We start from the raw sequence: 288,358 nt of genomic DNA on the forward strand, positions 1-288,358 counted from the left end.
CTAACTGCGCTAAGGGGCCCAAAGTCCAATGAGTACCTTTAGGATTTCACAGGTCATTTTGAGAAATTTCGTTTCAAGACTACTCCTCACGGTTTAGGGCCCCTAAAATGCCAGGACAGTATAGGAACCCCACAAATTACCCCATTTTAGAAAGAAGACACCCCAAGGTATTCCGTTAGATGTATGGTGAGTTCATAGAAGATTTTTTTTTTTTGTCACAAGTTAGCGGAAATTGATTGTAATTGTTTTTTTTCACAAAGTGTCATTTTCCGCTAACTTGTGACAAAAAATAAAATCTTCTATGAACTCGCCATTCTCCTAACGGAATACCTTGGGGTGTCTTCTTTCTAAAATGGAGTCATTTGTGGGGTTCCTATACTGCCCTGGCATTTTAGGGGCCCTAAACCGTGAGGAGTAGTCTTGAAACCAAATGTGGCAAAATGACCTGTGAAATCCTAAAGGTACTCATTGGACTTTGGGCCCCTTAGCGCACTTAGGGTGCAAAAAAGTGCCACACATGTGGTACCGCCGTACTCAGGAGAAGTAGTATAATGTGTTTTGGGGTGTATTTTTACACATACCCATGCTGGGTGGGAGAAATATCTCTGTAAATGACAATTATTTGATTTTTTTTACACACAATTGTCCATTTACAGAGAGATTTCTCCCACCCAGCATGGGTATGTATAAAAATACACCCCAAAACACATTATACTACTTCTTCTGAGTACGGCGATACCACATGTGTGACACTTTTTTGCAACCTAGGTGCGCTAAGGGGCCTAACGTCCTATTCACAGGTCATTTTGAGGCATTTGGATTCTAGACTACTCCTCACGGTTTAGGGCCCCTAAAATGCCAGGGCAGTATAGGAACCCCACAAGTGACCCCATTTTAGAAAGAAGACACCCCAAGGTATTCTGTTAGGAGTATGGTGAGTTCATAGAAGATTTTTTTTTTGTCACAAGTTAGCGGAAAATGACACTTTGTGAAAAAAAAAACAATACATATCAATTTCCGCTAACTTGTGACAAAAAATAAAATCTTCTATGAACTCATCATACACCTAAAAGAATACCTTGGGGTGTCTTCTTTCTAAAATGGGGTCACTTGTGGGGTTCCTATACTGCCCTGGCATTTTAGGGGCCCTAAACCGTGAGGAGTAGTCTTGAACCCAAATGTCTCAAAATGACCTGTGAAATCCTAAAGGTACTCATTGGACTTTGGGCCCCTTAGCACAGTTAGGCTGCAAAAAAGTGTCACACATGTGGTATCGCCGTACTCAGAAGAAGTAGTATAATGTGTTTTGTGGTGTATTTTTACATATAACCATGCTGGGTGGGAGAAATATCTCTGTAAATGACACATTTTTGATTTTTTTTACACACAATTGTCCATTTACAGAGAGATTTCTCCCACCCAGCATGGGTATGTGTAAAAATACACCACAAAACACATTATACTACTTCTCCTGAGTATGGCGATACCACATGTGTGACACTTTTTTGCAGCCTAGGTGCGCTAAGGGGCCCAACGTCCTATTCACAGGTCATTTTGAGGCATTTGTTTTCTAGACTACTCCTCACGGTTTAGGGCCCCTAAAATGCCAGGGCAGTATAGGAACCCCACAAGTGACCCCATTTTAGAAAGAAGACACCCCAAGGTATTCCGTTAGGGGTATGGTAAGTTCATAGAAGATTTTATTTTTTCTCACAAGTTAGTGAAAAATGACACTTTGTGAAAAAAACAATAACAATCCAATTTCCGCTAACTTTTGACAAAAAATAAAATATTCTATGAACTCATCATACACCTAACAGAATACCTTGGGGTGTCTTCTTTCTAAAATGGGGTCACTTGTGGGGTTCCTATACTGCCCTGGCATTTTACGGGCCCAAAACTGTGAGTAGTCTGGAAACCAAATTTCTCAAAATGACTGTTCAGGGGTATAAGCATCTGCAAATTTTGATGACAGGTGGTCTATGAGGGGGCAAATTTTGTGGAATCGGTCATAAGCAGGGTGGCCTCTTAGATGACAGGATGTATTGGGCCTGATCTGATGGATAGGAGTGCTAGGGGGGTGACAGGAGGTGATTGATGGGTGTCTCAGGGGGCGGTTAGAGGGGAAAATAGATGCAATCAATGCACTGGGGAGGTGATCGGAAGGGGGTCTGAGGGGGATCTGAGGGTTTGGCCGAGTGATCAGGAGCCCACACGGGGCAAATTAGGGCCTGATCTGATGGGTAGGTGTGCTAGGGGGTGACAGGAGGTGATTGATGGGTGTCTCAAGGTGTGATTAGAGGGGGGAAATAGATGCAAGCAATGCACTGGCGAGGTGATCAGGGCTGGGGTCTGAGGGCGTTCTGAGGTGTGGGCGGGTGATTGGGTGCCCGCAAGGGGCAGATTAGGGTCTAATCTGATGGGTAACAGTGACAGGTGGTGATAGGGGGTGATTGATGGGTAATTAGTGGGTGTTTAGAGGAGAGAGTAGATGTAAACAATGGATTTGGGAGGTGATCTGATGTCGGATCTGCGGGCGATCTATTGGTGTGGGTGGGTGATCAGATTGCCCGCAAGGGGCAGGTTAGGGGCTGATTGATGGGTGGCAGTGACAGGGGGTGATTGATGGGTGGCAGTGACAGGGGGTGATTGATGGGTGATTGACAGGTAATCAGTGGGTTATTACAGGGGAGAACAGATGTAAATATTGCACGGGCGAATTGATAAGGGGGGGGTCTGAGGGCAATCTGAGCGTGTGGGCAGGTGATTGGGTGCCCGCAAGGGGCAGATTAGGGTCTAATCTGATGGGTAACAGTGACAGGTGGTGATAGGGGGTGATTGATGGGTAATTAGTGGGTGTTTAGAGGAGAGAATAGATGTAAACAATGGATTTGGGAGGTGATCTGATGTCGGATCTGCGGGCGATCTATTGGTGTGGGTGGGTGATCAGATTGCCCGCAAGGGGCAGGTTAGGGGCTGATTGATGGGTGGCAGTGACAGGGGGTGATTGATGGGTGGCAGTGACAGGGGGTGATTGATGGGTGATTGACAGGTAATCAGTGGGTTATTACAGGGGAGAACAGATGTAAATATTGCACGGGCGAATTGATAAGGGGGGGGTCTGAGGGCAATCTGAGCGTGTGGGCAGGTGATTGGGTGCCCGCAAGGGGCAGATTAGGGTCTAATCTGATGGGTAACAGTGACAGGTGGTGATAGGGGGTGATTGATGGGTAATTAGTGGGTGTTTAGAGGAGAGAATAGATGTAAACAATGGATTTGGGAGGTGATCTGATGTCGGATCTGCGGGCGATCTATTGGTGTGGGGGGGTGATCAGATTGCCCGCAAGGGGCAGATCAGGGGCTGATTGATGGGTGGCAGTGACAGGGGGTGATTGACGGGTGATTGACAGGTGATTGACAGGTGATTGACAGGTGATTGACAGGTGATCAGGGGGGATAGATGCATACAGTACACGGGGGGGGGGGGGTCTGGGGGGGGTCTGGGGAGAATCTGAGGGGTGGGGGGGTGATCAGGAGGGAGTAGGGGGCAGATTAGGGACTTAAAAAAAAAATAGCGTTGACAGATAGTGACAGGGAGTGATTGATGGGTGATTAGGAGGGTGACTGGGTGCAAACAGTGGTCTGGGGGGTGGGCAGGGGGGGGTCTGAGGGGTGCTGTGGGCGATCAGGGGGCAGGGGGGGGGGGAAATCAGTGTGTTTGGTGCAGACTAGGGTGGCTGCAGCCTGCCCTGGTGGTCCCTCGGACACTGGGACCACCAGGGCAGGAGGCAGCCAGTATAATAGGCTTTGTATACATTACAAAGCCTATTATACACTGTTGCAGCGGCGATCCGGATGCCAGTAACCCGCCGGCGCTTCCGAACGGCCGGCGGGTTACGGCGAACGGGGGGCGGAGCCAGTCCCCGGCGGCTGATCGCGTCACGAATGACGCGATCGCCGCATAGCCACTCCCGCAGCCGCCCCCGCCGATGGGCGTATTGCGGTCGTTTGGGCCCAGACTTTGCCGCCGCCCATCGGCTGGGGGCGGTCGTTATGTGGTTAATGACATAAATACCCAAATAATTCTTGCTATTGCCAATAACGTCTCTGTGAATGGAGTTATCAGCATTGATTGGCCAATGTTGACAGGAGTCGGAGGCCTTTTCAGTCAGGATTACTCAGAGGATCTTGGTGTGTGATGTTTCATTAAGGATAAGTATATATTGTTTTAAAAAGAATATTACAATATTTTTGTTCATGGTGTGAGTGTTTTTATTTTCTAACCATTTGTGGGAATTAGTACGGCTATATTCACACTAGGGGGTACATTTACTAAATGTTGGTAAAAACAATTTTACCACTACTTTCAACTTATAGGTGGTTGCACCATTAGCATGAACCATATTACCTTGGTAATGAGTACATCACCAAGATATGCACTGATTGGCTATTGCGCACTACCTAAGTGTCAGAACTACAGGTTAAAATGCTGTGTGCTCTCTATGCATGACAATTCTACCAGCATTTACTGAATACACCCCTAGAGGGCAACCTAAAGAGTACTATCATCAGTGGGGGCTCCAGCTTCAGATTTTTGAGGGGGCTCAAAAGGGGCACAATGGCTGGCAGGCGGGACTCATTGGGGAAGGGGCAATAAAATAGGCGTGGTCATGACATCACATAGGCGGGGCTAACTAATGTAGTTGTACCATTTTATGTAATGTAGTTACATAAAAAAAATTATGAAGTAAATGCACATAATGACAGACAGCGTTTCACCAGTAAATGCACGTAATGAGAGATAGCGTTTTCCCAGTAAATGCATGTAATGACAGACAGCGTTTCCCCAGTAAATGCACGTAATGAGAGACAGCATTTCACCAGTAAATGCACATAAGAGACAGCCTTTCACCAGTAAAATGCATGTAATGAGAGACAGCCTTTCACCAGTAAATGCACATAAGAGACAGCCTTTCACCAGTAAATGCATGTAATGAGAGAAAGCCTTTCACCAGTAAATGCACATAAGAGACAGCCTTTCACCAGTAAATGCATGTAATGAGAGACAGCCTTTCACCAGTAAATGCACGTAATGAGACAGCGTTTCACCAGTAAATGCACATAAGAGACAGCCTCTCACCAGTAAATGCACGTAATGAGACAGCGTTTCACCAGTAAATGCACATAAGAGACAGCCTTTCACCAGTAAATGCACGTAATGACAGACAGCCTTTCACCAGTAAATGCATGTAATGAGAGACAGCGTTTCACCAGTTAATGCACATAATGACAGACAGCCTTTTAGCCAGTAAATGCACATAATGACAGACAGCCAGTGTCCCCAGTGGGCTGGGGGCCCCAGGGCAGCTCAGGCCTGGCTGATGGTGATGGGCTGGGGGCCCAAGGGCAGCTCAGGCCTGGCTGGTGGTGATGGGCTGGGGGCCCCAGGGCAGCTCAGGCCTGGCTGGTGGTGATGGTGGGCTGGGGGCACAAGGGCAGCCCAGGCCTGGCTGGTGGTTGACTGGAGGCCCCAGGCTCAGGCTGGTGGTGGGCTGGGGGCTCCAGCCCCAGGGGAGCTCAGGCCTGGCTGGTGGTAGTAGGCAGGGGGCCCCAGGGCAGCTCAGGCCTGGTTGGTGGTGGTAAGCTGGGGGGCCTAGGGCAGCTCGGGCCAGGCTGGTGGTGGTGGGCTGGGGGCCCCAGGGCAGCTCAGGCCAGGCTCGTGGTGGGCTGGGGACCCCAGGGCAGGTCAGGGTGGTGGTGGTGGTCAGGGGGCCCCAGGACAGCTCAGGCCAGGCTGGTGGTGGTCTGGGGGCCCCAGGGCAGCTCAGGCCAGGTTGGTGGTGGTGGTGGGCAGGGGGCCGCAGGCCAGCTCAGGCCAGGCTGGTGGTGGTGGCTGTGGGCCCCAGGGCAGCTCAGGCCAGGCTGGTTGGCTGTGGGCCCCAGGGCAGCTCTGGCCAGGCTGGTGGTGGTCAGGGGGCCCCAGGGCAGCTCAGGCCTGGCTAGTGCCAGCATCACATGTAAAAAAAAAAATCATTGAAGTTGGCAGTTGGCTTGGCTGCCCACCCACCTTGAGTCCTCCTTCTGCTGAGCTGTCACTCAATGGCTGGCCTTCCTCTTCGGACGTGTGTGTGTGTGTGTGCTGTCCGTGAGTGCAGATTGGTCTCGTGGTGTGGCTGGCTGCAGAGTCCCCACTGTGCTGCTGGTCTGCTGTTACAACGGCCGTCGGAGTGAAAGCGGCAAGCCTCTCTGAAGCTGGGCAGGCGGGCGGGACAGGCGAGGTTGCGCACTGCGTGCGTGTCATGTGACGGACATTGTCACGTGACACAAATTTAAACGCCAGAAACATTCCCTACTTCCCTTGCAGGATGCTCTGACAGAGGGGCTCTGTGCCTGCGTGCGTCTCTGTATATTACGCGGGGCGGGGTTATGTCTGATCTGACAGACAGGCCAGCCCTCCTCCTCCAGACCTCCTCCGGCTCCTCCTTCCTTTCTTTTGAACCGCAATGCAAGTACGGACTTGCGGCTGCAGCGGCCCGCGGGGGGGCTTTAGTTGGGGCTAATAAGTTGGCAGCAGGGGCTGAAGCCTGGGTAAGCCCCAGCGTGGCGCCGCCACGGACTATCATACTCCTTCCATCTGGGGACAAACAATGCAAGTGAAGCGCTGGAGACTTCGGTGCAGCCGACACCACCATAGACCGTAATAGGAATTATGGCAATAGTCAGTAGCTTCGGCCCCGAAGCAATAGCTGGAAGCTGAATTACATCATTCCCCACCATCCATGGGGACCTGGAGAGGGAATAGTAATTAACGCCGCCGGGAACTTGTGCAGCAGCAGCAGGATAAGCCATACCGGCTCTATCCTGCACTCAAGTCTCCCAGACTCTCTAGGGATCCCCTTGTACAATTTCTGGAGGCTTCTACTATATGTCAGCCCCTGACATTTACATGGATGGTGGATGTTACTAACACCTATTCCAGAGGTGGAGATGAGCTCCTTGCTCATAATGTTGGGCAAGGATGATCTGTAAAGAAGGGGAGGTGGGGTCAAGGGTTTCACTGGCTTGGCTTGCAGTGAAAGTAAATGCTTTACTGCCACCTGACCTTCCCCAAACATAAAAACCTTCCTGATGCCTAATACTAAACTACTCCCCTAATGGACCACCGTATTGATGCCTAATCTTGGCCCCCTACCCCATATACCTACTCCAGGGCTGAATTTACCCATAGGCACATATGGCACATGCCTACAGGCGGGACCATTAATTCCCTCCCTCCCTGCAGAGTGCGAGCAGATCGTTAAACATGAGAAAAAACATTGTACACCAAGAGCCCCAATAGTGTAATATGTACTGGTAAATGGTTACTAGATAGAGTAAATATTAATACTCACAAACCTCCTCCAAGTAGACACACAGCGACTGTAGTAAAGACAGTCAATATATTTTATTTATGAACTCCAAATATGCAACGCGTTTCGCAGGTTTGATCCCACTTCATCAGGCAATAACAACGAAGCAATAGCATATGTGGTCAGTAGAAGAGCCAGGCAAACATGAGAAGACTCACTGGGATTCGACATGCCAGCGATGTCCGCTTCTCTCCCCTGCAGCGCGTGCAGTGTCATTTAGGTAACAGCACATCCCCAACTGCCCCAGTTGGGGACTACTGTGCATAGGCAGTCTAAGCTGCACCCCCATCACCCTCCCATGGCCTGAAATGTTCTGCGCATGCGCAGTTTGTTGACACAGTAACTGCACTTGCGCAGCAAGTGTCTGGCCACATGCCTCGACGTCTTTCTGCGCCGCCTAAATCGTCCGCAACTGGCCATGAAAAATCCTTCATTCGGCACAGGTGCAGTCCGGCCACGCACGCTTCTGTCACTGGAAACGTTCTGCCCCGGCACAGAACTCTCCTGGTGACGGGGGCACGCACACGCACATGCAGCTCGGTTGCGTATGAGCAGTATGCCCCGGACTGGTGGAATTGCAGAGGATCCAGGCGGTGCAGAAGGATGCTGAGGGAGCAGTAAGCCTAGAGAGGGCTGGTGGAAGCCCCCCCTGGTATGTATCATTTTTTTTCTCCCTCACCTGCTCAGGTTCACTTAAATCCTTTTCTGATTATATTCGCAATGTGTGATGCATACAACAGGGGCGTTGTTAGGATCCTACGAGATCAGGGGCACTTTTGGCACTCCAGTCAAAAAAATAGGTGTGGCCATACACTGAAATGGAGCCAAAATTACATGAACTTTGGTCTAAGTAGGCCTGCTCAGCAAAATGTTGGATGAAGCCCCATCTCCATTTATTAAAGGAAAAAAAGCAAAAAACAGTTACCTGGCTTCTGTGCTGGCTGGTCTGGCTGTCTGCTGGGCGAGCTGGCCTGTTACCAGTCCCCCCTTATCATCAAAAAATTATGCTTCACTGCAACTATAAACAAGCCATTAATGCATAGAATGCCTGTTATTCAAGGAAAAAAGTGTGACATTTTGACAAGTGTGAACCCTGCCTAAGTTCCCGTCAATGCCCATTTTTATATACAGTATGCAAGTACTGCACGATTGTGTGACCCCCTGTGAATGTTATTTCACGTGCATGAGTTTGTTGCAGGTTTCCAGGATTGTACCAGCGTTGCTGAGCTTGTGCAATGCCAGGACAAGTCCACACATGTATCAGCAGCCAGGCAGGCCAGCCAGCATCCCCTCCACCGCCTTCTCTCAGTCTCCGCCCCCATGCCCCCGCTTATCCCCCTATCCCCGCCTCTATTCCGGGGCTCGCTTTCTGCCATGGCGCTCGGAAAGCGGCTTTGTTGCCTGTATGTGGCCGTCCTCTGGCGCCTCTGCACCGGCTTCTCCTACTCCATCCCCCTGCAGCGTCCCGGGGACTGCTCGGCTCAGGAGTACTACGACCCGGGCAGCCTGTCCTGTGTGCAGTGCCCGGATACCCAGAGGCCCAGCCAGGAGGGTAATCACGCCGGAGATTGTATAGATGTAGACTAGATTGCGGCTATCCATCAAGTATGTGTGATACTTTGGAGGCAGTTCAGTAATGGAGCAATGTGTATCAATGGAGGTTGCCTGCACTAGGTATAATAAATATGAGAATTATTAATATTAAATTAATGTGGCCACTCTATAGGGATTATAAGCCACAACATTAAAACGTTGAAAGAATGAAGTAACTTCCCCTGAACTCCTTGGTGTTTACCAAACTATACAGTTATGTATACACACACTAGATTTTAGTTGTGTAAGGGAGCAATCACAATTTATTCTAGAACTTTTGGATGCAATTCATTCATGTATTTGTTCATTATAATGCAAAATATTGCAATTTGAATTCTGCATGAACACTAGTTATATCAGTGTCTCCTTGCCCGCTCGCTGGGCTGCGGGCTCGGTCCTCACTTCGCTCGGACAACTTTTTATTCTAACTCTATGTCCACTTGGATAGTGGAGATTGCACATCAGCACCCAGGCAGCTAACTCGGGTTACAAGGTTAATGCTGCTGATGGGCATTATGAGGTTAATGTATGATCTGCATGATTTTGCACATGCTCCGTAGCATTTGTATGCTATTTTGTCGGGTATGCTAAAATGTTGGAACAGGGGCACTAGTGTACTTTGAGAGACCGAGCCGGGAACTCTGTAGGCAACAGTTTTTCTATCACAGCACCCTCTAGAGCAGAATGTGTTGTGATTGGCTGAATAGTGTGGGCATAGATTACTCTACGACCTATCTGAAACCTAGCCGTTTCAGAGGGCGCAATCATGTTAGTGGAATTTTTCTATGAGGTTTCTTGCTGGGTTCCCGAAAGTAGACTAGCAACTACATAAGCCGACATGCTCGATCGGCAGTAATGAAGTGCAATATCGGGACAAGAGGCGCTGTCCACCCCTCCCCCCTATGTAAAAGTGTCCTGTGTAGTATACTTTACCTATAGGTGTCCATTCACATACACATGACCCATGTGGTTACTGGTCTATATGTGGGCGTGTGTGAAGGCACACACCCACGTTACGTCGGCAACTACGTGGGGTGTGTGTATGTTGACGGAGCCAGTGATGGACACCTACAGGTAAAGTATATTGCAACGGGGGATGGCGGCGGCATTTGGGGGGGGGGGGGGTAGTGGCGTCACCAAGCTGATTCCTGAGAGGTTTAATGCTGAAATTAATTGGAAATCAGCCTGCAATGTATGGGCAGCCAACAGATTTCTCTCTAATCGGAGAGAGATCTGTCTATTGTTCAATCTGCCCATACGTCATCTGATGTATGGGCACCTTTAGGGCTCGTTCATATCTAGGGCGTTTTCAGCATTTTTTCAAACGCTTTTGCAATGACTCCCTATGAGAGAGTTCACATCTGAGAGGTTCGTTTCCGATCCGCTCAGCAAAGCGGTGCCTGTACCATTTTTGAGGCGATTTTGCCTCAATGGAAGGTATCGGGAAAACGCTGAATTCTCACAAAATCGCTTTGTGCAGCGATTGCGTTCGCGTTTTTAAGAATAAATCGATTGTATTTATTCTTTTCCGGGTCAAAGAGTTCACTTCCTGACTTGCGTCAGGGAGTGAATTACAAAACCGCTCTGTAAAAGCACTTCGAAAAGCGCTTTTTAAATAAAACGCAGCACACAGGCAAGCGCCGGGAGGCGCTAAAAAAATTGCGCACAAAATTGCAAAACCCTTGCATTTGCGATTTCGTTTTTAGATGTGAACAGATCCTAAGGGTTTACAATTGCAATGGAATTTTCTGCACGCTTTGCATACGTTGTTCTGGACACCTGCACATTTGTATGCAGAAAATTGCACATCTTTCACAGTAGCACAATGGCCTCTATTCATAAAGCATTCCCGCATGTGGTAATGCTCAAAACAGCTGACTTTACCGACCATTTAGCAAAGTGTCAATTCATAAAAGCGGTTTTCGCATGAAAAGCTGACATTCCTGAGCAGTGCGGGAAATTACCGCCTTGTGCGGTGATTATCACAACACATGCCACTATCAGGGCCGTTGCTACCATAGAGGCAAACCCCAGAGCTTGTAGGGGCCCCCAAGGTGTGTCCTCCCAACTTAACTGTTGTTCCCCGGTGCTCCTGCAGAGTTTTTGGCTGAGCCAGATGGTGTCATCCCCTGCCTCAGGGTCCTTGGGTGGAAATTTGGCTGCAACAAAGGGTCCCTACTGCCTATTTTTGATTGGGGGTGTCTATTGGGGGGCCCGGGGTTCATCTTGCCCTGGTCACTACATGTCAATTCATAAGGATTAGAGCAAGTGGAATGGGGAATGGGAAAGAAGAATACTGACTGTTTAGAAAAGGAGATAAGCCAGGGGATAACAGGCAAGTTAATGGAGACAGACCTCCCAGGCAGCAGCAGTGAGAGCAGAACAAAAAAAAGGCATCCCCGAATACCCAGGCTGTTTTTTAACCCCTTGGGTACCTGTTTTCAGATATATTTCACATCAGAAAGCCTGCATGTGTAACATTTCTTGAAGTTCTTCTAAGCTGCGGCAATTAAATAGATTGTTTAGAAAGACTAATAGACAGATTCAGAGAAGATTCAGGACAAGGAGAGGCAGTTTTAAAAAAAATAAAAAATGCACATCTAAAAGGAAGTTGGGGTTGCCTCCTTTATAGTAACTCTCTCTTTTTATACATACCTGGGGCTTCCTCCAGCCCCATCTGCTCGGATTGCTCCCACGCCGCCGTACTCCGCTGCCCGCAGCTTCAGTACCAGGTCCCCGCACTTCCGTCAGTCGGAGCCAGTCTGACGTAAGAGAAGTGCGTCGTTTGCGTATCTCTCCAGCAGCCACTGGAGAGATACGCAGAGGGCGCACTTCTCCTGCGTAGACTGGCTCCGACTGACGTAAGTGACCCGGAGGACGGCGGTGTGGGTGTAATCCGAGCGGATGGGGCAGGAGGAAGCCCTAAGTATGTACAGTGGCTTGCAAAAGTATTTGGCCCCCTTGAAGTTTTCCACATTTTGTCACATTACTGCCACATACATTAATCAATTTGATTGGAATTCTACGTGAAAGACCAATACAACATGGTGTACACGTGAGAAGTGGAACGAAAATCATACATACATTTTTTTTACAAATCAATAACTGCAAAGTGGGGTGTGTGTAATTATTCAGCCCCCTTTGGTCTGAGTGCAGTCAGTTGCCCATAGAAATTGCCTGATGAGTGCTAATGACTAAACAGAGTGCACCTGTTTGTAATCTAATGTCAGTACAAATACAGCTGCTCTGTGACGGCCTCAGAGGTTGTCTAAGAGAATATTGGGAGCAACAACACCATGAAGTCCTAAGAACACACCAGACAGGTCAGGGATATAGTAATTGAGGAATTTAAAGCAGGCTTAGGCTACAAAAAGATTTCCAATGCCTTGAACATCCCACGGAGCACTGTTCAAGCGATCATTCAGAAATGGAAGGAGTATTGCACAACTGTAAACCTACCAAGACAAGGCTCTCCACCTAAACTCACAGGCCGAACAAGGAGAGCACTGATTAGAAATGCAGTCAAGAGGCCCATGGTGACTCTAGATGAGCTGCAGAGATCTACAGCTCAGGTGGGGGAATCTGTCCATAGGACAACTATTAGTCGTGCACTGCACAAAGTTGGCCTTTATGGAAGAGTGGAAAGAAGAAAGCCATTGTTAACAGAAAAGCATAAGAAGTCCCATTTGCCACAAGCCATGTGGGGGGACACAGCAAACATGTGGAAGAAGGTGCTCTGGCCGGATGAGACCAAAATGGAACTTTTTGGCCAAAATACAAAACGCTATGTGTGGCAGAAAACTAACACTGCACATCACTCAGAATACACCATCCCCACTGTCAAATATCGTGGTGGCAGCATCATGCTCTGGGGTTGCTTCTCTTCTGCAGGGACAGGGAAGCTGGTCAAAGTTGATGGGAAGATGGATGGAGCCAAATACAGGGCAATCTTGGAAGAAAACCTCTTGGAGTCTGCAAAAGACTTGAGACTGGGGCGGAGGTTCACCTTCCAGCAGGACAACGACCCTAAACATAAAGCCAGGGCAACAATAGAATGGTTTAAAACAAAACATATCCATGTGTTAGAATGGCCCAGTCAAAGTCCAGATCTAAATCCAATCGAGAATCTGTGGCAAGATCTGAAAACTGCTGTTCATAAACACTGCTCATCTAATCTGACTGAGCTGGAGCGGTTTTGCAGAGATGAATGGGCAAGGATTTCAGTCTCTAGATGTACAAAGCTGGTAGAGACATACCCTAAAAGACTGGCAGCTGTAATTGCAGCAAAAGGTGGTTCTATAAAGTATTGACTCAGGGGGCTGAATAATTACGCACACCCCCTTTGCAGTTTTTTTTCTAAATGTTTGGAATCATGTATGATTTTCGTTCCACTTCTTATGTGTACACCACTTTGTATTGGTCTTTCACGTGGAATTCTAATAAAACTAATTCATGTTTGTGGCAGTAATATGACAAAATGTGGAAAACTTCAAGGGGGCTGAATACTTTTGCAAGCCACTGTATAAAACTACTTATGGTTTTCAGCTCTGGTACACTTCAATAAATAAAATTGCTCATTTTTTTATTTTATTTTTTTACAATACAGTATAATCTTGTTATAGTAAACTCCAAAGGACCAGGAACAGGTATTTACTATATCAGAAATTGCCCTAGAAATGGCCTGGCATGCCCTAGTACATTCTCTGCTGCAAAGGACCAACTCTATCCTCCCACTGGAGGAACAGAACAAGCACTTGCACATTTGGTGGACTACAAGGTTAAGTATACCTTAGGACTGCATAGCCAACTGGACATATTACCGGTACAGTATCCAGGGCTCCTTAAAAATTGCAGCCAACACTGAATAGATGAATAGAAGCAACCACTGTGAGTGGCTCTGATACCTTTGCTGGCGGGACTTGCAGCATGTGTCCTGCAAAACTTTCTGCTCACACTTGAACCAATCGTGAAGCCTTTCTTCAAAATGCAGCCAATCATAAGGGACAGAACATTATAATTGTATTCCTTATTTTCCCCAGGCTGCTTATTTGTACAGTACTGTATATCCAGCAACGGTGCCATTCTACTTGTCTTACAAATGTTATCAGACATCAACTTACCTGCAACCAGCCTGAAGACAGCAACCGACCATGGGTTTCACACTCACATATGACGCATGCACCACCCACGTTTTACTGTATTCAGAGTCCGCTTCACGCAGAGGCCAAAATACATGTTTACTATAGCAGAAGTTTTATTATGTCCGGGTTTACTATACCAGGCGTTGCTCCCATAGACTTATGATGGAGATTGGCCAGGACATGGAGAGGAAGTTTACTATACCCAAATGTTTACTATACCGAGTTTAATTTAACAAGATCATACTGTATTACTTTATACATTATTTAGGTAGTGTTTTTCCCATTGTAAAATCTTTCCTCTTTCTGATTTATACCCAGAGTTACAGATTTCCCAGAAAGCTCATGGTGAACCAGAACTCCCATGAGTGTGTAAGGGGCTACAAAGGACCAAAAAGCCCTCTTACTAAAATGTTAAGCAAAACAAGCTTGCCTTCTTAAAACAGAAGGTATCTGCGATAATTTAGGTTGACATGAGCATATGATGTCTACCATGATGCATCAATCCTGATTATGCAAATTATCCCTTGTCGTCCCTGTAAGCTAGTCACAGCTGGCAGTTCTGAGGTGTGGTTAGCTTACAAGGACAACTAGGGATCATTTGCATAATCAGCAGTGATGCATCGTGGGATACCTCATATGCTCACTTCAACCTGAATTATAGCAAATACATTCTGTTTTAAGAAGGCAAACTTTTGATTTATACCCTGAAACTTATCACAGGTGGCAACATCTTTAGTACTAGCAGGTGATTTCTTCAGAATGTTTGTTTTTGAGAATGCCGAAGCCAGTATGAAATAAACCTGTTCTCCCAGAATGCTCTGAGGGTGAGAATTCTGCATTTCTTATTGGCCTATGCCAGTGATCTGCAAACTTGGCTCTCCAGCTGTTAAGGAACTACAAGTCCCACAATGCATTGCAGGAGTCTGACAGCCACAGTCATGTTTTATTAAGGCAAATGCATTGTGGGACTTGTAGTTCCTTAACAGCTGGAGAGCCAAGTTTGGCTGGCCTATGCTAAGCATCACTGGAAGGGCGGGGTTACATATAAATCATCCTGCAGAAGAATGCGGTTATGTGTTTGCCCAGAATTATCAGTAATTAATAATTGTACAAAGCACAAGATAACCTAGTAAGCTTCAGAACAAAGTGGAACCCAGTCTATTCATCTTTTCACAAAGCTTTCATAAAGAAAATTGTCACTGAAGGTTAATGTGATGTGGTTAATCTTTGTAGAGAAGAGGGGAAAGCTTGATGAGGGTTCCTCTTTAACTCTTACAGAATTTCATAATTTTCAGTTTATTTACTTATTTATTGTATTTATAAAGCCCCAGCATATTACACAGAGCTGTACATTAGTTAGGGCTCAGTTCCACTGCAAAGCAGAGCCGCGCACTTCACTCCCGGGGGAGGAGCTTGTGATCCCATTCATTATGATGAATGGAATCGCAGGCGCAATCGCCCCGAAATGCAGGCAACCATTCAGAAGTGACTCGCAGCGCATGAATGGAAACAGCAGACAGTGCAGTCCGTGCACACTCTGATGCACCTGCGATCGCATTTCCATAAGCTCGCCTGAAAGTGCGCTATATGGAAACGAGCCCTTAAGGTTACAGACAATATTTAGGGGTGACATACAGCAATCGGACAAAACAGGAATACATGCAAACCAGATCACGCTGCACAGAATGAGTACAGGGTAATGCTTAGTAAGTCACTGGATGAGAGCATGGAGATTAGCCTAGTCGAGCGCACTCAGATCCATAGGATGGTTGTACGGTGATGGAGGTGCGTTAACAAGTAGGAGACACAAGGAGGACCCTGCCCGACCTGGCTTACAATCCAGATGGAGAATTAGGGGTGCGGATCTAGAGCACCAGTGAGGTGGGAAGGAGGGGTAGGCCAGAGTGAAAAGGTGCGTTTTGAGGGCCTTCTTAGATGTTGAAGGAGGGGGCAACCCTAATGGGGGGAGGTAGGGAGTTCCATGATATTGGAGCAGCTCTTGAGAAGTCCTGGAGTAGTGCATGGGACTAGGTAATGTGGGGGGGGGGGGGTTGTGGGGTGTTAGACAAAGTTCATTGGAGGAGTGGAGAGAGCGACTAGGCGTGTAGCTCTGAGTAAGATTGGAAATGTAGGTTGTGCAGGTTTGGTGGACAGATTTGTAGGCCAGACACAGTATCTTGAATCTGATTCTGAACTGGATAGGAAGCCAGTGGAGGGATTCAAGGAGGGGAGCCGCCGTGGTGGAGCGATGGGTGGAGTGGATAATTCTGGCTGCCGCATTCATGACAGACTGCAGTGGGGCAATTCGGGTCATAGGGAGAACAGACAGAAGGGCATTGCAGTAGTCAAGGTGGGAAATTATGAGGGCATGGATGAGGAGTTTGCTGAGGTGGAAGTTGCAGGACTTTGTGAGGTTTTGGATGTGGGAAGTGAAGGAGATTGCGGGGTCCAGGGTGACATGCAGACAGCGGGCTTGAGAGGTAATTTTCATTTGCAAAAGTTTGCTGAAAGAGTATTTGGGCCTACAGCTGAAATGTTGGAGAAAAGGAGCAATACAGGCACTCAAACAGTGATATGTCCTCTTTTCTTTAGGTACATCCTGTGACTGTCTTCCTGGATACCGACTTACTTCCAGGAATGATCCCTCGGTCAGCTGCTTGAAATGTCCAGACAAAATGGTTAGTTTTGCAATTGTGTTTCTTAGTGGAACAGAACCCTTAAAGTGAGCCTCCAGACTAAAAATTTACTCAGCAGCACTGAAAGGGCTTGGTGTTTTCTTTAACAGTTTCACAGCATCAGAACTTTGTGTTTCTTACCCAAGCCTAATTTTTAGCTGCACAGAAGCTAAGCTCCGCGGCCTCCGTCCCATCAAAGAAAACCGCTTGGGCATGTTTGCCCCAATACTGTGCAAAGCATGATGGGATTTCTGATGTTGCTGTTCTCGTTGCCCTGGGAAGGGTGATCAGGACACGGGACAGTTGGAACTGTCTCTCATGCTCCCGGTCACCTCCTTTCAACCAAAAAGATGGCTGCCCTCATGAAATCACAAACATTTGCCTGTTCTTTTAAAGAGACACTGAAGCGGAAAAAAAATGATGATATTATGATTTGTATGTGTAGCACAGCTAAGAAATAAAACATTAAGAGCAAATACATCAGTGTAATTGTTTCCAGTACAGGAAGAGTTGAGAAACTCCAGTTGTTATCTCTATGCAAAAAAGCCATTAATCTCTACGACTTTAAAAAGTCGTGGAGAGGGCTGTCTTCTGACTTTTATTATCTCAACTGTAAGTAAACAGTTTACTTTTTCTCCGCTAGAGGAGAGGTCATTAGTTCACAGACTGCTCTGAAAGACTCATTTTGAATGCTGAGTGTTGTGTAATCTGCACATATTATAGAATGATGCAATGTTAGAAAAAACACTATATACCTGAAAATAAAAGTATGAGAATATTTTCTTTGCTGCTAATCTTCTAGTAATTATTCATAGAACACAACCAATTCATTATATCATATATTTTTTTTCGCTTCAGTGTCTCTTTAAAACAGGGTGGGTAAGAGATTATGGTTCTTTTCCGTTAGCCGGGCGCAACCACTAGGTGGCACTAAAACTCTGTTAGCCAGGCGCAACTGAGCTAAGTAATGTAGAATGTAATCTCCCTCACCAGCTGGCAGCAGAGTTACATCTTTCCCTACTATCCATGGCGGCCTGGAGGGGGAATAGTCATTAACGCCGCTTGGATTTTGCAGGTCGAGGGGGATTACATTCTACATTACTTAGCGCCACCTAGGGGTTGCGCCCGGCTAACGAAATAGTACCGAGATTATTTTACCTATCTATTTTAACATAACTAATGTAACTTAATGACAGTATGTTTGTTTAGGCCGAAGTTCCTCTTTAACACGCTGCAACATATAACTTTTGTCCTGAGATGACCATGTAAGGTACTGCTATAATGCCCGACTCCGGCAACCTGGAAGAGGCTGCTGGGGGGCATTTAGGTACAAAAAACGGGGGACAGAGGAGACCGGGGGGAGCAATGGCCATCAGGACTACTCCCCTTACATGCTTGCTCCCCGTTTCTACTGTTTTTCACCCCTGGTATCGTTTATCCTTCACACTGCATATTGGCGGTGTGGCAGCCTCACCACACACCACCAGAAATAGGCCTTCAGGGAATACCGTGTTACCATACCTCCCAACATTTGAATTATAGAAAGTGGGACACTTAGGCCACACCCCCAACCCCCTAGTCACGCCCACCAAAACGTTTTTTAAATAAATTTTTTTAATTAATTACTCCCGAAAGGGGAGGCGCGTGAGGGTGCCAGTGGGTGGGGAGGAGGGTGAGGGTGGCCGTGCGTGGGCAGAGAGGGGGGAAAAAACGATTGAGGCACCAGCCCGGGGATGCGGCATGAATGGCCGCCGCCATTAAATTTCTCCCTCCCTTCTAATGTGCCCCCCAGTGTCCCCTTCCCCCCCCCCCCCCCCCGCAGAGTAAAATGCGCAGCGGAGCGGGCTGTAAATCTCTCGCTTCCTGTGACGTCGCAGGAAGCCTAGAAGTGCTAGATCCCGGTACGCACGGAGAGGCAATGGTAAGATTTACAGCCCGCCCTGCTGCGCATTTTACTCTGCGGGGGGAAGGGGACACTGGGGGGCATATTAGGAGGGAGAAATTTAACGGCGGCGGCCATCCTTACCGCATCCCCGGGCTGGTGCCTCGATCGTTTTTTTTTTCCCCTCTCTCCACAGCGGCCGGAACCAAGGGGGGCAGCGCGGGATAGCGGGAGTGCCCCCCAAAATCGGGACCGTCCCGACGAAAACGGGACGGTTGGGGGCTATGCATTACTAAGTGATATTTCCTGTGTGGCATCTGGCCAAGCAGGAAGTGACGTTCACTTTCTCCTGGCCAAGCGATCATGTGCGCGGAAATGTTTTGCAAAAAATACACTTCTGCGCATGCGCATAAAACCTGCAGTGGGTGTTAACACTCCGCCATAGACTTATATGACTTCCGGTCCGACGCAGAGTGACACAAGTACGCGCAGTAACATAGTTTTGGAAGCATGTCAGGTTGAGGAGTTCCGGCACACCGCGATACAGGTAATGTGATTTCCCCCATTGTTTTTTTTGTGCGGTAATAGTGTGTCAATTTGACGCATGACCCAGTGTGAAAGGGCCCTTAAAAAAACTTCCCCTGGGGGTTACTCACCTCGGGTGAGGGAAGCCTCCGGATCCTATTGAGGAGGCGCAGTATCAGCTCTCCGCTCAGGAAAAGGTGGAAATAGCCGATCGCTGTCGGGCCGCTCTACTGCGCAGGCGCGAGTCTCCTGCACCTGCGCAGGAGAGCGGACCCGACAGAGATCGGCTATTTCCACCTATCTCCGTGTGGAGACCTGCAACAGCGCCACCGCTGGAGCCAGGAAAGGTAAATAAATTGGCGCTTGTCAGGCTTGTCAAGGGAGGAATCCGGGACACTTTGGGGGAGCCAGCGCTGGACTGCCTGCAGCTACAGCAGAGGGGGAAGCCTCATTGGGACCCTGAGGCTTCCTCCTCCCGAGGTGAGTACCCCCCAGGGGAACTTTTTTTTGCTACAGGTTCTCTTTAAAGTAGATCCGAGATAAACTTTTACTCATTGAATAATTGTGTTCCTTTCCTATTGTTTATAGCCACATACTTTTTTGTTTTGTTTTTAATACACTAATTCCCTATAAACTAAACAAGCCTCGCCCACAGCTTTTCAGAGAGCCTTGGCATTTTCAAACAGTAGCAAGGGTTCATGGGAGCTCAGTCTGGGCAGGAGGATTGGGAGGTATTACTAGCCAGAGATTTCAGAGGCAGAAGGGAGGAGGAGGGGGGGATTAGGTTTTTTTTCACAGGCTAAGTGCTGAAGATGCAGATAAGCTTGCCTGTGTGTAATGATTACAAACAACATGGCTGCTGTCGTATCACAGGAAGAAATAATCATATTATATTGAAGCTGTTTGTAGCTAGATTTGCTGTGTAAACTATCTAAACTTTAGATTAGATAAGATATATAGACAAGTTACTTGTTCTAGTTAGTTTTTCATCTCTGATCCGCTTTAAGAAATCCCATTTTCTTCTACAAATACTCTATTCTTGATTAGACAAATTGCTTAGATGCAGTTATAAAATGAGTACCGATCTACTTTAAAGTGTCATTATAACCCATGCATTGTACCCATCTGCATACCGTTTCAGGGTGTGACAGCTGACGGATGGAATTGTATCAGATGTCCCAGTGGTTTAACATCTGACGGCAGGTGCCAGTGTTCTCCCGGCAAAATATTGGGTGAGCCTACCTTGTAACCTTGTAATATTTTATGTTTGCATCATGTTTCTCTTTATAAATGAGAAAGAATTTGGAATCCTTGTGAAAATTTCACCACAGCATTGAACCCATAAAGGATACCTACTTACGGTAAGCACAGGTATGTTTATGCTGGAATCCACATACATCTGTGCGTTGACCCTTCCTCTTCTCACCATTCCTGGTACCCCTTTCGCCTTAAAGGACACCTGAGGGGAGAGACATATGGAGGCTGCCATATTTATTTCCTTTTAAGCATTGCCAGCTGCCTGGCCATCTTATATTTCTTATAAGATATAAAATGAAATAAATGTGGCAGCCGCCATATACCTCTCACTTCAGTTGTCCCTTTACAGGGACTCAAGCAAAAACAGCTGGACACCCATAAGGGTTCCCCCAGCCTTCACAGGTCAGACCTTTGGTATTGTGCTTAGCCAACATCAGACTCCATTCACAGTGTGCGCTCTCTCCATTCCTGTCTTTTCACCCAGCAATATACAGTACATACAAGATCAGCACCTGTGGGAAAAACAGACTTGCAGATCCCTCTCTGAATATTGTTTCACACTATCAGACCTTCAAAAATCCTACCACTCTGACTGAGATCTGACTAGATTAGCTGCATGCTTATTTCAGGTGCGTGAGTCAGAGACTACTGATACTAAATAGATCCGCAAGACTGCCAGGCAACTGCTATTGTTGGTAAGGCAATAGAAATGGCAAGGGCAGTGGAGTCTGAGCAATTTGGGGTACCTGGAGTTGGAGTCGGTGGTTTCATAAACGTCGGAATTAGATGATTTTTGTACCAACTCCACAGCCCTTGGTATTACAGCCACCACATACCTCTAAGTTCAGGTGTCTTTTAATCTGAAATAGAATGCCTTTATTCAGAGAAAGGCGTGTTTAAAGAGACACAGAGATGAAAATAGTAGTAGAACCTATACTTACCCGAGGCTTCCTTCCGCCCCATAAACACGAGTCCCTCGCCGTCCTCCCGCGGTCTGCCGTTCAGCTGCAATCAGCCCCGGTAACTGGCTCAGTCGCGTCCAGGCTCAGTCTTCAGCGCATGTGTGGACCTACTGCACCTGCGCAGTAGACCCGGACTGACGTGACTGAGCAAGTTACCGGGCCTGATCGCAGCTGAACGGCAGACCACCGGGAGGACAGCGTGGGACTCAGATGTGTTTATGGGGTGGCAGGAAGCCCCGGGTAAGTATCGGTTCTACTACTATTTTTCATCTCTGGTTATCTTTAATGGTTTAAAGTGTAATTTTTCTCTGATGAGCTCACATTTTCTCCTGTTAGTTGAGAGGGATGTGAATGGCACGCTACTACATGAAGCTGAATGTGTGGACTGTGATGGGTCTGAGCCGTCATTTACAGCAGCTGACATCCGAGGAATCTGGTACGTGAACTCTGTTCTCCTACTTCTCAGTACATTCTTTCAAAGCGATCCGGCCACATGTATCATAAAGTGTTGTGTAACATTCTTTAGGTGTGAAAGATGCCACCAGTCGTTCATCAATCAGACCAGGTCATGCAACTGCTTCCAGCCGCACACCTTGGTAAGGACATTACAGTGCGTCTGTACTTCACATCTAATATTGCAGCAGCAACTCCGAAAGTGTGCAGAAAGGTTGTATTTCAATAATGGTGCGTTAGTTCCCACTACTCACCATCTTCCTCCTTCTCACTGTTTTTGGAGTCCCTTCCGAATGTACACCAACTGATGAACAACTGATTCTGAACTAGGTATGCGTGAGTTTCTGAACTGCTCATGCCCAGTGAAAGAAAACGCTTGTGCACTTTCTTTGTTTCGTGTACGAGCGCTTCCTTTTACTGGGCACACTGGGTTCAGAAATGATGCACGAAGGTATCCTGGCCCTGTTCGCACTGGCAATTAACAACGGTCCAGTTACGGATCGTAGGTGTATGTATCCAATGTTAACCAATGGATCCATTCACATTGCTCTTTTCGAATGAATCTGTTCCGCACGCTCCGCTGAACGGGGATCGCAGGTTTGCTGAAGCACCGCATTGGGGGCAATGAGAAATGGATCCTGTGGTATACATTGGCTAAATCAGCAGAATCTACTTTGGTGATGGGGTTCTGGGTGGATATGGGGAAACGGAATTGAAATCGGATCCGTTCTGACGGATCCATTTAGCAGGTAAGTGTCAGTGTGAACCAACCCTTAATGTGTGTTTCAACTTTCAACCCATTTGTAACTTTTAAGCAGTAGGTAGCATGTTAAATAATTGATGCTTTCTTCTGTGTGTCTTAGGCTGGTGGTATATGTTTCAATGCAGCCGGCCATGTCCTGTCTAGAGCTATTCCAACCATGCGTTACGCACAGCTGGTGAGCACGTTATATGTTGTGTTACTACTAGTGAGGATGGCTTGAGATGTCTCATTATTTCCTGCGTTTTCCTTCCAGGGAATTCTGCTAAGATCAGAATGGCTTTCCGTCCAACTGCAGGCAGCAGCCGCATCATGTTTGGTATGGACTTGCATTTGGATAGTTATGTGGATATGATAGGTGTAATTGTATGCATCTAAGTATTTCAAGCTCACGTTCAGGCACCGTTTTTATATGCATTTGATAGTGTGTAGTTTTTAATGGCAGCATCAGTTCATAGATTCTCATGTCCATCCTTCACCTGCCTGATCACCTAACTACCCGAATTCGGTCTGAAGCCACACTTCTTTACTACAGGCAGGATTGGCTACCAAACATAGGCGTGGCTTCAGAAGCCACACCTGCCTACTAGAGACTGACTGATAGGATAGGCTACCAGTCAGCAGAGAGGCTTGACTTCAACTAATGGAGCAATCACTCTCTTCTCTGCAGGCCCATGTAAAGCTATTCAATACACATTAGATGATATTGAGTCATGGTGAGGTATAACCAGACAGAGGAATATATTGATGGATATGTAATTTAATGAAGGAAAACAATGGGATGCTATTATTATTTAGTATATTTGCGTTCTCTTTTAGGTTTGTTTATTTTATTTGTCTCTAAAATATTATGTAAACGCCCATAGGCAGCTGCTTATCTGGGGTGGGCCACAGCAACTGAACTGGGGGTGGGCACAGAGCTGGGGGCTGGTACGACAGGACTTTGGGTAAAACCCCACTGCAGTTTTGCCGATGGGGGATAGGGTTTCAGCAACTTTATTAGAATATGGAAGAGCAGATGAGAAAGTGTTTCTTTTTTGTTTTTTTTTACTTTTTATTCTACTTTCTTATTGGATGTTAAGGGCTTTACGTTAATTTATGAGCATGCTTTAGGTGCTCTTTAATCTAGGCTAGTTGCTGACCCTGTGGTCATACTGCTAAGTGAGTCAATGACATGGAGTAACAATGGAGACATCACATGTTTTGCACATAAAGCTTTTATAATAAAGCTTCTATTGATGCAGCTTTTCTAATTCTGCAGCTGTACTCCAATCAGACAGCTTGCCAGGCACTGGGGAACATGTGTGTGATGAGCATGCACTCCGTAACTCTGCAGAGCACCGATGCCTGCGGCCTCTTCCGATACATATTTACCAATACCGCCGGCCTTGGAGTGGTCCATTCCATCTCTTTCTGGTAAACCTCATATTCTATAGATGCACAAGGCAATGAGTGTCCTATGATACGGCTAGTGTCTTACGAATGTCTTGTCTCACAGGAGGACCAATATTCCATGGCTGTACTATGATGACCAGCCAGGTTTAGCAGCCCGGGTGCTTACAGCTTCCCCATTCCCAGAGAACTTCAGCTTCCGGAGAACTTTCCAAGTGAGTGAGGAAACATTACACGAGAAGGGATATTTTGTTCACTGCTGCTGTACGGGCAATGTTTTTGTCATTTTCATAGGCTGTCCCCCTGACCCTGTGTCTCTAATACTTTTAGCCATAGACTCTGAACAAGCATGCAGATCAGGTACTCTGCCTCAGCTGAGTCAGGTTTTACTCTTATGCCAGAAGATCAACAGGACTGTCAGGCAACTGGCATTGTTGACAAAGAAATAAATATGCCAGAATCCAGATCACTCTCACCTTGGGTTTCCTGTAAAAGCAGACCCAAATACCTTCATTTTCATGTTCTCCCTCCGACCACCTAACACAGGTCCAACTGGTTAGGAAAGGGCAGACGGGCCTTCATCTGCAATTCCTCCCATTCATGGTCAACTCCTCCAACTCATGACCAATGTAAATTTGCATACAAAGTTTGCATAATCCTGCATCTACTCATAAAATGACTTATGAGCTCTGACCAATATTACATTATACTTGTGTTACAGAGTTTACCTAGCTTGTAAAATGTTGTGTACTGAGTCTGTACAAAAATCATCCGACTCCTCAGTTTGATTCCACCGACTCCTCTAATTTACGTATAACAATCTTGTTGATTGAAAGTATGTAATGTAAAAGGCATTTCATTACTGCTAAAGCTTGGGAATTTTAAAGCTATATTAAGATGGCATCTGCTCCTGGCCACAAAGCTGACACTCTACCCTGTTGGCCAATCCAGCCTGTGAATGTCCCGGAACATCATCTGTATAAGAAGATTCTCCAGATCCACATATCAGCCGGGTTCCTGTGTGTAGACCTGCCACTTGAAGGAAAAGGCCTCTGCCTTTTCTATATCTGATATAGAAAAGGTCAGGGCCATTTTCTGCATAGGGGGGGCAGATCAATGCACTGGACAGCAGCTGATATGGGTTTCCATTGAATCCTACCAACATACAATGTGTTGGGGCATTCCAACTTTTAAGCATTAGCATACCTCTGAGTTTTTAATGTACACCAAATATGTACTTTAACTAAACTTAGGCTATAGCTGTAGAGTAGCTGTTAAAGAGAGTCTGAAGCGAGAATAGATCTCGCTTCAGACCTCATAGCTAGCAGGGGCATGCGTGCCCCTGCTAAAACGCCGCTATAGCGCGGCTTAACGGGGGTCCCTGTCCCCCCAAACCCCCTCCGAGCAGCGGGGGAGCGCTTCCTGGTTGGGGCAGGGCTAACCGCCGCAGCCCTGCCCCATGCGCGTCTGTCAGACGCGTACCTCCGCCTCTCCCCCGCCCCTCTGTCTTCCTTCACTGAGAGGGGCGGGGGAGAGGCGGCGATGCGCGTCTGATAGACGCGACTGGAGGCAGGGCTGCAGCCGTTAGCCCTGCCTCCAGGAAGATCAGCTCCAGCGACCTTTTTCCGACCCAGGTTTGCGGGGGGTGGGTTGGGGGTGAAGGGACCCCCGTTAAGCCGCGGGATAGCGGCGTTTTAGCAGGGGCACACGTGCCCCTGCTATATATAAGACCTGAAGCGAGATTTAGTCTCGCTTCAGTGTCTCTTTAAATAGACTTGAAAACTAGCCCTGGGTAAGAGTGCACATAGAGGGTGCAGACAGGAACAAAGCACATCGATCAGGCCCTAGGTAGTCTAACTGTGGGTACGTGTAAGAGTGATGTGCAGGTACTCTGCAGAAGAATGAGGGGACACCTTTGAGTGCAATGTACACAACATTTTCAGTGGATTAACAGCTATGCCGGAAGCATATATGGAGAGTATAGTACCAATGTACGGCTTAACTTGTCACCATTCAATCTTTTTTTTTTTCATTCGGATGAAAATTGGTCCTGCAACAAACCTCAACGATTTGACAGATTTTGGGCCAGAATTAGTTAAATGTATTGATAGAACATGCTGAAAAATCTCAGCCCAACATGGTTGATCGAGTGCACATCTGTACGATATCGCGATGACCTATGGACCGATGGCTGCTGTCCCTCCAGAAGTAAATGTGCCTGTGCACTAGAGATCTCACTTGCTCCAGCTGCGGTGACTCACGATCTTGTCCACTGACTCCCTCGAGTGCTGCCAGGCTCGTGTGACCTCACAGACATGCCACGTACTATACGCACCACCATGTGATGGCATGTGTGTGATGGCGCACTCGAGGAGGACAACGGACGAGACTGGGAGTCACCGCAGCTGGAGCAGGTGCAATTTCCAGTGCACGGGACTAGGGGCACATTTACATCTCGGCGGGGGGGGGGGGGGGGGGCGTCACAGAGCCGATTCCCGAGACATTTAATGCTGAAGTTAATCGAGAATCTCCTTGCGGTGATGGGCAGCCCACAGATCTGGATACAATCAGAGAGAGAGCTGTCTCTTAATCCATCTGGCGATGTATGGGCACCTTAACAGTTCCTCTGCAGTCAGACTTTATCATTACTCTCACTAATAACAAAGTCGAGCTGATGAAGCCTCTGTGACTGAGAAACTCTCCTGGAAACAGAGTACAGATAAGGTCACTGGTTCAAGATTTGTCTGTATGGGAGCTGAAAAACATGTTAAAAAAATAGTCATTTACCTAAGTCCATTTAAACCTACATTTATATACTGTTATATTCCAGGCACAGACCACGAGACTGACATTTATAGCTGCCCTGTATGATGTGAGGGGAAAGTTCATAGCCTGGAGGTCACTGCATGGAGGTTTATTGCAGGTAAATCATACGAGTGAGATGTAGTTTGGTGTTAATTGTGCCGAAATCTTTTTGTCAAAACGAGTGAAACCATAGCCCTAGCGAGGGGTCCTGAGGGCTAAGGGGGGGCTGCTCCTGTGCTGACCTGTTGCAGAGCAGCTGAGCATGAAACTTTACCTGCTTTGTGGCAGGGCAGGTCTTCTCTCCTCTCTTCAGTGTAGCTACACACCTTGCAGTCTATCACCTTGCGACTCCCAATGCACGTCACGTGATACAGAGACAGGAGTTGGAAGAAACGAAGAGTTGCACTGAGGAGGAGTGAGGAACAGTCCTGCCGTTACTCGGGGCAATGGGGGTGATGGAAGAGCCACGGCTACTACTGGGAGCAAGATTTAACAATTTTATATCTGGAGGAAGAGCACAAACTAATGCGGGGAGGGGGGAGTATTTGATTTTGGGTTTGCACTACTTAACACTAGGGGGAGGTGAGCTTGAAAACTGTAAGCTTCTTCTTCAAGCGTGAGAGAAAACAGGTTCACAAACATACAAAAATAAGTGGTAAATGCACAAGTTTGGTATTGCCTAAATCAGCGCTAGGAAACCTTGGCTCTCCAGCTGTTAAGGAACTACACGTCCCACAATGCATTGCAGGAGTCTGACAACCACATTAATTAATAATAAAGGCAAATGCATGCTGGGATTTGTAGTTTTATCACAGCTGAAGAGCCAAGGTTCCCTACCGCTGACCTAAATTAACGGGTTTGTTGTTTGTTTTTGTCAAATAGTACAGAGTTAAACTAATACTATAGAGCACAGAGATGCACCCATGTGTGTTACTGTGCCACAGAGTAGAATAATTTACAGAGTTCTACTCGGTCCCTCAATGCCTCTTTAATATTTTTCTTTATTGTTTTCTCTTTTTTGCAGCTGTGTCCTGACACTGCCAAACGTTTGGATGCTGCATATGAATTTGGGACGACGTATGAACAAAATGTACTGTGGTGAAACCGATTGCATTGTAAATTGTTACTACTGCTGCAGGAATAATACTGTACCCCAGTGATGGGAATCATGTAACAAAATGTGTGGGCTTGTCTGGCCCTGTTTTTTTTTTTTTTGTATTCTCTGCTTTTGTTGTTTTCTTTCTTGGGCAAGATGAACTCAGTGCTATGCTAAATGTACGGAAAGAGGAGGCGTTCCAATGTAAATGAATGACTGACCCTGTCCACATGTCTGGGTGCTGATGGGTGAATTTGGGTTTCCAAATTTCTCACATGACAGAGCTCAGCAGTAGAGAGCTTTTTATTTGTGGTAAGAAAAGGATAGATTTACTAACATAATGTAGTTGAGTATGAACTGTAAGCAAAATTTAAAGCACACCTGCTTAGAGGCATTTTATTTTAGACCTCCTTCGAAGGACTCTTGGCCAGTGCTATGTGGTTGCCTAGGTGGAGGTGGAGGTGTACGAGCTTCATACTCACCGCATCTCAGTGGTCAGTAGGAATCTTTGAGCTTGCCCAGTCCTGAGTTCCTGCAGTGGCTGGCTTTGCTCTCAGGCGCTGCTCTTTCCGGGATACCTGGAGCTGCAACTTCAAGGCAAATCTGCTTCTAATGGCCAGCATTAAACCCATTGCCTTTTCCCTCACGCAGTCTATCTTATAGCACTTCTTTAAATAGAGATTAAAGACCAGCAGTCATTTATAATTCCCTAAATAAGTACTTTCTAAATTGTTTCTCTGCATGAAATTAGTTGTTAGCGGTAGGTCTTCCCCAAGAGGACCCGTCATCGCCGTAGGGAAGTCTAGTAGGGAATAATTTGTGCACATATTATTTATACTGAAGCTGGATGGTGTAATGGTTAAGGGCTCTGCCTCTGACGCAGGAGACCAGGGTTCGAATCTCGGCTCTGCCTGTTCAGTAAGCCAGCACCTATTCAGTAAGAGACCTTGGGCAAGTCTCCCTAACACTGCTACTGCCTATAGAGCGCGTCCTAGTGGCTGCAGCTCTGGCGCTTTGAGTCCGCCAGGACAAAAAGCGCGATATAAATGTTATTTGTCTTGTCTTGAAGCTAATGTCCTCCTTTGCTGCACCTGTTTTGAATGCAAGTTGTGTATTTTAGTCCACATTGTGGAGCTCTGCACATCTATTGCATGTAGTCAATTCAGGTGCAGCCTCTGTTTGGAAGCGCTGCCAATGTCTCCTGCTGTACAAATTAGGTGTTAGGGCATTCTTCTCGCATTGCAGAATAATGCTAGAAATTCATATGAATACTGGCACTTTCATATTGCCACTACGTGCCCTACTGCGCCCTGTGACTTCCTTAAAACAACGTACACATGTGACAGCAGGCACACAAAGTATTGGGACAGTGAGGCCAGATTTTATACTGGCGTTGCGTTGGGTACAGTGAAGCATACAGTCAATGAAATGTATTCTTCACTCTTGCTGTTAATGCGCGTGTGTAGCAGTAATGCACATGTAGTGCGGAACTATACTGCAACCCTCCCGCAACACTGTGAATGTTGTATAGCTAATGCAGTGCGGTAAGCCACGTTATTAAGCGGGCGTTAGAACGCACCACTGTGAACGTGGCCTTAGGGCCTGTTTCCACTACACGCAGTGCAATGCGGCTACATTGCACCGCGGCCGAACTGTAACCAAAGCACGGCAATGCAACAGTTTCCATTGTGTGCTGGTTATCTGGAGTGGTGCGGAGCGATCAGAGAATCTGCAGCATGCTGCAGATTCTCGCACGCCCACATTCCGCCTGCATCCACCCCCATCTCCTCCATTCGGGGGATGCAGAAGTGTTGCGATGGGAGCGGAAGTGATGCGTGGCCGGATCGCGTCCCTTCGGCTCCCAATCTAAAATGGAAATGGGCCCTAAGATGTACCTGAACTGACAAACTGGCTGTGACATTGACTTACCTGTATGCCATTAGAAGCTGGTCCGTCACTCACATCATTTATTTATTTATTTATTTATTTATTAATCAACCTCTTTAGCTATCTGAATTGAATTATTTGTATGCTTTTTTTTCCTCCCAGTGTGAGTTGTCTGTGGCCAAGATCCTCCGTGACTTTCCTGAACCCGTGTTTTATGATGTGTATCTCCCGTACCGTGGGAGTGATGGACAGCAGAACATCTGGCCTGTACCGGTCTTAAACCTAAATCTGCTGCACAACGACCAGTCTGTTAATGTAGGTAAGTCTTAACTGGTGCCAAGATCTCTACACAACTGGTTTCGTCCATTCTTTTAAAAAATAAATAAAGGAATTAGATCATTTTTAAATCCTGGAGAAGTAGTGTGGAGCACAGCAAACCGAGGCGGCAACGTAGGTGAGTTAACCCTCCCGCCTGCTGTGGCCCGCATGCACCAGCAGACAAGTTCAGTTTTGCTTCGGGCGAAACTGGATTTTGCATTCGCTTGCTCATGCCTTATCTTTACAGTTTTTAAATTGCATGGCTTTGAAATGGCTGTGTGCTAATATAGAAAGACAAAAGTTCTCTTTTTTAAGTTTTGTTTCTTAACAATGTTTATAACCAATGCATGTAGGTAAAGTATTTTTATGAAGCTTTTCCTACCTCTCTAAAAGAAGGAATCCTCAAGCCCCTTCTTAAAAAACCTTCCATGGATCCAGATGCTATGAGCAGCTACAGACCTGTCTCCAACCTCCCCTTCTTAGGTAAAGTTATTGAAAAGGCTGTCTATCTGCAACTTGAAACCAGGCTGTCAGTAAACAACATCCTGGACCCTCTACAATCTGGCTTTAAGAAACACCACAGCTGTGAAACAGCCCTCATCCAAGTCTGCAACGATCTGCTCATGGCAAGGGACAGAGGGGAATGCTCCATCCTAATCCTGTTGGATCTCTCAGCTGCTTTTGATACAGTTGACCATAAAATCCTGCTTAACAGACTGCAGGAGTACTGTGGCATCAGTGGATCAGTCCTCCAGTGGTTCAGATCATTCCTGACTGACAGAACATAGAGAGTATCCCTAGGACCTATAATGTCCAAACCTGCACCTCTACAATTCGGAGTGCCACAAGGATCAATCCTATCCCCTCTGCTGTTTGCAATCTACATGTTGCCAATCGGTACACTTATCCAACGACATGGCCTGACGTACCACTGCTACGCCGATGACACACAGTTATACCTGTCCTTCAAACCTGGTGGAACAGACCCTACCCCAAAAATAAACTCTTGCTTAGCTGAGCTTCAGGCATGGATGAATGATAACTGGTTGAAACTGAATGCTGACAAAACTGAGGTCCTGTTTGTCCAAAGCCAGTGCTCGCCATCAAAACAGCTCTATCCTAAAGCAACACCAATCAGGATTGGGAATTCAGACATAAACAGCTCCAACCTTGTGCGCAGCCTTGGCGTACTAATCGATGGGGAATTGAGTTTCAGAAACCAAATTTCATCTGTAGTTAAATCTTCCTTCTTTCATCTGAAGAACATTGCAAAGATTAAACATCTGATTCCCCCAGAGGATCTTCAAACCCTAGTCCACGCCTTTATCACATCACGGCTGGACTACTGCAATGCCCTTTATGCTGGCCTCCCCCAAAAGGACCTGCGTCGCCTGCAATTAGTGCAGAATGCTGCTGCCAGATTGCTAACAAACCAGCCTCGCCACTGTCACATTACACCGATCCTTCGCTCACTGCACTGGCTACCAGTAGAATGGAGAATACTCTTCAAGATTGGACTGCTGACATTCAAATCCCTGCACAATCTGGGCCCTGGATACATGAAGGACTTGCTGAAGCTGCACCACACCTCTCACAACCTCAGATCAGCAAGTTCTATAAACTTGGTCACTCCCAGAGTGCACCTCAAAAAATCTGGAGACAGAGCCTTCTGTCATGCTGCCCCTACTCTTTGGAACTCCCTACCACACCCAGTAAAGACAGCACCATCCCTGGAGCTATTCAAATCCAGACTGAAAAGCCACCTGTTTAGCCTGGCATTTCCAGATTTATAAAATTCTTCCTCTGTACCACGATGGTCGGAGCCATGCTTATGCGCTTTGAGTCCCACGGGAGAAAAGCGCTTTACAAATGTTATTTGTTGTTGTTGAAGCAGACAGGCCATAACAGGATGCTTTGTACGCATGCGCCTGCGCGGTACAGAGGGAGCGCACTGCGCTTGCATCAACTGACTCTACTGTCCGAAATTACGGGACCCGGTACCGGCGGACAGAGGCAGCGGAGGACGGCGGCGTGGGAGCGATCCAGGCTTATGGAGCTGGAGGAAGCCCCAGGTATGTATAAATCTGTCTTCTTCGTATCTGGTTCTCTTTAAGGCTTGTGGTTTCCTGATGTATACATATGAATATGCTCAGTATAAAAATGAATGGATTGAGCTTGGCTCACTTTGCTTTTTGCCTCTTGTGTCAAAAGGTCACAATATTAATAGCTGGCTGCTGACTCGTCGAGTTTTCCTAGTGGATACCCTGAGTGGACGAGAAAACAGTCTGAGCAGCTCTCCTCATGTAATGCGAGTCGCCTCCAAGATCGCCATTAGGTAAAGCAAATTGGAATTTTTACAGTTGTTTCTGCTTTGATGATAAAGTCTACAGATTTATTCCTTTCACCTCCGCGCAGTATCAGCCTTGTGCCTGGCACCCACAAAGGAATAATCTACCCTCCACTCATGACTGTGGAATACACGGATGTACAAGTACAGAACCTAGAAAGCCAGACTGTAAAGGTATGCATGTCTTTAAAGAGACACTGAAGCGAAAAAAAAAATGATCTATTGATTTGTATGTGTTGTACATCTAACTAAAAAACATTAGGAGCAGAGACATAAGTCTAATGTTGTTTCCAGTACAGGAAGAGCTAAGAAACTCCAGTTTATCTATGCAAAAAAGCCATTGAGGTCCACGACTTTCAAAGTCGCAGAGACCTCTGTGTTTTGAAGCTTGTTATCTCAACGGTCAGTTTTTGTATCTTCTTTTTCTCTGCTGAGAAGGGGTTCAAAAGTTCACAACTGCTCTGCAAAATCATTTAGAATGCTGAGTAGCGTGTAAACTGCAAATATTAGAGAGTGATGCTATGATATATATGTATGTATATATATATATGTATGCATATATATATATATATATATATATATATATATATATATATATATATATATATATATATATATATATATATATATATATATATATATATATATATATATATTTCAACTGAAAATAAAAATATGAGCATATTTTCTTTGCTACCGATATTCTAGTAATTATCCGTACTCCACATACAATACATTATATCAATTTTTTTTTTCACTTCAGTTTCTCTTTAATAATGTAGGCAATACAGATGGGGACGGTTTGATAATATAGGTAGTACCCTGTTAAAGTGGACCTGAACTCTTGCACAGGACAGAAGGAAAGCAGAGAAAATGCATCCTGTATGTATTTCAAGAGTTTAGCCTGTGTAATTCCCCCTTATCTGTGTCTAATCACTAAATGTAATTTGATCTCTCCCCTGTGTCACATGACTGCCACAGCGGATAAGGCTCATTTGAAAGCACAGGATGTTAACAATATGTCTGCTTCCATGCATCAGGAAGTAGAAACAGTGCAGATTTATTTTAGGATTTGTATCAGCTGTAACAAAGAAATGTTTTTGTTTAAAGGTTATTATGCTGTTGTGTATCTTTTGGAGCAGAGAGGAAGTTCTGAGTTCAGGTCCACTTTAAAGTGAACCTAAAGCCTACAAAAAAAAAAAACGAGATGAACTCCACCTGGGGCTTCCCTCAGCCCCCTGCAGACGATCGGTGCCCTCGCAGCTCCGCTCCGATGCCTCTTCACCCGCCGGCGACGACTTCCGGTTTCGCCGTCACCGGCCGACAGGCATGGGAACGCGAGTGATTCTTCGCGTTCCCAGTCTGTATATCGCCCCCTATGCTGCTATTGCGACCTCCTGGCCGCAATAGCAGCATAGGGGGCGATATACAGGCTGGGAACGCGAACAATCACTCGCGTTCCTATGCCTGTCGGCCGGTGACGGCGAAACCAGAAGTGTTCGCCGGCGGGTGCAGAGGCATCGGAGCGGAGCTGCGAGGGCACCGATCGTCTGCAGGGGGCTGAGGGAAGCCCCAGGTGAGTTCATCTCGTTTTTTTGGTAGGCTTTAGGTTCACTTTAAAGAGAGGGACTTGAATCACTTTGCATGTCAGAACACTGTTGCACCTCTGTCCCCCTTAACCCTCTCTATGCTCACTTTTGCCTCCAGTGTTCCTGCCTGTGCCTTTTCTGCCACCATCACCCCCATGCCTCCAGTGTCCCACTCTGCTGTATCCCCTGCCCCACTCTGTACTTCTTTTTATCCCCCTGTGCCACCTTTCACCCCCCTGTGCAACCTTTTTGTCTCCTGTGCCACCTTTCCTACTTCCCCCTCCCTGTGCTCCCTCAGCTTTGCAGAGCTCCCCCCGCAGCAGAAGCAGTGCTGATCTCACCTTCCAGCTGTAGTCCAGCGCTGTGCATCTATCTTCTGCGCTTCCTCTAGTGCCAGTCTTCTGAATGTTGCATGATTACACATGACATACAGGAATAGATGCCGGGTACTAGAGCAAGCAGGAGGAGGAGAGAGGAGAATGCACAGCGCTGGACTCAGCTAGGAGTTAAGATCAGCACTGCTTCTGCTGGGGGGGGGAGGAGCTCTGCAATATACATTAGGCTAGAGAAGTATGGGGGGGTGCACACCGGGATACATGGGAAGTTTGAAGCTGCTCCTTAAAATTCCCCCCACCGCGGAAATGACATAACGACTTGATCAGGACATCCGTATCCGTGGGTCGTTAGTAGATCGGGCATTCACAACTACCTGGGACTACCTGTACTATAGTCTGCTATGAAGGTGCTACTAATATTGTCTGCTATAGAGGTGATTTGCCATACTTGTACATGTTTTGACTTGTGTAAAACTTGTGGTGATGTGTTGCAGTCAAGTCCTTTGAGTATATTTTTCCTGTTTCAGGTGTCCTTCTCAGTTCAGTATGAAATGAGTCAGGTGGAATCTCTCATCCAGACAGATGTAAGATATAACTGACTTCACATCAGGCATTATGTCCTGTAAGACTGTTACACATAATCCCTTTTCTGGCCCTCAGGTGGCGCTAGGCGTGCTCGGTGGACTGGCTGTTCTGTGGTCTCTTCTAAAAACTGCTGCCTGGAAAAGACGGATCGGCAGCCAAGTCATTGACTTGCACGTGAGATAGATTTTAGTCTACTGTGTACTGAATGCCATATACCTTTAGGGCTTATTCACACTACAAGAGCTTTATAAATGCCAGAGATTGTAAAAGCTCTTGCTGATGCAATGCTATGGGGGATTTTTACAAAATCACATCGCTCCAGTGTGAACACGCACATAGGAAAACATTAGCAACAACTTTTAAAAACACAAAGCGCTTAGAAAAGCTCTTGTGGTGTAAACAAGCTCTTTATTTCAAGGACGGTTCCATGCATTTATTACCTTGTCAGTTGCTAAAAATGTATGTTTAGAGGGTACCCGAGGTGACATTTCAAGATAGACCTGTATCTACAAGTGCCAATTGCGCAAATATCTATGCTGTGTTCCTTTTCTACTTTTTTCTGCCTGAAGGAGTTAAACATCAGGTATGCAAGTGACAGCTTCTCAAGACCAAGTCAAACTATAGAAAAAATCCTTACTAGGGATGATCAAAGATATGTAAATTCTTCCGAGTTGATGCAAAGTATGCACATTTTTATGCAAATGTATGCAGTTTGAAAATAAACAAATCATTTTAAACACAGGTTTAAAGAGAATCTGTACTCTAAAATTTTTACAGCAAAAAGCATACCATTCTATTCATTATGTTCTCCTGGGCGCCTCTGTGCTGTTTCTGCCACTCTCTGCTGCAATCCTGGCTTGTAATTAACAGTTTTAGGCAGTGTTTACAAACAAACTAACCAGCTTGTGATAGGCTCACATAAGCAGAGTGTGTGAGTCATATAGAGCCTGCAGGGGGCCTGAAGAGGGTGTGTATCGCTTCTATCCAATCACAAGCAGCCCTGCACATTCCACACATTCAAGCCTTTGCTGACAGAGCCGACAGAAGAAAACAGATTAGATCATATAACAGAGATAACACAGCCACTGTGCAATTAGGAAAGGCTGCAGTAAGCCAGAGCAGATTAGAACAGGCAAAGGAACTTATAGGATAGAAGAACTAAGGCTGAGAATTTTGTTAGAGTCTCTTTAAATTGATTGGTCCTTTTTTCAACTATATATTTGCATAAAAATTGCATAATTTCAGAAGAATTTGCATGTCATTGATCATCCCTAATCCTCACTGATCTGAAATTATAGCCATAAAACACTCTTCTGGTAGAGAATAGCTTCTTAGAGTAGGGGGTAGATAAAAAGGTCAATAGTTGGCTTAGAACTCTCTCAGAATGTTAGAAGGAATGTATCATTCAGTTGGGACAATGCTACTTTGTAGCTGATGCACTGAAGACTAAAATTGAGTACTGTGGGATTCTGTAATTTTTAAGAGTAAGGATAGATACAATTGTAAAAGATGAAATACTCACAAATGAAGGCTTAAAAAAAGCAATTTGAATTGTAAAAGCAGAGGATATCGCCTCTCTTCACTGGTCACAGAGCTGAAGGGCAGGATGTTTTTTTTAAACCTTCGTTTGTGAGTTTATCTTTTGTACATTGTTAAAAGTGTTTGGTTTTACACTATTTAGCGTGTTTTGTCCCTATATTAAGACAAGGGACGGCTGTTACACGCTTGTGTTTACGGTCAGTGAAGGTTACAGTTTATAAATGTCAATTTTTATTGCCATTAAACGCCCAAACCAATGACAACTTATGGAATCCTCCTGCAATATCATGTTGCATGAAGGAATTGCATGCTATTGAACATAGCAGTTATTGAACATAGCATATCTTTTGTGTAAAAATGCTGAATGTTGTTTTTCTTTCAGACTGTGATGCATTTCTTGATTATATACGCTGGAGTCTTGGCCAATGTGTTCTTTGCTGTGACGGTGGGCACTGGCTTGTACTGGCTTCTTCTGTTCAAAGTAAGCCCGGTGGTTTTCTAAGGATGCATTAGTCGTTGCCTGTAATAGTTATCCAGCAAAAGTGTTGCCTGAAAAGACTTCATTAACCCTCCCTGATTTCTCATTGTTAGTAATAGGTGAATAGAGGATCATACCATTACTTTCTCCATTTCAATATCTGTTGCAGCCGTTGCAGAGAAATTTCCTTCAGAAAAGTCAGTCATATGCCACCAAGATCTGTGCACTGAGAATGAATCTGCTAGGAGAGTCGGAGTTAGAGAAACTGTGACCAAGAATTAAACTTCATCCCAATCAGTAGCTGATACCCCCTTTCCCATGATAAATATTTTCCTTTTCACAAACGGATCATCAAGGGGCTCTGTATGGGTGATATTGTGGTGAAACCCCTTGCACAGGAAACTGTGAGGACCATGGTCCTGGCAGTTTCCTGTCTGTGAACCTCCATTGCATTGTGGGAAATGGCTGTTTACAGCTGTCTCCAATTGCCAAAAAAGCAAGCAGTAGCTACTTCCAGTGAAATCGCCTGCCAGCAGTAAAATGTCATCATGTGATGAATGTAAATCAGGGAGAGGAAAGATTTTACAATGTGCAAACACTGACTAAATCATTTATACATTATTGTAAAAACAAAGCACTTTTTATTACATTATTTTCACTGGAGTTCCTCTCTAAACCCCATACAGGGGTGGGGCCTGCTGGCTAACGGCATGTCTGTTGCTATGGGTGCAAGGGATCATGCAGTATTCAGGTGTCAGGGATTACTAATGTTGAATCTTTAGAAGACATTGTGCAGCCGCTGTACACACACTGGACTGACTCCTGATTCTCGGCCATGGTGGTCGTCCAGTGTACTGATTAAGGGCTCTGCCTCTGACACAGGAGACCAAGGTTGGAATCTTGGCTCTTCCTGTTCAGTAAGCTGCACTTATTCAGTAGGAGTCCTTGGGCAAGACTCTGTAACACTGCTACTGCCTATAGATCGTGCCCTAGTGGCTGCAGATCTAGTGCTTTGAGACTGCAGGAGAAAAGCACAACATAAATGTTCTGTGTCTATTGTCTTCCATGCAGAGTTCAGACCAGTGTGTATACATAGCTTTATTTCCTAAACACAGAGCCAATAATCTGAACCCGCCCACCCACTACCTCTCCTGCTAAAAGATCACTGTTTGTGGCAATCACTGGAGCTGCGCATCTTAAAGTGGTGTGAAACTCATTAAATCATCTCTACTATAAAACAATAGACACAGCATAAAAACTTCTAGAAAATAAATTACTGGTATAAAGTTACTGAATGGGTTAATAGCCCAAAGTCTCACTTCACTCTGAAGCTAATTGATAGCAGTGCATTCCCTCACTATACTGGTACTTGGGGTGTTTATAAACATGTCCTATACCTCTGCCCTGCTTGCAGGAAGAAACCATTTCTGGATGCTCTTATTGAACCTTTATGTGAAAACATTGTGGAGCAGCAGTACAAAGGAGGTGGGCGGGGTCAGCCCTGATTTACAGCCTGGCTTGTAACCTGTTGCAGCTCCTTCATGGCTACTTCACATGATAATGTAACGGGGAGGAGTTTGACCAGTACATGTACTGCTGTTCATTCCAGATAAACAAAATCTGACATTGGCACAGGAAGATAGTATTTCAAGCAGACTTCTGTTAAAGCGGAATGAAACCCAGCATTTCTTCTTTGCTTTAAAAGATTATTTACAGCATATTATATACTACCACCATTTTTTTTACTAGAACAGCATTCAAAGGGTTAAACACAGGACTCCCTGCCGGGAAAGCTGGACGCATCCGAACTGGAGATAATGTTATCTTGTGTTTACATTCCGCACTTGATCAATTAAGTAAACACTTCTCTGACACTGCAGACTCTCCTGAACACAGTCAGACACTCAGAAAGCATTTCTGCTTACATTAAAAGATGAATAAACCAGTTATGGATAAAATGCAAAGTCAGCTCTCAGAGCAAAAAAAATGTACTTTGGGAACTTGTAATTTCTAAATGAATAATAATACTTATGCACAAAAGCAAATATGATAACCGTATGGCATATAAAAAGTAGGAAAACATGTTTTTATTGAATATTATGTCAGGGTTTTATACCGCTTTAATACCTAATACAGTAACCTGGGACTCAACCAACTGGCAGTAAGTGGGGGGGAGCCATGGGGTGGTACCTTTCTCGATTTTTCTCATTCATGTAAAAAAGGCTGTAGTGAAATCCACTTATTAGCAAAGTTTTTAAGTTCAGTGTCAATGTCAGTGTACTGATTTTTGTTGTGTTTTTTCAGGGTCAGCAGTATGTCTCGGTCTTACTGCCTCTTCCTGTTGATGAAGAGAAGTTTGTAACATATGTATCATGTGCTTTCGTTCTCAAGGTATGCCACAATCTTCTTGGAATTCTCTCATCTGCCAGTCCACATTTATAGAAGCAATGTCTCAGTACTGTTTGTGGATGTCTAAGTGTGAAGTGTGTTGGTGTACTTATACTGTGTATTGTGTGCTTGCGTGGGTTTCCTCCGTGCACCCTGTTTTCTTACAGCATCCCAAAAAACATATACATTTTCCTTAAACCAATATAGGAACATAGCACGATGTCTGACTATGGTAGGAATTAGATTGCGAGCTCCTCTAAGGGACAGTTAGTGACATGACTATATTCACTAAAACACTGTAAAAGCACTGCAGAAAATGTTGGTGCTTGGTAAATATACAATAATGATAATACTTAAAGTGTACCTGAAGAAAATTTTAGCAACCTAAAGTGAACTTACAGTGGCGATAAAGGCAGGTAAACGATTAGCAGGGGATGCTGTCTATAGGGATGTGCTTATTTTATAGAGATCTTATTCTCTTGACATTTTCCTGGTGAAGCGAGATGCAAACACATGAAACGAGTTGCATTTGAGAGAATCTACACTACAGTCCAACGCTACCACTGCCTAGTGTTTTGACAGCCAAATCTCCCCCCCCCCCCCCCCACCCCCTCAGGTTTCCCTCCACGTTAATAGTGCTCCCAAGGGACCCTGTTTTGCTGCAGTGTGCTTGCCATACAACAGCTCCTTCCTGTGTCCTTCCACCTTATCTCCATCCCTACAGGAGCCTGTTGTAACCCAGCGGTATGTACGTACTCATGTAACATGCCGCCGGGTTATGGGGACAGTGGAGGAGTGTGCCAGCTGCAAAATGGGTCCGTAAGGAGCAATATTAACTTGAAGAGACGTTGGGGTGTCAGCTGGCCGTCAGTTCACCACCATGTTCTGCCCCCTTTTGAGTCTTTTAAGTCAGCGTGGCTGTCGATAGTTCCTCTGACAGATGGACAGCTGGAGTGTCTAGCCTGCTTGCTGGCTTTAGAACAGTCCATTTGTCTGCTGCACAGTTAGAATTATTAATAACCAGCAATATAAACGTATGTCTGGATAAAGAAATCCTGGATCGCTGGCCCTGTGATGTGATCTGAGGAAATACAGGACACAGATAAGAGAGGATTAGGGCCATGGGAAGAACAGTTGTTTAAGATGAACCCAAAAAAATAATTAAAAATGCAATATGGATCCTAGTCGGGCTTCCCTCGCTGTCCTCTGGTCCCCCGTTGCCGCTCATGGACAATCCAGCTGAATGGGAACACGCTCCTCTTCTGGCACGAGTGTGGTTGCACCTGCGCAGTAGCATGGAGCCGCTTGTGCAGAAGTGGCTCCGGCTTACGGCGCACAGGCATGCCCATACTTGTGCAGGCGCAGTACCACCGTGCTCATGCATGAAGAGGAGGGAGTGCCCCAATCAGATTACCGACAAGCCATTGTCATAACGGCACCCATAATGTTTCCTAAATTGTCTTGCCGGTGCCTTCAGGGAGCAGAACTTGCGTCTGCTAAGCCTCTCACATAATCCTCCTATTCATGGCCGGCCTTTGACCTGAGCGACGGGAGCGGTCGCTCAGGGCGCCGGCTTCCAGAGGGGCGCATTTGATGTGCATTCAACTGGCCCTGGCCGCATTACAACCTGCTGGCTGCGGGCTCCGGGTCCATCCGCCTGTGGCTGCTGCGAGTAGTAGTTCCGCCCCCTGGTGCCGCTGGGGGTGATGGAAGCGAAGACTCCAGGAATCTGCTGCTGCCTCTTGCTGAGTCTGTGTGAGCCATGCATGCCAGCAGCGCTGCCCCTCGCTCACAGGCGATGTCTGCACTGTGCACTAATCAGAGAGAGACCTGCTTGTCACTCCTGGCCATCTTCTGTCCCCAGCTACAAGCAGAAAAGTAAGATTCCCCAAATGCCTCTCAGTTGGGGAAGTGTGTGTGTGTGTGTGGGGGAGGGGGTGCCTATATACGCTAAAGGGGGACCTGCTTGTATGCTATACACTATCTGACTAGCTATATACACTTAAAGGTCATCTATTTATATGTACTAAGGGGGAGGGGTATTTGCCTATATACTGTACATCAAAAGGGATCTGCCTACATACCCTAAAGGGGGGGGGGGGGGGGAGGAATCTGCCTATATACACTAAAGGGGATCTTGAGTGTGAAGACTATGAATATGGGGGAGGGGGGGGGCACCAAAATCTGGTTACGCTCAGGGTGCTGTGAAACCTAAGGCCGGCCCTGCTCCTATGCTTGTGTTGGACTATTACAGTATATAAAATAGATGAACCAACTATGGAAAATACTAAACTCAATTAAGCGTCAGTTCTCCTGGAGTGGGTCAGATGGGCTGTATAGCCACTGTCATACCAACAATATGTATTTGTAGTATCACAGATATCTCCATTGAAATAATAGAGTCTTAGACGTAGATCCTTTTGTATAAAAATGTATTCTTGTTATATGCAAGCAATATACAAAATTACATAGAACAATGTTATCAGAAATATTGAAGTAACATAATAAATATCTAACAGCTTTGGTCATCTGAAGTACATGAATTAAAAAGATACTTTACCAAACTCTCATTCCTGGGTGTCCGAACCCACGACCCTGAGATTAGTCCCATTCTAAGCCATACGATATACAGTGCCTCTAATGATCCCAACTGAGCTTTTCAAGGCCATATTTATACTATTTGTTCCTTCAGGGTCACCAAAAGGCCAGACATGTCTAGAAATGTCCCATCCATGTGAGGGGGAGTTGGCCTTGGATGGAGCCAACTTGAAATTTACGACATACAGGGTTTATACACAGTTGATAGGTCGTTCAGAGTTCATACTTTTACTAGGTGAAAGTTCTTTCTACAGAGTTCACCAAGAGTTTATTCTTTCTGGGTGAAGGTTCACCAACAGTTTAAGCTTACTGGGTGAAAGGGTATCTATAGTTCATAAGCAGTTCATACGGTTATTATAATTTACAGCACACCAGATATAATAGGATTATAAAACACACACTGCACATGATATAATAATGCAAACAGTTACATTAGTCATATAACATAAGATATGCATATATATGTTTCTCTAATTATAGTTCTTACACTATTTAAGTTTACCTAATGACAACCTGATAATAAAGATTAAATATGTTTGACACCCCCGTTTCAGGGAGTCATTGGGTCATCTTATATATCACTCTTCAGTAGTATACACATTGGTATGGTCATTTTGTTCAGTCTCTTCGAACTGTTCAAACCATACACTGTTAAGCATGTTGGCATAAAAGTCAATACTTATCGGAGTGATAGGTGAGATAAGAAGACAATCGATCTCCTCCTCTTCTTCTTCAAACGATAATCCATCACTCAGGTTGAAACAAGGATCACCATTTGCAACAGTAATGGGTAATGTTGGAGTAGGTATAATCCCTTGGTTTTCTTCTTGGGATGCATTGGAAAGGTTTCTTGCTTGACGGAAAGTAACCAGGTTGAACTGTCTCCTCCTGTAGTCTCCCTGGTCATTGGTCAGTTCTATCATTTCCACAGTATTATCTCCAGGTGTGGCCGAAAGTTCTTGTAGCATGTTATAAGTTGTAGGAACAGGCTGTCTTCGTTCTCCAAATGAAAGTACGGAAACAGCTGGGAATATTGGCTCATATCACTCATATGGTTTGCATTGCATCCAGTGTTCCTTGATGTATTGTTCATATGGATTTCCACTCCTTTGGGCATAACATGAACTTGCAGTAGGAGTAGGGAGGCAAGAATTATCCCAGAGCATGGTTCCACACCGATTGTGTTTAATTCCAAAACGGTATAAGGCAACTTCATTAGGTTATCCTAGAAGGGCATCCACCTTCCAATCAACTGCAATCTTGATGGTCCAGTACTACATTTTCTCTAAGACTGGTTTGAGTCCTGTATTGCAAGAGATGCAGTTGTTAAAATCATCAGGCACAAATTCATCCCAGCCTTCCATAGTATTGCAGGGCTTAAGGTTATAAGTTGCCATTATTTTCTGAAGAGAATAACCACACATATATAATTATTACGATTAGCAATATTGGAGTCCCAATTGAAAACAATCCAGGCAGAAAGGATCCTATTCCTGAAGCACCGTCTGTGACTGCAGTACCAATGCCTGTAGCAAGAGTCAAAAGTCCATTAGCCAAAGGTTGTAGTACTTCAGGTAGGGTAGTAGTCTCACTGATTAACCTTTCTACTTGGGCCAATTGGAGATATCTTTTCAAGAGTGTTGGTTAGAATTTGCTTTCTTTCTAGTGTCTCTTTACACAAGGTATATTTTGGCTTAAGTAAAAAAAAATTCTCTTTTTTTTATGTATCATGCTGGATTCCTGAGACATGCTGTGCTGAGTTTTCTGAATGAGGCAGGTACTGTCCTTGAGACACGGGTAGCTAATTGTTTCAGTGAAAGAGCAAGCTTCAGCTACAAGCCATGGAGGTTCAGGTGCTTAATTGAAGTTTTATTCTTGGCTCTTCTTTGAGGTCAGAACGTTGGTTGTGTTTTATTACATCAATGTTGACAAAGTATATTAGGGATTGGAATAATGTTCATGTAAATCAGGGGTCTCAAACTCAATTTACCCGGGGGCCGCAGGAGGCAAAGTCAGGATGAGGCTGGGCCGCATAAGGGAGTTCACGTGTCCCCGCCGCAAAACGAGGGCTGCAGAGCCCCCAAATCGCCCCGGGGGGCAATCCGCCGGCATTTCCTGGAAGGGGCAGAGCTTTCAGCTTCAGCTCTGCTCCTCCTGACGTCAATCGCGGCGGATCGCCGCCTCTGCCTGCCTCTGCCAGTTTCAGGAGGGGGGACCCCACATAATTATTAAAAAAAAATTCCCACACTCTAAACATAAAAAAAAAAAAGGGAAAATAGGAAAAAATGCCAGGAATCTTCATACAGCCATATTGCGGCTGTATAGCGATCCCTGGCCAAAGCGCTGCGGCTGCGTATGGACCCCCTGGAAACCCTGTCAGGAAATGTATTGCTCTTTCTTTTGATACATGTAAAATTACACTACCGTTAGGCTTGCTACTAAAAGTGACATTTACCGCATTTAAAAGTATACTATTTTCCTTCGAAACTTTAAAATTGATTTTCTCAAAAACTATAAGGTCTTTTTGAAAAATTGTTTTTTCCTCTTATTTCTAATGATCTCCTTAACATATCCTGCAAATTTAGGGTTTCTAGCATTTAAGGTGGATTTGCTATTAACCATTAAAGTAGGCAGGTTTTTAAATGTGTATTTTTTCCTTTGCAACTTTAAAATCGATTTTCTCAAAAACTATAAGGCCGATTTGAAAAATTTTTTTTTCCTCTTGTAGCCACTGAGGGCCCCTACAAGCTCTGGGGCCCTGGGGCCACAAAATATTGTATCGAGGGCCGCAAACGGCCCGCGGGCCGCGAGTTTGAGACCCCTGATGTAAATTATACATGTGTGTGCTAGACCAGTGAAAAAACCTATTTGTACTAGTTTTGTTTGTCTTATACAAGTTTAGAAATGTAGTCTCACAAGAAGGTTTTAGTGTACTGGATGACAATTCAGAAATCCATATTTCTTTTAATCATTTCCAAGGTTCATTCCATAAATATAACCATTAAGCATCCATTATAATTTACTCCATTAAGTGTTTAAAGTTCTTTTTCCATGTTTTATCTGACAGTAATTAGCTTGACTTCTAATGCTTTTCTTTTAATAAGGATTGCATCTGCTATCTGTATGTCATTTTCATCTTTCAATGAAAATAGCGAGATCATGGTTTGATGAAGGATTCTTGCTCCTTTATACATTTTGCTTAATTTTTATTCAGATGAATAAAGGGCCTTTCCCCCCACTTGAAGCCATATTCAGTCATGGTTTCAAATTAACAGTCTTTCACATAGTTAGAATTAGAAACTATGTTGGCAGATCATCAGTATGAACAGTCTTTATGTGGAACCAAACTTCAAGTTAGAAATGTATTCCGAAGACCCAACCAATATAACTTGTACACTTGCATAACTTACATCAAAGCTGTGTTTGTAGAGGCAGAGTAGTATAACTGCATATGAGGAAAGTCCGTTATAACGTACCTGTGCATATACTGCCTTCTAACGGAGACTATTGACGACATCTACATGCGTTTGGTTGACTTTACCACATGCGTTCAGTTACATCATTTATATCCATGTTATACAGCTGTGTTGGATGATCTTAAGGTTTTAGATAAACAATCTACTTTAGCCATGTTATTGTTCATTTATCTGTGTTGAAGATTTCCAACAGTGTTATCACATGTAACACAAGGAATGATTGGACTGAAATTTTGCATTAAAACAGATATCTCACTAAAGTTCAAACTGGGGTAGTACCATCCAGGTTGCTTTGTTCAAAGACTCATTTGCAGTACATCTTCAGTACAACTTAATAAAAGAACAGGGCAGAATAAACAGCTTTTTGTGAGTTAGAAGTCTTTAAATTCCAAGAGAGTAAATACCAGAGTCAGTCTGTACGCTCTTATCGCAGTGGGAAACTGAAAGTATGTCCAGAGCTTGCTGAAGGTCACATCCAGTCTCCGCTAAATAATTGGTGTAGCGATTCTCCCACACAGATCTGTAAAGAGCAGACACGCTGAAAAACAGATTCACTTGTATATCAAAGTCTTAACTGTGAATGAGGGCTCTATGTTATAGAGACATTATGCCAGTAATTGTAATCCACACGGTATGATGGTGCCATAGAAGTGCAATCCAGGAGCATCAACTTTGCACAATGTTGGACAGGTTGTTCTTCACTCAAATCAAAGCTTTTCATTTTGTTTGAAAAGGCAAAATCTTTCATTCAAATAGTCAATTGTCTCAAAAATAGTGAGATACTCATGTTTTTTTGCGTTACATGTGAGTCCTGTAAATGTCTCGAAGTTATAAGTACTCATGCACTTGTAATATTTATGATTGTATCCTTACGGGAAGCAGGGAAAAGGCCAATGTTGGAGTGCAATACTCATTTCTGCAATCATCTCTTCCGGAGTTGAATGCAGAGGTGTAGCAACTCTGCCGTAAATCGCAGCAGGACTTGTTTCAAAAGGGAAGAATAAAAAAAAAAATCTTCTAGAAAGAGAAGGCCTTTGTATTCCTTGTTGATGCTGAGTTGTTCACTGTAAGCACTTTATCCCCATTTATTGAAAAAATAAAAATATATTTTGTTCAAAAATTAATTCTAACTGTAGCGATCATCAATATAACAATGTCAAAAAGTACTTGCAAAAATAAAAAAATAGCCAGAAAAATCATTAAACAAAAATGACATTTCCCACTTTTTGTTCATGTCAGATATCAGTTGTTCCTTTCACGTATGAAGGTGGATGGGCTGTAGCAACATCTCTGAAGCATTATTTCTGTACGAATCATTTTCCTTATCATAATTCTTTTTATTTTGTAAAAATCATATCCAACAGTCTGTAATTAGAAAAATTGCTTGGCATGTTGAAAAAAAATATAGTGCTTCTTTCCCATAAATGTCTTAAATGACTGCCTTATTTGCTGTAGTTTTATCATTGGGGGAAAGAGGAAAAAAAACCCAGTACAGGCTGGTTCAAATACTGTCTTGTCTAAGGTTTTCACAAGTGCAGATGAACCAATAACAAATAGGAGCTTACTTTTTGTAAGACCTAAAATAGGAAGAGAGTTAGTTAGACATGCATTTCAGATGACCAAAATCGTATTGGCTTAGACTAGGGAAGAATTGAAAACTATCAAAACTAGAAGTACCTTTTATACTTGATAGCTTGATTGTAATATCTCATACAGCTTTTTCTGTGTAAAACCCATCAACAGATTAACTATCTTAATAGAAGATGTTTTATGCGAGACAGAAGAAAAAAGTTTGATGAGGCTCTGTACATTTTATAGGCTATAGGATTGCTATACACCAGCGGTTTTGGAGGTAAGCCTGGCTTCAGGGGCATAAAGAGATACTTTGGATATTCAGTAGTAGTGTATTGTGTGAGACCACAGTCGCTCATTTAAAGCTGGAATATTGCAAATACCTTCTATTTTTTAAGAAAGTAAACTACACTACACTGCTTTTTAGCAGGAGAGATTTATGGTCTCCTTTATTCCCCTATACTTTGTTAGTGGTTTTGTATCACCCCAAGCTGATTGAGTATTCAGAAAAAATAAAATACAGTTTTCAGAACACTCTTGTGAATGTATCCGCTGTAATGTGTCGCTCGTGGGCAGATATCAGCGTTCCCCTGTTGGTGGTGCATTGGGTATGGAATGTGCAGGAATAAATTCCACTTGAGAAGATAAATCATGTAAAGTTTTGTAGGAGACTGCTGGTCTATGATCAGTTACTAGCTTCTCAGCATAGCTGTGAACACGACTTGTTTTCTTCTGAGCCTCACTGTTGTGTAGATCTGAAGATGTACACTGTTTTTGACAACTGTAAGTACATAGAAGAAACTTCTAAAAGGCTACAATGATCCTTTATACATATGGTAAGAAATAACAGGTTGGTATGTCTGATCTTCTAACATAGCCTTTTCTTCTTATATAGCAGCAGTTCTTCTAATCTGATAAGCAGAAGCAAACCTTCATTCACTTGTAGGTTTATTCCTATCCACCATACACTTTATAAATCTTCCTTCATTGTTTGCGAAGAGTAATAAGGTGCTTTTAGAAACATGAAATTTGAAGTCTGTGTTCTGATAGTGGACAATTTTATATATAGGTTGTCTGCTCATTGTCTCACTAATCTATAAATCACTGTTGCGCTATGGACAAGCGCTTGGTTGTAAGTTTTTTCAGTCAGCTCCACTTTTCCTTGAGGAGGGGGCTATCATCGCTGCGCGCTCTCTTCTCATAGCTTGGTTAACCATCTCTGTGCTGTACTGCTGTGGAAGCAGGGGCGTAGCAATAGGGGGTGCAGAGGTAGCGACCGCATCGGGGCCCTTGGGCAAGAGGGGCACCGTAGGGCCCACCCTGAACTTCAGTATAAGCTCTCTATTTGTCCTGTGCTCATAATAATCACTTCTATAGATACTTTGAATAGTGGTAATCATTACCAAGCCGCTCCCAATCCCCTTCTTGCACCTCTGACACTGTAGTTGCCATTGGCAGGTTTTGGTGCGCCCTATCAATTGTTATGTATAGATTGCTTGGGGGGGCCCCAATGTAAAACTCGCACCGGGGCCCACAGCTCCTAGGCTACGCCACTGTGTGGAAGGTGATTAAACATAGAAGTTTTGACCATTGATGTAGCTCAATTTCAATGTATAAAGTCTCTGAAGATTCTTTAAAACATTCTTATGTGTCTAATGCAATTGACTGTACTTTCCATGTTTGATCACATCTCCATTCTTCTGTACTCGGATACTGGGATATACCCAAGTTCTAGGGTTATTTGTCACTGTCTCTGAACAGATCTGTAAGTCATTGTAGTGGTAGATCTGATGTCACAGAGCTCTTGATTGGAGTTATTTAGCTCCCTCTGATCATTCTTCACTTTAATGCTGTATTGGAATTGGCTGTAAATGTTCAAGGCTGGTAGCTTGCCACATTGTGAGTAAAATTACTTGCTTGTCTATGCAAATATACCACTTCTACATTTCCTGTGATTTATTACTTTATTACTGTTTGATCGTAGTTTTTTAGGTCAATAGTGACATAGAGGTTCTGTTATATCACGTTATATCATTTATTTATTTATTCTTCATATATGTTGTACTGCTGGAAAACTGCTTTGACGTTTGAGCAAGTATATTTCTCCGATTTTTCTTTACAGCGTGCTTGGAGAAGTTGTGAGAAGGGTATTTCCAGTAATTGTCCGGTTAATAATCCTTGATATGTATGACTGTCAGCAATAAAATATAATCCAGTAGTTGAGAATTTATACATAAATCCGTATACAGCACTGGTCCCAACAATACACTGACTATGGAAGTACATTGAATAATTCTTCCTCAAATACATTGTCCAGTTTTATCTTTGGATTTATGTAGTATAAAACTCCACATTTTCAGCAGGTGCATTTTAGCATGGCTCCTTAGTCATCTTCATAGTGAAACACTGATCTATTCTGCTTGCTGTGATTAAGTATAATAAATCCTGTTATTATAAATCTTTATTTCATTTATTTCTGAAAGTTTTTCAGTTGCAGAAGCACTTCAGATACTGCTCTACCTACTAAGGACATCTGTTCTAAAAGTTTTTTGTACTTAAAGCTCTAAAAACTGTAACCTACATATTCGTTACAGAAACTATTTACTGTTAGCCAACTGCAGAGGCATATTAAATACTGACTTTCTACTAATACTGCTATGTATGAGTTTTTTATGCTTAGAGCTTTAAAAACTACAGCCTATGTATTAGCTGCAGAAACAATGGATGTCAAAGCATTTTTTAATAAAACGTGCACAGAAATATAATCAAAGTGGGTTATAAAAGTCTTTGTTTAACGAGTATTTTTGGGGTGATTCACTATCCATTTTTTTTAAGGCAAGTGTAATCCACTATGTTCAGCATACAATTGTATTTTTAAAAGTATCAGGTCTAATTTATCCAGTAGGCCTTGATTTCTTGAAGATGTCTCTTTCTCATGTCTTTTGGAAGATTAGATAAGAAGTCTTTGGGATTTTGAAATGTAGTTAAGAGGCAAGCATCGCTAGAATGCAGCATCCTATTCTTCATGAAATTCATCTTTAATTCATCTTTCAGACATTTTTAATTTGATAATGAATCTAATCTCCCTCATTTGTATTTTTCACTTGTTCCATGCATTATATACAGTCAAACAAAAGTATCATGCCATATCTATGATTTAAAGCGTTCTGTGAATTCATTTCAGCTTCTGTGTTAGTAAGGGCTTTTCCCTTCCAGCCGAGGTGCTGTGTGGAACACTAGGTTCGCCTTGTTTTGCATGTGTTGCCATAGGGTGAAGCAGGTGGAGTGTGTAACTGAATTCTTACATTCCACAGAAGTCCGTTTTGTATTCCTGCAGTGATCTGTTTTCTTATTGGGGTTCCTCTCCTAAGAGTTATGGGCAGCAGTGTCTTTGAGTATTCTATTGCCAGTGGTCAGACAGTTGGTGAGTCACAAACTTTTCAGTCTGTTACCTTCGCTGTTGCCTGGTCCAATTGCATCAGAAATCAATAGGACTTCCTCGCCAATAATCACTCCATTCGTCATTGAAGAAGGGCCGAACCTGACGGGGAGAGTTTCTGTTTTCAGCTGCTGTTAATGTGATTTCACTTGAAGCGTCAGTCTGGGATTTTCCTGTGTCCACTCAGCATCTGGTTTAAGAGACATTGTGGAGTGATCTCCAGACTTCAGTTATTGCCAGCTTCACCTTTGCTGTAGAAATTCCTTAGCCCAATCACATTGTAAGAGCTTGTCTTTACCCCGCAGTCTTTAATAATGCAACAAAAAGTTCAGAACTTATAATGGTGTTACATTATTAGCCTAAATAACATTTTTGGTATGTATTTGGTAGGTGAACTCCTCCATTCTGCTCACTTGCTATCTCCTGCATTGTGACTGTTTCTCCAGCCTATATTGAAAAACTCTCATTGTTGGCACAACATTTACACAAGCAAAGTCTTTAATGTTTGGATTTCTTGGAAGTGTAGGAGTCCTGAGTACAATGCATTTGTCTGTTTCAGTTCTTTTAGAGCTTTTAAAAATGCAGAGGTCCAATTACTTTGAGTCATTCTTCAGTTTTTGTTTTTTTTTTGCAAATCTTTTGTTTCTACTGCATTTCAAGAGTTGTGTATTCCAATAGTTGTTTTCCAGGAGTCTTGTTTTCCAAGAGTTGTATCCCAGGAAGAGTTGTGTTGTTTGTTGAGGTATCAATTCTTTTCCAAAAGTACTGAAATCTGTGGCTGGCAGGAGATCAGAAACACACTTTTTTTTTTCCAAACATAGCTGTCAAACGGCATCTGCAGCAGCCTCACAGATAAAGTTTATCTTGTTTTGTCAATTCCAGATGAACTGAGATTTTCTCCTCCTTAATCATCCCGTATGCTGATTTGTGTACATATAGTATTTCATCATGTACTGAGAAAAGTTGTCTGTAAAAACCTTGTAATTCATCCACAATTTTTATTTGGTCCTGTGCATTACATTGTAGTAACAGCCCTCCTTATCAGTGTAGGTGCTGTTTTAATCATTGCAGCTACCATAAATGTAAGATTTATGACCTTATCATTTGAAGTAGCCATAACTTATTTCCTTTTTTTTTTTAAAGATCTTTTTTGTGCGCACAAAACCCCTTTGTTTTGTTTTCTCAGTCATTAAGAAACCTCTTTTGCTAGTATTTCAAGGAGATATCCACGTGGGCGCCAATTGTTGGACTATTACGGTATATAAAATAGATGAACCAACTATGGAAAATACTAAACTCAATTAAGCGTCAGTTCTCCTGGAGTGGGTCAGATGGGCTGTATAGCCACTGTCATACCAACAATATGTATTTGTAGTATCACAGATATCTCCATTGAAATAATAGAGTCTTAGACGTAGATCCTTTTGTATAAAAATGTATTCTTGTTATATGCAAGCAATATACAAAATTACATAGAACAATGTTATCAGAAATATTGAAGTAACATCATAAATATCTAACAGCTTTGGTCATCTGAAGTACATGAATTAAAAAGATACTTTACCAAACTCTCATTCCTGGGTGTCCGAACCCACGACCCTGAGATTAGTCCCATTCTAAGCCATACGATATACAGTGCCTCTAATGATCCCAACTGAGCTTTTCAAGGCCATATTTATACTATTTGTTTCTTCAGGGTCACCAAAAGGCCAGACATGTCTAGAAATGTCCCATCCATGTGAGGGGGAGTTGGCCTTGGATGGAGCCAACTTGAAATTTACGACATACAGGGTTTATACACAGTTGATAGGTCGTTCAGAGTTCATACTTTTACTAGGTGAAAGTTCTTTCTACAGAGTTCACCAAGAGTTTATTCTTTCTGGGTGAAGGTTCACCAACAGTTTAAGCTTACTGGGTGAAAGGGTATCTATAGTTCATAAGCAGTTCATACGGTTATTATAATTTACAGCACACCAGATATAATAGGATTATAAAACACACACTGCACATGATATAATAATGCAAACAGTTACATTAGTCATATAACATAAGATATGCATATATATGTTTCTCTAATTATAGTTCTTACACTATTTAAGTTTACCTAATGACAACCTGATAATAAAGATTAAATATGTTTGACACTTGGGCAGGCATACTTGAGCAGGTAGAGATGTCATTCTGAGGCTACAGCCACCTGAAGCCTGATGGTCACACTGACAGACGTTTTAATAGTTTTGGGAAACTATGGCTTAGGCCTCATTCACACTATATTCTTTGCAGTGCGCTTTTCAGCAACAAGTATGGTGTGCAACATGCATGAACATTAGAAGTGTATCAACTGCACTGTCTGACATTCATACCTTATGCACTGCGCAACAGTGCAATGCAAATATAGCACTGCTGTACGCCTATTTTGGCACAGCGCAGCGATTCATTATAGTGAATGGGATCAGCAGCGCAGTGCAGATGGCGTACAGTTAGCTAGTGTGAACGAGGCCTTACAAATCTCTACTGAGGAAACTCCTCCCAAAATGTGTCTTGTGAAATGAAGGGGAATTTTCCTTAGTGGTGCAGTATAGCAATATTGTTTAGCTACACTTGTGGGTTCAGTAGCTTTAGTTTTAATGCAGACATCTGTAGAGTGGTGCTGTGGTTTTTGATTCCTTTGTTTACAGTAAAACTATTGAAATTGTATTACTTTATGACATTATGAATTTACTCAACTCAAATCTGTTTCAGGCCCTACAGTTTTTAAGCACACTGATGTCTCAGCTGAGCACTGACATCTTCTTCATTGATTGGGAGAGGCCAAAAAACAGACCATTAAAATCTGAAGGTGAGATTGTGTGTCTGTGTGTTGCGGGCTCCTGAGGTATGTCACGTGATCAGGAGAAGGAGGTATGGTAGCACAGAGTATTCGACTTCCAGCAAAAACAAAAGTGGCTTAAAGAGACACTGAAGTGTGTAAAAAAAAAAAAAAAAAAAAAAAAAAAAAAATTATGATATAATGAATTGGTAGTGTAGTACGGATAATTACTAGATTAGTAGCAAAGAAAATATTTGCATTTTTTTTTCAGTTATATCGTGTTTTTTTTTTTTATATAACATTGCATCATTCTGTAATATTTGCAGTTTACACACTACTCTGCATTGTAAATGATTTTACAGAGCAGGCTAGTGAACTTTTGAACTGTCCTCTGCAGAGAGAAAAACAATACAGTGACAGACACTTGAGATAACAAGCTTCAGAAGACAGAGCTCTCTGTGACTTTGAAAGTCGTGGAGCTCAATGGCTCTTTTGCATAGATAACTGGAGTATCTTAACTCTTCCTGTACTGGAAACAATATCAGACTTATGTCTCTGCTTCTAATGTTTTATCTCTTAGCTGTACTACACATACAAATCATTATATCATAATTTTTTTTTTCACAGCAGTGTCTCTTTAACGCATTGTTGGATCCAAGCAGGGGCCCCATGCTAAATTTGTTGGGGGTGTCCCGTGGGTTATTGCTGCACACAGACTCAAATTTTTTTGCTGCTTACAATGATGATGGACATTGGAAGGGCCACATAAAATGCCAAATAGGTCCATATTCGGCCTGCTGGCCTTGACCTTGACACCTGTGCCTTAGAGCCTTCCCGGTACTCTGGCTCCCCTTTTTCCATACTCGGGCTTGTGCGAGTGCAATATGGACCCAAGTACTTTCAAGGAGACCAAAAGAGGTAAGCAGTTTTGAACAGAAGCCCAGCGGTGGAACAAGGGAAGGCACAGAGCACCAAGAAGGCTCTAAGGCACAGAGTCAAACTCAAGATCCCATTCTTAGGTGAGTATCGTTGTTGTGCCATTGTTGAATTCACAGAATGTGCACATTTTGTTTGTTGTAAACTGTAGGGGATAGCTTGTTTTTACGATGGTGATCAAGCGTGTGTGCAGAGCCTGAATGGTGGCCAGGATAAGGCTGCATTTACATTTGGTAATAACTGCTTAGGAGTGTACATTGTTTGTTTTTTCCTTTTTTTGGGGGGCTCTTACAGGTGCTGCAAAAGTTGGCCCTACGCCTGTCAGTATCTGGAGGACTTACTTCATAGCCAATGAGTGGAATGAAATTCAGACCGTGCGCAGGATCAATCCCCTCTTCCAAATTTTAATCGTACTCTTCTTCCTTAAGGTAGATTTGGTTTTATTACGGTTCCATCAATTCCACGGTAGGGAAATCGTGTGGTGTTAACCTTTCACTGATAGTTGTAAATATTCACTAGTTGCTTCTTTACCACATTCAAGTTCAGTATGTGAAAGATTGTGGCAGGCCTGGCTATGTACCCTCATACTGTCAGATCTGAATCTAGCTAAAGTGTATCTGAATTCAGAACTTCCTCTCTAAAAGATAAGATACATCATAATAACCTTTTAAAGAAAAACATTTCCTTGTTACAGCTTATAGAATGCTTACTGCAGAATGGTTACTTCCTGGTATCCTGGAAGCACAGAAAGGGTTAACCTCATATTAGCTTAGAATTTGGCAAAGTCTGCTGACAGCTCAAATTACACTAGCTCATTACTTGCTGAGAAGGGAGAATTAGACAGGCTGTTCTCTATAAACACACACAGGGAGGATTTCGCTGTGTTTCCATATCTCCTGTGCAAGAGTTCAAATCCGCTTTAAAGATAATCTGTACTCTAAAATTCTTACAATAAAAAGCATACCATTCTATTCATTATGTTCTCCTGGGCCCCTCTCTGCTGTTTCTGCCACTCCCTGCTGCAATCCTGGCTTGTAATTGCCAATTTTAGACAGTGTGTACAAACAAAAGACATGGCTGTTACCAGCTTGTGATAGGCTGTGGAGAGTGTGTGTATAGCTTCTGCCAATAACAGCAGACAGCACATTCCTGCCTGAGCCCGACAGAAGAGAGAAGATTAGATCATATAACAGAGATAACGCAGCCACTGTGCAACAAGAAAAGGCTGCAGTAAGCCAGACCACATTTGGACAGGTATAGGATAGAAGAAATAAGGCTGAAAAGTTTGTTACAGAGTCTCTTTAAGAAATAAGCCTGTAATAATTCAGGCTTGCTACAGGTTGACATGCTCCTCATGACCCCTTTTGATGGCATCTCACTTACTTTTGTTGCAATTTTTTTTCCTGTGTACGTGTGCCCCCTATGGTTAGGCTTGCTTGGGTTTTGTTCAATCCCTCTGCTATGTAATTCCCACTGAAGTGTGGTGACTATGACCACTGAATTGTATTTTCTTTTTAATTTCAGCAAAAAAAAAAAAAGTTCTTGATTCAAACGTCCTGCTATAAATGCTTTCATAAAGCCTTTTTGCTTTCCAGGTGGTTGGTTTTGAGAACCTGGCATTGCGGGATTGGTCATCCAGCCTGTCCAGGGATCCACAGGATTACATAGCGCCATGGAGTCGCATTCTGCGGTATGGAGTGGCCACTGCATTATGGCTTGCTGTTGGATGTTTACAGGTATGGGGGAGGGCTGGAAGGGTGTTTATGTGATGGTCTGTGTGGTAAAAGTCAATTTTAAATTACCTCATGTCTGTTGCTTATTTTTAGATCCTCTTTTTTTCTGGAATCTATGAAAGATTTGTGGAAGACAAAATACGACAGTTTGTGGATTTATGTTCAATGAGTAATGTAAGGATTGCTGGTTGTTTTTCTACTTGATTTCTAAGTAATGCATGTGCCTAGGCACACGTTTATGAATGCTGTTATCTGATCTGGGTGTTCAGATTGACAAGTGATCATTATGCGGTGTGTACCAGCACACATACATACAGTGGAGGAAATAATTATTTGACCCCTCACTGATTTTGTAAGTTTGTCCAATGACAAAGAAATGAAAAGTCTCAGAACAGTATCATTTCAATGGTAGGTTTATTTTAACAGTGGCAGATAGCACATCAAAAGGAAAATCGAAAAAATAACCTTAAATAAAAGATAGCAACTGATTTGCATTTCATTGAGTGAAATAAGTTTTTGAACCCCTACCAACCATTAAGAGTTCTGGCTCCCTCAGAGTGGTTAGACACTTCTACTCAATTAGTCACCCTCATTAAGGACACCTGTCTTAAAGGGACTCCGAGCAGTGCAGAAACTATGGAAAGATGCACATCATTTTAAAGCTCTCTTTCTCCTCTTTCCAATGATATATAAACCGCCACCCTACGCCTTTTAGTTTTCGCTATTTTCGCAATTGAAATTGCCGCGGCCGTGATTTCGATCGCGAAAATAGAGAAAACTAAAAGGCGTACGGCAACGATGTAGGTGTCGTCAGAAAGAGGAGAAAGAGAGCTTTAAAATGATATCCATCAAGCCTTAGTTATATTGTATTACACAGGGCGACTTTTTGTCAAAGTCAGTAGCTGCATTCAGCAGAATGGAGCTGCTGACACTGGGGAAAGTGTCGTCCTGTGTAATACAATATAACTATGGCAAGATGGATATCATTTTAAAGCTCTTTTTCTCCTCTTTCTCGCGACACCAAAATCGTCGCCCTACGCCTTTTAGTTTCCTCTATTTTCGCGATCGAAATCGCGGTCGCGGCAATTTCAATCGCGAAAATAGCGAAAACTAAAAGGCGTAGGGTGGTGGTTTATATATCATTGGAAAGAGGAGAAAGAGAGCTTTAAAATGATATGCATCTTTCCATAGTTTCTGCACTGCTCGGAGTCCCTTTAACTAGTCACCTGTATAAAAGACACCTGTCCACAGCATCAATCAATCAAGCAGACTCCAAACTCTCCAACATGGGAAAGACCAAAGAGCTGTCCAAGTATGTCAGACAAAATTGTAGACCTGCACAAGGCTGGAATGGGCTACAAAACCATTAGCAAGAAGCTGGGAGAGAAGGTGACAACTGTTGGTGCGATTGTTCGAAAATGGAAGGAGCACAAAATGACCATCAATCGACCTCGCTCTGGGGCTCCACGCAAGATCTCACCTCGTGGGGTGTCAATGGTTCTGAGAAAGGTGAATAAGCATCCTAGAACTACACGGGAGGAGTTAGTGAATGACCTCAAATTAGCAGGGACCACAGTCACCAAGAAAACCATTGGAAACACATTACACCGCAATGGATTAAAATCCTGCAGGGCTTGCAAGGTCCCCCTGCTCAAGAAGGCACATGTGCAGGCCCGTCTGAAGTTTGCCAATGAACACCTGAATGATTCTGTGAGTGACTGGGAGAAGGTGCTGTGGTCTGATGAGACCAAAATAGAGCTCTTTGGCATTAACTCAACTCGCTGTGTTTGGAGGAAGAAAAATGCTGCCTATGACCCCCAAAACACCGTCCCCACCATCAAGCATGGGGGTGGAAACATTTTGCTTTGGGGGTGTTTTTCTGCTAAGGGCACAGGACAACTTGATTGCATTAACGGGAAAATGGACGGAGCCATGTATCGTGAAATCCTGAACGACAACCTCCTTTCAGTGTTCCAGCACGACAATGACCCAAAACATACAGCAAAGGCAACAAAGGAGTGGCTCAAGAAGAAGCAAATTAAGGTCATGGAGTGGCCTAGTCAGTCTCCGGACCTTAAAGGGGAACTGAAGAGAGAGGTATATGGAGGCTGTCATGTTTATTTCCTTTTAGACAATACCAGTTGCCTGGCAGCCCTGCTGATCCTCTGCCTCTAATACTATTAGCCATAGCCCCTAAACAAGCATGCAGCAGATCAGGTGTTTCAGTGGTTCAGACTTATAAGTCTGATCTGACAAGACTAGCTGCATGCTTGTTTCTGGTTTTAATCAGATACTACTGCAGAGAAATAGACCAGCAGGGCTGCCAGGCAACTGGTATTGATTAAAAGGAAATAAACATGACAGCCTCCATATACCTCTCTCTTCAGTTCCCCTTTAATCCAATAGAAAACCTATAGAGGGAGCTCAAGCTCAGAGTTGCACAGAGACAGCCTCGAAACCTTAGGGATTTAGAGATGATCTGCAAAGAGGAGTGAACCAACATTCCTCTTAAAATGTATGCAAACTTGGTCATCAATTACAAGAAACGTTTGACCTCTGTGCTTGCAAACAAGGGTTTTTCCACTAAGTATTAAGTCTTCTATTGTTAGAGGGTTCAAAAACTTATTTCACTCAATGAAATGCAAATCAGTTGCTATCTTTTATTTAAGGTTATTTTTTTGATTTTCCTTTTGATGTGCTATCTGCCACTGTTAAAATAAACCTACCATTGAAATGATACTGTTCTGAGACTTTTCATTTCTTTGTCATTGGACAAACTTACAAAATCAGTGAGGGGTCAAATAATTATTTCCTCCACTGTAGCTGAGGAAATAGGATCAGGAATTAATTTAGTATTATTTGTGATTAATCTAGCTCCATCATGTTCCATGGTGTTAGACAATACATGAGACATAGTACATACAGTTGAGGTGGAATAAAAATATATATGCAGCAGTACTTAACCAGTTCAGCCTTCAGTCGTTCTCACTTTATGCATCTGAGCAATGTTCACCTCCCATTCATTAGCCTATAACGTTATCACTACTTATCACAATGAATTGATCTATAGCTTGTTTTTTCCGCCACCAATTAGGCTTTCTTTGGGTGGTACATTTTGCTAAGAGCCACTTTACTGTAAATGCATTTTAACAGGAAGAATAAGAAAAAAATGGAAAAAAATCATTATTTCTCAGTTTTCAGCCATTATAGTTTTAAAATAATACATGCCTTCATAATTAAAACTCACGTATTGTATTTGCCCATCTGTCCCGGTTATTACACCATTTAAATTATGTCCCTATCACAATGAACGGCGACAATATTTTATTTGGAAATAAAGGTGCATTTTTTCCGTTTTGCATCCATCACTATTTACAAGTTGAAAAGTAAAAAAAAAAAAAAAATAGAACTATTTCATCTTTACATTGATATTTAAAAAGTTTAGACCCTTAGGTATATATTGACATATTTTTTTTTTAATTGTAATGTTTTTTTTTTTTTTTTGTTTTTTTTTATATGAAACATTTTATTTGGGTATTTTTGGAAGGGTGGGATGTAAATAGTATTTGTTTGGGGTAAATATATGTGCATTTTTATTTTTTTTTACATTTAGTTGTAGTTTTACTTTTTGGCCACAAGATGGCAGCCATGAGTTTGTTTGCATGACTCACTCTAAGCGTAACATACGCTTAGAGGGACGCATGAAGCCAGAAAAAGCGAAGCTTCCGAGAGAAGCTGTCGCTTTTTCTGCGGGGGAGAGGAATCAGTGATCAGGCACAATAGCCTGATTCACTGATTGCCTGGCTAACGAACCGCGGCCCTGAGGAAGTGGTCTTTCTTGAACCACGCCACGCGTGGAGCGTCTAGTGTGCCTCCCTCCACCCTTACTTCATGGCTGCCTCCATCCATCACCCTGGGCTATGTATGTATATCCCTTAACACACAGGTATTCCTGATCCATATATGCACTGTCTATACATGACTTTATTGTTTATCGTTCATGTTCCATGAGCATACTGTCACTTATAAGCACTCTTTAGGCCTTTCTCTCACTTTTTTGTTTACAGGAGACCTTCACAGGTGGTAATATCTTTATTAATCATCCAGACCCGGGTCTTACTACTCAATGGTGGGCTCATTTCTATGAACTCATTTTGAGCAATTGTTTGGCAGCCAGCAGGGTTTATCTTCATTTAGGGGGTGAGGCATTTGTGATTTTGTTCCCACACAATATCGTACTGTGGTGATTTGCTGATGTCATCCCAAGATGGGTTGGCGTCTTCTGCACATGTGCCGCGCTAGAATGTGCCCATGTCACCAGGAGTGTACTGCGCCTACGCGGTACATTCTTGATGACGTGGGTGCTCGCCCACACTTGCACAGCAGATGGTGGGTCTGCGATCCTTCAGAGGCTGCTGGTGGGACCCGGAGAAGACGTGAGCTGCGGCGAGGGACACAAGTGACTTCTAGGTGCTGGTAGAAGCCACAGTTAAGTGAAGCTACATTTAATTTTCCGCACTCTCTATGTATATGGTGTGTATCCCCACCCCTTCCTAGTGATGCTTAGCCTTGGCTGATTAGATATGCGTAATTACCCCTCTGAGTATTCCAGAAGACCAGGTTTATTTTCTAGTGGCATAAGGACTTTCAGTGAACAAATATTCTGCAGAGATCACCTGACTGGAATAAAGCTGTGTCCACCAATGATAACTCCAAAATGTAAACCAGAGTGAGGAAAAATTCTACAATGGGCAAACATTGACTAATTTATAAATTAATATTTAAAAATAAGTAATTTGAGTCATTCTATTCTTCTTAAACACTGCCCTCTATGTTCTCCACTAGGGATGGGCAGTGAGATGCAAATAATTCTGAGTTGATGCAGGATTATCAGGGGTGCCTCTAGCCTTTGTCACTCCAGGGAGGAAAGTCTGTGCCCCGCACCAACACAAACACACACGCACCACACACGCCACACACACCACCCACACACACCACGCACACGCACTGCACACGCACCACACACGCCACACACACACCACCCACACACACCACACCACCCACACACCACCCACACACACACACACCACACACACGCACCGCACACGCACCACACACACACCACGCACACGCACTGCACACGCACCACAAACACACCACACACACACCACACACACACGTTCAAAGGAAGGGTCCACACACAGGCTTTTCCCAGTAACCTTGACAAAGAGGACCTTATTGACTCTGAATCGATTGTAATGGTCAAATCTTTAGGCCTCTTTCATAGTGGAACGTTGCGTGTGATGCAACGTTAACGTGTCTCTTGGGGCGCCGTTTTTGTCGCATACTGATGGAACGAAAACAGCACATGCGTTACATTAAAAAACAAACAAAAATTACTGAGCGTGTGCAACACAGATAACGCAGCAAATTTATTGCTAAAGTCACAGCATGCAGCACTTTCTAAATATTGCTACACGTTACACAAAACGCAACGTGTGCACTGTGAATGTCGCACAGACTTTGCATTGCTGTGCATTAGGGCTGGTTCAGATGGACGCTTGCAGAGCGTTTACAGCCAGCGTTCAGGGCTTGGTGTTAAACGCTCCCATTCAAGTGAATGGGAGCGTTTGTACCAAGCTTTCAAGCGCGTTTACACAAACGCGGCGTTTGGGTCCCGATTTTCCCTGGCGTTCAAGGAGCCCCTGGAAGCTACATGTAGCTTCCAGGGGAGGTTAACCGCGACGGCTAATGTCCCCCTAGGGGAAGAAAAAACGCGACCGCATCCAAACGCACACGAACGCTGCTGAACGCGACGCCAGCAAACGCAACACCTCCAAACGTCCGTCTGAACCAGCCCTTAGGCTCCCTGCACACTGCAAATCCGTTTTCCGATTCCGTTTCCGATTCCGTTTCCGATTTTCCTTGAATACATTCAACAGAAAAACGGATCAAAAAACGCAGCATGCAGTTAAGATTAAAAATCTGAATCGGAATCGGATGTAAAAACAGATTAAAAATCTGAATCTGAATCTGATTTGCTTGCAGTGTGCAAGAGGCCTTAGTCTGCGTTGGAACATTTTCTAACATGCGACTTTAACGTCCCACTGTGAAAGAGGCCTTAATGTGTGCGTGATGGGACGATAGACTTGCACAGTCCCAAGAAAAAGCCTGTGTGCGGACTCTTCCTTTTGATCTCTTGGATATTCTTCTACAAGGGCTCAGGTCCAGCACATCCTTTTCGATTACACACAGACATGCATCAAATGCAGATAATGGGCCCCCAATGATCAGATATGCCCCCCCCCATAAATCACATGCAGATAAATGTAGTTAATGCCCCCCACAGATCAAATGCAGATAACATGTCCCCACAGATCAGATATGCTCCCCATACAACACATGCAGATCTCTGCTTCTTTTCAGTTGTTTCCAGTCACAGCAGGGGGGGAGACCAGAGTAAAGCCAGGAAGGTGAGCTCAATTATATGGAGACCTTTAGCACAGAAGAGGCTAACATAAAATCCACTGGGAAAGCTGGGGGAGGGGGGCTTTGGGAATTCAGCAGTGGCCAGCATGGAATGAATGAAAGGTTTTCAAGCACAAGATCCAGCAGCTGCGCCCTGGAGCCAATTGGCGCCTCAGGTGGCCGCCTGGAGTGCCTATGCCTTTAGGCGGCCCTGAGGACTATGTAAATTTTGTGTACAAAATTTATACAGGTTGAAAATGGATGCATTGAATTCCACCTTGGTCCTCCGGTTCGCTCCATCCTGAGTCCTACTTCCTTCCTCGCCGGGCCGCCTGTACCCCATCATCTGGCAGCATGTACGTTATGTCACTACATACATAGCACAGTGGGGATGGAGAGGGGACATGGGAGGAGTTCACCGGCAGACAGGTAAGTATGCGCTCCATTGCCAACACTCTGCAGGGGTCCTGGGGGAGCACATTTTAAATGGGGGAAGACCTGGAGTCGCAGCAGTTGGCCCTGCACTGTGGCTGCTTTTATTATTATTTAATATTTATATAGCACCAACATCTTCAACAGCGCTGTACAGAGTGTATCGTCTTGTCACTTAACTGTCCCTCAGAGGGGCTCACAGTCTAATCCCTGCCATAGTCATATGTCATCGAAGTCTAGGGCCAATTTAGGGGAAGCCAGTTAATTTATCTCTGTTTTTGGGGTGTGGGAGGAAACCAGAGTACCCGGAGGAAACCCACACGACACTGGGAAAACATACAAACTCCATGCAGATAGCGCTCTGGCTGGGATCCGAATTGGGGACTCTGCGCTGCAAGGCGAGAGTGCTAACTACTACGCCACCGTGCTGCACAAATACATTTCCAGGTGAAATCTATTAAAAATCTATTTGCAGTGTGTGACTGGAATAGGTCCCTATCTGATCACATTTTTATCAGAGGGATCTATCTGTTGGTCAAATCTATAAGCCATCTGCCAGTGTATATCGGTCATGATGAAAAAATCAGTGATGTGTAAAAAGTCTTCGGTAAAATAAGGTCACCGACTTATAGAAACTTTCATGGTTTTTGGAGATTTGTATTAATAAGCGTCTTGTTGCTTTTCCCTGGCAGATTTCAGTGTTTATTTTGTCCCACAAATGCTATGGGTATTACATCCACGGGCGCTCAGTGCATGGACATTCTGACACCAACATGGAGGAGATGAACACGAATTTAAAGCGAGAAGCGGTAACTAAAAGATGAAATCCTGCCTTTCCAAACCAGCTCAGACGACAAAGCCTTAATGTTATGCTGTGTGTAATATATATACATCCAGAACTGTGGTTCTCAAAGTTCTGTGGTGCTTGTTGTACATGAAACAGTGGTGTTTTTGTTTGTTTACTCTGTTGTTTTGTTTACAAACCACGTTAGACATTTTTATTCTGATAGCTGGGGACTGCCTTACCATGCCTAACCACGCCTTACCACCGCACCCCACTATGGTAGTGCCTAGCCTTAACCTCCTAGGGAGGCCTAAGACACCCTCCGTGAACTGACATGGAAAGGCCGCTCGATCAAGCGGCCGTATCCATGGTAACCCACTTAAGACCTGCTGACGCCTATGGGCGTTAGCTGGTCGTTAAGTGGTTACTGACAAAAACAAACGTTTTTCAAAATGATCTTTGTAGGTGTTATATTGAAAAGACATGGCTTGATCAAAATGACCAGTATTTTGTGTGGATTGTAATGTGCCGCCAATAAAATGAAACAAATGAGGCCAAAATGTAATTGTAAAAATATTGCCGTAATTATATGAAGGGCATATAGTGTAAGTATGATTGGTATTAGGTCCTTTATTGTAATCGCAAACATTTCCATGATATAGCTGATACAAAATAACGGGCGCCCCTTTTCACTGCTCATTACCGCTAATCAATAACATTGAAATCTATGGAGGTGCCCTTTTTACTCAGATGGCTCTGGGGCACTTTTCAACTGATACCATAGGTTATGTCTTCTCCCCCAAACATATTTCAATCTAGATTTTTTATTTGGGCAACACCAAATGACCATTAAATATCTGATGCAGGTGCCCATAGGGGGTAACGGCCAGCATTCAGATATGCAGTTGCCAAATGCCAGCTTACAGTTCAGTGGAAGGGTACCTCATCAGACCAATGGAATTTAGCTAACATTTGCCCAACTAGGGTCTCTTAAGATTTCACTGCTGTACGGAGAGACAATACAGTAGATCAATAGATGGGGAGTATCAGTCACGGTTAGCTAGTCATTAAGTTTAGGATGATGATAACTGATAAAGAAAAGGCTAGGGGGTTAGGGCTCTTTCACACTAGGAGCTGATCTGTGCGTTTTGACAGATAGCTCCTAGGATGCAGTTAGAAAGCACTGGCGCATTTAGCCGCGGGTTACCGAAGTCTGGAATACCCCCTTGAGACTCCTGTACCTTTAAAAAGAAAAATCCCTGCAATTGCTGAAGCGGGCAAGCTGATAAATATACAGAGGCTTGCCTCCTGCAGGGTCTGTGGGAAAAACTCAGCTCTCACCTTTGTAAAGACTGCATGTGGACAGCTACATAAGGTATTTCACAGGTTGAAAAGTTTTTGACAGTCCCTAAACTTCAGGAGGGCTGCCTGCAGCTTGTGTGAGAGGCTGACAGGGACAGGAGACACATTACAGGCAAGTAGCCTCTGTGTGATGTGGGACTGCAATACAGATACGCTCTCTGCTCTATGTCAGTCTCTCCACTGCTCCCTCCTCCCTCCCTCATTCAGCCTTGTTTACCCCCTTTCCCTAGTGCTGGCTGGATGTGTCCGTGCTGCCACGAATTGCACCTTTGTGACCAAAAGTGTGTCTTTTGATATGAACATTAAATGTGGAGATATGTTTGCTTTCTATGCTGTGTTGTAAAGTTAGGTGTTAAAAGGCCCAGCACAACTGCAAGGGTTTGTTTGTCTATCATTGCTGAAGATACTATTTAGATGGCAGTTAGTATTGGTATTGCTTTAGGCCTCATTCACACTGTGTGCGGTGAGTCATGACAGACAGCACTCCACATAATGCCTGCAATGCAGGTAGCATGAAATTATATAGACTTTCATGTTACCATTCACACTACAGTTTACGTTCTCGTATACTGCGTTGTAATTTATCCGGGAACATCATCGCACACGACATATGCATTGTAATGCGTTTTTTTTTCATAGAATGGAAGCTGCCGACCGATGCGATTTAGCACATTGCAATAAATGTATGAAATTGCGTTCATGCATGCGTTGCCTAGTGTGAATGAGCCCTTTGTATCACTTTGAAAGTTTTGTAAAAACTGGGTCCTAGCTGTTCCTTTTACAGAGGAACAGGTCTTCTGGTGCCAAATTCTTTTGTCCCTTTTCAAGCCTTGGAACTGATGTACTGGTCTATATACTGACAATATACAGTATGTACCCTTCTACTGGAATTGGTTTGTGAGACTTGAAATGTGTTCCTATACTCTGAATTGATATGTAGCTTATTTACAGATGCTAATGTTGTTATCTTTATTTGGTATTTATATAGTGCCGACATCTTCCGCAGATGCATATATCCCTGCATCATATGTGACACTATGTGGCATATTCCACTGATCTGTCCAAACTAAGTCTATCTCCCGTTCCTCTCTCGGGGAGTTGTTCCAGCGCTGTCCCCCGTTCAAATTTGCTGCTTCCAGAAGCCCTCAAACACTCATGTCCTTGAGTACTTCCAAAGATAGGCAGCTCCGTAATACGCCAGCGCACTTTTGTGCATGGGCAGTATGGAGCCACCTTTATTCGGAAGCACTCAGGGACAAAAGTACTTCTGGACCTTTCAGGAATCCCCCCCCCCTTAACCACTTGCTGACCGCGCACTCATACCGCGCGTCGGCAAAGTGGCAGCTGCAGGACCAGCGACGCAGTTCTGCGTCGCCGGCTGCAGGCTAATTAATCAGGAAGCAGCCGCTCGCGCGAGCGGCTGCTTCCTGTCAATTCACGGCGGGGGGCTCCGTGAATAGCCTGCGGGCCGCCGATCGCGGCTCGCAGGCTAAATGTAAACACAAGCGGAAATAATCCGCTTTGTTTACATTGTACGGCGCTGCTGCGCAGCAGCGCCGTAAGGCAGATCGGCGTTCCCCGGCCAATCAGCGGCCGGGGATCGCCGCCATGTGACAGGGGACGTCCTGTCACAGGCTGCACTGGACGGATAGCGTCCTGTGCAGCCCCGATCACCAGGGGGCCAGGTAGGAGAGGGGGAAGCGGAATTTCGCCGCGAAGGGGTGCTTTGAGGTGCCACACGCAAGCAGGAGAGATCGGACCCCCCCAGCACATCATCCCCCTAGTGGGGAAAAAAGGGGGGTGATCTGATCTCTCTGCCTGGTGTTTGATCTGTGCTGGGGGCTGTAGAGCCCACCCAGCACAGATCACAGAATTCAACGCTGGTCCTTAAGGGGGGATAAAGGGTTGGGTCCTCAAGTGGTTAAAAATCCTGCGTTTGCCCCTGGAAAAGTTTGACATGTTACCTTTCACATTACACAAAGCGCTACAAAGCTTTACGTTTTAACGCATCTGGGAGCTCATCATCCGGCACCAACGTTTTTGTGAATTAGAACTAGCACAGCTAATATGCTTCAAACCGCAACTTCCCGACGTCACGCCGTGATTCATAATGAAAAAAAACAATTAACCCTACGCACACTCGCATGCAAATGTTCAAACAAATGCATTTAAAGATTCACTCATCCAGGCACCACTGTTATCCATGCGATTCATAATGTATGTATGAAATCAGGTTTGTGCACACGTTGGCTTGTGTGAAAGTGAGCATCCCATCCCGTGTGTGTGTGTGTGTGTGTGTGTGTGTGTGTGTGTGTGTGTGTGTGCGTGCGTGCGTGCGTGTAGGGGGATAGAAGAGAAATGTACGGAGGTAGATAACTTCAAGGCGGTGGCTCAGGATAGACATTGCAAGGGGAGAATTTAGTCAAAAGCTAGACTAGCCAAATTATGGAGGAAATGCGGAAACCATTGCTGGAATACTGATACATAGCTAAATGTAGCGCTTGCACCTAAATGGTTAGCGCCAATTCCAAATCTACACAGTCTTCCCACACTATCAGAAAGAGATGAGAATATAACACGGGCAGAAAAGCAAACCATCGCAGATTCTAATCTAAAATAATATTTGGTAGTGTATCTTTAATATAAGGGTCTACACTTAAAGGGAACCTAAACAGAAGGATATGGATTTTTCCTTTTAAAATGATACTAGTTGTCTGACTCTCCTGCTGATCCTGTGTCTCTAATACTTTTAGCCAAAGCCTCTAAACAAGCATACAGATCAGGTGCTCTGACTGAAGTCAGACTGGATTAGCTACATGCTCGTTTCAGGTGTGATTCAGCCACTACTGCTGCCAAAGAGATCAGCGTATACTGCCAGGCAACTGGTATTGTTTAAAAGGAAACATCCATATCCCTCTCAGTTAAGGTTCCCTTTAAACTCAAATCTGATCTATGGTCTAAAACATTAACACAACATAAAACTAACAGCAAAAAAAAAAAAAAAAAGAAGAAGAAGATATAAATGATTTCCAAGCTGCTGGAAGGGGTTATATTGAAACTTCTATTTTTCTCAGAAGCTAATTAGTAAGATTGCCATTGTCATACCAAAATGATCATATTGACTTGAGCTATACTAAACTGTGTAACCAATGCAGAAAAGCTTCTGCTGGATTCAATCGGAGAGCAGAGAACTTTCTTTGCTTTGTTTGCTCAGTAATTACTTGATTACAAGACAGTCTGATAATTTATCCCGCAACCGGCAATGTTACATTTCTCTTCAGTGAAGTGTAAATATGTCTGCAAGTGACCTAATATCAGTCTTGTGCTTTTTTTTTTTTTTTTTTTTTTCTTGTTAGAGCAAAATGTATTTTTGGGTTTCATCCCACTTTAACACCTGTCTTGTTTTGTAGGAGAACATGTGCAGCCAGAGAGGCCTGCAACCGAACACGGACATTCAGACCTTTCAGATCTCCATATCTGGCAGAGCCCGGACACAGTTTGACCGAATACACGATAACTTAACAAGGGTATGAACAGCTCGTAGTCTTACTGGTGTGAAGATCTATCATTTCCACCTTCTGCAGATTTGTCACTTCAAATTCTGTCTGCACAAAACGTAAAGGCTTCTGTGTTCATTTCAGAATCGTGGACCCTCACGTTTTTTACACAACTCGCCCACTGCGTCAGAGCAGAGCACAAAGGCGTACCACACCATGAACAAGTTTCTCAGTTCCTTCATTGACCACGTATGTATTGTATGTATGCTGTGTTCAATACCACTCTACTTCTGAATGCAAAACTACACAGTGAATCTGAGAACTGGTGCCATTGCTGATTTTTATTTTACAGTTGCAAGTTTCAGAGCTATCTTTATGATCCTAGTTTTCTGAAAAATCATCTGCTTTTCCAGGTTGGAGTCTTGCAAGGAAACGGTCAAAATTAGTGTCAGGCCTAGATCTGTCCACTTTTTAAACAAGATCAGCAATCACAGCTCCCAAGTATCTTTCCTCCCAAATTACTACAGCATTAGTTATAGGTGTGCCCCCTAAACTAGATCTGAATGTAGGTCTGGCTTCCAAGGAATGATTTGCATGTTACTCTCCTTCCCATGAATTGACCCATTATGAGAATTATTTTTCTGTCGTGTGGAGGTGGACCGTGCAAGTACCTTCTGTTATGTGAAGGCAACATTGTACTTTGCAGTGGTTTTTCAATAGAGGTGTTTTGGATTCTTTTAGGCACACAATTAAAATATTCTGGTGGTTTTGGTTCACCATTCCTTAACTGGATGACCTTCGTAAAGGATTAAACTGTTGTTTCTGGCGTCATCATTTTAATTATCCCATATCATCTCATTTAAGAGATCACTGTTGGGGATGATAGGGGCCTAAATAGCCACCATGCCACAAATACCATTTTTTATGCTGAAAAGGCCATTCCATTAAAGAGAATCTGTACTCTCAAATTCTTACAATAAAAAGCATACCATTCTATTCATTCTGTTCTCCTGGGCCCCTCTTTGCCGTTTCCGCAGCTCCCCGCCACAATCCTGGCTTTTAATCACCAGTTTTAGGCAGTGTTTACAAACAAAAAACATGGCCGCTATCCAGGAAGTGATGTTTGTGTGTAACTCATGTTACAGTATACTACACGTTTTTATTACATAGAGAATTATCTGCACTCCAGTCTGGGATTCTCACAGTTCTCAGCACAAGACAGGCAGCTTCCTTTCCCCTCAGAGAGCTCTGTCTGTGAGTAGTAAACAAAGTACACAGAGCCTGCAGGGGGCATGGAGGAGGAGTGCATAACTTCTCCCTATCACAGCAGAGGCAGCACATTCCTCTCTGGCTCGACAAGGCTTGACAAAGAAAAGAAGATTAGCTATATTACAGAGACAGTGCAACTCGAAAAGGCTGCAGTAATCCAGACCACATTAGAACAGGTATAGGAATTTATAGAAAACAAGAAATAAGGCTGAACATTTTGTTAGTCTCTTTAAAATGGAAGCAATCTGCACCTTTCCCTGCACATTGACCATGTCTAAACTGACATGCGAAGTATGGAACGGTGTCAAGAAATTTAATAAGATCTGAACAACTAGCTGATCAGTAAAATATTAACATATTTTATGCTCAATGAGATAATTGTGCCAATGTTTCACTTTGAAATACTAAAGTGACTAGCCACTTTATGAAAATATGTGAGCACTACTTTTGCATTTCATCTTGACCAGTTGGTCTTCTAGTGAATTGAGCAGACAAGTTTGCATGCTTTAATTATGTTTTGTTATTACTATACAATTGTATTCCTTTCCAATAAAAATGCCTAAAAAACCCCAACCAAACAAGCCACTGTGGTTCTTTGTGAGAAGTACTGTTTCGCATTCTGCCAATGTTTCTTCTCTACAAGGGAACTAAAAATCAGAATGTGTTCTATGAGTCTTTATTTGGCTGGTGGTTGCCGTTTGCCCCCAAAGACTTGAGCACTAGATAAAAGCAGCCAGATTATGAAAGCGACATCTTGTGTCTCCTGCCTATTTTGTGGCTGGATGGTCTAATGGTGAAGGGCTCTGCCTCTGACACCGGAGACCAGGGTTCGAATCTCCGCTCTCCCTTTTGAGTAAGCCAGAACCAATTCAGTAAGAAGACCTTGGACAAGACTCCCTACCTACTTCCTATAGAGTGCCCTCTAGTGGCTGCATCTCTGGCGCTTTAAGTCCGCCAGGAGAAAGGTGCAATATAAATGTTCTGTGTCTTGTCATTCATCAATAGTTGGATCTGAAGACCATTTGCTTTTGTTGTAGGCTTTTAAAGACATGGACTACTTTGTGAAAGATAAGCTGCTACTGGAGCGAGTGCTCAGCATGGAATTTATGGAGCCAATGGACAGAAGCATCTTTTATAATGGTATGACCGCTTTCATGTTCATTATCAGGTGATTATACCAAGGTTAGTATCTCTACAGAGAGGAAGCAGTAAGAGGAGCTTGGTTTCTTTCAAGTACACCTGAACTGAGAGGTATATGGAGGCTGCTGTATTTATTTCCTTTTAAACAATACCAGTTGCCTGGCAGCCCTGCTGATCTTTCTGGTCAGTAGTGTCTGAATCACACTCCTGAATCAAGCATGTGGCTTATCTAGTCACATTTCATTCAGAGTATCTGATCTGCATATAGTTGTTCAGGGTCTCCGGCTTAATGTATTAGAGGTAGAGGATCAGCAGGATAGCCAGGCAGTGTGCATGGTTTAAAAGGAAATAAATGTCTGCCTCCATATCTCTCTCAGTTCTGGTGTGTCTACTACTAAAGATTCTGCCTGTTCTCTCCACAGATGACAAACACTCCTTCAGTGAAGTCCTTTTCTACGGCCAGGAATCTACACTGCTCACCTTCGATGCCCTGTTTTTTTGTGTTGTTGATCTCATGTCACAAAACTTCATTCTAGCTGCTATAATCACCTACCTGCAGCAGGAGGTAAGATGCTTCTTGGACGGTGTTAACATGCATTATTTCCTGTGATGCTGCCCAGCTCCACAGTTAACAGAGCAGCGATTGGGAGTCGTTCCCTCTGGGCCACAGTTCGCGGCTAAGTTCTGCACAAACACGTCACTTATAGGCGAGTAAGGCATCCTGTTGCTAAGGAGAGGAGGGCCAACGGTGCAGCACACGGTGAATAGAAGACCAATAGACGCGGCCTGTACTCAGTTGAAAAAATCCTCCAGCCTGGTTCTCTTGTTGACATATCAAGGAGGATCTGGGGCCACTATAGACATGCTAGTTGACTGAGATTTTCCAGCGTCTGCTGTGACACTGGCCATCGGTAAGAGGTCCCTGTTGCATCAAATCTAAAACTTGGAAATCATTTTTGGGTTGATACGAGCTAGTACAATAGTTTGAGGATCTCGCTGCTGAAGTTCTTGGCTTTGTTCCCATCCACCCATCAATCTGCTGTGACATTTCTGAGATGTTGCATTACTCCTGTGGTATTGTCTGTGATAGAACATGCATAATCCAAATTGATGTAACAAAATGTGTATCCGCTCAAACTCCAACGTAGGGCCAGTGCAGAAACCGGGTGGCACAGGCCCTGGAACAGTTGAAAGTGAAAGTAGGCTACGCAGAGCATGCCTACACTTTTAATATTCTATTGATGGTCCCTAGATCTTCTTGTTATTGTCTGTATCTAGTTGGTCGAGCTTGAACCTTTGTAGAGACATTCAGAAACGAAGGTTATCAGCACACTGATTTGAAAGTTATAGCATGCTTTTTATTGTGCCAAGGTGCACAGATAGTCTGATTTTATTTTGGGAGCCACGCAGGGTTTGCCTTTATCAAGGCGTGTGGTATACCTCGCGACAAATAAAAAACTTGCTATAACTTGCAAATTCGTGTGCTGATAACCTTCGTTCCTGCATTTATTATTGCCTATATCACATTATCAAGCACACAGGACTTCTTTGATGATGTGCCTGCACTAAATATTGACTGTATATTAGTAGAGACATTGCCAAGATGTATAAGTAGCTAGTGTGTGATTCAATCTGTCAGCAGCAATTCGTGTTGAAGTCGCAGTTTTGGGTAAAATTTAAGTTAGACCCGCGCCTGAACTACTTCAAATAGGCATTTCTATGTCCTCTTATTATGAATAATGAGCTTCACTTCCTTAACTGTTTCTGTGATGCTGGGAATACGCGGCTCGATTGGGAGCTGATTAGATGGTTATAATTTCCGACATGTCCGATCACCGTTCAAACGTTTTGCCGCTGAGGCAAAACGATCGGGCGCAGAATGGAGCGCCAGAATCGACCCATGTATTCCCAGCATGAAGTACCATTCCTCAGATAAACACCTTCCTGCCTGTTGATGTACTGCCAGAGTTAAATCAAGCAGTGATCATTTCTGAGGAATACAATAATGTCGTAGAGTAAAGGAACTTGCATGTTCTCCACTGAAGAGTATGTAGCTCATTAGCTACATCCATGTACTTTATCTTTGTAAGCTCTCATTTTCTTTTTAATATACCGGTAATACATCCATTACAATGGCAGTTTCCAGCCCTGCTGTATCCTGTACAGGGGGAATAGGATAACTGTATGGGCAATAGAAAGTAGGGAAGCGTGATTTTATTGAATGTTCTGGAAGAATGTAACTTCGCTTTTATCTAACGTCGGTCTAACCTGTTTGTTTTTCAGTGTTTCCGGATTATCCGTGGGGCTGTGGGGCAAAAGAATCTGGCATCCAAAACTCTCATAGATGAAAGATTCCTGATCTAATAACGGTTTTCTACCTAGTGATATTTAAGCAACATTTTGTATATATTGTCTTTTTATATTGATTATGGAGGACATATTTTTTTATTCTTTTCTGTGTTTTCATATTTGTAAACTTGGTAAGCGTATTGTAAAACTTTACATTCAATATCAGCACAGTTTACATGTAACCGGGTCGCAGTTTTTATAGACACAGGAGCTTTAACCACTTAAGGACCGCAGCATGTTTGGCTGATCTGTGCTGCGTGGGCTCTTCAGCCCACAGCACAGATCAGGATTGAGGCAGAGCGATAAAACTTCCCCCCTTAATTCCCCACTAGGGGGATGTCCTGCTGGGGGGGGTCTGATCGCCGCTGCTCTGTGTGGCCGAGGGGGGGGGGGGGGGGGGGGGACTCCTCAAAGCCCCCCTCCGCAGCGCTATTCCCCCCTCCCTCTTCTTCCCTCCCTCTCCTGCTCGAGATAGGCGGTATAGGACGGCGATCCGTCCTGTACCGCCTCTAACAGGCTTCAGCCTATCAGACGGCGGCGATTCCTAGCCAATCAAAGGCCGGGGATCGCCAATTTCCTTTACGGCGCTGCTGCGCAGCAGCGCGCCGTATGATGTAAACACAGGGGATTTCTTCCCCGCGTGTTTACATTTCGCCTGCGAGCCGCGATTGGAGGCTCGCAGGCTGTCCACGGAGACACACTCCGTGAACCGACATGGAACGGTCGCTCGTTGGAAACCCACTTACGACCAGCCGCCGCCTATTGGCGTTAGGCGGTCGTTAAGTGGTTAAGCAACCTGATCAACTTCCTGTTTTAACTGTTAGTGAGGGGTGAGGTTAAACAAAGCAAGGATGGATCTTAAAGTGGTCTGAAAGCCAGCATTTCTACTTTGCTCTAAAAGATTCCTCACAGCTTGAAAGCTAATATCCCAGAAATGTTTTCTAGCAGAACATCACTGAAATTGTTAAACAAAGCTCGTTGTCCTGCTATTCAGCTTCAAAACTGCAGTCAAACTGTAGATAAGTATCTTTGTTTACATTCCAATGTTGTTACAATTGACTCGATTCATAAAAGTGCCTGCGAGCGGGGAAAGTCGAGCGGGGAAACACCGCTGTCGGTATTTCCGCCTTCAGGGTGGTAATTCATAAAAATGTTGCCTGTTGTGACAGGCGTGCGGAGATACTCCGCTGTAGGCAGGCGTTAGGCTGTCGGGAGACATGCGGAAGCCGGAGAAGCAGGCGGAATCCCTCCGTGCGGTGTTCTCTCTGCAGCTGCTTGGGAGGTCTGTCCCATTCACTGCAACGGATTCCGCACGCTTCTCGCCACATCAGAGGTAGCGGTAATACCCGTCCGCATACCGCTACCTCTAATTTTTATGAATTGACCACTTGTTACTTTTGCTGTGATAATCACCGCGCAAGGCGGTGATTTATCACTTTGCTCGCGAATGTCGGCTTTTCATGCGGAAAAGCCTTTATGAATACAGATCTTGCTGTGTGGTCGGTAAAGTGTGCCGTTTGAATCGAGGCCAATGTGTGTAAACACAGTGTAACAAGTGAAAAAGAGTTATGTGAAGCTCTCTGTGCTAAAGACACACGCACAGTTCAGAAAAGCTCATTAGAAGAGGTTAATATATAATAAAAATCAGTTTGAATAAAATGCAATGACAGCTTTTAGGGCACGACAAACTACACTTTGGAAACTTGTAATTTGTAAACAGACAATATTACTTATGCACAAAAGCAAATATGATAACTTTGAGTAATAAAAAGTAGGAAAACACATTTTTATTGAATGTTATGTCAGAGTTTCAGACCACTTTAAAGTGAATCTGAACTGAAAATGTAACTTTTCAATCGAAATTGGATGTGTGAACTAGGCTTTAGTGGTCACCTCGGTTGAGCTTGATCCAGCATGTGCACATAGGGGTGTCGAACTCCAGTCCTCAAGGGCTGAGGTCCTCAGACATGTTTGGCACAACTCAAATTAATTGATGGGACTGAGTCAAGGGAGGTGAAGTTCATCAAGTAGAACACATTTCTCCATTTCTTACTCTATCCTAAGCTCTGGCATGGATCTGGCCCTTGAGGACTGGAGTTTGACACCTGAGCTTAGACTATTATAGAGCTGTCAGACTATTGCTGAGGTACTGTAACGATCGGTGTCAGCACACAGAGAGAATCTGATCATTGATGATCTGCAGAATCATCAATAATACAGATGTATACTTGATTATGGATGATCTGCAGAATCACCAATAATACAAGTATGACTAACCTCTGGACACCTAATAAAGTGTAAGTGTTTGGTGTAACTGTAGGCTATCTCCCGTGAGGCGGGAGATACAGGCAGCTCGGCCAAGAACTACCTGAGGGTAGTGTTGGGCGAACACCTGGATGTTCGGGTTCGGGAAAGTTCGCCGAACATGGCCGCAATGTTCGGCATGTTCGGGCCGAACCCCGAACTCCCCGAACATCCCGCTTTTGGGGGCCCTATGGGGTCGCAGGCATAAGGGGGGAGCATGCCCCGATCGCGGGGGGGGGGGGTCGGAAATTCCCCCCACCCCCTCCGCTAGCGCTCCCCCCTCTGCCCGCTTCCCCATACAAAAGTTTCAGGAAGTACCGGTCCGGTGGTAGTGGGTGGCTGGCAGTGGGCTGCACTGTGAAGTGAGTGACTGAGGAGGAGGAGTCCGGAGAGTGACGCGTTGAGGGAGGCCGGGCAGCGGGCGGTTCAGCAGCGGTACTACTGCTGAACCGCCCGCTGCCCGGGCCTCCCTCAACGCGTCACTCTTCGGACTCCTCCTCCTCAGTCACTCACTTCACAGTGCCGCCCACTGCCAGCCACCCACTACCACCGGACCGGTACTTCCTGAAACTTTTGTATGGGGAAGCGGGCAGAGGGGGGAGCGCTAGCGGAGGGGGTGGGGGGAATTTCCGCCCCCCCCCCCCCCCCCCCCCCCCCCCCGCGATCGGGGCATGCTCCCCCCTTATGCCTGCGACCCCATAGGGGGGCAGTATTCGGCCGAACAGGGCCCTGTTCGGCCGAACAGGGGCCCTGTTCGGCGGCCATTTAGTAGTTCGGGGCGAACCCGAACTTAAAAGGCCGAACACCATCAGGTGTTCGGCCAAACGCGAACATCACCCGAACAGGGTGATGTTCTGCAGAACCCGAACAGTGGCGAACACTGTTCGCCCAACACTACCTGAGGGGCAGGTGGCCCTGGGAAGTGCAGGGACTATCTCCGTGAGAGAGGGAATAGTGAGAACCTGGCAACCAGGGATATCTGGAGATCAGATATAGACTGTACTGCAGCCAGGGGAAGAGGCCACTGGCTGCTAACAGGCCGGACTCTTTGAGGAGCAGGAGTCCTAGTTGCAACTGACACTTGGTGGAATTGTCACTGCTAGTACAGATAGACTGAGCACTCAAGGGGTGAGTGACAGCCTGGAAAGTCGGGCAAGCCAGGTCGGCAACACACGAGCAGATAAGGTACAGAGACAGAAGGCTGATTCGGTAACCGGGTACAGGCAGGGTCTGGCAACAGGTAGGCAGATATGCAGAGGTACCGAATCAGAAAGCAATAGAGAGGTCGACAAAGCAAATAGTCATAACAGAAATAGAGCAGAGTCCTAGTCTGAGGTGTGAGGTCCGTGGTCTCGACACCCAGGAACTAATCTAAAGTATAACACAGCAATGACACAGTAATCCTAAGCTTGGGTGTGAGGTCCTTGGTCTCAACACCCCGGAACTGGTCTAAAGTATAACATAAGGGTAATCTGGCTAAGTGTGAATTCCCAGGTCCACCTGGTTCTAACACACTGTGGGATCTGACTGAGGTCTGAGTGCTCACACGTAAGTATTCGCAACGACAGACAACCTGAGACTGACCAGCGAGATCTATATATAGTGCAGCGTTCCTCAGCGCCGCCCAGCGCCACTCAGCCAATCACTAACTGCGCTGGGATCAGCTGATCGACCTGATCAGCTGATCCCCTCTCCTACTGGCATAAAGGTCCTGCCTCCCAGCGCGCGCAGCTCTCCATCTGTGTGCACTAGAAGGCTCAGACAAACCAGACGCATACTGCTGTGCGGAAACCGCCGGTCTGAACGCGAAGACAGCCGCCCCGCTGCCAGACCGCGCGGCGGCATCTCCGCAATCCATTACAGGTACCCACGCATTACAGAATAACATTAAAAGATTAGACAATGGATTTCATGAGTAATTAAATTAAAAGCTACCCATACACTAATAAATTGCAACCCAGTGTAGCCTATAGATTGATTCCTCTCTGGTCAGAATTTGATCAGAGACGGATTGAATCCCACCACAAATAGATATTTCATGCTAAAATCTATTGAACCACAGTGCACGCTATCGGCCATTGACCTGACTCGACCGATCTTCTATCCAATACTATTGATAATTACATTATATCGATCGGGCAAGCATGTTGGGGCATCATTTCCTGGAAGATTTGATTACATCTTGTAGGCCAGGTTACTTTGCATAGAGAGGCTAGCGCTGTGTTTAGCTTCGTATATAGTCTTTATATCACGGACTTCAGCAATGGTAGAACAGAGAAGTGCTGAGGGTCATGCCATGGGGGTCATCACATTCATGTAAACTGTATCTGCTGCTCTAGCTAGAAGTATTACTGTAGTCACACTCTACAGAGTCCATAGGGCCGTCACATGTACGAATCGCAGCAGTGTAGCTATGTTTGCTGGTTATATAAGAAGTTTGATTGTGTACTTTTTTCCTGTTATCCCATCTGGTGACATTCTGAGTATAAACAACATATTTTATTTCTGCTACATATTCAGATGATTTCAACGTTAGAAATGTTCTACCTTGTTTTGTCATGTAACCTCACCCCATGCCGAGGCTCAAAACAGGAAGTAGACATGGGCTGAAAACAGGAAGTAGACACTTGGGAGCGTTGTTTTCTTTATTAAAGGGAAACCGTAACGACATATAGTAAAATGCTGTAAATTATTCAAGATATCCACTTTTACATTACATTAAATATCCCGATTTCAGCATCAGAAACCCTTCCTATACCTACCTTCCTATAGCTACATTATGTAGCCCCCAACCCACCCACTGAGGATTAGCCTAATTATTCAGAATTCTTGAAAAGCCCCCCACCCGAGCATTCTGGAAGACCATTTATGTTTTTCTACTAGCTTTCGAACTCTAATGAAACAAACATTCCGCAGAGATCACCTGCCAGTACTAATGATGTTGCTGCTTTTGATACATTTCATAAAGTAAATCAAGGAAAGTATAGTTTTTACAATGAGCTATTTTATTTATTATTTTGACTACAGTTCCTCTTTAATAAACCCCCCAAAATGTAATGTTTTTGTTTTTTATTGAAAATGGTGAATGTGACTCTGAGATGTGTCCTGACTCCTGATAAAGGTGAATTCAGGCATTATTATTTCCTGGCCCATACTAGAGTCTGTTACTGTGATCAGTGATGGAAGGTGAGCAGGTGAATTGGTAAAGGGGTCCTGCAAAGGCCCCAAGATGTTGGTCTCAGCCTTTTTTTCTGCGTTCTAAGTTAAGCTGATGATCTGCCTCACATTTTGCAGCGCTGCCTTTTTTTACTTTTCTCCATATTTTTTTTTTAAACCAAAAATGACATGTAGTAGTGAGCTGCTTTATTGGTGTTAATAATACGCCCTTTGATAGCTGGACAGTCTGAAAAGTATTTGTTTCCCTTTCTCTGCAGAACTACCGTAATAAGTGTTGTAGTGTTTCTTAAAGTGAATGGGAACCGCATTTAAAAAAAAAAAATGAAGCAAATACTTACCTAAGGAGAGGGAAGGCTCTGGGTCGTATAGAGCCTTCTGTCTCCTCTCTCGGTGCTCTCTATCCTGTGCTGGCTCCCCCCTGTTTCAATCCCCCGCCGAAAGGGTATTTGGAAGTCTTCGGGAGCTGTGTCCTGACGAAGACATGCAGCTCCATACTGCACAGGCGTGAGTGTGCAAGAGAACGTGCTTGCGCAGGTGCAGTACAGGGCCGCCCTTCAGGAGCACTTGGGCTCCCTGAAGACTTCTGAAGCCTCCTTTGGCCGGATAAAGCAGTATTTGACTAATTTAGTCAAATACTGCTACCGGGCGAGCCAGCACTGGCTGGAGGGGACCAGGAGAGAAGCCATAAGGCTCTATAGGACCCAGAGCCTTCCCTCTCCTTGGGTAAGTATCTGTCTCATTTTTTTAAATGCGGTTCCCATTCACTTTAATGTGTACCTTTTTGTATTAAAGAGAATCTGTATTGTTAAAATCGCACAAAAGTAAACATACCAGTGCGTTAGGGGACATCTCCTATTACCCTCTGTCACAATTTAGCCGCTCCTCGCCGCATTAAAAGTGGTTAAAAACAGTTTTAAAAAGTTTATTTATAAACAAACAAAATGGCCACCAAAACAGGAAGTAGGTTGATGTGCAGTATGTCCACACATAGAAAATACATTCATACACAAGCAGGCTGTATACACCCTTCCTTTTGAATCTCAAGAGATCATTTGTGTGTTTCTTTCCCCCTGCAGCTATCTTCCACTGAAGTGTCAGGCTGTTTCTTCCTGCAGAGTGCAGACAGCTCTGCCTGTATGTAATTCCTCAGTATGTGAAAGCCCAGCCAGCTCAGAGGAGGATTTATCCAGCTTGTAAAAGATAAGAGAGAAGAGAGAAGCTGCACTAATCTAAATAATACACAGGCAGTGAGCAGAGAGGGGCCTGGAGGGGGGAGATGCATCACAGAACCACAACACTGAAGAACTTGGCAGCCTTCCAGACACAGGCTGACAAGTCTGACGAGAGAGATAAGTTGATTTATTACAGAGATGGTGATAGTAGAACGAGCTGCAGTAAGCCAGAACACATTAGAATAGCTTTTGGAACTTGTAGGATGATAAAAAACAGGATGTAATTTTTGTTACGGAGTCTCTTTAAAGCATAGTTCAAGGCCAGGTACCTGTGCCCTTTTGCCTCTCCATTGGCAGCATCACAAAATGTTTCTATATGTGTAAATCTATGAATATGCCTGAAAAAGACTAGTTACTAGGGATGGTCGGAAATGCCAATTTCCGATTCCGCGGTAATTCCGCCATTGCCAAATACCGATTCCGCTTTCCGCTACCAATTTCCTCATTCCAATGCGGAATTTCCGCCGGAAATCGCAGAAATTCTGCCCGACTTTAACATCAATGTTCTCAAAAACTATAAGGTCTTTTTGAAAACTTTTTTTTGCATCTTGTTCAGAATTCTGTTTAATAAACCCTGAAAATTTGGTGTTTCTAGGACGTACGGGGGCTTTGCTATTAACCGTTAGTCAGCGGATTTTTACTGTAATGTAAATGCAGAAAATAGACAGATGCAGATTTTCTGCATTTTACATTACAGTAAAAATCCGCCGACTTTAGCGGGTAATAGCAAAGCCCCCGTTAGTCCTAGAAACACCAAATTTGCAGGGGTTATTAAACTGAATCTTGTGAACAAGATACAAAAAAAGTTTTCAAAAAGACCTTATAGTTTTTGAGAAAATCGATGTTAAAGTCGGGTGGAATTTCCGCGATTTACGACGGAAATTCGCCTAACGCACTTGCATTACCGATTTCCGCATTCCGCTGCAAAAATGCAATTTCCGATCGGAATTTCGGAAATTGCATTTCCGCGGAATCCGAATGAGCATCCCTACTAGTTACTTGAAAGCTCAAATTATGGAGCTGCTTTCCATTAGCCATTAAGTAGGGAACACTTGTACATTATAATATTTTATTCATGTGCATACAGTAATTCTCTTGGCTAACAAGACAACGGGGCATTTTATTTTGCTTTAACTACAATAGGCCTAACACTATATACAGTGGGATGCGAAAGTTTGGGCAACCTTGTTGATCGTCATGATTTTCCTGTATTAATCATTGGTTGTTACGATAAAAAATGTCAGTTGAATATATCGTATAGGAGACACACACAGTGATATTTGTGAAGTGAAATGAAGTTTATTGGATTTACAGAAAGTGCGCAATAATTGTTTAAACAAAATTAGGCAGGTGCATAAATTTTGGCACCACAAAAATGAAATGAAATCAATATTTAGTAGATCCTCCTTTTGCAGAAATTACAGCCTCTAAACGCTTCCTGTAGGTTCCAATAAGGGTCTGGATTCTGGTTGAAGGTATTTTGGACCATTCCTCTTTACAGAACATCTCTAGTTCATCCAGGTTTGATGGCTTCCGAGCAAGGACAGCTCTTTTTAACTCTCACCACAGATTTTCAATTATATTCAGGTCTGGGGACTGAGATGGCCATTCCAGAATGTTGTACTTGTTCTTCTGCATGAATGCCTTAGTGGTTTTTGAGCAGTGTTTAGGGTCGTTGTCTTGTTGAAAGATCCAGCCCCGGTGCAGCTTCAGCTTTGTCACTGATTCCTGGACATTGGTCTCCAGAATCTGCTGATAATGAGTGGAATCCATACATCCATCAACTTTGACAAGATTCCCAGTCCCAGCATTGGATACACAGTCCCACAGCATGATGGAACCACCACTATATTTTACTGTAGGTAGCAGGTGTAAGATCCCATGGCGGCGGAATGCCGAAACTCACGCTGAGGCGCAAGCCTCTGGGTCTCGGCCTGTCTCTGACGTCACTGGAGCGCATGTCGCTCAGCTCCCATTGGATAAGTGGCGGACGCGCTCTCAGTACGCGCTCCGCCGCTGTAAACATTAACTACGTGTGCATTGCGTGTCAGCCTCTCTGCTGACACACTCTGTTGATTGGTTACTCTGGATTCCTTTACTTTCTGATTGGTTCGTACTTGTATAATAAATGGTCAGCGCCCTCTGTCATCGCCCGTAAAAGCCTATGCTGGGATTGTTGCGGAGACTGCGCTCACACCAAGTTGCCTGTTTTGCTGCCGACTTGTGTCTGTCTTTTGACTAAGCTTCTTTCAGATTGCCTTATCGTTGCCGACCTCTGCTTGTACCTGACCACGCTTCTCTATTGGATTACCCGTTGCGGACTCAGCTAGTACTTGGATTCTCCTGACAGCCGCCTGGACTGACCCCTGCTTGTAAAAGGACTTCCATAAACTCTGCCTGCACTGACTCTGGACTGTTATCGACCACGCATCTGCCTAGTGATTATACTTCAGCCACAGCCTGCTATCTTGCCATCATCTGGATTGCCTCAGCCTATAGGCCTCGGGTGTATTCCTTACCTGGGAGGAGGGGATCCATTATTTATATTTGCAAATTTGTTTATATCTCAATGGTGCTATTGCAACCTAGGTCTGACTGACCACAGTACTAATGAGGGTCTCACAGATCGTAAATTCCTTTCTCTCCACCTGGTGCCACCTAATTCTTTGGTTACTATAAAGTCCTGAACTTACAACCTGTCATCAGTCACCAAGACCATTGTGTAAAGCGAGTTAAGCCTTTCTCCCCGTCCCCCATTCCAAAAAAACCCCAGCCACCCTCTGTAATAAGTGTAAACTAATGGGGCGGTGCCAAATGAGATCCATACTAAAGCTCCACCTCCCTATGAACTGATGGCCTATCCATTGTCTGTAAGTCACTGGGGAGGCATAACTTCAGTGGAGATTGTAGCTACCCCCATGATGTCATCCCTGGTTGGGACATGTGAGTATCCCACTGAGGGAATACATAAGGGGTGGGTGAGCAGTTGTAGCAAGCAGCAGGCTTGTAGGCAGTGCAGATGCTGATACTATATAAAGCTTGCAGCCTGAACTGATTTTTATGCTTTTGCAATTTTAAATGCACTTTTTATGCCACTGCATTTCTGTGAAATGCCGTTATAATAAATTATACGTAAACTTGGCCATTAAGGTTCCCTTTTTGTGATGAGCATTTTTTTTTCACTTAGGGGTCCAAGAGGAGAACAGGTGCATTGCTGTAGTTCTTCTTTGGGTATCATTTAAGGTTATGTTTTATGTTATTTTTCACTGCAAAGTATAGATTGTCTGAACATGTTTTGTACAGTGATATCTTTTCCTAATGGTATTAAAACATTTTTAATAGAATTATTCTGTCTGTGTGTGTCATTGACAATGAAATTAAGCAGAAATGGGCCTGATGCTTGAAAGGCTGGTAAATTTGCTGTGCACAAGTAACACAAGGAAGTTTACCAGTAATGACGCCAGGGGAGCAGCGACCGTTACACTATTAGCCAATGCTGGATTTCTGGAAGGGCTGCAAAGGCCCGGGCCTTGGGCGGCTGCAGCCCAAGGGAGGGAACCTGAACATGAAATAAGGGTTGCTATATATGAAAGAGAGGCTGCCACAGGGGAGCAACACACGAAATTGGAAGCTGATGCCCAAGGCAATTGTACATGAAAGAGAAAGGCAGCTGTTCATTGATGATATGCATGTGGAATGGGAGGAGCATTGCTGCACATGGAAATGGCCCCCAGCATACTTGGCCTAGGGGTGGAAAAAGTATTAATCTGGCTTTGCTATTAACGCTGTGCGTTACCGTGGCATAAGACATTAGCATAGCAACCCATGCTAATAGTGTAAGGCTCGCTACTCCCTTGCCATTCTGTAAAATTTACCGACCTTTCGTGCGTCAGGCTCAAGGTGTCTCCCAAAATTACAGAGGCCAGGCTGGTCTTAGATTCAGCCCAGCAGCTTGGCAATAATGCATGCAGAGGCTGTGACTGCACTTGGGTTCCCGGGGCCTGAGAGGCCTCTAAGGGTCATCCTTCAACTGCTGCATTAGCTCTTCATTGATGCTGTTCTGGTAATGATCGCCTCTATGTGTGCTTTGAATTGTGGTAATCATTAACTGTTGCTCCTCCTTGTTAAAGCTCTTTGAGGGCTGTTTTATACTATACGAGATTTTGCTACGTTATCCAATCGCAAGGAGAAACGCGCACTATAAATGTTCTTTGTCTTGTCTTAGCAGGTGGTGGCTGGATAGTGTAATGGTTAAGGGCTCTGCCTCTGACACAGGAGACCTGGGTTCGAATCTCTGCTCTGCCTATTTAGTAAGCCAGCAGCTATTCAGTAGGAGACCTTAGGCAAGTCTCCCTAACACTGCTACTGCCTATAGAGCGCGTCCTAGTGGCTGCAGCTCTGGCGCTTTGAGTCCGCCAGGAGAAAAGCGCAATATACATGTTCTGTGTGTGTTTGTTTGTTTGTTTAGCAGTACTGTATTATTTCAGCATACTTGTTTTATTTTTGCCAGGAGTATTATCTCAATCTGACCACTAGGTGTCAGCATAGTTCCAGTTCAGCAGTTGCTGCTCATTTTTGCAAAATACATCTATCTGAAAGGTTGGCCGTAGTTACGTAACTGTAGCTGTGTTAGTGTGCTTGTAGTATAGCAAAAGGAGGTAGTTTCTTGGTCGTGTGGAAGTCATGTGTAAAAGCAAATGTGAACCCACACATAGAAAGTTCAGACATGCTGGAACACCCATGAGTGCCAGCTACCAGACAATAAATGAAGATGGGTCAGCACCACCAAAGTATAGTCAAGCTCTTTTTTCATAAAAAAGCAGGCAGCAGTGACAGAGGCTGTCTCAAACTGCTTATAGCCACAAGTCAACACACAACTCGCCACCTTAAATATACCCCTTAAAAGTGGGCGGAGCCACAAGTGGATCTGATGGAGAACTCAAGCTTACAATGGCTGTTACTTCAACATTAAATTTACCACAGAACTGCTCATGTAGCAAGCGACTTCAAGGTTCCCCATCACCGCTGCTATCTCTTCCTGCAGAATGGTCAAGTGTATCTAGCGGCCAATCAGCACTCAAAACTACTAGAGCATGATCGTGAGGCACGCCCCCTGGCCCGCATTATTACACACAGCCAATCTCCGCTCGGAGGCTGCGGTAGCTCATCCAGCCCACAGTGTCGCGTCATAGCAATGATGGATACATTTAGAGCACGTGGCTATCCAGCACGATGCTTTAGGCCAAGGATGAGGAGGAATGTGGGAAGGAATGGTGTAGTAATCAGACAAGCAAGGTTTTAGCAACAGAATTGGTTTCGGACAAGCAGAGGGCTGGTGGCTAAGCAGATTCTTGGACAAGAATGAGTTGGCAACAAGACCGCTTGAGATAGTCAAAGGTTCGGTAACTAGGTGGGTTCACACACAGGCATAGGTCAGCAGCACAGCAGATAGTTGGACAAAACAGAGGTCCGCAACCAATTGAGGTCAAATCAAGGAAAACTCACAGACCAAGCTGCTATATAATACTACAACTGCTAGTTAGTGGTTCTCCCCAGGTTTTAAATTGGACATTTGAACTGGAACAATTTGCAAAGAACTGGGACAATGTCTACAAATGTATGAGCGCATACCTTGTGCTGCAGATGCTTATGCCATTTTTCCCTGTCTGAGTGTGATCCCACATATAGGATTCTATGTAGACCTGCTAGAATGCTCATAGACTTCCCTGTGATTACCAGACACAAACCGCAATCCCTTTTGATTTCGCTTTTTGTTCCCCAGTGACAGTTCACCCAAACTTCTGCCCTTCTAAAAGATTCACCAACATCTGGAGCCTTTTCTCTATTAGCCTTAGGTTTGGTAATACTTTCTGCATTAAATCAAATTGCTTTTACTCACTGTTCTGTGATTACTATGCAGTCTACATCCTGGCCCTGCATTACAAGCATTCCAATATAATCATAAGTGTGTGCTGTAATAAATCTTATATTAGTCAGCCTGGCCCTTTTCTCGTACATTGCCAGGGAGAGGGAAGCTAAAAGCTTTTTATTTACTATATAAAAATTTTTGAAACCAAAACGTGGACATTACAATACATATGTTATGTAAGTAGAATATGTATTTACTTATATATGTGTTTGGTTTTTTCCAGGGATAGTATGGCTGACTCTCATGCCTGTATTTGCTCACCCTCATGCATTTGCTCCATAGTGTGGCACTTTTTATATTGTTTGAATACAGCATGGAACTCTGTTTATTAGCTATAAAATCCACTGTTTGGCTTTCAGTGAAGCGGAACTTGTTGCAGAGCATCTTGGGAGGTTAAATGTCAGCAAACATTCCCATCGGCTCAGGGAGGGAAGTGGATTTTCTCCAAAAGCCAAATTGTTGTGTTTTCAAATTAAATATTCCTGGCACAGTTTCCTCCTGCCGAAGGCTGCAGAGACATGACTCAATAATGTGAACCTTCTATAATGAATACACAATACAACAGCATAATGAAGTATATAGTATAAATTGGAGGCATCCCAAGAACACCGCAAATGAATAATATCATACTTAACCACTTAAGGACTGCAGTCTTAAAATCCCTTAACCACTTCGGTACCAGCAGCCTCTGCCCCCTTAAGGACCAGAGGCTGCTGGTACGCTAAAACGCCGCTTACCGACAAATTGCCGCAATAATCCGTCGCTCCCGCCGGTCACGCCGCCCTGTCCCCCGCCGCAGGCTGCTCTCTCTGCTGTCTCTGACGGCAGAGCACTGTGCACCGGTCAGGAGCCGCTTTCATTGGCTCCTGACCCTGTCACTCAATGTAAGCCAATGGGAACGGCTTACAGGAATGACAGGGCCAAGAGCCAATGAAAACGGCTCCTTCCCGGCTCACAGTGCTCTGCCGTCATAGAGACGGCAGGGCAGCACATTGCGGCGGGTAGAAAGCAGCGAGAGCATCGGGAACGGGCGGGGACGTGCGGTGAATGGGACCTAGAGTTTATGTCCGGTCAGAACCGCAGTGCCACCCACCCGACGTAGATTTGTACTGCGTTGGTCCCTAATTGGTTAAGGACCAGACACTTTTTTTCCATTCAGACCACTGCAGCTTTAACGGTTTATTGCTCGGTCATACAACCTACTATCTAAATAAATTTTACCTCCTTTTCTTGTCACTAATACAGCTTTCTTTTGGTGCTATTTGATTGCTGCTGTGATTTTTAGTTTTTATTATATTCATCAAAAAAGACTGTCTGTGCTGACATTTTTCGAACAAAGTAAAATTTCTATATACACTTTTTTGTCTAAATGTATTGTGCTACATGTCTTTGATCAATAAATAGACACTTATTGGATTTTTTTTTTTTGTATGGGTAAAAGTTATAGCGTTTACAAGCTATGGTGCAAAAATTTAATTTCCTCAGTTTAAAGCATCTCTGACTTTTCTGAGCACCTGTTATGTTTAATGAGGTGCTAGAATTCCAGGATAGTATAAATGCCCCCCAAATGACCCCATTTTGGAAAGAAGACATCCCAAAGTATTCACTGAGAGGCATGGTGAGTTCATAGAAGATTTTATTTTTTGTCACAAGTTAGCGGAAAATGACACTTTGTGACAAACAAAAAAAGTTTCCATTTCTGCTAACTTGTGACAAAAAAAATGAAATCTGCCACGGACTCACCATGCACCTCTCTGAATACTTTGGGGTGTCTACTTTCCAAAATGGGGTCATTTGTGGGCTGTGTTTACTGTCCCGGCATTTAGGGGGTGCTAAATTGTAAGCACCCCTGTAAAGCCTAAAGGTGCTCATAGGACTTTGGGCCCCTTAGCGCACCTAGGCTACAAAAGTGTCACACGTGGTATCGCCGTACTCGGGAGAAATAGTATAATATGTTTTGGGGTGTATTTTTACACATACCCATGCTGGGTGGGAGAAGTATCTCTGTAAATGAGAATTTTTTTATTTTTTTTTACACACAATTGTCCATTTACAGAGAGATTTCTCCCACCCAGCATGGGTATGTGTAAAAATACACCCTAAAACACATTATACTACTTCTCCTGAGTACGGCGATACCACATGTGTCACACTTTTTTGCAGCCTAGGTGCGCTAAGGGGCCCAAAGTCCTATGAGTACCTTTAGGATTTCACAGGTCATTTTGAGGCATTTGATTTCCAGACTACTCCTCACTGTTTAGGGCCCCTAAAATGCCAGGGCACTATAGGAACCCCACAAGTGACCCCATTTTAGAAAGACAACACCCCAAGGTAATCCATGTTAGTAGAAGGAACACCGCTCTACCCCACCAGTGGATAGTTGTGCTGGACCAGGTTAGCAAGACCTCAGAGACACTCCAACAGAAGGAAGGTCCGCACCAATTCACCACGAATCCTCTTTATTGTTAGGACGTATCCAGTATTAAAACATCACATCTCAAGCTGACATGTTTCGGACCTACTGGTCCTTAATCATAGCTGAGTTCACATGGAAAACCTTTGACACATTAATACACACCCAACCTAAAGCTCCACCCCCCGCCCACCTCCATGGGGGCGGTCTCACCCAGGAGGGCGGAGCCAGGATACAGGTCAGTTCTAAAAGGTGCATGAAATTTAAAACAATACGACAAAGTATGTCATTGTACATGATAAAACAGAGTAAAAAAATGTCAAAAAATTGTTCTCATGAATGAGATCAATAAAAAGAGTAAAGCAGTAGTACAGGCAGACACTGGAAAACAGAGAGAAATAAAGGGGACACACACCATCATAAGCCAATAGAGGGATAAATGAGGTCACTGTGTTGTGAGACTCACGTCCCACCAAGCATTCAAGCCTCGAGGGGCTCTAGTGTCCAATTTAAATATCCACATAGCTTCTCTCCTAAGTAAACACCTGTAAAGATCCCCACCCCGTTTGGATGGAAACACTCTCTCTATGCCCTGGAATTGGAAGCCAGTCATATTCCCACTATGTACCTCCCTGAAATGTTTCGCAACATTAGAGACATTGGTGGTAAGCCACCCTTGTCCCAGGTAGTGTTCCGCTACCCTTTGCCTAAGCGGCCTAGTAGTACATCCAACATACTGAATGGAACATACACTACACGTGATTAGATAAATCACGTCCTTGGTTCCACAATTGATAAACTGTTTGATTGGAAAACTACGGCCGCTAACGGAAGAGACAATGGATCTTGTTTTTGTGTGCACATGGCAGTATCGACATGTAGAAACACTGCATCTAAACGAACCTGTCAGGGAAAGCCACGTGTTTGGATGTTGTGATGATTCAAACATGCTTGGGGACAAAAGTTTGGCAAGAGTAGGTGCCCGTCGGCTACTCCGTTAGGAGTATGGTGAGTTCACCTGGATATGGCAGCAGAGAACATGGGCATGCGATGTATTGGGTGGGTGCGTAGACCAATAAGACCGCAATACATTCTTTTTGACTAGACCCATGTTAAGAAGAAGGCCCAAAAAATGTTACGTTCGGAAACTTGGAGTGGTTTCCACCATAAAGGCTGGGCATGGTAGCTTCTCGGATTGGCGGTTGTGTATTGTGTGGCATAACGGATGGTCTCAGCCACAATTAAGTCGTAGAGATCCACAGTGCAGAACAGATGAAAAAAAGCCTAGGGCCAATCCTAGATTATCTATCTTCACCTGGACTCCAGGCTGGGCGGTGAAAGGGGGCAGTACGGGTGCGGCGGAACCAGGGGATTGCCAATTGGGATTTGCCAGCACCTTTGGGAGACTATGGGTAGTACAGGCCCGTTTTGCTGGTGGCTGCGACTCTGGTCTTAATGCACGTGCCACCAAACCAATTTCTACTACCATGCTGGTGCTCGCCACTTCACCAGGGTCTACGGTAGTACTGGTGCTAGGTCTAGGAGATGCTACGCTACTGGTGCATGCCTCACCAAGAAAACTCGGATCAGCGCTAGCACCACTCTGCTGCCTTTGAGCCTGATCATGCGGTCCAGTGACATTGGGTGTGGTACGCCTGGCTCTAGCCGGGACCTCAACCTCGTCATTGCTATCGGTCAGAGAGCCACTGCTGTTCACCAGTTTGTATTCTGACCCGGATGATTTGTCGAATGAGGCTTCCCAATCGCACTCGCCCCACTGGGCCAGAATCTCGGCAGCCTCTTCAGCGTAATACCCCTTTTTTGGCATGGTGGACTGCTAAATTTAGGGGGTATTCCTCTAAGACTACCTAGGAAAAAGAGCACCTACCTAGCAAAAGGGAGTACTTGTGAAGTAGAAAGCTGTGGTCACTGAGTTTTGATTTAAAAAAAAAAATCAAAACGGATCTTTCCAGCGCCACAGTTATTGTACAGTGTTTTTTGCAGTGATCAGAAAAAAAAATTCTGGCACTGCGGTGGTGAGGGTTTGGCCGGGTGATCAGAAGCCCGCAGGGGGCTGATTAGGGCCTGATCTGATGGGTAGGAGTGCTAGGGGGTGACAGGAGGTGATTGATGGGTGTCTCAGGGGGTGATTAGAGGGGAGAATAGATGCAATCAATGCACTGGGGAGGTGATCGGAAGGGGGTCTGAGGGCGATCTGAGGGTGTGGGCGGGTGATTGGGTGCCCGCAGGGGGCAGATAAGGGTCTGATCTGATGGGTAGCAGTGACAGGGGGTGATAAGTGATTGATGGGTGATTAGAGGGGAGAACAGATGTAAACAATGCACTTGGGAGGTGATCTGAGGGCGGGTCTGCAGGCGATTTGAAGGTGTGGGTGGGTGATCAGGTGCCCGCTAGGGGCAGGTTAGGGTCTGATCTAGTATAAATTCAGAGAAGAGTAACAGTACCTGGCACTAAACGCAGCAGGGCAGACACACCAGGACTGGGACCAGGACACAGAGCGTGCTCATCTAAAAATCCTTGTAATCCAGTCAAATTGAAGAAAAAAGCGGCGCACCAATCCTTTAAAAGTCCCTTTATTCTGGAATAAAGGGACTTTTAAAGGAGTGGTGCCCCACTTTTTTCTTCAATTTGATTAGGGTCTGATGTGATGGGTGGCAGTGACAGGGGGTGATTGATGGGTGATTGACAGGTGATCAGTGGGTGATTACAGGGGAGAATAGATGTATACAGTACACGGGGGGGATGTTCTGGGGAGAATCTGAGGGCATGGAGGCGTGATCAGGAGCCCCCAGGGGGCAGTTTAGGACCTAATCTAAAATATAGCGTTGACAGATTGTGACAGGGGGTGTTTGATGGATGATTAAGGGGGGTGATTGGGTGCAAACAGTGGTCGGAGGGGGTGATCAGGGGGAGGGGTCTGAGGGGTGCTGTGGGCGATCAGGGGGCAGGATCAGTGTGTGTGCGTGTTTACATGCACAGCTGCCTCCTTCCAGGGGAGAAGGCAGCCTGTATAATACACTTTGGGCTCTATTCAAAATGAGGCATGCAGTAAAGTATTCTTTTTCCGCAAAATTACCGCCAGCGGTAATCTCCGCATTTTTTCCACATTCACAAAAATTTTCCGCATGTGGTAAAAAAAAGTGCGGAAACGGCCATTAAACTTGCGGTAAAAAGGTCGTATGAAAAATTGTTCAAAAAAAAAATCAAAGTCCAGCAAGCACAGCACTTGACCTCCCTGGCGGTCTATTAAAACCGCCAGGGGTCAGCGCAGCACTTTAATTTTTATTTTATTTTAAATCATGTAGCTAGCCTAGCGCTAGCTACATGATAGCCGCTGTGCAGCGGCATCACCCCACCCCTTCCGATCGCCTCCGGCGATCAGAGCAAACAGGAAATCCCGTTCAGAACGGGATTTCCTGTTTGGCTTCCCCGTCACCATGGCGACGATCAGGATAACGTCATTGATGTCATCCACGTCATGGCGCCGGAGGGAATCCGGATCCACCCCTTAGCGCTGCCTGGCGGTGATTGGCCAGGCTGCGAAAGGGGTCTGGGGAGGGGTGCGGCACGGTGGGTATCGGTGAATCGGCGCGGAGTCGATTGGTTTGTACACGCAGCTAGCAAAGTGCTAGCTGTGTGTAACAAAAAAAATTATGCAAATCGGCCCACCAGGGCCTGAGAAATCCTCCGCGGCGGCTTAGCCCGAGCTCAGCTCGGGCTTACCGCCAAGGAGGTTAAGCCTCCAGACTTCATTTAAATCAATGGGAAGCAAACTATATCACCTACTACTTGTAGGTGATAAAAAATCGGTACTTAACCTATTTTGGTTCCTGGACGTAGAAACTACGTCCAGGAACCATGCGCGCTACCGCGCGCTCCCGCGGCCGATCGCGCGCATGCACGCGCACTCCCGACCGCGGATTTGGTAGCCAGGGAATCAATGTATCGGGCTATGGTGCCCGATCACTGATTCCTCTCCCCCGCTGAAAAAGCGACAGCTTCTCTCGGAAGCTGCGCCTTTTCTGGCCGTTCCCTCCCCGATGCGTCACTCTAAGCGTGTGTTACGCTTAGAGTGACGTCATGTAAACAAACTCATGGCCGCCATCTTGTGGCCAAAAAGTAATACTACAACTGAAAATAAAAATAAATTAAAATGAACACACATTTACATTATAAATCTATTGTTTACCTCCCACCCTCCCAAAACTACCCAAATAAAATGTTTACTATAAAAAAAAAAAAACAATTACAATAAAAAAAACAAAAAACATGTAAATATTTACCTAAGGGTCTAAACTTTTTAAATACCAATGTAAAGATGAAATATTTCTATATTTTTTTTATTTTAAACTTGTTAATAGTGATAGATGCAAAATGGAAAAAATGCACCTTTTATTTCCAAATAAAATATTGTCGCCATACATTGTGATAGGGACATAATTTTAACGGTGTAATAACCGGGACATATGGGCAAATACAATACGTGAGTTTTAATTATGGAGGCATGTATTATTTTAAAACTATAATGGCTGAAAACTGAGAAATAATGAATTTTTCCATTTTTTTCTTATTCTTCCTGTTAAAATGCGTTTACAGTAAAGTGGCGCTTAGCAAAATGTACCCCCCAAAGAAAGCCTAATTGGTGGTGGAAAAAACAAGATATAGATCAGTTCATTGTGATAAGTAGTGATAAAGTTATAGGCTAATGAATGGGAGGTGAACATTTCTCACGTGAAAACCACGGAACCTGAATGGGTTAATGCAGAAATAATGTGCCTTAATTTTTTTGAGAATTTGGATTTTTTGCGGAAAATACTGACTTTTGCAGAACTTTTTCCGCATTCCGCACCTTTACCGCACTTTTTTCGCATGCGGAAAAAAAAGGGGAAACTTTTATGAATGTCACCATGGCGTTGTTTTGTTCGCAAATTTCCCGCAGGTACTTTACCGCATGCGGTAAGTCATTGTGAATAGAGCCCTTTATATACTTTGTATTATACACTTTGTATGTGACAGATCGGGGGTTAACAACCCGCCGGCACTGCTAATTAGCCGTCGGGTTGACGTCGCAGGTGGGTGGAGCCTAATGCCGGCAGATGTGCGCGCGTCCATGCGCACAATCCCTGGCAGATCAGTCCACCAGGTGCCGCCGCCGATCGGCGTTACGCAGTCCTGAGGGCGCCTTTTTGCCGCCGCCAATTGGTAGTGGGCAGTTGGCAAGTGGTTAACCTGTTGTGGAGGTTGGTTTGTTATTGAAATTAACGTCCTCTTTGCATCCTCTTATCTCTGCCATGCATTCCTGCTGCCATCTTGCTCTCATCACTGCTACGGTAATGACAGCAGAGTTTTGTGTACTGGTCAGAAGCCGATTTCATTGGCTCCTGACCCTGTGATCATAATGAGTCAGTCACAGTGATCACAGGAGGGAAAAAGGATTAGTCCTCAATAGTGTGCTTAAATTAAAAAAGACAAGCTTAGTTGATAAAATTAAAATAAGAAAACAAGTTTAACCTCCTTAGCGGTAACCCCGTGCTGGACACAGGGTAAGCCGCCGGAGGGTGCCGCTCAGGCCCTGCTGGGCCGATTTTCATAATTTTTTTTTTGCTGGACTGGACTTTTTTTGCGCCAGCACTCTGATAGCCGCCGGCCCCCGCCCGATCGCCGCTATCTGTTGCGGCGCGCGCCCCCCCCCCCCCCAGACCCCGTGCGCTGCCTGGCCAATCAGTGCCAGGCAGCGCCGAGGGGTGGTTCGGGACTCCCAATGACATCCCGACGTCGGTGACGTCATCCCGCCCCGTCGCCATGTCGGGGGAAGCCCTCCAGAAAATCCCGTTCTTTGAACGGGATTTCCTGATCGGAGATCGCCGAAGGCGATCAAAGCGGGCGGGGGGATGCCGCTGAGCAGCGGCTATCATTACATGATTTAAAAAAAAAAAAACTGCTGCGCTGCCCCCTGGCGGAATTTTTCATACCGCCAGGGGGGTTAACTTACCTGGGGCTTCTACCAGCCGCCCTGTGCTGTGCCGTCACTGAATAATTCTCCAGTCCACCGCAGCGCCCCAGTGAGTGGACAACCACTGCGCATGCGTGTCTGAAGCCTAGCGTGTCCTTGATCACGCTCCCATTGCCGGAGTGTTCTGCACATGGGCAGTAGAGATTTTCCTGTACTCTGCATGTGCAGAGTGGAGGGGCATCCAAATGAAAGAGGGCCGCGGCTGCAGGGGACTGGAGGATTGCTCAGTGACTGCACAGGCACAAGGCGGCTGCAGGGCGTTGGTAGAGGCCCCAGGTAAATTAAACTTTTTTGGGGGGGGTTCGATTTAGGTTCACTTAAAGAATACCCGAGGTGACATGTGACATGATGAGATAGACGTGTATGTACAGTGCCTAGCACACACAACTATGCTGTGTTCCTTTTTTTTCTTTCTCTGCCTAAAACACTTAAAGGAATACTATGATTCACATATTTTTTTCAATTGACACAGGAATTGTTTGGGAAGTGTTGCTAAGTACTTGTAGTATACATTTTAGTAGCAACTTCATTGTTTACTGTTATCAAAATACTTTCAAACTTTACTGACGCCAAAACTGACAGCAGACTGAGCCATGAGGAGAGGGGAAATTCCCCTCACACTTGATCAGTTAACTCTATGTGTAGCTCTGTGTGTGACAGAGAGAGACAGGACACAGGAGCTGCAGCTGTTGGGAGCTCTGTTTCTGACTGACTTGTCTGAAGAGAGCAGAGGAAATGTAACTGATTGTCACAGCTCTTCACACTGTTTTTGCTTTCAGAGTTTGATATGTTTGATATTTGCTTTCTGTAGTCTGATATGCAACTCTGGCTGTGCATTGAAGCAGACACCCCTTCTGCAATTGATTTGTCCCAATATAGCTAAATCCTACCCTCAATAAATTACAGCTTTTGCTTCTGATATTTAACATGAAGCGTAGTAAAATGTTTACACAGCTACTTAGACATTATTTGTACATTGTCATTTTAGAATACTTGGGTATTGATAGTATTCCTCTAAACCAGTGTTTCTCAACATTTTATTAGTATGTACCCCTTTTAAAACCCTGTACTCGCCAAGTACCCCCTAGCATAGTAAACATTATCGCAAGTACCCCTAGACAAATGTATGTATGGATCATATTACATGATAATTGGTTCTAAACAATTTCCAAGCATTTACTATTGCTTTTATTTAGCTAAATTACTAATTTGGTGTTGTTTAAATGGGATGTATCATTTTCTAAAAACTCTAAATTTGTTATTCTTGGTTAAGTATAGCAAGTCTGCGTACCCCCTGGAACAATCAGAAGTACCCCCTGGGGTACACGTACCGCACGTTGAGAACCTAGGCTCTAAACATCAGGTATGTACGTGGCAGTTCCTGTCTGAGTCAGGCATGGCTGTTTCTAGGGCCGTGCGGCACGTGGCGCTGCCCTGAGCGCTATTGGGAGGGGGGCGCTCAAATGGAGGGGGGGAGCTGCAGCCTCGGGGAGGGCAGCCTGACCTCTCCCTCCCTCCCTCTCCCCAGGCCGCCCTCCGTGCTCCCCCCTCCGAGTCTGACTGAAGAAGAGTAATGCGCATTAGGGAAGCGCTATACACACCAACTCACCTGCCTGGATCCAATCGCCGAGCTCTCGCCGCTGTTCTCCTCTCTGCATAGCCGGGTATACACACGCTGCTTCCTGTTAAACAGGAAGCAGGGTGTGTATCGGCGCAGAGAGGAGAGCACGGCGATTGGATCCAGGCAGGTGAGTTGCTGTGTATAGCGTTTCCCTGCTGCGCATTACTCTTCTTCAGTCAGACTCAGAGGGGGGAGCACGGAGGGCGGCCTGGGGAGAGGGAGGGAGGGAGAGGTCGGGCTGCCCTCCCCGAGGCTGCGGCTCCCCCCTCCATTATGGGGGGCACCTACCTAATCTAACCTATACTGGGGAGGGGCAGCTACCTATCTAACCTATACTGGGGGGCACCTACCTAACCTTTACTGGGGGGCAGCTACCTATCTAACCTATACTGGGGGTCACCTACCTAATCTAACCTATACTGGGGGAGGGAAGCTACCTAATCCAAGCTATACTGGGGGTCAGCTACCTAATCTAACCTATACTGGGGGCAGCTACCTATCTAACCTATATTGGGGGGCACCTACCTACCTGACCTATACTGGGGGCACCTACCTAATCTAACCTATACTGGGGGGCACCTACCTACCTAACCTATACTGAGGGGCACCTACCTAATCTAACCTATACTGGGGGCACCTACCTAATCTAACCTATACTGGTGGGGCAGCTACCTAATCTAAGCTATACTGGGGGGCAGCTACCTATCTAACCTATACTGGGGTGGGCACCTACCTATCTAACCTATATTGGGGGAAGCTACCTATCTAACCTCTATTTGGGGGGCACCTACCTACCTGACCTATACTGGGGGCACCTACCTAATCTAACCTATACTGGGGGGGGGGCACCTACCTACCTAACCTATACTGGGGGGCACCTACCTAATCTAACCTATACTGGGGGCACCTACCTAATCTAACCTATACTGGAGGGCAGCTACGTAATTGAACCTATACTGGGGGGCAGCTACCTATCTAACCTATACTGGGGGGCACCTACCTAACCTATACTGGGGGGGCAGCTACCTAATCTAACCTATACTGGGGGGCAGCTACCTAATCTAACCTATACTGGGGGGCAGCTACCTAATCTAACCTATACTGGGGGACAGCTACCTAATCTAACCTATACTGGGGGGGGGGGCAGCTACCTAATCTAACCTATACTGGGGGGGGGGGCAGCTACCTAATCTAACCTATATCGGGGGTGCCTGCCTATCTAACCTATACTAGGGACAACTATACTGGCTACCTATCCTGGAGGCACCTACCTGGCTAACCTATACCGGGGGAAACTACACTGGCTCACCTATGCCTGGCTACCTATACTGGGGTACCTATTCTTGGTTCTTGGCTACCTATACTGGGGGGACCTATACTGAGTGCAACTAGACCTGGCTAAACCTATACTGCGGGCACCCATACCTTGCTCTGGGGGGGCGCAATTTTTGCACCCTCGCCCTGGGTGCATTTTAGCCTAGAAACTGCACTGGAGTCAGGACTGGGTCAGACTACAGCGTGAACCTCACTGATAAGAAATGACAACTGTAAAACACTTTCCTAGCAGAAAATGGCTTCTGAGAGCAGCAAAGAGATAAAAGAGGTTAATAGATTTTAGCTCTGGCATACTTCAATGAATGTGTCATTGAACAAAAACAAAACAGTAAAAATTAGATTTAAATATAAAATAAAACTTTGGCCTATCTTAAAAAGTCATTTTTAGGAGAAGGAGGATAGATGCAATTGCTTATTTCATTCGTTTATTAAAAATACTTACCTGATCTGATGTAAATTATCCAGGCAGGAGATTGCTCCACCCCCTCGGAATTGCTGCCGTGGCTGGATTTTTTTCTCTCATTCCCCTGGCCACCCCCATCTGCGTTGCCGCGGCCAGTGTGGCAGCTGAGGCCTAATTGGTGGCTGTTGAGCTAGGGTTGGGCCACGTCAATGCAGATTTCCGAAGAGCTTTCGTCAGACTTCGGAAACATGGCCACGAGTACGCTCATGAGGAGGGGGGTGGGGGGCGGCAGAGTGTCACCTGTGTCCCAATTACATCAGATCAGATAAGTTTTTACATTAAGGCATAGACAATGACAATCTCATGGCACAGTACAAAGAAATTCAGTTTCTGCTTTAAGTTGTTCTCAAGCTTCATATTCAAACATGCACTGTAAGAAATTACCGCCTGTACTTATAATACATTATTTAAAAAAATCTTTGAATAAAAGCCCATCTGTAGACACAGATCTAAAAATACCATTTAGCAGCTTACTAATCAGAGTGCTCAGACTTTGCCTTTTCGTGTGAAATGAGGCTTTTGCAGCTATAAAGTGTCTTTTAAGTGATCCTGAAAGAATGTGCCCAGTAAGGTAAAAACATACAGATAAGAGTGATAAGACTGAATCCCAGCTCTTCCTTTTCTTTTTACCTTGGTCTGTAATGCTTTTGAGTTCGTTTAAAGTCTCTGAATTTGATCTCAGGAAGTGAAAGTGTGCGTTGCATCTGTGTTTACCTTCTCTCGGTTATGTGAAAATGACTACAGCTACGTACCCACGTCCCTATTTTTCAAGCCCTTTTTTTTTACCTGTGACTGGCGATTTCTTTTTCAGGACCAGGGCCGGGTTTACCATAAGGCACTGTAGGCACGTGCCTACAGGCACCTGATGATGAAAAGGCGGCTTACTCCCCTCCCCTAGTGCCTTCCTCTCTCCTTCCCTATGCAGAGTCCTGAGAAGAGTGTAAAGGAGAGGTTATTCACACAGCTTTCGGCATTCCACTGACCAGATCACACTTCAGTTGGGGGCACCACTAGCTACCTAACAGGCATGAGCTTCCGAATTCCGCGGAAGCTAATTTTCCGAAATTCCGCCAGAATTGGGTGTTCCGCATCGTATTGCGGAACGTGGAAATTACAAAACGGTAGTCGGAATATGCGGAATACCGTGAATTCGGAATCGGATTTTTTTGACCAATCAGGAGATGCGGAATTAGTTGACCAATCATGATTAGCTGGTAAAATCACTTGCAAATGCTTGCTGATGCTGACGTCACTCCTCCTGTCCTGGTAACTCTCTTCACTATCGCCGTCCACATGCACTCAGGGACTCCTGGCTGGAAGTGACATCTGCGAACTTCCGCCTGGGCGCCACCCAATCACTCCGCATTACAAAAGAAACGGATTTCCGCAAAAAACGAAAGTATGTTTTTTTAGCCAAATTTAAAAAGTACAAATCAACGTTATTAACAATAGACTATTATCAACAGTATTGATGATCATCTTAAATTTCAGATACAAAATCGATGTTTCAAATGAGCGACTGAGTAATTCCTCCGTAATTTACGGAAATCCATTTAAAAATTACAGAAAATGTACCTGGCGGAATTACGCCGGAATGTAGCAGAATTACGCCGGAATGCAGCGGTAGCGGAATTTCGTTATGACTGTATGCGGAATCGGAAATGGGCTCTTCCGACCATGCCTGCTACCTAATGCTAAGGGACACTTGTGGCTACATAAGAGGGGCAAGGGAAGTAAGGGAGAATTAACAGCTAGGATAACCAACACACTTGTGGTGCGCTTTGGTGGGGTGTTAAAAAACTAGGCTGCAAGGACAACAGTGCCTACAGGCTCCTGTTATGTAAATCCGGGCCTGTTCAGGACAATCATTTGTTCCCACAATTTCATGCCATTGCTACTTGTGAGCTTTTAAGCATACAACGTTTTGCAACGCGCTGCGTATACAACCGTCACAGCAGATCGGATCATTAAAATTCCCAAAAACTCCCGCCAAACTGGCATGATCGTTTGAACTCTCATTCGTGCCCGTCGTGTGCCCGTGAGTAGGGAGATGGATCGGGGAATGCTCATTCAGGTCGCGTTGCTTGGAACTCCGGTGAAAATAATGTAATAAAAAAAGTGCTTCATTTTTACAATAATTATGTATAAACGATTTAGGCCTTGTTCACATCGCGTTCGGCTCGCTTGTCCGTCCGCGTTGCGCTGTTTTTGAGGCGTCATTTTTCTTTCCGATTCCTCTTAGGCTGGCTATTCGTTTTTGTGCTTAGCGGTTTTCTAAGCGTTTTTTTTCCGAGCAGTTTTGTAATTCACTCCCTGACACAAGTCAGGAAGTGAACTCTTTGACCTAGAAAAGATTAAATACATTGTATTTATTCTTAAATTATTCTTAAACACGCTCACGCAATCGCTACACAAAGCGATTTTGTGAGTGTTTTGTGTTTCTCCTATACTTTACATTGAGGCGGAAACGCCTCAAAAATGGTACATGCACCGATTTGCTAGCCGCACAGCGAACGACCCACGCTGATATTAACCTTCTCATAGAGATTAATTGTCCATGCGGTCGGGGGGCATTTTTAAAAAACGCACACGGGTGAAAAAAAGCCGAAAACGCCTGCAGTGTGAACAAGCCCTTAAACAGTGTTTGCCCAATGTAAATTCTGTCTTCTCCCTGATTTAAATTCGAACTTACCACATGGTGACATTTTTACTGCTGGCAGGTGATGTCAGTGGAAGGAGATGATGCTTGCTTGTTTGGCAGTTGGAAACAGCGGTTATTGCCCACAATGCAATGAGGTTCACGGACCAGAACGGTGGGAGAGGTTTCACCACAATATTAGCCATACAACCCCCCCATATGATTGGTTTGAGAAAAGATTTCTCATGGGAAAGGGGGCACCAGCTACTGATTGGGATGAAGTTCAATTCTTGGTTACAGTTTCTCTTTAACCTCCCTGGCGGTACGCAGTTTTAGAGGCTGCGTCCGCGGAAGGATTTAAAAAAAAAAAGTTGCTCTATATAGCTAAGCTAGCACTTCGCTAGCTAATTATATCCCCCGAGCCGCCGGGCACCTAACTAAACCCCCCGATCGCTGCCGGTAATATTTACCACTCCGCAATCCCGCGAGAGCCGCAGCTTCACGATCCAGCTTCACTTGTCACTATGGCGACGATCGGACATGACGTCATGCGCAGTCCCGATCCTCCCCATAGCGAAACCTGAAGTTGAAGGCTGCGCCATCGCGGGATCCCTGGGGGGTATGTATTACAGCGTTGATCGCAGGCGATTGGTGGGGACTGGAGGCACTTGAGGGACATCATTAGCTAGCAAAGTGCTAGCTTAAACATATAGAGCTACTTTTATTTTTAAAAAATCCTCCCGGGGCCATGCGATCCCCTGCGGCAATCCCCTACATTGCTTGATATTGTGGGCCGATCAACGTCTGATCGATTTCTGGCTGATAATAGTCGAATGGATTGATCGGGAATGGTGGAAAAAGTCGCAAGGGCTTAATTGGTTGCACAGCGGTAAAGGTGGCTGATATTGTGATGACTGGTCGAGAGGTGAGACAGTGAGCATGGCCAAAGGGGAGGTCCTGGTACGATCAGAGAGGGATCCATTTAATGGTTGATCTGGCCATACATCGAGTAATGTATCTGACAAGATTAGCTGCATGCTTGTTTCTGGAGTACTTCAGACACTACTGCAGCCAAAAAGATCAGCAGGACTGCCAGGTAACCGGTATGGTTTAAAAGGAAACAAAAATGGCAGACTCCATATTCTTCTCACTTCAGTTGTCCTTTAGGCCCCTTTCACAATAGGACGTTTTCACTGTGTTGTGTTTACAACTTTACCGGAAGCATTGCCTCTGAGGCAAAAGCAATAGCACATGCCTGGGCAACATTTGTGGTGACGTGCGTTGACCAAAAGTCATGTAAGTCAATGGCGAAGCACGTACTTTAACATTTTTCACATTGTGTTGCGCATGCGTATTTTCTTAGTACACTTCCCTGCAATTCTTATTTCGGCTACAGGAAGTGAGCGCCAGACAGCCTCACTTATAGTTTAGCTTGCAGCCAGAAGTGAGATTACTTCGCATTGCCGCGGTAATCTCCAAAGTCTATCCAATCACACCGCAATGAAAACGCAGGTTACTGGTGTAAAACGGGCCTTAAAGTGTACCGGAGCTCCCGGAAAGAAAAAGTTGTATACATACCCGGGGCTTCGTCCAGCCCTATAAGCTCGGATCACTCTCACGCCGCTGTCCTCTGCTGTCTTCAGCCTTGGGAACAAGGTCCCGTCACTGACGTCAGTCGCGGCCAGTCTACACAGGAGAAGTGCGCCCTTTACGTATCTCTCCAGTGTCTGCTGGAGAGATAAGCAAAGAGCGCACTTCTCTTACGTCAGACTGGCCGTGACTGACAAAAGTGAAGGGACCCAATTTCCGAAGCTGCAGACAGCGGAAGACGGCGGCGTGAGAGCGATTCGAGCTTATGGGACTGGACGAAGCCCCGGGTATGTATACAACTTTTTCTTTTTGGGAGCTCTGGTACACTTTAATGTTGGTAAAACTTGAATTAAATTTACCATAATAAAAGCTTAGTTTGAATGGTATACTTTTATTAGGATGCTAGAGCTACTGCAGAGAGGTCCTTTATAACTGCATTAAACCACAAATTCTTTTGGGTTTTATCAGAGGCGTAGCTAGGATTTTCAGCGCCCGGGGACAAAGACTATTAATGCGCCCCCCCAAAGTCAAGGTTGCAGCGCGCCGCGCCAAAAAGGGGCGTGGTCACATAATAGTTGTGGTTGTGGGTGGAGCCAAATGTATATGGAGGTTAGCAGGCTCACGCTCACCCACCCTCCCTCAGTATGTACCTTCCAGCATGTTCCAAGACAAATTCAGCAATCATGAGCCCCCCCCCCCCCCCCATCAAGACAAATTCAGCAATCATGAGGCCCCTAACATAACCAACTCAGCAATAATGAGGCCCCCAACAAGACAAATTTAGCAATCATGAGGCCCCCAACAAGACAAATTCAGCGATCTTGAGGCCCCCAACAAATCATGAGGCCCCCAACAAGACAAATTCAGTAACCATGAGGCCCCCAAAAAGACAAATTCAGCAGTCATGAGTCACATAAATAGGTAGAATGCCCCCTTAATATGGTAGACGCCTCTCACCTGGCAGCAGTTCTCCAAAATACACTCAATCTGACGTAGTTCCCCAAAAATAGGTAGCCCCAGGTCTATAGTTGTCCCCAGAATAGGTGGCCAGCAGTATAGATGTCCCCAGAATAGGTGGCCAGCGGTATAGATGTCCCCAGAACAGGTAGCCAGGGGTAGAGATGTCCACAGAACAGTTAGCCAGGGGTATATGTGCCCAGTATATGTAGGCAGGGGTATGTGTGCCCAGTATATGTAGCCAGAGGTATATGTGCCCAGTATATGTAGCCAGTGGTATATATGCCCAGTATATGTAGCCAGGAGAATAATATGTGCCCAGTATATATAGTCAGGCGTATATGTGCCCAGTATATGTAGCCAGGGGTATATATGCCCAGTATATGTAGCCAGGGGTATATATGCCCAGTATATGTAGCCAGGGGGTATATATGCCCAGTCCACGTAGCCAGGGGGTATATATGCCCAGTATATGTAGCCAGGGGTATATATGCCCAATATATGTAGGCAGGGGGTATATATGCCCAGTATATATAGGCAGGGGTATATATGCCCAGTATATGTAGCCAGGGGTATATATGCCAAGTATATGTAGCCAGGGGGTATATATGCCCAGTATATGTAGCCAGGGGTATATATGCCCAGTATATGTAGCCAGGGGTATATATGCCCAGTATATGTAGCCAGGGGTATATATGCCCAGTATATGTAGCCAGGTGGTATATATGCCCAGTCCACGTAGCCAGGGGGTATATATGCCCAGTATATGTAGCCAGGAGTATATATGCCCAGTATATGTAGCAGGGGGTATATATGCCCAGTATATGTACCCCGGGGTATATATGCCCAGTATATGTAGCCAGGGGGTATATATGCCCAGTCCACGTAGCCAGGGGGTATATATGCCCAGTATATGTAGCCAGGGGTATATATGCCCAGTATATGTAGCCAGGGGTATATATGCCCAGTATAAGTAGCCAGGGGGTATATATGCCCAGTCCACGTAGCCAGGTTGTATATATGCCCAGTATATGTAGCCAGGGGTATATATGCCCAGTATATGTAGCCAGGGGGTATATATGCCCAGTCCACGTAGCCAGGGGGTATATATGCCCAGTATATGTAGCCAGGGGTATATGTGCCCAGTATATGTAGGCAGGGGTATATGTGCCCAGAGTAGGTAGCCAGAGGTATATGTGCCCAGAGTAGGTAGCCAGGGGTATAGGTGCCCAGAGTAGGTAGCCAGGGGTATAGGTGCCCAGAGTAGGTGGCCAGGGGTATTGGTGCCCAGGGTAGGTAGCCAGGGGTATATGCCCAGTATATGTAATTAGGGGTATATGTGCCCAATATATGTAGGCAGGGGTATATGTGCCCAGAGTAGGTAGCCAGGGGTATATGTGCCCAGAGTAGGTAGCCAGGGGTATATGCCCAGTATATGTAGTTAGGGGTATATGTGCCCATTATATGTAGGCAGGGGTAAAAGTGCCCAGAGTAGGTAGCCAGGGTTATATGTGGCCAGAGTAGGTAGCCAGGGGTATATGCCCAGTATATGTAGTTAGGGGTATATGTGCCCAATATATGTAGGCAGGGGTATATGTGCCTAGAGTAGGTAGCCAGGGGTATATGTGCCCAGAGTAGGTCGCCAGGGGTATATGTGCCCAGAGTAGGTAGCCAGTAGCCAGGGGTATATGTGCCCAGAGTAGGTAGCCAGAGGTATAGGTGCCCAGAGTAGGTAGCCAGTAGCCAGGGGTATATGTGCCCAGAGTAGGTAGCCAGAGGTATAGGTGCCCAGAGTAGGTAGCCAGGTGTCCCCCTCCCCAGCAGGAGGGGAGCAGCGCAGAGAAGAGGAAGAGCTGCTCTCTCTCCCTCGCTGTCCCCTCCAATGTCTGTCCGGTGGCTGGCAGTGGCGGGCGGAACTTACCTCCGTCTCGTCGCAGCGCCGGATGGATCTGCCGCTACTCTGGTCTGGTCCAGACCAGAGCAGCGGCTGCGCACCCGAACTTCCGGCCGGTGTTCCGACGCGGCGCTGGAGCGTGACGGAGGTGAGTTCCGCCCGCCGCTGCCAGCCACCGGACAGACATTGGAGGGGACAGCGAGGGAGAGAGAGAGCACCTAAGGTGAGGGAAGGAGGGGGGAGATGGCCCCCCTTCCCCACCGTCCGCACAGCTCTCTCTCTTCTCTGCGCTGCTCCCCTCAGCCAAAAAAAAAAAAAACCCGAAGCTCAGCTGGGCGCCCTTGGGGACCCGGCGCCCCGGGGCACTTGTCCTACCCCGACCCCCCTAGCTCCGCGCCTGGGTTTTATTAATACATAAATTATCTTTGTTTGTAAATGAATGAGAAGCTACCCTTTAAGAATGGCACATTGAGTCCTGCCTGTTCTGCCTAACAGGATCATATCTCTGCTCCTGCTCTCATTTCATAAATTATAAGATATAATTAGATTTTGATGACTGTACAATGTCAGTTTATTCGCCAGAAGCACTTGCAGATGCAGCGGAGAAGACTTTTGCTTTAATCATGAAGCTTTTATTTAATAATTACCATCTATCTTCTGTCACGCTGAATCTTCATCTGTCAGGACTGGAACATCTGCTGGACGGATATGCAAAACCCAAGTCTGAAAGATAAACTCCTTTTTATATATATGGTATTCAATTTATTTACAATCAGAGATTCCATCATATCACCTAGCGGCATAAAAAAAACAGCAGTTTTAAAGGACAACTGAACTAACCTGAGAGAGATATGGAGGCTGACATAATTATTTCCTTTTAAACGATGCATAGTGCCGGGCTGTCCTGCTGATACGCTAATGCTTTTAGCCATAGACCCTGAACAAGCATGCAGATCAGATGTTTGACTGCATTTGCCACATGCTTGTTTCAGGTGTTTTATTCAGACATTACTGATGCATGAAAGATCAGCAGGATAGTGTAACGATTGTGGAATTATCTCCAAGGTCAGCTGACACTGCGGAAACCCTCCACAAGTGCTTGGAAAGGGAACCCAGCTTTGGTGCAAATGCACCTGTAGAGAGGAATTCCAACCGGCAGATGGAGCTGTGGAGTGCAGAGGAATAAACCCTCTGCACAGCCACAGATGCCAGATAGAAATTGTACGAATTGAAGCAATACAGAGCAAGATAGCCTATCGAGAGAGAGTGAGCACAGAGACAGAATGTATGTATGTCCACCAATCTAGACATACAACAGCGAAGACCAAGTGAGAAAGCAATCGCAACAATGGCGATTTCTAATAGAGACACCAGACTGAGTAAAGACAGATCATAGGAAGAAATAAAGACAGAACCAATTAACAAACTGTAATCCAACACGAAGGAACAGACAAGACTAGCTACACGCGGTCACCACACGTTAAGCGCAATAGAGACAAAGCGCGTCCAAGGCACGGTCACCCGCTGTTAAGTGCAACAGCGACAAAGCGTACCAACCCTGACTAACAAATGAAACATAGAAAATGTCAACAGACAAATAATGCAAATGCTTGCTAATCGGTTGCCTCACACCAGACAACAGCAAGCGTTCGTGTTAGACAAGACAGACTGAAGGAGTAACCAGTAGCAACCGCTGCTCTGGCTTACCTCCAAGACAGAGTACCGAGAGAACCACCACCTCTACTACTAGGGCAAGTGCAATCCCAACAGACAGACAGATGGAGCAACCAGTAGCAATCGCTGCTCTGGCTTACACTCCAAGACAGAATACAGAAAGATCCACCGCCTCTACCGCTAGGGCGAATGCGATCCAAACAGACAGGGCGACTCACTGTCAGCCGCCGTTGGAGAAAGTGCAATTGTAACAGATAAGACAGAACTAAGCAATACAGATAATAAACAACCTGACTGCGCTAGAAGGAATGCTGGGGTACTCCAAAGGATAACTACTCTAAGACAATATTTAGCAAACAATTAGCAGAGGGGCTGAAACTCAAGATAAGTCCAGCAGAACCAAACCTTTATGACCAGCATGGAATTCTGGGAGGAAATGGCATTTATACTGCAAGCCTTCAAAAGAGGCAGAGCTATCAATAACCAGATGAGTGAATGCAAATCCCTCCCCAGAACAGCAAGTCTGAAACTTGCAGAGTGAAAACAGGTCTCCTTTCCAGGGACCTGCAGCATGCAGACCTGAAAAATTGTCAAAAGGCTGCCTGCCTGTGCAGACAGCAGAGCAGATGATTACAGATAGTCAGGCAACTGGTATTCGTTAAAAGGAAATAAATATAGCAGCCTCCATATCCCCCTCAGGTCAGTTGACCTTTAAGCCCAACTTTTTTCTTTATAGTATTTATAATTAGGATTATAAAGAAAGTGTACAACAGCAAATTATCATATATGTTAAAGTGAACCTTAAAGAGGAACTCCAGCCTAAACAAACATACTGTCATTAAGTTACATTAGTAATGTTAATTAAAATAGGTAATATAATCTCTTACCCACACTGTTTTAAAAGAACAGGCAAATGTTTGATTTAATGATGGCAGCCATCTTTTTGGTTGAAAGGAGGTGACAGGGAGCATGAGACATAGTTCCAAATCCCATCATGCTCTGCACAGCATCAGGGAAAAAGCCCGGGCTTTTTTTCTTTGATGGGTGGAGCTTAGATAAAATTGCAGCTAAAATGATGCTTTGGTAAAACAAAGTTCTGATGCTGTGAAACTGTTGAAGAAACACCAAGTCTTTTCAGTTCTGCTGAGTAGATTTTCAGTCCGGAGGTTCACTTTAAGTGAAAATAAACCGATGAGCTAAACAATGGTATCTATCCTCCAACTCCTAAAATTATATCCCACAGTTTTACGTCATGTTTATAAACTTAAAAAAGTAAATTTGTTTTGTCTCAGCTCAATGAAACAGTCCCATGTCTCTAAAAGCTAAAATATACTAACTAGTGACCTTTTTTGTATTTCCCCTGCCTTAAGAAGACCAGTTCTCTGCCTGGAAAGTGTTTTATGGCTGTAATTCATTGACAGTGAGGGACGCTATAGTCTGGGTCGCAACTAGAGAGAAACTGTCAGTTGCATAGCTGAATATTAACCCTTACAGGCACATAAGGAAGAAAAGAAACACAGCATACTGTATACAGTATACTTGAGTATAAGTCTAGAAATTTAGGACTGATTCACTTTATAAAAGTATAGGGGTCAACTTATACACGAGTCATGGGCAAAACTGTGCACACTGAGTAATGCGAGTACCAACAGTGATATTCCCATTTTTAGCAATTTACCCAGTGGTAAGTGATACTTTGAGGAAGAGAAATGCCAAGAAATGCCAAGCACAGGTCAGAAAGTCCTGGCCACAACAATTAACAAGGAAAGGGGCAGGGGGGAAATATTGGGCTGCATAAAAGAGAGTGAATATTTGCAGTACTTGGGTGCACTTAAGGGACAGGAGGGGTTAATGACTGCAATACTGTATGCAGTGCAATCATTAACCCCTCCTGGTCCCCAAGTGCAGCCATTAACTTTGCTGGGTAGACTTATACTTGAGTCAATAAAAAATTCCAGCTTAAGTGGGTTGAATATTGGAGTCTACTTGTACATGAGGTCAATTTGTATTCGAGTATATACGGTATTTGTACGATTGCCACTGTACAAATACTAGAGTTGTCGCAAACCCGCAGATTTTGGTTAGCGAACCGCAAATGCAAACTTGCGAAAAAGTTCGCGAACCAGCGAATCACCACGAACCGCAATAGACTTCAATGTGCAGGCGAACTTTCAAAACTACAAACACTAATTCTGGCCACAAAAGTGATGGAAAAGATGTTTCAAGGGGTCTAACACCTGGAGGGGGGCATGGCGGAGCGGGATACATGCCAAAAGTCCCAGGGAAATATCTGGATTTGACGCATCGCAGGGTTATAATCCCTATAGGGCAGAAATCGCATTGCATTCTTAAATTGGAGGCCTAGAGTGCTTGAAAACATCTTGCGTGTGTAGACATGGATCAGGTAGTGCAAGTAGTGTACTGCTTCACCCTGACAGGCCAAACTCACTGTGTAACGCACCGCTGGTGTGCATGCTGGCAAGAGTGCAGGTGATGGCGGCTTTCCAGCCCCTATGGTAGAGCTGATGTAGCTCAATGACAGAACAACAGTGACTGTCCATCTGATCGAATTTGGTCTGTCCACAGTGAAGCAACAACCTTATTATCTTCTGGGGTGTGCCCACCAACACACTCATATAGGTCATTGCTTCATTGTGATACGCAAGCCCCTTCACTGCGGCAAGGTAACGATCACAAAGGGGAATTGACACATGTACATGCCTTTTGTTTTGTTGTTGCAGACGCAGTGCAGCCGGAAAAATTAGGCAGGCATGTACACGCACCAGAAAAATGATTATAGCAGCCGCTACTATCAGCGGCCTTAAAAATTCAAGAATCCACCTGGAGTCCTGGACCCTGTTGGTGGTGGCGGAGAAGGCAGTCAAGCGGCCTGCAGGCAGAGATGCTGTGTGGGGACTGACTTAGTCTTCGGGCAGGCCTGACCGTGCTTTGCAGACCAGGCATCCGTGGTCAGATGGACCCTTCACCCAACGCTGTGTGCCAGAGGTGACACCACTTGCCTTTCAACATCACGGTACAGTTTGGGTATCGCCTTTTTTGAGAAATAATTGCGGCCTGGTATCTTCCACTGCGGTGTGTGGCTTTGCTTTTGTGTGCTGCTTTTCCTCAGGTGGTCATCCAATTGCAGTTTGTGCTTTTTCATCATGTGCCTTCGTAAGGTAGTTGTCCCTACGCGGGTCTTGGTCTTTCCATGGCTCAATTTTCAGTGGCAGAGAGTACAGATGGCATTGCTCTCATCTGAGGCAGACACACAAAAAAATTCCCACACCGCTGAGCCCTGGGATGATGGCACTTTGGTAAAACTGCTGCCAACAGAGTGTTAAGTGGGGTGCCAGAATCAGAGCAGGAGGAGGAAGATATGTCACGCTTCCATGCGGAAGCTAAGGAAGATGAGGTGTTCTGTGTTAGTCAACTATGTCCTGACAATATTGGGGGTTGATGGCACGTGCCTTCTTCTGAACACTGTACTTTGGTCGAGGGCCACACAAAATCATGACAGCACGACCTCGAACAGACCTGCCGGGTGGCCTGCCTGCCTCTGGCTCTGCCTGCTGTTTTGTCCATATTGGGGGAGATGAAGTTAAAGGTATGCACTGACTTGACTAATACAATGTGCAGTCACACAGATGCAGTGAAAGGTATACACTGACTGCTGTATAATGATGAGACGAATACAAAATCCTATAACGAGAATCTGTTATGGAGGGCAAGTCTGACATCCATTCAAGTGAAAGGTATGCACTGACTGGTATAATGCAATGTGCAGTCACACAGGTGCAGTGAAAAGGTATGCACGGACTGGTATAAAAAACAGCATGTGGTCACACAGGTGCAGTGAACAGGTATGCAGTGACTGGTATATAAAACTGAGTGCTGTCACACAGGTGCAGTGAAAAGTATACAGTGACTGGTATTACAATACAATGTGCAGCTGTCATACAGGTGCAGTGAAAAGGTATGCACAGACTGGTATATAAAACAGCATGTGGTCACACAGGTGCAGTGAAAAGTATACAGTGACTGGTATTACAATACAATGTGCAGCTGTCACACACACAGGTGCAGTGAACAGGTAGGCACTGAATGTGCTGGGCCTGGCACAGTATAGCAATTAGCAAGAACCAGCTGCGACAGACAGGGCTGTATGAGCAAGTGTCAGTGGGTCACACACAAAAAAAAACATACATCACAAGAACACTAGCTCTTAAAAGAGCTGTTTTTGTGGTGCTTTTCGACCCGCCATAAAGTTTGTGTTTCGAAGCGAATGCAAATCCATGATGTTCGTGCGAATAAGTTCATGTGCAAACCGTTCGGGACAACTCTAACAAATACATGTCTATTTAATCATGTCCCTTAAAAGAAGCAGAGCCATTGACCCACCTGCCTCATATCAAACGTACAGAAGCAGACAAAGCAACCTGCATATAAAATCAAATTATACGTTTTCTTTCTCCAACACAGGCTGAATGTACATATACAGTGTTACATTGTCTGGTGTTAGTTTACAAATGAATTATTCATTGACCATTCCGTTAATAGAATAGGAAATGGAATGTTTCTTTAAAGTATTGTATAATGTAAAAGTACGCAGTTGGTGTATAAAGAATAATATAAAGGTGCATAGAAAGTTAACCTTTAAAGATTAATGAGTCAAAGCAAACAGCTAAATATACACTGTAGTTGATGACTGTATAGACACTCCGTAACTGTTACCTAAAACAATCATTAGTAATCACTCCAGGTGACAGTTTCTGCTCGAAAGACACACTGCTTGGCTACAGCCCAAGCAGCCTTTTCTCTCAATAGGGCTCGCAATCTAATGCCCCTAAGGGCTAGTTCACACTCCAAACGTAAACTGCGATTGCAATTTGGGTTGTGATTTTGCCACGATTTGTGTTGATTCCTGTTCAACAGAATTAGAATCACATCCCGATTGCCCCCAAAGCACTGCATGCAGCACGTTTGTGATTTATGCAAATCGCAAACACAGCAGTGAGAATGATCCCATAGCGATACATTAGAAACATCGCTTTGCTGATCGCCGGTGATCAACAAAATGCGGAAAAGCGACCGAGTGTGAACCAGCTCTGACACAGTCTAGGATGGATCCAGTTTTGGAGAGAGATTATTAACCTGCCTGTATGTTTTTCTTTGCTATCAAACAGCTTTATTGAAAGCATAAAAGAAAACAATACATGAAAGTTAGAGCTTTATGTCAAACATAAAAAGCATAATACAACTTACTGGGTAAATTAAATACAACACATTCATAAGATCTAATAATAACCATGATAATAGACATTGGCCTCGATTCATAAAAGTGCCTGCGAGCGGGGAAAGTGGAGCGGGGAAACACCGCTGTCGGTATTTCCGCCTTCAGGGTGGTAATTCATAAAAATGTTGCCTGTTGTGACAGGCGTGCGGAGATACTCCGCTGTAGGCAGGCGTTAGGCTGTCGGGAGACATGCGGAAGCCGGAGAAGCAGGCGGAATCCCTCCGTGCGGTGTTCTCTCTGCAGCTGCTTGGGAGGTCTGTCCCATTCACTGCAACGGATTCCGCACGCTTCTCGCCACATCAGAGGTAGCGGTAATACCCGTCCGCATACCGCTACCTCTAATCTTTATGAATTGACATTTGTTACTTTTGCTGTGATAATCACCGCGCAAGGCGGTGATTGATCACTCTGCTCGTGGATGTCGGCTTTTCATGCGGAAAAAGCCTTTATGAATACATATTTTGCTGTGTGGTCGGTAAAGCGAGCGGCTTTCTGCATTTCCTCATGCGGAAATGCTTTATGAATTGAGGCCATTGGCTTCAATTCATCAAGCATTACCGCATTCGGTAATGCTGAAAACAGCTGACTTAACGAAGCACTTTAGAAAATGTTAATTCATCAAAGCTGTTACCGAATGAGAAGCTGAAATGACACAGCAATGAGATAAATTACCGACATGTGCTCAACAAATGTTAATTCATCAAGGTTCCCACATTCGCTAACACATTCGGTGTTTATCTCAAGCTCTCCCCTGTCGTTACAGGCTTCGAAAGCCTTCTGTGTGAATGTTTTCATGATTAGCAGGAGCAGGCAGCCAATAGAAACAGCCCCTGTTCTCCTGCAAGTGCTGCTGATAGGTCACACAGGCTTCTCCACACAAGCTTTCAGACCCCCCAAGCAGTGAGCAGAGAGAACGGGTCAAAATATATCCCCAGATTCCCTTCGGTGGTGTAACCCTTTCAGGCCCTGTTTGATAATGCAAAGATGCTGGTGGTGAAATCACCAAGCATGGCATTTGTAATGTCTCCAGGAAGTTCATCTACGTTGTGGCAAATAAATAAAATGTTAAGAAAGACTGATCGACAGATTCAGAGCAGCAGAGGCAGTATAAATAACAGTAACTATAACACCTTTACATCACAAAGGGATGTCTGGATGCCTTCTATTGTTATCAGCTTGTAACAACACATGGACATTCCAAGCTGCTCTGCACCACTCTGCAGTTATCGAACAGCCTTTGATGAATTGAAGCCTAGTAGTTCGGTAACTTAACGAACCTCTACCACACATGGGAAAATATTGATGAATTAGCACAGTGAAGTGTAAAATACCGAATGCGGTATTTTAAGGACTAGGGTTTTGTTATCGAACACCCTTTGATGAATTGAAGCCATTGGCCTTAATTCACTAAACTTATCTCCTGTCTTTAATAACTCTTCTAGAGTTGTTACCATGGTGATAAGGCATGTAGTATTCAGGAAACATTTTACCTCAGGCAAGCCTAAAGTTAACTCTTCTGTCTTTAAATTAACTCTCCAATCCTTAAAATAACTCCAGAGTTAAAGACAGGCTGTTAATTAGCTGCATGTGAAAATAACTACAGAGGAGGTAAATTAACTACAGAGGAGGTAAATTAACCACAGGAGAGGTAACTTAAGGAATGAAGAGGTAAGATAACTCTCTCACGTGTGGAGGTAAGTTTTCTCTTGCCTTATTATCTCTAGCATGATCTTAGTGAATTGAGGCCAAGGTCACAAAACATTTTCCTGCTAGTTATATAACAAGGTCAAGGAAACCTTGTCCCTGTTGAAGCTTCAAACTACTGAATGAATACTAGGTTGGTATGTAAAAAGATAAATGAGAACCATATGACGAACTGAGCCAGGGTTTTTTAAAGGAGGGGAGATAGCCTGCATATTTTTGATGTAGAAGGAAAGGGGCACCTAGAGCAGAGATGCAACCACTGGGGGGGGGGGGGGGGGGCACTACAGTCACAGGGGAACCCAGCAGAACCGGGACAAGGTCCTCCAGCACCCAAGGCTGAGACACCAAAGTGCGCCCCTCCATGCCTCCCACCCCAGCCATCGCACACTGATTGATATCAGAGGTGCTTCGGGCCCTCAACACCTTAAAGTGAACCTCCGGACTAAAAAATCTACTCAGCAGAACTGAAAAGGGTTTGTGTTTCTTTAACAGTTTCACAGCATCAGAACTTTGTTTTTTCTTACCAAAGCATCATTTTTAGCTGCATTTTTAGCTAAGCTCCACCCATCAAAGAAAACTGCCCGGGCTTTTTTTCCCTGATGCTGTGCAAAGCATGATGGAATTTCCTATGTTGTTATTTACGTTGCCTAGCAACTGGGAGGGGTGATCAGCACACAGGACAGTTGGAACTGTGTCTCATGCTCCCTGTCACCTCCTTTCAACCAAAAAGATGGCCTCCCTCGTGAAATCAAACATTTGCCTGGTCTTTTAAAACAGGGTGGGTAAGAGATTATATTACCTATCTATTTTAAATAACATAACTAATGTAACTTAATGACAGTATGTTTGTTTAGGCTGAAGTTCCTCTTTAATCTCTAGTTATCTGGCTTGCAGTCACTGCCATGTATCCTCTTTTCTGATTTCTCTCTGCTTCAAACACAACAGGGGAATGATAGCTGAGTGAGTTGTGCGCCCCTCCTACACTGCGCCCTGAGGCTGGTGCCTCTCTTGCCTCGGCCCAGCCCAGGGACCCAGATTCCTTAACTGTCGTGCCTCTGGAACAGGGCCACCTCCACTATACCAGTTCTTGTTGAGGACACACTTTTTATGAGTGGAGAGTAATGGTGGCTGCACTGTTATTGAGGGGAATAACGGTTAGGTATGGTCGGAAAAGCCCGTTTCTGATTCCGCTAAAATTTCCATTTCTAGTTTGCCGATTTTCCATTTTTCTGGAAATCGGAAAAAACAGTGATTGTGATTGGTCTGCCATTCAAATTTTGCAGAAAAATGCTACATTCTCTGATTGGTCCAATTCTTCTGAGTTCTGTGATTGGGCTAAATTTACTGAGTTGTGGTAAATCAGATTTCCGCAGAATTCTGATTACCGATTTCCGACTTCCATTCGGAAATGCGTATATCTCAGTTCTGCAAAATCTGAATGAGTATCCCTAATCAAGGTAGCCAAACGTGTAAATGCCCCCAGACTGATGGGATCACCACAGAAGGGGGGGGGGTAAGGACGGAGTTGTTTCTGGGCATTTTGGTGCCCCAGACGCGGCTTCTTTTGTTTCACCCTCCCAATCAAAATGAATTTGTTTTGCTGGTACCATTAACAAATTGATACATTATATACAGAAATGTTATTTGTCAAATACAAAGGATACATAAATTATTACCAGGCTTAATTCACCTCACCAACTCAGACTCATTGAACCCACATCCAAGCCATTTCTATAATTGTTATGAGGGGTGTGTGGGCAATTTACTGTTTATGTACAGCCTGAGTCTTTATAGGTCAGAAATGCAGAAATCTATACAGACTAAACTTAAATAGGATCTTTTTTTATTCAGAATTGAACTTCATCTCAATCAGTAGCGGATACCCCCATTCCTACAAGAAATGCATTTATTGAAGTATTTATATGGCATATTACGCAGCGCTGTACAGAGTACATTGTCTTGTCACTAACTGTCCCTCAGAGGGGCTCACAATCTAATCCCTACCATAGTCTTATATCTATGTATGTATCGTGTAGTGCATGCATCATAGTTTAGGGACAATTTAGGGGGAAACCAATTAACTTATCTGTGTGTTTTTGGGATGTGGGAGGAAACTGGAGTGCACGGAGGAAACCCACACCAACGGGAAGAACATACAAACTTCTTACAGATGTTGACCTGGCTGGGATTCAAACTGTGGACCCAGTGCTACAAGGCGAGAGCGCTAACCATTATACCACTGTGCTGCCTTCTACCTTTTAATCTTTACTTTTTCTCCAATAGATCATCAGGGGATTTGCTGAGAAGAAAAGCAGGTCCGGCACCAGTCTCAATGCTTCAGTGAGAATTTATTCCAACAGGTACAGTGAAAAAAGGCACATGGAGGTACAAAAGGGCGGCCTGACAGCCGTTTCGCAGGTCTCCCCGCTTCGTCAGAGGCTGACGAAGCGGGGAGACCTGCGAAACGGCTGTCAGGCCGCCCTTTTGTACCTCCATGTGCCTTTTTTCACTGTACCTGTTGGAATAAATTCTCACTGAAGCATTGAGACTGGTGCCGGACCTGCTTTTCTTCTCAGCAAATACATTGTGATATCTTCACTAGGTAAAGAGCACAGTCTGCTCGGTAATCAATTCCGACTGCCTATTCCAGCCCTCTTCGAGTGCCAGTCACCTTTACTCTTCATCTACTAGATCATCAGGGGAGGGAGGGGTCTGTGTAGCTATTGTGGTGAAACCCCTCCCACAGTGTGATGTCATGACCATAGTCCTGACAGTTTGTTTTCTGTGAACCTCATTGCACTGTGGGAAATAACAGCTTTTTCCAACTGCCAAGCAAGCAGTATCTCCCTATGTGCACAGAACTCTCAGTAAACAAACATTCCATACTGATTACCTGGCAGAACTAAAGATATCACCACCACCAGTGATACATTTCAGAATGTAAATCAGAGAGGAAAGATTTTACAATGGCCAAACACTGACTAAATAATCTATAAAGTACTACAGTTCCTCTTTGTGGCACCTGCCATATCATTGTTATGCTAACAAGCAGTGCTAATTTATGTGTTAGAATTCCCATTAACCTTCCTGGCGGTAAGCTCGAGCTGAGCTCGTGCTATGCCGCGCAGGAGGATTTCTCAGGCCCTGCTGCATAATTGCATAATTTTTTTTTTTGGTACACGCAGCTAGCATTTTGCTAGCTGCATGTACTGCCCGAACGCCGCCGCTCCGCGCCCCCCAGACCCCATGCGCTGCCTGGCCAATCAGTGCCAGGCAGCGCTGAGGGGTGGATCGGGACTCCCTTGACGTCACGACGTTGATGGCGACTGGGAAAGCCCTAATGGAAATCCTGTTCAGAACGGGATTTCCAGACAGGCTTGATCGCCGGAGGCGATCGAAGAGGGTGGGGGGATGCCGCTGCACAGTGGCTGTCATGTAGCTAGCGCTAGGCTAGCTACATGATTTAAAAAAAAAAAATTAAAAATAGTGCTGCGCTGCCCCCTGATGGTTTTAATTGACCGCCAGGAGGGTTAATGCACTTCATATTGTTCTAGCAGCTGTGTCTAAGAATTTCTACAAGTACAGTGTGCTAAGAATAGCTCTGTGATGCCCCCTCCTGCAGGTGTCACTCCAGGCATCTGCCTGGTTTGTCTATGCCTAAAAACACCCTGGGGATGTGTGAAAGTTGGGTGCATGATCTAATGATAACAAAAGCAAACACAGCAGGAATGTACAAACTACAAATACTTAATGGGAGCCTCAAGTGAGCAAAAGGCAGCTGCAAGTTTTCCAAATTGCACCGCTCCTGGCTATGGGAACGCAATCAAGGCCAGGTCACACATGCACAGTAGCCCGCAACAGGCCTTTGCAGGGCAGCTTTGAGATCAGCACAGCAGTGGAATTCAGTAAAACGGGAGGGAGGGATCTGAAGGACTACAGGTTGCTGGTAGAAGATTAGAGCCTTTGAGTCACTTGAAAGACCAATACAGTGAATAAATTAAGCAGTTAATATCTGACAGAACCAACAGGGTTTGGACTAGTCCATCTCCTCATGGGGGATTCTCAGGGTTTTTTTTTCAAAAGCATTTACTGAATGTTAGTTGCAAAGTCTAACTGCCAAAAAAGTAAGATACCAGCTAGCCTCCCTATTCGCTTGCACACTATGTTGGCTAGTTAGACTTAGCAACTGAAATTATTTTGAAAACAAAGTAAACCCTGTGAATCCCCATGAGGATATGGACTTTTCCAAAACCTGTCAGATTTTAACTGCTTACTTTTTTTTCCTTGTAGTGGTCATTTAAGGTTCCCTTTAAAACCTGGAACTGTAGCCAAGAGCGCTAACCGCTCAGTGACTGTGCGGACTCTTACATAACAATTTAGTAGGTTAATAAAGTATAATATTTCAAGAAAGAAGTATTGTGGTCTCATAACTGCTCAGTCTCAACCCAGCTTAGCAGAATTAATATTCATTTCTTAAACCATCTTAAGTAGCCCTTACTATGCCAGTCAGCTTTCCATAATAAGCAGTTTTTTGGTATAGCTAACAGCGTGTAACTGTGGTAAAGGTAACCTGTTCCATTCAAAACATTTTCTCCTTTTGTAGCAGCTAATCCTGACCACCACTAGAGAGTGCTGTTGGGAGACCAGAGGTGGGTTACTCAGCCCAGTATAGACCCTGTCTCCTGAACAGCAGAGATGGGCTGAAGATTAGACTTTAAAGGAGTTCTGTGGGGTGTTAAAAAAAGCAGAAAGCGTCACTTACCTGGGGCTTCTACTGGCCCCCTGCAGCTATTAAGTCCCACGCCATCACTGAAGCCTCCGACCGTTCGCCGCCGCCGGTGACCTGCCAATTATTCGGCTAACTAGACGAATAGTACTGTGGCTGAGCAGCCGTGTGCGCATCCTCGCTCCCACGCGCATCATCGGGAGCTTACTGCGCAGGCACAGTACAAGAAAACTTCATACTGCACCTGTGCAGTAAACTTCCGATGACACGCGCAGGAGCGGGGACGCGCGCAGCCATGGCTGCGCAACGGAAGTACTATTCGTATAGTTAGACGAATAATTAGCAGGTCACCGGCGCAGCGAACAGCGGATACGTTAGCCACATGCTTGTTTTAGGTGTGCGATTCAGACACTTCAGGCTCTTTCACATGGGCAGGTGAACTGTGTGCTCAGTGAGCAGTTACCAGGCAACAACATGTAGTTGTGAGAGTTTAACAGTCTTTCCACTGCCTATCATCTGTTCCTGTGAACGGGGCCTTCTGCAGTCAAAGAGATCAACAGGACTGCCAGGCAGCTGGTATTGTTTAAAAAATAAATAAATATGGCAGCCTCCATATCCCTCTCAGTTCTGATGTACTTTCATTTTATTGCTCCACAGGAAGAAAAATTCCCAGGGGGAGAACTACATTTTTCAGAGGACTAGGTATTGATTATGTACCTGGCAGCTGATTAATCAAGGTTACAGATTGCAATCATTAGCTTTGTAAATGTGAGTGGTCTTATGCAAACTTCCTGTTCTGTCCAGGGTAGTGGAGCGAAGCGAGAGAAAGCTGAATTTCCCATGACTATTAAACAATGCTGGGAATCTAGTCATTGTTATAGGTAGCCTATGCATAGCTGATTGAATACAACATTGAAAAAAATAACAATCTGTCCCAGCCGCCAGCAGGACGGTGGTGCCTCTGTGGCACCAAGGAGCTATGGCTCCAGTTCACTAAGACCTGTCCGGTATGGGTCAGTAAAACACTGCATTTAGTTTTTTAGACCTTTTTTTTTTCCGAACTAAGATTTTCGCACATGTAATAGGGGATTTAAAAAAATGATACATACCTGAGTGTTTCCTCCAGCCCCTTCCAGGCTGATCGCTCCCTCCCCGTCCTCTTGGGCCGCCTGGATCCTCCGCAATTCGACCACAAAAGTCCTTCAGTCAGCGCAGTCCGGCTGCACGCACTTTGCCCCGTCACTCTCCCAAGGCCGGGAGCGTACTGTGCAGGCTCAGAACACTCCCGGTTACGGAAGCATGATGGGGGTGCAGTGATCAGAGGACTTTCCGGCCGAATTGCGGAGGATCTAGGAGGTGGAGGACAGCAGGCGAGCTGGAGAAAGCACCAGGTATGTTTAATTGTTTAACCCCCACAGGTTCCCTTTAAATAAGACCTGTTTGGTTTCGGTAGACATAACCAGTTGAGGAGCAGGTCTCATCATCAAAGCTGTGTTCTGCTACAGTGATATTCTCCCACTTCTGGTCTGAGTTGTGATGATTCTGCCTAAAACATGAGGCCTTCTTTTGCAAATTGCTGCTTCTGTCCTACAAGAGTAAAAGGCATCCTTGGTGTCCCTTTAGATCTGCATGACTCCTCTAGTCCCTTTGATTCCCTGTATCTGTCTTTCCCTGTGCACATCTAAAGGGTTACCAAGAAACCTCTATGAATGTGCACTCATGTTTTGTTTTCTGATGTGCCGCCCGAAAGTATATTGGTACCAATGGGATGAGTAGTTAAACAGGGTGGCTCCTCCTATTGGCTAGCTCCTTTGCCTTTCCCTTGCACTGAATAGCTGTTTGTTAGTTACCAACAGCTCCAGGTTGGAGGTAAAATACCAAACATCTCACTTGTTTGACTGCATGCTCTATTCTAGGTGAATTGACATTTATTGAGGTATTTACCTCGCTAGTTGGTAATTTTCCTTTTCCAGGCATCAAAAGCCTAAGTGAATTGACATTTGATGAACTGTTTGGTAAAATCAGCGGTCTTCTGAAATACCAAACCCAGTGATGCTTAGAGATTCGGAGCCTATGCAGGGGTGAGCCTGCAGTGATAGCTGATGAGGCCAGCGGGGTAACCACATGCACTGGATAGGTAAACTTTATAGTAAGAGCTTTTGTACATTCTTAGGCCTGGCAGGGCTCACATGGACAGAACACAGATCAGAGGCTGGCAGAGTAAACACACAGGGTATTGATTTACTAAGATTGGAAAATAGAACTGATTTAGTAGACATGGGCCTCAATTCATCATTGTCTTTGCAATCTTTGTAACTTTTTCCAGTTCGTTAAATTACCGAATTCAAAGTTTATCGATTTCTATTTGTATTCATCAAGGTTTTCCCGCATTCGGTGTGACTTTGATAAAATATCAATAACAATGTGGTAATCATTCAGTAACATGTCGATATTACCATTTTACAGCGGTAATTTAACACAAGGCCATAAGTTTCCTGTGGAATTATGGGTAAAAGGCAGTCCTTTGAACACCACGTGGCAACATTCCGAATAGGGCTTGACACCTGGACCAGGATTCTGGAAGTGGCTTGGGACAATCCCACAATTTCTCCAGCTGCGGCTTGATAGGAGCTTTTTCTGAAAACAATGTAGTGCAGCTAGCAATTTAGTTAACCCTGGCACTGCCTGTGTTCTCTTACAAGATGATTCAAGAGAAATGCCGATGTCCTGGTATAGCAAATAAATCTATTCTCTTGCAAATTCTAGACCTTATTCTTGCCCTTCTGGGCCTTTGAATCACTCTCAGTTGATACATAACCACTTCAAATGGCTCCATCTTCTCTGTCAGCAATGATCTGACAGGAATAACGACAGAGCAGTGAAGGAGATAACTAATCCTAAAGGTAACGCTAAACCACGCCCACTTTCATTTTCATGAATTGCACTTTCTTCCGTTTTATTGCATTATTAGTGAATGATTACCGAATGCTCACTAACAGCTGTAGATAACTTTGATGAATCCTGAAATCAACTTATCGAGTTCGGTATTTTACCGAACTGTCGGTAATTGATTCAATTGATGAATGGAGGCCATGGACTGGATCTAAAAGGACTGTCTTTCATTAGTTGCAGCCCTTGTCTGGGTCATATCAGACCGTAGAGTGTTAAAAAAAAGAAAAAAACTAAATTAACAGTCATGGGCACAGAGTGAACAGTTAACTGGTTAATCCAGACTACCCTGGATTTGTTAGAGATATATTCTTGCTGTGGGTACAGTATATGCATGTGGCTACAAAGGGACCAACTTAAGTTCATCACCCATCTGCAATCCTTGCTGTGTCTGGAAATGACCCAGGTGAAGGTATCAAACATCTCGTAACCATTAAGTCTTATGTACAAAAACCCATCCTGTGCATGAGAGTTGGATCAGCAACTGAACCTGTTTCCAGGAGTCCTGATGAAGCATTCTGTGATACCACGAAATGTGTGTGAGGCTCTAGTTACATGACTTCATAAGCAATCGTATTGGTAATTGTTTTGTAATTAAAGGGGTTCTAGTTAGATGAATATTAGACCAGGACCGGTGGTGGGGAACCGAGGATCGTAGAGGACAGTGCGGGACATGACAGCTGCGGGGGCCGATAGAAGCCCCAGGTAAATGTCGTTTTTTGAGCCCCTCCACAAAAACCCTTTAAGTACCCATCTAGTTTTTGTATTTAACAAAAAATACAAAATATATTTTATGACTGTGTGCTTACAGTTTGATTCCTACAACCCCATTTTGTTTTTGGTACATGCTCCTGAATTCACTTAGCTTTGATTTCATTCTGGCATGACTGACATGCAACAAAAACATATTTTTGTAATTGCTATTGCTCATAGAGGTACTGTATTCTATTTGCATTTTTCCTACAGAGATGACATTTGTGTGAAAATCACAAGTCCCGCCAGTTCACAGTAGAAGTCATCAGTTTCATTCCAATATTGCTTACAGAGATGCTCACTGTCACTGCAGGAGATAAACCTGTGTGCTGTGTTTGCTGTTTTATCCAGGGATGGCCAACTTCGCTCTGCTGGAACTACGCGTAGTTTTATGCAATTACGCTTCACCAAACTACGGCTTCGAAATCAAATATTCGCTTCGTATGCATTTCCTAGACTACGCGTTAAAATACGCAATTACGCGTAGTGCAAAGCGTAGTGTATGCGTATGCTTATGCCCGTATGCAGAACATTTTACGCATTAATTCCTCTTTAAACACTTAAACCGGGAACTCTTCTGTGCGTACATTCCCTTTTCCAATTCGTACATTTGTAAGCATACAATCGCAAGCGGAAAATTAGATGTGAGTAACACATTCGTAGTGCAATACGCAATACACATGTTAACTATGCATAGTGGGCGTAGGCTACGCGTAGCAGTACTTCGATATGCATAAATTCGTAAGCGTAGTTTTGAAACTTCACCTACGAACTACAATGCTTAGATGCGAACTCCTGATTGGAAAGGCCACAAAGGCCTGGACCTTGTGTGGCTTCTTCACTAGGCTGACAATGGAAAAGGTTTTTTTTTTGCATATGGAAAAGAAGCCTGCAAATGGAAGAGGGAGGCTGAAATTAGGGGGCAACAAATGGAAAATGGGAGATGCTGCCCGAGGGAACCATACATGAAAGAGAGGGGCTGCTGTACAAGGATCTTATAAATGAAAGAGGGGGTTGAACATGTAATGGGAATGGGGCTACTGCACATAGAAAGGGAGCCAAAAGAAAATTGCCCTAGGGCCAGAAAAAGTATAAATCCAGCTTGACTGCAATTAGCATTCAAAGAACTATTCATGTATATTTATTTTGCCGGCAGTCAAGGGGGGTATCTGGACAGTGATAAGCTTCCTGGCATGTAATTAATAACCTTCCCTGCAAAGTGAAACACAGTCTATTAACCCTTTTAGTAACTACGAAACAAGGCCCTAGTTCCTCTAAGCCCAAATCCTTGCAGAATTTGTAGCATTTCCAGAGAGAGTGCAGGGAAACGCTGCCCATCTAACCTATGGCTTGCTGTCCAGTTCGCACTGCAGTGCAAATCTGGACAGCAGGCTGCTGTTTTACGCAGCACACAGCTGAATTCCTATAGGCCTGACACAGCTTAGGGCGCTGCGGCAGAATGGGAAATGGCCGCGGGTGCTAGTGGGAACCGGCCCTACCTGTCCTTGTAGGTTTGTGTGGTGTGGTTAATTTTTTAGTGCAAAGTTCTGTCGCAGCTCCTGTAAATTCTGGTTAAATCCGAATGTGAGCTGAAACTTTACAGCAAGATAAAAAGCATTGCGAACTGACAGTTATTTATCTAGCAATTCTTGAATCCAAATAGCCCACTGCAAAGTTCTGTTTCAGCCCCTGCAAATTCTGGGTCCAGTTAAACATGCATAATGGTGAAATCATTTTCTCATTGCTGGGCATTAGCATTGGCGTGCGGCACGAGTTGTTCTTACCCATCCACTACAGAGAAACTTAACAAAGAAGTCAATTTGTAGATGTAAAATGACCTGACGTCCGTCCTGCAGGCGAATCTGCGCACTCCCTGGACTGTAACTGTAACACTGCAAGAACACAAGAAACACATTTCTTATCCTAATTAGATACAACTGAATTCCTTTTCAAATGAACTTGCCAGGGCAATGCTTATTCCGAGAGACTCCCAAGTAGAATAATGATACTGTAAAGTTAGGCCAAAGCTGCTCTATGAGAAGGAAGGCAGCTAATAAGACTTATCTAGATCCTTGCTGTCTCCTCCGGCCTCACCTGATCAGAACTAGCTACCCAGCAGCATGTTTAAGTTTTAAATAGCTTGTCTTCATGACCTCCACATTTCACAGTCATTACAATGTACAGTACAAATGCTTGGAGGCATTACTTACAAGGACAGAAGGATAGTCCTAACTCCTTGTATTCTGTCAACACATGATTTATGTTTGAGCTAAATGGCTATGACATTCTGTACTCTTTAAAAATGTTTCAGGTATTTATGGGAATCAGGGTTTCCACCTTTTGTCTGAGAAAACACTATACAGCTGCAAATATATACGGTAAGCTAAAGGATTAGCTTTCAGGAGTAAATTATTATTATTGATTTATAAGGCACCAACACATTTCGTGGCGCTGTACACAGTGGCGTAGCTAAGGAGCTGTGGGCCCCGATGCAAGTTTTACATTGGGCCCCCAAAGCACTCTATACATAACAATTGATTTGTCACACCAAAACCTGCCAATGGCAACTACAGTGTCAGAGGTGCAAGAAGGGGATGGGGAGCAGTTTGTTAATGATTACCACTATTCAAAGCATCTATAGAAGTGATTATTATGAGCACAGGACCAATAGAGAGCTAATACTGTAATTGAGGGAGGGCCCTTTGGGGCCCCTCTTGACCAAGGTCCCCGATGCGGTCGCTACCTCTGCACCCCCTATTAGAGATGTCGGCGAACCCCTCACCCGGTACTACTTCCGGGTCGCTACGACCTGAAGTAGTATGGCTGCGCTGGGCCGGCGGTGCGCGTCCTTGATTGCGCGCCTGTAGCCGGGCACTTTCTGCGCATGTGCGTGACGTCATGAGTGATGTCACGCTCATGCGCAGAGAGTGCCCGGCAACAGGCGTGCGATCAAGGACACGCACCGCCGGCCCAGCGCAGCCGTACTACTACGGGTCATAGCGAGTTATCTGTGTATATATAGTATGTTTTTTGGGATGTGGGACAAAACTAGAGTTCCCGGAGGAAACCCATACATGGGGAGAACAGACAAACTCCATGGCTGGGATTCGAGCCATGGACCCAGCACTGCAAGGCAAGAGTAATATTGACCCATTACAGTGGTCTGAAACTCTCACAAAACATTCAATAAAAATGTGTTTTTCTTTTTATTATTCATACAGTTATCATATTTGCTTTTGTGCACAAGTAGTATTGTCTGTCTACAAATTACAAGTTTACAAAGTGTAGTTTTTCTTGCCCTGAAAGCTTTCATTGCATTTTATTCCAACTGCTTTGGATTATATATTAAAATCTTCAAATGAGTTGTTCTGAACTGTGTGTGTTCCTGAAGCACAGACAGCTTCTCGCTGAAAAGTGTTTTTTACTTGTTGCAGACAAATGTATCAACATTGGAATGTAAACAAAGATACTGTTATCTCCAGTTTGGATGCAGATTTGAATCTGAATATCAGGACAAAGTGCTTTATTTAACCATGTCAGTGATGTTCTGCTAAAAAATGTTCTGGGATAGTAGCTTTAAAGCTGTGAGGAATCTTTTAGAGCAAAGTAGAAATGCTGACTTTCAGACCACTTTAACAATACAATATTTTACTCAGATGTGATCATATTTGTGGAGTCGTAAGTACCTTATATACTCGTGTATAAGCCTAATTTTTTTAGCATAAAAAATGTGCTGAAAAACACCCCGCTTGGCTTATATGCAAGTCGGTGGAGCAGAATGAATGGTGGGGAAGGTTGTATTACTGGCAGAAGAGCATAAGGATCATGCACTAGTGATCCTGCTCTTGCCAGCTGGCTTCCTGCTGTGTCAGTGCCCCCCATCCCCTGCAACATGGTACACAGAGTGCACTGCTCAAGACTACCTGTGTCCCCCGGCATGTGGAGCGGAGCATGCAAGAAACATGTCAGCAGTGCAATGATCTGGGATTCTTCCTATGTGGCAATCACTGTCTCTCATATCTATGATGCCATCTAGTGGAGTCTTGAGACACAACTGTATCATTCTTGGGGCACATCTGACTATGGGGAGGGGGGGGGGGCTGACTTGTACTGGGGGCACATCTGGCTACTGGGGAGCCAACGATATACTAGGGAGTGGGCTTATACGTGAGTCAATCACTTTTTCTTGGTATCTGAGGGAAAAGTGGGTACTTCGGCTTATACGCAGGTCGGCTTATATGCGAGTATATACAGTAATTGTAAGGTAATTATCGATTGGTCCCATGAATGGGTTGATTAGGGCACTCTCCAGATACAATCGTAAAATCCAACATTACGATCTACAAAATTCTGTATTGCAATCAACCATAGAATCGTTTCACATTGATTATTTTCAGCACTAGTCTAGTTTAGGGGACCTAGTTGGAAACAATTTGTAGAGGGTGCTGTAATTGGAGAGCTTCCAATCACAGCACCCTCTACAGCACAAAGCTTTGTGATTGGCTGAATAGTGTGGGTGTAGTTTACTACAACTTATGTGAAATCTAAAAGTTCAAGAAGGTGATGTCCGCTCAATGACATTAGTGGAATTTCCCCTAAACTAGACTGGCGCCTGATTTTCTCCACACACACTGCGTGGTTTTCTGTACAATTTGATCATAAAAATCTGATATAATAATCACGTGATGAAAATATTATACAGTACCATTAATTGGCACCTTAAGGCTGCTTACACACAGGGACGTTACGTGCGCCTGTAACGCTCCCCCAACGCACAGCAATGTAACACAAGTGGGCTGTTCACACAGCCCACGTTGCGTAACATGTAACGCTGCACGTTCTCCCGAAAGTGCAGCATGCTACGGCGTTAGATCGGCTATAGCCGCGTTAGACTGTTTGCACATGCTCAGTGGGGGGCAGAGAAGAGGCGGGGAGAGCCAGCTACAGTAGCCGCGCACATGGCTACTTAATATTCACTGCACTGGCGGCAGCTGATTGGCCGGCGGGACCACGTGATGCGGAGTGTCTCGCTCCGCATCACGTGGTCCCGCCGGCCAATCAGCGCCACTCTGGGAGACCTTATAGAGATAGAGCCGCCTAACGCGGCTCACTCTACCGTCCTCTCTTGCAGCACCATACGTTGTGTTAGGTGCACGTTATGCGACATTAACGTGGCACCTAACGCAACGTCTTGGTGTGCAAGTAGCCTAAAAGTATGCTAAAATTCCTTGTACAGTACAGCAAAACCACATATGTAAAAAAGAAAAGCCGACAGGAGAATATTGGTAAATTTACTGCTATTCTATTGTTACAGTGGCAAAAATGATATTAAAATATTGTTCTGATATTTTACTACAGATAAACCTTATCCTTATTCTCGTGCTGAACCCTCCCACTACCAATGCCTAACTTTAAACAACCCCCACACGCCTTACCTTAATGCGGAACTGTAAATAGATTAAAAACAAACGGTTTCACTTATCTGGGGCTTCTACAAGCCCCCAGCATCAACCCTGTCCCGCACCGATCCTCCACGAGCCTCCGTTCTCCCGACCCCGCTCCTTGACTTGTAAGTCAAGGCCAGCACAGCCCTGCCAAGCGTATCCTTTCTACGTGTTCCCGTCTACAATTGCGCTATTGCAGACTGGAACGCGAAGAAAGGATACGCGTAGCCAGAGCTGCGCAGCCGCAGTGGCCCGGCGAGGAAACCAAAAGTAGCTGGCGGCGGGAGAACGGAGGCTCGAGGAGGACCAACGCGGGACAGGATGGCTTGCTGGGCCCCAGGTAAGTGAAACAGTTTGTATTTAATCTATTTACAATTTACGGGAGCACCTAAATTTCCCACCATTACCCATATTTCTTTTTTTTTTAAAGAGAATTTTTATTGAAGTTTTTAACAAAGAACAGATAAATCAGCAATTCAGCATCATTATACCAGTTAGTGCTGTTATCGTGACGTGACTCAGAAACAGATATACATCTATATATATATATATATCATACGGGATTGTAGAATGGAATACATAAATTATACGTAGATCAAGGGTATACATATCATAATACATATCAATATAGTGTCTGATACATCCTTAGCTTCTATAGTTATGGGAAAGGTTACATTTGTACAAGGTCCTGTACCGAGGCAGTGATATCAAGATTGGGTATGACAGTATGTACAGCTTTTACCCAACTGCTCCATATTTTATCAAATTTTGTGTATTGGTTTCTTGATTGATATGTAAGCTTATATAAGGGGAGGGCGTCATTAATCAGTTTTTTCCAGTTGGACAGAGTGGGGGCAGTAGGATGTTTCCATTTAAGGACTATCAATTTTCTAGCATAGAATAGTAGGATACGGGTCAGAGACAGTTGGTTTTTGGAGCTGGGGGTGTTTCCTGTGATACCCAATAAGCAAAGTTTTAGATCCAGCATGACTGGTAGATTTAAAGAATCTCTGAGAAAGTGCATCACAGACTTCCAGTAATGATTGACCATAGGACAGGACCATGTACAGTGTATAAAATCGGCATTGGTGGCTTTACATTTAAAACATCTACCATCTGACAGGGGACTCATTTTGGATAATCTCAGTGGGGTGAGGTATGCCATATGAAACCACTTAGCGTTTATGAGTTTGTCTTGGGAGGCTATGACTGTTTTGGCATAACAGTCCATATGCTCTGCCCAGTGTTCCTGGGTTATAGTAGGTTCAGCTGCTAGCCATTTCTCTCTGATAGCGTATGGTTTGTAGGAGGTGTTGTGTGTCATTAGGAAGTTATAAAGAGTAGATATCTGTTTGGTTCTACTTTTATCTAGGAGGTGTTTTTCCAATTCTGAGGGAAGTAGTGTTACATTTCCTAGTCCAATTTGGGCTTTCAGCGCGTGTCTTAGTTGGAAATATCGGAATAATGCATGTTTGGGAAGATTAAACTCAGATCTGAGGGTTAAAAAGTCTTTAAAAGCCCCGTCTGAGTATAGTTGTGAAAGATATTTAATATTATGTTTATACCAAAAGGCTATATCCGGAATTGAATTTAGCTCTGGTAGGTTGTTATTGCCCCAAAGGGGGGAACTGTACGAGATGTAACGTACCGGTTCACCAAGGAGTTTTCTAGTACTTTTGTATACTCTAATGGTATTGGATATTAGATTTGTTCCTAGGTTTTGGGTAGGTATATTATATCTATAGATTGCGGCGCATAGTGCTTCATATGATCCAGCTATGTCTGCCTCCGTTTTCATACTGGAATCCGATCTATCACCACTGAGCCATCCTTGGATTGGTAGTAATTGTGAGGCTAGAAAGTATATGAAAAAATTTGGAAGTGCCAGTCCTCCCAGTGAAGTGGGGAGTTGTAATTTTGCTAAAGATATTCGGGGTGAGGAGCCCGTCCAGATAAAGGAAATCATAATGGAGTCTATACGTTTGAATATAGGCTTCGGAACCCAGAATGGAGCCATTTGCAGGACATAGAGGATCTTTGGTACCATGATTGCTTTGATCACACAAATTCTACCATAGACATTTAGAGGTAGTGATGACCATTTTTTAAGTTTTGTTTCGATTGAATCTAATAGTGGCAGGATATTGGATTTAACAAAGGACACTGCAGGGGGGTGTATTGTTATACCTAGGTATTTAAAGCTTGAAACTATTTGAAGTTGCGAATTTTTTGCGATGAGTTGTGGGTTAAGGGGATCTATGGGGAATAGGTAGGACTTGGACCAGTTTATTGACAATCCTGAAATATGATAAAATCTGTCATATATTTGTAAAGTGGCCTCCAAAGATGGGCCCGGATCGGCTAAATATATTAGCATGTCGTCCGCATATAGGGATATGCGTTCTTCTATGTGGTTAATTTTTTGACCTTGGATGTTAGGGGAGATACGAATGGCTTGGGCAAGGGGTTCTATTGCTATAGCAAAGAGAAGTGGGGAGAGGGGGCATCCTTGTCTCGTCCCTCTGGTAATTTTAAAAGTATCGGAGAGTATTGTGTTGATTCTTATTTTTGCTGTGGGTTTGTAATATAGGATCCGGAACCATCTCTGGAAGGCCCCACCGAACCCAAGGTATTTTAATACTGCCTCCACATAGGGCCACTCTATTGAATCAAATGCCTTATTGGCATCTAGTGAAAGAATTACTCTTGAATTAGCATTTTTATGGGGGTAATGTAGATTAGAGAATAGGCGTCTGATATTCATCCTAGTGGAGCGGCCTGGGATAAAACCTGTCTGATCTGGGTGAATTATAGTTGATATGCAGGTATTAAGTCTATTGGCTAAGATTTTAGTTAGGATTTTAATGTCGGTATTGATAAGTGAGATTGGGCGATATGAATCGCATTTTGATGGTTCTTTGTTGGGTTTAAGGATGACCGTAATTAATGCCTCATACATGGATGTAGGGAGAATTCCAGTGTCAAATATGTGTTTGAAGAGGGATATCAAGTGGGGGATCATTAAAGCTTTATTTTTCTGGTACCATTCAATAGGGATCCCATCAGGACCTGGGGCTTTGTTATGTTTAAAGGATGTTATTGCCATAGAGATTTCTTGGGCGGTAATAGGTTCATCGAGTTCTTTAATTGTATCAGGTGTTAAAGTTGGTAAGTCAAGTTCTTTTAGAAATTCTTCGATTTCTGCTTCAACTGGGCCTAGTTTTGCGGAGTATAACTCCGTGTAAAAGTCAGAGAAGGCATACGCTATATCTTGGGATGTATGGTATTCCATACCGGAGGGTGTGATTATACTGGGTATGGCCTTGGATTCTATAGTGGATGCCAAAAGATATGTCAGAAGTTTACTACATTTGTTCCCGAATTCGAAACTTTTTTGTTGTTGTATAAGATTTTTGCGTTTAGTGGAGTTTAATAGGGTTAATTCTAACTCCCGGCGTGCTAATTGCCAATTAGTGTAGTTAGTGGATGTGGGGTCTGCTATAAGGAGCATTTGGGTTATTTGTGTTTTCCTTTCGTGATATTCTCTTGAGGCTTTGTCGTTTTGCCTAATTCTAGAAAGACATGCACGGAAGGAGCCCCTTAATACGGCCTTTCCTGCGTCCCAACATATATTGGCCCCTGCAGTGTCCTTATTGATCCTCCAGTATTCCTGCATATTCTCTCGGCACTCATTCAGTATTGTTTCATCCTCCAGCCATGCCGGGTTCATGCGCCATATTATTGGTGTGGAGCAACCCGGAAGGCGCAGCTCGCATAATAGGGGGGAGTGATCGGATATGCCATGGGATAGGTATTTTATACTATCTATCAGTTTGAGCATATCAGGTGACCCAAAACATAAGTCGATTCTCGACATTGTCTTGTATGAGTCTGAGAAGCATGAGAATACCCTGTCTTCCGGGTTTCTCCACCTCCATATATCCTGTAGGCTATACGTGTCTATCCAATTCAGAAGGGGGGGATAAGTTCTGCCTTTTTTACTGAGCCTATCCAATTCCGGGTCTATTACCGCGTTAAAGTCACCTAGTATAAGTAAAGGTCCATCTAAAATAGGGTGTATTTTACCCATAAGTTCTATCAATGAAGAAGGATTAAAAGGGGGCGGGATATATATTGATGCTATTATTATAACGTTTCCATCGAATTTGCATTTAATGACTACATAATTACCTTTGGGGTCAATTCTGACATCTGTAATATGTCCTTGGAAGGATTTAGCTATTAGGATAGCTGTGCCTCTGGAGAAGGAGGAATAATGAGATAAATAGTATGTGGCGATCCAGGGTTTCTTTAATAAAAATGCTTTGGCCCCCGTCAGATGGGTTTCCTGTAAGCAAATAATCTGTGGTGATTGTTTACGTATGTGATCAAACACTAATTTTCTTTTAATGGAGTTGTTCATCCCTCGAACATTCCATGATAATATTGAGATTGTGGCCATGGGGAAGCAAGTGTATGGTCTTTATTTAAACGAGATCTCATTATTGTCCTATTCCGAGTCACGTCTTGTTGGATACCTTTTATATGGCTGTTGCTGAATTGCGAGAGAAAAAAAACATATAACCATCTTATCTAAAACTAACCCTAATCCCTCACCCACCCTACCCCCTGTTTAAACAACTACAGAGAGTGTATTACCCTAAACACTAGTGATAAAAAGAGAGGGGGATAGATAAGTGGCTGCTATGTCCATCCCCGTTGGCATAGAGCAAGAAAACATAGATAAGAGATAAAGTTTCCGCTACAGCGGTCTTATTTTGGATATAATCGCTCACTAATATTACATTTAGATTTGTTTGTCGTATATTAAAAGGCTGTTTAAAGTAGTATTAATCTAGATTATATGATTCCTCCATTCACTGGATAATCATGTGTATTTTAAGGGAGAGTATGAGGGAGGCCCTTTATTTTGTCATATTATCTTAATGGTGATACCTTATATCTATTATATGGGTAACCTAGAGATTGCAACCAAAGCGTAAGTTACTTAAGTATTAACATCTTACAGGTAAAAGTTTTCCATCTGATACAGAGGCAATGATAAGACAGTGATATCAGTGATATAATACATACAATAAGTTCAGTTTGAGAAATAAAAAGAAAAGGAGAAATTATTATTTTCCAGTCACCACTAGGTGTCAGCAAAAGATCACAAATGGTCTGCTTGTCTGTATAATGGTTACAGCTTTCAGAAGTCTGTCTGTGTACCATGACAGGCATAGGGAATTATGCAAAAAAAAACCCTGGTTTTTGTAAAGGCGGTTTATGTGGAGAGATAAACGAAGGGAGGCAAAAAAAATAACAATATTGATATAGAAGCGCAAAAGCGCAGTGGTTTCCTATTGAAATAAAAGAGAGTTCCTCTGGGCATGGTTTAAGCAAGCGTCAGACCACTATCAGAGGTAGTGGTGTATGGTAAAATGTACCCACGTTATATGGGCTGTATTAAAGTAATATTACCATCTGTTGTAAAGTTATCAGGTGTTCCTCCTTGATCTCTCAGTGAGAACAGGGATGGGTATATCCTGCTCTTCCATCCACGATGCTGCTTCTGTGGAGTTCATGAAGAAATGAGTATTGCCCTTGTACTGTACCCGTAATTTCGCAGGGAACAGCATGCTGTAAAGGATTTGTCTGGCTCTCAGGCCTGCTTTAATTGCATTAAAAGTATTGCGTGCTTTCTGTATCTCTGATGAAAAGTCCTGAAATAGCGAGATTTTGGATCCATTACATTCCAGAAGGGTTGCAAATCTTGCTTTTTGCAGTATCTCCACCTTATCCCTATAGTTCAGGAGTTTCGCTATGATAGGTCTTGGTGCTCTGCCAGGTTTGGGGGGTCCTCCCGGGACTCTATGGGCTCTTTCTATAGAAAATGTGTGTGACAAGTTCAGGTCTGGAATCGATGTTTTCAGCCAGTTTTCAAGGAAAAGTTCTGGTGTTTTAGCTTCAGATTTTTCCGGAAAGCCTATAAAGCGAATATTAGATCGCCTGGATCTGTTCTCTAAGTCGTCAAGTTTTAGAGTGTGTGTATCTGCTGTTTTCTTAATGGCAGTTTGTGCTATTTTCATAGGCCCAACTGTGTCCTCTAGATCACTGATTCTTTGGTTTGATTCTATGGCCCGTTCACGCATTTTCCTCATGTCATCTTTGACAAGTGAGAGGTCTGTCTGAAGGGAGTCTAGTCGTGTATTAAGGCTCAAGTGTAGTGTTTTAATGGCCTCTAATATTTCAGCACGTGAGGGCTCACCTTCATCATCCTCGGCTTCATCCTCACTGGAGGACTGCATGCGTCTCCCTCTCCGGCGCTTAGGTGTCGGTTGTTTTGTGGAGGATGTATCCGCTTTGCTATCAGCCTCGCGGTCTGCTGATGTTGTGTCCTCCTCCATGCTATCTGGATCGTGTGCGGGCGGATGGCCGGTGTCTTTAGGCATGACGGGCGTGTTCGGGCCTAGCACGGCGCCATCTTTACTGCCTTCCCGAGCAAACCTGGCAAGTTTGCTGGCGATGTCTTCCGTCTTCTCCGGGCCGGATTTAGCCATTTTTGGTGTCGGATGGACGGCGGTGGTCTCAGGAGGAGAGAGGGGTGAGTCTGCTTTGTCTGTGCCGCTTAGCGGGGCAGGATTCTGCAGGATTCTAGTGGGGATGGAGGAGCTGCTATGAAAGCACGTCCTCACTCACTCATAGCTAGCCACGCCCCCCCATTACCCATATTTCTACGGGCACTTATAGTGGTGCCCAAACTTCTACCACTAGGGGGTGTGCCCAAATGTCCTACTCTGTGTGGTAGAGCAATGTTTCTCAACATGTTATTGGTATGTACCCCTTTTAAAACCCTGTACTCACTAAGTACCCCCTAGTATAGTAACCATTATCACAAGTACCCCTTGACAAATATATATTTAGTCATAGTACATGATAATTGGTTCTAAACAATTTCCAAGCATTTATTGTTGCTTTTAATTAGCTAAAATACTAATTTGGTGTTGTTTAAATGAGATTTATCATTTTCTAAAACTCTAAATTTGTTCTTGGTTAAGTATATCAAGCCCGAGTACCCCCTGGAACCATCAGAAGTACCCCCTAGGGTAGGCGTACCACACGTTGAGAACCTATTTGGTAGAGTTAGGCCCCGTTTACACTTAATAAGTTGGTACACGTTTTTTTTCCTTCTCCACACCTGCATTGCGGCTATGTAGCCGCATCGCACCGCTCCTAGTGGAAACGGGCCCTTAGTATGTGTTAGTACGCGGTTTTTCTTTGAAAATTGCCTCAGGCGGCCAAAAGTCTAGGGCCGGGCCTGTTGGGAGGTATGCGTTAAGTGTGAAAGGTGCCATAGGAAAACATGGGCATTACTTTGAAAATCAGTTTTCTTTCCGTTTTAACTGAGAGCAACTAAAAGGGCAACTAAAAGGGCCTTTCAGAGTCCAACATTGCATTATCTTTCCCAAGTCCCTTCCGGTACATATTTCAATTCAGTTGCTGAAAGTTTAGTTCCACTTTTTTCAAAGTGTGTCATGACAACTGGCCAAACACTTCCCACCAGAACAAAGCTCTCAGCAGGAGGCTCTCCCATAATGCTGGAATTATCATTAGTATTCTCTATCAGTTCCCCCAGCTCCCTTCACACTGTAATCCCTGATTTACAGCTCAATCCAGGCATCAGATCTCGCACTAGTGTTGTCCGGATCATGAACGATTCGGATCTTTGATCCGAATCTATTTTATGAGTCGATCATCCGAATCATCAAAATGAGTGATTCGGATCGCAAAAGGGGCGGGGCCAGGAGCGACACGCCCCCTCTCAGCGGGCAACGGGGTCCTGGAAGCAGAGCAGAGATGGATCGCTCTGTTGGAAGGGAGGCAGCCTTGCAGGGAGACAGGTAGATGAGAGAGAGGGGACATGGGTGCCACTGCCAGATATGTGTAGAGCACACATACTGGCTATAATCTGCTGCTCATTACAGGCTGTCTGTTCCATAGTGCTGCACAGTGATCACATGGGAAGCTTTTGGCTCAGCACAGCTCAGTAACTTTGCAGACAGTGTGATTGCAGCGCAATATGATCCTCCTGCACTGGGCACTAAACAGCTGCACTTCACTTCTGGGAATGCTTTCTTTCACTGTGCGACCTTTTCTTTCAAAGTGCACAGATGAACATATAGGTGAAATATATGTAAAGCATATGACTTCAGCATGTGGGTATTACGTGCAAACATTTCTGCTCTCTGCTCGTCCCTCGTCCCATCTCTGTCCACTCCCTGCCCTCTGTCCATCTTCTTCCCTTCTCTGTGTGTCCACTCCCCTCCCCTTCTCCTGTCCACAGACCTGTCCTGCTGTTCATTTCACCCCCGAATGCTTCCGGGAGTAAAATGATCCGAGATTCGGATCAAAGATCCGGATCTCTTCAATGATCCGATTCGAATCATCCGGATCATTGAAAAGATCCGAACTTCCCATCTCTATCTCGCACAGCACGCTCAGCTACCAGCCTAGTAGAGTTGTCCGGATCATGAACGATTCGGATCTTTGATCCGAATCTATTTTATGAGTCGATCATCCGAATCATCAAAATGAGTGATTCGGATCGCAAAGGGGGCGGGGCCAGGAGCGACACGCCCCAACACAGCGGGCATCGGGGTCTTGGAAGCAGAGCAGGGATGGATAGCTGAGTTGGAGGGGAGGCAGCCTTGCAGCCACAGGTAGATGAGAGAGAGGGGACATGGGTGCCACTGCCAGATATGTGTAGAGCACACATACTGGCTGCAATGAGCTGCGCATTATAGGCTGTCTGTTCCGCAGTGCTGCACAGTGATCACATTGGAAACTTTTGGCTCAGCACAGCTCAGTAACTTTGCAGACAGTGTGATTGAAAGGCAATATAATCCTCCTGCACTCGGCACTAAACAGCTGCACTTATCTTCTGGTAATGCTTTCTTTCACTGTGCGACCTTTTCTTTCAGAGTGTACAGATGAGCATATAGGTGAAATATATGTAAAGCATATGACTTCAGCATGTGGGTATTACGTGCAAACATTTCTGCTCTCTGCTCGTCCCTCCTCCCATCTCTGTCCACTCCCTGCCCTCTGTCCATCTTCTCCCCTTCTCTGTGTGTCCACCCCCTCCCCTTCTCCTGTCCACAGACCTTTCCTGATACCTCCATGTCGGCATACTCTGGGTTAGGCTCCGCCCCCTTAACCCCTATAGGACCCAATAAAATTATAAAAGGGGCTGAACACCCCCTCCCTGCATTCTTTTTTTCGTCCTCAGCCTCTATGGGACCCATTAGGTATTGGCTGTAGGTAGAAGCATTGCAGGTATGTTTTTGATATTTCTGGATACTCAGAAAGAAGAGGAAAATAAAGCTCATTGAGCGCCTTACCTGAGGCAGGTTTTTCTTTATAAAACTTCTTTTCCTGCCTGGCTCACACACCACTGCTTCTAAATGTGCGTCCTGGGTGTGAGCTTATCATGCTCTGCGGGGCCTGCCGTCTAAATGACAGGATCCGCTGTGTACCCGTTGGGTGGTCTGTTCCGTGCGTCCCTGGTGCTGCATGGAGTATGAGGAGCCATGCTGGTCATGGAGGCGGGCGAGAGCCGTCGGCGGCGTCCGGAAATTGCTTCTGCGCATGCGCGGCATGTGGTGGGAGGCTCTGGGCAGCGGCGGCGGCCATTTTGGTTCAGGGAACGTGCCAATTCGGCGGAGTTGCGCTGGGCACGTTCCGACAGCGCTCTATTTAAAGAGCATAGGAGGCAGTAGCAGGCTGGCTGTCATCCTGGAGGGAGGTTGGAGCTAGCGCTGCTGCTGCAGGACTCAACGCTTGCTGTGTTCTGGTGGCTCATGTGTTTTAGATTGCTAGAAGTAAGTGGATTCAGTTTTAAAAAAAAAAAAAAAAAAAAAAGTCTTTGGTTTTTTATGAGGTCTAATTGGTTCCTTTTGTTTCTGGTTATTCTCACAGTGGATCCTGCAGGTGCCGATGAATCAGAGCATGATAGTCCCTCTGGGTAAGGTCCATTCTGAATTTAAAGGGACAGTGTTTTAAAAAAAAAAAAAAAAAAAAGGAAAAAAGAGTTTGGTGGGGACATCGCTAAACAACATAAATTGTTGTTTGTGTCTTCCAGCTCTAAAGAAGAAGAAAGAAGATCGAGTGTGGTGCCAGTAGGATCTCGGTCACCGTCAAAGCCGAAAAAACATAAATCCAAAAAAAGTCATAAGGATTCAAGACGTTCAAGGTCCAGGTCAAGGTCACCAAGACGGAGGAGTGATTCATATTACAGATACCGTCACCATCATAGCTATGATAATTATCACTTTAGAGAAAGGTCAAGATCGCCACCTTCCAGGCGCATTCCAGATAAAGGGCAGTGTTGGGCTTGCCCAAATCCAGCTCTGCAGGATAAAACAGTCTGTGGATCATGTTTTGGACAATTGTCAAAAGGTAATGAGGATAAGTCAGAAGAAATAGTGGACGTCATCAGGAGAGTCGTAAGGGAGGAGGTTTCCGCTCACGCCTCTACGTCGTCTCAGGTATTGGGAGAAGACAATGACAACTCCACAGAAAACACTGGGGAAGAAGATATACCAGGTTTATTCAGCTTCAGTCTAACGGCTCCATTTATAGCCGCAGTGAAGGAAGCACTGGATTGGACAGAGCAGGAGGAAGAGCCAGAGCAGAACAAGGAATACTATACCCATTTAGTGAAAAAGGCCTCAACTTTTCCATTAATGAAGGAAATAAGGAATGTGATTTTGGAGGAGTGGAAGAAGGTGGAAAACAAACCCTCCATACAAAACAGATTTCAAAAGTTGTACCCACTGAAGGATGAAGAAGTACCATTTCTACTAAACCCACCAACAGTGGACGCGTCACTATCAAGACTGATTAAGAATGTGACATTACCAATGGAAAATTCAGTGATGTTTATTGACGTCTTGGATAGGCGTATTGATAATGATCTTAAGAAGATTTACCTGGCAGCAGGTACGGCGTGCAAACCATCCATTGCACTAACATCAGTGGCAAAGGCCATGAAGGTGTGGGTATCTAATGTAGAAGAGGCCATCCTAATGGATATGGAAAAAACGGAAATTCTAACTGCTCTGGAGGATTTGAAGATTACGGCGGATTTTATCGCAGAAGCTTCATTAGACTTGCTGAGATCGTCATCACGCATTATGTTGAGTGCAGTGACTGCGAAGAGGGCGTTATGGCTGAAGCCATGGAAGGCCGACCAGAGTTCGAAGCAGAACTGGATTAAGATTCCCTTTGATGGTCAAACCCTGTTTGGTAGTGAAATGGATAAAGCTATTTCAAGGGTCACAGGCGGAAAGTCTGGATTGATACCGCAGGATAGGCCACAATCAAAACCAGCAGCGACGGGAAAAAGACAAACCTACAATAGATTTAAGGACAGCAAGAGTTACAAGCCAGCAAGACAATTCAGAAAGAACTGGAGGAGCTCGCAAGCATCGCTGTCTAGGAATCTCAAGGCAGCACAGAATCCAGGGGCTTCTAAGCAGTCCTTTTGAAGGTGCGCCCACCCAGTCATCCCCGATAGGTTCCAGGCTCAGAGCCTTCAGAGAAGTCTGGGTGGGAAAGATTCAGGATCCTTGGGTGATATCTACAATTTCAAAAGGGCACAAATGGAAATTCAAGTCAAAGCCACAGGACAGATTTGTGCCTACCCGCCTGCCAAGGGGGGTGCAGAAAAGATCAACATTAAAAGATTATGTGCAATCCTTGGTTCAACAAAAGGCAGTGATTCCAGTGCCTCAGCAGGAAAGATTTCAGGGGGTTTACTCGCCTATCTTCCTGGTACAGAAAAAAACCGGCACCTTCAGACCAGTTATAGACTTGAAGTATCTGAACAAATCAATCGCCCTGGCAAAATTCAAGATGGAATCACTTCAGTCGATCATACTGTCAATAAGCCCAAACGATTGGATGGTGTCAATAGATCTGCAGGACGCCTATCTACACATACCGATTCATCACGACTTCCAAAGGTTCTTGAGGTTTGCACTACTGGATCTGCACTTCCAGTTCACTTCTCTTCCTTTCGGACTATCAACGTCACCAAGGACATTCTCAAAAGTCTTAATTGCAGTAATTGCGATGCTGAGGGTCCAGGGGATAAGAATACATCACTACCTGGACGACATCCTGATACTGGCAGAGACGGAGGAGAAGTTGATTTGTCATCGAGATCGAACTATGAGTTTTCTGACTCAATTAGGCTGGGTAATAAATATACAGAAGAGCCAGTTGTGCCCATCAAGACACCTAGTTTACCTAGGGGCTCTCTTCGACACGAGGGAGAACACAGTATCACTTCCGGTAGAGAAGACCGACAAAATCAAGAATATGTGCTCACAGGCAATACAGAGGCCATGGAGCAGTGCAAGGAGGTGTCTACAATTACTAGGAGTAATGTCCTCCTGCATACCGATGATCAGATGGAGTCGGTGGCATATGAGAAGATTGCAGTGGGAATTCCTGGAACAGTGGAATCAAATATCAATGCATCAGAAAATCTGGTTGTCGGAAGGGACAAAGGAGTCGATGCAGTGGTGGATGGAGGATTCCAATTTACTACTGGGACACTCATTAATTCCATATACCTGGACCATCCTTACGTCGGATGCCAGCCAATTGGGTTGGGGAGCACACTGTCAAGATCAATGGGTCCAGGATATATGGGTTCCTCCCCAACTTGGGGTAGTGTCGAATGTACTAGAGTTGAGAGCAGCAGTAAAGGCCTCTCAAAGATTTGCCCACCTTCTACAGAACAAGGCGGTATGCTTCCAGTTGGACAACAAGGCAGCGGTAGCCTACATACAGAAGCAAGGGGGAACCAGAAGTGCCACTCTGATGAAGGAAATGGCTCCGCTGATGGAATGGGCAGAGAAGAATTGGATGGCAATGAGAGCTATATATATTCCGGGAGTGCAGAACATCCAAGCAGACTTGTTGTCCAGACGAACCATGAAGAACAACGAGTGGCAACTAAAGAGGTCAGTGTTTATGAGCCTGGTGCACCAGTGGGGGTTGCCACAAATCGACCTCTTCGCGTCATCGACAAACAGTCAACTACCCAGTTTCTTCTCCAGGACAGCTTGTCCGAAGGCAATGGGGACAGATGCGTTAACTCTCCCGTGGAAAGCGGCTCTAGTGTATGCTTATCCGCCGGTTCCGCTCCTCCTGAGGTTTCTAAAGAGACTGTTATCAGAAAAGATAGAGGCAATTGTAATTGCCCCATACTGGCCCAAGAGGCCGTGGTTCCCTCTGTTGTTACATATGTCCTTATGTCCACCGATGAGATTACCGAAGATTCCGGACATCATATCCCAGAATTTGTGCCTTCACAAGAACCCGCAGAGACTAGAGCTGACTGCGTGGAGGTTGAGAGGGGGATCTTAAGGAGATCTGGATTCTCAGAGCCAGTAATTGAAACCTTGCTAAAGGCAAGGAAAAAATCTACAAACAAAACCTATCACAGGATTTGGAGAAAGTTTATTGACTTTGCAATGCAAAAGAGCATAGACTATCTGAATCCGTCTATTCCGGAAGTACTGGATTTTATCCAGTCGGGAGTAGAGCTAGGATTAAGTGTCAGCACATTAAGGGGACACGTGTCAGCTATCTCGGCATTAACTGGATACAGACTAGCTTCAGAAAGGGCTATGCAACAGTTTTTCCAAGCCTTGTTAAAAATTAGGCCTCCTATCCGCAAAACGATGCCAAGTTGGGACTTACCATTGGTCCTGTCATATCTGTCAGGTCCGCCATTCGAGCCTTTGGAGCAATGCACAATTTGGAATCTAACTCTGAAAGCAACCTTTCTCATTGCAATCTCTTCAGGAAGGCGGGTCTCAGAGATTCAGGCTTTGGGCTATAAGGATCCTTATCTGATGTTCTTCCCAGATAGGATAGTACTAAGACCACTGCTACACTTCCTGCCGAAAGTGGTGTCAGAAAGGCATCTAAATCAAGAGTGGAACTTGCCAACGTTTCCGGAACAGGATCATCCTTTGGACGTGGCCAGGATTGTACGGAAGTATCTGCTGGACACAGAATCCTTTAGGACGACGGAGCATTTGTTCATCTGTCCCTCAGGTCCGCGGAAAGGAAAGGAGGTGACGTCAAGGACAATTGCCACATGGATCGTCAGACTTATTAAAGCAGCATATAGAGCCAGGGGGACTGAGTCTCCTTCTACTTCGGCACATTCTACAAGAAGCATAGCCTCTTCTTGGGCAGCGTATTCAGGAGTTTCATTGACCACCATTTGCAAGGCGGCGAATTGGACTTCCACGAATACCTTCATTAATCACTACCGAGTGGATCCGGGTGCACTGTCGACTGTAAACTTTGGGAGAAAAGTGTTATCGGCGGTTGATAAATAAGTAATTATTGCATTATATCCCACCCGTCTTGTCTTTTATTCTACTAGTTAAATCCCAGAGTATGCCGACATGGAGGTATCAGGAAACTAGGAAAATTTGTACTTACCTTCGGTAATTTTCCTTTCCTGATACAACTCCATGTCGGCATGCGACCCACCCATCAAGGGTCCATAGGTCTGAGTACTATACTAGAATGCAGGGAGGGGGTGTTCAGCCCCTTTTATAATTTTATTGGGTCCTATAGGGGTTAAGGGGGCGGAGCCTAACCCAGAGTATGCCGACATGGAGTTGTATCAGGAAAGGAAAATTACCGAAGGTAAGTACAAATTTTCCTAGTGTCCTGCTGTTCATTTCACCCCCGAATGCTTCCGGTAGTAAAATGATCCGAGATTCGGATCAAAGATCCGGATCTCTTCAATGATCCGATTCGAATCATCCGGATCATTGAAAAGATCCGAACTTCCCATCTCTACAGCCTAGAGGCAGCCCAGAAGATCTCGGCCTGTCCATCACCCGCCCCCTGTCCATTATCCCAGCTCTTGGCAACCCTACTTCAAAGGGCAGCGTTGGTGGGGGCGGGAGAGTTGCCAGAGCGCCGTCCAATCGGAACGCAGGAGGGTGGGTCTGGCCATGAGGGGGCGCCGCTATTGGTGCTCGGGAGGGTGTGGTGAACATTGCGTTCCATTTCAGAACGCAGAAACCTCTGAAGGACAATCGCTCCCTGTGACGTCACGGGGAATAGCGCTGCACAGCGGAAGGGCGGCCGCAGCGGGCGGCGGGATGTGCCGCTAGGACGCTGGTGGGGTCGCAGGTACACCCGAGTGACTGTCTGTGCGTCTCTTCTCTTCTTCTGCTGCTCTCTTGTGTGTCTTCCATGTCGGGCTGTCTCCTTGTGTCTCCTGCGCTGCTCTGTCCTGTCCGCCGGGCGGCTGCCGCTTGTGGATGTTCGCAACTTGTTGTGACAGGAGAATGTGTGTGTGCCCCGGGCCCCGGCGCATCGGTACGTATCCCCTCCTACATCCTGCTGCACTGCACTGACAAGACGTACAGCACATATAGCGGGCTAGGCTAGAACTGATCCTAGCTGCAGAGCATTGTGTCTGGCTATGCTAGATCTGATCCAGAACTATGTGTCTGGCTGTGCTAGATCCGATCCAATCTTCAGCGCAGAGCATTGCGTCTGGCTGTGCTAGATCTCACCCAGAACTATGTGTCAAGGTATGCTAGGTCTGATCCAGAACTATGTGTCTGTCAGGCTATGCTAGATCCGATCCAAGCTTCAGTGCAGAGATGTGTGTCAGGCTAAGCTAGATCCGATCCAGAAGTATGTGTCTGGCTATGTTAGATCCGACCCAATCTTGAGTGCAGAGCTATGTGTCAGGTCCGTCCCAAACTTCACTGCAGAGCATTGTGTCTCGCTGTGCTAGATCTCATCCAGAACTATGTGTCAGGCTATGCTAGATCTGATCCAGAACTGTGTGTCAGACTATACTAGATCCGATCCAATCTTCAGCGCAGAGCATTGTGTCAGGCCATGCTAGATACGACCCAAGCTACAGTGCAGAGCTGTGTGTCAGGCTAAGCTAGATCCGATCCAGAAGTATGTGTCTGGCTATGCTAGATCCAATCTTGAGTGCAGAGCTATGTGTCAGGTCCGTCCCAAGCTCCAGTGCAGAACATTGTGTCAGGCTATGCTAGATCCGATCCGAGCTCCAGTGCAGAACATTGTGTCAGGTTATGTTAGATCCGATCCGAGCTCCAGTGCAGAACATTGTGTCAGGTTATGTTAGATCCGATCCGAGCTCCAGTGCAGAACATTGTGTCAGGTTATGTTAGATCCGATCCAAGCTCCAGTGCAGAGCATTGTGTCTAGCTATGCTAGATCCGACCCAAGCTTCACTGCAGAGCATTGTGTCAGGCTATGCTAGATCCGGTCTGAGCTCCAGCACAGAGCATTGTGTCTAGATGTGCTAGATCTGATCCAGAACTGTGTGTCCGGCTATGCTAGATATGACCCAAGCTCTAGTGCAGAGTATTGTGTCTGGCTATGCTAGATCTGATCCAGAACTATGTGTCTGGCTAAGCTAGATCCGATCCGAGCTCCAGTGCAGAACATTGTCAGGCTATGCTAGATCCGATCCGAGCTCCAGCGCAGAGCATTGTCTAGCTGTGCTAGATCTGATCCAGAACTGTGTGTCAGGCTATGCTAGATACGACCCAAGCTTCAGTGCAGAGCATTGTCTGGCTATGCTAGATCTGATCCAGAACTATGTGTCTGGCTATGCTAGATCCGATCTGAGCTTCAGTGCAGAGCATCGGGTCTGGCTATGCTAGATCTGATCCGAGCTTCCCTGCAGAGCATTGTGTCAGGCTATGCTAGATCCGAGCTTCCCTGCAGAGCATTGTCTGGTTATGCTAGATCCAATCTGAGCTTCAGTGCAGGGCTATGCATCCGGGTATGTTAGAACTGATCCAAGCTTCAGTGCAGAGTTTTGTGTTGGGCTATGCTAAAGCCAAGCTAGTCTTCATAGCTAGACCTGATTTGAGCCAAGTGTCAGTACAGAGCCGCTAGGCTATGCTAACGCTAAGCTTCAATAAAGAGCTTGTAATGATGGTCTTGTCTAGGAGAACTCATGGATAAGTATGTGATCAGTTTGGTCAGGTGATAGATATGCAAGTCTCTGATTTGGTAGTCATGATCATGTGCTAAAGCAGAATGCGATTACAGCAAATCAGAGCTTTGCAAATCTATCAGGTGATCAAACAAATCGCATGCTTCTCCACAAGTTCTCCTAGACATGGCCATAACAGAGCTGTGTGTTAGGCTATGCTAGATGTGATATTCAGTACTGAGCTGTATGCTAGATCCAAGCTTCAGGGCAATGCTGTGTGTCAGGCTATGCTCTATTTGGGCTTCAGCACAGATCTGAGGAAGGGCTATGACCAAAGCAATGTCATGTTTAACTCTGTTTGCTCCAAAACAAGTTATTTGCTGAGCCATTGGTGTTTTTTCTCCAGTTTGTTCAGAGATCCAAGATTCAGTGCAGAGCTTTGTGTCAGCCCAAGCTTCAGTTCAGAATGTTTCTGTCCAGTCATGCCTGGTCATCATGGAGTAAGCAGGCAGTGTTGGAACAGTGAAATAATGTCCTCGCCAAACAGATGCTTTCCTACGAGCATCTGCTGATTAGTACAGACCCGCTCATGATGCCACATTGGGTAGTGTTGGCGATGATCACAATAAAATCCTTGAAAAAAAAAAACAATATCAGGTTGTCAGCTGAAAATGTGTATTCATGAATTGCAAATGTCCCAAAATGCTATAATTCCTGAAAACGTAAGTGTTGAGCAGTGTAGCAGACTATGTGACCACTATGGTAGGAGAAGGGTCTCCAGTGTACAGACGCATGGTTATTTGTGCAAGTAGCTTTATACAGCAGATTAGTTTCATGTTTTGAAAGTGTGAGAACAGATATGCAGTTATTGTAGTAATAAACTCTGCTATATTGTAAGTGGATTAAGGGTTGGGGCACTCTCTGGATTTTCTCTGGGGCCCATCATAGTAGTTTCCCAGTAGGCATTTCAGTCATTGATATTATTTAGGCCCTGGGTTTTTTTTTTATTTTTTTTTTCCTATGTAGTAGAGGGGTAAACAGAGTGAATATACTTTTTAAGAACACCTATAATGGGAAAAAAAAAAAAAGAGCCTCTGGATCCTAATGAGGCTTCCTCCGTCCTCTTCAGCCTCGTGGATCCAGCGCTGGCAGGCCCCCGAACAGCTTGCAGCAATATTTATCAATCCGCGCTCCTGCGCAGGTTCAGAACAAGCTTCCCCTCGGGCTCCAGCGGAAACCGCCAAGCCGGATCAGTTCCACTGTACTGCGCAGTAGAGTGGACCTGATCAAGCTTGGCAGTGTCCCTCAATGGGGGCATTTTTAAAATCCTAAACATTGCATTTGGGTAGCGATCGTGGAACATATTGCCAGGGCTGTGGAGTTGGAGTTGAGGAGTCGGAGTAATTTTTTTTTTGGGGGGGGGGGGGAGGGGGGGGGGGGGGGTACCTGGAGTAGGAGGTTTCATAAACTGAGAAGTTGAAATCAGATGATTTTTCTACCCAGGTCTATGGAGTCAGTCGAGGAATCGGACCAACGGTCATAAACTGAGGAGGAGTTGCTGCAAGGTTTGCACCTGTCTCCGGGAGCGTTCTGCGCCTGCAAAGCACTACTGAGCAGGCGCAGAACGCTCCAAGATGGGGAGCGCACTTGGCCACGATGCGCCAACTGACTGCGAAGAACTAGGCTGCTACTGGAGCATCTAGGAGAATTTGTATGGTGGCGTTTGAGTGATCTGCGCAGAGAGGGCTGGGGGGAGCCCCAAGTATGTATAAAACTTTGTCACCCTCCTGCCTGGTACACTTTAGGCAAACCTTTGTTTCCCCAGACACCACACACGTGGACTGCAGCAAGTGTCATCCCTGAGTTGCCTTGGGAATTTTTTATATTTGCATATTTTAGTGTAACTGTCTCTCTGTAATCTGAGAACTTCATCTGAATGAATTGTGGGCATATTTCTGGTATAAAGAAACCACTGGGGCACATGATGTTCTGCATGTAGCTTGATGTGTGTTGGCCTGGCATCACATTCTGCAACTGTAAATGTCTTTCTCAGCTGTGCTTAAAGCTGCCTTCCGAGACACTCAAGACAGCCTCCGATACAATACTATACTGAGCGGTAGTCTCGTACACACGGACGAGAAATATCGCTAAGCTGGGATCGGTAATTGATCCCTAGGCCGACATTACAGTGCTAACACTGTACAGTTCTGTTGCTGATTGGGGGGGGGGGGGGGCACAGAGCCGATGGATTGATGCGAGTGTGATGTCACGCAGGTGCTGGGTGAGTGGGGGGGAAAATGCTCTTGGCCAAAGCAACCTGCCAGGCAAATCACTGGCCCAGGGGGATTAGGTGGTGCTGTACACATCAGGGCTGTGAAGTCGGAGTCCGGGCAATTTTGGGCACCCGGAGTTGGAGACTGAGTCGTGGGTTCAGAAATTGAGGAGTCTGGAGTCGCATGATTTTTGTACAAAATCCACAGCCCTGTTAAGTATTAGACTAAGGAGTCAGAGTCGAGGAGTCGGAGTCTCAGCAATTTTGGGTACCCGGAGTCGGAGTTGGAGTCGTGGTTTCAGAAACCGAGGAGTTGGAGCCGGAATATTTTTGTACCGACTCCACAGCCCTGGTACACATGCTGGATTCTTAGCAGAGACAGTCTTTTTCAGCCACCTCGGCCGAGTGTCTGTGTGTGTCTGTGTACATACGCACGGGGCTTTTTAGGCTGGGTTCACATAAGACCTAGCGTGAATAAGGAGCATTTTATGCAGGTGCGTATGCGGTTCTGTAATGCGTTTTTGGTGCGTTTGCTATTTTTTTTTTTTTTTTTACACAGATGCGTTTTAATGTGTTTGTGGTTTGCATATGTTAAACGCATATGCGTTTTTATATTTACATTTATGCAAATCACTAGGAAAACAACAGGAAGCGGGAAACACAAATCTTTATTTAAAAAAAAAACAAAATGCTAAACGCAATACGTTGCGTTTCCATTGACTTTCATTAAAGAGAGTCTAAAGCGAGAATAAATCTCCCTTCAGACCTCATATATAGCAGGGGCACGTGTGGCCCTGCTAAACCGCCGCTATCCCGCGGCTTATCGGGGGTCCCTTGACCCCCAAATCCCCCTCCGTGCAGCGGGGGAGTGCTTCCTGGTTGGGGCAGGGCTAACCGCCGCAGCCCTGCCCCACGCGCGTCTGTCAGCACGTATCTCCGCCTCTCCCCCGCCCCTCTCAGTCTTCCTTCACTGAGAGGGGCGGGGGAGAAGCGGTGATGCGCGGCTGATAGACGCGACTGGAGGCAGGGCTGCAGCCGTTAGCCCTGCCTCCAGGAGCGACCAAGCCTGCGACAGTGTCGCAGTGGGGGGTTTGGGGGTGAAGGGACCCCCTTTTAGCGGCGGTTTAGCAGGGGCACACGTGCCCCTGCTAACTATGAGTTCTGAAGCGAGATTTATTCTCGCTTCAGAGTCTCTTTAAGTACGTTTTGGCAGCTATCCTGCATAATATGCAACAAAACCAGGTTCTCGAAATGCATACAGTAAATCGCAGGTCTTTTTTTTTTTTTTTTTTCCTGCTTCCCATTGACTAACATTGCTGCATAAAATGCGGCGTTTTACACAACGCTAGGGTTTCTGCTATGTGTGTGCCCAGCCTCTGTGTGTACTGATTGAGCACCTGAAAAACAAGTGGCAACTGTGTTTGCTGGCAGTATATGGAGTCCACCTGCAAATAATGAAAGCTGGCGTGGCAGCAATTGTGTTTCGAACTATCCATCCTACATGAAAAGTCATTGCTGACTGAAAAGTAAAGGTAATTTGTAATTTGCCATGTGTAGCCCTGGTGTTAGATTACTTACTCTATGAAAGATGGGGCCGGTGGGCAATTACAGGTACAGGAGGGGTGCAGAAAGGAGAACAGGGGGAGTGGTGAGCATCAGGACAGCTCAGCATATATGCCTGCTTTGAGCTGCAGCTCTGCCTCCATGTGCGTCAATCTGCCAGCGGATCGCCGCCTCTCTCAGATAAGGAAGACGGGGAGAGGCGGGGATTGATGCGCGAAGAGGCAGAGCTACAGCCCTAAGATCTGCCTCAAGCAGGAAGCGCTCCCTGGACACAGGAGAGGGGATTTAGGGGGTATAAACCCCTCGTTTAGCAGGGCTTATGGTGCTTAAAATGAATACAAGTTAATAAAGAGAATTTAGACTCTCTTCAGAGTCTCTTTAGGCCTCTTTCACAGTGCGACATTAAAGTCGCACGTTAGAAAATGTTCCAACGCAGACTAACGCACAGCAATGCAAAGTCTGTGCGACATTCACAGTGCACACGTTGCGTTGTGTGTAACGCGTAGCAATATTTAGAAAGTGCTGCATGCTGTGCGTTTAGCAATACATTTGCTGTGTTATGTGTGTTGCACATGCTCAGTAATGGTTTTTGTTTAAATGTAACGCATGCGCCTGTTTTCGTTCCATCAGTATGCGATGAAAACGGCACACCAAGAGACACATAACGTAGTGCAAAATAACGTCCAATTTTATAACCTACATGCGTTGCGTTAGGGGCACGTTGTGCGACCTTAACGTCGCATCAAACGCAACGTCTTTGTATGAAAAAGCCCTTAAAGCGGACTTAAAGTGTAAAAATAAATTCCACTCTGTCCACGGAAGTTATAATAAAGTAGCCAGAATTTTATTTACAATATTTTTTTTTGCGTTTTAGCCATGCCCCACCATCCTACCCCCCCCCCGAGCCCCCCCCCCCCCCCCCCCCCCCCCCCCCCGAAAATGTTCTGCCTGTGACCAGAGGAGGGCAGGAGGTAGCTATTATGCCTGGTGTACTCCATGTACTTTTCCATCAGATCGATGGGTGAAAACGATAATTTGTCAGATCCGATCTGCTCCTGATCGAGAACAGGATCGCTTTTTCAGATCATTACTGCACAAAATCGATTCTGTTCTTGATCGGGAGCAGATTGGACGTAACGGAAAATTATCGATTTGACCTATTGATCTGATGTTGTGTGCCAGAGCCCATAATTGCATGCAAATTCTTTCCAAACATTAGACTGTAGACACTGTATGAGCGATTTTCTTCTCAGCAGTTTCTGAGCTCCCATTGGCGTGTAGTAAAAATTCAGCAATCTCGAGTTTTAGAAAAAGTGCGAACACTGCAGTTTTACTCTGCTTTTAATGTTAATCAATGGGAGTGTTTTAAAAGAAAGCGCTCACAGTGTGTCTACTATGATTGCTGTGGTATACCGTGGTTTGATTTTGCATGGTAATCATACTATGCACAATCCTGTTTTAGGGGGCGGGGTGAGAGGTGCATCGGCTGGAGGAGAGCGGACACATTGGGGGGGGGGGGGGGGGGGGGGAACGAGTGCATCGACAGGGGAGAGCGGGTAGAAACTACTCGCCTTCCTTAAGCCACATGTGGCAACTATCTACTTCCTCCCAGGCGTTGGTAACCTCGCCCCCTGTGATGGCGTAGCCGCATGTCATCACGCTGGTAATAAAGTGACGACGCCTGGGAGGAACAAGATAGGTGCTGTGTGTGTCTGGCTGAAGGAAGATGAGTAGTTTCTGTCCGCTCTCCCCCTCCGCTGCGCTGGGGGCAACTATACTAGCTATCTATGCTGGAGGCACCTATACTGGGGGCAACTATACTAGCTATCTATGCTGGAGGCACCTATACTGGGGGCAACTATACTAGCTATCTATGCTGGAGGCACCTATACTGGGGGCAACTATACTAGCTATCTATACTGGAGGCACCTATACTGGCTATCTATGCTGGAGGCACCTATACTGGGGGCAACTATACTAGCTATCTATGCTGGAGGCACCTATACTGGGGACAACTATACTAGCTATCTATGCTGGAGGCACCTATACTGGGGGCAACTATACTAGCTATCTATACTGGAGGCACCTATACTGGCTATCTATGCTGAAGGCACCTATACTGGGGGCAACTATACTAGCTATCTATGCTGGAGGCACCTATATTGGGGGCAACTATACTAGCTACCTATACTGGGGGCAACTAGACTGGTTACCTATACTGGAGGCAGATTCCTGGCTAACCTATACTGGGGTACTAATACCTGGCTAGTTTGGGTATTTGGCTGGCCAGATCCCGAATTCTTCAGGTTTTGGGAGTAACCTACCTCAACTTTTAGGTACAAAATCAGATCCTTACCTTGAGAGGGAAGCCTCAGGATCCTATTGAGGCTTCCCTTGCCACTCCGTTGTCCCCGTCACTGAGTGCGGCCCCCCCAAAAGATTAGCCATAATTGTGTAATACCGTCATAACGCGATATTTTTTTGAGACAGATTTCATACCGTTGCAATCCTAGTGTCTACAGCTTTACTTGTGCTTCTAAATAATATCTGTAAACTCTGTTCTATAGGTTATATTATTATACCGAATTCTAGCTATAAGCATTATTTGCACTTGGCAGCAGTAGAGGCACCTGATGCCCGTGCCACGCTGGTTCAGAGCCTGTGATAATGCAGCTTTGCCCGCTGTCTGCCAGCTAGCGCTGATTACATTATCAGTTCTGCATTAGGCTCAGGTGTAATATAAATACTGTAAGCGGCTGATGTGCAAATTAGTCTTTACAGACAGTATTAATTTATTTGGGAGATTGGCATCTCACGCTGTGGATTCATTGGGCTGATTAGCCTTCATTATTGTCAGAGCAGAGATAATCATAGCATTGCAGTCCTGAACGCTGGCTAAGTGGATGGAAAGTGTTTCTGACAGTTGGCTCATTTACAAACTAATGACCAAAAAAATCTGTGTATGACCAGAATAACAGTTCATCATACAGCAAGCATTGGACTTTACAATAGACCCCATTATTGCAAAGCCATTGTATGTCGTGTCCATCTGATGCTTGGCCTGAGACTAATACATCTAATGTATTGCCAAGTGTTCAAAGGACAACTGAAGTGACGATATGTAGGCTGCCATATTTGTTCTCTTTTGATTCGTTCTGATTTTTATTATTGCTCGATCATACAACTTGTTACCCAGATGAATTTGACACCAGTCGGCGTTAGGCGGTCCCCAGCGAGCCACTCTCCCATTGGTGGGAGGCGGTTGGGACGTTAAACAATACTGGTTGCCTGGCAGCCCTGCTGATCCTGCTGGTTGTTTATTTTAAGACTAGGAGGTAGGTCTAATGCCCCATCTACACGTTACGATTCTTTCTGTGATTCGATTACGATCCGATTAAATCCGACATGTCCGGGATTCGAGTTGCCATTGTTTTGCAATGGCAAATCGAATTGATTCAAATCCCAATCGGACATGTCGGATTTAATCGGATCATAAATAGAATCGTAATTGAATTGCACAAAAAATCTTACTGTGTAGATTGGGCTTAAAGCTAGGAGGACCAAATGTCATCCGTGTGCTCTTCCTCCCATTGCCTGCCTTTGTTTGCACAGTTGCTCCTGAGTTCAGGTGCATTTCAAGTTTCCAGTCTTGAAGGTCATTTAGCAAAGCCCACAGAGTACCTGAAGTTAGGTCCTCTGTTGCAAACAAAAATAAGTCAATTCTTCAGAGTAAAATTCTATGTCTTTTTTTTATGTTTGCACGGTTGAAGACTTTTTCAAGAGAAATTTGTCTTCTGCTGACCTTGAGGTGGACAGTACTGCTTGGATATTTGACCTTGTTGTCTTTCTCTTGTGTAAATAGACTTCTTAAAGGGATACTGTAGGATGTCGGGGGGAAAATGAGTTGAACTTACCCGGGGGGGCTTCTAATGGTCCCCCACAGACATCCTGTGCCCGTGCAGCCACTCACCGATGCTCCGGCCCCGCCTCCGGGTCACTTCTGGAATTTCTGACTTTAAAGTCTGAAAACCACTGCGCCTGCGTTGCCGTGTCCTCGCTTACCCGGATGTCACCAGGAGTGTACTGCACAGGCACAGACCATACTGGGCCTGCGCAGTACGCTCCTGGTGCCATCAGTGGGAGTGAGGACACGACAATGCAGGCACAGTGGTTTTCAGACTTTAAAGTCTGAAATTCCAGAAGTGAACCAGAGGCGGGGCCGGAGTATTGGTGAGTGGCTGCGCGGGCACAGGATGTCTTCGGGGGACCATTAGAAGCCCCGGGTAAGTTCAACTCATTTTCCCCCGGCACCCCCCCCCCCCCCCCCCCCCCTACAGTATCCCTTTAAGTAGCAGATATCACTATTAAGCCTGGTACATATTTTCAATAATGATTGGCCAGTCGCTGACCAATTTTACTACCTCCAATGTAGTATGAGTTTGCCACCTTAATGTAGCATGGGAATTTACCGACACAATCTACTACATGGAGGTGGTAAAAATTGGGCAATCAAAATTTAAGGTGTGTACCTGGCTTTAGTGTCTGAAACTGCTAACAGAGGTTGCTCCTGTAGGAAAGGGTAACTTTTTTTTTTTTTGAGAATTTCTGAAAAGCCAGATGTCAGATTGGTGCTAGTTTAGGAGACCCAGCAGGAAACCTCATAAGGAATAGTTCTCCAGTCACAGCACTTCTACGGCTCAAAGCTCTGTGATTGGCCAAATTGTGTGGGCGTAGCTTACTACAACCTATTTGAGACATAGCAGTTCGAGAAGGCGCTGTCCACCTAATCGTGTTAGTGATATTCCCTTTGAGGTTTCCTGCTGGGCCCCATAAACTAGACTAGCAACGACAGATCCCCATTCCACCCCGTGATACATTTGGCTGCTGAAATATGTCCAACATCATCAATTTCCTCCAACTTGGAGAAACTGTGACAAAGAATTGAACTTTATCCCAATCAGTAGCTGATACCCCCTTTTCCATTAGAAATCTATTTTCTCAAACAGATTAGAAGGGGGCTGTGTATGGCTGATATTGTGGTGAAACCCCTCCCACAGTGTGATGTCAGGACCATGGTACTGACATCACACTGTCGGAGCCTTGTGGCATTGTGGGAAATAACAGCTGCCAAAAAAAGCAAGCTGCATCTCCTGCCATTGACATCACCTGCCAGCAGTAAAAATCTCACCATGTGATAAATATGAGGGAGAGGAAAGATTTTTTAAATTATATATCTATTTTATTTTAATTATATATCTATCTCTTCTCCCCCCCCCCCCCCCTCCCCCCCCAAACTCAACCTGAAATGTTGGAATAGATTTTGGCTGGAGTTTCTGTACAATTGAGCTAAAAGCCTTGAAATCTGATTAGTATAGTTTTCTTTCTCTTTGCTGTGCCTTGAATTTGTATTCTTGCAGCCCAGAATCCAACTAGCTGGCTGCACAGAATTTTAATAGTCACAAGCTTGAGTCCTCCTGAAGCTCTCCAGCATGCTCCTGTTACATCAGCTAAAAATACACGTCGAGTGCTGTCCAGCAGAGCAGCCAGCATGGCCCTCACACTGGGCTCTGCAGTGTCATGTGTGTGACAGTGGGGTGGTGTGCACTTTGCTCCTGCTCCACATCCATTCTGCTTGAGGCATTGCAGTAAGATTCCAGATCTGCCTGCTTTCTTCCTGTTTGCTGGTATGTGTTTCTCTGCTACATACACTGCTCTGTGTATCCATCTCTCTGTGCTAATGGGTGATCTGTTAATATGATTGCTTGTCTCTGTACCTCCTCTAGAATTGTACTTGTGCACATGAATATGGTTACCTGTTGGAACCAACCATCCCCAGTGTGGATTAACCTACCAAGGCTGCTCTATTCCAGAGATCAGCTGGCTATTGCAGCCCTGTGCCCACACTCCTTTTTTTACACTGATTGTTACGCATAATGGGGGTTTCTCTGCTCTACTAGGTATGACCAACAAGAAGTTCATTCCAGATTGCTGGGCTGTCCTGCTGATCCTCTGATCATTTCAGCCATAGATCCTGAACAAGCAGGCAGATTATATTAAAGAGAAACCGTAGTATGCCCCCCATTAAAAAAAAAAAACACCCCGGCAGGCTAGCGACACGCAGATTATTGCTAACTTGCTATTTATCTTAGCCAGTCGGTCACTGGTCGCTTCTCCCCCGCCTCCTGTATAGCACGGCTCCCCACCTCTGTCCCTTCCCTCCCCGCCTCCGTACGCTTCCTCCAATCGGCTTACAGAGGTGGGGAGCAGTGGTGACTGACAGGCTGAGGTAAATAGCAGCCTGGCAACAATCTGCGTGTCGCTAGCCTGCCACTGTGTTTTTTCATAAATTTTTTTTTTTTTTTTTTTTTTATGGGGGTCAGCCAGGTAGGGGGGAGAAGGGGGCTCGTTATTATTTATTTTTATTTATTTATTTGTTGTATTTATAAAGCGCCAACATATTACGCAGCGCTGGACATTAATTTAGGTTACAGACAATATTTAGGGGTGACAAACAGCAATATGACAATACAGGAATACAAGAAAACCAGATCACACAGCACAGTATGAGTACAAGGTAATGCTTAGTCAGTCACTGGATGGGAGCATGGAGTTAGGCAAGTTAGGTTCACTCAGATGCATAGCATGGGTGCACAGTAATGGAGGTGCATGATCAGGTAGGACACAAAAGGAGTGAGGACCCTGCCCAAAGGCTTACAATCTAGAGGGAGAGGTAGGGACACGAGAGGTAGGGGACCAGAGTTCGGCTGTGGGTTTAGAGCAATTGTGAGGGGTGGTAGGCAAGAGTGAAAAGGTGAGTTTTGAGGGCCTTCTTGAAGGTGTTGAAGGAGGGGGCTGCCCTAATGGGTGGAGGTAGGGAGTTATTGTATACAGAATCTGCCTCTGTGTCCCAGTATGATTTCACAAACCCACCTCGGGTTTTCTTTAACAATGTTCATTTTATAGATTATTTTGTAGGGGTTTAACTATATAATAAAAACTTTCCTCTCCCTTATCTTTCTGAAATGTATCACAGGTGTCAACTTTAGTACTGGCAGATGATCTCTGCGGAATGTTTGTTTACTGACAATTTTGAAGCCAGTACAAAATATAGCATATGTGCTACAGCTAGCGTTTCCACATCAAAGATCGATAATTTCTCCACCAAAAATGACACTCTCTCACCCTGTGCAGAGTGGGACGCCCCAATTTGGGTACGAACACAGTGAATCCAGTGCAGGAGACTTGGGCGCACATGGAGTAACTTCAGCGCCGTCAGAAGACTGAGCTGAAGTTCCTGTTAAAACAATAATTCGGCTTCCAACAATTGCTGGAAGCCGAATTATATCATTCCCCCACTATCCATGGCGGCCTGGAGGGGGAGTAGTAATTAACACGGCCGGGACTTGTGCAGAAGCAGGATCAGCCATAGGGCTGGTTCAGACGGGCGTTTTTGTGGCGTTTCAGACGCAGCGTTTTTTGGGATCTACTGCCCTCCCATGAAAGTGAATGGGAGCGTTTAGAGCTGGCTTTTGCAGGCTTTCATGAAAGCCTGGCGGTAGATCCCGGCGTTGCGTCTAGTCTCGAAAGCAACATGCTGCTTTAAGAGGCGGTAAACGCCAGGAAACAATAGCAGAGACCAGAACTGCTAGCCTTGAATGCTTCCAAAAAGCTAGCTTTTAAACGCTGGTGTTTGAACGCAATGCCAAGCAAAAGCTCAGCAGACGCCCATGTGAACCAGCCCATATACCGTCTGTATCCTGCGCCCAAGTCTCCTGGCGGTGAGTTCTCTCATAAGCCAGTGGTTCCCAAACATTTTTGGATGAGGGAACCCTTGATGGCTATGACATTTTTTTTTTTTTTTTTCAAGGCACGCCTCCGCAAAAACAAACTACCGAAATGCTGTTATGACCCTTATCAGGCGACGACCCACTCAAGTAGCTAGTGATGCTTATTAGGCACTGTGATTCCTCTCATGTTCAACTTCAACCATGGTTGTGGGGACTAAAGGTTAACTAGCAGGTAATGCAGCCACATTATATATCAGTGTGCGGTTGCATTACCTGATAGTATTGCACTAAGGATGGGGATGAATGCCGAGGTACACCAAGGTGCCGCGGCACCCAGTTTGAGAACCCTTGTCATAAGCATTGGGGTATACTACAATCACAGTAGTCTAACTAAAGCTTGTGGGGCATTGAACAGACTTGCCCCTGCCTTCTACAATCCTTTGCACGAATATGCATGGGCAATAAGACAGTGTTCTCTCCACCACTGCTCCAGTCAGTCAATTCCTCAATAGCTAGCAAACCTGCTGTCAATTGTGCAGTTCCATAAAAAGTAAAACTATTAAAAAAAAAATCAGTTACAGACGGATTCTCGCTTATGAAGTGTTTAGTGTGGGCTCCACCCTATCCCATCTACAGCATGCTACCACTCCAACTCCCTACCACCTGCTTCCAAGTCAGGATCCTCCCTACTTTTGAGTGTCATCACAGAGGTGATCAATCCCTATTGGTTTTATTAGAAGCCCCTCAACCCCTTACTTAGGTGGTTAAAATAGTCTGAAGGCTCTCCAAGTATTCCGATTTCACTGAAGCTTTTTGCATATTTGTTATTATTCTTGGCTCAGGTTATTCACCCGGTGTTCGCCTAGCCCTTCTTTACTGTCTTACATGCATACCATGTGATGCATGTTTGTACTGGTTTATCTCACAGTACAATTTATAAGGTTTGTTTGAGTGAGGGCTTGTTCACACTAAGGGCGCGTTCGATATTTCAGCGCTGGCGATTTTCAAAAATGCCCCAAAAGCGCTTGTGCAATGATTCCCTATGAGAGTGTTCACGTCTGAGCGGTTCGATTCCGATCCGCTCACCATAGCGCTGCCTATACCATTTTCGGGTTGATTTGCCTTGATGGAAGGAATTGGGAAATCGCAGAGCGCTTGAAAAAGTGCTTTGTATAGCGCTTTCATAAATAAATACATTGTATTTATTCATTTCCGGGTGAAAGAGTTCACATCCTGACTGACGTCAGGAAGCGGGGAAAAAAAACAAAATTGTTCTGCAAAAGTGCTTAGAAAAGCACTTTAAAAAATTGCAGCATACAGGTAAGGCAATTAAAAAAAATTTCTCGCAAAACGCTAGCGACTGCGATTTATGATGTGAACAAGGCCTGACAGTTTATCGTTTATCTAAAAGTGAACACACCTTTTCCTTTACCAGACAATTTAAAGGCTTGCCAGTGCTCCAGGCCAATTACTTTAGCACAACCTCCCCTTTTTTTTTTTTTTTTTTTTTTTTTTTTGTTACATTTTCCCTGCTTCAGTACTGCTAGTGTGTGTATTTATAGCCACATGTCACTAGGGGGCAGTGTGGGACAAAAAAGAGGACCGCATTCAGTTTATAGTTTCTGCTAGTAGAGAGAGAGAGAGATCAAAACATTCCAAGAATTTGCAGCTCAAGGAGTTCTGCTGACTGAGGATAAAAGCAGTGCACTAATCTTAAACGAGATAACGCTATTGAAGCTGCTAATGGGTTAACCTTGTCTAGTCTACTTGTATATAAAGCTTGGTGCACATTCAATTTTGACTTGAATTTACCACCTTCCTTACATATACCACAAACCTGCATATAAGCTAACTTGGACTATGACAGGGGCTTGTTACTATGGTAGGATTACATTGTGAGCTTCTCTGAGGGAAGGCTAGTGACAAAACTATATAATGTATAAGTGCTTCTGAAGATGTGACTGCTATATAAATAAATGTGTATCGGTAAAAAATTTAAACATCAATTGAGAAAGACTTAATTGAATTCCATTTGATGTTTTGAGAGAGCCTTGATTCATAGATTTTTGTTTAATGAAATCAAAACCCTTAATTAAACACCTTGTGTTGTGCACAAGGACTCTCTGTGTAGGTTTTCAGTCTCCCATTAGGATGGAATAAGTCAATGAGATTTATTATGCAGGGAACTCATTTCACAGGTCGTAGCACGCTTCCTCAGGCCAATACAAGTGCCAAGATAAAAACAGCCAATGGTGTTGAGCACTCAATACTATTGGCTGTCTTTATCTCTAAATAGTATTGTCTTCTCTGACTGTCGTCATTGAGGTAAGCCACCCTCATATGTCCACGTTTTATTTATTTTTTTTAAATCTAATTTTATTTTCACCTGGGCGCCTCTTTACCCTTATTGTGCTCCCATTAGGGTGGAGGTCTGATCATTCCACCCCCGGTGGGACACACAAGAAATCCCCTTATGGGTAAATCCATCTAGTTCTGCTTTGTATATTTTGTACAGATGTCTTGCCTGGATTAAGCTCTTTCAATTGGGACGAAATCCATACTTTCCCCAAAGATCCACTTTTTGTGGTAGACTGTGCTCTGTGCTTTAATTGTTCTCTCTTCTGTTATATCTGTGCATAATTGCGTATACTCTGGAACTCTGATTTCATTTGATTTCTTTTTTTTCTCTTTCTCTCTTTCCTTGTAGGTTTTCCACGCAGAAGTTGTTCTCCATCCCTTCTCCTTGAGGCAATGTCTGTTCCATCGCAGCTCCTCTTTCCTCTGATAAGGAACTGCGATCTTGGCAGGCTCTGCAGTTCCGTTTGTCATTGCCATCATAAACCTCTCTGCTGCCGCTTTGCTTATCCATCGTGGAAACCCAGCCGGTGCTTGGCAAATGGCAAGTTTGCAGCACCGTTCCGCTGGCCCAAGGAACAATGTATCCAACTGAGGAAGTATGTCACAACGCCTCAGAGATTTTACTTGACTCCTCCCCAAGTCAATAGCATCTTGAAAGCCAATGAGTATAGTTTTAAGGTGCCAGAATTCGATGGCAAGAATATCAGCTCAATCCTTGGCTTTGACAGTAATCAGTTACCGGCTAATGCTCCAATCGAAGACCGTCGAAGTGCTGCTACATGTTTACAAACCAGAGGAATGCTACTAGGTGTGTTTGATGGTCATGCTGGATGTGCCTGTGCTCAAGCGGTTAGTGAAAGGTTGTTCTACTATATTGCCGTTTCGTTACTACCTCATGAGACTCTTCTCGAAATTGAACATGCTGTAGAAAGCGGTCGTGCTCTGTTGCCTATCTTGCAGTGGCACAAGCACCCAAATGATTACTTTAGCAAAGAAGCTTCCAAGCTCTACTTTAATAGTTTACGGACCTATTGGCAGGAACTGATTGACCTTAACACTGGCGAGACCACGGATGTCAAAGAAGCTCTGATCAATTCGTTTAAGAGGCTGGACAATGACTTGTCATTAGAAGCCCAAGTAGGTGATCCTAACTCCTTTTTGAACTACTGGGTCTTGCGTGTTGCTTTTTCAGGAGCTACTGCATGTGTGGCTCATGTGGACGGAGTAGACTTGCATGTCGCAAACATAGGCGATAGTCGAGCCTTGCTTGGTGTCCAAGAAGAAGATGGCTCCTGGTCTGCAGTAACCATGTCTCATGACCACAATGCTCAAAATGAGTCTGAAGTGCAACGCCTCAAGACAGAGCATCCGAAGGAAGAGAAGACTGTTGTGAAGCAAGACCGACTCCTTGGCCTGCTTATGCCCTTTAGAGCATTTGGAGATGTTAAATTCAAATGGAGCATTGACCTTCAAAAACGTGTAGTAGAATCTGGCCCTGATCAGTTGAATGATAATGAATACACAAAGTTCATCCCTCCCAACTACTACACCCCACCTTACTTGAGTGCAGAACCAGAAGTTATACATCACAAATTACGACCTAAAGATAAATTCCTTATCCTGGCTACAGATGGTCTGTGGGAGACCATGCACAGGCAGGATGTGGTTAGAATTGTTGGCGAGTATCTCACTGGTGTTCACCATCAGCAACCTATAGCAGTAGGCGGCTACAAGGTCACCCTAGGACAGATGCAAGGCCTTCTCATGGAGAGGAGAGCCAGAATATCTTCTGTGTTTGAAGATCAGAATGCAGCCACTCATCTTATACGGCACGCTGTAGGCAATAATGAGTTTGGTACTGTTGACCATGAGAGACTGTCAAAAATGCTAAGTCTTCCAGAAGAACTGGCCCGGATGTACAGAGATGATATTACAATCATAGTTGTGCAATTTAATTCTCATGTAATAGGCGCTTATCAAGACCAGTAAAGCACTCCATACGGTTTCAGTTAACAAACGCCTACCTTGAGACAAATGTGGAGGCTGTTATTGGACCTGGTAGATGTCCGTTTTTCTGGTCTTTGCACTGCAATTTTTGAGTTGCATCTAGAACAAGTTTGCAAACTGGGCTTGTTTGTGGATTAAAGTAAGTCCTCTTCCATGGGAGGCTTAACTGCACACTTGCTGGGCAGTTCAGTACCCGCCCTTCCCCCTTTTCCCTAGTCTCTGCAGGTCACTAGGGCCTTTGGGCTGCAATTTCATGCAGCTGAATTGCAGAGTTTGGTAATGCTACTTGTCACGTTTGACAAGCAGTGGCGTTACTTGGTAAAGTATCAAGTCTCCTGTGAGGACGGCAACCTCCATGCTCAAATGCAACTTCATGGGAGTGCCACCTGTTAGCTGCCATGCTGAGCGCTAGCAAGCACCTGGCTGGTGGACAGAAGCAGCTGACAGGTGGAGAATTCACCACCTGTCAGCTGCTTATGGTAAAGAGGGCTTACTTGATCTGCATTTCCAGGTAAGTGACTCAGAATGGTACAATTAACAGAAGATCTGTAATGCAGACAGCTGGTTACCGGTTTAGGTATTCAACAATGGCGGCGTCCATATTTCTCTCCTGGCTAGAATAATCTGGAATAATAAAAAAAATTACATTTCGGTGGAATCGTGATGGAATATCCATGTTTCAGGGCATACTAGTTTTTTGTAGAAATTCAGGAATTTGATTTTCAGGCTTTGATTTTTTTTTCCCCTCCTCCGGATTTGTCCTCAGAAAAACGCCAATTCCACAAAAGGCAGAAATAGTACATTTGACTGCTGTTTGATCATTCTGACCCTTGACCCCACATTCACCATTGTCAGCAGTTGATCTCCAGTAGTATTAGGATTTGGAGTACGCTTCAAATACATAATCGATGACACCGGTGTTGGTAAAGCATGCCTATTATTGCAGTTCACAAAGTAAAAAGGAGTCGGCACCACCGAGGGTAATTTATAGCTCTTTTATTTATAAAAAATAAATAAAATGGGTCACAGTAACGGAAGCTGTTTTGGGCTGTCATAGCCCTTTATCAATCTGCTAATGACCACCTTGGTCATTAGCAGTTAAAGGGCTTGGACAGCCCAAACCGGTGTTGGTTACTGCAACCCATTTCTATGAATAAAGAGCTATAAATTTACCTGGGTGGTGCCGACCATTTCTACTTTTTTGACATTAATGGTCCCAAGAGACACTGGGGTGGGGTCTATGCACACCACTTTTTGCATCAGTGCTGCCTACCTTTGCTTGTGTTACTATTATTGCAGCTCACAGACAAGCTATTTCAGCCTGTGCATGATCTGACGATCAGGGTAGAATTTGGTGCATGAATGATCACTATTGAGGGCAAGCAAATAAAGCTTAAGATTTGGGACACTGCTGGTCAGGAATCCTTTTGGTCACTCGCACCTTATTACAGAAGGGCAGCTGGTGCTTTTATTAGTTTATGACATCACGAGGAGAGACTTTTAACCACCTCACAACTTGGTTGGAAGATGCCCGCCAGCATTCAAATTCAAATATGGGGCTCATGTTAATTGCCAATAAAAGTGATTTTTAAATTAAGAAGAGAAGTGAAGAAAAATCTCCAGGAGTTAGGCCTCTTTTTTTTCCACGGACTGTTGAGCTGTGTGCTCAGCAAGCAGTTACCAGGCAGCAGTGAGAGTTTGAAAGGCATTTCACTGCCTGTCAACAGTCCATGGAAAAGAGGCCTTAGTGTGTGCTAGTGATGGTCAATGAGATGCAAATAGTTGAGTTAAAGCAGACATTAACCAATCAAATTCCACCTTTGTGTGGTTGGTCCATTTTTAAGCTGAATAAACTTGCATTCAGAATTTGCATAATCCTACATTTGCGTCTCATTGACTATTCCTAGTGTGCGCTGAGTACATTGCACCACAAATGCCAGTGTTACCACTGACGCTCCATTCCACTTTTGCCTATTGGTGGGCTGTGTGTCTGGTCATGCCTACCTTTCAAATGCACTTTTAGATTGCAACAATGCCACGCTGCGTTGAATTTGCACACAAACCTCCCCAGCTGGTAGGGATAAGCAAGAAAGATTTTGTGAAATCGTCTTGCAGAGTGCCGGCCATATACGCAAGGGATAACTTGCTTTAAAGGGAACCTGAAGCGTGTTAAATTGTTGTAAATTGTTAAATTGTTGCATAATGTAGCTGCAAATGAATATTACATACTAACCTCACCGTCAGTTCCTCTTTAGAAGCTCACCATTTTCTTCTTACAGTGATCCCTTCCAGTTCTGACAAGATTTTGTCAGAACTGAAATAGACCAGTTGCTGTCAATTATATATATATCAGCAGCTGTCAGTTACAACGGAATGAGCAAGGTAATGTCCATGTTTCCCTATGACTCAAGTAGATGATATTACAGTTTAACCACTTGCCGACCGCGCACTCATAACGCGCGTCGGCAAAGTGGTAGCTGCAGGACCAGCGACGCACATCTGCGTCGCCGGCTGCAGGCTAATTAATCAGCTTCCTGTCAATTCACGGCGGGGGGGTTCCGTGAATAGCCTGCGGGCCGCCGATCGCGGCTCGCAGGCTAAATGTAAACACAAGCGGAAATAATCCGCTTTGTTTACATTTGTACAACGCTGCTAACAGTAGCAGCGTTGTACTAGATCAGCGATCCCCGGCCAATCAGCGATGGGGATCGCTGTCACATGACATGTTAGAGGCTGCACAGGACAGATCTGTTCCTGTGCAGCCTCCGATCTCCGGGGTAGGGAGGGAGAAGAGGGAGAGGGGGAATCCTCCGGAGGAGGGGGCTTTGAGGTGCCCCCCCGCCACCCACACGCATGCAGGAGCGATCAGACCCCCCCTAGTGGGGAAAAAAAGGGGGCAATCTGGTCGCTCTGCCTGTTGTTTGAGCTGTGCTGGGGGCTGTAGAGCCCACCCAGCACAGATCTTCTAAATCAGCGCTGGTCCTTAAGGGGGGGTAAAGGCTGAGTCCTGAAGTGGTTAACAGTGTGCTGACCAAGAAGCTGTTATGGGGTAATGGCCATTTTTAAAATGGAGGATGGAGAAATCCATTGTTCACAGTGGACAAATAGGACAGAGGAGAAAAATTGAGGAGTGGACTACATGGGAGGTAAGTATGATCTGTGTATGGTTATTTTGACTTTTATTTTCAGTTCAGGTTATCTTTAAGATCCACTCAAGTCTCTCATGATTGATTTTTCTTTACCTTATTTTCTTATTTGGCCTTCTTCAGCATTAAATTCTAAGCTGAATTGCCGCATTCCCGCGGCAGATTTATTTATAGCCCTGAAATTGCCCAGCAAAGTTCCACGACTTTGCAAGTCATAGATTTTGCTGCCTGGTAGAGGCAGAGCTTTGCGTAGTAGCTCTCTTATCTAGTAAATCTCTGCCTCTCCCCGCCACCCTCAGTGAAAGAAGACTGAGAGGGGCGGAGATCCACAGAGATTGACTGACTGGATAAGAGGCAGAGTTACTGCGTACAGTTCCAGAGCCCTGGGACTTTGCTAGGCAATTTCAGGGCTATAAATAACTCGTTCTGATGCAGGGATACGGCGCTTCAGCTTAGAATTTAATGCTGAAGAAGGCAGAATAAGAAAATAAGGTGGTAAAAAAAAAATTAGACTTCAGCCTCTCTTTAAAGGGAACCTAAACTGAGAAGGATATGGATTTTTTTTTTTCCCTTTTTAAAATTAATACCAGTGGCCTGACTCTCCTGCTGATCCTGTGTCTCTAAGGGATGGAACCCACAAGAGCGCTTTCCAAAGCATTTAGGGAGTGCTTGAAACCGCTAGCGATTTTTCAAAAACGCTCAGCTATTGTTAACAGATGTGCCAACTTCCACTGGAGTGTTTGTGATTCCCAAAATTGCAAGCGCAGGACATGCAGCATTTTGTTAGCGCTTCAATGTAAAGTATTTAATCACTGGCATAATCGCTCAGCAAAACTTGCACGGAGTGATTTTGTTAGTGTTATTAAAGTTAATGTACACTGTAACAAAATTAAAAATAAATGAAAGGACCAATCAGACTTTAAAACGCTAATTGCTACACAACTGCTGGCAAATTGTTTACACTTTCTAAAAACTCTCATGAAATCGCTTACAACTGCTCATGTGAAACTATTGCGATTAGCGATAGTGTTTTGTAGTGGGTTCCAGGCCTTGTACTTTTAGCCACAGCCCCTGAACAAGCATGCAGATCAGGTGCTCTGACTGAAGTCAGACTGGATTAGCTGCATGCTTGTTTCAGGTCTGTGATTCAGCCACACTGCAGCTAAACAGACCAGCAGGACTGACAAGCAACTGGTATTGTTTAAAAGGAAACCTCCATATCCCTCTCTGTTAAAGGGAACCTAACCTGAGGATATTGATTTTTCCTTTTAAAATAATACCAGTTGCCTGACTCTCCTGCTGATCCTGTATCTCTAATGCATTTAGCCACAGCCCCTGAACAAGCATGCAGATCAGGTGCTCTGACTGAAGTTAGACTGGATTAGCTGCAAGCTTGTTTCAGGTGTGGGATTCAGCCAGAACTGCAGCGAAAGATCAGCAGAACTGCCAAGCAAATGGTATTATTTAAAAGGGAATATTCATACTCCTCTGTTTAGGTTCCCTTTAAAGTGGACCCAAATTAAAAATGCAAGATTTCAGAAATAAAATTGATTTTCTAAATCAGAATAGCAGCCTTTTTTTCAGCTGCATGATGACAAATATAAAATATTTTACATTTATTGGAGAAACCCCTCCCTTCCTTTCATATTGCCGGGACAGAATCCGGCAGACTGGTGGAGTAGGAGGTGTCTGGCAAAGGAGGAATTGCTAATGGCTGCCACCTGTATAACACTAGTTATGAAAAGAGATGGGTGAAAAGCATGCACTGAAATGCTCATAGGCTTGAAGGATTGTTTATTTCTCTTTTGTATGTGTCAGAGTGGTGCAACTAAATATTTTGAATTAAAAAAAGTTTGGTTTGGGTCTGCTTTAAGGTTCCCTTTAAAGTGGACCTCCAGAGTAAATAAGAAAACCCTGCAGCCTGCAAGTTAAAGAAAGTTATATTTACCCGAGAAGCCTTGTCCCGCGATGCCGTCCCAAAGTCCCTGCATCACCTGACTTTCGGTGTCTGGCATTCATGCACAGCCTGAAACCTCTTTGAACTGCAATAATAGGCATGATTTTAAAATGGGGCCTTTAACTGGAGAATTCTTATAGTGTACGTATCACTTTCCTGTGTGGTCACTTTGTAGTTTGTGTTTAGTATGCTGGCCACTTATCGCAAGGTATCAGCAATAGCAATATGTCCTAATGAGTCTTTCACATTCACATGTTAAACGTATACAGGCCATACCAAAGCGGATCTGGGGGCTCCTGTCTGCTCCTCTATGCGCAACATTTGTCACATGTAAACTATTGCAGGAAGCAAACTGCAGAAACCAGTATTGGGTATAAGTGGTAACTGCACTCCGTGTGTGTACAGCTCAAGCTCCAATTACCAAAGTTTATATCAGGTTGTAATGCTGAATATTTTTACTGCGTAGTGTGCTTGCCTTGTTGTGCATGGTGTTTGCTTGCCTGATATCACTCTAGTGACTAGTTTTGCACAGCAGGCTTAGAGCCCCTTATCTTGTGAGCCTTCTAGAGTGGCAGTCAGGCCTTGTAATTCCTATGTGTTTTCTGCATATCTGTTAGTCATGGTTGTTGTTTCAGATCTGGGGGAGAAAATGTACCGGTATCTTCAGAGCTTTCTGCCAGACTTTGCCATTATTTGCTCCTGCAGAAAGTACCTAGGCCCTCTGCACTTAAAACTAGGCTGTCTTCCATGTCCCTACGGGTTGCATTTAATCATTTTGCAGTGTGCTGACTCCTTGCAGATGTCACACATCCTCTATTGCATTTTTGTTTTGTTGTTTTCTAAGGCCACGTTCACACCATACATGTCTTCTGCATCTCCTAAAACACATTTGCATGTGCTACTGACAATCTATGGGTCTGTTCACATTTAGATGTGGTGTTTTTTTTTTGTTTTTTGTTTTTTAACGCATACAAACACCTTGCAAAATCTGCATTTTGCAGTGTGCAGATGTGAATGTAGGTGTTTTATTTGTTTTAACTTATCTTTGAACTAGGGTAGTGGAGGATCTTTATTGTCAAGCAGAATAAAAATAGGCGTCTACTGACATAAAACCAAGGGTGCAATACATGCATGCTTAGTACTGGCACCTTAAACAACGCACATACATACACTTTTTTTTTTTTTTTTTTTTTTTTTTAATGAGATTTTTTTTATTTCTTTTTTTAACTGAACATGTACCTGAGTTGCTGGATATGTTTATAAAATGCACTGAGATGAGAAGCGCTGGACCTTAATCCAAGGAGGAGTGGGGTGGAGATGCTAGGTAAGGTGGTAGAGGAGCCAGTGTAGAAGGGGGGGGGGGGGGGGTGTTGATGTATGCTGACTGGTGCAGATGTGGATGTGTGTCTGCAGGGGAAGCAGGGCTGTGGAGTAGGTACAAAAATCATCTGGCTCCTCAGTTTATGAAGCCTCCCAACTCCTCCTCCTTAGTCTAAGGGCCTATACATATGGCATCCGTTTGTCTGTAGTTGTGAGGCATCGACAAACAGACAAGAAACAACTGCATATTTATGGCAGTGACAATTCGAGTTTGCGACACCTGACAACAGAGTGAAGACACAACGGAAGCTGTCTGCCACAGACTACATATAGTAGCGACTGCTGTCTGTAGAACACTTTCGTACAGGACACCAACAGACTAAGCGACGGTTCGTGAGACAAAGGTCACAAGAGATTCATCAGTTGAATCGCTCAAACATGGCTGTGTCTGCAGACAGTTGACAGTGTTTGTCTCTGTCTGTTTCCACATGAACAAACCGTCACTCAACACGTCTGTACAGACATTGCTATGCTGTGTGTATAGGCCTTTATACTTACCCAAGCTATGGAGTTGTTACTAAAATCATCCGACTCTTCAGTTTTATGAAACCTCAATCTCCTCCTTAGTCTAATACTTACCCAGACTATGGAGTTGGTACAAAATCATCTGACAACTCATTTTTATGAAACCTCCACCTCCAGGTATCCAAAATTACTGACTCCACATCCCTGAGGAGAACTAATGCAAATCTAATGCTGGATCCACACGGTGCGTTCGTGCACTCGATTTCCCGTTGATTCGTTTATTTGCCACATGTCCAATTTGGATTTCGATGGATCGTTAGGTCGATTCACATGCAAAGTATGCCGAATTGACCTAACAATCCATCGAAATCCAAATCGGAGATGTTGGAAATAAACAAATCGACGTGATTCGAGCGGGAAATCGAGTGTGCGAATGCACGGTGTGGATCCAGCATTAGACTTTGCCTGTAGATGAATGTTTTTTTTTTTCTTTTTTTAATTGTGCACTTTGAAGGTTTGGAGGCTTGCAGCTTGGCGGACAAGATGGAGCTTGACTGGTGAAGCTCTTGAAAATTGGAACAAAGCAACAGCTCTGCCTAGGCAACTGTGCAGGAACACTTTCTGGCCTTGTATGCACCCATGCTTACACCAGTGCTTGCTTATTTTGTATACTGTTATTACCTTATTTGATTTTTCCTCTGTCCAATGCGTATGAACTCTTCCTCCAGTAATGGGCGGTATATGCGTTATGTTTGGATGTCCTTTTTTAGAACTCTATAAATAGACTTTTTAAAGCATGTCTGCACTTTCAAACCTGACTTATCTGCTCCACAAGAAATGTGTATACGCAGTAACGTCAGAATAGGTTTTGCTATATCTACACAAAAATGCAATAAACTTTCATTTCATAAAAGTGGACACATATAAAATACCTATGTATTTCTCACAAGCAGTCAATTTCTATATACTTTCTACAGTTTATTCATTTATAGCAATACAGAGTGCAGTAACCTATGGTAACAAATTGCAAATATGTATAAAGCTTTTATGGGTTATTTCTTTGCTCGGTCTTCCTAGTTTTAGACAATCAGTCTGCAGATGTTGTGGTGTTTTTACTTTTCGCGTTGTGATGACTACATTATACCATATATGTTAATTGGAATTTATATATATATATATATTTTTTTCATTGTTTCAAACTGTAATGACCCTCAGAAGGGTTTTACTCAAGATATGTTGACTAGGGACACTTTACATTACAGGAGAGCTGCATAAAATTTGCATCAAGTCAGAATTTGTATCTCACTGACCATCCCTACTATAATTAATGGGCAGCACAGAGCAGGAGCCATCATTGTCATTCGTCACATGCACTAATCTGACTGGCAACAAACTTTGACACTCCTGTCTGCCAACGGCTGTTCTGCAGTTATGTGGAATGACTGACTTTTTCTGCACATGAAAACAAAGCAAGAAAGCTCAAGCAAAGTTATCCATTGACCTTTAGGCTACTTTCCCACCAGGACGTTGCGTTTTAGGGGACGTTATGGTCGCATAACGTGCCCCTAACGCAACGCCTGGTGGTGTTGGATGTGGACGTCAGAGCGAGCCGCGTTGTGCAGCTCACTCTGGCGTTCGTGATGCGTACTCTTGGACGCATGCGGCATCACGTGGTCCCGCCAGCTAATCGCCGTACAGAGCGGCCGCTCCAGGAAGTAAACCCTGCACACGTCACAAAGTGCAGTGAATATTAATTAGCCATGTGCCTGGCTGCTCTCCCCTCCTCCCAAACATTACTGGGCATGTGCAAGCAGTCTAAAGTACAGCATGCAGCACGTTGTCTTGACATCTTGCGTTACAATGTAACGCAACGTGGGCACTGTGAACAGCCCATTGACTTTTCATTACTGTGCGATGGGCTGCGTTATAGGCTGCATTAACGTGCGCCTGTAACGTCCCACTGTGAAAGCAGCCTTACTATATAAAGAGCCTTTAGTTTTTACTCAACAAACCTAGAATTTCCCATCAAGCAGTATCGGTCCATCACTAGCCAGTATAGATGGTGAATGAGATGCAAATACTTCCAACTTTCATGCAAATTTTTGTGTAGCTTGAAAATTGACCTATCAGATGCTACAGCTGAAGCCTTTGTTCTTTTTTACCTGCATATATTTGCATACAATCTGCATCTCATTGACCATCCCTACTAGCCAGGCATGGTGGGTCCAGCTTGTTTTTTTTTTTTTGTTTTTTTTAAGTTAAATGCTGCAGAGTTTTACAGTTGACAGACCTACAATTGGTTATAATCTCCTCCCTTTACATTTAACACTTGTAGTTCTGTAAATATTACAAGATGGCATGTCTAAATTCTAGACTTGTATCTATATTGCTTTGTAACAGAAAGAAAGCACTTGATGTCTGTACCTTACTGGCCCTTTTGGGCACTATCTTTGCTGTAGTTTCTGAATACCAGGAGGGCCTTGCAAGAACTGGACAGTTTTGATAGCACTTAATTTTACGTGTAAACTCACGTCTGAGCTGTTACAATATTTAAGTTGCATTTGCAAATACAAATACTGCAATTATTATTATACGTGCTAAATGTTTGTAGTGTGTGTGTATATATACTATAAGACAACAATAATATAGCGTTGTTTTTTGTTTTTTTTGTATTAAAAAAAAATGCTTGTATTAAACATATATTAAAACATATTTTGGAGTCTGCTTGTTATTTTAATCAGAACCATAAACTTAATATAATAAAAAAATAAAAAAATTCCCATTATCCATAAGCTCAAGCAATCTCACTAATATTATAAATGCGAAAGTTTGGATGTCTGTTACTCAATCACGCAACAATGGCTGAGCGGATTTGAATGAGATGTGGCACACACATAGTACATTATCTGGGATAACATATAGGATACTTCTCATCCCCATAACCAAAAAGTGGGCGGAGACAAATACAAATTTCACTGGGAAAATTTATACTGGTGCCATTCTAACACTGTTAATGGCAGGGCTCTCAAACTTTGCACAGTTGGTTACTGGGTGACTGGGATTAGTATTCAGAAAAGTAGGTGGAGCCTACAAAAGCCAATCAAAATTCACCTATTGATTTTCAAGGGGAATATTTAATTGTTGCCATTTTTGCTTTGTTAATGGCACAAGCCTCAAATCTGGTACAGTTGGTCATTGGGTTACTGGGATTCAAATTCAGAAAAGGGAGTGGAGCCACAAGCATCCAATCATATTTGTTTCATTTCAATGCAACTGACGCCAAAGACTGCAAAGCTCAAAAACTAGGTCATTGAGTAATTGTGTGGTAGGGTTAGAAAAAGTGGGTGGAGCCAACCAAATACATATCCGGGCAACACCGGGCCATCAGTTAGTGAGAAATAAAAATTCAGGCCTTTCAGGATGCATTAATCTACATTTACACTTCTTTATACAGTGATAAACCAGTCAAGTCTGTCCTTTGTCTTAATTTGTTTTTGAGTACTGTATTTCAACATTAACTAACAGAGATTTTATGGTAAGTATATTGTATGGGGTATAGTGCCTTTTTTTTTTTTTTTTTTAAACTGTCCAACAAGAACCAACACTTCCAGTTGGTGCTGGATAATGGGGGTTTTACTGTGTGTGTCTCAAAAACTTGATGGAAGCTTCCGGATTCTTCCAAAACTTCCTACACCGTCCTCTGGACCTTCGCCACCACTCAGGACCCTCCTGCACATTGCAACTGTTCTACTCTTTATGCACTAGCATGGCCACACTGCTCCCACATGAGTACGCCTGCACAGTAGCATGGTGCCATGGAAGATGCTGGCGCTATGTACATCAATGGAGCTGCTCGGGCTTACTGCACAGGCACGGTGGTGCTCATGCTTGAAGAGGAGCGCACTCGCGAGCGGGGAATATAAAAAGAGCATGTCTGATACTTTTGGGGAGTCTGCACTAGTCAAAGGTGGACCAGAGGACACAGGGCGCCTCTACAGGATCTAGAGGGTTCCCTCTTAGGTAAGTATTTGACTTTTTGTCCTGAGGTGCGACTCGGGTAAACTTTAAAGGACATCTGAGGTGAAAAAAAATGGATGAGAAAAACAATTGTATCCATCCTACTTCTAAAAATTACTAATGACGGGAAAGTGTTTTATGGCTGTAATTACTTATCAGTGAGGGTTATGCTATAGTCTGACCCAGTCCGACCTGGACAAAAACTGTCACTTGTCACAACTAATCTTTAACTCTTTCAAGCAAAGAAAAAAAAGGAACTCAGCCTAGTTATTTGTGTGCTTGGCACTGTACATACACGTTTTATCTCATCATGACACATGTCACTTTGGTTGTCCTTTAAGCATGCAATGTAGCTCACAACAGCCTTGGCTGAGGAGTTCAGTATGATGAGTATTTTTCTCTGCTTATATAGAGGGTTTGGATAAGGGGCAGTTCATGGGGACAGGTAACAGTGCTGTTACTACCTCTCAGTTGCCTTGGAGCTTGAAAAATGCATTTTTGTTGGGCTGGGAAACTGAACGTTCCTAATAAGATACATCTTCTGTTTTATAGCAAAACTGCCGCTCCCTTTTTTTTTTAATCTTTAATGAACACAAGAAAGTATGTGCTCACAGCTAAGATATCAAATTACACTTGTGATTACTTGAAGATGAAGGAGAATTAGACAGGCTCTTCTCTCTACAAACACACAGGGCCCATATGCAATTCACTTTTTCTCCTGAGTTTTCTCCTAGGTGATATTTTCAAACTTGTCGAATTATCAAATTTTGATAGTACTTTTTAATTTACTTGTTGGTACTTTTTTAGTTGGAAAGTTATTTTAAATAGAAGATGAAAAATTATATCCTAGGTGAAAACTCAGGTGATAAAGTGAATTGCAGATGGGCCAGTAGCAATAGTTTGGGTCCACTTTAAGTCGTTTCCATTTCTGAATATGCAAATCATTTCTTTATATCCATGAAAGGTAGACACCCTTGCTGAGCCACTGGTGTCCAGTGTGCCTATTTCCTATTCATTTTACAAAGCCATAATAGTCCAGCTTGCATACAGCTATTTTAGGTTCACTGGTCCTCATTAGGTCAAGACATGGATTAAAGGGGAACTGAAGAGAGAGGTATATGGAGGCTGTCATGTTTATTTCCTTTCAGACAATACCAGTTGCCTGGCAGCCCTGCTGATCTTCTGCCTCTAATACTATTAGCCATAGCCCCTGAACAAGCATGCAGCAGATCAGGTGTTTCAGTGGTTCAGACTTATAAGTCTGATCTGACAAGACTAGCTGCATGCTTGTTTCTGGTTTTAATCAGATACTACTGCAGAGAAATAGACCAGCAGGGCTGCCAGGCAACTGGTATTGATTAAAAGGAAATAAACATGACAGCCTCCATATACCTCTCTCTTCAGTTCCCCTTTAAAGTAAACCTGTGATGGTGAAATGAAAAGATTTTATACTTACCCGAGGCTTCCTCCAGCCCCCATGAGCATCGATGCGCCCCTCACCGTCCTCCCGATTGCCTCCGTTTGGCCGCAATCAGCTCCCGTAATCTGGCTCAGTCATGTCAGTTGGCTCTTCTGCGCATGTGAGGCGCCTCTGTGCATGCACCTCTGTCCTTCCTCCTCAAGACTACATGACTAGTACCTGACTAGTTATGGCCTTCAGGTTTCTGATTCTTCATGCTTCTCCTGTCACTTTCCTCAAAGCCAGGCTGGGACCTACAAAACAGAAGAAGCATTTGTAGAAATGTCTTATACACACCTCCGAAACCTGAAAGGTGCTGCCCTATTCTTATCTCCATGGATACCAGAGTAGATATATATGGCATACATCTCTTTTTGTCATGTAATTGGGACAGACATGAGTTCCACTTTCATTAAATGCATATAACATATATTGGGGTTGCATAAATCCTCTTGTAATTGAAAACTTGCTTGAAACCAATGCACCAGTATACAACCGGTTGTGCAGGATTTCCCAGCATTCTCATAGTTTTTGTCATTGGTTAACAAAATAGGAAGGTACAATTCTGGCATCTCAGTGTCTGTAGGTAAAAGAGGAACTCCGGTCTCTGCCCTAGCCTCCACCTACACACCTTTTCCTCCACACACGTCAATGTTTAGTTTCACTTTTATCTTCTAAAAAATTAAAACTGGGGCGGTTGATGTTACTTCCTGTACCAACTGGCAGAACTACATTTTCCACAATCTTTGGCAATGACAGTTAGCAGCTAACACCCTTGTGACAATGTTGAAGTGATTGACAAACTGTGCACTTCCCGTTATTTCTGGAAAGACCACAATGGCCCAGGCCTTGTGTGGCTGCTGGCCAAGGGGGTGGATGAAATGGAAGAGGGTTTGCTGCATATGGAAGTGGAGCAAATGGAGAACACCACATGGAAGAAGGGAGCTGCTGCCGAGTGGAGCTATACATAAAAGAGAGTTGCTGGTTTACATGACTTACAAGTGGAAGAGGGGGCTGCACATGAAATGGGAGAGAGGCTGTTGCACATGGAAGGGTGAGCCACAAGAAAGTTGCCCTATGGGTAGAAAAAGTATAAATCCATCTATGACAATAAACAGGGCCGGATTTCTGGCAAGGCCCCATAGGCCATGGCCTAGGGCACCAAAAATTTAGGGGCGGCTCAGTGAGGGGCAGTAAAGATGTTCTGTGCAGCCATCCCTATCTACAAGGATATCTTTAACCCTATGTACTCTGTGTCCTGTACTTGTGTCGTCCCTGCAAAACCTGTAAGCTCTATCCTGCAGGTACACATCAGCCTAACTTTCATGGTGACAAAGTGGGTCCATCATTAACAAGATGGCAAACATAACATAAAAGTTCTTAAAGAGACTCTGTAACAACAAAAACCTCCCCTGGGGGGTACTCACCTCGGGTGGGGGAAGCCTCCGGATCCTAATGAGGCTTCCCACGCCGTCCTCTGTCCCACGGGGGTCTCGCCGCAGCCCTCCGAACAGCCGGCGACTGTGCCGACTGTCAGTTCAATATTTACCTTTGCTGGCTCCAGCGGGGGCGCTGTGGCGACTTTCGGCACGGAAATAGACGGAAATACCCGATCTCCGTCGGGTCCGCTCTACTGCGCAGGCGCCGGAAACTTGCGCCTGCGCAGTAGAGCAGACCCGACGGCGATCGGGTATTTCCGCCTACTTCGGCGCCGAGAGGCATCAGAGCGCCTGCGCAGGAGCCAGGAAGGTAAATAATGACGTCACCGCTGCCCGGACTGCACGGAGGGCTACAGCGAGACCCCCGAGGGACGCAGGACGGCGTGGGAAGCCTCATTAGGATCCTGAGGCTTCCCCCACCCGAGGTGAGTACCCCCCAGGGGCCGTTTTGGCGTTACAGTTCCTCTTTAAGGAAAACATAATTTATAATCTATACGCGTATTACTAAACTACTTATTGTCTGTGACATCCAATGATGGAAAGTAAGTAGAATTCTGATTGGGGCACACAGAGATAACAACCATACAGACAGTATAGTTGGCCTTGGGCGGTAAAAAGTACAAATCCGGCCCTGACAATAAAAAAGAGTAAAAGAAAAGATTACAGTAACTGAATGCCACTGTCATCATCAATACAAAATATTGATTTTTATTCAACACCTCCTGCTGTACAATACAAAAAGATAACAGTAGCTCAAAGTACAACCATACTTTCATTTAGCTTAGCACAAATATGGGTATGATGTGTCATTTTTACACTTCGCTTAAAGGGACCCTGAGCAATAGATAAAAATTAAATCGGTATTTACCTGGGGCTTCCTCCAGCCCACCGTAGGCAGCGAGGTCCACCGGCGTCCTCCTGTCTCCTCTGCCGGTCCCGCTGACAACTTCATTATTGGCGACACCTGGGCCACGTGTTGGCACGTAGCAACCAGCGTGACAGTCCTGCACATGCGCGGTTCAGAGTTAGAAAACCGCGCATGTGCAGGACTGTTACGCCGGCCGCTGTGATGACAGGTTCAGGAAGTGTTGGGCCGACACTCGGACCGGATATCGCCGGTAATAAAGTCACCAGCAGGACCAGCAGAGGAGCCAGGATGACGCCGGGGGTCCTTGCAGCCTACGGTGGGCTGGAGGAAGCCCCAGGTAAGTACCAATTTCATTTTATCTATTGCTCATGGTCCCTTTAAGGTGCCCATACATCTAACAATTTTGTGGCCCGATTGACCATCTGAATCAATAAGTTTATCGAATCTGATTCGATATGATCAGATTCAATCCAATTTGGGCCGGAATTGGTCAGACATATCAGTCGAGCTTGCTGCAAAATCTCGGTCTGGCGTGGTTGATCGGGTGCAAAGTAGTAATAGCGTGCGATATTGCGACGAACGATGTAAGTGACGGACCCCTGGCTGCTGCCCCCCCAGTGTAAAATGTCACCCGCCCCAGCTGTGACAACCAGCCTCCTCCATCATCGTCTCGCGTGGCACCAGACACGTGTGTGACATCACACACTCCCCACGTGGTGGTGCTCACGGTAACACCGGATGTGGGGGTGATGGCAGATGAGGCCAGGAGTCGTGCCAATGGGACAGGTGGGAATTTACACTGCACAGACACTGAGGGGGAAATTGTCATTTGGAGGCGGCAGAGGTGGCATGGTACTAGGCTGATTCTGAATAGATTTCATGCTGAATCAGTCTGTGGTGTGTGGGCAGGCAACAGATTCTCCAATCAGATATTTCGATCAGAGGGAGATCTGTCTCTTGGTCAATCTGCCTATACTTCGCTAAATGTACGGGCACCTTTAGAGCTACCCCTTAAGCACCCTGACACCAGTAAAACTTACAGTCCCAACTGAATCCACAGATGGCACAAAATGTTCCAATCAATGCACAGGGAAGGAGGAGTGCATGTCTGGGGAACCATATTCTTCTGTACTCCTGAGGTTGGTTGCACACATGTGCGGTGCAATTTGCGCGCAGCAGAAGAGCCCTACTGCATCGCACCGTACCATTGCACCTGTCTTGTTCCCTGCAGCAGACTGAGCCGACTGGGTAATTTCATACCTCCAAACTTTTTCAGATGAGAGAGAGGGATGCTTTAACCACTTAAGGACCAGGGGATATTTCGCTGATCAGTGCTGCGCGGGCTCTCCAGCCCACAGCACAGATCAGCAGGCAGGCAGGGCGATCAGACTGCACCCCTTTTTTCCCCACTAGGGGGATGTCCTGCTGGGGGGGTCTGATCGCCACCGGCTGCTTTGGTTTTTTTGGGGGGGGGGGCTCCTCAAAGCCCCCTCCACAGGGCTATTCCCCCCTCCCTCTCCTTCCCTCCCTCTCCTCCTTACTGTGGGCGGCACAGGACGGCGATCCGTCCTGCGCCGCTTCTAATAGGCGTCAGCCTATCAGACTGCGGCGATCCCCGGCCAATCAGAGGCCGGGGATCGCCGATCTCCTTTTTTTTTTTTAATTCTTTTTATTAAAGATTTTCTTTTAAAAACATTACAAAACATGTAAATACATTTAAACCCAAGCTCCAGCACACGCAGGTGAGGAGATAAGAAGGAAAAACTTGCTACAAGAAAAGATATATAATCTATCGATCACATGAGATGGTCAGAGCACAGCCTTGAGAAACAGAATACAAAGGATTCAGTAACAACCCTATGGCCAACCCAATTTAAGCCCACAAAAAAAACAAAAAACAACCCAGGTTAACCAAAGGATAATGTATTGCGGCTCTTAATATATAAGAGGAGACAGAGACTATGAACATATTTGGAAAGAGACAGATTCCCCCCCATCCACTCTAAGAGGTATATTGCCGTTATGTGGTATCTTTATTCAGCGTCCAGTGGCCCCAAACCTTTTTAAATTTATGAGCACAGCCTCTTGCAATATAAGCCGCTTTGTATAAGTGGAGGGAATTATTTATTAGTTTTTTCCAGTACTGGGTGGATGGCGGAGAAGGTTGTTTCCAGTTAAGTACAATCGCTTTTCTATAATAGAATAGGAGTAGGCCAATTAAGCTCCTTTGTGCTCTGGTTGGAGCAAGGGTATGTATATTCCCAAGTAGGCAAAACATTGGTTCAGGAGAAATGTGAGCTTTAGTTACCGACCCAACAATCCGGCAAATATCCCTCCACTGTGGAGCAATCAAAGGGCATTCCCAGAAAATATGTTCAAAGATAGCCTGGACAGCACCACAGCGCCAGCAAAGACCAGAGCCTTGGCTATCGAATTTAAGTATTTTGGATGGGGTCAGGTATGCCTGGTGGAGGTTTTAAACTGCATTGATTTGTCTCTGGTGGAGATCAAATATTCAAAAGGTTTAATCCGGGCATTTTGCCAATCCTCATCATCTAAGTCGGGTATGAGTTTAAAGAGTAACTGTTAGCCCCCAAATTGAATTTTAAAACACTATTGCAATGTTTTATTTATTATATAAGTGATCCAAAAAGTCAATGCACAAGTTAAAAATCAATCTAATTTTGTTACTATCTAACCTTTTCCCCCAGCTCCGGACGCAAGCCGCATATCAGATGCTATAGCATGCAGAGCATGCCTATGTCTGGCCGACCCCCCTCTCCCCCCCAGGACCAGGTGCCAATATATTCTCCCCACCGCAGCTGACCGCTCTGACACGGAGACAGAGCGGCAGCACTTCCAGAGCAGCACCGCAGAGCAGCCGCCGCCGAGTCACATGTGAGAGAATCACATGTGAGAGAGATGCACGGCGCTGGCTGCTCTGCGGTGCTGCTCTGGAAGTGCTGCCGCTCTGTCTCCGTGTCAGAGCGGTCAGCTGCGGTGGGGAGAATATATTGGCACCTGGTCCTGGGGGGGAGAGGGGGGTCGGCCAGACATAGGCATGCTCTGCATGCTATAGCATCTGATATTCGGCTTGCGTCCAGAGCTGGGGGAAAAGGTTAGATAGTAACAAAATTAGATTGATTTTTAACTTGTGCATTGACTTTTTGGATCACTTATATAATAAATAAAACATTGCAATAGTGTTTTAAAATTCAATTTGGGGGCTAACAGTTACTCTTTAAGCCACAGCCTTTTGTAAGTATTTATATGAGGCTCGGTAATCAAAATTATATTTTGGTAAATGTTAGAGATAGCTTTGGTGAGATTTTTATTTGCGATTACATTCTCTATAGCAGAGGGAATCAATTTGACTGGCTCATGTCCAAACTGCGCCGCGAATGCATGTCTTAGCTGTATATATCTGAAGTAATAGTGGTTAGGAAGTGAGAAGGTGTTTTTAAGAGTGTTAAAGTCCGTTAAGCTTTTTGATGTAATTATATGTTCTAGACATGTTACTCCCATTTTAATCCAAGTGATCGGGTCTGGGATCATGAAGAAGTGGGGTAAAGAGGGGTTATTCCATAGCGAGAGGTTAGGAGAGAACGTGGTATGAGAGGGGGAATGCCAGGTTTGTGCCACACTCCAGGCCTGTGGCACCACCTTCATGTTGATTGTTAGGGGTATGGTGCCTTCTTACCACGGTGAATGATTTGGGCCAGTGCTTGGTACGAGCCCAGTAAGGCTGCCTCCAGTACCATGGCAGTTAGTCTTATCCTGCTTCAGCCAGCAGTGGGCAGTCACCAGCTGGCTGGCTATAAAGTATTTGTGTAGATCTGGGAAAGCTATCACTGATCTCCTTAACGGCGCTGCTGCTACATGATGTTAACACAGGGGATTTCTTCCCCGCGTGTTTACATTTCGCCTGCGAGTCGCAATTGGAGGCTCACAGGCTGTTCACGGAGAAACCCTCCGTGAACTGACATGGAACGGCCGCTCGTTCCCATGGAAAACCACAAACGACCTACCGCCGCCTATCGGCGTTAGGCGGTCGTTATGTGATTAAGACACACCTCACATCGCGCTCCCACCCCCTAGCTACGCATACCATTTAAAAGAAAGAGAGAGCAAAAGATGGCGCTATATCAATAAAAAATTATGATGATAATAATAAAAATTTAATTTTAGAATTCAGCCACACTGATCCTTTCTATCGTCATTAGATTTTCTTCATATTAGCATTTGAAATTAAGAAATATATTAATTTAAAGGATGTTAATAAAATTTGGAGCCTATTAAACACATTTTTCAGTAGAAAAATACATATATTTACATAGATCTGTAGTTCTGTACCACAGTTCTGAAAGAGGGACAAATGAGAGAGAAAGCGGGACAAGGGATTTTGTTCCCAAAGAGACACTGTCCCTAAGAAAAAGGGACAGTTGGGAGCTCTGGTAATTTGGTTAGCTCTGCCCCTCGCTCAGTGACGTGCTACCTGCCAGATAGGAAGCACGTCATGTCAATTTGTCTAATCTGTGCACCGCTACAGCGACAATCTGTAAAGATTGTTTTCGGTGCCATTGACTCTCAGAATCATGCTTCGCTCTGTGCTGCGCGCACGGCTCACCAATTTGCTGCGGTTTCTGCGTCGATCAGACCACTTTCCTTGCATCGCGTCGCACCACAGGTACTGTGACCTGTCTCAGATACTAATGCCCACTGTGACGGGAAGAGTACTGCAATGCTCAATGGGCTTGATTCACTAAACCGTGATAAGACAAATATCACACTTTATCAAAGATATCACACATTATCTGAAAAGGAGTGTTATCTTTGATAACATGTGGTAACTTTTGATAACGTGTGATAACTTTGGTAAGGGGCTTGATTCACTAAACCGTGATAACTCATATCACGGCCGTTTTCGTGCGCATTTTCGCATTGGCGCGTGATCGCGAATTATCATGTGCAATTGTGAATTTCTTTTTCACGCAAAAATTTGCGATTGTGCGCGATAATTCTCGATCGTGAGTAAGCGCAAAAATGCGCATGAAAACAGCCGTGATATGAGTTATCACGGTTTAGTGAATCAAGCCCCAGGTGTGATATTTGTCTTATTACGGTTTAGTGAATCAAGCCCAATGTGTGCAAGGGGCCGTAATCATTTCACAACAAGATATTACTGCAGTGAATTTTATGGTTACCTCCAGAGCACAACAGATGTGTGTTTATGTAATATGGTTAAAGCCCTTGCAATGTACTGCATATAACTCTCTCGCCTTGCAGCGCTGGGTCCCTGGTTCGAATCCCAGCCAGGGCACTATCTGCAAAGAGTTTGTATGTTCTCTCCGGGTCTGCGTGGGTTTCCTTCGGGCACTCCGGTTTCCTCCCACATTCCAAAAACATACGGATAAGTTAATTGGCGCCCCTAAGATTGGCCCTAGACTACAGTACTTACACTACATAATATAGACATATGGCAATGGTAGGGATTAGATTGTGAGCTCCTTTGAGGGACAGTTAGTGACAAGATATATATACACTGTACAGCACTGCGTAATATGTCGGCGCTATATAAATACTAAATAATAATAATAATAATAACTGGAAGTGAACTTAAAGATGTCATCATGCACATAAGACAGAACCAAACCTGTTATGAACAGCCCCGGGCCACCCATTAGGCGGGGTGAGGGAGGTTCCTCAGGCGGTGGATGGTGGGGGAGGGGGGGGGGAGCTGGAGGGGGTAGCAGCCAGGAAGGGTTAGCAGCAGGCACCGGGTTGGGGAGGAGGGTGCTCCCCCTCCAGCTATTTTCGCTAAATTTAAGTCAGCCAGCAGCGAGCACAGAAGCAATTGCTCACCTACTTCCTTACTTGCGTTCCATCGCTCACGCCACTTCCTGCAATGCCGCCCACTGAAGTACAATGGGCGGCATTGCAGGAAGTGACACGAGCGGTGGAACGCAAGTAAGGACATTGCTTCCCCGCTCGCTGCTGGCTGACTTAAATTTAGTGAAAATAGCTGAAGGGGAGGGGCCGTAGACGGAGGAGCCAGAGGGGGAGGGTCTGACCCCCCCCCCCTCCCCACCGCAGTGCCCGCTGCTCCCCCTTTCTGGCTGGTACCCTTCCAGGCTACCTATCAGGGGGGGGGGGGGGTGCATCCTCACAAGTTTGCCTCAGGCAGCAAAAAGTCTAGAACCGGCCCTGGTTATGAAATATGCAGATATCACACATAGATATGCACATTGTGTATCTTCCGTAAGTATACTATGCTTTATTGAGAGTTGAGACCTTGTGGTTATAATACACTTTTGAGTCATGCTCCTGGAAACAAGTATGCAGATCAGGAAGTCTGGAACATTTAATCTGCATGCTTGTTCCAGGTGACTCATTTGTAAAATGCTCTTGCCAGACAAATGTGATATTGCGTTTATCTCATGCTATGTATATTAAATATTGTCATGTTAGTGCAACGATAATGACCCAAAACAGGACATAAAACATTATTCAAAATATTCTTTTGCCCCTTAATCATTCTGGTTTCAGTGTCAGAAATGCTTCTTATAACGATATATTCTTGTATAGTCATGTATGTATGGAAATATAACTTTGGCTTCCTAATGATGTTTAGCCTAGACCAGGGGTCTCAAACTCGCGGCCCGCGGGCCATTTGCGGCCCTCGACACAATATTTTGGGCCCTCGCCAGCAAAAGCTTTCTTATAGTTTGCTTCAGTGCTCCCAAGTAATCCGCCGCATCCCCGCCGCTAAACGAGGGCTGCAGAGCCCCCAAATCGCCCGGGGGGCAATCAGCCGGCATTTCCTGGAAGGGGCAGAGCTTTCAGCTTCAGCTCTGCCCCTCCTGACGTCAATCACCGCATGGATCGCTGCCTCACCCCGCCCCTCTCTGTGAAGGAAGAGTGAGAGAGGCGGGCAGAGGCGGCGATGCGCCGCGATTGTGAAATTCCTTATGCGGCCCAGCCTCATCCTAACTTTGCCTCCTGCGGCCCCCCAGGTAAATTAAGTTTGAGACCCCTGGCCTAGACTATGATGTCATGCAGCCTTCTGCCCCAGAGCACTCTGGGAGATCATGTGATGTTCCTGTTCACTTCACAGAGATAAAAGCACAACATTCCACAGTGATTCATCTTGTCAGCAGTAAAGATGCCTACATCTCTAACAAATTTAAGAATGTAAACCAGGGAGAGGTAAACTCACTGGGCAAACAGTGATTAAATATTTTTTAAATAAATATTCTAAAATAAAATTAGCATTTATATTGGTATATACAGTAAAGTTCTTCTAGTGTTTTCCATAATATTATTCGATATAAAGAATGCAAATTTTAATGTATTATGCAGTGTGTGTAATTGTGTGTCTGTGTATACAGTATTTATATATATTCTAATAATACCTTCTTAAAATAATTTTTCTGTATATATGGTTTGCAAATTTTGATTTGTTCTTGGCTATTGCATTTTTTTTTTTCATTTTATCTGGGTTCATTTTTAATTTTTTTCTCCACTGTATATATCAGGCATAATTATTTCCTCTTTAATTCCAAGAAAGTTTTCAGATATACATATATTGAGCACTTGTAGCTCTTATCTCTGTTTGAGAGAAGTTTAATATTAATCAGTCATATTAAAGCACATTCTTGCAGGTTGCTAGGCAAGCCACGCTGGCCTGATTAGTTATCTTTCTCTCCTGTAATTGCAAACAATGATTTTCACTAAGAGCTCGGTTCCGTTTGAAGCAATGGCGCTCAGCTGTTGCCTGATGAGCTATGGCGGCGCGCTGTAATGCATGTACAGGAAATGTCAAGCCTTCTCATCTTAAAACAGTAACCCATCATGCTTGACGCCCAGCCTCTCCTGTGACTTGTTAGAGTTAATAAGCTTTTATAATGGCCTGAGTGAAGATCCTCTGGAAGGTCTAATTTTGGTAAGATGGATTTAGATTACATTAGCATTTATTATACCTCATACGAAATTAATCATCCAGATGCAGCCACTCAGGGCTATTTTTCACTTTTCTTTTATCTGTTTTATTTAATATTAACCCTTTAGCAGCCAATTTATTTAGAGGCATGCAAGTGCTCCAGGCCAATTTATTTTAGCTATTGACTTTTTTTTTTATTTCTTTATTAGTTACATTTCCCTGCTAATAATTAGTGTGTATTTATGGCCTCTTGTCACTAGGGGGCAGAGTGAGACAATAATAGAGGACGGCTGCTTTCCGTTTCTGTATTTTCTGCTAGCAAAAAGAGATCAAAGCATTCCAAGAATTTATAGCACAAGAAGTTCTGCCAACTGAAGTCAAAAGCAGTGCACTGATCTCAAACAAGATAATGCTATTGAAGCTGCTAATGGGTTGAAATACCGTATAAACTTGCAGATAAGCCAGTCTCCAAATAAGACCACCTCCCCACTTCCCAATCAAAAAAGTTGCATGACCCCTGATAAGCTCACCCCACAACTTTTAAAGCCAATAGTGCAATATGTCAAAGCATCAGGTAATGATCTCAGTAAAGACATTTACTCACACTTTTCAGGTTGCAAGCAGATTGCAACCACCAATTGGGCTCTCAGGGGCGCATGGAACGTTTTCTAATCAACCATTGGTTACTTGTTTTTGAGTATCATTGACCCGAGGAAGCGGGTAAAGCCCAAAATGTTTTCATACAATTTTTTTTTTGGTATAAATAAATTGTCTTGTTTAAATCAAGTCGCCATTGGCTATTTTCTTCAGGACCGGTGAGTTTCACCACTGCTTCTCCATTTTAAGCTGTTTTTAAATGTTTTATAGTGTTAGGCGCCGCTGCCTCCACTATCTTCCCATTTACACATGGCATGATCAGCAGTTGGGGTGAAAGGGACATTTTTAAAACAAAAGAGAGTTACGTTAAAGGGACACTTAAGTCAAACAAAAAAAATGAGTTTTACTCACCGGGGCTTCCAATAGCCCCTTGCAGCTGTCCGGTGCCCTCGCCGTCTCCCTCCAATCCTCCTGACCCCGCCGGCAGCCACTTCCTGTTTCAGTGACAGGAGCTGACAGGCTGGGGAAGCGAGTGATTCTTCACGTTCCCAGACACATTAGCACCCTCTATGCTGCTATATGGTATATGATATATGCTATAGCAGCATAGATGGCGCTATTGTGGCCAGGAACGCGAAAAATCACTCGCGTCCCCAGCCTGTCAGCTCCTGTCACCGAAACAGGAAGTGGCTGCCGGTGGGGCCAGGAGGATCGGAGGGAGACGGCGAGTGCACCGAACAGCTGCAGGGGGCTATTGGAAGCCCTAGGTGAGTAAAACTCATTTTTTTGTTTGACTTAAGTGTCCCTTTAAAGTAACGTCTGTGGAACTGTATTGGCAACAGAATGTCGAACATCAGATGAAGCAACATATGGAAGAGATACAAGACAACACATGAAACAACATACAAAACAGATAGAGGCGCTTTGTGGCTCAGACCCACAAAACAGTGGCTCCTGTTATAACCTGATGAAGCGGATTTACCGGCAAATTAAATTGCTGCCATCATCTGAATGATGTCCAAGTGAAAAGAGAATAACTCAAGCGAATACTAACTGTTCGCCTGAGCTATTCTCCTGTATGCCGAGTGATGTGGAGAGAGGCATTTGTGAACTGAAGCTACTTTTCAGCACCACAGCACTGCCGGCTCGCTCTCCCAGGAGATGCGCATGCACCCGGCGTCAGGGGAGGACTGGCCCAGGGGGACGGGGGGCAATTGCCCCCCGGGCCGCCCAAATCTTAAGTAATTAGGGCCAGCCGCTGCTATACGCAGCGGCCGCAGACGCACCACAGGTGTCAGGATCGCAGTGGGGATCGCAACCTCAAACAATATTTCCAGGCAAGTTGAAGTATCCAATCAGAGAAGGGGCTGAGGCGGTCGGCCGTGGTGTGCCCTTGTGCGTGGCTGCGCCTGTGGTGTATGTGAGCGGCACAAGGACACAAATAGCTTAGGTCCTCTCCGGCCCGGTGGGTTGACCCTGCTTGACTCCGCCCCCCGCCTGGAGCCATTGCCGCTTGCAACGTGCTGCTGTGCCTGCGGTGTCATCGGAGTGAGCTGTCTCACTCTTCAGCTTTCTGTGCTGGGGGGGCTGGGGGCCTGGAGCTGCGGCTAGGAGTGGCTGGCTGTCCTGGCTGGAGGAGTCGGACACTCTTGGGGCTGGGAGTCGGAGATGCCACCTATAGCTGCTTGCTGCTGTGGAGGAGGAGGAGGTGTAGGACTGAGGAGACAGGAGGATAGAGGAGGTCGGGTCCAGGTCGCCAGAGGAGAAGGTGGTTTTTATACATTTTGTTTCTGTAATTCTTCTCCCTTTTTGTCACTGAGTTACTCACACTTTGTTGCCTGCCTGCTACTGCTATCAAATTCAATTCTCTGCCCAGGCCAGTGCCCTCTGAGTTTTTTTTTTTTTGTGTGATAATCATCCCCATTCTGACCCTGGCCTGAGGGGGAAAGTTTTTTCTTCTTGTGGTGTGATTGGCAGCAGGGGAGGGGGGAGGCAGGCAGTTAGGCACTGTCAAACAGGTAGTTGGAGGGGGGTAGGTGTCAGACAAGTAGTTTGTATGGTGGGTGGGCAGGAGTGGGGTTAGTCGTCACCAGGTAGGTAGGTTTGTGTGTGTGTGTGTGTGTGTGGGGGGGGGTTGTTTAAAGGAGTTATCAGGCATTTTTAATGAAATAAGTGCTACTTACCTGTGGCTTCCTCCAGCCCCACGCTCCCAGCATGTCCCTCGCCGCAGCTCTGCAGTCAGCCATTTGCTGCAGTTGCCTCCCAGTCCCCGGCGATGGCACCAGTCCGACCTGGACGTCGGCCTGTACTGCACCTGTGCGAGCAGCACTGTCAATCACCGCCACGTGGACCGGAGTGTACTGTGCAGGCGCAGTAGTTCTGCGTCTGCACAGTACGCTCTGGTCCATGTGGCGGTGATTGACAGTGCCGCTCGCACAGGCGCAGTCGGCCTGACATCATCGCCGGGGGCTGGGAGGCAGCGGCAGCGAACAGCTGACTGCAGAGCTGCGGCGAGGGACATGCTGGGAGCTTGGGGCTGGACGAGCCCTGGGTAAGTAGCACTTATTTTCATAAAAGAAAAAAAGCCTGATAACTCCTTTAAGGTTAGGCATCAGACACAGACAGGTAGATTGTGCGGAGAAATGGGGTTAGGCATCAGGTACATAGTGTGTGTCTGTGTGTGTGTGTCTGTGGCTGGGGCTGTTAGTCATCACAATTTGAAGATTTGCACACAAGAAAGATATGGCTTTGGGCTGGGGATGCCGTGAAACGGGCCTCTAGTTTGTGTTGTCCCCCCAGGCCAAAAGGTCCCAGTCCTCCCCTGCCCGGCGTCCACCACAAGAGACAGCAGGCCCCCAACCGCTTACCCAATGCTCTCCGCAGCATTCCAGGCTCTGCTGGCATCAATGCTCCTCAACCCCTCCTTTCATTCTGCTCCCACAATGACTGCCACCGCTGGTCTCTTTGTCTCTCAACCCCTGCAAAAGAAGCATCTCTGAAACTCCCGCTGGGCCTCCCCATGCGTTGACTAGCTGGACCAAAGAGAATCATAATGGGACTAAATAGCTATATGGTCAAAAGTGACCCTCTCTATTTACCTGGAGGGTGCAGGGCATCCGGGGGTACCTAACACAACGTATGGTGCTGCAAGAGCCGACGGTAGAGTGTCTCCCAGAGTGGCGCTGATTGGCCAGTGGGTCCACGTGATGCGGAGCGAGACACTCCGCATCACGTGGTCCCGCCGGCCAATCAGCGCCCGCCAGTGCAGTGAATATTAAGTAGCCATGTGCGCGGCTACTGTAGCTGGCTCTCCCCGCCTCCTCTCCGCCCCCCACTGCGCATGTACAAACAGTCTAACGCGGCTATAGCCGCTCCAACGCCGTAGCATGCTGCACTTTGCGGAGAACGTGCAGCGTTACATGTAACGCAACGTGGGCTGTGTGAACAGCCCACTTGTGTTACATTGCTGTGCGTTGGGGGAGCGTTACAGGCGCACTAACGTGCGCCTGTAACGTCTTGGTGTGTAAGCAGCCTTAAAGTTAGACTACAGTACTTACACTACATAATATATACATATGGCAATGGTAGGGATTAGATTGTGAGCTCCTTTGAGGGACAGTTAGTGACAAGACAATATATATATATATACACTGTACAGCGCTGCGTAATATGTCGGCGCTATATAAATACTAAATAATAATAATAATAATAAAAATAATAAAGTTGCATGTAGTTCAGAAAAACATACATTTTATTCATCCTCTTTACCACATGTCTTATCTCTCACAGGCAGATTAGGACGCAGGGGATTTGCATGGAGAGTGGATTGAGAGCTATGGACCCCATGGACAAGCATGTTCTTAAAATTACATTGAAAGCTATAAATAGATGCTGGTAACCAGTAACATGGCTACAGAGCCACGGGCCCCAGTGCAACTGTTACACTGGGGCCTCTTTCCCCAGCACTTTTTGTACAAATCGCAAAGCACTATCGCTAGCATTTTGTAAGCGATTTCATGAGCGTTTTCCATCGATTTTGGTAGCAATTTCAAAAAGTGTAAGCTTTTTGGCAGTGATTGTGATAATGATTTGCGATTAGCGATCTTAATTCTGATTGGTCCTTTCAAATTATTATTATTTTTTTACAGTTTGCAGTAATTAAAAAAATCACACACAAATCGCTATGTGCAGCGATTCATGAGCGATTTGCCAGCGCTTCAATACTTTACATTGGAGCACAGACTCTTCCAAAATGCTGCATGTCCTGCGATTGGGATTTTGCTAATTGCTATCAGTACTGTGGAAATTGTTACATTTATTCACATTGGCAGAGCGTTTAGGGAAATCACTAGCGATTTAAAGCAATCCCTAAACGCTCATAAAAACCCTCTAGTGGGTTCCTGCCCTGAAAGAGATGTAAGCAGAGGAAAAGGAATGGCTAGTTAATGATTAGCACTGTTCAGAGTACATATGGTGATCATTACCACTACTGCACCAATAATGAGCTAGTGCACATGGGTAATAATTAGAGTATTTGTATAGCGCCTTTCTCCTGTCGGACTCAAAGCGCTTGCAAGGCAGCCACTAGAGCGCACTCTGTAGGCAGTAAGGAGACTTGCCCAAGAAACTCCTTACTGAAATAGGTGCTGGCTTACTGAACAGGCAGAGCCGAGATTTGAACCCAAGTCTCCTGTGTCAGAGGCAGAGCCCTTAACCATTACACTATCCAGCCACTGCTGGATAGTGGGGTAGGGCCCCATGTGGGCCCGTCAGGTCCAGAGGTTCAGTTACATCCTGGAGCAGCTGCCATGGTGTAATGACAGGGAATGCCCCTCTCATTACACCACTGCTGGCAACTAAAGGTTTTTACTGGCAGACGAAGCAGCTGCAATCCAATTGGTATTTTGCTCCATAGGTTGACTGTCTGACATAGACAAAGGAGAACTGGCTGCCGCTAGATGGTGCTGTTGCCAGACACACACTGGCACAGTGTCAGCCCCTGCAGGTCAAAGTGTTGGCCTGCTTGCAAGGGGGTGGAGCTACAGCATGCAAGCTGCCTGCCTTTCACCACTGATTCCAGGTTACCTCCTTGTTATAGTGTGAGGAGATACATTCCCTTTGGATTCCTGCAGCTGCTGGTGTAAAAATTGCCCTTGCAACCCCTGCCATTTCAGGAGGGCCCGAGGTTGCAGAACAGGTCCTGGGGCTATTAATACACAAGTGCTTGTGTGTGCTTCCGCATGTCATGTGAAAGGAAGCCACAGGCTAAAAGGCTGTATGATGCGGCTTCACAGAAGGGTGAAGAGGACCAGTCTCTTGGGATGAGGTAAAGTATTACTCTCTGCTATGACTGCTGCTTTGCAGAATCTGGTGGATGCTGGGGGCAGAAGCGAACATTGGAGTCGGGGAAGGGGGGCGAGCTTGCCAAATGTTGCTGGGGGGCCTGGGCTATGTAAACTACGCCCCTTGCAGCAGCAGCACACCCCAGTCACCCACGTCACAGTGAAAATAAAATGAACTGTGTGTGTGTGTGGGGGGGGGGGGGTAGATGTGGGTACATGGGTGTGTAACAATCACCCCTGCGACCCCTGCAGGGGGGCCCAGAGGTTTTTTGGGGCCCTCCTCCTCTCTCTCCCCAACTGCAAGCGCAGCAATTAGCAAAAAACCTCCAGTTCGCTCACAAAAATCATCCCTGCCACCTCCTCCCGCTATGCAGAGTAGCAGGTAGTGGGAGCGTCTGTAAATTTTGTTCCTGCTTCCAGACTCTGCTTCATAGCAAAACACTCTCTGCTGCCATTCGCCGGCGCCCAATCATGTGACCATCATGGTCTTCAGGGACCAAGGGGGCCCCATGCTATCATTTTTACAGGGGGGGCCTGTTAGGTCTAGTTATGCCCCTGTGTGGGTAATCAGCAAATAGGTCTGAAAACATTTTTTATTCAGGGATGAACACGAACTGGTAGAAGCAGGTTGTATGTGCTCTTTGGTTAGTTTACATGCAGAATATTCATGTTTCAGCCATGTGCTTCATATACTGCAGCCATTGCGGTGCTGTGCTGGGTAAATATAGCAGACACAGTGCTGGAGGTGCCCTCACATTGCAAACACTGCTGTGCTGCTGGAATGCAATCAGTCCTCTGAAAGACACTCTGCATATCTCAGATTTCCAGTCACACCACACAAACCCAGAGACCTTTCAGAAGAATCCCAGCAATCCTCTGCAGACTTACATAAGCAGATAAATAGCACAGCGGAGCAATTCATGAATCTGTCTTTATTGTGGATTTGTTCTGCTTCCATGGCATACATTCGGTCATAGCGGTAATACTGATTTGGCTGCACAGACAGGCAGCAGACAGGGACACATTTAAACTTTTTTATCATCAGCCCACTCTTCAACGTACAACAATGCCTCTATTTCATTTGCAGCTCTCATTTTGCCAGATACCCCTCATCTACGTATAGGAGCGGCCCTCCACCATATGCATAGCTCCCAACTGTCCCTCTTTTGGAATGGCTTAAGTGTCCCTCTGTCTCATCTCAAAAAGTTGGGAGGTATGCATATGTAGCAACAGCCCCAGTTGTATATTCAGGCCCTATGAGCAGGGCCAGTTCTCTCATGAGGCAAGGTGAAACATGTGCATCAGGCGGTACAGATTACAGGGGCAGCATTTTTGTACTGTGTTTACACTAACAGCATGTAATCAGAGTAGGAAGATAATGAAACAAACAGACTCACAGCCAGCCAGTGTGCTATTGTGTTGAGCTGCAGCATATCATGTGAGAGCTTTAAAGTGAATCAGAGACGAAGCACCCTGATGTATTTTACCGTATATATCAGTGGGAATATTAGGGAAAACACCTACCCTGCGCTTTGTTTCATTCTTCACTGCTCAGCCTGCTTCTTATCAGCTCTGATATAATCCCCGACTGAGCATTTAGTCTGGCTTTGTTCAGGAATCATTAGCGAAGCCAGACTGAATGCGGGGAATTTATCAGGGCTGATAAGAAGCAGGTTGAGCAGTGAAGAATGAAACAGAGAGCAGGGTAGGTGTTTTCTCTAATATTCCCACTGATCTATATGGTAAAATACATGAGGGTGCTTCGTCTCTGGTTCACTTTAATTGAAGCAGAGTATATTGTCGGGTGCTGTGCGATCATTCCAAATTGGGCGGGGGTGGGGGTCGCATCCTCACAAGTTTGCCTGAGGCAGCAAAAAGTCTAGAACTGGCCCTGCCTATGAGCAGCAGCAACCCCAATTCCATATGCAGCAACAGTCCGAGTTCCATATTCAGGCCCTATGTGCAGTAGCAGCCACAATTCCATATGTAGCAACAGCCTCAGTTGCATATTCGGGCAACAACAGACCCAATTCCATGTGTTGACCTCATAGGCAGCAGCAGCCTCAGTTCCATATTCAAGCCCCCTGTGCAGCAGCAGCCCCTAGTCCATGTGCAGGTCCCAAATTCTATAACAGTTCCAGTTCCATTAGCGGTAGGAATGATCAATGATGTGCAAATACATCCGAGTTTATGCAAATTTATTTGATATTTTATGCAAATATATGCAGCTTGAAAATACACCAATCAAGTCCCACCCAGGTTTAAATTGATTGGTCCAATTTCAAGCTGCATATATTTGCATAAAAATGTACATAAATTTGCATAAATTCAGAAATATTTGCATATCATTGATCATCCCTAATTAGAAGACATTAGGTGTAGTAACAGCCCATATTGCCTGTTCAAGTCTCATTTGCAGCCACGGCCCCTATTCCATGAGCAGATATCATGTTTAATAAGGCTTTGATCACATCTAAAATCAAAATCACTGACGCCAGCGATTTTCCAATTTTTGCGTGATTCCCCCCCCCCCCCCCCCCCCCCCCAGCGCTTACTTGCACATGGCAATTTTGTGTAAAGCGCTTGTTTTTTTTAACTTCCTGACTCAAGTCAGGAAGTGAACTCTTTGACCCGGAAAATAATAAATACAATGTATGTATTTATTCTTAAAAGCGCAGGGGAAATCGCTATACCAAGCGCTTTTTCAAGCATTTTGCGATTTCCCTATACCTTCCATTATAGGGAAAGCGCCCCAAAAATGGTACAGGCAGCGCTTTGGTGAGCGGATCAGAAATGAACCGCTCAGATGTGACACTCTCATAGGGAATCATTGCACAAGCGCTTTTAGGGCGATTTTCAAAATTGCCGGCACTTAAAAAAATGCAAAAACGCCCCTAGGTGTGAACAAGCCCTCACAGCCCTAATTACATGTGCAGATTCCACGTATAGCAATTCCTCCCAAGGACAGTTTTAGGTAACATGGGAACCCTCACATTTTAGTCCTGTACTTATCGTAAAATTGTGCTGACCTCCGCAATCCTTAAGGGCTCGTTTCCATATAGCTCACTTTCAGGCATGCTTATGGAAATGCGATCACAGGGGCAGCACTCTCTGATTTCACCACTGAATCGCAGCACATGGTTGCACGCATTTTGGGGCCATTGCGTCCGCGATCCCATTCATTATAATGATGGGATCACAAGCCCTCCCCATCGGGGAGTCACGTTCACCGCAGAGACGCTGCAAAGGAAACGAGCCCTAAGTTCTGCATATCTAGTGGATCCGCTGTTTAAGTTTTTACTCCTGACGGGTAATCAGTCAATCTGAAGTTCTAAACAATGGCCAGCAGGCAGGGATATCTAACTTGCCTCCTTAATTCCAGGGCCGAACTTTTTACCGCGCAAGGCCCACCATCTCCAACTGCCCCCAGACCGACAGCATCCTAAACCCCCCCCCCCCCCCCCACCACCACCACCACCACCAAATCAGGGATTAGATTGTAAACTCCTCTGAGTACAGTTAGTGAAGTAATGGCAGGGATTACATTTTAAGCTCCTTTGAGAACAGTTAGTGACATAATGGCAGGGATTAGATTGTAAGCTCCTTGCCGAGCGGCACATTCGGTAAGTGACAGGCAGCTCAGAGATCAGTGAATGTGCCTATTTGCTGCCCCTTCATCCCCCAAGTGCCAAATCCGGCTGTTGGAAACCACCCAGTGCAAACTGTGCGGTAGGACGAATGTTCGGCTGGCTAACTGCTACTACCACCCTGCTGCCCTCAGCCCGCCCCTTGCTTCCCTGGTGCCCTAGGCCATGGCCTTTGTGGCCTTTGCTGAAATCTGGCCATGCTTAATTCTCTATCCAGCAACAACCCTTCGCTGGTCCCAGCAAACTTTGGATTTATGGCAGTTTACTTGGCAGGTTTAGATAGAGGGCACAAGCACAGTCCCTGACATTTTAAAAGGATTGCCCATTATATTCTGAGCTGTCAATTACTGGTACTGATCTTGAGACTCAGAAATGGCCAAGATTCATGCAAATCATTTCAATTTCTAAGCAGATTATTCTAAATTCTTATTATAGTCTTTGGAACTGGGCTTGAAGGCACGTATACATGTCCAACAAAGTGCATGGCCAACTTCACAACGTGACCAACCCCACGACGAGCCGTATACACGGCTTTTATTTTATGCGCGACAACCAACTGAATGACCAACTCATTAACATCCTGCGAGCCAGTGGCGTAGCAATAGGGGGTGCAGAGGTTGCAATCGCACTAAAGCTCTTAGGCCAGAGCTGCAATATTAGCTCTTTATTGTTCCTGTGCTGATAACAATCACTTTTATAAATGCTTTGAATAGCAGTAATCATTAACAAACTATTCCCCATCCTCTTCTTGCACCTCTATGGGCTGGTGCACACCACAGTGGTTCTGGAGAGTTTTTTAAAACGCTTGCAGGGGGAAAACCGCTTGGCTAATGAAAGTGAATGGGATGGTGCACACCAGAGCAGCTGGTTTTTTCCACAAAAGCAAACTCGGGGGCTGCAGCATTTTTTAGATTTCTGAGGTGTTTCTGCTTGAATGTTAAAGTATATGAAAGTGGAAAACTGCTCTGAAAAACGCTGGATCAGAGCGGTTTTACAGGCGTTTTTGTTACAGTAGCTGTCCAGTAACAGCTTTTACTGTAACTCACGCCTCTTGGCTACTTTGCTCCATTGAGGAAACAGAAAACTGGTACCTTCATGCAGGGTGCCCTTTATTCTTTATTGTGCATGCATCAGCTCTCTTCCACCGGCGACGTTCGTAGTCTCCTGCACTCACGCTGTTTGTGTAACTTACAGTGTGATCTCCATCACCCACGAGTTGCTTGCACTCATGTCCTTTTGCTAGGCAGTGCTACACTGATTTTCCTGGACTGTGATGGCCGTCTCTCGCGGGGTGGTTTTCCAGCCGTGAACTGCTGGGCACAGTCAGCGGGGATGTCTCCCAGGGCGCCACCGGAGAGAGCAGGGCTAGGTGGCGGTCTGGGTCAGCGGAGCAGTACAGCAAGGCCGACTAGTTTAAGACCGGTACTTCCGGTCTTCATCAGGGCGTGACTTCCTGTCAGGGGGCTGAGCCTTAATGGGCTTCCCTCAGCTCTTCCCTCTTCACACTAGTTGGTTATGTGTTCCTGTTACTCGTCCGGATAGGAAATGTTCAGAGACAAGTCTGTTCCTTTTCGGTTTTTGGTTCCTCTGACACTGAAAAGAGTTCCCAATGAACTAACCCTTTCTTCTCTCTTCGATAGTGAGTTACAGCAAAGCGAATCAAATTGCTTTGTCCTTTGACAAACAACCTGAGGTAAGACCCCCTCCAAACTTTTAGTGGAAATAAATTCATCAAATTGATCTAAGGTGCTTTCTTTTAACATATTCTTAGCAGGGATGCTCATCCGGATCCGGGTACCATGGTAAACCCAGGTATCCGACCATTTTTCTGCTATCCGGGTCGGATCCGGATTCCTGGGCCACTATCCAGATAGCACTATCTGGATTCTATCCGGATAGCTAGCTGCATAATCCAGATACCCGCGGGTATCCGTCCAGATATCTGGATCCGGATAGTGTAACTGGTAAGGAGATGATGTCATTCAGCCAATCAGAGGGCTTCCAGCAGAAGCCCTAGCAACCAATCACAGAGGGGAACCCTGGCCAGCCCCACCTGACATCATTGAGCCAATCAGAGGCCTACCAGCCTAAGTCCTGGCACCTAATCACAGAAGGGAACCCTGGCCAGCCCCCCTGTATAGCAAGGAGGGCTGGCATGATGAGACAGATCGTCCTTGCTTGTGTGGCTGACTGGTCACTGACAGACTTGCTCCAGTGCTGGCTTAGCAAGTGCTGTATACAGTGATAAACCTAAAGCTTTGAGTGCTAAACATCTTCACTACGCTATTGTTCTTATGTTTTTTTTAGCTAGCTAGCTTGTAATTGTTTGCTTTCATTCACTCAGTTAGGTCCTGTCTGTGTCTGTGTCTTTGTAGGCCAGCAGGACAGTAGGAGGATTACTGTGTTATTGTATTGTAGTTAGTACTGCAGTTAGGCGGCGGCCTGGCGGGTACACACGATACGTTCCCGCACTCGATTTCCCGCTCGATTCCCGTCGACTCGATTATTTCCGGCATGTCCGATTTGCGTTTTGATGGATTGTTAGGTCGATTCGCATGTAAAGTATGCCAAATCGACCTAACGATCCATCGGAATGCAAATCGGACATGTCGGAAATAATCGAGTCGACGGGAATCGAGCGGGAAATCGAGTGCAGGAACGCACCGTGTGTACCCGCCAGGCTGCCACCATAACACAGTGTGCACTGTCTGTCCTCTACTCTGCGGTCTGTCACTCCGTGCTGATTTGATGTAAAGTCCAACCCCGATTTTATTAAAGTAAAAGTACCCTACATCATCTGGTGACATCATCACGTATAAGTTGTACTATGTCTGCTGGCACCGGCAGCTGGGGGAGGGGCAGCAAGGGCAAGAGGACAGGGAGCAACATTACAGCCACCCTCAGTAGGTCTGCCGTGTCAGTGTCGACCCCAGCGGGCAGCCTACCCTCAGTCAGCGAGCTTTTTGCTCCAGGCGCCGCGATTGAACTCGGGGCTGTTAGCCGCAAGGAGTTTGAGGAGGATGTTGGGTTTTGAGGAGGGGGGTATGATGTTGATGATGGGATGAAGGACCGTGACTACCATCCACAGGATGCGGATGTCAGCTCTGACTCTGAGGAGGAGGATGCGTCGGTGGGTTTGGCACGGAGGATCAGCATTGCAGACAGTGGCCGTGGAATGCGGGACCCACCACATCCTTCTGCCGCTACCACCAGCCGCACCACTCAACCCCCAACCGCCACAGGGAGAAAAGCCGCAGCATCCCATTCTGGCGCAGGAGAATCTTCACCTCCCCAATCTGGCCGCCACGGTGCCACAGGCCACTGCTGCTGATACCGCCACCTATATTGAACCCAAAACACAATTGCGGTGTCATTTTTTTGGAGGTGTCTGGGCTGAAAACTGTCATGTCCCAGTTGTGCGATTGGACTTTGGACACAATGTGGGCTGCACGACCGCTGTCTGGAACCTATTCCTGATGTTAATTGACAGCTTTTTTTTTTTTTTTTCATTTTATGTCCACCAAATAATTAATTAGTATTTCCCTTTAAAAAAACCATTATGCTACATGCATAATTTACCCTAAAAACCATTCTAAAGCTATTTAAAGGGCACTTCCGGGTTTTCTATCCGGATACCCGAATAGGTCGGGTACCCGCGGGTAATTTGGTCGGATATCCGGATCGGATCCGGATATCCGCAAGGCCGGATCCGGAAACCCGAATCCCAATATCTGGGTACCCGGATCCAGGCGGATAATAAAAAGCACTACCCGAGCATCGGACGTTCAAATCATTTTATAATCCAGCAGATCACAAGCAGGCAGATCAAGCACGACTTCACACCCATTTCTCACCATCAAAATTGCTCATCCCAAGCTATGTACTGAATTTTACATTCATTATAGTTCTCTGATATAACCCAGGTCCCGACTATTTACTCTTTATAACAGGACTGTCATATCCCCCTCATAACTGACCCTCACAAATAACTCCTGAGGGAAAAATCCACATTCAAGCCATGTGGATGTCTCGACCTCAATCGGTACATCCACATGGCTTCCCGTCACAACAACATTGCTTCGGTTCTCTCCGTTCTTGTAGGTGCCTCCAGACTATCAATGCACATCACACGAAGTCCCGCAATCGACCCATTATGCACCTCTTGGAAATGTGTCGCCATTGGTGGTTTCTTTTCCCCACTAGCGATATTCCCTAAGTGCTCCAAAAGTTTCGCTTTAAATGCTTGTGTGCACCGAGTTACAATTTAAGAATGTCTTCAATTTATATTCCCTGGTTTCATCCTGAGAGAGGAATCTATCTGTCCTTAATACAAAGGGACATGCCTTACAAGACCTGCAGCTATACATTCCAATAGGGGGGGGAGGGGGGGGGGGAGACGATCAAGCCAAGTTCCTCCCTCCCTTCTAGGTAGTTCTGATCGGACTAGGACATCTCGCAAGTTCCTAGCTCGGCGAGCTGTTACTAGTGGCCTTGGGCCCACAATTTTGCTAATTCTCGTGTCTAGTTGCAACACCTTCCAACACACACCTAGGGATTTGTTGAGATTCCCCCAGTGTGCACTGCACTGAGTCACAACTCTTGTATATCCCTGACTTCCACCATCAGCTGCTGGACGAGTATGGTGGCGGAGCAACAGTTTGCGATTAGTGCGAAGAGCACGATTATAGCTTCGACAGAGTTTTGTGTGAATAACCTCTTTCCCGGAACCGCTTATACATCTCTTTTGCCTCATGTTTGAACTGCTCCACATCGGAACCATTTCTCCAAATTCTTAGAAACTGCCCGTGCGCCTGATTGTCATCCAACAGACCAAAATCAAACGACAGTTGATTGGACGTGTGTACAAGCCTTTACATTTGAAGAACAACTGAGGTGACATGATGAGATGGACATGTGTAGTACAGTGCAAATCACACAAATGCCTATGCTGTGTTCCTTTTTTTCTTTCTATGCCTGAAAAAGTTAAAAATCAGGTATGCAAGTGACAGTTTCTGTCCGGGTCGGGACTGGGTCAGACTATAGCATAACCCTCACTGATAAGTAATTACAGCATAAATCATTTCCTGGCAGAAAATGGCTTCTGTAAGCAGGAAAAAGATAAAAAGAATCAATAATTAATGATTTGAGCTCTGGCATACTTCAATGAAGGTGTCATTGAGCAGAGACAATGAAACAGTAAAAACTTAAAAACTAGATTTAAATCCATATGTATAATACAGTAAAATCGGATGTATGTATGTGTGTGTGTATACGTGTATGTGCCATATCACTCGAAAACGCCTTAACCGAATTCAACAAAACTTAGTATACAGATCCCTTACTACCTGGAATGATATGTTCTGAGGTCTCGCGTCCCCCCTGTACGCCTGGGCGGAGCTACAAACAGCAAATCAGATTTCACCCATTCATTCATAGAATGGGGGTGTCAGTGTCAATAGAAAAAATGCCATTCTTACAGAAATCAAACCAGAGTCCCCACACTAGGCACAATTGATTAGTTGGTGACCGAGGTTACAAATCCAGGAAAAGTGGGCGGAGCATAAAACAGCCAATCAAATTTCAGCTATTCATTTTCAATGGGAAAATGTAAACTGCAGTCATTCTTACACTGTTAATCGCAGGGTGTTCAAACTTGGTACACTTGGTCTCTGGGTGAATGAGATTAAGATTCAGAAAAGTGGGTGGAGCCTACAACAGCCAATCAAAATTCACCTATTGATTTTCAAGGGGAATAGTTAAACTTCTGCCATTCGTACACTGTTATTGGCAGAGGCTTCAAACTTACTACAGTCGGCCATTGGGTGACTGAAGTCCAAATTCACTAAAGGCGCGGGGGCCACAAACAGCCAATCAGATTTACTTGGTGGATGAACTGCTTCCATTCACACATTTTTGATGCCAGGAACCTGAAAGCTCACAAACTTGGTCACTGAGTGACTGTGTGTCAAGGTTACAAAAAGTGGGCAGAGCCAAAACAAATTTAACTAGGAAAATATAAACTGCAGCCATTTTTACACTGTTAATGGCAGGGTTCTCAAACTTTGCACAGTCGGTCACTGGGTGACTGGGATTAATATTCAGAAAACTGGGTGGAGCCTAAAAAAGCCAATCAAAATTCACATTTTGATTTTCAAAAGGAATATAAAAATTGCTGCCATTCTTGCACTGTTAATGGCACAAGCCTCAAATCTGGTACAGTTGGTCACTGGGGGACTAGGGTTCATTTTAAGAAAGGGGGTGGGGCCACAAACAGCCAATCAGATTTGTTTAATTTCTATGGGAATATACAAATTATTGATACCAAGGACCCCAAAGCTCATAAACTTGATAATTGAATGACTGTATGTCAAGGTTGCAAAAAGTGGGCGGCGCCAACTACTAAATTTTTTACATGGAAAAATATAAACTGCAACCATTCTTTCACTGTTAATGGCAGGGTTGTCAAACCTTGCAGAGTTGGCCACTGGGTAACCGGGGGAATATTCAGAAACGTGGGTGGAGCCTACAACAGCTAATCAAAATTCACCTATTGATTTTCAAATGGAATATTTACATCGCTACCATTCTTACACTGTCAATGGTAGAGGCCTCAAGCCTGATACAGTTAGTCATTGGGTGACTGGGGTCCAAATTCACTAAAGGGGGGGGGGGGAGCCACAAACAGCCAATCAGATTTTGATTTCAGCAATTCTGTTATTGGCAGGGTTCTCAAACTGGACACAGTTGGTCACTCGATGGCTGGGATTAATATTCAGGAAAGTGGGTGGAGCCTACAACAGCCAATCAAAAGCCATCTATTGATTTTCAAGGGAAATATTTACATTGCTGCCATTCTTACACTCTTAAAGAGACACTGAAGCGAAAAAAAAAGGATGATATTATGATTTGTATGTGTAGTACAGCTAAGAAAAAAAACATTAAGATCAGATACATCAGTCTAATTGTTTCCAGTACAGGAAGAGTTGAGAAACTCCAGTTGTTATCTCTATGCAAAAAAGCTATTAAGCTCTCCGACTAACTTAGTGGTCGAGAGGGCTGTTATCTGACTTTTATTATCTCAACTGTAATTGAACTGTTTACTTTTCCTCTGCTAGAGGAGAGTTCATTACTTCACAGACTGCTCTGAAAGACTCATTTTGAATGCTGAGTGTTGTGTAATCTGCACATATTATAGAGTGATGCAATGTTAGAAAAAACACTATATACCTGAAAATAAAAATATGAAAATATTTTCTTTGCTGCTAATCTTCTAGTAATTATTCATAGTACACAACCAATTCATTATATCATATATTTTTTTTCGCTTCAGTGTCTCTTTAATGGCAGAGGCCTCAAATCTGCTACAGTCAGTCACTGGGGTTCAAATTCTGAAAAGAGGTTGGGCTACAAACAGCCAATCAGATTTGTTTAATTTCAATGGGAAAATGCAACTTATTGATGCCAAGGATCCCAAAGCTCATAAACCTGGTCATTGAGTGACTATATGTCAAAGTTAGAAACAGGGGGCGGAGCCAAAAACAACTAACTTTTTACATGGGAAAATATAAACTGCAGCCATTCTTACACTGTTAATGGCAGGGTTCTCAAACTTGACACAGTTGGTCACTAAGTGACTGGGATTAATATTCAGAAAAGTGGGTGTAGCCTACAACAGCCAATCAAAATTCACCTTTTGATTTTCAAGGGGAATATTGAAACTGATGCCATTCTTACACTGTTAATGGCAGAGGCCTCAAACCTACTACAGTCGGCCATTAAGTGACTGGGGTTCAAATTCTCTAAAGGGGCAGAGCAACAAACAGCCAATCAGATTTCTTTGCTGGATAAACTGCTTCCATTCACACAACTTTGATGCCAGGAACCCGAAAGCTTACAAACTTGGTAATTGAGTGACTGTGTGTCAAGGTTACAAATAGTGCATTGAGTCAAAAACAGATTTCCCTGGGAAAATGTAAACTGCAGCCCTTCTTCACTGTTAATAGCAGGGTTCTCAAACTTTGCACAGTTGGTTACTGGGTGACTGGGATTAATATTCATCAATAAAAAATTACCTGTTGATTTTCAAGGGGAATATTAAAATTGCTGCCATTCTTGCACTGTTAAAGAGAGAGACTCTGTAACAACATTTTCAGCCCTATTTCTTGTATCCCATAAGTTCCTATACCTGTTCTAATGTGGTCTGGATTACTGCAGCCTTCTCTGTAATATATCTAATCTTCTTTTCTTTGTCAAGCTTTGTTGAGCCAGGGAGGAATTTGCTGCCTCTGCTGTGATAAGGAGAAGTTATGCATGCCCCCTCCACTCCCCCTGCAGGCTCTGTGTGCTTTGTTTAATACTAACAGACAGAACTCTGTGAGGGGGAAGGGAGCTGCCCGTCTCATGCTAAGAACTGTGAAAATCCTAGGCTGGAGTGCTGATAATTCGCTATGTAATAAAAAACTTGTAGTATATTGTAACATGAGATATATACAAACATCACTTCCTGGTTAACACTGCCTAAAACTGGCAATTAAAAGCCAGGAGCAGCGGAAATGGCAAAGAGGGGCCCAGGAGAACATAATGAATAGAATGGTATGCTTTTTATTGTAAGAATTTGAGAGTACAGATTCTCTTTAATGGCACAAGCCTCACACCTGGTACAGTTGGTCATTGGGTCACTGGGGTTCAAATTCAGAAAAGGGGGTGGAGCCACAAACAGCCAATCAGATTTGTTTCATTTCACTGGGAAAATACTAATTATTAATGCGAAAGACCCCAAAGCTCACAAACTTGGTCATTGAGTGACTGTGTGTCCGGGTTACAAAAAGTGGGCAGAGGCAAAAACTGGGAAAATATAAACTGCAGCCATTCTTACACTGTTAATGGCAGGGTTCTTAAACTCTGCCCACGTGGTCACTGGGTGATTGAGAGTCATATTTAGGGAAGTGGATGGAGCCTAGAATAGCCAATCAAAATTCACCTGTTGATTTTCAAGGGGAATATCTAAATTTCTGCCATTTTTCACTGTTAATAGCAGATGCCTCAAACCTGCTACAGTTGGTCATTGGGTGACTGGGGTTAAAATGCTGGAGAAGGGGCGGAGCCACAAACAACCAATCTGATTTGTTTAATTTCTATGGAAATATACAAATTATTGATGCCAAGGATCCCATAGCTCACAAACTTGATAATTGTTTGTGCGTTCGGGTTAGAAAAAGTGGGCAGAGCCAACTGCAGCCAAATACATTCCCGGGCAACGCAGGGTCTGGTCATCAGCTAGTATAAAAAAAAACTGCGGGATACCTAAAAAATGCCCATTTTTAGGAGAAGGAGGACAGATACAATTGTTTATCTCATCAGTTTACTTTCACCTCGCATGTCCTTTAACAGTTGCCCAACCTGCTTGTTTTTCACTGGATCTAGCTGCAATCTCATATCTGCAGGTTTTCTGCACTGATACTTAAATCCCTTGTCCAATGACTTTTAAAGGGACCCAGAGGTGAGAGAGATATGGAGGCTACAATATTTATTGTAAACAATGCCAGTTGCCTGGCAGCCCTGTTGAAATAAATATGGCTGCCTCCATATCCCTCTCACCTCGGGTTCCCTTTAAAGCCATAGTACTGGTGGGTCTGTGTACAGGTCCCCAGCTTCTGCATTACTCAGTGATAACAGACATTATTCCTATGTGGTGCATCACCAACAGTTCAGAGGATCTGAGTTCTTCAACATATCTGAAATACACATAACATTAGTTTTGATAACATTGAGACATAAATATTACTAAAGACAAATACATTGGAGGTAAATGTTATTAAACACAAATACCGTACTATATATTGTATGAGTATGCTGGACAACTCCGTGTTTCTAAATAACGATGCTGTGATAGGTTGTTAGTGGAATCTTTCTCATTGGTCCTGTCCCCGGCACTGCAAGTTGGACACCATTGCTTTCAATGTCAGATCCAGATGTTTTCTAGCTCTAATGTCTGTGGTCACTTTTAGAAGTGGAAAGCTTTATTAAGCTCTAGTTTACCTTGGCTTAATTTTGATTCCATTTTTAACCTGCGTACATTTGCATACAAAACTTACATAAATTTGCACCAGCTCAGAATCCTTTGCATCTCATTGACCGTCCCTAAATGCCTTATTCAAAATGTAGTGAACAAAGGGTTCCAAGTACCTGGCATTTACCAGCCACCAAGGCTGTTTCAAGCTAGCTTGTTTTCCACAATTAATATACCAACTGAAGAAATAACAAGTGCCTTTTCCAAGTATTAAGCGTATTAAAATTCCCATAGGTCACAGCAGGTTAAAATGTAGACAACTTTGTCAATCGAAAGATACACGTATAGTAATGTATGCACTGCCCGCCATCAATAATAATCCGAACATTTGTATAGCGCTTTTCTCCTGTTGGACTCAAAGCACTCAAGAGCTGCAGCCACTGGGACGCGCTCACCCTGCAGTGTTAGGGAGTCTTGCCTTGAACTCCTTACTGAATCGGTACAGACCCTAGCCAGGATTTGAATCCTGGTCTCCCATGTCAAAGGCAGTGCCCTTAACAAGTACACTATCCAGCCACTTGCTGGGCAGTGGGATGGGGGCCCCCCAGGGAATAGAACAATTTCGCAGTCCACTGAGTAGAGTAGCAAAACTCCCATAATTAAGCCTCTGCAAACAGGGTGCCTGCTCTCAGTGGCGTCCCTACAATAGAGCGCAGGGGGGCGGGGCGCACCGGGTGTCAGACACCCAGGGGGGTGTCGCCACGACCCCCCACAGCAGCACAATCGGAGGGGGAAGCAGGGCTAGAAGGAGAGGCTGTGGAGGCAGCGGTGGGGAGGGGGGAAATATCCCCCCCCTCCCTCACCTGGGACCCCTCCTTCTGCCTCTCTCTCCCCCTCCAGGAAAGCGGCGATAAGTGCGGGGCGGCCGGAGGCAGGGCCGCGCCTGGGCGAGTGCTGTGGGTGCATTGCACCCAGGCGCCGGGCTGTGCTTGCCCCCAGTCTGGTCTTCACTGGTGCCCTCTGCCTCCCCCTCGGTCGCCGCTCTCTCCCCCTGGCCGCCTGCAGCATCACACCTCATCAGCGGGCGACCAGATAGACGGGCGCCGGCGCTAGGACCTAGCGGACACCGCTCATGCGGAAGTGACATCACTTCCGCATAGCGGTGCGCCCGCCGCCCGCTCTAAGGTCGGGTCGTCCACTGATAGAGAGGTCTGCTGCTGCTGGAAGGTGAGGGGTCCCTGTCACTCACCCTCTACCTAGCCTGGGGGCACCTGTCACTCACTGGGGTCCCTGTCACTCACTACCTACCTAGCCTGGGGGCACCTGTCACTCACTGGGGGTCCCTGTCACTCACTACCTACCTAGCCTGGGGGCACCTGTCACTCACTGGGGGCACCTGTCACTCACTACCTACCTAGCCTGGGGGCACCTGTCACTCACTGGGGGTCCCTGTCACCCACTACCTACCTAGCCTGGGGGCACCTGTCACTCACTGGGGGCACCTGTCACTCACTACCTACCTAGCCTGGGGGCACCTGTCACTCACTGGGGGTCCCTGTCACTCACTACCTACCTAGCCTGGGGGCACCTGTCACTCACTGGGGGCACCTGTCACTCACTACCTACCTAGCCTGGGGGCACCTGTCACCCACTACCTACCTAGCCTGGGGGCACCTGTCACTCACTGGGGGCACCTGTCTCTCACTACCTACCTAGCCTGGGGGCACCTGTCACTCACTGGGGGTCCCTGTCACTCACTACTTACCTAGCCTGGGGGCACCTGTCACTCACTGGGGGTCCCTGTCACTCACTACCTACCTAGCCTGGGGGCACCTGTCACTCACTGGGGTCCCTGTCACTCACTACCTACCTAGCCTGGGGGCACCTGTCACTCACTGGGGGTCCCTGTCACTCACTACCTACCTAGCCTGGGGGCACCTGTCACTCACTGGGGGCACCTGTCACTCACTACCTACCTAGCCTGGGGGCACCTGTCACTCACTGGGGGTCCCTGTCACCCACTACCTACCTAGCCTGGGGGCACCTGTCACTCACTGGGGGCACCTGTCACTCACTACCTACCTAGCCTGGGGGCACCTGTCACTCACTGGGGGTCCCTGTCACTCACTACCTACCTAGCCTGGGGGCACCTGTCACTCACTGGGGGCACCTGTCACTCACTACCTACCTAGCCTGGGGGCACCTGTCACCCACTACCTACCTAGCCTGGGGGCACCTGTCACTCACTGGGGGCACCTGTCTCTCACTACCTACCTAGCCTGGGGGCACCTGTCACTCACTGGGGGTCCCTGTCACTCACTACTTACCTAGCCTGGGGGCACCTGTCACTCACTGGGGGTCCCTGTCACTCACTACCTACCTAGCCTGGGGGCACCTGTCACTCACTGGGGGTCCCTGTCACTCACTACCTACCTAGCCTGGGGGCACCTGTCACTTACTGGGGGTCCCTGTCACCCACTACCTACCTAGCCTGGGGGCACCTGTCACTCACTGGGGGTCCCTGTCACTCACTACCTACCTAGCATGGGGGCACCTGTCACTCACTGGGGGTCCCTGTCACTCACTACTTACCTAGCCTGGGGGCACCTGTCACTCACTGGGGGTCCCTGTCACTCACTACCTACCTAGCCTGGGGGTCCCTGTCACTCACTACCTACCTAGCCTGGGGGCACCTGTCACTTACTGGGGGTCCCTGTCACCCACTACCTACCTAGCCTGGGGGCACCTGTCACTCACTGGGGGTCCCTGTCACTCACTACCTACCTAGCCTGGGGGCACCTGTCACTTACTGGGGGTCCCTGTCACTCACTACCTACCTAGCCTGGGGGCACCTGTCACTCACTACCTACCTAGCCTGGGGGCACCTGTCACTCACTGGGGGTCCCTGTCACTCACTACCTACCTAGCCTGGGGGCACCTGTAACTCACTGGGGGCACCTGTCACTCACTACCTACCTAGCCTGGGGGCACCTGTCACTCACTGGGAGTCCCTGCCACTCACTACCTACCTAGCCTGGGGGCACCTGTCACTCACTGGGGGCACCTGTCACTCACTACCTACCTAGCCTGGGGGCACCTGTCACTCACTGCCTAGCTAGCCTGGGGGCACCTGTCACTCACTGGGGGTCCCTGTCACTCTCTACCTAGCTAGCCTGGGGGCACCTGTCACTCACTGGGGGGTCCCTGTCACTCACTACCTACCTAGCCTGGGGGCACCTGTCACTCACTGGGGGTCCCTGTCACTCACTACCTAGCCAGCCTGGGGGCACCTGTCACTCACTGGGGGTCCCTGTCACTCACTACCTAGCTAGCCTGGGGGCACCTGTCACTCACTGGGGGGTCCCTGTCACTCACTACCTACCTAGCCTGGGGGCACCTGTCACTCACTACCTAAAGGGCTCCCTGTCACTCACTACCTAAAGGGCTCCCTGTCACTCACTACCTAAAGGGGGTCCCTGTCACTCACTACCTAAAGGGGGTCCAGGCTGGCTACATATACTGGGGACACTGGCTGTTTGTCATTATGTGCATTTACTGGTGAAAAGCTGTCTCTTATTATGTGCATTTGCTGGTGAAAAGCTGTCTCTTATTATGTGCATTTACTGGTGAAAAACGGTTTCTTATTATGTGCATTTACTGGTGAAAAGCGGTTTCTTATTATGTGCATTTACTGGTGAAAAGTGGTCTCTTATTATGTGCATTTACTGGTGAAAAGCGGTTTCTTATTATGTGCATTTACTGGTGAAAAGCGGTCTCTTATTATGTGCATTTACTGGTGAAAAGCGGTCTCTTATTATGTGCATTTACTGGTGAAAAGCGGTCTCCTATTATGTGCATTTACTGGTGAAAAGCGGTCTCTTATTATGTGCATTTACTGGTGAAAAGCGGCTTCTTATTATGCGCATTTACTGGTGAAAGGCTGTCTGTCATTACGTGCATTTACTGGTGAAACGCTGTCTCTTATGTGCATTTAGTGGGGAAATTTTGTCAGTAAAAATAATCTTTTGTCCGTAAATTTTTAGGTATTTGTCAGTAAAAAATAACGTGAAAGGTTGGCAACACTGGCAGGCTGTGTGGCGCAACGGGAAAGATACAGGCAGCCCACCTCACACTTGGGCTTGGCGGGGGGAGGAGCCGACGATAGCGAGCGAGAGTAGGGTGGCCGCAGGCAGCCATAAATACGCAGTGTGTGACTGTGTCGCACTCGCAGAGCCTCTCAGCCTGAATCAGTCCAGAGACTCGCAGGCAGCCAAAGCCAGCCAGGAGCAAGCCCATGGAAGAGGGGTAGGAATGGAGTATCGCATGCATGCGTAAAGAGGTGGAAGGTGTGGGTGTGATGAGGCAGGACATGGGTGTGGTTATGTGGTTGGGCGCGGTTAATTTAACCACTCCCATAGGCGCCAGAGAAAATCTTGCACCCAGGTGCCAGGCACCCCAGGCTCTCACCCCTGGGCGTATGGACAATTACTTACTTGATTTCCGCGTTCCAAGCGTGGAGCGCAGCGTCATGATGACGTTACAGGTCTCCGTCTTCAATGCCGCCCACTGTGCTTCCTGATTAGCGGAAGCACAGTGGGCGGCATTGGAGGCGGAGACCTGTAACGTCATGACACTTGGATCTCCCCACCACTACCTCCACAGCCCCTCCATCTAGCCCTGCTTCCCCCTCCTGGGGCACCTACACAGGGGGCAACTATACTAGCTTACTGGGGGCAACTATACTAGCCATACTGGGGGCAACTATACCAGCTATACTGGGGGCAACTATACTAGCCATACTGGGGGCAACTATACTAGCCATACTGGGGGCAACTATACTAGCCATACTGGGGGCAACTATACTAGCTTACTGGGGGCAACTATACTAGCCATACTGGGGGCAACTAAACTATACCAGCTATACTGGGGGCAACTAAACTATACTAGCTATACTGGGGGCAACCAAACTATACTAGCTATACTGGCTGGGGCAACTATACTAGCTATACTGGGAGCAGCTATCCTGGCTGGGGGGCAACTATACTAGCTATACTGGCTGGGGGCAACTATACTAGCTGTACTGTCTGGGGGCAACTATACTAGCTATACTGTCTGGGGGCAACTACACTAGCTATACTGGCTGGGGCGACCATACTAGCTATACTGGGACAACTATACTAACTTCATTGGGGGCAACTAGCTACACTGGGGGCAACTGTACTAGCTATACTGGGGGCAGCTATACTGGGGGCAACTATATTACCTACACTAAGGGCAACTATACTAGGTATTTTGGGGGCAACTATACTAGCTATACTGGGGCCGCTATTCTGGAGGGGGAAGAGAGAGGCAGAAGGAGGGGTCCCAGGTGAGGGAGGGGGGGATATGTCCCCCCTCCCCACCGCTGCCTCTACAGCTCCTCCATCTAGCCCTGCTTCCCCCTCCTGGGGGTACAGCCTCCATATCACTCCTATCCCGGGTTCACTTTAAATTAGTTAGCTCCGCCCTCATCTGGTCATGGCCATGCCCATTTTCCACCACAGCGCGCTTTGCGCGCCGCAATTTATAGCCACGCCCATTTTTTTTGGGGGGGGGGGGGGTGTCTTTTAATACCCAGCACCGGGTGTCAAATGCCCTAGGTACGCCACTGCCTGCTCTGATGATGTATTTCCTGTCTGGCGGCCATTTTCATTGTTTACAAAAACAATTCATAAAACAGTGATTTTATCACCAGGAAAGCAGCGGGGATCAGCGAAAATGTCACAGAGGGGGCTAGGAGAAGACAACAAACAGGCTGGTACGTTTATTTATGTAAGATTTTCACAGTACAGATTCTCTTTAACACTCCCGAACCCCTCAGCTTGCAGATTGCCCTTCCACCTCCCCAATAGCTCATCAGCATCTAAAGTTCTGCCACCAAGGCAGGGTACGAGGATGTCGGCGGTGTGTGTGCATCAGCGTGCCCTAGCCACTCCCACCAACGCGTTTCGATCACGTGGACCTCCGTCAGGGTGTATCCCCGAATGCCTACTTGCTTCTCATCCACGCTCCATACATTTTATTGTTACTAAACTTTATATTTGAATACATTTACATTTTCTTTTTTAAATTGAAAAGTAATAGTTTTGGAAGGAAAAAATATCTACATTTTTATTGCTGCAATTCACATCTTATCTTCCCTAGCATCTGTGAGTTTTGCCCAAGGTCTCCTCACTGATGAGATTCAAACCCAGTTCTCTTGTGACAGACACAGAGCCCTTAATCAGTACACTATCCAGCCACTGGTCATAACAAGACTTTTGTTTCGTTAACTATTTGCAGAACTAGGACATTTGTAGTCACAACATTACTTCCAGATTATACTGCCTAAACAAAACACTACAGGGAAAAATGAAACACTGAAATACATAATAGCTAATGAACTATTGGTCTGATCAAAGACAGAATAGAGACTTAAAGGGAACCAGAGACAAAGCACCCTTGTGTATTTTACCATATATATCAGTAAGAATATTAGAGAAAATACTTACCATGCTCTCTGTTTCATCCTCACTGCTAAAAGTGTCTGTTACCAGCTATGATAAGAATCCCGGACTGAGCATTCAGTCTGGCTTTGCAGGGAATAATTATAGCTGAGTCATTATAGCAGAGCCACAAGGGGGCAGGCTTGGGCTTGAAAAGACACCAGAGAAGACAGACTCAGGTATAATCTTTCCGTAGCAAAGCTAGACTGAGTGCTCAGTCGGGGATTCTTATCAGAGGTGATAAGAGTCAGATTAAACAGAGAACAATGAAACAAAGAGCAGATTAGGTGTTTACTGTCATGTTCCCACTGATTTATAAGGTAAAATACAAGAGGGTGCTTCATCTCTGGTTCTCTTTAAAATGCAACTGAAGTGTCTGGTGTCTCTTATTTGTATTTTCATTTTTAAGTGCTAAATTTTCACTTTGAAGTAAGCTTACGTGTCAAAGAGATGTAAAATCTGCTTCATTTAGCTTTCAACAAAAATAAATAATTGAATGCTTTTCAGCAGCAATCTTGCTGTCAAAAGTGTTTACACAGCTAGATAACAGTGTTTTGTTTTGTTTCTATTTAACTTTCAGATGAGCAGTGGATTCATTCCACTGCTGTTCCACTGCCTCATTTGCATAGATGAAGCATTCTTTAGGGCCTTTTTCCACTAGCCTGCGATTTGATTCTGATCGCAATGCGATGCGATTTTGGTCAAATCGCAATCGTTGTTCTGCCGCGTTTTGTATGCGATTGAGCTGTACTATAAGGAGCATAGTAGCTCAATCGCAATCGCAATCGCATGGTGGAAATTGAAACGTGATCGCATTTCATAGTGGAAAAGAGCCCTTAGCCTCTTCACCTAAAAAAAACAAAAGCTTGTCTCATGCTAAGTATGCTTTAAAGTAATACTAAAGCAAACCTAAAAAAGTTAGATACTTACCAGTGGAAAGGCAAGGCTCTGGATCCCATAGAGCCTTCCCAGGCTTCTTCCCGTGCCCTCATTCCACCGATGTCCCCCCATGAAAGTTATTCGACCAACTGGTCATGTATGCCTTTGGGAGTCCTCTTAAAGCAGGAGGATTAGCCATACTATGCCAGGGAAAAAAACACATATACTGTATAAGTAGATAAATACTTGATTTACTTACATAACACCAGTGGCGTTCCTACTGTAGGGCGCAGGGGGGTGTGGCGCACCGGGTGACAGACAGCTACGGGGGTGTCGCCACGACTCCCCACAGCAGCAGAGCTGGAGGGGGAAGCATCGCTAGAAGGAGGGGCAGTGGGGGCAGTGGGGGGGAGGGGAGAAATATCCTCCCCCTCCCTCACCTGGGACCCCTCCTTCTGTCTCTCTCCCCCTCCATAGATTATCGGCGGCAAGTGCAGGGGCGGCGAGGAGGCATGCGGAGAATTACTCACCACTTCCGCGTTCCAAGTGCTGGCAGCGTCATGTCGTCACAGATCTCCGCCTTCAATAACGCCCACTGTGCTTCCTGATTAGTGGTAGCTTCACTGGGGGCAGCTATACTGGGGGAAACTGTACTACCTATACTGGGGGCAACTATACTAGCTATACTAGGGCAACTATACTAGCTAATACTTTAAATTACAGTTAGCTCCGCCCTCATCCGGTCATGACCACAGCCATTTTTTGCCGCAAAGCACGCTGCAGGTTGTGGCCACGCCAATTTTTTTAAGGGAGGGGGGGGTCTTTTAATACCCAGCACCGGGTGCCAAATGCCCTAGGTACGCCACTGCATAACACATGTATTGTACTGTCCACGTTTTGATTTCAGTGAATTTTATATAGTAAATGAAGAGAATTCTGTTCCTGGTGGAAACCATGTATTTTGCCCACAGTTTGAGGCTAAATACTGATGTCATTTCTTCCCTTAACTTTTTTTTCTTGTCTCCTCCAATCCCTGAGTCACCTCAGCCTCGCTTGTAAACGCAAGTGAGCAGGGGATCATGTTTCAGCTAGGCAGGGAAATAAAGGGAAGAGGAGGAATATATTATAGATAAAAAGAACCCCCAGCATGCAACTGAATTCAGCAATGGCTATTAAAGGGCCAGTGCTCCTAAGGTATGTGATAACTTCAAACCATAACAGCAGAAAAAGTTTTGAAAGATTTGAATGCGGGACTAGCAACTTTATCACTTAAGGGCCTGTTCTCACCTGAGCAGGAATTGCGCGATTCCCGCTCACGGCAAACTGCTAGCGGTTCAGCAAAAACCGCTACACAATGTAGCGAGTGGCAGTGTTCTCACTGCCGCAGTTGCGGTTAGCGATAATCGCAACCCCGCTGCATGCAGCGGTTTGCCGGCGACGAGCGTTCCGCGATTAGCGATCGCGATTAGCCAATCGCGATCGCTCCAAAACCGCCGCAGTGTCCAGTGATTTTTCCGCGCTAATCACAGGAAAATCACTCCTGCAGATTATAAGTGTGAACGGGCCCTAATACACTTAGGCCATTTGCTGTTAAATTTGATTTTTATGGTGATGATCCCGCTTTAAAGTACTCACATGCCCTAGTACTTCTGAACATGAGCAGATCTGTACTGCGCATGCCTAAGTCCAGGCTTTTGCAAGCACAGTATGAGTCCATGTTCGAAAGCATTAAGGGCCCTTTTCCACCAGCGCGTTTGCGCTGGCTGAATCGCAAAAACGCAAACCGCTAGCGATTTTACAATCGCTACGGTTTGCTTTTTAACATAGGAATAGCGGTAGGTCATTTCCACTACCGCGATTCGTTTTTTACTTGATCGCGATCGCGCCGCGGAGCGACTTTTGCCGCGATTTTGCTATGCAATGCATAGCATAGCAAAATCGCGACCGCGAACGTCGGGGAATCGCCGCTAATTGCGATTCAGCAATCGCTAGCGTTCAGCGTGAACGCTAGCGATTGCTAGTGGAAAAGGGCCCTAAGGGATGCAAATGCCTCCAAAGCCTTTTGAGGACTGCTGAAGGCGCAGACTTTCATGGAGGGACATCGGTGAAATGAGGGCACAGTGGAAGGACTAGAAATGATCTATGGAATGCAGAGCCCTCCCTCTCCAAAGGTGAGTGTCTAACTTTTTTTCCAGGTTCGTTTTTATTCTACTTTTATTTATTTTTATTTTTTCAATAAATCTGAATACATTTCCCTCATTTTTTTAATGAAAAAAGATTAGAAGAGGTGGATTTTTTCTTTACAAGTGTGAAAATGGAATGGTGTAGGATAGATTGTCAATTTCTTGACATTCAAGGCCACATGGGACCCACATACATAGCAGACCTATTGGAACTATATGCCCCTCCATGCACAATCCGCTCTGCCAATCAGATGAATCTGCTTATTCCCAGGATCCACTTAAAAACATTTGGTGCTCTGGCCTTTTCCTATGCAGCCCCTTTCCTATGGAACTCACTTCCACAATCAGTGTGAGAAGCTCCTTCTCTGGACAGCTTTAAGAAAAGGCTAAAAACCAACTTCTTTTCCCGAGCCTTTAAAACTGCATAACGCAGGTCACATCGCTTTGAGTCCCCAGGGAGAAAAGTGCTATAAAAATATTATTATTATTATATATTCAATGTAATTATGTGTTAATGCGGGTTTTCACCTAGAGGCTTTGTTTTGAAGCTATAAATCCATACATGGTCTCAGGGGTATAGCAATAGCCGTAGCAGTCATAGCAGCTGCTATGGGGCCCGGGGCGTAGCTAGAAACCATAGGGCCCCATAGCAAAATTTTGGTTGGGGCCCCCACAAAAAAAAATATAAAGGTACCTTTTTGCGCCCCCCTCACCAGTTTTAGGTAGGCTGAGGTGCCCCCCAGGATTAGGCAACCCTCCAGTATTGGTAGCCAGAGGTACCCTGAGTATTAGGTAGTCCCCCAGTATAACTAGCATACCTCCCAACTTTTTGAGATGAGAAAGAGGGACACTTAAGCCACGCCCCTGCCACACCTCTACTCACGCCTCCAACACATCCCCTAGTCATGCATACCATAAAGATTTCATAAGAAAAATATGTTGTTTTATAATTCAAACCACACTGGTCCTTTCTATCCTGGTTCATTTTCCTTCATATTAACATTTTAAAATTAGTACTATATCAATTTAAAGGATGCAAATAAGTTTAGAGTCAAGTAGAGAGAAGAGAAATACAGTATATATATTTACATAGAAAGAGGGACAAAGTCCTGAAACAGGGACAAATGAGGAAGAAAGAGGGACAGAGGGACAGGGCTCCCAAAAAGGCACTGTCATTCCGAAAGAGGGACAATTGGGAGCTATGTAACTAGTTGGAAGTTCTCAACACTACAGGTAGCCATATGTACACCCAGTGGGTAGCCTCCCAGTATGGGTAGTCAGAGGGGTTTCCAGTACTAAATAGCTCCCCAGTATAGGTAGCCAGGGGGCCCCCAATATTAGGTAGCCCCAAACATAGATAACTTCTCTCCTGTGCTCAGCTCACATTACTCTGCTCCTCAGGGGGCCCAGTGAGGACCCCATTATTGCTGCTGGCCATTGCCACTGGGCCACCCTTGGTTATGGGGCCCATAATAGCTGCTAATGCTGCTATGGTGATCCCTACACGAATATATGGGGCTCTGGGGCAGAGGGGGCCCAGGTGGTACATAATGTATTCACTATTAACTTTCTTGTATTCTTCCACCCTCTATCAGTGCCCTCTATAGTGCGATTTGAATGAGAATGTAAATTGCCAATTAACTCATATCCATAGGGTTAGGGGTAGGTGGCATAGCTATAGAGTGCCTACATCTATTTTTATCCCTGCCAAAGCAATGCTAAGGCTGAACTACTGAAATTGGTAAATGCTGCCCTCTAGGGTTCAAACTTTTGCAGTTTTACAGTTCAAAAAGCTTTTTTTTTTATTTTAAAGCACACCAGGCTTGAAAGGAATATGGAGATGGACATATTTACTTCTTTTTCAACAATGCTAATTGCCTGACTGTCCTGTTGATACTTCTCCTGTAATACCTTTAGGTCCCACTCCCATTCTCAGTGCTCAGTTGCGTTGCAAAATATGACTACATGTCAACTCACTGCCCATACAATTCTATCGGCCTGTTCACATCTCTGCGTTGTAAAGGAGGAGTCTAACTCGCTACATGCAGGTTTTGTATTAAAGCCTATGTCCCGTCTCCATTGCAGTTCGCACTCATAAGACATACATTTGTGCTATTTTCACTCCTTGTAAAAGTAATTGAAAAACTGGATATCAACCTTGAAGAAGAACTTTAACCTTGGTTTGAACTCCATTCAAATCAGTAGCTGGTACCCCCTTTCCCATTAGAAATCTTAACCATTTCTTAAACAGATCATCAAGGGGGTCTGTATGGCTTATATTGTGGTGAAACCCCTCCCACAGTGTGATGTCAGGGCCATGGCCCTGACAGTTTGCCGTCTGTGAACCTCAGTGCATTGTGGGAAATACCTGCTGTTTCCAACTACCAAACATACAATATCTCTCTTTGCAGAATGTTTGTTTACTGAGATGTCTATGCACAGACAACACCTGGCAGGGCTAAAGATGTCAGCACTTGTCATACATTTCAGATAGTAAATCAGGGAGACAAAATAATTTATAATGGGCCAACACTGAGTAAATAATATATAAATGAATATTGTAAAAAATAAGCAGTTTTATTCATAAATTGTTATTTTCACTACAGTTTCTTTTTAAGTCTTCAGTTAAGCAAATGACATGGATTTCTTGTACCTATCCTACCTTGAGCTTGATTCACTAACCTTGTGGGCGCAAACCAGGGCGATAGGAGGTTTGCGCCCACATATTGCGCACAGCCCCGCTCAGTGTGCGCCAATAATAGTGCGCGGTGCAGCGATAACGTCGCACCCGCTGCCCTGTAAACGTCGCACCCGGTGAGCCAAAAATGGCGCATCGGGTGCCCTCGTTCTCGCACTCTGCAGTTGCAAAAGTACCACACAGTAGGTGAAAAGTACTGTCAAAAATATTCTGAGTATTTTCTTGCTTGCTGGTGGCTTAAAGGGAACCCGAGGTGAGAGGGATATGGAGGCCAACATGTTTATTTCCTTTTAAACAATACCAGTGGCTGTCCTGCTGATTCTCCTCCTTTAATACTTTAATCCATAGACCCTGAACAAGCATGCAGATCAGATGTCTGTAAAAAATCGGACCAGATTAGCTACATGCTTGTTTTTGATGTGGGATTTAGACCCTATTGACCAGAAGGATCAGCAGGACTGTCTGGCAACTGTTATTGTTTAAAAGGAAATAATTATGGTAGCTTCCATAGGTCGCACACCTCAGGTTCCTTTAAAGGACTTACGAGGAGGGATTAAAAAAAAAGTTAAGTACCTTCAGCAAATTTGAATGCACGGAGGATGCCATCTGCGCCCTCTGTGTAGTTCCGCCGGGTCCCCGTTGATCGATAGCCTGGAGGGTGTCGATGGCTTCTTCTCTGGCATTCACAGTTCGGATGGGTGTTACGCTGAGACTAGTAGTACTGATGGGCATGTTTCGGTGGGCTTATGCTTCCAACGAGGTCGGTTTCAGGAGGATTGACTCTGGAGTTGGGCCTTGTCGGGCTGTCCTGACCTTCATGGGTCTTCAGTCAGATTTTTTTGAAAACGTCAGTTTTGAGAGACGTCTGGAAGCCGTCCCTGGGGGGGGGGGGGGGGGGGGGGGGAGGGTACTGTAATGATCTGCTCAGCTGTCTGCACGGGCAGACAGCTGTTTGTCCATTCTTTAAGTCTGAGGGCTGCAGGTCTCTGGAAAAGAGACCTGTCTTTTCTTTGCAAGTTTCAGAGTTGCTCTGCTGAGGAATTTGCATACACTTGTCATGCAAATTGCCTACCTTTGAAGGCTTGCAGTATAAATACCTTGTTCTCCCAGAATCCCTTTCTGGTCATGAAGGTTTGTTCCTGCTTAACTCTCCTGGAGAATCAGCCTTGCTTGTTTGCTAAAGATTATCTTAGAGTAATTCCTGGGGACTGCACTAGGAATCCCTTTTAGTGCAGTCAGGTTGAATTATCTGTATTGCCTTGTTCTGTCTCTCTGGCTCGATTGTCTTGTCGCCAGCGGCGGTCGACAGGAAATCGTTCTGTCTGTCTGGGAGTGTAGGCCAGAGCTGCGGTTGCTACTGGCTGCTCCATCTGTCTGGATCGCATCCGCTCTAGCGGTAGCAGCGGTGGTTCCTTCTGTGTTCTGTCTTAGGGGTGCTAGCCAGAGCAGCGGTTGCTACTGGTAGCCCCATCTGTTTGTCTTGTCTTGTACGAACGCTTGCTGTAGGCTCGGTGAGGTAACCGTTTAGCAAGCGTTCGCGTTCTCTATTTCATGTTTGTGTTTCTTTGGTTAGTTAGGGTGGCACGCTTATCACTGGGCACCTAACGCGCGGTGATCGTGCTTAAACACGTTCGCTGTTGCGAATGAGTGCGGTGTTCGCGTTTAGTTAGTGTTTGTTATTTTCCTTGTTGTTCATATTGCTGTTACTGGTTGGGCCTTCTTGCAACTCTCGTGCTCTGTCCTGCTCGGTCTTGTGTCACTACTGGTAATCGCCACTCTGGCGATTGCGTTCCCACTTCATTTCCATTGTTGTGTGTTCACCGTAGCTGGGTGGCGACTATATTGGTGGACACACATACATTCTGTCTCTGTGTTCTCTCTCTCTTTAAGGGCGATCTTGCCCTGCATTGCTTCAACTCATACAATTCCCATCTGGCGTCTGTGGCAGTGCAGAGGCTGTGTTCGTCTGCACTCCACAGCTCCATCTGCCGGTGGGAATCTCCCTCTACAGGTGCATAGCACCATAGCTGGGTTCTCTCAATTTACACGCTTTTGAAGGATTTCCGTAGTGTCAGCACGCGTCCTGTGCGCTGACCACGGAAATAATTCCACAATCGTTACACTGCCTCACAGTGTAAAGTAAGCAGTTTAAAACCAGGGAGATCTTATTCTGAAGGGGGGGGGGGGGGGATGCATACAGAAAAATGACAGGTCCTTCCTTTCAGATCCTTCTCTGTAAAAATCCCTCAGCTATTCTGATATGATCTGTGAGAAATCAAGCAGGGCAGAAACAAACAGTAAATCATTCCTTTGTGAATAGTGACAGAGAAGTGGAACCTAGCTACATGGTTCAGCTTTGCCTCCCCCTCCCCCGATGCAGACACAAATTGTTACAAACATCTGGTAAACAAGGCATTTTTTTCACACAGGCTGTGATGAGAGACCTTTGAAAAGCTTTCTAGTGTTGCTGTCTAAAAGTGCTATAGGTATGTGGGGTTTACAGAAGAACAGTTCTTTGATAGTTGTTCTTTACATTTTCTCCTAGGTGATATTTTCACACCTTATCACTAAAATACCTTTTAAATGGAACCAGAGGTGTAAAACCTAGGGAAGCCACCATATTTATTTCCTTTTAAACAATACCAGTTACCTGACAGTCCTGCTGATCGTTTTGGTCAGTAGGGTCCAAATCCCACACCTGAAACAAGCATGCTGCTAATCTTGTCAGATTTTTCATAGACACCTGATCTTTTTACTAAACAGGTTTGTGCGCAGCTATATTTGTACTACATATTTTAGATCAAATATTGTAGATGTTACAAAATGTCATACTATAATATTTTTTTCTCATTGCAGGCTTGCAGCACCTGTACTGTGTTTATGTATAATACATTATCTCATGCTAAAGGGTAATTGCTGTCTTTGGGTGTAGTTGTTTTCCTTTGCCTAGAGGCAATATTATGATCAAAATATTGTGAACAAAACACATTGTCAGCTGTGAACAGGTTACATAGTGTTCTTTGAAGCACACCTGAACTAAAAATAAACTGCTGAGATAAACAATTGTATCTATAGTCTTAATCCTAAGACTACGTTCATGCAGGCATGGTGTTGCGGTGTAACGGCCGCATTGCAACACAGCTTCCTGCACTGCAATGCACCACCTATACCACGTTCACAGTGCACCGGGTGCGTTGTGGTATAATGGAGTGAGTGCAGTTACCACAAAATGTGTGTGTGTTAACAGTGAAGCATACTTTTCATTGATTTTAGGCTTCACTGTATGCGATACAACATCCAGTGATACGCACCACGACTTTCCCATTTCGTTGTAGTCCTGCTGTTACAGGGAACACGATGCAATGTCTGCTGTGAGGGAAGCCTTAAAGGGAACCTGTACTGAGTAAAGATATTTAAAATAAACACATGAGGTAACTTCAAATGAACATTACATAGTTACCTTGTCATCAGTTCCTCTCAGAAGCTCACCATTTTCTTCTGACAATTATCCCTTCCAGTTCTGACAATATATTGTCAGATCTGAAATATATCAGTTGCTGTCAGTAAAATATCAGTTGCTGTCAGTTATAGCTGAGAGGAAAACGGATGTGACACACACAAGCAATAGAACACAGCAATACATGCATGCAGCTACATTTAAGTCGTCAGCAGGTGCTCGTCAGCCAATCAGGATGCACTGTCATACACCCTTTACCTGCCATACCACATCTAGCAGCCATTAGCATTCAGGTGGGAGGCTTCAGTTGGACGCAAATCGCAAGATTGCGTCGCTAGCAGGACCGCCCCGTGCAGGCATCCCTCCCACAGGGGTCCCTCCCTAACCGCTCACCTGTCCGCCATGTCCTAGAGCTGAAAAAAAAAAAGTTTAAAAACACACGATTGGTTCGCACGATGGCCAGGGGCCCCGGACCTCTCTCACTGGCCGGGGCCCCAAGGCCAATGCGCGATACCTGGAGGGGAGTGCAGGTGGGCCTAAGCCTCTCACACCCAGGCTCTGGACCTCTCACATCCAGAAAACCCACCAACACTGCCTCCATACTGAATGCTAAATTCGACACACACAAGCAATAGAACACAGCAATACATGCATGCAGCTACATTTGAGTCGTCAGCAGGTGCTCGTCAGCCAATCAGGATGCACTGTCATACACCCTTTACCTGCCATACCACATCTAGCAGCCATTAGCATTCAGTATGGAGGCAGTGTTGGTGGGTTTTCTGGATGTGAGAGGTCCAGAGCCTGGGTGTGAGAGGTCCAGGCCCACCTGCACTCCCCTCCAGGTATCGCGCATTGGCCTTGGGGCCCTGGCCAGTGAGAGAGGTCCGGGGCCCCTGGCCATCGTGCGAACCAATCGTGTGTTAGGAAAACGGATGTACCAGGTAATGTCCATGTTTCCCTATGGCTCAAGTGGGCGATGTTACAGTTTAACTGTGTGCTGACCAGAAAGCTGTTATGGGGTAATGGCCATTTTCAAAATGGAGGACGGAAAATTCCCTTGATCACAGTGAACAAACAGGACACGGGACAGGAGAAAAACACTGAGGAGTAGACTACATGGAATTAAAGTATGACTTGTGTATGCTTATTTTGACTTTTTTGAATTTTCAGTTCAGGTTTTCTTAAAGTCTCACGTTACAACAACATGTAACGCACAATAACTTACAGCAATAAAAAATTATTGGCCTGTTCAGAGTGCAGACGTTGCATCGGTGTCTAACGTTGCACGTTAAATGAGTGCTGCATGCTATGTGTTATACACGTTTTTAGCTGCGTTAGACTGTTTGCACATGCTCAGTAATGTTTTCTTTTTTTTTTTTTTTTTACGCATGCACCGTTTTCATTCTATCACTGTGCAACGAAAACAGTGCGCCAAACATAGGGCGAAATAACGTCCAAGTTATAGTCTTTCAATGCGTTGCGTTAGGAGCTCGTTATGCGACCTTAACGACGCATCAAACGCAACATCTTACTGTGTAAGAGGCCTTATACCAATTGCCACACAGTCCTGCTGATCTTTGGCTTCAGTAGTGTTTTAATCACACACAACTGGAACAAGCATGCGGATAATCTTGACATTTTTGTCAGAAACATCTCATCTGCATGCTTGTTCACAGTCTATAGTTAAAGGTATTAGAGGCAGAGGATCACCTGGGCAGCCAGGAAACTGATATTGTTGAAAAGGAAGAAAATATGTCTGCCTCCATATCCCTCTCACTTCAGGTTCCCTTTAAAGAGACTCAGAGACGAACATCATAATAGATTTATACATACCTGGGGCTTCCTCCAGCCCCATCCGCATGGATCGCTTCCGTCCCGTCACTTCAGCCAGTCAGAGCCAGTCGACGCAGGTGCAGTGTGCTCCCTCCATACTGCACAGGCACATGCGTAAAGCAGGCGCCAGCGAGACAGAGGGAGTCCCTGCGCATGCGGAAAACTGGTCACGTCCGGCGGAAGTAATGGGACCCGGTACCAGCGATTGAGAAGGCTGAGGACAGCGGCGTAGGAGCGATCCAGGTGGATGGGGCTGGAGGAAGCCCCAGATATGTATAAATCTATTATGATGGTTGTCTCTGAGTCCCGTCTCTGGTTCCCTTTAAAAGGACTTTCATGAAATCCCCCAGTCTCATTTTATGTTATAAAGCTAAAAATGTAAGTTTAATGTGTTATTGTCTCAGGTGATTGACAACAGTTTTTTATGCTTTACAGCTACAATCTTAAACACCTTTAATAACTTGCCATGCAAAAGTTTTTTAGTCTGTAATCAGCCAATTCTGATATTCTGACTCAAGTCTGACTACAGAGAAGCTTTTACGTGCACGTTTTTCCACTGTATCTAATGATTGTCATGCACACAATATTCGAAAATATGCTGCATGTAAAATGTTTTAAGTGTGAACATTCCCAATGTCTTCCATTGGTTTAAAAGGACAACTGTAATGAGAGGCATATGGAGGCTGCTAAATGTATTTCCTTTTAAACAATACCTGTTGCCTGGCAGTCCTGCTGATCTATTTGGCTGCAGTAGTGTCTGAATCACACCAGAAACAAGCATGCAGCTATTCTTGTCAGATTTGACAATAATGTCAGAAACACCTGATCTGCTGCATGCTTGTTCAGGGTCTATGGCTAAGGCTAAAAGTATTAGAGGCAGAGGATCAGTTGGACAGCCAGGCAACTGGAATTGCAACTGCATGCAAGAAATCGTTTGCGTTTCTAGTGGACCCACCCAAGTGTGATTTCTCCAGTATGAAAGCAGATCAAGTTTAGAGTATAGATGTATTTACCACTAGGTGGTGCTATAGCTTTTCTTATCAGCAGGTAAAATGGCTCCTGAGAACTTGAATAACTAATATGATTTTGCTGTACTATTTCTCGTCTGATAAGTTTCAGGCAGGGAACACACTTGACTTTCAGTTTTCCGCGCGCGTTTTTCTGCATACTTTTTCTGCACACCAAGTGTGTTTCCATGCAGGAAAACGCGCGCGTTTTTTCACAGCAGCTGATGTAAATGATAGAGGAAACTGCCAAAATGTGCAGAATCAGGATGCAGAATGTCAGTTTTTTTTCTGCGTGCGAACAACACAGTAAGTGTGTACTAGCACATTGATTAACATGAGTTCTCAGTTTTTCTGTGCAGAAAACGCGCACGAAAACAGTCAAGTGTGTTCCCTGCCTTAATGAAGAAAACATTGCCGACTGCTAATGATTTGTGTTATATTCTGACATACAACACAAGCAAGAAAATCTGTTAATATATTATGCATCTCTCAAGAGCTGAATTCAGGTCAGAATTTTTGGACAGATGTTTTGCTTGGTAAAGTAACACAACCAGTTCAGCGAATCTAGTAGAGATCTATGAATTGGAAAAAATACTGCTAATCAGGCCCGGATTTACCTTACAGGAGCCTATAGGCACAGATATCCTGGCACCCTAGACTTCCCCATCCATAAACCTACCCAGGGGTCGAGTCCTGCGTGAACGCGGGTGGACGACATCCACCTACTTTTTTTGGAGAGTGGACGTCGTCCACTCTAGCATATGTGGAGGGGAGCAGCGCAGTGGAGAGGAGTGTTGTGCAGAGCAGTGGGGAAGGGCGGATGTCTCCCCCCCGCTTCCCTCACCTTGGGGCTCCCCTTCCTGGCTCTCCCCTCCAGAACATTTGAGGCGGTGGCTGGCAGCGGGCATCAGTGGGCGGGACTTTCTTCCTCCTGTTCCGGCGAGTTGAAGCTGTGTGTGCCGCTGCTCTGGTCTTGACTAGACCAGACTAGCGGCACGCACAGCTTTAACTCGCCGGAACGAGGAGGAGGTAAGTCCCACACACTGATGCCCGCTGCCAGCCACCACCGCTGCAAATGTTCTGGAGGGGAGAGCCAGGAAGGGGAGCCCTAAGGTGAGGGAAGCGGGGGGGAGACATCCGCCCTTCCCCACTGCTCTGCACAACGCTCCTCTCCACTGCGCTGCTCCCCTCCTGCTGGGGGGACACCTGGCTACCTATTCTAGGGACGCCTATAGACTGGCTATACTGGGGACACCTATACACCTGGCTACATATACTGGGGACACCTATTCACCTGGCTATACTGGGGGCACCTATACACCTGGCTACATATACTGGGGACACCTATACACCTGGCTACATATACTGGGGACACCTATACACCTGGCTATACTGGGGACACCTGAACACCTGGTTACATATACTGGGGACACCTGGTTATACTGTGGACATCTATACACCTGGCCACCTATTCTGAGGACATCTATACACCTGGCTACCCTTTCTGGTGACATCTCTACACCTGGCCACCTATTCTGGGGACAACTATACACATGGCTACTTATACTGGGGACTAGACCTGGCTAGCTATACTGGGGGTACCTATTTTGGGGGAACTGCTGTCAGATCTGTATTTTTGGTGAACCGCTGGTGCCAGTTTACGTGTATTTTGGGGAACTGCTGCCAGATTGTGTATGTGGGGGGACCACTGCTGCCAGATTACATGTATTTTGGGTGTTACGTGTATTTTGAGTGATCCACTGCCAGGTTTCGCGTATTTTGGGGAACTGCTTCCAGATTATGTGTATGTTGGGGGAACTGCTGCTGCCAGATTGTCTATTTTGGGGGAACCACTGCCATATTATCTGTATTTTGGAGGAACCTCTGCCAGATTATGTGTATTTTTGGTGAAATGCTGTCAGATTACATCTACTTTTTGGGGATACACAACGACAGAGCTCAAACTTCCCCTGGCAGACCTTTTATACCACTGCTAAGGCCATGTATATTTGGCCCCACCCATGACCACGCCCATGCTATGCTTAACCACGCCCATTTTTGGCATCGCGCAGAGGTGTTTAGGGTGAGTCCACTCACCTCTTTTCCCAGGACTAGACCCCTGCTACAAATCCTCACAAGACTGCACTGCAAGTGTGCTAGCTGTCCCAGCTGTCACTACTCCCTTACTTCCCTTACCCATCATAGGTAGCAAGAGGTGGTCCTGACTGAAGGGAGATCTCACCAGTGGAATGCCGAGAGCAAGGAGAGTATACTCTCATTTACACTCTCAACACTCTGCATAGAGAAGGAGAGAGGGAGGCACGGGAGGAAAGTGAGCTGCCTTTCCATTATCAGGCGCCTGTAGGCACTTGCCTACAATGCCTTATGGTAAATGCGCCCTGCTGCTAATCATTTTGAAATAGTGGAAACATTCTTACAATTGCCCCCCCCCCCCCCCCCCTCCCCTTCTTTTTTCCCTAAAACCTTACATTTTTTTATTATGTAGTCCTGTCCATTTAGTACTTCTGAGACCCATATTGGGTACGCTGTGCTTCACTGATTGGCTAGAATTAGCAGCAAATCAGCATTCTTCCTGCACTCGTTAGTGGTAGGTGGTAGGTGTATGCCTGTAAGTTCTCCATGCTCTCCCATTCCACTGCATCCCCTTCTTGCGTGTGTAATATCTATGCCAGTCCTTCTCTTTTAAAGGAAACCTGAGACTTTCTTAAAGAGAAGCATTTATACGTACCAACCTTCATCCAGCCCCATGCAGGCCATGGGCTCCCTTGCCATCCTCCTGGCCAGGGCCGGGCCGAGGCATAGGCTGGAGAGGCTCCAGCCTCAGGGCGCAGTGTAGGAGGGGGTGCACAATTCATTCAGCTGTCATTCCTAATTGTGTATGAAGCAGAAAGACATAAGAAAAGGGGATACATAGCAGTGACTGCAAGCCAGATAACTAGATATTAAGGTGTTGGGGAGGTTGTGGGCCCTGTGGCCCTCTTAGTCTAATAGCAATCAGTGTGTGACAGCTGGGGTGGGAGGGATGGAGGGGCGCATTTTAGTGTCTCAGCCTTGGGTGCTGGAGGACCTTGTCCCTGCTCTGCTCCTGGCCCACTTCATTCCTCTGCCGTCTGAATAATAAATTGCCCCAGTCGTGCTCAGTCATGCATGTGTGCCACGATCACGCTTCCATTGCCAGAACACACAGATGCAGAATGCTACAGGAGTAGGCTGACCAGGCGTCTTCTTTTGCCCGGACAGGTCCACTTTTTCAGGCCATCCTTCCAGGTTTTTGAAATGTCCGGTGAACCAGAGAGTCAGAGAGGCGAACACGAACCGAGCGGCAGAAGAGCCGCTTGAAGAGAGTCAGCGAGCCGAGCGCAGAAGAGCCGCTTGAAGAGAGTCAGCGAGCCGAGCGCAGAAGAGCCGTTTGAAGATGGTCAGCGAGCCGAGCGGCAGAAGAGCCGCTTGAAGAGACAGAGAGCCGAACACAAGCCGACTCTTTGGGAGCCGAGCGGCCAAGCACAAGCCAGAAGAGCCGATGCTTTAAAGAGCCGGAATTCCCACCACTAGACTGAGTCTCAGTCTACTAGACTGACTGACTCAGTCTAGTGATGGGAATTCCGGCTCTTTAGCATCGGCTTTTCTGTCTCGGCCGCTCCCGCTCAGCTTCCAAAGAGTCGGCTCGTGTTCGGCTCTCTGTCTCTTCAAGCGGCTCTTCTGCCGCTCTGCTCGCTGACTGACTCTTCAAGCGGCTCTTCTGCGCTCGGCTTGCTGACTCTCTTCAAGCGGCTCTTCTGCCGCTCGGCTCGTGTTCGGCTCCCGACTCAAACGGCTCTTCTTGGCAGTCAATCCCTTACTGCTGCTCTGCTCCGCCTCCGGCCACCCCCATCCACTGTCTGAGACTGAGAGCAAATTGCGGAGCAGAGGGGCGGCGGCGAGGGGCGGAGAAAGGGCCTGAGGTCAGTTATTAAACTCACGCTGGGCTGGTCACTGGTGCTGTGTGTGTGTGGCCTGTGGGAGCAGCCTGAGCCCTTAGTTCAGTCAGTGAATCAAGTCACACTGGTGCTGTGTGGGCGGCTTGTGGGAGCAGTAAGGGCCTGAGAGAGTTCAGTGAAGTCACTGGTGCTGTGTGGGCGGCCTGTTGGAGCAGTAAGGGCCTGAAAAAGTTCAGTGAAGTCTGAATCTGATTGCATTTTGTGGTCGGCTGGCCGGCCGGCACTCCACCATGTGGTCTGTAAAAAAAAAAAAAACGGCCCTCCATGCCCACGAAGTTGGACAGCACACTGCTAAGGTCTTGTATATTTGGCCCCACCCATGATCACGCCCACATGCTGTTGTGATCGTCCTCTTTTTTGGAAATCAAAATATGGTCACCCTATACTGGAGCAAGATCATAGCAAGCGCAGGTCCGTCCCGCACATGCGTAATTGAGTTTGACTGTGGGAATTTACCGGCCAGAGTTACGGAGTGCCTCAGGGGGACGGCAAGGAAGCCCACGGCCTGCAGGCTGGAGGAAGCCCCAGGTAAGTATGAATGCTTCTCCTTCTAAGGTACACTTTAACTACCTGAAGACCGCTCCATGCCCACAGCACATATGATCAATCTCCTACAGCAGCGCAGCCGCAAGCTTCTGGGGTCCCGGCGCTGGGAAACGCGAGTCAGGAGGACGAGCTAAGTGTATATATGTCTGTCTTTTTTCTATAATTAGTTTTTTTTAGGCCCCTTTTACACTAGCAGGTAATTCCTGCGTTGAGTTAACCTATTGGGCCGCAAAATCAATGGAAGTCTATGGAGACTTTAACACTTATTACGGTCCCTTGCGGTACGCTGGAAGTATCCGAGCCGACGCAAGGGCAACAGCACATTGCCACAAGCACTGAGCTCAACGCAAGGTACTTGGAGTAATGGGAGTCTATGGGCAAAGCATGTAGTGTAAATGACGGAGTGCGGTGTGGCGCGGATCAATGTGAACCCCAGTGATGTACTTCCTGCCCAGCAGGGAGTACGTCACTGAGCGGGGGCGGGGCTATGCTTATGGCTGTCAGTTTTACTTTACAGTGGGTTGCGGCAGAAGCATCACATCCTCATCACAACACAAAAAAACATTTGTAAAACCGGCCTGAAGGTTTGTTGAAAGGAAAAAGGGGCAGCCTCTCATGAAACATACACCTTGCCATTTGGCCACAGATATGGATGTGGAGCCATTATGCCTTGTGATTTCTGTGACAGCGAGCGGTACAGGAAACATTGTACAAATAGAAGACATATAGATTCCTCTAAATGTCAGCCAATTCTGGATGCCAATATTCCACAGTCAGCCAAGAAGCTAAAGCTGAACTTGAAGGCTTCTACAGCAAGTCAATGCTGCTAAACATACTGCAAAATCCACCATGTGCCGGCTGAAGAAAAGTAACATTTTGGATTGACACTCATCAGTCGCCTATTGTAAAAATGTAAAATCAGTGTATAGATATTAATGCCTGACACCAATTGGCCTCAAGTCCTGGGGCTGGCTTTTGCAGGAGACCGCATGTGCTGATGCACACACACATCTCCACTTGGTAGTCTCGGAGACTGTTAGACGGCAAAACCGCCGTCTAATTAGGCTGTACAGCGATGTGATCTAAGGTAGCGTTGTACTGGGGACTGCCGTGTGACATGGCTGTCCCCCTGGGGGACATAGGAGCGATCGGCAATGATAGGCTGAAGCTTGATAGGCTGACAGGGAGGGAGGGAGGGTGACAAAAATAAAAAAAAAAACAAGGTTTACACTTAACGAGCGCTCCACTGAACTCGGCCGGAGCCCCGGCGGGTCCAGTAGCTTCAAAGTACAATATTCCTGCACTTTGGCCCAATAGCCTGACTGTGACAGGCAGCCTACAGGCCCAATCAAAGTGCAGGAATATTATACTTTGAAGCTACTGGACCTGCCGGGCTCCAGGCGGGTTCAGCAGAGCGCTCGTTAAGTGTAACGAAGCACTCTTTAAACTATCTGAGCCCAGCGTAATTTAACCGCGCACGATATGGCTGCATAGCGTGCTCTTTTTGATATTGCTGCTGTAGCAGAGCAACTTAGTGAATCAAGCCCCTTGTATTCTAAGTGCATGGGCTGCCAAAGTTCAGTAAGTGCCGGCTCCTATACATCCCTGCTGATTCTAGTAAGCTGGATGGCCAGTCCCTGGTGGCAGTCCCTAGAGAACTGCAGAAAAGGGATCTCTTCTATTACCTACCTTCCCATGCACTGTTCTACAACTTCAACAAACACTTGTATGGTAAGAACAACTATCTTTTCCTGGGACAGGATGAAACTGGCTTCCAATCAAATTGCCCCTAGTTTGTGTGTATGCATCATGTGTGTATCATATTAACATCAGATTGTAAGCTGTTTTGGGTCAGAGACAGATAAATGGTTCTGTGTACTTGGTAAAATGATCTAGACATGTGTCAGAGCCATATAAATGACTAAAACACATAAGAAGAAAAACAATATTGGCATAATGAAAATATAAATGGTAATTTAACTCCACTAGCTTAAAATATCTTTTAATACTCTGTGTTTTGATTTGGCTTTCCATGGAAACTGAAACCGAATAGTCCCTGTGAAAACATTGTTAATCTCGTTTATAAAGAGATCTGCTCTAAACAAACACAGCAGGGAACTTTTTTCGGCTGCAGGAAAATACTAACTTTCCACTGAGGTGAATGTACCCAAAAGCTCACGATGGCAGCCATACGTTTGGAATCCTAAAATATGTTAACTTGGATCTGAACTCCTGCACAGGACAGAAGGACTAAGCACAAGTTGTACTGATCCCTCAGCTGTGTCAGCTGCCTGCCACGGCAGAGCAGCTAATTTGTAAACACAGGATGTTAACAATATGTCTGCTTCGATGAAAGCAGGAAGTAGAAACACTGCAGATTTATTGCAGGATTTGTATCAGCTGTAACAAAGAAATGTTTTTCTTGAAAGGTTACTCTGCTGTTGCGCATATTTTAGAGCATAGAGGAAGTTCAGAGTTCAGGTCCCCTTTAAAGGATGTGGGAAAAGTATGGCAGAAGCCATTGCTGACGTCTGTTTAAATATTGTTGCTTGTTCAGCTGCTGAGTTGATCCTCTGCTTTTAATATACAGTACAATAACATTTGTAAAGTGCTTTTCTCCCATAGGACTCAAAGCGCATAGTGATGTCTCAGATCAAGACAAGGTTGCAGGCTGGACTGTGTTACAGAGGAGTCAGGTGTTCATAAATGCCAGACTAAAGAGGTGGCTTTTCAGTTTGAAATTAAATGCTTCCAGGGATGGAGCTGTCCTGATTGGGTGTGGCAGGGAGTTCCAAAGTGTAGGGCAGCATGACAGAAGGCTCTGTCTCCAAATGTTTTGAGGTGGACTCTGGGGGTGACCACGGTATTACATCCTTCTGAGCTAAGATTGTGGGGATGTGATGCAGTTGCAACAAGTCCTTCAGGTATCCAGGGCCCAGATTGTGCAAGGATTTGAATGTCAATAAGCCAGTCTTAAACAGAATTATCCATTTTATCGGTAGCCAGGGGAGTGAGCAAAGAGTTGTTGTCATGTGGCAATGGCGAGGTTGGCTAGTTAACAGCATTCTGTACTAATCACAGGTGGTGCAGGTCTTTGTTTGGAAGGCCTGTATAGAGAACATTGCAGTAGTAGTTGTATATATTGGAAGTGTTGCGCCACTCGTGACAGCAGCTGACTCTGATTAAGGATATCCCAATTCCTCAAAATAAAATAATTGTAAGAGTATCAGATAGCGCTAATAAATAAATAAATCAGTACTAAAAAAATCATAAAACAAGTGTTGAAATTCATAAAACTTATTGCAAAAGTATAAGATTAGATTAAATGAGCTTAAAAACCAACTTAAATGGCAAAATTGAAGGAGGTGGTGGTGGTCTTACCTCCCTCAAGCAGACACGACAACGACTGCGATTCAGACAGTCAAACACATTTATTAGGAACTCCAAAAAGAAATGCAACGCGTTTCGCAGGTTCAACCCCGCTTCATCAAACAATATAGGGAGGAGTATCAAACAATCTGCACAAGGATTCAAATTAAGCGCCTCTGTCTTAATTTGAATCCTTGTGCAGATTGTTTGATACTTCTCCCTATATTGCCTGATGAAGCGGGGTTGAACCTGCGAAACGCGTTGCATTTCTTTTTGGAGTTCCTAATAAATGTGTTTGACTGTCTGAATCGCAGTCGTTGTTGTGTCTGCTTGAGGGAGGTAAGACCACCACTTCCTCCTTCAATTTTGCCATTTAAGTTGGTTTTTAAGCTCATTTAATCTAATCTTATACTTTTGGCGCCTCTGTTCATTGTATACAATTTTGAGTCCACCCTTGGTGGAGGGTTGCTACCCTTTCTTCCTGTCTACAGAGAGCGACTTCTTAATCCTGAGTGGGGTCAGGACAATCTCCCCACCTGCCTTTACAGTGGTTGCCTGCTGGTGACCCTGACTTGTGAGTATTTAGCAATACAAACTTATTGCCACCTTGTCCAGTACGAATTACACTATTGGGGCTCTTGGTGTTCCCTGTTTTAGCACAGTCTGAGTTGTTCAGGTCTGAGCTTCCTATCCTTAGTGGTGCTGGTTGAGACTGGGGCTGCTTTTAAAGGGGGAGGAAACTGAAGTTTGAAAACACTTGTATTATGCTAAGTACACTGCTATTGCTAAGTACAAGAGCATTCTTTAACATAGTTGCCCCACCACCTTTTTTATTTTATTTTTTTTAAAACGAGACATATTTATACAATGATCCATGTGTGCCTGCTATACCATCATACTGGAAGGTGCCGATCGGAAGGAAGCTCTTTTCTGGTTTTATGCTCACTCCTCCCCGCCTCCTAACTTGTAGCGGCGTGTTGTCATGGGAGCGGCTGACATGTTACTTGGGTAATGAATCTGAGCTGCGCAGCAGCCACTGGCCTGAATACGCTGACATCACAGTGACTGAGAGTGTGTTAGGGCTGGTGGTAGCCATGCAATTTGGGTCCATTTCCGAGTGATGTGTCAGCCAAGCCAAGAAAAGTTTGCTACTTATCTCAGTAGTGGAAAGCCTCTGGATAGACCAAAGGCTTCATTGGTAGTTCCAAATGCCATCCAGTGCCATCCACTACTGGTTCAATCTATACCAAACTTTTTAGGCAAAAGGCCATTTCGCTGTTCTTGCGTGTGCTTGGATCTAGAGACATTAAACACAATTTTTGCTGATTGCTGTTAGGTACACTATGCCTTGTCAAATCAAACATTTCCACGGGAAATAACCCATATATACTGTGTGCATTTAGCACAGTGGCAGCTGCTAATCAATTACTATTACTGCTGATCATGGTCGGGCCGAGGCAGAGGCAAGAGAGGCTCCAGCCTCAGAGCGCAGTGTAGGAGGGGGCACACAACTCACTCAGCTAGCATTCCCGTATTGTGTTTGAAGCAGAGAGAAATAAGAAAAGGAGATACATGACAGTGACTGCAAGCCCGATAACTAGAGATTAAGGTGTTGGGGCCCTTGTGCACCTCCTAGTCTAATAGCAATCAGTGTGGGACGGCTGGGGTGGGAGGGATGGAGGGGCGCACTTTGGTGTCTCAGCCTTGGGTGCTGGAGGACCTTGTCCTGGCTCTGCTGCTGCTGGTATGGTGGCAGCTGTTAATCAGTGGCTGCAACTGCTACAGTAGTGGCTGATAACCTCCAGGCGCACAAAGGGGGAGTCCGAGCGGCAACACAAGGTAGCTCCTGCATGCAGTACTGCAGCTACAGTATGTGAGATGCTTGGAATTAACAACTGTAGAGAGCTCTGGGGGCTACTAGAAGAGGCTCGGTGACCCACATTTGGCCCCTGGGACAGACTTTGGACATGCCTGCTCTATACCCATTTAACTCAGCGGGTCAAATAGGTTTCTCTTGGTGGTGACCGTGGCCATGTATGAGCACCACTGCAGTGGGTACACATGAGTATGGGGCTACAGGGGGATCTAGGAAGGCTTTGGACCATCCAGAGACTTCCCACCACTGAGGTAAGAATGTATCGTAACTTTTTTTTACATTTCAGGTGTCAATGCTGGTCATGAACCGTATGGGGTTGCCGGGTTGTTAGTCTAAAAGCAAACCTGTGAGATCCTTAGGGGAAAAAGTTAGAAACTTATCTCTGTAGAAGGCAACCTCTGGGTCCCCCAGATTCTACCCATGTCCTCCTTATTACAGCCGCTGGATGCTGGGACCCCCTGGGATTTTGCAGCCACTGTCTTGTCAGAGAGGTTGAGGGGGTCCCAGCCCTGGATCAGAGGGAGATGGGGGGCACCTCTGGATTCTCGTAAGCACCCATTTGAGGCACTTTTCCCCCTTGGGTACACTTCTCTCCTGGTTGGTCGCTTGTCACATTTACAGTCACTTCACTAGGAGCCAGAGACTTGCTTGTGGTTCCATTGACATTTTAACATGACAGATTTACTAGTAGTTGCATAACATTTGCTGAAATTTTTTTTCATGCCAATGTCTATTCTGCTTCATAAAACAGATTTTTTTATGTAACAGAACCCATTTCACAATTCAAGGAAAAATAGGTTTTGCCATTTAACCTCTTAGCTGTGCAGAGCTGTAATTAGCTATTTTCACATTGTAAAATGGATATAAATGTTATTTATATGTTTGTTGGTTGGGAGATGGAAAGCAGATGCTTAGCTACAGATGCCGGGTGGCCTCACAGGCCCTGGTTCTGCTTGTTTTCAGACAATGTGGTTTCATGGAAAGGTGTTTTCTTAGGTCTGTAGATGGATTTGTGGGTCTGAAGCCACGCCGAGACCTCATGTAGAGCTGTTTTGTTCTTTGTGCCCAATGGCTAACTTTCTTGTGAACTTCAGCTCCTTGAGCAGCCCACCTTCTATGTATAGCAGAATGCCTCTCCACGTACAGTAGCATCTCCATGTGCAGAGGTACCAAGCCCTCATTCCATTAGCACCCTCACATTTCATGTGCAGCCTCGTTGAGCAGCAGCTCCTCTTTTCCATCTGTACTCGTTCCCATCTTCTGTGTCTAGAGTAGACCCATGTTCAGTTTAGAAGCCCATACCCACTAAGTGATTTTTTTTCTGAACAATTTTGCGCAAAGAAACAATTTTGTGTGATATTGCGCAACATCATTTAACAAAAATTTGTTAAACAATGGTTCACACTTCACAATGCACGACACCTGTGGAGATCGTTCATTTTTGTATGACCACCATGTCTGTTAGCCTGTAACATCAACCTTGACTGATATTGCCAGCACCATATCTCAGACTTTGACTTCAACCTTGCCTGATTTCGGCCAGCCCCAGACCTCAACTTTTGACCTCAACCTTGTGACCTCAATCTTTAATGATTTCTGCCAACACCAGACTACAGCTTCTGACCTTGGCATTTACTGATCTCCATCAACCTAGGCCTAGTTTCTGCAGTACTCTGTCCTTGGTTCTCCACATAGTAGTGTCACCTTTCCTCCTTGTCATTGGTGAGCAATTCTGGGGCTGTGACCTGGTGATAACTTGCAGCATAGTTGCCTGCTTTCCACTACTGTTGACAGTTCATCATCTTTAGCTGGCGCTCCACTTGTCTGTGCCTCAGGAGAGCCCTTACTAACCACCAATCACCTACTTTTAATTGTCCTTTACAGCCTGGGCCAAAACAAAACTTAGTAAGCATTGCTGAAAGTTAGTGAGGTAGCATTTGTGCTGCTGCTGCTGCTGCTGCTGCTGCTGCTGCTGCTGCTGCTGCTGCTGCTGCTGCTACTGCTACTGCTACTGCTACTACTACTCACACCACACACACAGCAAAAACTTATTTTAATAAAATACAATGACTGTATCGCGCAGCGCTCATTCTCCCCCATGTATAACAAATAAGGACCCTCCCCTAACCCCAGCTAATGGCCTTCAAAGCCTCATCATTCCTACTTCCCTTAACCATAACATGATTAACTTACAACAGATAACAGCTACAGGCTTCTGTTGGGCTAATGCCACTTCCCAGAGCAAAGGGACCTCTGCCAAACTGTGACAACCTGTAAAAAGCACAATTACCAAGCATTCAATGTAATATGACCAAATTCCCTAACCTGCCTCCTCCATTCACACCATGTCAAGCAGGGGCGTAACTAAGACCTACCGAGCCCCCCTGCAGAAATTTTATGCGGAACCCCTACCCCCCCCCCCCCCCCTGGAGCCCGCCCAGGCCCGTTTTGGGGGGCTGGAGAGGTCACAGCATGAGGGGAGAGCTATGGCCACACTCAGCGGGGAGGGGGGACGGTTCCCCCCTCACCTTGGGCTCTCCCCTCTGCGCTCCCCTCCAGCTTCAATAACCATATAGGTGCAGCGGCGGGAAGTGGCAGGTAAATACCTTCCGTGCGCTCCAGCGTGGACGCTTCTCTCTCTAGCCTCTGACGCGACTTCTGAATCCTGTATAAACAAGCCGAGTGTGGCCATAGCTTTCCCCTCATGCTGCGACCCCTCCAGCCCCTCAAAACGGCCCTGAGCGGGCCCCAGGGGGGGCCCGGGCCCCCCCGCAGGCGCATGGGCTGCAACCCCTATTGTTACGCCCATGATGTCAAGAGTGAATGCTTGTATCACATCACCACCATCATGTCATGGCTTACGTCAGCCAGCTATTACATTGAAAACTCCTAAATTAGGCCAAGTGTGTGGAAAATTCACTCTGGCTGCAAAACAAAGCAGTAAGTGACAGTTACACCCAAACCTCCTTCTAACCACTTCCTGGTACCGCACCAATCCACCCACACCTGCATTTTTCAAGCCCCACCCAATCCTAAACCTTTTTTCTAAGTTTTAAGAGCTAACATGGGCCATTATGTTGCTGTGTTTAAGTCACTGTACTTCTTTTTACCAACTAATGACCCTCCATTAAAAAGGACAACTGAAGCGAGATATCCATATTTTTCTCACTTCAGTTGTCCTTTAACCTTTAGCTAATGGGTAACTCACTTCAATCAACAACCCTTAATGCGTACACTACAATTGAAGCTTTAAATGTAATTAGTCCCTACTGTTTAAAATATAACACAAAAGAAAAGGAAGAACATAATTTAGTAACAAATAAAATAAAAATAAATTATTAGGACATGAACCATTTAACTAAAACCCTTTTTCTAATGGCTTTTGAGGGACCTCGTACCATGAAGGCATTAACTCCCAGTCACAAATTTGACTTGTAAATCCTTGAGTCTGTCTTGATGTTCACTGCTAACCAATACGATAACTGAAATTAAAGTGCATGAAAGAAAAACAGCACTTCTAACATTTGTCTGTACTTGAAAACTTGCTTCACTGCTCAGTACTTTTCTAGAACCTCCCAGAGCAAATGGACCTCTGCCACCAAAAGTCTGCAGTGACGCCTTACTTGAATACAGTATCTAAGCAAAATACAGTTCTATTTATATGACCGCTGGAGCTCAACCTTAGCAATGTCTTACCCAGGGAGCCCAGAATTAACTTGTACTGCTCTGATGACCATTGCCCCATTTTTGGATTTAGAACATTGCTCCCAAGTGCTGTAACTGGATCAGAGACTGGAGACACAATGACATGCTTTCCTAACCTTTCCTCTAGATATATTTTAGATGCCATCTGGGAAAACTCCAGCTACTGAAAATAACAGGCCATGCTGATATTTGCTCGAAACCCTTATATTAAAATATAAGATTTGATCTAGTTATCGCAAATTTTATGGAAAAATTCCAGCGCCATAGCTTTAGTTTTCCACCGTGAGACGGACGTAGCAAATACACAAAGTTTTAATAGACTGTTGGAGCATCCCAAGTATGTTCGGGAAACTCTCTAGATAGTCAAGTCACGGCTAGCTGTTTACCTTGAGAAGCTGCTCAACAATTGAAGACTTCCTCTGTATAACACAGTATAGACACTTTAATGTGGCTGCAGAGCACAACACAAAATGCAGAAGATCCATTATTGGAGATAAAATAGACTAATAAAAACCCTGTCAGAGGGAAAACTTGGAATGAGATCAAAGGCGGAACAACAGTGAAAAATTAAAGGCATGCCTTACTGAAGTCCTGCTTAGAGCTTTTTTACAAGAAGAGGACTGTGTGACATATCTTCATATTCGTAAACCAGGCAAAATTGCTTCCTGATCCAGATAATACTGGTTAGGTTCAGAGATTCTCAACCTGGTGGTACATTAGTCAAATCCCATGGGTTTCTTGTTACAGTAGCATGCTCTACTACAGGGCCTGGCATTTACCCAGTAGGGGTACTTGAAGGAGCATGGACGGGGAGATTACAGGTACCCCTCCCCCCCCCAAAAAAAAAAAATACACAAAGGTGAAAGACCAGGAACCAATAGTGCAATATGTCACACTACCAGGAGCAGGGGTGTTTTTAGGCATAAGCATTCCAGGCCACTGCCTGGAGTGCCATTGGTCCTGGAGGGGCCATGCCCCCGATGAAGCCCCACCTCCAAAATAAGCCACTCCTCCCAAACTAAGCCACACTTCCCAAACAAAGCCACTTCCCAATGCCCATGGGTGTTTGTTCCTCCTTCTGTCCCCCTTTGTGCCTCTTGTGCCACCTTCAATCCTCCTATGCCACCTCTGCACCCTGTGTGTCCTTCTGACCCCCTTCTGTCTCCCTTTGTCCATCCTTCTGTCTCCTTGTGCCACCTTCAGGCTCCTGTGCCACCTCTGCCCCATGTGCATCCAAAGATGGATTAGGATGAAATGGTGCCCTAGGCAAACAACAACTTTGAGCCCACCCCTAATGGCCACCTAGTTTTTTTTGGCAAGATTTGTTGGGCGTTAGCATAAACCAGGCCCTGGACTCTTGTCAGGCCCTAGGCACCTGCCTAAGTTGCCTTGTGGATGATCCAGCTCTGTGTGCGTCCTTCTGTGCCTCTCTCTGTCCCACTGTGCCTCCTTCTGTCCCCCTTTGTGCCTTCTTCTGTCTCCTTGTTCCACTATCATTTCCCATCCTGCTCCTGCGCTCCCCCAGTCCAGTGTATAAAGGCAGAGTATAGCACAGCAGAAGCTGTGCTCTAACTGTGCTCTAACCTCCCCTCTGGAGTCCAGTGCTGTGCCTGTGTGACCATCCTGTCTGGTTTCTGCTCACTCTAGTGCTGGCACCTCACTCTACTCATGAAATGTGTAATCACGCTATATGCGGTAGGAGATGCTGGGCACTAGGGCGAGTGGTGAGCGGACAGGCGGAAGCACAGCACTGGACTCCAGTGGAGAGGTGAGAGCACAGTATCTGCTGCAATAAACTCTGCAATTACACACCAAGCTGGGGTAGTGCAGGAAGGGGGTGTGTAACGAAGTGCAACAGGATCGGTGGGTTGTTTGTATACCAGGGACTCCCTGTATTATGGATCCACCCTATACAGCACATGGTTTATATTCTCTAGTCTGTGGGTGTGTGGGTGTTTTTTGTTTGCTTTTTCTTTTGGGGTGGGGGGGGGGGAGTGACACAGAATTTATTTCCTTGAGTGACAAACAGTGGCATAGCTAAGGAGCTGTGGGCCCCGATGCAGGTTTTATAATAGGGCCCCCCAAGCACTCTATATATAACAATTGATACGGTGCACCAAAACCTGCCAATGGAAACTACAGTGTCTGAGGTGCAAGAAGGGGATGGGGAACAGCTTGTTAATGATTACCACTATTCAAAATGTCTATAGAAGTGATTATTATGAGCACAGGACCAATAGAGAGCGAATACTGTTGTTGAGGGGGGGCCCTTGGGCGGTCGAAACTTCTGCAACCCCTATTGCTATGCCCCTGGTGACAAACCAGGAGATTATTGAGATAAAGAGGATTACTCTCACTTTACTGGTTGCAATAGAAATGCAACCACCAATAAAGTCACGCAGAGGAAATACTGCCACTGCTCGGGTTTGTGAGGAAGTTTCTCTCATGGCTGGATTTCAGGCAAGACCACAAAGACTGTGGCCTAGGGCTCCAGGAAAGAAGGGTTGGGCTTTGAGCCGCAGGGTGGCAGTAGCAATTAGCCTGCTGAACATTCGTCCTGCTTCATAGAGTTTGCACATAGCAATGTGCGGCTAACATCAGCTTGATCTGGCACTCGGGGAATGAAGAAGCAGCAAACGGGCACTTACAGTGATCTCTGAGAACCTGTCACTCACGTGCCACTCGCCAAGGGGCTTACAATCTAATCCCTGCCATCATTTCACTAACTGTCCTCAGAGGAGCCTACAACAATCTAATGCCTGCCATTTTTTTTTTGGGGGGGGGGGGGGGGTTTAGGATGCTGTCAGTCTGGGGGCCTTGGGTGGTAAAAAGTACAAATCTGGCCCTGGTCGCACTCCTGAAGATTAGGGAGGGGACTAAGCTAAAAAAAACAACCTCTTTAAAAGAGGTGTGAACAGTGATACTGAATGTTTGAGGCATCCAAAAAATATAAAACAATTAAGACCATTTTAAAAAAGGAGAGGCAATGATTGTCTTACCTTTTAGAAGGTATCTGCCTTTGTATATGCTTGATTCCGCCGAAACCCGGGCGGAATCTGCCGCAACCCGGGTGGAATCCGCCGCTTCTGGGTCTCGGCGCTTGTTCCCCGCTGATGACGTTGTTAGTGGCTCACAGGCTGCACATTCTGATAGGCGGAGGGCGTGTTCTCAGTACGCCATCCGCAAAGGTAAACAATAGTCAGCTGACTCCGGTCAGCTGACAGAACAGTGTCAGCTGACTTTACAGCTGACTCCTAGGCAGGGCCTTGCTGTGTGTTTAGATGTGCGGGTGTGGCCAGCCACTGATTGGATGAAGAGTTGTATTTAAATCTGCAGAGTGCTCCCAGTCATCGCCCGTGATAAGCATAGTTTTGGCTAATTGCTGGGTGTGCACTCTGTTGTTACTGATATTCTGGATATTGACCTTGGCTTGTATTTGACTACTCTGTTGTGATTAACCTCTGCTTGATTCCTGGAAATCCCTTGCTTGCCGCCTGGACCAACCTCTGCTAGTTACTGGACAATCCTTGTATGCCACTTGAACTGGATGATAAGTATAAGTATACTTTCCCTATCAGTCAACTAACAGTGTGTCAGTAGTAGCAAAATTACCTCGGCAGCTGAGAGCGGCGCGACCACCGCTCTCGCGTCTGACGTCACGGCGGATGCCGCCGCCGCCTCCTCGGCATCGCTTCCCACCAGGTCAGGTCTCTCCAGGGCGCATCTCAGCAGAAGGGCGCACGTGCGCACACAGAGACAGGACCTTTATGTGTTGAGGAGAAAGGTCAGCTGACCGGCCGGTCAGCTGACGCCTGGGAACTGACCTCTGCCGCCTGATTGGTTGAGAGGTGTTAACGGAACTACGGGGATTACCCTTGCATTTAAGTCCGGGGCTGTCAGTTCAACATTGTCTGCTGTTGCTGAAACTTTGCGGTTAAGCTCTCAGACCTTAGATAGTTCCAGTGTGCTTTGATCCGGGAGAAGACCGGGGATTTCACACAAGATAGGAATTGTTTGATAGCTATAAATATACTTGATATTATTGTCTCTATGTGTATGAACCTTGCCTGAACTCTCGACTATCCTTTGCCTCACGATTCTGTACTCTGCCTATCTGTCTAGTTGCCGACCCCGGCCCTACCTCGACTCTGCTCTTGCCTTCTGATTCTGTACTTCCGCATATCTGATTGCTGCCGACCTTAGCTATCCTTAGCTAATAATAGTAATAATAATAATAATAATAATAATAATAATCCTCTGACTACGTACTGTTTGCCGATTTTGTACTGCTGCCTGACCGACCAGTTACCGACCCTGCCTGTATGACCTCTCCTGTTCTGGTGATAGTCCCACAGCCAGGGGCTATCACTTGGGAGTGCTCCTGAGCTACTGTGCACCTAAACACGTGTGATCACTCTGATTAAAGTACTGACAGTTCTGTTACTATCTCTGCATTCTTGGTGATTCTGCAGATCACCACATAATCAGATATAGTTTATGTATTATTGGTGATACTGCAGATCACCAAATAATCAGAATCCTGTCACCAGCTGACACTAACCGTTACATAACAGCAGACCAAAAAAGTTGTTATGGAGGCTCAGATTCAAGCATTATCCGCAGCCGTAGCGCAGTTAAATGCTACTGTTGGCTGATGGTGTAATGGTTAAGGGCTCTGCCTCTGACACAGGAGACCAGGGTTCGAATCTCGGCTCTGCCTGTTCAGTAAGCCAGCACTAATTCAGTAGGAGACCTTTGGCAAGTCTCCCTTACACTGCTACTGCCAATAGAGCGCGCCCTAGTGGCTGCTGCTCTGCTCTGGCGCTTTGAGTCCGCAAGGAGAAAAGCGCAATATAAATGTTATTTGTCTTGTCTTGTCCTGTCTACTGTGACATCACAACAGGCTCAGTTGAATGCTTTGACTGAAGCCGTTAATCGTTCACAGAGATCTGCATCATCATCGCCTCCCTCTCTGGTCCGTGAGCCTAAGATGGCTCTACCTGAGAGATTTTCAGGGCATAACTCAGACTTCAGAAATTTTAGAAATAGGTGCAAATCATACTTTGAAATGAGACCCATTTCTTCAGGCTCTGAACAGCAGCGGGTAACATTGATTAAAACCTTGCTGTCTGGGGATTAGCAGACTTGGGCATTAAGTTCAGTTCAGAATTTCTTTGATGCCATGGCGGTCATATACGATGACCCAGACATTGCAGCCGTGGCAGAAAGGAATTTAAAAAGGCTACGCCAAGGACATGGTACCGTGGAGGACTACGTCTCTCAGTTCAGAAAATGGGAAGTCTCCTCCAAATGGGAACATTACGCTTTACTAGACTGTTTTTTGTCAGGGTTGGCTGATTCAGTTAGTGACATCATGATCAGCCATCCTGAACCCAAAACCTTAGATGAAGCTATTACTTTAGCAATAAAGATTGATCACAGGGTACGGTACTATAGACAAGGCAAGTCACGGGGTGCTCCCAAAATAGTTGTCTCTACCCCACAAGTCATGACTACTCTGGATGAACCAATGCAGATCGGTCATTCAAAGTTGTCGGAGACAGAGAAGACTCGAAGGCGTAAAGAGGGTCTTTGTTTATATTGCGGAGAAAGAGGCCATCTCATACAAAATTGCAGTAGGAAGGCGGAAAACTTCTCTGCCTAGGTGTAGTTGGAGGTACTACCCTAGGCAAACCTGTTTTACCTCAGAAGTTTTCAAAAATGTTATTGCCTTGTTCTGTGACGTGGAAGGATCAGGTTTTTTGTACGCAGGCCTTTGTGGACTCAGGTTCTGCAGCTATTTTTATTGACATTAGTCTGGTTTCTAAGTGGGGAATTCCCATCCTCCCCTTAGACAAACAGATATATACGTAACCGCTATTGATGACTCCCCACTACAGAACAAGCAACCCCTCTCGCAGACTTCAATGCTCACCTGTCAAGTGGAAGTTCTGCATAGGGAGGAACTGCAATTTTATGTACTAAAGATGTCATCCGCCATGATTGTATTAGGACTCCCATGGTTACGTAAGCACTCACCCAAGATTGACTGGAATACGAGACAAATACTGGCCTGGTCCCCTGCTTGTCAATCTTCCTGTCTTGAGAACGTTACGCTGTGTTCCACTGAGGTTGTAATGGAAGGTGTTCCTTCCACCTATTCAGAATTCTCAGATGTTTTCTGCCCACAAGCAGCAGATAAGCTTCCCCCACATAGAGAGTTTGATTGCCCCATTGATCTGAGGCCAGGTACCATGCCTCCCAGGGGGCATTTACAACCTCTCGGGTCCAGAACAACTTGCTATGAAGAATTACATCAAGGAGAACTTAGAGAAAGGATTCATCCGTCCCTCCAAGTCACCAGCAGGGGTGTTTTTTTCCTTTGTTCAGAAAAAAGATGGTGGATTGCGCCCATGTATTGATTATAGGGCACTCAATAAGATAACGATTCCCAACCGTTATCCTTTACCTTTAATCGATGATTTGTTTTCTCAAGTTTCTGGGGCGCAAGTGTTTTCCAAGCTGGCCCTGAGAGGGGCATATAACTTGATTCGGATTAGACAGGGGGATGAATGGAAGACCGCGTTCAACACACCCGATGGGCATTACGAGTACTTGGTGATGCCCTTCGGGTTGTGTAATGCCCCCGCGGTATTCCAGGAATTTGTCAACGAAATTTTTAGAAATGTTCTGGGAAGCTTCGTTGTCATTTATTTGGATGATATCCTGATTTTCTCTCGCAACCTCAAGGAACACAGGGATCATGTAAAATTTGTTTTGAGTAAACTCCGAGAGAATCACCTATATGCAAAACTAGAGAAATGTCTGTTTGAAGTGTCTGAGATCACCTTCTTGGGGTACATCATCTCCTTGCATGGTTTATCAATGGACCCCAAGAAAGTTTCTGCAGTGCTAGAGTGGCCACAGCCTGCTGGTTTGAAAGCGCTCCAACGCTTCCTAGGTTTTGCAAGCTATTATAGAAAATGTATCAAGGGATTTTCTTCTGTAGTGGCACCCCTCACTAATTTGACAAAAAAAGGGGGCTGATACTTACAATTGGTCTCAGGAGGCCTGTGAGGCCTTCAACCAGCTCAAGTCCATGTTCCGTGCTGCCCCCATTTTACATCATGTTGATGTCTCACGCCCGTTTATTGTGGAAGTAGATGCCTCTGAAGTTGAAGTGGGGGCCGTACTATCCCAATATTCAGGGTCTCATGGGCGCTTGCATCCCTGTGCATTTTTTTCCCGTAAGTTCTCTCCAGCAGAGAAAAATTACGACATCAGAAACGGGGAGCTTTTGGCCATATAAAATGGCATTTGAGGAATGGCGAAACACTGGCTGGAGGGGGCAGAACATGTTATTACAGTTTATACAGATCACAAGAACCTGGAATATATTGAGGGTGCTAAGAGGCTCAATCCGAGACAAGCTCGGTGGGCACTCTTCTTTTCACGATTCCGATTTGTAAAAATGGTAGTAAAATGGTAGTAAAAATGTGAAGGCTGACGCATTGTCCTGATGTTTTTAACCTGAGACAGTACAGCCCTCACCCCCTGTTAACTTCTTGCCAGATCATATTGTGATTGCAGCCACAGAAACCATGGAGGACTTGGCAGTCACTTTGCAGCCTTATCAGTCTGAGGCTCCAGAGGGGAATCCAGATAGTCTATTGTTTGTGCCATTACAGCTGCGATTGCAGGTATTACAGATGTTCCATAGCCACAAAAATGCAGGGCATCCTGGAATAGGCAGAACGGAGGAACTTTTGTCTCACAGTGTGTGGTGGCCTTCATGAAGAAGTGACTGTAAGGACTTTGTGACTTCCTGCATTGTCTGTGCCCGCAGTAAACCATCCAGGCAAGCTCCGGTGGGTATGTTACAGTCATTGCCCACTCCCTCAGAACCATGGACCCATATATCCATGGATTTTGTGGGAGAACTCCCCAATTCTGAGGGGAATACAGTAATCTGGGTTGTTGTAGATCGTTTTAGCAAAATGGTCCATTTTGTTCTCTTGAAGAAACTGCCCTCGGCACAAGAGTTGGCAGATCTCTTCATCAATCATGTCTTCCGTTTACACTGAATACCGAGTAATATAGTGTCAGACAGAGGGGTACAGTTTGTGTCGAAATTTTGGAGGGCCTTTTGTCAGCATCTGGGCCTCACATTGTCTTTCTCTTCGGGCTTTCACCCTCAAACCAATGGTCAGACCGAGAGAATGAATCAATCACTGGAGCAATTTCTCCGATGCTATGTGGCTGATTCACAGCAGGATTGGGTAAAGTTTCTTCCCTTTGCGGAGTTTGCCCACAATAACCTCCAAAACGCTTCCTCAGGGTACTCTTCATTTCAGGTGGTTTATGGAAAGACACCAAAATGTTGCCCCTTGCCAACGTCAAGTTCTCTTTTTACAGCATTGGATGACTGGCAGAAATCGTGTAAGAGAATTTGGTCATTGGTAAAAGTCAATTTGGAAAAAGCCTTTAATATACAAAAGAGACAGGCTGATAAGAAGTGTTCACCTGAATGGGACTTTACCCAAGGAGACATGCTATGGTTATCCACATGCCACATAGCCCTAAGACAACCATCGGCCAAATTAGGGCCTAAGTATATTGGACCGTACCCCATTGCAGAAAAGATCAATGAAGTAGCTTACAGAGTGGCCCTTCCAGCGACCATGAAAGGGGTTAAGTCTTTTCACGTTTCCTTGCTTAAACCAGCTGCGTTTGCCGAGTCCTCTCCCTGCCCCCCCCCCCCCCCGGTAATTATCAATGGTGAGCCCGAATATGAGGTAGAGGAGACTTTGGATTCTTGTAAGGTGCAGAATTTGTTACAGTATTTGGTCCACTGGAAGGGATATGGTCCTGAGGAGAGGTCATGGGTCCCAGCTCGTCATCTCCATGCTAAGGAATTAAAACAAAAATTTCACTTGTTACATCCTGAAAGTGTTTCAGGGGCGTGTCCGGAGGCCACGCCTCAGGGGGGGGGGGGGTAATGTCAGTAGTAGCAAAATTACCTCGGCAGCTGAGAGCGGCGCGACCACCGCTCTCGCGTCTGACGTCACGGCGGATGCCGCCGCCGCCTCCTTGGCATCGCTTCCCACCAGGTCAGGTCTCTCCAGAGCGCATCTCAGCAGAAGGGCGCACGCGCGCACACAGAGACAGGACCTTTATGCGCTGAGGAGAAAGGTCAGCTGACCGGCCGGTCAGCTGACGCCTGGGAACTGACCTCTGCCGCCTGATTGGTTGAGAGGTGTGGACGGAACTACGGGGATTACCCTTGCATTTAAGTCCCGGGCTGTCAGTTCAACATTGTTTGCTGTTGCTGAAACTTTGCGGTTTAGCTCTCAGACCTTAGATAGTTCTGGTGTGCTTTGATCCGGGAGGAAACCGGGGATTTCACACAAGATAGGAATTGTTTGATAGCTATAATTATAATTGATATTATTGTCTCTATGTGTATGAACCTTGCCTGAACTCTCGACTATCCTTTGCCTCACGATTCTGTACTCTGCCTATCTGTCTAGTTGCCGACCCCGGCCCGACCTCGACTCTGCTCTTGCCTTCTGATTCTGTACCTCCGCATATCTGATTGCTGCCGACCTTAGCTATCCTCTGACTACGTACTGTTTGCCGATTTTGTACTGCTGCCTGACCGACCAGTTACCTACCCTGCCTGTACGACCTCTCCTGTTCTGGTGATAGTCCCACAGCCAGGGGCTATCACTTGGGAGTGCTCCTGAGCTACTGTGCACCTAAACACGTGTGATCACTCTGATTAAAGTACTGACAGTTCTGTTACGATCTCTGCACTCTTGGTGATTCTGCAGATCACCACATAATCAGATATAGTTTCTGTATTATTGGTGATACTGCAGATCACCAAATAATCAGAATCCTGTCACCAGCTGACACTAACCGTTACACAGTGTGCATATAGTCTCGCATAAACCTGTCACATATCATCTGGAACTTCTACTATCTGTTGCATAAATTTGCATGCAGACTAAAAGGAACTGTGTCATAACTTGCACCTGTTGCTAAATACTGCATGCAAGTCTGCTTGGACTATTTCATAACTCAGATCAAATTACCATTGCTGTTGAATAACTTTGCATGTAGACTTGTTATACTTGAATTACTTATTACCTGAACTTTGCATGTGATACTGCTGAACTGTGTTACTAGCCTCAGTAGTGGCTCCTGGTGGTATATCTGCCTTCTACGTCAGCTTGTATGCCTGGCTCGCCTAAGTCCTAATTAGGGCCAGCTAGTGGTGTGCCAGGCAGGGACAGTGTAGGTGTCAGTTAGTGGTGTGCCAGGCAGGGATAGCTAGGTGAAGAGCAAGACCTCTAGCCTGGGACATACACGCTGACCCTGAGAATTATACCACCAAGCCTTACACCTCTCTCTCTCTCTCTCTCTCTCTCCCCTGTACATCTCCTCACTAGTTTCCAGATACCAACCCAACCGCAATCTCAGATCTGCAAATAACCTTCTTTAGTCCTCCTCTAGAATCACCCCCTCGTTTTCATGTATACAAGATTTCTCATGTGCTTCACCCCTTCTTCGAAAACCTCTTCCACAACACACCCATCACTCTCCAACCTTTGATATCTTTGCAATTCACTCAGAAAGTCAACTTTAATGCAAGATACTTGGAATTTGAGAAATTCGGCATTGAAGTCAGAATTCCAATCAGAAACTTGGAATTCTGATGAATCTCTAATTTAGAAATTCTGATTCTCCGTAGCAAACACTAATGAGTCGCTCACAGGGGGACTTACTCTCCACAAAGACGCTTGTCCGGGGTGTCCACTATCTCTGATGTACACATTAGTGGTGGAGCCAATCACTGCGGCATTGAGAAACGATAGGCAAATAGCTGAGCTTTGTGGGGTAGTTTTGTAGAGCTTATAAGCCTTTATACAGGTGACATGCTATTGTTCTTCAGAGAACCACGAGCATCATGAAAACGGGCGCTGTTTAAAATAATAGAATTTGGACAATAATCAGGGCTGGAAATAAACTGTAGCAAATCAAGTCAGCTGCCTCTTGATCATTTTCCAAGGCTGGGGCTTCAAAATTAAATATTTAGAAATGACCAGATCTTTGGCAGACTGTATTACAAAAAATAACGGGTGTCTCTTGTTCACGCTGGATTACTCAACGCAAAGAAGGCTTCCCCTGACAAGTCATTGGCAGAGTTGTGCTGATAAAAATGAGAGTTCCCCTTTATGTCCTTACCCACTCTCCTATGTACCGTACTTGCTTAGAGGAATATTAGGTACATTATACAGTTTAGGACTTCCACATGTGATGCAAACCGAGACCTGAAATTCAGATACTCCCTGCACTCCCCTGTGTTCTCCTGCACTGTCCACATGTATAAATGTAATTAGCAGTGGCAGTCACTATCACTCAACTAATCCTGGGAGCCTGTAGCAATCAGCTGCTGTTCCCCTCTGTGTCCTTAGTGTTGTAATCCATGCCCCTGGACCATAGATGCACCAGGCTTAGTATAATTTTTCCACTGGTTTTTACCCTCTAAACCTAGGTGCATCTTATAGTCCGAACATCTTGTAGTCTGAGAAATATGGTACCCCACTATAGGGGAACCCAAAAATCAATAAGTGTGTGGGCACCTTAACCCTCCTAATTCTCCCTATCTCCTTGACTCTAAATAGGGCCTTTCTCAGCAGGAGCCATGAGCTGTCTCTTGTCCATTCTAATGTGTAAACATCAATATTCAGCAGAGACACTTCTCGCTGTATACCAACCAATAAATATCTATCCAATTGACAAATCAACAATAATTCTACTTAAGTCTGTCGGAATCTTCAGAAAGACAAAAAGAGGATCCAGAGGACATGGGAAAAGACGTTCTTCACTGCAGAACCAAAATAACTCTGTGACAAAATCTACTGAGTACACCCAGGCAACAACCCTAATAGCTCCAGCACAATCCAGCAGAGATGACAGTCACACATCTGGAGACTGTTCTATCCTGGAGTCCTCAATCTCAGACCCTAGCTCCCAGGGTAGCCCCATCAAGGCTGTCCTCTGTAACGTCAGATCGATAAACAACAAAACAGCAATCATACATGATCTAATAGAGTCTTCTGATCTGGCCTGCCCGACTGAAACCTGGCTTTCTGAACCAGTTGGCCCCACCCTGGAGGCCGCCGTGCCAACAAACTATTCCGTGATATACTGCAACAGGAAAGAACGCAGGGGTGGAGTGGTTGCACTTTGCTTTATATCAGCTTTGAAAATCAGACCACTTACTGTAGGACCTACCAATTCATTTGAATGCTTGGGGGTGCAACTTTCAGCTGAGAAAAACATTAACATATTGCTGATCTACCACCCACCAGAAAAGGACTCGGACTTCCTTAAGGAACTTGTAGATCTCTTATGCAATCTAACACTGGAACACCCCAGATGGATTGTTCTTGGAGATTTCAATACATGGGTGGATGACTCCTCTTCACAATTTGGAATAGAGCTACCTCATGCCTTATATGAACTGGGCTTCTTCCAATCAATCAGCTCTGCTACTCACAGGAAAGGTCACACTCTGGACCTTATATTCCATACTGGGCTGTCAATAGCCAATGTGGAAATTAATCCTGTTGCCTGGTCAGACCATCACACTATCCACTTCTCCCTCTCAATACCAGCTGTCAAACACCAGTTCAAGAATCAAATAAAATATCGCCGCTTAAAAGAGCTAACACCTCAACATATCTGAGATAACCTTAGCTTTGATGAATTGACTGACTCCAGCTTTGACCCTGATACTCTGGTGTTTAAATACAACAAATGTGTGTCCTCCACCTTTGAGACCATTGCTCCTCTGTGCGCCAAATATCTTACTCCACACCATCATGCACAGTGGTTTGATAACTCTATAAAAGAGCTGAAAAGACAAGGCCGAAAACTTGAGAGACTGTGGCGCAAATCTCAGTCCCCAGAAGACAAACATGCCTTAATCCTCCACTTGAAGAACTACCAAAAGGTAATCATGGGAAAAAATCATCCTTTCTATCACAAGAGATTGCAAATGCAGTTAACAAACCAGCCCAACTGTTCCGCACAGTGGAAAAACTCTGCAACCCGGCATGTCAAAAACTTAATATCGAGTCTTCAAAGGACCTCTGTGACCAATTTGCCCATTTCTTCACAGACAAAGTCTCCGCTATAAGGTCCGCCATCCAACTTACAGCATCTGAGCCTAATATAGCGCCGAAGACCATTAGCAGAGACAATGTAACACCTTGGTCAACCTTCAAAGAAATTGATAAGGAAGTCACATCAAGCATCCTCCTTCACCTCCGCCTAACTACCTATGACCTGGATCCTGGCCCAACATAGTTCATGTTGAACTGCCCCGACCTGTTTGTACCAGCATTCCTCAAAATTGTTAACTGTTCCTTACAATCAGGGATATTTCCTGCTTTACTAAAGGAAGCAATCATCAGGCCTCTTGCTCAAAAAACCCTCCCTGGACCCAGATGCAATGACCAGCTACAGACCTGTCTCTAACCTTCCCTTTCTGGGTAAGCTAATTGAAAAAGCTGTATACCTCCAGCTAGAAGCCAAAATCCTACAAAACAACAGTTATGACCCATTCCAGTCTGGCTTCAGAAAACACCACAGCACTGAAACTGCCCTCATCCAAATATGCAACCACCTGCTCATGGCAAGAGACAGACTAGAGTGTTCGATCCTCATACTGCTAGACCTTTCTGCAGCCTTTGATACAGTTGACCATGACATCTTGATAAACAGGCTACAGGAATACTGCGGCATTGATGGCATAGTTCTTCAGTGGTCCCAATCCTTCTTGAGTGGCAGAACCCAAAAAGTGTCTATGGGGCCCTTCCTGTCCACCCCTGTACCACTTAAGTACGGGGTACCACAGGGCTCAATCCTTTTTCCCCTGCTTTTCACGATTTACATGGTACCGCTTGGAAAACTAATTCAAAAACATGGCCTGACATACCACTGCTATGCGGTCGACACCCAACTATTTCTCTCCTTCAAGCCTGGTGTAACAGACCCAACTCTAACTATAAACGCCTGCTTACGTGAACTACAGCAATGGATGAATGACAACTGGCTGAAACTGAATGCAGACAAAACTGAAGTCCTTCTGATTGGAGGGCAGTGCATGACAACAAAACAACTTAACTTGCAGTCTTCACCACTGGGAATAGGTGGCACGAATCTACGCAGCTCTGATCATGTGCGAAGCCTGGGAGTTCTAATTGACGGAGATTTAAACTTCAGACCTCACATCTCTGTTGTGGTGAAATCATCCTATTTTCACCTTAAGAACATCGCAAAAATCAAGCACCTTATCCCCCCAGAAGATCTACCAACTTTAGTTCATGCCTTAATTACCTCCCGACTGGACTACTGCAATGCTCTCTACACTGGCCTTCCAAAAAAGGTCTTATACCGCCTACAGCTGCCAGACTGCTAACCAACCAACCCCGTCACTGCCACATAACGCCAGTCCTGCACTCCCTTCACTGGCTACCTATAGAATGGAGGGTCCTATTCAAGATCGGCCTACTGACATTTAAATCCCTGAATAATCTGGGCCCTGGATACATGAAAGATATGTTGCAGCTGCTTAGCAATCCCCGCATTCTCAGATCCACAGGTTCTAATAATCTAGTCATACCCAGAGTCCACTTGGAAACTTTTGGTCCGAGAGCCTTCTGTCATGCTGCCCCTACGTTTTGGAACTCCTTACCTCAACAGGTCAGGACAGCTCCATCCCTGGACGTGTTTAAATCCAGACTGAAAACCCACCTGTTCAGTTTGGCATTTGCAGAAATATAACTTTTGTTGTGTGAATACTTCATCCTACTACCAATTACTGAATCTGAGAGAGCCTAAGCGCTTTGAGTCCTATGGGAGAAAAGCGCTATAGAAATGTTATTGTATTGTATTATTGTATTATCTTCTGTCCGCAGCTCAGCTATATCATAGGTGAGCCCTAGTGACGATATCTGAATCTAGACTACTGCAATAGTTGACACTCAGCTACAGTGTAGCTAAGCAACGGTTATTCAGTAGCAGAGCACTGATACTCGGCTAGAGCTGATCACAGGCAGGGATGAGCGAGAATAGCTTCACACACAGACAGCGGCACAGGGGTTAACTGACGTATATATCGGCACCTCTTGCTGCTGTGCTGCATGCTGCTCTCCATCCTCCTGACTTCCTGCTGTGAAAGCAGAAGTGTCAGGAAAATGGAGAGCATCAAGCAGCGTGGCGTTGAGAGCCTGAAATATAGGTCACTTAAACTTCTGAGTCATGGCCCGTGCCCTGGTACACACTGAGATACCTTCTAGTGAAATAATCTCACTCATCATTAATAATCACTGGCAGCAATCAGGGATATGGTATCTGTCATATGCAGTGGCGTAGCTGAAAAGCTATGGGCCCCGGTGCAAGTTTTACATGGGCCCCCAAGCACTCTATACATAACAATTGATACGGTGCACCAAAACCTGCCAATGGCAACTACAGTGTCAGAGGTGTAAGAAGGGGATGGGGAACAGTTTGTTAATGATTACCACTATTCAAAGCCTCTATAGAAGTGATTATTATGAGCACAGGTCCAATAGAGAGCTAATACTGTATTTGAGGGAGGGGCCCCTCTGGCCCAAGGGCCCCGATGCGGTGGCTACCTCTGCAACCCCTATTGCTACGCCCCTGGTCATATGTGTTTCCTTTTAAACATTCCCAGTTGCCTGGCTGTCCTGCTGATCTCTTTGGCTGCAGTAGTGTCTGATTCACACACTTAACTCAAGCATGCAGCAGCTTATACAGTCAGAGTTAAGTCAGAAACGCCTGATCTAAATATTTGTTCAGGGTGTGTGGCTAAAAGTATTAGACAGAGGCTCAGCAGGACAGCCAGGCAATCTGTATTGTTCAAAAGGAAATAAATACGGCAGCTTCCACCCAATCCCAATCCCCTCAAAAAATTCTATATGTTTTCACTTCAGTCTGGTTTCAAACTGCGCGTTGTCAGCAGCGATGCGGCCCTCGGGCCACATGGCACCGCCAAAATCAGGCCTTTGAGGATTACCCCGTTAGTATGCGGTAGTACCCTTCTGGCCATCAGCCAAACAGGAAGTGATGTCCGCTTGGGGTCACTTCCTGTTTCAGAAATACGGAAGTGTGCGGAAATGTATTGTAAAAATACCATGCATGTGCCGCCACCAACATTTTTAAAAGTTCCCGGAGTCGCCATAGACTTACATGACTTCCGGTCCACCACAGGTCACCGCAGGAGACGCACGGCAATGTAGGTATGCGCTCGCGTTAGATAGGGCACTTCCTACACAGCATACCGCACCGTGGATAGTATGAACTACCCCATAGATTTCATTAGGCTGCAGTGGGATGTGTTACAATTACCGCACTGCATTGCCTCAGTGTAAAAGGACCCTCAGGGATAATTGAATCACTGCAGTGTGAACACTTCCATTGTATTACATTGTCACAGTGCTGCAGATCGCCACTAATCAGCAAAGCGCTGAAAATCACTGAAAAAGCACGGCAAGGTTAACTAGCCTTAAAGAGAGTCTGAAGTCCTCTTCAGCAATAATGCCAGAGCTGTAACGCCGCATTCCTGCGGCACAATGTGGTCTTAATCACCCCGAAATCTCCGGGGCAAGATTTGGGGCTCCTTCCGGGTAGAGGCAGGATCTTTGGACAGTAGCCCTGCCTCTACTCACGTCAATCTCCGCCTCTTCCCGCCCCTCTTAGTTGTGACTTGAGGCTAGGGATGCTCATTCGGATTCCGCGGAAATGCAATTTCCGAAATTCCGATCGGAAATTGCATTTCCGCATCGGAATGCGAAAATCGGTAATGCAAGTGCCGTAGGCTGATTTCCGCCAGAAATCGCGGAAATTTCCGCCGGAAATCGCGGAAATTCCACCCGACTTTAACATCGATTTTCTCAAAAACTATAAGGTCTTTTTGAAAACTTTTTTTTGCATCTTGTTCACAAGATTCAGTTTAATAAACCCTGAAAATTTGGTGTTTCTAGGACTTAAGAGGGCTTTGCTATTAACCGCTAAAGTCGGTGGATTTTTACTGTAATGTAAAATGCAGAAAATCCGCATCTGCCTATTTTCTGCATTTTACATTACAGTAAATATCAGCCGACTTTAGCAGTTAATAGCGAAGCCCCCGTAAGTCCTATAAACACCAAATTTTCAGGGTTTATTAAACAGAATCTTCTGAACAAGATGCAAAAAAAAGTTTTCAAAAAGCCCTTATAGTTTTTGAGAAAATCGATGTTAAAGTTGGGCGGAATTTCCGCGATTTCCGGCGGAAATTCCGCATTGGAATGCGGAAATTGGTAGCGGAAAGCGGTATCGGTAATTGGTACATGACGGAACGCGGATTTACCGCGGAATTGGAAATTGGCATTCCGACCATCCCTACTTGAGGCAGAGCTACAGTGCAAAACTCTGCCTTTCCCGGGCAGCAAAATCCACGACCTGGAAAGTCGGGGATTTTTGCTCCCGGATTTTGGGGGGTTAAACCCTCGTTGTGCTGCTGGGATGCGGCGTTTCAGCTCTGGCATTAATGCTGAAGAGGACTTCAATGTAAAAAGAGCAATTTTTTTTACACTTCAGACTTTAAACACTTTACCCCCGGCGGTACGAATTTCTCCGTCCCTTTTTCCATCCTTTCACCCCCAGGGACGGAGAAATCCGTACCTTCCGCGCTACTGCCGCTGTCCGCGCTCCCGCCGCTCGTGCACGCGCACCCGCCGCTCGTGCACGCCGCCGCTCGCTCGCCCGGAGATCAATGAACGGGAAAATCCATTCCCGTTCGTTGATCTAAGCCCCCGCAATGATCCGCTGCTTCTATTAGAAACAGCGCGATCATTGTGATTCTCCCAGCGTCCTACTGCTTTCTGTAAACGTCCTTTCGGACGCTTACAGGTCGCATGTAAACAGACTCACTGTGACCATCTTGTGGCCAAATAGTAAACTACACCCAAAAGCATTTTACACATACAATTACATTGGATTACACAATAAATTAACTCATTACCTCCCACACTCCCCAATTTTTTTTTCCGTAATTTAAAAAAACAAAACAAAAATACAATAAAAAAAAACATAAATAGTTACCTTAGGGACTGAACTTTTTAAATATTTACGTCAAGAGGGTATAACACTGTTACTTTATAAACTATGGGCTTGTAATGGATGGACGCAAAACTAAAAAAAATGCACCTTTATTTCCAAATAAAATATTGGCGCCAAACATTGTGATAGGGACATAATTTAAACGGTTTTATAACCGGGACAAATGGGCAAATACATTTCATGGGTTTTAATTACAGTAGCATGCATTATGTAAAAACTATAATGGCCGAAAACTGAAAAATAATATTTTTTTCCCACATTTTTTCCTATTTTCCCATTAAAACACATTTAGAATAAAATAATTCTGGGCATAATGTCCCACCTAAAGAAAGCCTAATTGGTGGCGAAAAAAACAAGATATAGTTCATTTAATTGCGATAAGTAATAATAAAGTTATAGACGAATGAATGGATGGAGCGCTGAAAGGTGAAAATTGCTCTATTGGTCAGGGGGTAAAACCCCTCAGTGGTGAAGTGGTTAAAAATAGGGTGGTTTTGTAAAAAGTTGAGTTTCTCTGGAAATAAGTATACTTCTGTTGGGGGGCATAATTGCCTGTATGAGGGCATGTATTTGCCTCTGGTCAGTCTAGTGCGCAATAGACTAAAATAGACTAATGGAAGAAATTCCTGACTAGTTACTCTGGGTTACAGATAGATCTAGGAAATATGCGTCTGCCAATCCTTGTGTAACACAGCTCAGTGCCAAGCTTCCAAACCACTGCATTCCACCAAAAAGGAAAACAGATTTTTCAAGATCTGCCGTTACGTAAAAGGTGATCTTTCTTTAGACTAGAGAATCGTGCCTAACACATTTTTCTTTTATTTTGCCATCAACCAACCTCAGTTTTCTTTCGTAATTTGCCCATAGTTAAAATACAGTCTTGTTATTTTAAATTAAAGAGGAACTTCAGCCTAAACAAACATACTGTCATTAAGTTACATTAGTTATGCTAATTAAAATAGATAGGTAATATAGTCTCTTACCCACTCTGTTTTAAAAGAATAGGCAAATGTTTGTGATTTCATGAGGGCAGCCATCTTTTTGGTTGAAAAGAGGTCAGGTGACAGGGAGCATGAGACACAGTTCCAACTGTCCTGTGTCCTGATCACCCTTCCCAGTTGCTAGGGAACGAGAACAACATCATCAGAAATTCCATCATGCTTTGCACAGCATCAGGGGAAAAAAGCCCAGGCAGTTTTCTTTGATGGGGCGGAGCTTAGCTAAAAATGCAGCTAAAAATGAGACTTCGGTAGGAAACACAAAGTTCTGATGCTGTGAAACTGTTAAAGCCAATGTTTCCCGATTAATGAAAAATAAAGCCAGCTATTTACCTAAGGAGAGGGAAGGCTCTGTGTCCTAACAAGCCTCCCCTCTCCTCTCCCGGTGCCCTTGTCGCAGCAGCAGCTCCCCAGTTTAAATCCCCTGCCCCAGGGGACTTTGGAAGTCTCCAGGAGCCGAGTCCTCCCGAAGACAGGCGGCTCCATACTGCGCATGCGCGAGTACACGATAGAGGGCGATCGCACGTGCGCAGTTTGGAGTGGCCCGACTTCGGGAGCACTTGGATTCCCGAAGACTGCCGATGCCTCCCTTTGGCGGCGGAAGTAGCAGTATTTGACCAATTTAGTCTGGAGGATGTCTCCAGACTTGGAAAGTGAATGAAGGAGATGAGTAGTTCCTCCCGCTGTGCTACTCTGCTGGTGGGGAAGAGGAACAGTGAGAACACACACAACGATACATCCCTATGGAGGCACCAGGCACCACAGCTTCCAGCATGTCACCACAATACCGAGCATGCCCCATAGAGGTACCACAGCACCCACCATGTCCCATATGTTTAAGTGACACTGTCTGATTATGTGTTATGCTGCATCTTATTTGTTTTCTATATTAATGGAGAGAGGGGCTTCATCCAACATTTTGCTGGGCAGGCCTAATTAGACATCTGTTAAGTTTGTGTAAATTTGGCCCCCACCAATGACCACACCCACATTCTGGTGCATGGCCACACCCATTTTGCGGCTGGAATACCCAAAAGTGCCCCGGATCTCTTAGGATCCTAGAAACGCCCCCTGATTTCAATCTTTGTTCTTCAATCACAAATCTTGTAAGTTGCGAATACAGGGTGTAGACATAATTCAAAAGTCCAATTCAACAAAAAGATTGCCTGACACGTGTTTCACGGCCAACAAGCCGCTTCCTCAGAGGCTCACAATATGCATATGCATAAGGTGCAGGCAGGGCCGGCGCTACCATAGAGGCAAAGGGTGCAATTGCCCCAGGGCCCCAGAGCTTGTAGGGGCCCTCAGTGGCTACAAGAGGAAAAATACATTTTTCAAAACGACCTTATAATTTTTGAGAAAATCGATTTTAATGTTTCAAAGGGAAAAAAATACACATTTGAAAACCCGCCGACTTTAATGGTTAATAGCAAATCCACCTTAAAGAGAATCTGTATTGTTAAAATCGCACAAAAGTAAACATACCAGTGCGTTAGGGGACATCTCCTATTACCCTCTGACACAATTTCGCCGCTCCTCGCCGCATTAAAAGTGGTTAAAAACAGTTTTAAAAAGTTTGTTTATAAACAACAAAATGGCCACCAAAACAGGAAGTAGGTTGATGTACAGTATGTCCACACATAGAAAATACATCCATACACAAGCAGGCTGTATACAGCCTTCCTTTTGAATCTCAAGAGATCATTTGTGTGTTTCTTTACCCCTGTTCTCATACACTGAAGTTTCAGGCTGCTTGTTTCTTCCTGCAAACAGCTTTGCCCTTGTCTGTAATTCTTCAGTATGTGAAAGCCCAGCCAGCTCAGAGGACGATTTATCCAGCTTGTAAAAGATAAGAGAGAAGAGAGAAGCTGCTCTAATCCTAAATAACACACAGGCAGTGTGCATAGAGGGGCCTGGAAGTGGGAGTTCATAGCAGAACCACAATACTGAAGAACTTGGCAGCCTTCCAGACACAGGCTGACAAGTCTGACAGGGGAAAGATACATTGATTTATTACAGAGACAGTGATAGTATAAAGTGCTGCAGTAAGCCAGAACACATTAGAATAGCTTTTTGAACTTGTAGGATGATAAAAAACAGGATGCAATTTTTGTTACGGAGTCTCTTTAAATGCTAGAAACCCTAAACTTGCAGGATATGTTAAGGAGATCATTGGGAATAAGAGGAAAAAACAATTTTTCAAAAAGACCTTATAGTTTTTGAGAAAATCGATTTTAAAGTTTCGAAGGAAAAGAGTATACTAATTCCAGAGCAGCCTCCTCCCCTCAGTAAGACTACAGCTGACTAATTCAGCACTGCCCTGCATTATTTGCTATTACCATTATTTACTACTAGCTGGTGGGGCATGCGGGGCAGGAGTGCACATCTCATGTCTCTGGATTCCAAAAAACGTGGTGTCCAATGGGCAGGAGGGGCGTATCCAGGACAGATGGACATATATACAGCTGAAAGCTTGGAAATTATTATTATAGATTTCTCAGTGCAGTGGCGTAACTAAGGAGCTTGGGGGCCCTGTGCGAGTTTTACATGGGGCCCAAGCACTCTATTGATATGGAGCAGCCCCAACACCTACCAAGGACAGCTGTAGTGTCAGAGAGGTGTATTTAGGTTAAGGAAACAGTTTGTTAAAGGACTTTCGAGGCCAAATGTCAAAAAACGTTAAATACCTGCATCACTTTTGTAGGCACGGAGGCCGCCGTCCGCACCTTCCATGCCGTTCCGCCGGGTCCCCGCCGCTCAATTGCCCCCCGGGCCAGCTCCCGACCTCACGGCCCGGATCAGGCTCTCCTGCCTGCACTAACATGGCTGCATGTGCTGGCCGTAGCTACGCAGTCCGCATAGCCACGAGTGCGGCTGCGCAGCTCTAGGGCCAACCCTCCGATCCACGCAACAGGCTGTCTCCTGTAGCGTGGATCAGGGGGAGGCCCTAGAGCTGCGCAGCCGCACTCGAATCTGTGCGGACTGCGCAGCCGCGGCAACCTCTGGCGACCATTTTTGAGGAGGCAGAAGAGCCCGACCCGGGCTGTGGGGTAAGGATCCGGCACGGTGGGGAATGAAGCAGCGGGGACCCAGCGGAACTGCACGGAAGGCGCGGATGGTGTCCTCCATGCCTTCAAAAATCATTGAGGTACAGAACTTTTTTTTTTATTTGGGGTCGTAAATCCTTTAAAAATTACCACAATGCAATTAACATATAGGGGTGTTCATTACCAGCATAGCACCAATAAAATGCTAATAAGATGTATAAAGGAGGGCCCCTAGTGGGCTCATCTGGACCAGGGGCCCCAGCACAGTCACAACCTCTGCATCCCTTATTGCTACCCCACTGCCTCAGTGAATTTTCTATTGTGTAGCTCAAATAACATTTTCCCCTCCCATACCACTTCCCAACCTCCTTTTGTTGAATTTAAAATAGGGACTGGGAGCCCCTGATTAGGTGCAATTTATTGCTCAGGGAAAACACCAGTGTCCACACATCAGTAAGTACACCATGCACACCTGCATTACACACACTTGTGCACACCTGCTTTACACACACCTGCATTACACACACTTGTACACACCTGCTTTACACACACCTGCATTACACACACTTGTGCACACCTGCTTTACACACACCTGCATTACACACACTTGTGCACACCTGCATTACAAACACTTATTCACACCTGCATTCAGGGCCTGGTTTACACTCCAGGAATCAGGAGCTTGTAGGTACAGAGATTCTAGCACCCTAAACTCCGCCCCTCAACACAGGCCACACCACCAAACCCGGCCCTTATTTTCTTATATCACATAAAGAGCTAAATGTACATGAACCTAGCAACGGTGTAATTCAAAGAGTAGGCCTACCCAACAAAATCTTGTATACGGCCTCCTCTGCTTTAATAATTAAAACAATTATAATATTTATATATATGACTCTAGTTACCTTACAAAACAGGCTACACACAATCTGGGGTGGGGCTATCCACGATCGGGGGCTTCACACAACTAAGTCACCACCTTACATTGTCTCAAACTCACCCCCACCAATATGCGAAGAGCAGGTGGCAAATGGCAGTGTGTTGGCTAGAGTGCGTGTGTATACCCACACCGCCCACAACTCTACTCTCACTTTCACAGGGGGCATTGATTAAGCCTCAGGTCTCAGCCCCTAAATAAGAGCCTGCGGCTGCCGGACTGGAGCTGGGTGGTGAGTGACATCACCTGCCGGCTCTGCAGAGAGAGGGGACATACAAGAATGGAGGGGAGACGCCTCTGCTACATAAAGCGCCTGCAGGCACACGCCTACAGTGCCTTATGCATTACACACACTTATGCACACCTGCATTACACACACTTATGCACACCTGCATTACACACACTTATGCACACATGCATTACACACACTTATGCCCACCTGCATTACACACACTTATGCCCACCTGCATTACACACACTTATGCACACATGCATTACACACACTTATGCCCACCTGCATTACACACACTTATGCCCACCTGCATTACACACACTTATGCACACCTGCATTACACACACTAATGCACACCTGCATTACACACACTTATGTCCACCTGCATTACACACACTTATGCACACTGGTGGGGGGCAGGAACACAAGCTTCCGCATAGCTGCAAATACAAGAAACTCTGCTGACAGTTTTATCTTAAATGTTTATACGTAACCTCGTAGATAAATACAGTCTAAGAAGCTGGTCCAGAACACAGTATGTGGCTTATAAAAAAATATTTTATTTGGAGTCAGTGTAGCTTTCTTCTGCACAGGCTAATTGACTGTATGTAACTTGTGCTGCTTGCTTTGGAGGAGAAGTGACAGCTAATCATCATATGCTGTAGAGATCATTACCGCTGAGAGCAGCTCTTCACCTTACACAGGCATCTCACCAGCCTTCATACAAGCAAAACATTGTGTAACACTTGGCATGGCATCAGAGGGACTGGACTGTATACAGTGCTGGGGCCAAGAAGCTGAGTACTGAGCATAGCTCATCTCTCTAGAAGGGAGCAGTTCCTCATCTCACACACACAAGTCCTGTACATAAATCAAACAGTGCCGCACACGCCAAGGAGATGTATATTACATTGTAAAAATGAAAATTGACTAAGCAGCTAGTTCCATTAACCCTATACAGGGCCAAAGCTACCATAGGAAAAAATGGGCAATTGCCCCAGGGCCCCAGAGCCTGTAGGGGCCCCCAAGGTGTCCCTCCCCATCTTAACTGTTGCTCCCCAGGGACTCTGCAGAGTCTGTTAAGTTGGGAGGTGATTGGGGGAGGGTAAGCAGCCAGCTCAGGGGCCCAGGAGGGAAATTTGGCTGCAACAAAGGGCTTCTAATGACACTTTTTGGTCAGGGGTGTCTGTTGGGGGGCCCCCAGGCTAATTTTGCCCTAGGGCCCAATTGTTACTTGAACCGGCCCTGACCCTAGAATGCAATAAGGTTTAAATGTGTACCTGTAGTGAAACTGCCCCAAATGGGTTCTTACCAAGGTAGAGTCTATATAGTGTAATATGTATGACAATGTACAAATAATGTCTAAGTAGCTGTGTAAACATTTTCCTACTTTTCATGTTAAATATCAGAGGCAAAAGCTGTAATTTATTGAGGGTAGGGTTTAGCTAAATTGGGACAAATCAATTGCAGAAGGGGTGTCTACTTCAATGCACAGCCAGAGTTGCATATCAGACTACAGAAAGCAAATATCAAACATATCAAACTCTGAAAGCAAAAACAATATGAAAAAGCTGTGACAATTAGTTACATTTCCTCTGCTCTCTTCAGACACTTCAGTCAGAAACAGAGCTCCCAACAGCTGCAGCTCCTGTGTCCTGTCTCTCTCTGTCACACACAGAGCTACACACAGAGTTAACTGATCAAGTGTGAGGGGAATTTCCCCTCTCCTCATGGCTCAGTCAGCCGTCAGTTTTGGTGTCAGTAAACTTTGAATGTATTTTGCTAACAGTAAACAAAGAAGTTGCTTTGGTATACACCAGTGCTTAGCAGCACTTCCCAAACAATTCCTGTGTCAATTGAAAAAAATATGTGAATCGATAGTATTCCTTTAAGGGCTCTGCCTCTAACACAGGGGACCAGTGTTCGAATCTTGTCTCTTTCTGTTCAGTAAGCCTGTACCTGTTCAGTGAGGAAACCTTGGGCAAGAATCCTTAAAGAGAGCCCAAGGTGGGCTCATGAAATAAAAAAACAACAACGAGGCTACCTAATCCAGGGGGGCTGAGTGGATCAGGTAACCTCCAAAACCATTGTTCCCTGCCGCTCCTGTGAGCCGCAATGGCCCACTTTCACTTTCGTGACCTCTGGGTCACTACGCTGGAATGAGAGATTAATTCTCTCATTCGCAGCGTGCAGGGAGGCGGGGGAGCGGTATGGGGCGCAGCCAGGGAGACCCTGCAGGAATGCCCCTGGAGGGCAATTTGAACAGGAAATCCCTCTCCCCTGTGTTTACCTCCGAAATAGCGAAAAAGAAAAATCTGTCAATGGCAACTACAGAGTCAGGGCTGGTGAACACCAGATCGATTCTGGAACGTTTTTAAAAATGCAGGCTGAAAACTGCTTGGGTAATGTATTTCAATGGGCTGGTGCACACCAGAGCGGTTCGTTTTTTCCACAAACGCAAACTCGGGGGCTGCAGCATTTTGTAGATTTCTGGTGCATTTCTGCCTCAATGTTAAAGTGTAGGAAAGTAGAAAACCGCTCTGAAAAACGCTAGATCAGAGCGGTTTTCCAGGCGTTTTTGTTACAGTAGCTGTTCAGTAACAGCTTAACTGTCTTAACTGTAACAATATATGAAATCTGCTACACAAAAACGCTTCTAAAAACGCTAGGCATCTTTAGAAAACCTCTCTAAGGGCCCGTTCACACTTAAAATCGCAGAACGCCGGCGATTACCGCCGGCATTTTGCAGGAGTGATTTTCCTGCGATTAGCGCTATGCACGCTAATCACGATCGCTAATCGCGGAACGCTCGTCGCCGGCAAACCGCTGCATGCAGCGTGGTTGCGGTTATCGCTAACTGCAACCGTGGCAGTGAGAACACTGCCACTCGCTACATTGTGTAGCGGTTCTGCACCCCCTATTGCTATGCCCCTGGGTAGATAAGCCCATTTGAAAACACAGGCTGTAAACAATATGTCTGCTTCCATGAATCAGGAAGTAGAAACTGCAGATTTATTGCAGGATTTGTATGAGCTGTAACAAATACGTTTTTTGTTTAAAGGTCATTATGCTATTTTGTATCTTTTAGAGCAGAGAGGAGGTCTGAATTCAGGTCCACTTGAATCAATTGGCTAGTGCACACTTTAATGAGTTTCCCCCTTGCAGATAAAAACAGCAGTAAAGCACTAGGAGCATTTTCTCAATTACATTAGCTTCTGTGATAAAAATCGTGCATGTTTTCACACATACAGACACACATGGGGCTTGATTCACTAAACCGTGATAGCTCAAATATCACACTTATCAAAGATATCACACCATATCAAAGTTATCACGCCTTATCAGAGTAGCACAGTGAGTGCTACAAACTTATGCCTACTAATTGGCAATGGCACTCGTCCTGCCCTGAGCCCCTGTGGGTTCATAGCAGTTGCTATGCTACTCTGATAAGGCGTGCTAACTTTGGTAAGGTCTGATATCTTTGATAAGGTGTGATATTTGAGTTATCACAGTTTAGAGAATCAAGCCCTAGGTGTGCAGAAAACACATACAGAAAACCGACAGATGAGTGTGCTCCCAGCCTCAGCTTATTACATTCACTCTGTCCTCCTCTGATGGAGCAGAAATGGCTCTACAGATGCCTCCAGCATCACAATTTGGCTATTGCTATGGAAGTGGGGAGAGCCCATGGTATGGCCCATGATGAATGGAGGAGCGGGCGTAAGGAGAAGAACAACCACCTCAGCCAGCACTCTGATGGGATAATCTGGTACACCATATCTCTCATTGACACATCCTTGGAGGTAGGGGGGAGAAAGGGGGTGGCTGTACTTACCAGTGTGTCAATGAGAGACATAGGTTATAGGCTGAGAACCATCTAGCGGGTGAAAACCATCCAGCGTATGTACAAGGCTTCAGTCTTGTAGACAGACTGCAAAGCGAATAACAGGGCAAGGACACCAAAAGTGAATGGCAAACAATCCAACAGATTCTTAATAATCAATAAGGTATGTACTTATGGGATCAACAATTCTAGATATAAAAAATACCAGTATGGATAAACAACAAATGTTTTGGACATGATTAAAGGGAACCGTAACTGTGAAAAATCCAAAAAGCTTCACTTACCTGGAGCTTCTACCAGGCCCCTGTAGGCGTCCTGTGCCCACGCCAATCCTCCAGGATCCTCTGTTCCCCCGCCACCAGCGAGTTTTGTTTTTGCCGACTTGGAGTCGGCGGGCCACTGCACCTGCATAGCGTATCCTTGCTCGCGTTGCTGTCCACAATAGAGTCCTGCGTATGCACAGTCTAGAACACACTGTAGCTAGCAAACTATTAGTAGCTTATACTGTACAAACTGTATGTTACATGCCAGTATTATAAATTGTGGCTTAAATCGGTAATCAGACCATTTAAAGTGATACCAGGCTGGAAGAAGAGAATATATTATGGCAGGGTAGGTACCTTACATTTCTTATGGCTAAACTGAAAGCAAACAACAGTGCGGTCATGTGCCGCGCGTCTTGTGATCACCAGGCCTTCTCCCGCTCTCACTTCTATCATGCAGCTTCACACATCGGAGTGCTTTGTTAACATCTGTTTTGGAACTGCCTCCTAGCAACCAGAATGCTTTTGGCCTTGACTTCAAGTATATTAATTTGATGTTAAATCTTAAAATGACCAGTTCTTCTCGAATGTTTTGACACAGTTCTGCAGATGAAAACCACAGCGTTGTTTGCCTGGCTCAGATCCTGATGAGCTTGGTTTTCTTCAGCAGTCACCACTATCGTTATTGTGAGAGCTGCGGTGCCATACATCATCCATCACTTTAACGTTGCGCTGGGGATTACTGGCGGACAGTAAATCCATTCCTGAGATGTCTCCTCTGTGTATGAGGAGCATCACATGCAAAATTCTGCACAACTAGTCCAGCAACCGCACCAGAAAGAGCTGTACGATTATCAAGTAGAATAGGATGATGGCAGCCGGGCAAACATCTGCCAGAGTCATAAACCAGTTAGGAGGGAAAAAACAAATACCGTACATGTTTTACGAGCATAAATTTGATGATGAGCTGTATTTTTTTTTGTGTGTTTTTGTGACCACCAAGCGTAAAATTATCATATAATATCTCACAAAAGTGAGTGCATCTCTCCCAATTTTTTAAACATTTGCCGTTTGATTACATTACGTATTGTAATTATTCTTATATTGGCTTAGAGGCCTTTAACTGACTGATGGGTGCTAGGCTGAATGGGAAGTTTAAGTTTGTATTTCTATTCAGACATGCTCCCAGCCAGCCTAGTACCCATACCCAGCTCTCAAACCAGCCTAGTACCCGTCCCCAGCCAGCCTACAGGGCCGGTTTAAGCAACAATGGGGCCCCAGGGCAAAATAAACCTGGGGGTCCCCCCAACATATACCCCGGAACAAAAATCGGCATTAGGGGACCTTTTTTGCAGCTGGTATAGTCAGGGTGTGAAGTCCCAATCGGTCGGAGCCCCACATTCTGGCTATCCCAGCCTGCATGGGGGACAAGGGGTTAAAAAGTTTCAGGAGGGGGGACCCCACATAATTTATTTATTTATTTTTTTAAATTCCCACACTCTAAACATAAAAAAAAAATTGGGAAAATAGGAAAAAATGCCAGGGATCTTCATACAGCCATATTGCGGCTGTATAGCGATCCCTGGCCAAAGCGCTGCGGCTGCGTATGGGCCCCCTGAACCCCCGTCAGGAAATGTATTGCGCTTTCGTTTGATGCATGTAAAATTACACTACTGTTAGGTTTGCTACTAAAAGTGACATTTACCGCATTTAAAAGTATACTTTTTTCCTTTGAAACTTTAAAATCGATTTTCTCAAAAACTATAAAGTCTTTTTGAAAAATTGTTTTTTCCTCTTATTCCTAATGATCTCCTTAACATATCCTGCAAATTTAGGGTTTCTAGCATTTAAGGTGGATTTGCTATTAACCATTAAAGTCGGCAGGTTTTTAAATGTGTATTTTTTTTCCTTTGAAACTTTAAAATCGATTTTCTCAAAAACTATAAGGCCGATTTGAAATTTTTTTCCTCTTGTAGCCACTGGGGGCCCCTACAATCTCTGGGGCCCTGGGGCAGCTGCCTCCTTTGCCTCTATGGTAGCGCCGGCCCTGACAGCCTAGTACACATCTCCAGCTCTTCAGCCAGCCTAGTACCCATCCCCAGCTCCCCAGTCAGCCTAGCATCCCTCTCCAGCCAGCCTAGTACCCATCCCCAGCACCTAAGCCAGCCTAGTACCCATCCCCGGCTCCGCAGCCAGCCTAGTACCTATGCCAAGCTCCCCAGCCAGCCTAGCATCCATACGCAGCCAGTCTAGCACCCATCCCCAGCTCCTCAGCCAGCCTAGTATCCATCCCAAGCTCCCCAGCCAGCCTAGCATCCATCCCAAGCCAGCCAAGTGCCCATCACCAGCTCCTCAGCCAGCATAGTACCCATCCGCAGATATTCAGCCTGCCTAGCACCAATCCCCAGCTCTCCAAGGCAGCCTAGCACCCATCTTCAGCTCCCCAGTCAGCCTAGCATCCATCCCCAGCTAGACTAGCACCCATCACCAGCTCCTCAGCTAGCCTAGTACCCATCCCCAGCTCTTCAGTCAGCCTAGCACCCATCCCCAGTTCTCTAAGGCAGCCCAGCACCCATCTCCAGCTCCCCAGCCAGCCTAGCACCCATCCCCAGCATCTCAGCCAGCCTAGTACCCCTCCCCAGCTCTTCAGTCAGCCTAGCACCCATCCCCAGCTCTCCAAGGCAGCCTAGCACCTATCTCCAGCTTCCCAGCCGGCCTAGCACCCATCCCCAGCCAGTCTGGAGGCTCCAGCCTGATCCTCCTTCGGCTCCAAACCTGCTCCACTGACTGACCTAAAAGCCCCTGGGCACCTCGGGCTGAGGCTCTTGCACGTAACTTAATCTGATATTTGACAAGCTTCATGTCAGTGTAGAAATTCATTACAAAAATGCAAACGGCATAGTACAGTAAAGCATGCCGAAGACAAAAACCTAAACAATAAAACAGAGGTTGGTGCAAAATATAAGGTATATTTTAAACAAAATAGAAAGATCTGTGTATTTGTAAATTTACCTACTACTGTTCAGATCACAAACAGCTAGACTTCTGTAGCCCTTTCCTGCACCACCCACCACCAAAATGGGCATGGCAGGCATGATTGCGGGGCCCCCTTGAGGCGCGTGGCCGTGGGGTGATTGCCCCCACTTGCCTCCCCCCCCCCAAAGGCCGCCTCTGGTCCACCTTACAGGCAGGGGGTAAAAAAAAAGTGTTCATTTTAATGAGCTCTTAATCCTGTGTTGGCCCAGGCAAACCAAGTGACCGCCTGGGGCCTCAGCCACAGAAAGGTCCTCCCATGCTGCCAGGGCCGCCCTGTCTGTGCCTTGTATGTAAAACAATGTCACCAAGTACCATCGCTCACGGACCATTAATAAAATATAACAACCAGGTTATAATTACATTAAAATGCAATTAGTACCACATAAATCACAAAAACTGAACAAACACTTTGAGAACAAGTGGTGCGCTTCCTTGCTAACTGTGTTGTAGCATAAATACACACAAGGATCGGATCACAAGAGTCCAGCTGTCTGTGCCTGTGTGGCTGAGGAGTGGCTCATACTCCTGACACGTTGTCCGGTCTTTTAGGTCGCATCTTCCGGTGAGTCTTCCCATATTGGGGTTGTGAATACACCCTACCTGTACTTATCTAAAGAAAGAAGCTTTGTTCTAAGAACTGGACTCTAGAGCGCTTACCTGCTTTACTATTGAACTATTTGACTTGCATGGACATCGCTGCCTTCCCATCCCTCACGCTCAGACTTCAGATCAGCAGCAACATAAACAGGTGGGAGAGCAACGCAGTGACCATGGTGTACACCAGGGTTCCCCAAACATTTTGGGTCGAGGGCCGGGTCAACATAAGTCTTTGCGGGCCAGACAGTAAAGCATACCCAGGTGACAGCCTGCAGTCCAATTGGACAACAGTGTCACCTGATGTGGAATTTGATTGGAAACCAGCGAATTATTGATTTCTGGCTTCATTCTATATGCGGACCACTAATATTTAAAGATGTAGCTGACTGCATCTATAATACATTTTTGTGTGTGGGGGGCCAGTAAAAAAAAGCCTCAGGGGGCCACATTTGGCCCGTGGGCCTTAGATTGAGGACCACTGGTGTACACTGTAGATGCAGAAGTGAGGTCATTGCTCATTTCCTGCATTTTAAGTGTGCCACACAGTTACTTTGCACTGCTCTCCTCTCTTTGGGTTTGCCGCTGATCTGCTGGTCTGTGAGTGTTGAGGGTGGGAAGGCAGCAGGATGTTACATATAACCCTACTGACACCAATGCCCTACCTATACTGGGGGAGGGGGGGGGCACTTTGGCTACCTATACTGGGGGTGGCTACCTATATTGGGTGAACGCCTTGGCTACCTATACTGGGGGGGAAACAGGCTACCTATACTTTGGTTACCCATACTAAAGGTGACTACCTATAATGGGTGTGGCTACCTATACAGGGACACACACCTTAGTTAGCTGTACTGGGAGTGGCTACCTATACTGGGTGTGGATACCTATATTGGGGGTGGCTACCCATGCAGAAAGATGCCTTTGGCTGCCTGTAATTATGGAAGCCTTTGACAGGGCCGGGGGGGAGGGGGGGGGGAGGGGGCACTAAAAACATTAGCAGCAACCCTGCTGTTTATCACACCAGCCACAACACCTGTATAATCCATATCTGTCAGTAGAGTAAGTGAACATTTGGAAAGCTTGCTACAGGCAGCTCTGTGAACACAGAAGAAGCCTTTATTTATATGAGATGATCACAATGTTTATGTATTTTACTCTTTGCAAGATTCCTCACACCGCAAAGCTTAAAAGAATAACAATGGCTGTAAAGAACAGGAGGAAAACAACTCTTTAATAGAGAACGCAATGTCTGGTTTCCATTGGTAACAAAAAGCTACAATGTATAGAAATGCATTAGGGTACTATGTCATAAACACAAGATGACTACAGTAGGGGCAACCCCTGTGTAATACTGGAATATCCTGGTGACACAGACGTAGAACAGCCATGCTCTGTCCTTTGTACAGTCACAATAATATATACACTCTCTTGAGTCACAGTTGGGTTCTTTCTGGCATAGTTCAAGTGGTTCTTATTCTGGATTGTTGGAAAGCTGGTCAGCAAGCAGCATGTAGAGTCCTAGACGCAGGTCACGGATCCGAAAATAAACATTGAGATAAATGTGTGTCAGTCTCCAGGCAACCCATCCAGATTACCCTACAAATATAATTACATCCATTAGGACGGCGCACTAATGATCCCATTCCATGCCGGCACTGTCTGACCATTTATTTGTGGGCAGACGTCACATCTGATGATGATCTTCCATTGTACGCAGCATTAACCTAAGAGCTTCGTCTGGATCTGACGTTATTCCGTTACAAATCCAGAAGATGTCTGGAGGAGCATTTGGTACTACGGGCTTCATTCTTGAGAGTGTCTGAAAAAATAGCAGTCGTTTTCATCCTTAACAACCTATAGAATTGAGTCCTTCACTCTTCTATACTGCCTAATACTGTCAAATACATGCACAATCAGAAAGGCTGTGCTCCCACTTGCACCAGATCACATGCGGCCAGTGGGAGGGGACAGTGTAGTTCCCGCTCCGATAGTCCGGCTGGAGCCTGGGGCAGATGCATTACCACCATAGGCTATATGGGGGAACACATCTCCCTGTCCGGGATTATTACGGTATTTGACACATATTTTTAATTTTTTTACGTTTTTTGGAATAGTGGTCCTGACATGACGTGTGTAAAGTTTTTACACAATACTTAGACCACAGTTCCTTTAATAGTGCAATGATTATCAACAATGACTTATCTTCAGGGTCGGATTTACCATAAGGCACTGTAGGCATGTGCCTACAGGCGTCTGATGATGGAAAGGCGTCTCACTACCCTCCCTGAGTGCCTCCTCCCTCCTTCCCTATGCAGAGCCCTCATGAGATAGTAAATAAGAGATTACAAAACTGCTCTCGGCATTCACCTGACGAGATCTCCCTTCAGTCAGGGGCATTTCTAGCTACCTAATACTTAGGGACACCTCTAGCTGCTTAATATTGAGGTTCCTTTAGCTACCTAATACTTGGGGGCAACTCTAGCTTCTTAATGTTGAGGGTACGTCTGGCTACCTAATACTAAAGGGCACCTGTAGCTACTTATGATGGGCAAGGGAAGTAAGGGAGAAGTGACAGCCGGGACAGCCAGCACACTTGCAGTGCGGTTCAGCAGGGTTTTGTAGATTCCTAGAGGGTGAAGTCTAAGGTGCCAGGACATCTGTGCCTATAGGCTCCTCTGAGGTAAATCCGGGGCTGCATAATTTGTTGATTGTTTCAGCACCTCTAGATCCCATTTTTTTTTGCCTGGAATAGGTTGGAAAACGCATTAAGTTAGGCAGGGGCGTAACAATAGACCCGCAAGGGATGCAGCCACAGGGGGGCCCAGAAGCAGCAGGGAGCCCAGTCCTGAGAAACTGACAACTAAGGGCAAGGAGAGAAAAAGCTTTCTGCTCTTTGCAAAGTTGTTCTAATGACTGCATCTGCTGAGCCACTGATAAGGAATCATACAATGTTTTGCAGAGACAGATTTGTAGACAGTCCCTATTCAGTGTTGTCTTGCAGAGTCTTGTGTACAGCCTGTTCTACAACTCCACAACTGCTGTGTCCTGTAGTGGTACTTGAGGAGACTGGTCATGGAGAGAAGGCGGGAGGGGGCCCCATCCAAAGTTTTGCAGGGGGCCCCCGTCATTTCTAGTTACGTCCCTGAAGTTAGGACTGTGTATGGTCTTAGTGGCAACGGGTAAGGGCAAAAATGAGTGGTATGTCCTGCCTAGGCAAGTAAAAAAAAGTCTAGGAACGGCCCTGATGTCCACAGACACCTCAGTTCTCATTAAGATGCATTTTTAGTTCTTGGAGTCATTTTTCATGATCCCTAAAGCTCGCTCTACAGCTCTTGCTTCTGCTGTTTATATAAAAGGCAGTCCGTGTATACCCGGTCATCACTCACTGAGCTCTGCTCACCGGCCTATGCAGTTTTTTCCTAGCATGTGATTCTTTTATCTCATGCAGATAAAATATGTTTAGAAATCATTTCTGGAAAAAGGAACAATGTATACACTGAGGGTAAGTAAGCAAATGTAAGTGTCAGCACATTACGTGCAAAATATTGGTCAGATTTTGTTAGATCAGTGTAAGCAGTCATATCATCTTGTTCAGATTTTCCATTGTATGCGTTGGAATATAAATGGCTGGGGTTAGTTATATCAGCTTTTAGCCCACAAGTTCTTACATTGTGACGAGTGATGTGTATAAAAGCAGGACCACTTGCATGTAAAATAGAGCTCTGGGTAAAATAAACGCAAGGCCCCGTACAGTTTCATAATGTACTGATGGTAAATTACCATTCCATGAATAAATCCAATCACTTATTAATGTAGTTTCAAACATATCATAAAAGTTTGTTTGTGCATTAAAATCACAGCTAAAACAGATTTAAACATACAAATCCTCTAAACCAGAGCAGGATTATCCATAAGCAGGGCCGGATTTCTGGCAAGGCCACATAGGCCATGGCCTAGGGCACCAGAAATTTAGGGGCGGCTCAGTGAGGGGCAGTAAAGCTGTTCTATGCAGCCATCCCTATCTACAAGGACAGATTTACCATTTGAACCCTCTGTCCTGTACTTGTGTCGTCCCTGCAAGACCTGTAAGCTCTATCATGCAGGTACACATCAGCCTCTCATGGTGACACAATGGTTCCATCATTAACGAGATAGCAAGCATAACATAAAAGTTCTTAAGGAAAACATAACATAGTCTATACGCATATTACTAAAATAGTTATTGTCTGTGACATCCAATGATGAAAAGTAAGTAGAATTCTCATTGGGGCACACAGATATAAAAAACAAATAGACAGTATAGTTGGCCTTGGGCGGTAAAAAGTACAAATCCGGCCCTGTCCATAAGGCAACCTTGGTAGGTGCCTGGGGCCTAGTGGGTATCAAGGGGTCCAGGCCCCCACCTTCTCTGATCCCTCTCCAGATATATATCCGTCCATAAAAACATGCTGTGAACAGTATAAACGTGCATACACATCAATACTCTCCTGCACTGTATACTAGACCCTTGCTTGACACATTTTGGCAAGTTACAGGAAAAAAAAGGTTTTACAAATAAATGTTATCACTTTTGCACAGAAATCCTGGAAAAATTGAACGCCAGGGAGGTTAAAAAAGGGCCATAAGGGATAGCCAAAGCTACTACCTTGCCTAAGGCCCCATTTCATCTTAAAGGGGAACTTCAGCCTAAACAAACTCAAACCAAATTCGATCAGCTGGCCAGTCACTGTTGTTCTATCATTGAGCTACCACAGCCCGGCGACCATATGGGCTTGAACACCGCCACGGCCTGCACTCTGGCCATGGTGCGCACCAGTCCAGCATGGCCGTCACTACACAAACAGCTGTTTGTGGTGCGTTACACAGTGCGTTTGGTGTGTCAGTGTGAAGCAGTACTCTAATTACACTCCCTGATTGATGTATACACATGCAAGATGTTTTAAAGCACTTTAGGCCTCCAATTTAGCATGCAATGTGATTTCTGCCCATAAAACTCTGCTTTGCGTCAAATCCAGATTTTTCCCCAGGACTTTTGGCGTCTATCCCACTCCGCCATGCCCCCCTCCAGGTGTTAGACCCCTTGAAACATGTTTTCCATCACTTTTGTGGCCAGCATAAGTGTTCGCCTCCCCATTGAAGTCTATTGCGGTTCACGAAAGTTCGCGTGAACCAAACCTTTTGCGGAAGTTCGCGAACCGAAAATTGGAGGTTCGGGCCATCTCTAAACCACACTAATAAGCAAATTACAGCCATAAAAGTTTTCCTGGTAGAATATAACTTCTGAGGGTAGGTCAGAGATAGAAAAAGTTCAATAGTACATGTATTTTAACTCCAGGACTCTTAACAGGGGCCCTGGTGCAGTTGCAACCTCTGCATCACGTACCATTACATCACTGTATGCACTCAAAAAATGAAAGGCTGAACCAGGGCTTTAACATTTACCTGTCTAAGAAGATTGCTAGACCAATGTAGGCTTTTAAACATCAAAGAAACCCTCATCATTCTGTATGTACAGAGCTGGCTCATCCACAAGGCAAACCTAGGAAGTTGTCTAGGGCCTGGAGAAAGTCTAGGGGCATAGTGGATGCTAGCCCCCACCAAATCAAAATAAAAAAAGCCAGGTGAGTGGGCCTAAACTGCTATCTGGCTTAGGTAACCTAAACTAAGAAGGATATGGATTTTTCCTGTTAAAATAATACCAGTTGCCTGACTCCCCTGCTGATCCAGTGTCTCTAATACTTTTAGCCACAGCCCCTCAACAAGCATGCAGATCAGGTGCTGGATTAGCTGCATGCTTGTTTCAGGTGTGTGATTCAGCCACTACTGCAGCCAAAGAGATCAGCAGGACTGCCAAGCAACTGATATTGTTTAAAAGGAAACATTCATATCCCTCTCAGTTAAGGTTCCCTTGAATGCAAAGCATACAAAGCACCCTGCAATATTATTATTAATTAGTATTCATATATTCTGCAGCACTGTGCAGAATATATTGTCTTGCCACTTAACTGTCCCTAAGAGGGGCTCACAATCTAATCCCTACCATAGTCATATGCCTATGTATGTATCGTGTAGTGTATGTATCGTAGTATAGGGCCAATTTAGGGGGAAGCCAATTAACTTGTCTGCATGTTTTTGTGATGTGGGAGGAAATCAGAGTGCCTGGAGGAAACCCATATATACACAAGGAGAGCATACAAACTCCTTCCAGGTAGTGCCCTGGCTGGGATTTGAACTGGGGACCCAGTTCTGCAAGGCAAGAGGGTTAACCACTAAGCGTTGGGCAGCACGGTGGCATTGTGGTTAGCGCTCTCGCCTTGCACCACTGGGTCCCCGGTTCAAATCCCAGCCAGGTCAACATCTGCAAGGAGTTTGTATGTTCTCCCTGTGTCTGCGTGGGTTTCCTCTGGGCACTCAGGTTTCCTCCCACATCCCAAAAACATACAGATAAGCTAATTGGCTTCCCCTAAATTGGCCCTAGACTACGGTACAAGCACTACATGATACATACATAGACATGTGACTATGGTAGGGACTAGATTGTGAGCCCCTGAGGGACAGTTAGTGACAAGACAATATACTCTGTACAGCGCTGCGTAATATGTCGGAGCTATATAAATACTTAAATAAATAAAATAAGCCACTGTGCTTCCCAGTGTGAAATAAAACACAATGTATCTCAGTTCTGGGACTGGGTACAGTACGGAAGTATCTATGTCCTTATTTGTTAATGATGTTATTAGCATATTCTTCATTAAAATAAGTAATTAGCGTGTGAGATAGGTAAGGAACAGCCAGTAACCAAGTTAAGGCATTATTAATAATATCACGTTTGCTGATGGATGCAGTGTTTATTGGCTTAGTAGTGGGAAAATGCAGATGGAAATTTGAGGTGATTATAAATTTCTGGTCCAGCAGCCACTGGTGGATTGTCCAAATCACTTCCAGTAAGGCACCGTGGTAAAAATACCATTCATACATCATCTCCAGAGCTTTTTTGTCACTATGGTTTACACAGCCCTGCAATATAATTGTCCTCTGCGGTCCATGGTTTACAAAAGAACAGGCTGTTTTCAGCCACTCTATAAACACTCATTCGTCCGGACAGCCAAAAGGTAATAATTACACTGTGAACGATAGATAAATAATATGTAATATTCAGATGAAAGTGGGGAAAAGGTGATATGATAACAATCCAATTAGCAGTGGTATAAAGAAGCCTATCGGAAATCTGCAGTTTGCTCTGATGAAACTTAAGTGGTTTACAGACTCTACATATTACAGAAACCATATCATTTTCTGATTACAATTTTATACGACTAGCTGGGCCGGATTTCTGAAAAGGCCACCAAGGCCCTGGCCTTGGGCAGCAGCTGGCCAACGGGCAACTGGACACGGAAGAGGGATTGCTGCTTTTGGAAGAAGAGGCTACAAATGGAATACAGAGTTTGAAAACATGGAAATAGGGAGGTGCTACCCAGGGGACCTGTATAGAACTGTACTGCTGTACATGAATGTTACGCATGGAAGAGTGGGCTGCACAAGGAATAGTGAGGGGGGGGGGGGGGGGGGGGGGTGCCGCACACGGAAGAGAAATTGCAAGAATGTGGGCCTAGGGGTGGTAAAGGTATAAATCTGGCCTTGACTATGATTTAAAAGTAAAGGTTAGGAAGACCCATGCTTACATTAACAGAGATGTTTATCTGATCACTCCATCATAGGGAGAATTTGGATGTTCAAAAAGGCCCCTTCTCTGCATCCATCTGAAAATGGCGCCTGTGAATAATGGCGCACAGTGTTGCCGCTAATCCATTTGCCGCTTATTGCTATTTAACGTTAAAGCCTTATTGTTATTTAGCGTTAAAGCCTTATCGTTATTTAGCGTTAACACACAGAACCCGCTCTGTACCTATCCCTAACCCCTAAACCCCCCCGGTGGTGCCTAACCCTAACCACCCCCCTGGTGGTGCCTAACCCTAACCACCCCCCTGGTGGTGCCTAACCCTAACCACCCCTCCTGGTGGTGTATATTGTACTGTAACTATACCTAACCCTACTCTCACACAGAACCCTCCCTGTACCTAACCCTAACCACCCCCTTGGTGGTGCCTAACCCTAAGACCCCCCCTGGTGCCACTATTGATAAATAACGTTAGTGTGTGCCACTATTGATAAATAACATTAGTGTGTGCCACTATTAGTGTTGGGCGAACAGTGTTCGCCACTGTTCGGGTTCTGCAGAACATCACCCTGTTCGGGTGATGTTCGAGTTCGGCCGAACACCTGATGGTGTTCGGCCTTTTTAGTTCGGGTTCGCCCGAACTACTCAATGCCCGCCGAACAGGGCCCTGTTCGCCCGAATATGGCCCCTCTATGGGGTCGCAGGCATAAGGGGGGAGCATGCCCCGATCGCGGGGGGGGGGGGTCGGAAATTCCCCCCACCTCCTCCGCTAGCGCTCCCCCCTCTGCCCGCTTCCCCATAAAAAAAGTTTTCTGAAAGTTAATAGTACCGGTGGCTGGCTGCAGTGGCTGGCTGGCAGTGGTGTGAGTGAGGAGGAGGAGTCCGACTAGGACGCGTTGAGGCCGGGCAGCGGGCGGTTCAGCGGTTGTACCCTTGTGGTAATTCCGCCCTTTCTCTGACCTCACGTCCTCTACGTGATGACGCATACGAGGGTACGCGTGACGCGTACCCTCGTATGCGTCATCACGTAGAGGACGTGAGGTCAGAGAAAGGGCGGAGGTACCACAAGGGTACTACCGCTGAACCGCCCGCTGCCCGGCCTCAACGCGTCCTAGTCGGACTCCTCCTCCTCACTCACACCACTGCCAGCCAGCCACTGCAGCCAGCCACCGGTACTATTAACTTTCAGAAAACTTTTTTATGGGGAAGCAGGCAGAGGGGGGAGCGCTAGCGGAGGGGGTGGGGGGAATTTCCGACCCCCCCGTGCGATCGGGGCATGCTCCCCCCTTATGCCTGCGACCCCATAGGGGGGCCGTATTGCGGCATGTTCGGGGGTCCCATTGACTTCCATTGAGTTCGGGGTTCGGGCCGAACATGCCGAACATCTGGCCTATGTTTGGCCTGTTCGGCCCGAACCCGAACATCCAGGTGTTCGCCCAACACTAGCCACTATTGATAAATAACGTTAGTGGGTGCCGTTTTTCTTCTTTTTTCCCTGTGCGCCATTATTATGCAGTACTAACGATAAATAGCGATAAGCGTATCTTTTTAATGCGGCGCCATTTTTATGCATAGGCGCTGTGCGCCATTATTCACTGATCCCCCCTTCTCTACCAGTTGTGAGCATGGTGCTCATCGAGGATAAAGGTAAAGAGGGTATGCCTTGAAAAGACCCCCTCGTGCTGACAGGCATAGGAGGCTGGCAACCAGAGTTGATGGGGACCTCCATGCACACCCGGTCTCTCTTTGTTTATTACCAGCTGTGATGATGGGGACAGGGAAGTTTAAAGGATTAACGCCAAATTCCTAAGATGATAAGCCCAGCTTCAGTCACAACTATGAGGTCTGTTTCACGCAGGAGGGTGAACTATGCACTTGTCAGGCAGTTCCTCCTGTCTGCCGCCCACTGAGCGCCTTCTGGCTCCAATATAATGCAGCAGAATGGCAATGTTTGTGACGCCAAGTGTGTCAATGCTTGGCATCCGGTGCAGTTACCCGGCAGAAATGACTCAGTATGATGGCAATCTCTTTACTGCCTGTGGCAAGCACTAGCAGATGCCCGGCTGTTATACTAGAGCTGACAGGTGGTGGATTCACTGCCTTCTGCATTCTCTGTGAAAAGGGCCTTGGGCTGCTCAGAAAGGTTTACACAGGAAGTTAAAAAAAAGCATTTACCGTACAGTTACATTTTAAGTTCGTGAGGAATATTTTTCAAAATCAGTGCATGGAAAACTGGAGCCAAAATGGATCAGATCAAGGATTCTGATTGGTTGGTCTGGACACCTGCTCCTCTTCTTCTCCTGTTTTGCACCTCAGTATTTGCAGGACTACTTTTTTGGGATAACTTTCGTTTCAAGTGGCTTTTAGTTGTGCTAGTTCATCAGCATATGATTTATAGGCTTTTTGCTTCTTGCTTATGTTGCGTGCTTTTGGCTCACACACATCTCACACACATTTCCCGTCTATTGTGGTAGTCTGGACACAAAAATGTCTGTTTTGTGATCAAAACAAGCGATTAACGTCCCTAAATGTTTCTCAGAATCCATTATAGTTTCTCCTTAATACGAACTTCAAGAATGTAAAATGGAACAATTTGGATGAAGTAATGTGCAAGGCTTGTGAGAACGGTAAGGCAGCTGCTGTCCGTCCATTACCTGCTAAAGCATAACACTCAGTGTATACAATGTGCCGGCACACATTTGGCTCTGGGATCTGTGACACTCGGTGAGATGTCATATTTCCATTAATATCCCTACTGTCTGTTTAGACACTAAGGAGCCACAGCGTAGAGCACATAATGAGAGCATCTTAGGAAAAAAAAATCGTATATTTATATTTTAGGATGGTGACTGGCCAACAGATTGATGTATAGATACTGCAACAATCACACTCTTTTAAACTAATTCTGTTAGTAGGAGCCTAAGTCACACTTTGCATAATTTAATTTTCTACACAGCAGCATAAGAAACATTTTTAAAGCACGCCTGAAGTGTAATTAAAAAGACAATTTTTACATATCTGGGGTTTCTTACAGTTGCCCACCCCCCCAAAAAAAATTTCTGTGATGTCCTGCAGTGTCCTCTGGGTCCCTTCTGTTGTGCCGCTGCCCCCTCTGAAAGATCAGTGACTGGGAATCCAGTCACAGCTACTGCGCATGCATGGTCCTGTCTGCACACCTCTTCGATTGTACTTACGCAGTTCATATAGACTTGTAACTGCGCATGCGGGGAATGCCACTGCAACACCTCTAATTATACTCCTATTCACGTATCTGCATACATGGCCTTGGCAACACATTTGGCTTTCAATACCAGTTATATGCAAAAATTACACAACTGTACCTCTCGGCCACAGACCTTAACTCCCTCCTCACATGTGATCCTGACTGCTTGTCTACTATATCCTCTTTCATGACCTTTCACTTTACAAAGGAATCATCAGGCAAACCCCCCTGCTCTACTTACCCCGGGCTCCCTCCAGCCCCCTCCCACGCCGCATCTCTGCTCGCAGCCGCCGGCCCACCGGTACAGAGGCCGAACTCTTCTACTGCGCCTGCACAGTACTCCATGGACAACGTGGGCTTGATTGACGCAGGTGCAGTAAGGACAACCTTGAGGTCGGCCTCTGCACTGGCGGGGACCCCGTGTCGACTGCTGCGAGTAGAGATGCGGCGTGGAACGTGTCGGCTGCAAGGAGCTAGAGGAAGCAGCGGGTAAGTAGAGCGGGGGAGAAGGGGGGGGGGGGTTTACCTGATGACTCCTTTAAAACTTAATACGAACAAAACAGAACTAATCATCTCTTCACCATCTCTGTCCACCTCTCTACCTGATATAACAATAAATGTTAATAACACCCCTATAACATCAGTTCCCAAAGCACGTTTCTTAAGGGCGATAATTGATTATTCTCTCATTTATTCCTCACATTCACTCCCTAACAAGCTCCTGTCATCTCCAACTCAAAAAAACATATCTCGCATCCGACCTTTTCTCACTCAGGACAATAGTAAAATGTTAGTACATGTTCTTATGATATCTCGTTTGGACTATTGTAATGTACTGTTTTATGGACTACCAACTAGCCGTCTGGCACTGCTCCAGTCTGTAATGAACTGGGCTGCTTTTCTCATTCATCTCTCTTCTGGTTCTTCCTCTGCTGCTCCTCACTGCCAAGCTCTTCATTGGCCACCAATTAGCGAGACGATCCATTTTAAACTCTTAACTCTACTGTAATTTACAATCCACAATCTCTCTCCTATACATTTCCTCACTTGTTTCCAGATACCAACGTAACCGCAATCTCAGATCTGCGCAGGAGCTTCTTTTGTCCTCCTCTAGAATCACCTCCTCGCATTCACGTATACAAGACTTCTCATGTACTTCACCCTTCCTCTGGAATGCCCTTCCACAGCACATTCATCACTCTCCAACCATCTGAAATCTTTAAACGCTCCCTCAAAACCTAGGGCATTTCCCCTTCCTCTGGCCAAATTGTACTCCTTATTGGATAACCTGAAAACACACTGCCTGTATGAATACTGAATACTACCTCACCTCTTGTTTCCCCCCATTCCTTTAGATTGTAAGCTCACAAGGGCATGGCTCTCTCACACTTTTGTGTCTTGGAATTTGTTATTCATTTTGTATCTTTCAATCTGTTATACATTTGAATTATCCTATTACATTTGTGCAGAGCCACGGAATATGTTGGCGCTTTATAAATCAATAATAAGAATAATGAGCAAAAGTCGTAGAGTCAATTAAACACATTTTTAGTAGGAATATCATACACTCACCTAAAGGATTATAAGGAACACCTGTTCAATTTCTCATTAATGCAGTTATCTAATCAACCAATCACATGGCAGTTGCTTCATTGCATTTAGGGGTGTGGTCCTGGTCAAGACAATCTCCTGAACTCCAAACTGAATGTTATGCTAAACATACACTGTCAGATTCTTCCTTATCAATCGAGCCGCTGATGCCTCGACTGATGATATCCGACAGGTCCGATGACCCGCCGGATAGATTCCCCGCTCAATCCCTGCAGGCGGACAATAGCGGGGAATTGAGCGGCAGTTTGAGGACCACTGCAATAGAGCATCTTTGGGATGTGATGGAAGGGGAGCTTCTTCCCCTGGATGTGCATCCCACAAATCTCCAACTGCAAGATGCTATCCTTTCAACATGGGCCAACATTTCTAAAGAATGCTTTCAGCACCTTGTTGAATCAATGCCACGTAGAATTAAGGCATTTCTGAAGGCGAATGGGGGGTCAAATACAGTATTAGTACGGTGTTCCTAATAATTCTTTAGGTGCAGGGCCGGATTTAGGCTTAGGCCACCTAGCCCATGGCCTAGAGCAGCACAGGAGCAAGGGCACCAAAATAGCAGACTAAACTGCTGCAGCATTTGCAAGCTTACAAATGTTGCAATGCAGGGAGATCAGAGTAGCGCCTAATCTCCCTGCTGCCAGCCATCTGTGCAGCGGCTACCTTGCTCTCTGTGCACATTGTTGTTGTGGTAACCGGCTACAGACTTTAGCAACATTGGAGAAGGAAGCTTCTGCACCGGAGACGAGCAGAGAAGTGAGTGACACTGATGGCTGCTGCAGTGTGGCAGCGAGCTGTACTGAAAGGGGGAGGAGTGGGAAAGGGAGCGATTAAGGGAGTCATCTGGCTACCTATACTGGAGGGGGTGGGGAAGGGGTCATCAGGATACCTATAGTAAAGGGAAAGAGGCGAGGGCTCATATGGCTACCTATACTGGAGGGAAGGGGGGAGAGGTCATCTCACTACCTATACTGAAGGGGGGCGGCTGGTGACATTGGCCTTGGGCGGTAAAGAGTACAAATCCGGCCCTGTTTAGGTGAGTGTATATTTGCATACTGTAGATATGTATATTAACCCAGAAAAATGGACAAATGAAGAAGAGGGAAAGGGGGATTTGGTTCCCAAAGTAGGGAGCTATGCATGGTTCGATCTTAAGCCAAATATAATCTTCTATTTTGTGTTGCATTGCTTGATAGGAAGAATAATATTGTATGACATGATTTAGGTCTGTTTGTGGCTACAGTTGCCCAGTGAAGCACATAGGCATGAGATTATGTTTTTTTTTTCTGGTCTCTCTTTATCCAAAGGTCATTCTAGTGTGTTGTTAGCACACGTCAAATTTTCCTCTCCTCTGTCTGATAAAATTTTGAATTTCTAAGAGTACAAGTTTCAGTGTGAAGCCTGCATGCTCATTCTGGGCCAGTGACTTAAAGCAGCAGGGTCAGCAATAAATACTATGGCAGGAAAAAAAACCACATATGAGTAGATAAATACTTGTTCTACTTACACAACATGTTTATTGTACTGTCCACATTTTAATTTCAGTGGTTTTTATATATTAAATAAAAATATTTCGGTTCCTGGCATTTGCCAATTTGATTTCCTCTGACTGAAGTCAATCCTGATGTCATTTACTCCCTTACTTTTTTTTTTCTCTTAGAATCTGCACTGTCATCGCTAGCTTGCTTTGTAAACACATGAGAGCACAGGCATACATCCTATTTCACCTTCACACTGAGCTGCACTCAGCCAATCAGTGAGAAGCAGGAATGTGGGAGGGGAGATGACAAGCTTCCTTCCCGTTGTCAATGTACCAAATCAAGACAGTCTGACTGAAGTAAGATTTATTATAGCAGAAACATTTCTGAATAGATTGGAGTGCTTGCCATGCAGGGTAAGGTTCCAGGCTATAGAAACCTTAAGGCCTGTACCCACGAGTGACAAGCGATTGTTTACACAATCTTGCAACGTGGTTACAGGCATGTGATTACACAAACAACATTTGGCGACTCTCAACCAGAGGCGGGACAAGGTCTTCAAACACCCGTGGCTGAGACACCAAAGTACGCACCTCCATCCCTCCCACCCCAGCCGTCACACACTGATTGCTGTTAGAGTAAGAGGTGCCTGAGGGCCCCCAACCCCCCAACACCTTAATCTCTAGTTATGTGGCTTGCAGTCACTGCCATGTATCCCCTTTTCTTATTTCTCTTTGCTTCAAACACAATAGGGGAATGATAGCTGAGTGAGTTGTGCGCCCTGTACTACATTGCGCCCTAAGGCTCCAGCCCCTCTTGCCTCTGCCTCGGCCCTGCTCTCAACAACAACCGTCACGGCAGATCAGATCTTTACAATCCCCGATGACTGCACAACGTACCATGATCGCTTGACTTTCATGCTTGCCGCGTCATATTGCATGTACTCGCCCACAGGAGGATGGATCAGGGAATGCTCGTCGCCTAGGGACGTCGCTGATATCCATCTTCCTGGGTCACCAGGTGAGTATTTAGCTTTATAGTATTACAGACAGAGTGTTAGCACAGAAGTCAGGCAACTGGCATTGTTTATAAGAAAATAAAGATGGCAGCCTCCATATCCCGCTCACTATAGGTTCTATTTTGACCCAAACAAGTAAAACTAGCCCCTGACATCCTACAATCTAAAACTAGCCCTTCTAATCTCCACTTACTCCTGGCTCACTGCTAGAAAAGTAGCATTTCTTTACAGGGCAAACATAGAAAAAACACACCTGATTTGTAATACGAAAAAACACTAGATAAACCTTATGCAGAGATTGGTTAATGTTAATAAAACGTAACTTTTAATAAAGTTGGGTTAAAATAGATAATTTGAACAGATTATACTACCCCTTAGTGCAAAAAGTGATATATTGGGTTGGGGATAAAAGTCAATTATCTGTCAGACTCTCCTCCAAACTCGCAATGCATGTATATTATCAACCCCACACACAACCCTACATGTTTCGTTTCCTTAATTAGAAACTTCGTCAGGGGTAACCAAAGTGCTAAGTGCCTAAAGTGCTAAAGTAAATGCATTATAAAACATCACATATTACACATAGATATCAAGGTAGCTCAATAAATAGATTAGGCCACTACCAGCAGCCAAATGAGTCCAGTCTGCTCACCTCGCCCTTTTATAGTGGAGTGATGGCTCCAGAGGATGCTGGGAGGGGAGGGGACGGGATACTCCCACCAACACGCCCCTTTGTTCCCTTTGGACCTATCAATCATGAGGTGGTCCAATAGGATTGCACACATTGCGAGGTATGATGTTAAAAAAGGTAATAAATAAATTACCTACAAGCCCCATCTCTTCCCATCCTAGGCATAACATCACCTACTAATACATATGTGGAGGATGGCAGCAGTAAAATCTTTAAATGTCCTAGAAAACACAGAGAAAAGAGCACTAGAAAACATAGGGCATACATAGGAAAGCTGCCATATCCTTCTCACTTCAAGTTTTTTTTTTCACGTTGAGCTACTGCTTTATTCTCATCGATTTGACTTTTTATGTAAATTTTGCTCCAAAAATAGACGTGCGCATATACTGTTACATCTGTAAATAAGCAAAACTCCGGATGTACTGTTTGCTGTAAACCGATATCGTTTTTCTTCTGAAAAGTTTTCCCTTCCGTTAGCGTTTCCTGCCAGCAGACCAGCATATCTCTGGCTTTGGGTCATATGACTTAATTGCTAGTGACCCTTCAAATGGAAAATGTGAGTCTCCAGCAGCTGAGACAGATCTCTGCTGAATCCAGCTTGGCTCATTGATTGCAGAGGATCAGTCCGCATTAGCTCGCTGCATTGGCCTCTGAAAGAAGTCATACGCATTGGGGAGTTTTTATTAAGTCCGCAAGTTCCTCCGTCACATTTTCCAGCCGCTGTTTGTGTTTTCCTTTTTGTGAGCTTTTGCAAGAAAACACATGTCCAGACCTCGGGGGTCACTATGACATTTCCCCTCTAAACCCGAGGGAATTGTTGTCACAAGGCATCAGGTTCCTACTAATAATAAACCTCAATTTTCCAATTTGACGCATTTGTCATATGAGTACAAACGTGACTGTACTGCTATTATTCCATCCTTGTTCAGATAAAGATTACACAGCTATTTACAGAATAACTCATTTAAAGTGACCTTGAGATCAGAAATGTGGGCATATTTATACTTACCTGTGGCTTCCTCTAGCCCCCATGAGGTGTGATCGCTCCCTCAGCGTCCTCTTCACTCTGTTATGCTGGAATTAGCCCCGGTAATTGGGCCGGTCGCACTCTTCTGGGCATGCGTGGGCCAGCAGTATTACTGTGCAGGCGCAGAACGCACCTGGGACGGGGAGCAGCTAGGGCGCATATGTGATGAATGATACGGAAATCGAGACGATTAGCGATTCTGTATCATTCAGCAAAGCAGAGCGGAATGACATTTTTTCTTTTTAAACATACAACAAATGCCTTTCCTTCTCTCTGAGTGAAAGCAAACCCATCACCCACATTTAATTAACTTGTTCAAAAGGATTCCTTGCTGGCCAGTGACACTGAGGTGTGAAGGCTCTCCAGCAGTAACCAAATGGCAAGTGTTACTGCCTTTTGAAGAGACAGGATAAATTCAGCATGATACCGGACTGCCTGACTCCATCAGAAGCAAAGCAAAAATGAATGCTGTGTATGATTTTTTTGCCTATTAATGGAATATAGTATCTAGGATAGTTATGAGAGTTGTATCATTGGGTTTGTAGTGTCTTGCTGAATCTTTTGATACCAGTCTTGAGGGGCAAGGGGTACGCTACAACCAAGTTATTAAACTTCTCAGGAATAGTGATGGGCGAACACCTGGATGTTCGGGTTCGGGAAAGTTCGCCGAACATGGCCGAGATGTTCGGCATGTTCGGGCCGAACCCCGAACTTTCCGAACATCCAGCTTTTGGGGGCCCTATGGGGTCGCAGGCATAAGGGGGGAGCATGCCCCGATCGCGGGGGGGGTCGGAAATTCCCCCCACCCCCTCCGCTAGCGCTCCCCCCTTTGCCCGCTTCCCCATAACAAAGTTTCAAGAAGTACCTGCTGTGTCCGGTGGTAGTGTGGGTGGCTGGCAGTGGGCGGCACTATGCAGTGACTGAATGAGGAGCAGGAGTCCGGAGAGTGACGCGTTGAGGGAGGCCGGGCAGCGGGCGGTTCACTGCTGAACCGCCCGCTGCCCGGCCTCCCTCAACGCGTCACTCTCCGGACTCCTCCTCCTCATTCAGTCACTGCATAGTGCCGCCCACTGCCAGCCACCCACACTACCACCGGACACAGCAGGTACTTCTTGAAACTTTGTTATGGGGAAGCGGGCAGAGGGGGGAGCGCTAGCGGAGGGGCTGGGGGGAATTTCCGACCCCCCCCCGCGATCGGGGCATGCTCCACCCTTATGCCTGCGACCCCATAGGGGGGCCGTATTCGGCCGAACAGGGCCCTGTTCGGCGGCCATTAGAAGTTCGGGGCGAACCCGAACTTAAAAGGCCGAACACCATCAGGTGTTCGGCCGAACGCGAACATCACCCGAACAGGGTGATGTTCTGCAGAACCCGAACAGTGGCGAACACTGTTCGCCCAACACTACTCAGGAACTGGACCCTTTACCCTAATCAAGTCTGATGTCATAGGAATTGTCATAATCTGAGGAATATTAATTTGCTATCCACCCAAATATGACATGTATAGTTTATGAGTTACAGAGTTTTACAGTTTAAGCTCAACATCCTCCTAGGAGGAGGTGGACTGTCATTGGTGGGTAATTCAGAGGGGGCAGGCATTGCCACACCCCCAAACCAGCTCCATTAAAAGCACATTGCCAGCAGGCGGACTTCAGTCCTACATTTTAACATCATCTGGATTGCAACTCGACCTGCTGCTGCTAACCAGAGGACCATGTGGTTAGCAGCCATCTTGGAACTGTAACCTCAGTTTGGATTACAAAGTATACCTAAAGGCCTCCGATTCTGAAACCAAGGACTTTGCATTAATTCTCCCAGAAGGAAATATCCCCACACAGACTGCATTTCGGCTAAGTAAACCTTTTCACAATTATTCCCTTTTATTTTAAGCTTTGTGTGTATATGTTAATTAGTGTATATAAATGTGTGTAATGCATTTTTGCTATTATTAAACGTTTAAAAATCGTTTAGCGGTTATGACCTGTTGCTGAACATACACAATCATACTTACTCCTCCGAAAACGTTACCTTGTGTTCTAGAGTATCTTGTATTTATAACCCATATGCTTGAATCTGATTCTGATTCTGATCTGGCGCCAATCCCTGCATACAGCTAAGGTTTAACTTACAGTGTTCGCAGTGTGCTAAAATATTTACAGTCCTGTGCAAGCTTTTGAATTGTACGTGTGTGGTGAGTCCTTTGGAGTCAGGACGCTCCTCTCGGCTAGTCGGTTCATAGACTGCGAATCCACATATGGGCATCTATGCGCAAAGCGACAGCGAGACCGAGTTTCTGACTCTGAATGATTGACCAACGACCGGCCCGTGCGGTCTATGACAGCATGCATGGCTGAGCTACATTTGCCTTTATTAATCATGACAGTGGCTGTCAGACTCCTGCAATGCATTGGGGGACTTGTAGTTCCTTAACAGCTGGAGAGCCAAGTTTGCAGATCACTGGGCTAAAGAAGTTGGGTAAGTATAAATATGCCTAGTATCCTGATCTCAGGTACACTAAATTTTAAGATGGCGCCGTGAGACGGTCGCCTGGCACACAGGGCTCCGGCTCTTCTTCTTTTTTCTGCCCCTTTCCCCACCACGACATCGTCACCTCTCCATGGTATGGACTCCCCCTGCTTCCAGGGATCCAAGGATGTGGTGCTGAGCGGCCTGGTCCCGGGGCACGCTGAGAACCGGACCAGCTGATCCCCGACCGTCTCTGGCCACCCACGTGCAGGGACGCAGGACATACACTGCTGGACCAGAGGACGGCCCCCAGCAGCACCTCCGCTGCACTCACTGCTCGCCGGGCCACACACATGGAAAGAGCCGACAATTCAAGGCTCCTCCGCTCCAGGGACAACTTAGTGCTCCTCCGCTGGACCAGAGGACGGCCCCCAGCAGCACCTCCGCTGCACTCACTGCTCGCCGGGCCACACACATGGGAAGAGCCGAAAATTCAAGGCTCCTCCGCTCCAGGGACAACTTAGTGCTCCTCCGCTCCAGAGCCATCAGCTGGTCTCCTCCACTATTGTCCCGGCTGCACCACATGGCTGCCAGGAGTCGCTTCCCACATGTGGTTGCGACATCGGAGGCGAACCAGATGCTCCGACTACCAGGCTGCCATCCACCGCCGAATTAACTTCCACCACTGCCGCAGGACACCAGCTGATCTCGCTGCCAGCTGACAGGGCCACGTGCTCGGTCAGCTGGCCCTTGCAGGATCCAGGATGCCCGTTCCACTGCCTCTGGTCTCCCTTTCACTGCTGCCGACTGGGCCTGCAGGCACCCTCGGAGCACACCACCGCTGGTAAGGTCAGTGCACTCTCCTGGCCCTCCTCTCAGCTGCCTTATTCAGGCCACTGCTGTGTCCCCAGAGGAGTCAGTCCACCATCTCTCTGGCCCCTGGGAAAGCCATCCCATCGTCTGCCGAACTGGTGGAGTCCTCCAGCTCGTTCCAGCTTCCATCATCGCAGGGCTGCACATAAAGTTACCATCCCTCCTCAGCAGCTGTACACTGGCACAAAGCAGCTGTACACAGGGACAAAGACAATGCCAGACCAGCAGACACGGTCCCATCGCAGTTGAAAACCAGACAAGTCGAGACACTAACCGGACAGGTCACGCCACAACCCCAGGGGCTTTTCACTTCACTTCACTGTTCTACAGCTCCTCTCTTTCTTTATCCTTCTCTCTCTCTCTCTTCCCAAGGATAGACCAGGGGCATCTGATTCAAAGTATCGCTGCAGAAGCGTTTTGAGTGCCATAGACGGCAGCGGATGTCCCCCTGGTCCTTTCTCCTGGGTCCATGCTTCACTCTGTCTCTATTGATGCATTATACCTACTGTATGTATCCACTGTATATATGTATGCTCTATATGTATCTACTGTGTACCTACTGTATGCTGACTATTTAATTTCTGTACTGTACCACCACCGACCCTGTTGTGCCAAAACCAATTCCGGGTAAAACTCACGTTGTACCACTTGGCGAAATAAATTATTCTGATTCGGATTCTGATTTTAAACTTCAACTCTGGGCAAGAAGATAAACATGCCCCCTTAAAAAACCTTTAACACTAAAATATTTATAAACGTTTAAAAACATACGGTGTAGTATTATTAATTAGATCTACTCCACGTTGAAAAGTACTGGGTGTACAGTATATAAAGTGCACCTCTGGTGTTAAGTAAAAAACTAATACATACGGTTAATGGCATAAAGTTATAATATCCACATTTTGTTAGTAAGAAGTCTCACCGGTGTGTAGCTCTGCCCTCTTATACTCAAGTACATGTTAAAAAAACAAGGCAAAACAAAAAAAGCAAAACAGGCGCTGAGAAAAAAAAGGGTGCCTGGTGAACCCGAAACTATTTTTTTTCAGATTCACTAGCTATAGTCACCCCTATTTTCACACTGAACCCATGGCACCCTTTTTGCGTATTGATGCCTAACCTTAACCACCTACAGTACCTCCACAGCTATCCTTAATTTTCCCTTTACCCTGATATTTGAGTGGGCCCAGTGGCGTAACTACAGGGGAGCAGCATAAGGAGACATTTTTCTACTCAGGAAGGTAATACATCACAACATGAGTACCCATATTTTCCAGCGTATAAGACGACTGGGCGTATAAGACGACTCCCCAACTTTTCCAGTTAAAATAGGGAGTTTGGGATATACTCGCCATATAAGACTACCCCTCTTTCAACGTGCACCAAATTAAAATTAAAAAAACATCATATACTGGTGCTATGTATGAATAGATACTGGTGCTGTACTATATGTGGTACCCAGTATATAACAGTATATAGGCGATTGACTGGTTGGATTGGTCAACTCTCCCTCTCCCTAAGTGGATTGGTCAGTTCTCGCTGTCTCCCTATTTATCAGAGCAGTATGGAAGAATAGATTGCGCTGTGCTCATGAAATTTCACTCACCTGACTTGCCCTTGTATCCTATTTACCTCCTTCTCTGCCTCTCAGATCTCGCATATGCAGTAGCAGGATAGGGCGGGCCAGACAGGTGGAAGAGGCGTGTTTTATGGGCACAGCGTAATCTCTTTCTTCCATATCCTGGGCGTCCCAAACCAAGCGATGAGCTCTCCCAGCATATGCGGTGACCATCGAATCTCCAGTACCTGGCAATTAAACATCAGCATGTCTCTGTACGCGCATCAGGTATCAGCATCACGGTTCACCCGGCATCAATGACACCTGGCGTATAAGACAACCCCCAACTTTCAGAAGATTTTCAAGAGTTAAAATGTAGTCTTATACTCCAGAATATACAATGATTTTAGCATCTTTCAGAGATGCAATGAGTGATTAATTTTTCATATTTTGTATCAACATGTGTGTCAATATGCGTAGACTATGATCTTACTGGAATACATGTAGACTATGATCTTACTGAAATATGTGTAGACTATGATCTTACTGGAATACAGTTGGTAAGACCAGGTTAGGGGAAAATGGCACACATACTCATGATTGTGTATAGTTATTCTCTACGCTGAGGGCCGGGAGGTTTCCACCCAGTTCTGGGCCCGGGGCTTTCGGTTCCTCCTACATGGCCTAAAGCTATAAGATCATTTGTCCAAGGTCTTTACAGGTCCTTTTCATTAAACGTCATAACCAAGTGGATTTCGCAGAAGTACCATTCACTACCAGACCCTTGATTTCCATTAGGACTGTTTGG

At 45.4% G+C, this 288,358-nt stretch overlaps 2 protein-coding genes across 7 annotated transcripts; both read left to right on the forward strand.

Moving 5' to 3' along the window:
• Positions 1 to 8,775: 8,775 nt before the first annotated feature.
• Positions 8,776 to 73,667, forward strand: TMEM67 (transmembrane protein 67). 4 transcript variants are annotated; one of them, XM_068237645.1, is made up of 28 exons: positions 8,776 to 8,961; positions 16,736 to 16,821; positions 20,367 to 20,457; positions 21,781 to 21,880; positions 21,971 to 22,040; positions 22,761 to 22,835; positions 22,914 to 22,976; positions 23,919 to 24,073; positions 24,156 to 24,264; positions 26,880 to 26,972; positions 27,879 to 27,944; positions 30,000 to 30,156; positions 32,367 to 32,490; positions 32,571 to 32,676; positions 34,954 to 35,010; positions 35,087 to 35,185; positions 36,933 to 37,031; positions 39,333 to 39,419; positions 53,244 to 53,340; positions 54,541 to 54,674; positions 55,842 to 55,982; positions 56,073 to 56,153; positions 63,572 to 63,688; positions 68,436 to 68,552; positions 68,667 to 68,771; positions 70,829 to 70,931; positions 71,354 to 71,496; positions 73,215 to 73,667. In XM_068237645.1, exons 1-28 carry the CDS (start codon positions 8,784 to 8,786, stop codon positions 73,293 to 73,295), a joined length of 2,934 nt encoding a protein of 977 aa, XP_068093746.1. In that variant the 5' UTR covers positions 8,776 to 8,783; the 3' UTR covers positions 73,296 to 73,667. The 4 variants fall into 4 exon arrangements, with proteins under 4 accessions (XP_068093746.1, XP_068093747.1, XP_068093748.1 ...); XM_068237647.1 differs by having other exon boundaries at positions 8,934 to 9,014; XM_068237649.1 differs by lacking the exon at positions 8,776 to 8,961 and adding an exon at positions 9,020 to 9,083.
• On the forward strand, positions 71,446 to 160,831 carry PDP1 (pyruvate dehydrogenase phosphatase catalytic subunit 1). Of its 3 annotated transcripts, XM_068237655.1 has the most exons (3): positions 118,783 to 118,843; positions 118,925 to 118,969; positions 158,781 to 160,831. In XM_068237655.1, the coding sequence occupies exon 3, from the start codon at positions 158,825 to 158,827 to the stop codon at positions 160,418 to 160,420; it is 1,596 nt and encodes a 531-aa protein (XP_068093756.1). In that variant the 5' UTR covers positions 118,783 to 118,843; positions 118,925 to 118,969; positions 158,781 to 158,824; the 3' UTR covers positions 160,421 to 160,831. The 3 variants fall into 3 exon arrangements, with proteins under 3 accessions (XP_068093757.1, XP_068093756.1, XP_068093755.1); XM_068237656.1 differs by lacking the exons at positions 118,783 to 118,843; positions 118,925 to 118,969 and adding an exon at positions 71,446 to 71,496; XM_068237654.1 differs by lacking the exons at positions 118,783 to 118,843; positions 118,925 to 118,969 and adding an exon at positions 142,534 to 142,650.
• The last annotated feature ends 127,527 nt before the right edge of the window (positions 160,832 to 288,358 follow it).

This window comes from Hyperolius riggenbachi, chromosome 5, assembly GCF_040937935.1.
Source record: "Hyperolius riggenbachi isolate aHypRig1 chromosome 5, aHypRig1.pri, whole genome shotgun sequence".
Classification (NCBI taxonomy): domain Eukaryota; kingdom Metazoa; phylum Chordata; class Amphibia; order Anura; family Hyperoliidae; genus Hyperolius; species Hyperolius riggenbachi.

What these genes read in the sequence shown, in the direction of transcription:
- PDP1 (XM_068237656.1), top strand. Translation starts at nt 158,825, where the DNA reads ATGTCTGTTCCATCGCAGCTCCTCTTTCCTCTGATAAGGAACTGCGAT.
- TMEM67 (XM_068237645.1), top strand. Translation starts at nt 8,784, where the DNA reads ATGGCGCTCGGAAAGCGGCTTTGTTGCCTGTATGTGGCCGTCCTCTGG. An exon ending in TGAAATGTCCAGACAAAATG is followed by an intron (nt 16,822 to 20,366) that starts GTTAGTTTTGCA and finishes ATACCGTTTCAG; the next exon opens with GGTGTGACAGCTGACGGATG. An exon ending in TCGTACTCTTCTTCCTTAAG is followed by an intron (nt 54,675 to 55,841) that starts GTAGATTTGGTT and finishes TTTGCTTTCCAG; the next exon opens with GTGGTTGGTTTTGAGAACCT.